The following is a 288,358-nucleotide window of genomic DNA, read 5'->3' on the forward strand; positions in this document are numbered from 1 at the left end:
ATCACAATGTTGCAACTGATTTTGATATGACAAGTGTGTGCTCTCAGGGCGTGCTATGCCGAACTCGGTAATGATTTAGTGTGGTTAACACATCGTGAAGTGTGAGCGATAAAGTAGAATTGTAACAGTGACGACCATTATGTCACTGAAAAGGGGACACATCAATATTTTTATTTAGAGAGTGTATCCGCGCAGTTAGGAATTATAGGAGATTATTTTACTTCTGTTAGTATACACACGTTCATTGATTGAAGCAGAGGACATTTTTTTTTTTCTGACAACCCTTGTTAAGGCTATAAGAATCTCTAGGAACAGGAAGACGCAATAGAATGTGTGATATGTTCTCTGTTAGACTGTTAGTAATAGTATCTTGACAATTTCAAATGTTGGAGAAAATGCCAGCACATAGACACAGGTAATAGGCCTGTTAAAAAAAAAAGCGAGAGCGGCGAGGAACTTGGTCAAATTGCTCCATGACTGATAATTAGGCCTTTATAGGATGACACAAAACACACATTCCCCAATAATAAGTAAGTTCAGTCTTGAAAAAAAGCTATCCAGTTTTCCATTCACTATTTTTCCCAAAAGAGGAAGAAAAAAAAAAATCTGCTAGTAGCCTATACATACTCAGCAAAAGTATACCCGGCGCCCGGCTAATGTCTCCACGCAACGAAAGCATGGTCGTGCGTCGTAAGAAGGTCGTAAGCTCGTATTGAGCTTTAAACAGACAAACAAAGAACAAAACGTTTAAAGGGCGATGGTTCGGTTTTATAGAGACCGTGCCCTTATTCCTATCCAAGGGCTGTGCAATAAGACATTACGTACTGGTATAAGCTAAGTTGCACAATTGGGTCGATTCTTGAATGGCTAGACAAAATACTAGTATAATGTGGGGAAACTTGCTGGCAAGCTTTCTTGTTGGGATGGGAGGATAACGTTTATCAGTTCTTGATTTTGATTTTGGTGCATACAGTTTAACAGTGTAAATTTACATAAGCTTTTTTTTTCTATTTCATGTTGATTTAAAGTCAATTCACTCGGTGACAAGAAAATTGTTTCTCGTGCGACGATTACTAGTATGTTATTTTCATTTTGACCTCAAAAGTGCAATGTAGATGTTCAATCACACCCTACTAGTAATAGGTGGAGGAACTGAATAAATTAGAATATCTCCTCTACATTCAGCAGATATGATCGCGTGGTTCACGATGATATACGAGTGCATGTATGTACCCTATGCAAGAAAGAGGCATACAAAAGCGATCAGCTGTGCCTACTTTGTCAAAACTAGGTCAAGAGGTGGAACCATGCTCCAGTGTACCCGCAGCTTATGAATAATAATTATTTACATGCGCGAGGAGGTTCCGCTACGAGGTTCCTATTGGTTGACTTTGCGCCGTCAGGGAACCTCGGACTCCTTTAGAAATGTCTGATTGGGCAGATCACGTATTTCACGTGTTGGCCTGGAATATGTTGATGAGGTTGCGTTCAATATATCGTAGGGGTGATTGTTGACTGTGATTGTTGTTCAAATTTCTTTTTTTTTTTATTTCTCAGATATCCAGAGGTGATGGATATGAAAGAGTTTCAAATATTGAATGTATTTCCACTCAAGCTTCTCGTATGTAAGAAGGTGAAGTCATCATGTTAAGAAAAAGATATTCATTTTTTTTAGGTCTGTTTTAAAATGGACGAGACTCAACAGCTAGCCGATCAATTCACCCAGCTCAACGCTGGAATCGTCGGTCGTGACCTTGTGACGCGCACGCACGGGCTTTTACATGAACAACACATGCAGAACATGTGTGTATGCATTTTCCTCGTCGTGAGTTGTGGATCTAACGAATGAGCTTGCACCCTTGTCGCTGGCTGGCTAGCTAGCATGCATACTGATTGCCGTACATAGCCGGAGGTACGTACGGCGGCCGTTGTCACGCAGTTCATTGAATGTCTGAAGTGATACCAAAGTTCTACCGGCTGCCGACTGAACTTTATCCCAGGCTCTGTGTGTCACCGAATAATAAATAGATTCAACTTTATTCTGCTTTTGTAGAAGGCAGTCCAACGAATTGTACCCTAACACCGTCGAAAAGAGACGTCTGCAATATCACAAACGCTGTTTGCTTCTCGTCTCACATTGCATTGCTGGATGCATCGTTCGTCTTCTAACAATTAGTGTTGACAAACCCAGAGAAACTGATCCAGGAATGAATGTGACGCGACGTGAGGTGAGCTCTTTTGGCGTTTGCTATCCTGGTTAGTGACCAGTGTTTTGCTTTGTTCTGTTTTTGATTTAAAGCTCTCTGTCTTCATCTTCATTTACATGCTAGGAATAGAACGTTCACCTTAGTCGAGCCAGAAGACCAGTCTCTGCTCTGCGAGTTCATACCGTAGGCCCGGGCCGTGGGCCGGGGTTAGCGCCTTGTGCCGTGGATGTACATAAGGCATCGAGGAATAAAATTCATGTCCGACTACTGTCCAGTACTGGTACTAGCACTACCACTACTACTATTCCGAGTCTCACTCGCCTCAAATTGTCACGCAGCGTGAGCTGAACTAAAGAAAAGATTCCCTTTCACTCAGTCTCAGTCTTTACTAATACTAACTGTGTTCAGTAGTAGTCAAGTCAATCAACTCATCACTGAGATGATATGATGATAGATCACATTGAACTGCAAATCTTTTCTGTTGCACATATGTGACGCAATACATACATGCATGTACACTTGATAGTTGTACAAACTACAATTGTAGTTTTGTACAAAGGACAGTGTTGTTGACTGTGCTGTATCTGTGAAACTCTGAATCAATAGTGATATATAGGCATAAAGATATCTTTTATACATATCTTTCAGTTTATGCTTTCATTTTTTAATGGTACTAACTTAGGGAAATTCTCACTGGTTACCTTGTTTTTGGTCTTTGATTTATCACAGAATGGTGTATGGAGAACTTCACTGAATGTTGTCGTCTAACCATCAAGAAGAGATTAACCACTGTGGGATATGCCAGCCAGAGAGAGTGTTGGCAGTGTGCTGTTTGAGATGCCTGTAAACACACTAATGCTCAGTGCTAGTCCCCCGGGCTTTGGCCACAGTTTTCCTGCAGGTCCATCACCATTCCTGTCGCGCAGGACCCCAGTCCACAGTGGTTTCAACATGGGGTTTGGCAGGAAGGGGGATCTCCTGCAGCACCTACAGAGGAACAAGACCATGTTACCCTTGCGATCGTGCATCAAGTCTGAAACAGTTCTCACCAATGGAATTTCCAACGGGCACTCAGAATCTGCAAAGGGCAGCGCAGAGGAAGATCAGTGCAGAAATGAAAGGAACAGTATGAAGTCTGTACACGGTGTGGACATGAGGAGGGAAACTATTGAGAGAGTTAGCAATGGAACACCTTGCCCAGAGAAAAGGAAAAAGAGGGTGTGTTTTGCAGACAGCAAAGGACTGTCATTACAGACCGTGAAATACATGGATGGACCCAGCAACATGCCACCCAAACTGCACATCCATCTGATTCAGGATGTGACAGAGGGAGCGGAGGCAAATCCTACACATCCTTTCTCATATGTGCCAGAGTTTGATCAGCCAGCATCAAATTACCTCGAGTTTCGGGACAGGTTAGAGCAGGAGTGTGTGTGTCTCGAAAACGTTTTGATCAAGGACAACATCACCGTGGTGGGAACCATCAAGGTGAAAAACATTGCCTTTGAGAAGGCGGTGGTTGTGCGTGTAACTTTCGACGACTGGACGTCTCACACCGATGTGCAAGCTTCATATGTGGTTCCGAGTCAGCCATCCAACTCGCGCGACAAGTACGACACTTTCTCCTTCAGTTTGGACATACCGCCGAACCTTGGTGGGAGAACATTCGAGTTCTGCATCAACTATACCTCACAGTGCAAGAGCTTCTGGGATAATAACCGTGGGAATAATTACAAGATAGTCACGGACAAGAAGAAGGAGTTTGTTCGGAACAAGCAGCAGCTCTCCTTCGAGAGCTTGAGTGGATCCCATCCGTGGGGACAGTTTTCATACTGGCATGTTGCTCAGGAGGAAAGGCCTTACTGGTGACACAGGCGAGCAGCCAAAGAAATGTTGAAATTTAAATTTATATGAAAAGATCACTGCACAGTATACCGATACTCACTAATGATGTGATTATGTTAACTCATTGAACCTTACTTATCAGTTTTTTTGAAAGAGGTGCGCAGTTTGCCAATAGTGACTGGCTCTGTGAGGCAGTGTGTATTAATGTGTGGTTATGAATCAGCAATACTTACCATTAGGCGATCCTGTTATTTTCCTCCATGTACCAGTATTTCAGTTAAAGAAAGAATGAAAGAAAAAAAAAAAAAAAAACCAACACTACACTTCCAGGGCAGCACGACTGCAGACTTCATTTGCACAACTTCTTTAGTTAGCGTGGTGGCACAGTACAAGGATATGGTGTTGCATGTAGCACACTATTCATCTGAATGCGTGATAGGTTTGCTGCTGTGTTGCTGTACAGTAAGTGCCAAACAAGCTTTTGTTCATTTCAGTTTATCTTGCTTGGGTACTAAAACTTAAAAGCAGTATTAATTGTTTTGGGTTTGTTTGGTTTCCCCCAGGATGTGTACTATACTTTCACAATGTACAATTGCTGGTGCACTTCTCTGAAGTTTGTAGAAACTGAATTAATATAGGCCTACCCTGTTCCTCATTTCAGTCATCATTGACACCAGTAGCAGAGTACAGTACATGTACATACTACCATTCTGTCTATAAATCACAAAGTTTTTTAACCAAGCGTTCATCACTGAAAAAAAATAAAAAGTTGTCATTAGTAGTTCTTATTTCTTTGTCATTGAATGACTGCACTCACCTGTCCTTGGTGTTAACTCCCATAGCAAATTCCTTTGCACAGCAACTCAATGACTTTATATGATATATGCTCCAAGATACATACCCCAGGAGCTACCCTTTCTGTTTTCTTTGTTCTTTTGAGATGGGGATTGTAATGATATTTTTTAGGAAGTAGTAGGGCAGAGGTTGTAATGATATTTTGTAGGAAGTTGTAGGGCAGAGATTGTAATGATATTTTGTAGGAAGTTGTAGGGCAAACGCTTGTTGCCTATCCTGTTGGGAGCTCAGATCCAAAATTGCCTGTCCCTAAAACTGGCGAAATTCGAGGCCTGTTCTTTCCTCCCTCGTAGTTCTCTACCCCCACAAACAAAAACAACAACAAAAACAGATGCACTCACAAACAAGACACAAATCTTTTATAATGTGTGCAAATTGTGTGAGTGTTATGGTGTGGAACTTGATGTGGTCATTGTTATTGGTAGCAGTAAAGAGCTAAGTGGCTTGACCACTATTTGTTGCATGAAGCCCTTTTGGCACCTGTACTTAGGCATGCATTGGCATTATTCATTTAACTTTGTTTGCCACACATATGGGAACTTACATAGTTAGTTTGCTCGTTTCATTTGAATTTTAACTTTGTGCAATGTGATTGTATGATCCACTGAAATCTATTCGAAAATGAAACTCTCTAGGGCCTACATACAATGTAGTTAGCACTGTAAATTATTATCTATAAAGTTGGACAGTCCATTTGTGTTGTCACAATGCTACTCAATTTTCAAAGTACATTGTACATGTTCCCAAATTCAGTACAATGTACAAACACTGGTTTCACATATTTCATGTGAAACCTCTTTCAAAATTATAGGGAGTACATTGTAGGTACGGTATAAACACAGAATTTCAACAGAATGGCCCTTGCACCTGGCTACATTGGAGAGAAAGTTGCTGTTGACAGAAAAAGTAAAATGCTAAGTCCCAGGGGCCAGTGCAATGTCTTCTTTGTCTTCTGAACCACAACTGGATGCCGTTGGTGTGAAGAAAGTCAATTGGCAAGAGTAGGATTGAATCACTTTTTTTTTCTCATTGGCTACACAGTCTCCATAAGGAGACAGCACAGGCTGCAAAATGTGTGTTAAATATCTTTGATCACAGGAATTGGCTGCTACTGTATGAAAACAAAAACTTTGACTTCTTCCTAGTGGTGATGAGAATTATTCCTTATAAGGGGAAGGTGTGATAACATCTTGATGTCTTGCCTAATGTAGCGATTTTGTGTACGTATGGACTGTTCCACAGGTGAACTGTAGGTGCCACTTGCATTTCTTGTAATGCTTAGACGGAAGCTCATCTGAAGTCGGACAAGAGACTTGAATTACCGTTAGAAGGTCTAAGGTTCACACACATGCACACCAAACAACTGAACAGGTCATAAAGAAATTATGTGTGCTGTATGGTACTAGTGCTCAGTTCTGGCTGCAGTGAGTTCCTGTAATTCAAACCATCATTTCCTACTACATGGACAAGAGTGAATAATTCAATATGGAGCTGAACTCACACCTCTGTAGCAATTGATGTACACCTTTGAAGATTGCAATGCTATAGAAAGTCTGTCATAAACACATGCCCAGATGTGCACCTTGGTAAAATTAAACTTTGTACCAGCAGTGTATACAGTATTAGAACGCAAGGCCAGAGCAAGAGATGTTGTCTACTTTGGTTACATTGGAGCTCCCTATTCAATGCTCAGTTTTTGTACTACAATTGTACTTTTAGTTATTGGAAGAAAAATATTTTGCTGTGTGGAGAACAGACAAGCATGTACACACTTAATGTATTAAGTGTACAAGACATACACATATCTGGGTTGACTTGCCTTGGTGGAAATGGTGAACTGCAGTTTCACACCAACAGTGTACACAGTACATGTACATGTATGTAAATGGTGAATTCATGTATTCCTATTCTCTTCTCTTTTTTTTGGGGGGGGGGGGGGGGAGAGGGGCATTGGCATAAATTCTGAAGATATGAGCTGATGTGATGTGATATTTACTCTCTCGTGGACACAGTTTTTGTGTATATTTTCAAACTATCTTGTGGCTCAGACCATGGAGCAGCTCCATGCTCAGACAGAGAACCACTAGTCATTGAGAGGTATTAGGATCCATCATCCTGAAGTACAGAACTTGTAATCTCCAATCTTGAATAGTTTAATTGTCAACAATTATCATGGTATAGATATGCTTTACAAAAAACAATCAAGCAAAACTCAAGGAGGCTGTTTCCAAGTATGCATCTTTTATACTTAGCACAACTCAGTACATGTATGAACCAGTTTGTGAATGGCTGTCCATGATGTTCAGTATGAACGATTGTGTGTCCTCAGAGTGATGTGTATCATGCATTTTTTATGTACTGTTCAGCACGGCATTTCACCATACTGGTAAAAAGCTGTCGAGAATCGTGGTGGGGAAAAACTTGAAAGAGAAGCAGAATGCAAGTAACCACAAAGGATAATGAAAGTGTTATCTGATGTTGAGTCTTGTTGGAAGCAGATTAACGTCCGTAACAACCTTTCTCTTAAAAGAAAACTTGTTTGAGGTTATTCTGCATGCCTGTCAGAATGTGCTCTGACTTTATGCACGAGAGCCAGAATAATAAGCAACTTATCCAAGAAGCAGAGTGATGCATACTATACCAGAGTAAAGCAGCAGAAAGATTGTTAACATTCATGTGTGTGAATTAGTGTCCGACCATTTTGCGCGTTTCAATCATGAATATTTCATTTTGATAGAGCTTTAGAAAGCATGTGGACCACAAGTTACTGTATGTCTTATGCAAATGAATGGCAGGATGAAAGTATTGGTATTTGGGTTTAGAGTATGCATTTTCACCTGTGACCCCTCCCTTTTCCCCAGCCACCTCATTTACTTGTTTTCTACACCTGTATGTCTTCACGACTCATCCTTACCCAACAGACTGCACTGCAGTCTAGTGACCCGAAGAAACAGTATGCAAGCATGCTGTTTTCCTAAATTTACTAAATTACTGTTGGTTGTTTTAATTTCATTTTGAATGATTGAAATGTTCTATCCAGGGTGCTTATTAATGTAAGTTCAGTGTGACAACTTTCTGGACAAATAAACTCCCACAACCATGCGATTACACGGTACATGACGATGTACAATGTCGTGGCCTGCTTTTGGGTAAAGGGGGGGGGGGGGACCCTGCATGCATATCAGTGAAAGATTATGAACATGACGAGAACCTATGGTTCATCATCACATATGTCAAATCTTTTTCTTGTTTATTTCAAAGGCACAAAATCATATTGAGAAACTGTATACAGCAGTATTAGAAAGGGGTTTGGGCCCCATCATTTTCCTCGAGCCGAGTAAAAAGAAAATACTTATGGGCATTCATGTGAAGACATTCTCAAACTTGTGCATGTCGTTTCTGTTGTCCATTGAGTTGTGACTACAGCACTAAAGTCATTTAGTTACACAAGGAAGTAAATGACTCCAAAAATAAATCATGTCCTGATTTGTGGAATGCAAGTCTTAGTGGAACTATGAAGTGGTACACACTAGACCGTTCTGCTGTCTTGGCAAAGTGTTGCAAGTCTTTTGTTCACTTCAGCAGCGGTTTCTATATTACATTTATGCGTTTTGTGTTCTGCGTTCCGTATCAAGAGAAGTATGTACCAGTTTTGCTACTACACTTGATACATGTATTCAGACTTATAGATTTTTGTGGCTCACATTTTGTATGTAGCCTATTTCACTTGATCCTTTCAATTATGTATGTGTTGTTTTTTTTTTATGGCTGAAATTGTGTTTACACATAGTAAGTAGGGTTGGTCTTTGATAATTGGGCAAGCTTATATTGTTACAAAATGTATTATCTGTGTTGAATTTCTGAAATGACACACAGAAATTTGCTATTTCATCAGTAAACAGGTTTATTGACAGGTGTGTTGTAATCTCTCTCATGGCTTACAAAGTGTATCACTTTTCATAATCATACTGGCGAGTGTTACCCTAGCCATTTACCAGAGTGCCAGTACACACTTAAACTTTGGTTCTCATACACTTGTAACATGTGTATCCCACAGAGGACTGTCAAACAATGTTTGATTTCATGTGTTCAAATTTGAGCATTTTTGTTTGCCAATGAAGTGCGAGATGTATCAGTGTATCGCTTTGCTGTACATCGTACTGTAGTTCTTGGGTGCCGTGATCTTCAGAATTGAGGTAGACCTACATCAGTAAGATGAACAAATTGCGGAGTACAGTTTAGTTTCTGGTTTGTGGAACTTGCATGTGATTGGAGGTTGGATTGCTTTATTGGAAGAGTGAGGAAAAGGGGAATTCTATTTTTCGAGTATGGATATTGTATTGTGTAACAAGAATTAAATGAGATTGAAATTGTTTTGTATTATGAAGATGAGAAAGGATTGTTTTAGATTGTGGTACGCAAGAATAAATTGTACCAAACTTGAATAAACATGACTGTGTGACAAGATATTTATTTCCAGCTTCATGTCGCTTGGATTGCCAGAAATATTGTGTTGGTCGTGAGAACAAAGATCACTAACATTGAAATGTTTTTACACGTAGCGTTCTTGTTTCACATTACATGATCAAAAAGGAGTGAGAGAGACATACATGAAAGTTGATGTACAGAATGTTTAAAAGTACTGTATACGTAGTAGATCTACTAGGATCTGTGTACAGCTGTATGTGTGAGATGGTGAAGTTGTGGTAAGCATAGAATACAGTTGTAGTGTATCTCCATTACAACTGACTGTCAAAAGAAGGCATGCTTACGCAAACGTGACGTCAACTGTTTCTTGTATCTGTAACAATACATTAGAATAGAGTAGCCGTTCATGCAAGGAAAGAGTTTTGTATTACACTTAGAAAACAGAAAAGGCCCGCAAGGGTGCCACACAGCACTGGAATCGTTCAAGTTTGAATGGACGTTTGTCTTTCTTGGTACGTGTGCGTGTATAAACCTACAACTGCAGATAGATCACATCACATTCCACACAGTTAATGACCTTTACCCTGCTGGCAGTACGTAACATGTAGTACTTTGATCGAGACACATTCAAAAATAGTTGGGAGACGGCGTGAATCCCACCATTTGATCAGAGATACGAAAGTAGACCTTTGACTTTCTGGTTGTTGGTTGATATGATTCATTCTCGTTGGGCTTTGTCCGAGTAAACGTTCAAATCGTAAGGAATGATTGTTGATTGTGTTTGCTGAATACGTACTACAATTGTACATACACTGTACAGTGTGTAGTACATTGTAATCCTATTACATAGTGGGATTCACACTGGATTACGTTTAAAAAGAATACTGGTTATTTCTCCGGCAGAAGACCTTGGATACTATTAGTTTATCGTTCATAGGATCCTTCTTATCTCAGAATCTGGTACTTTCTTATTTGTGATGGCATTAGATCGTTTTGGAGATACTGCCGTGGATAATTCACTCGTTGAAATACATAAGTACTGTGTATAGTGCGTTGGCTGCTGACAGTGCTGTCAAAAAGAAAGATCCTATGACCTACACTACTACGCTGGAATCCTGGATTAGTATTTACACTTCATGGGATTCCATTCGCATTACACAGCTTGTCAAACTGCTGCTAGTCTAGATTCCGAACATTAAATCAACACTTTTTCAAATCGAATATTGTGCAGCAGAAATTCGGTACAATATAAGGAGATCCTTGGGACCAAGACAGTTTGTTCTTTATTTCAGATATTTTGTTATATCAGTAGTCAATAAACAATTAAAAAACAAAGGAAATAAATTTAGCGGGACCGGAAAAATTAGTTTGTTGTATCGGGGGGGGGGGGGGGGGGGGGGGGGGGGGATTTCATGAAGCGCTTTGGTCGGAGACTTTTCTGACAAACTGTTACAAACTACAGAAATCCTTGCATCTGATTGGCTGAGAGCAAATTTGTCCGACAAATTTGTCGGACAAGATGCTTCATGAAATTCCCACAGGTATTTTGTCATCAGATATCTTTATATCAACTTCCACTGTACTAACAGACAGAACCGCACACACAGACACAGACACACACACACACATCTATCGATTCGGGATGGCGGGTTACAGACAAGGCGTATCCTGTGCATAGGTGTGATAGCCACTTTAATTAGCCCATTGATCCACTTGTTTTGATTTCTTTTGTAAGTATGAGGTATGGAGCCCAGACTACTTAGCCGCGACCGTAGAGATGGGTCTGGGCCGTTCACATAGGTACACAAGAACCTACATGCTGTATTTACAAACGTTTCTAGAAACACTTCCACGCTTATCCACGTAAATTTTGCTAAAATTATGTTTTCCATCGAAATTTCTCAATTTGGCTATTCTCGGCCTAGTACATGATATTTCTCCGGCTTGCAAAGAGGTTCTTAAAAAAAAAATACAAATCATCATACGCCACATACATTCTGATTCGAATGAAGCGCTTTTATCTTTTTCCTAGTACAATGTTAAAACGTACAGTGACGAAATTCATTTCTGAAGTGACTCTATGATAATTTTGAATATACAACATATTTGTAAAATGGAATTGCTTTGTTCTTTAGTTTATGAGATGTTATTGCATTTATTGGGCGAATGATGAAACGATATTGGTTAACAGGTATATTTTTCAATCTGACACACGATTGGTGTTAAAGATTCGCGTTTCAGACGAGATTTTTGTTGCAGTTCGGAAGCGAGCACTGAAGATAATAACTTCGCGCGAAATTTTGTCATTGTGACCGACAGGTCAGAATCAGCTGGCCCGCGACGCAGGGAGTCAAACAATCTCGCCGCCGCCTACACTGCACAGCAGGCCTTTTATACTTGGTATTTAGTGACCTCATAACTATACAGGATAGTGACATTGTAGCATGCATGTTGAAGTAATCGTTCTGCAGAGGGTATAAAAAGCTATGTGAGTGGTCTGTCCGTCGCATAACACAGTGAAGGACAGTATAGGGAAGGCCATTTTTTCTCACTGTCAAGATCCTTCATCGAGGGAGCACCTCCCTGATTGAGGTATGCCTATAATAGTTTTTCCTTAGGCATTCTGAATACTCGTATCCATTCTTTTCTTTTCTTTTCTTTTCTTTTCTCGGAGTTAAAGGAGACCTCCGGATGATTTTCAGATTTTTACATTTGAACAACTTTAATTTAGTTATACTGAGGACAGAGTTTCAGAATTTATCATAATTGGTATGAAGAATAAGAATATCTTCGAAATCTATTACAAATTGCAATGAAAAAGGATGATGACATAGCAGGGTCAGCATAAGAATTAATGCATGAGTTGGGGGTCAAGGAAGCAGCACAAAAGAAGAAGGCCATGCATAGATTATACACAGGTGAACTTTCAAGCAAGTGGTATGGAAATACACTGCTACATTACTGAAATATGTGAACCTCCTATCAGTCATCATCCTTGTTCAGTGTAATTCATTTAAGGCTTTTTCAAAGTATTCTTTCACCTCTTTTAAGAACCACAATAAATTCCACAAATCTTTACATGGAGCTGTTGATTTATGTACTACAATAATGATGTGAATATTATTAGGAAAATCGTCTGAGGAATGTCCCTTTACGTATATAGAGAAGTTTATATTCGTGTTGATGGACAAGTAATCTTTTATCATCGAGTTTTCGTCTTTCTAGCCACGATAATATCGGAATTACATCATGTTACTCATCACAGACAAGTCCTTGTATTATCAAGATAATCTTTTATCGAAAGAATTAAAAAAATTGAAGATACAGGTAAGCGTGTAAATCGATGCGTATATAACGCGAACAATCAATCATTCAGCCGCATTGTACTTAATAATTATGACTGTATAATGGTAGTGATCAATAATTGTCATTGATTCGTGAAAAAAAGTGAGTCCGTAGAATATATCTTTTTTTTAGCTATTATCATATGCTTGTGATGAATCGTCAATAATAATTATTTTAATCCGATTTAACTCTATAAGGTGATTTAAGTGACATAGAATGAATTACACTTGAAAAGACTGGGAAGGGGGAGGGGTGAGGAAGGTCATAAAAAGAAACAGCTGTGTGAGGCCCAACAGTGGTTAGCTTAGGACCAGATGTGTCGACAGTCAATATTGACTCTCTTGCCGGGCAAAAAGATGTCATACCTTTTGATCAATATGTGAATAGTGCTCGTGGTGGAAGTCTGCCGTGAAAAGATGACGTTCACAGGAGAGCTATAACCTGATATCACTAATGGATTCTAAAGAAAGAATGCAAACAGCATGTTTACCTTTAATGTACCAAACGAGCGATGTATGCCCCCATCGGGGAAACTCGCGAGTTCTCGTGAAAACTGTCGGGCAAACAGAAAGATGCATGCAGAATAGCCGTGCACACAGACAGACAGACAGACAAACAGACAGACAGACAGACAGACGCGAATTCGTGCCGTCATATTGCCGTCTCAAAATTTTTGACTAAAATACGCATAAAATAGTGCAATGAAGGCACGGGTTTGGAGGACTATAATAACCGAAACAAATACGTATGATCAAACAGGGGAGTGGTGCTGATTTGATTATACACTCTCAAATGCCAGTTTTATCCATCGGTTCTAAAAGCCGGCATGCAGACAATTACACTGTATATACACAAATTTGATTTTAAACAAATTTGGACCTGACATTCTAGTAAACTCAAACGGTCATGAAGGTCACTCGAGTCAGCTCACGCAGCCTACATTATTAGGCCTATGCACAATAAAATATGAACCAATTATTTATAATGTTGCTAGATAGTCCCCCGTCTGGCCCTTATACAGAGAAACATTTTTATAAAGGGCCAAATTCAGAAAAGTGCTTGCAGTTGATATAGGATGCAACGTGGTGACGGTGTATACCAATAATTTTAATTCTTACTGCAGATGGCATCATTCTGTGCTGTTACCATGACAGCTATACATGTTAGAAGGAATGCATCACCCTGTCCATGCTATCCAACTCTCCATGATGAAAACGCCACACGTCATAATGCATGCATGAGACGTCTTTGAAACGTCACACTTTTTTAATCCCTCAATATGTGCAGTGGCGGATCCAGAGGGGGCGCAACCGGCGCACGCCCCCCTTTATTTTTCGTTAAAAACAACAGAAATAAAAAGAAAAAAAATGGAAATGAAACCCGGAAGTGGCACCAGAAATATTAGTCACGCCCCCCCCCCCCCCCTTTACAGAATTCCTGGATCCGCCCCTGATGTGTGTGTGGGTTTTGCGTCTGGTGTGTGTGTTGTGTGTGTGTGTGTGTGTGTGTGTGTGTGTGTGTGTACGTCTAAACAAAGTAAATGAAGAGTGACTTCAAAAAGAAACCGCACCATTATTTTGATATTTAAGACTGCTACAACGTTATTCAAAACGCCCATCCTCATCAGAAGCATTGGGGAATCTGCCATAATATTGTAATTGCCATCCAGACGGTCATGGTATTCATCCTGTTCGCAAATTTCACATCATATTTACCTTGTCAGGTGCCCCATTATAAACTGCCTTTGCTCAAACCAGATCTTTTTTCTAATCCAGTGTATTTTCCTTCAATCAACGTATTCGTCTTGGTACGATGTTATTTTCTGCATGTGCCCTACCTTCACATCTTACTTAGAAGAGAGTATTTGAAAACCGTATAGAATGGGCTGTTAATTGCTGTTCCAGTTTTTGTGTTGTTGTTGGGTTGTTTTTTTTTTTTTGTTTTTTTTTTGCTCAAACAGACATGTGCAGAAGTCCGTCACACACACACACCAACACGTACACGCGCGCGCGCGCACACACACACACACACATACACGTGAGACCAGTGATCGCTAGAGACCTGCATTGCATATTGAGCAAGATATTGAGACACACACTCACGCACGGACGAACAAACATACACATACAAACACACACATTGCACGCACACGCACACAACATACACTCCTGTTTACACGCACACGAGCCATGGGACGCAGGAGCAGACGACGGTCAATCAGATCGATACAATTATTTGGTTTCTCTGAGCTAAATTCGGCATTCTCTCACGTACGTATCAGCTGGATGCAGACACAGAAGAGTTCTGTGGATGAAGACCAACAGACGAAATCTGACCCGCCGTTGGCAAGTTTTACCATGTCAAAAGGTAGAATAAGAAACTAACCTTTGAGGGCCTCATAGGCTAGTGAAAAAAAAACCAACAACCCGCAGATCGAGAGGTGACAATGAATTTTCAAGAATTAAATAGGAATTAATACCATTGGTAATTATACAGTTTCTGGCAAACACGCATTTTTTTCTAACAATATTCGATCGGGGTCCTATCAACAGCATACATAAAATGAATTGCCATCTATTTATGTATACGAACAGTACAGCAACTTTCGAGGAACAGCGTCAGTGTCTTGAGTAGGCCTATGTCTTCGCAGAACGTGTGAGGAAAGAACGTGTGAGAGAGAGTGACGAGCAAGTCGTAAACTCCTTGAGTTACATAAAGTCTTCCGTGTCCATTGTCTCAAAATGTCTTTTTTAATGTCTCACATTGTGGATCGCTCGACCGTTGCTAATCTCGGAAGAACGTTTTCGAACACGTGCAACACCTGTGCACGGCTGAGAAGAAGGGGGACTTTGCATGATTGTCCTTCGATTGGATTGTGTCTGTCGTGCATGAATGCAAGTGGAACAATAGGTGAAAAGACACTCTCAACGTTCAAATGACCTTGGTCAACTTCTAAATGCTTGGTCGATGTAAAAAATAAACAACCTCGGACGTTTCATGTTCATCCATGTTGCACAATAGCTTTATGACAGAAAGTTGTTGACCCCTTGTGTCCTCGATCCCCTTCTCTTAGATTATGGGAACACCTTATAAATGAACTGAAATATAGGACTCGCAACTGAATACTCTCAATTAAAAGTCTCATGAAGCTATTCGTCTTCGTTGAACAGCTGGGAGTCAGCAACATAGATTGAAAAAAAAAGTTTGTTGACTGATGTAGCACAATATCATAGTTAATGGTTTTTCAATCAATGGACTGTGTAACAGGCATTCCAATCACCCGTTCCTCCTGAAATGCGTTTTGATAGTCATTAGGAATAGTTTGCTCTCATATTTTGTTTGCTATGTCGGGAAACGTACTTTATGGTAGTCAAGGGCAACTGTGATGTGAAGCACATACAGCTTTTAAGATTTGAAAGAGAAACTGGGGAGAATCGCGTTTTACACGAAAGCTTGTCGTATGGTGCCTGCATGCAAGATCATCAGAACTGAGTAAGAGCCTTGGTATTATGTATACTGTAATTGTTCCAATTCCATTATGCTGCAGGGATTTTGAGACATAAAGGAACACCTGCAAACAAAATGGCTACTAGTCTGTAGTACTCATCCCTATAGGATGAAACACGCAAACGTGACAACTTCATGCTTTGAATCGCATGGAAATAACACTATGCATGCATCCCTGACATGCGAATAATCCCTGGAAGTCACGCTCCATGCATGCTTTTTTAATTCGACAAAAATTTTCTCTGAAGACAACATCTCAACAGCCCTTGTCGATATGAAGCACAATCAGGCTCTTTTGGTTACGTATAAACTACCGCTGCACCGCTCATGCGCGAATAAGTACTTTCAGCAATATTGGCGCAAACCCGTGCTTCTGAGGTCATGTATAAACTGAAAAGTTTGACAACTGCGTGGACAAAGAAAAAAAATTGACAAAGCAGTTTGTCACTTTGTGATCACCTATATATAGTGATACTTTTTATATCATAGTTGCTGAATCCCCTACTTTGTCGGGCCTAGTATTCACTGAATGATGACATTAACGCCAAACGACCCCCCCCCCCGCAAAAAAAAAAGAGAGGGGGGGGGGGGGTCTTTGATGAACAAGAATCATCATCAAGCTAATATTATTGTCCACTAAACCTATATTGATTTTCTTTTTTCTATAATACTAGCATTTCGTATGGCAACGATATGTTTTGTAAAGGCAAACGAGATCTTCGCTCTAATCTTACATATTCTATGTGGTTGTTTTTAAAGTTGTTGTAACTATATGTATGCAATCATGTGAACTCTTCGCATCTCACCTCTCTGAGTAGAAGACAGATCTTTAAATTTTGTTTTAATTGAGAAATGATGACCATGATTGTATATTATAACATTAAAATCGTTTAGCCACCAATAAAAGCAACGTCACTTTTAATCATCAACGTTATTACTAAACGAAAGAAACATTACATGGATGGCTAAATCTGTATACCAATATCGGTCGGAGTTTGTTTCAAGGCACGTTTATCATTAAGGGATGTTGTACTCCTCAAAATGTGTCCTTTCAGTGGATGACATGGTTTTGTTTGCGCTCATCATTTCACAAAAAGCAGGGGCCTGTATACTATTTTGAAAATATCATAAAACGTGACGTCATTTTGCAAATAGTGCGCTATGGAGTATCAAGCATGCTAACATTCTGATATAGCTGAAACATAATTATAGCTATAATCACGTGAAGCTCCTTCAACCAATCATTACAGGATAAATTTAATCTTTGATCCAAAATATAAAAACAGATGGTCTTATAAATCTATATAGAGTATAGCCTCTTCAGTAATAACACTGTTCTCCTAAAGAGAGCCCTGCCATTATCTATTTATGCTGTACATTGCCTGGTACCCTCTCATACACCTAGGTCAAGAGTACCTGTTATTGATAATGGTATACGCAAAACGTCTCGTCCAATGAAAGATGGAGGCGCCGAAAAGGATTTGAACCCCAAACCTTCTATTTGCAAATCCCCAGCCTTTCTTGTCCGCTATACACCATTATATGCAATGGAATGGCGCTCTGTATACTCCGCCATTATAGAGACGCATGCCGATTTTACGGTTCAGTACGACTTTGTACCATCAGTCCACCGTATGGCAACTACTGTGGGGGGGGGGGGGGGAGGGGTTAATATCCTTCGAACTCTCTTCAAGACTCATTAATTTCTGTTCACTGAAATTAAATTAATGAGCATAGCATTGTGATTTGCGTTCGGGGATTGATCATATAATCATTCTCTGCTGATTCGGCGTTGCATCCACTCGCTTTGATTAATCAAACTTTTCCGCTGCAGGCGACAAATTTTCTCTACAAAGAATAAAGTAAGACATTATACATTTTAATAAACGAAAAACTTTCGAAATAAATCATCGACGTCTATATATTTGAAACGTCACCGCTGGAAATCCACGCTATGAAACAGAGGTATATACATGATGATTGCTGACCTGCATGACGTTGTGTATTCATAATACACGGTGGCTAAATTAAAGGGGGTGGGGGGAGGATGCGGTGGGAAGTCTGGAACAGGATGATTGACTGTTACCTGCCGAAAATTACACATCATGAGATGAATCAGGGAGGTGAACGCATAACCATGATATTCAATCGATGGTGCCCGTTTTTATCAATTAATGCTACATGAAGACGTCTTGAACTAATCGGGATATGCAAATTTCAAAATAATTTCCTCTATAAGGCCCTATCCGTCAAGAATGAGCGAAGTATAATGAGACCCAACACATCATTATGCTCTCCGTCTCAAATAGCTCTTTACTAACGAATAAAAATAAGTGAAGAGGGTTTGCAAAAGAATGGTATATACATATACTGTCTGATCTCTATGGTAAGGACGTTTTGTCTAAATAGCCAGAAACTTTCGACATTTTGAGCATCATGAGAGATAGATAGATATCTATAGATAGATAGAGAGAGAGAGAGAGAGAGAGAGAGAGAGAGAGAGAGGGAGGGAGGGAGAAGGGGGGGGGGGGTGACGTGGATGAGCGGCAGAATGTCCTCAGCAAATCCATGAGCAACCAAATCAAGGGTATCCTTGGATATGGTCCAGCCCTATATTTATAGAATGCATCCAAACATGTCGAAGGCTGTAGGGCGTAGCACCCAAAGCCTGGTAACCATCCGAAGTCTTGGATAACATCAAAAGACTGGTATAGCATGAGAAGCCTGGTATAGTATCCGAAGCCTGAAATAGCATCCAAAGATAACTTTGGGATGACATGGATAAGGTCAATTTCAATCGGCTGACTCGCAACCGTCTGGAACTGGTTCTATAGGCATGATAGGGGTCTGTTGCACCAGGGGCAGGTAAAGGCTTCTATGCCTTCATACGTCAAAGTTATAATGTGAATGTATACCGAATTCAAACATAATTATATTCATCGGGAAATGTTATCTTGAACGAGATTAATTCTCACATCCGTATAAAACATCCGTGTAGAGACGTAATGGTGATAATTGGCACAAAAATAGAACAATAAGTATGTATACTACAAGGCCTGTGATTTGTAAGTTATTGATGTTGCATTCATATATCAAACCATCTCGTTTCACCTTTTTCAGTCCTTTAAATCTTTTCTGGTGCATTTCTACTAAAATTTTCCACACTAGATTTTCGAGGACAGACTTTTGATGCTCTCAATAACCAAAGCAAAACAAAAACAAAACAAAAACAAAAACAGAAAAACAGAAAACCCCTTCAGCTACTTAAAGCTTGTAAATCTACCATACAAAAGAGACTTGTAGTTGACTTAGTGACTCAAGCAAGAGAGATGACTGATGTGATCAATCCCAAGAGGAATATGATCTTCCACACCCCCATAAAAAAAAAAGAATCCTCTATCTTATGAGTCTTTTCGACACCAACATGACATCTTTAGATACAAAAGACTCATTGATGTAAATTTGATAGCGTATAACAGCGTGCATGTCTTGAACTGTTAACCTCTAATTATTGTTGTTTTATCCACATACGAGAAATGCCATGACATTTGAGAAAGTGCGCAAATCGTGATCGCCACAAAAAAATATGCCGAATAGTATATGTTCCTAATAAATTGTATTGTTTAATTGCAAACGTGACTCTCCATCGATTGAAACTATTGATAGTAACTACAAAGACATGACAAAGATAATGATGATACAAACAACAAAGTTCAGCACGAACTGAGACGGTCGTTGAGATATATGACAAGGTTCATGGCATAAATCGACATTAATCTAAATCCAAGACGATCTAGATCTAGAATAATGCAACTGCCGGGATTGAGTGCGGTCACGCTCGTAGAGGACAATTTATGTCCTCATCGATTTGGCCCCATGCAGGGGCATCGCATTGGAGATTTCCATCGCCGCTATCTTACGATCGAGATCAAGATGCCATAAAAAGAAAGAAAGTGAATTCATAATCATTATGAATTTTCATGGCTTGGAAATGTACTATACGATAAAAACGAAAATCTCTGCCGAATTTCTGTTTTGTTTTGTGTGGGTTTTTTTTTTTCCTGAGAAAAGGGTGAGTCGAAAAGAGGGAAATTATCATCGATCATACCAATAAGACGAGAACTCTTGGGATAAGGATGAAGAATTAAGCCGTATTAGGGGACCATTAATTTGAAAAGAATTATGGTTACCCACTCCGTAACGCACTGAGATGATTAATCACAGTCATCACTGTACGATCCTCATGCGGCATAGAGACAGTTGTATATAGCTAAAGAAACTGAAAATACACTGATATTGAGAATATCATCCCTAAATTCCACTCTGCGCTGTACCTAATTCATTAAGAAATCTTTCATATATAGGCGAAAAGAAGAGGACAAGTGGGATCCTAATCCTAATCCTTTTCAACTTTGGGAAAACTTACCTTTATGTTCCATCGTGTTTGTGCAGACAGGACAAAATGTGCTTGTTTGTTGGGTTGTTGGTTTGTTGCTTTATTTATTTATTTATTTATTTATTTTGAAAGTGGATCAACAAACAAGAGAAGTTAGGAATTACAAACTACCACTGCTTGAAAAGAAAGTGTTTCTAGCAATGTATGTGTGTGTGTATGTGTGTGTGTGTGTGTGTGTGTGTGTGTTTGTGTGTGAGTGATGTGTGTCAGATACGGAAATATTGATATAATGTCATTGCCTTATAGTCTCTCATTGGGTTGCACACAAATCTCAAGTTCTTTTTTTTTCAAGTTCATCAATTGAATTATGACTGCATCAACTCATTCAAGAGATAATAATGATTGTTTTAATTACTTTTCAAATTATAGTCTTTTGAGGAGAGATATCAAGTTGCTTTCAGAATTGACTAACAAGAAATTAATCTTAGAATTAATAATTTTTCAAATTATACTCTTTTGATGAGAAATATCAAGTTGTTTTCAGAATTGAGTAAAAAGAAGTTAATCTTAAAATTATTTTTTTTCAAATTATACTCTTTTGAGGAGAGATATCAAGTTGTTATTTAGAATGGACTAAAAAGAAATTAATCTTCAAAAAAAAAAAGCTGCTTCGTGACACTCGTGAGACAGTGACATTATTGCATTCAGTGAGAATTCACTTTTAGATTCCCCATGGAACACCATTCAGAAGATTCTTGTTGATGCAGCTAAATGGGTGATCAATCCTCATTCGTTGTGTTCTCAGACATATTTATTACTGATATTGACATTGTTACCTGTCAGTGCATTTTATCTTTGTATTTTTTTTTTATTTTTACTCGATTTAGGAGAATAAATAGATACGACAAACAAGTAAAGCATGGAATGGAACGAAGTTTGCCTCCAAGCACGGAATGCAAACGTTGCGGGTCTCTACTTGAAGGTGAGGGCGAATTATGGGTAATGGGAACACCGTGATCCCATGAGCGCCACATTATTTCGTCTGGAACCTGGGCTGCTGCACGACTCGCTTTTATGAGAATGGCGAGCGGACTCATACGTAAATATTTACGTCTAAGAAACTCGGCTTGACATAAAGTGCCCTTAGTAAGTGTTACCATCTTCAAAAAGATCAACCGGCAGAGATACAAGGCACTGATGGAGACGAGGATGTGGAAGAGGGATTACCGAGTATTCTTCTAAACAGGGCCGATCTCTTGTGCATGGTATGATAACTATATCATGAACAATTATTACGTCATTAGATGCCATGTGATTCTCAGATAACGTAAGGAGGAAATGGGCGGAAAAGAGTACAATATACACATCTAATAAATGAATAAGTGCTTGGTACTGCAAAATCGGAAAATAGCATTCAACGTCTGTGTTGAATGCTATTTTCCGACACATCTAATACTGTCATATGCTTTTTATTGTCACGGACAACATTCACTGTACCGAGTATGTCAATGGGCAGTAAATTGACTTTAGTCGAGTGAGACCATTTTCTTGTCCGTCACAGTCACAGTGGTATGGCCATAGAGAAAACTAAAAGAAACTCTACAAAATGATATAGGGATTTTTTTTTTTTTTGCGTGATCAAAGAGCACTTTCTGGAATATTCTTTTTTTCTTCACGATATCAAATCATTTATACTGTGTTTTTCTTGCTTTGTAATCCATTTGCATTCACTGAATTCACCCCATTAATCATGGTGGTTTGTTGTTGTTGTTGTTGTTGTTGTTTTGTTGGGGGGGGGGGGGCAAATAATTATTGTCCATACAGGTGAAATTGATCTTAACTTGAGGTGGTGATCGTGTACTTATCTTTTCATAATAAAGCGAAGTGGAGGAAGGTGGTATAGCTAATGAGGTACGATCATATCTCCTCGGTGATGTAAACAGGTGGGAGGGAGAGGCAAATGAGCTCCCTATTATGAGCTCCCTCGTGGAGACATCATATGATATTGATATTCTTGTTTGATACCTTTAAGATTTATTATGTTTGATTCATGTCAGTATTGTCTGGGGCAAATTATTTGTTGTATAGGGCCCCATTTTTTCTCTCTCTTCATTTTTTAAACACAACAACAGAGACAAATGATATTCTTATACGCAAAGTATAAATCTCGATACTCTTCACCATGCTATCAAGAATATGAAAACCTGTGCTTTCCTTTGAGTGTGCTGTCATTGCTTTCAGAAGTCAGGGAGGATGGTGATCGAGATCAGTGTTAACATAAACATGATCACACAATATCATAATAGCAGGGGCGGATCCAGGAATTCTGTAAAGGGGGGGGGGCACAACTAATATTTCTGGTGCCACTTCCGGGTTTCATTTCTTTTTTTCCTTTTTATTTCTTTTGTTTTTAGCGAAAGATAAGGGGGGGGGGGGGGATCCGCCACTGTAATAGAGCGCAATTATCAAACCCACACATACAGAGAATGGAACAACGAAATTCCCGCGGTTTTTTTGTTTGTCTAAAGACCAAAGAGTGTCGAACATGAATAGAGAGGGAAAGTCCCCAAAGCAAATCAAGAAATCTGACGATCACGATCATCAATATCTTAACATGGACAACACAACAACAACAACAAGGGGCAAAATCATATATTTCCTGGAGGTACTGTCCAAACCCTTTTGACAAACAGAAAACAAAGCTTATACTAGTAATATAAATAGCAAAAATCAAACAAGCAAGAAGATAAAAAATGCAGGACCCCCCCCCCAAAAAAAAAAAAAAAAAAAAAAAAAAAACCTTCTATGTGATTAGACCACGTAGACATTGGTCCAAACTATATATTGGTATACCCGAGTAAGCATCTTTTCGGATTCAGAAGCATGGATACATGCCGTTGAAATAACGAGTTTCATGCAGTCGTCAGTGTATTGTTTTATCATATTTCTCAAAATAAACAATGCATTTTTGGAAACACAAAATATTCAACGTATACACAAATGGACTTACTTTAATCTCATAAAAGAAATATGCAGTATGAAATTGTACATTCAGGGGGATGCTGATGAGTATGGTATAATACATTGTAAATAAAAACAGCGAGAGATAAATATGAAAGAAGCACATGAAAAGCTATATAAGGCTTGCGTAATGGATCGAGGAATTGCAGGTTTCCAGGGAAATATAAGTTCATGGCATCAAAATGGGGATCGGAAATTATTCAAAGCTGACCGAAACAATAAGTGACATAAAAAAGACCCCTCAATTCCCCCCCCCCCAAAAAAAAAAAAAAAAAAAAAATCTGTATTGAAGCACAACCACGATGTAGAAATATATAACAGCGTCATATCAAGGTAACTCACTAAAATTCACAATAATTGTGTATAGTGCAAGCCATAGACGCATTAGTGACACTATGGAACCTGACTGATTATTAGTTGTTTTTTATCTATGATAGGGTCCTTCTTATACAACAGAGTTAATTCAATGTGAAAATTATATAATAAGAATGTATAAAATTATATTCTAAAGCATTACGAGATGTATTCTATTTCAAGAGGCAAATCATTTCACTGTTTCGGTCCTTCGAACATAATTACATTTTGAACGTAATCCTATGGTATTACGAGTAGACTCCATTAAATTTAGCCATGTGTTCCTCCGCGTGAGTTCTAGGGCTGTTGCATTTGTTTGTCGCTACTAAGTTTGTGGATCTATATGAGTCAATGTCATTAACGTACATTGACAGCGAACTCAACTGCATGTTCACCAAGTACATAGTCCATATTTACTTGCTGCACAATACTACAAAGACCTCGAAAATTGTTTGGAAAAGAAAGACGAAATGGAAAATATTAAGAGGAAAGGGAAAGAAGACATAAGAATGAGGAAGAGAAGAAGAAGGATCGAGAGGAGGAGTTTAAAAAGAGAGGAAAAATGATTAAGATTTTAACGATGGTAAAGGTGATGACCGTCTGCATGATGATGGAGGAGACATGATAAAGTACACAAGAAAATTAAAACATATCAGGTGAGTTACCATGTCATCAAACCGATAAAAATGAAAAGGAAGTCAGTACAGTCGACAAAAAGGAGAACAATTTGAGAACACAACAGGTTTGTGTCAGTTCAATCCCCCCCCCAAAAAAAAAAAGAAACTCACGCACACACAAATAAATATCATTACGACAACTAACATGCAAATACCTCATTGTAAAACATGTGACTAACGGTGAAAGGTATATATATACAAACATGTTGCTTGAACTTCGAATGTATGCACATCATGATAAGCCCCACACATCATGCATGGAGATTTCCGAAGAGAGATAATGGAGCAGATTGTCACTGGCATCCGATGAACTTCCAGCATTTATTGGGATCTTTCATGTTTGCGTTGTGGTTGTGTTTACCCTTGAAATAAGAACGTGCTCTCAGTATGGAATTAAGTAGGATGTGTAGTCCGCGGGCGCTCGAATTGATAAAAACGTTTAAGGCAGAGTGTTTTGTGGTTGTGGGTCACGTTTGCTTTTAAGTACCACTGTTACTGCATTAAATGTAAAGCTAGCAATAGATTCAACAAAATGTTATTACATCATTTAGTGGTAATGGATGCATTGCCGTTGTGATGATGGCTTTGTCCTCGACAAGCTCTAGATCCACCGTAATAACAGTGAAGTAATTGAAAAATTTGCCAAAAAGCTGCTATCGCATCAAATAACAGGTCGCTATTAATGAGTCAGGGATTGGCTAGTGAAGTTGAAGCCTAGGGTAAAGATTTATCTTTCCTTTCTGCTCAATTGATGTAACGTATCCTCATTATTACCAGTCTATTACGTTATTATCAGTGCTATTGTGGCAATCGTTGTCTTTGTATTGCTCTGAACTATTGCTATCTTGTTTGTAATCATTGCAAAGTACAGTCATATCTCTCTAAAAAAAAATCGAGTGAAAATATTCACTCTTAAAAGAGTGAATACAAAAAAGAGTGAATTTAGAGTGAAATTGGAGTGAATTATGTGTGAAAAATTTTCACTCATTTTGGAGTGACCTCAAGGATCACTCGAAGATTTTGGAGTGATCCCTGAGGTCACTCCAAAACGAGTGAAAACGCACATTTTCACTCAAAATTCACTCCAATTTCACTCTAAAATCACTCTTTTTTGCATTCACTCTTTTAAGAGTGAATATTTTCACTCGATTTTTTTTTTAGAGAGCACAACAATTTCTGGTCCTGTGTTATACCACTATAGAGTGGTTGTATAGTAGTAGTAGTAGTAGTAGTAGTAGTAGCAGTATAGGAGTAGGAGTAGGAGTAGGAGTTGGAGTAGTAGTAGTAGTAGTAGTAGTCATAGTAGTAGTAGCAGTAGCAGCAGCAGTATATATAGTATATAGTACTGTAGTATAGTAGCAGAAATAGTATTAGTGGTATAGTGGAAATATCAGCGATAAAAATTGAGGTGGTGGGTGGTACATAGTTGAAGTATTACTAGTCATTAGTTGCTGCCATTATATATATACTACAACCACAATCACCACTTACTATACACTCGTACAGTACTAAGAACAACATGAAAAACAACCAAAAACACAGCCATTGCTGTACTACTTTTTACTCCCACATACCGTTGCTTCTGATACGCAATATCATGCTGCTGTAACAACTTTTACTCTTCTCTGATTATCCATCATCATCATCTTTTCATGACCAGTGAGACCGTCATCTTATCAACAGTGCCGTCTTCGCTCAACAACATCCTCCATCGCACCTCCTCCTCCTCCTCCTCCTCCTCCTCCTCATCATCATCATCATTGTCGTCCTCATTGTCATTATAATAGCATCAGTGGTATAGAGGACAGCTGCAAGTAAACACTCATTGGATTATAGGATTTGTTCATCTTTGCTTTCTATGATAATTATTATGTCATGCTCACCGTTCAATTCTCAATAAAGCCTGCATGCATGGTGTTTTTTTTTTCCTCTTCACACCAAAGTACTCCAGATTGGGCCAGATTTGTGACGAATTAGTAACGGAGAGGCAGAGTTATGACCTCTGGAACGTTACAAAAGGGATTGTAATACTATACGATGTAAAAAAGGAGTTATGGATTGTTTGAAGGAGATGACACCATTGTTTCTCTAATTGGCTTATTTTCATGAAACTGATTTTACCCTTTCAATATGATGAAATCGTGAAAAATGCTAAATGCCATAACTTACTTCACTGATACAATATCAGATTTTTTTTTAGCGGAAAGTCTATCATGAGACATATATCAGAATGATATCGAATATCACTGAGGGAAGTTACGGTATTCAACATCTCTCACAATTAACTATATACAGTGGAAATGCATGTTGATTTGTGTTGATTCGTGGCAACGTCAACTCCGAACATGACGTATGTGGACGAATTGATTATCTGAATACGTGGCATATGTTTGCTAATGATTTTCCTTCTAATTTTCTTCAGGCTATAACTTGGATAGGCCAGTAATAAAATGAAATAAAACATTATAAAACAGACAAATAAATAAATCCTAACCAAGATTTTATCTTAAACATCATTGATTTTATCAATCACTGGTGAACAAAAATCATTGCATGGAATCACGCAAGATATGCTCAAGGGGAAGTTCTTTCGTTAATTATTATCATACTTTACCAGTGATTGACGGATGATGTTATGGACAGAATCTTGATTTTGAAAGTCTCCCCCTTTTTCTTCTTTTTTTTTTTGAAGGGTAAATCTGATGTAAAACAGAAAAATGCTATGAAATACACGACATGATTATATAAATATTCTTTTGGCCACATGAGTGTTGATCAGGGTATCATAAATCAATACATATCAACATGCATTTGCATTGTATTTGCATAGTCCTTTTAAGGGTTACAATAAAATCTCAGTGTGGAGAATAAAAGGACAAGTCCATCTTCATACATGTGGATTGAGTGAACGCAGCAATATTAGTAGAACACATCCAGTGAAAGTTTGAGAAAAATCTGACAATCCGCTCAAAACTTATTAATTTTTAAATTTCTGCATGCTCAGTCACTTCTTGATGAAAATACTATATAGCTTGTGATGTCACTGTGTAGAACGATACATAGAAAATATAAAGAAAATTCAACATATTTTCACTTTTCTCGCATGATAAAGGAGCACTTGACTTGCCTCTTTCAGACATCAGAAGGCAGAGGGTAATAATATTACCCTTAACATAATGTCACAGACATAATGTGCACTTGTATAAAAAGATAAATTTTGTGAAATTCTCTTTATATTTTCCTTATATCGTTCTACACGTGCATGTGACATCAAACACTGTAGTTGTCTCCTCATCCAGAAGTGACTGCGCAGATACTTGAAAATTCATAACTTTTGAACAGATTGTCCAATTTCCCCCAAACTTTCACTGATGTGTTCTACTGATATTGCTGCATTCACTCAATCCACATGTATATGAGGGTTGACTTTTCCTTTAAATGAATGATATTATGAGTGGTCTCGGTGACGACCCGTCGTAAAGCGTATGCATTCATTATCCTAACACCATCCCACTTTTCTCCGTCTTTAAGTTTCCAATATCTTCTCACTCTATCATCTTGCATAATCCCTATAGAGAGCGTTCTGCTTCTAAATCGATGAGCCAGAGGATATCTTAATTCCAGTGAACGGAGAATTCCTGTTACGAACGTGGCTGAGACGACCACACCCGTCTCTGGTTTCCATGGAGACCGTACTGGAAACCAACCTCGTAATAAATACTGCCAATCTTCTGATTCTCGAATGAGATAAACCTGCATATGATAAGAATAAATTGTTTAAGAAAATCAAAAGCAAGGAAAAAAAAGAAAGAAAAAGAAGAAGAGTGAAGAAAGAAAGACCACAGAATGACGGAACTGATAGGAAAGATTGCAAGTAGGCCTACACGGTTTCGTGGGATAAGATCCATAAAACACGTGCATATGTGTCTTTGCAAGAAGGGAATTTTCCTCTTACATATACATGTTAACACACAAACAGACAAACAAACAACGAAGAATAGTTGTTTTTCTTTTGAAGAACATGTATCTACTTTCACATTCCTTTAGAGCGCGTCTCTTGTCCATGGTCAATCTTCAATATATGCTATACATTACATAATATTATCATGATCTTTCTTCCTTTCTCGATCCTATCTGATTCGTCATTTCTTTTATGCTTCTCTTTTTGCGAAATGTTATCTTTCCCTCATGCACGCAGCTATCTTGCATCTTCGAAAGAAGGCTCGCATTTCCGCGACTCCAGAAATCAGCAGCTTTATTCCCGTTTTAAAGAGAAGAGTCTCTACTGTGCAAAGTTCTTTCAAGTTCAAACTGTTTCACTGCACTTGTCAAAAGTCGTTTTCCTGTATATATTGAGCAAGTTTTGTAACGAAACTTATTACGAGCAGAGCCTGTTGTATGCAATGTTGCCTTATTAACTGACTGAATGAAATAATTGTTGATTTTCACATGAAACTGTCGAAAACTGAGAAAGTTGCTGAGGGAAATTTAACCCCAATTAATGTGGTCGCACTGTATGCAAAAACATTAGTACTGAATATCGATGAAGTTTGATAAAATCTGACAATCCTTTTAAAAGTAAGGTATCGATGTACTGAACATTATTATGAAAAGAGTTTAACATATTTCTTTTTTTTTCTAGATAGCGTAACGAAAAAGCTATTAACTTTCTTCTTTTCAGAAGGCAGGAAGTATATTATCCTGAACATATGTAAATTACAAGTTGAGGGAATCTGTACTTTTCATTAGAAAAAAAAAAGACTTTGTGGAATTATCTTTGCATCATTTTTATATCCTTATATTCTATATAGTCCCTAGCAGTGATGACGGCATACAAATTTAGATAAAACTTTAAACAGATTGTAATTTTCCTCAAAGATCACTAATGTGTACAACTATATTCCCGCCTTAACATCACTGAATCCACACTCATTCTTTAGGTAAAACTTTCATATCATAACGGGATGTCTTCTAAAGGCTCAAATGATACCACCAGAGACTATAATACCATAACGCATTGCGAGATAATATCATATATATTACAGCAACGATGGCCTTTGTCAGTGAAGACTCTTCTCTCTATACATAAAAAGTACAAAGAAAGACTTCTCTCCAGTAAGTTCGTCACGTTGGTGACGAATCGTGGAGAACGCGACGTAACACGAGGACGGCTCTCTCGACGACTTTGAAAAGAGGGAAGAATCAAGATGATTACCGAAGACGGCCTGTCACGAGGCCCCGAAATCTGCTAGAAATTGAACCCTCGCTGGGAAATCTCTCAAACCTTATAGAGCGCCCGTTAGCTCTCGGGGAGAGTGGTAGATGACATAGGAGGAAGTGGAGGAAATTGGGGAAAATTTACAGATAAGCCGTCACATCGTAAACATTTTGACAACAAGATGCTCTCTGTGGGATCTCATTCAAATTGAAGACCGCGTGACATTCCTTCACGTTCACTATAGCATTACGACGCCATATTTTTAGAAACTCTCAAGATTTAAAGGCATTACCATTTGCAGATGAAACAAAAACTTATCTTTCGTGCTTCAAAATACAGACTGTAGTTCTAAAATGTGAGTTAGGGATAGAAACTATCAATGTGATAATTTGAATCAGTATGATTTATGTTAAGTATTGTTAAAGTCATGCAATGTGAACAATGTAGTTATAATGAAAATGTTTCTATAAAGGCTAAACCGCCTACAGTTATGGTTTATTGAGAAAAATAGTGATATATCTCCTTATATTGATTTTAAGACTTTATTGCAACTTCTTTTTTTTACATGGTATTGATGTTTCGTGGTACAACTGACCTACATAATAATATGCATCAACTGTGATATCTCGAACATTTTTAAATCACTGCTCCCAATGGTAAACAGTGGACCAAGTTTTTTTTCTCCCTCTAAATACAATATTTCTTTGATTTCACGTATCTTAAAGGTCCTGTTTACCTTTGGGAGCAGTGATTTTAAAAATGTTCATGATATCACATTTGATGCAAATGTGTAGTTCTGTTGTATCACAAAACATCCTACCATACACATTTTTGCAATAAAGCCTAAAATATAAGGAGATATCAGTATTTTTCTCAATAAACCATAACTGTAGACGGTTTAGTCTGAAAACATGAGTTGTCGTATGATACGAGCATTACGGTCATGAACAAAATGTTTCAAATTCATGTTCAAAGCACATTGTATGATACCATTTCATTTTATTTCTCACAACAGAACATATAGTTGTCAGCGATCAAAGTTCATGTAAACTCATTCAATGTTTAGTGGCAGCAAACAACAAAACAAAGCGAAACAACAAAACAGATAATTTATATATTATACAAATTATGCGCAATGCAGACATTCGGTTGTCAAATGCACAGCCAAATGGATTGAATTTCTTAGAGTAAAGCGAAATGAATGTGAACTGTAAAAAACTGGATAACCCATGAATCTGATGTCCAAACTGGAGGTGTGTGGGACTCCCCCTCCCCCCCCCCCCCCCCGAAATCTTCGCCGATACGTATACTACTACTATCCTGATGGTAAAAGGTGTCTACAAGTGAAAGAATTGTGCTAATTGGCGTTCAGCCGACCTTGCTTTGCTGATAGACAACCTTAAATGAGATAACAATGAGATAATGGAAAAAACGGAACGGAACGAATTGATTTGTTCCGTTGTTAATTACACACGACGCAATGATGCCCTTGCCATAAATGAGGTGGTGGGTATAGGACAAGCATCGGTAATTTGCAACACGTCAAGATAAAACGCAAAGAGGAAATCAGAAAAGAGCACTCCTTTCGATCCATACGTCCCTGTACCCTCTGGTGAGTTTTGGTTTTAGCCCTATACCGCAACTTCTCTGAATTCTTATTGTGCAAACACGGAGCTAATATATAATTGACCCTGCAAAATAACAACTGCAATTGCCTCGCAAAACTACCTCGTATTGTCCACGGTTCAGTGGTAACACGGTTCACCATCCAAAGTTGAGTGAATTAGAACATGAAATGGAAGTATTGTTTGTCACTATTCAAATACAGCTCGTATATGATTCCTGTAATATAATTGTGCGACATTTCTATACCATTAGTCACCCTATTAGACATGAAGGGAACTCTTCTTAGAAATTTAAAGAGTTACAAATTAATGTTTGCTTTCTTTTGGATTTCAGAGTAAAGTGAGAGACTAACAAAGAAATAAGATATGATCTTTGAAAGCAAACTGTCTGTCGAAATTGTGAGTGTGTTTGCGTGTTTGTGTATTGATATGTGGATGGGAGAATCTCTGCTGTAAATCTTTTAGTCGGAACGAATTGTCAACATCAATTTGCTCTCGTTTTACTCGTGTTCATGAATGAATCGGAGCGAGTTTATAATGGTTTTTTTTCTCCGTCTTTTTCAAGCAATTAGAGGAGGACTCCGTCAGCGATTAAAGGAAAAAAAAATTCATTTGATATTCACTGCTGTTTGAGCTACGGCACTTTTGACGCGCTTTATTCCAATATCAGGGGACCATTTTATATACAACAGGTTTTCATACTTACCTATACTCTTCCTATAGGGAGGGACCTGGAAGCGGCCGATGATCTCTGAAGATTCCAATTGCTGGTACAGTGAATTGAAAAAAAGAATGTTAAAAACCTCGTTGTGAAACGAGACCCAGACCTATGAAGGACGTCACTATTGTGCCCATTGGGAAAACCCCTATTTCCTATTGTCCGTTCTGTCAGTAAGACGTCTTCTCTTCAGTTATGGCAAATGCCTTCAACGTCTTATCATTATTGTTTCCTTTTTCAGATGAGAAGGAAGACCTTCGGTCTATTTTCATTTTCTCTCTAATGTAAAGTCGCTATCACTGTGTTTAGAAAGGCCTTTTCCGCGCAAAATATTGACCACTTTATTTTGTTCCAACCGAAACTCTAAGCCCAAATCTACATGATTAATGTGTACGTTTCTTTTCTTTTTCTCTCAGTGTTGGCTATATAGCTTCCATGATGATACACATGAGCGATCATTTCTAACAAATGCAGGAATGACAGGTAACATACAATCTGTTTCTGTAGCACAGATACAAAGCCTATACTGAGTGAGGTAAGGTTCTTGTAATGAGACTCTTTGTAATTGGGAAGGCAGACCCCGATGTCTATATACATTATGGCACCTTTTTGATAGACGATATTGGATATACTGTATTATTGACCGTTACCCTTACCCGTAGTCATACGCAGTCATGAAGACTGGTCCATTGTCTGACCGTCATCGTGTCATCGTCGCCATCGTCATCCTCCCGACTGAGAATCTTCTTGAATCAATACTGAAATCATCCTCATTGTTTAAAGATGATGACACCAACATGAGAGCACTTGACAAAGAGTGATGCCGAAGGTACAGAATTGTCAAGCTTTTTTGGTACAATTTCATTATAGCTTATAATTGTTCAAATTCATGTCCGGTGATCCAGAGGTCGTAGGTTCGAATCCTGCTCAAGTATGTACGCCCACGATTTTTATCATGGCTACTTCTAAAACACTGATCAATAAATTCACTGCTTATTTACGTCGATATAGGGCAATTTGTCAATCAGCTAATAATTGGTCTTGCACAGTTTTGCTTTGTTTCTCCGTTGTCAAAACGTAATTACACAATCACAGTTGAAGATAGAGATTGTACATTATACAAAACCAGATAGGGAGGTGTGTGTGTGTGTGTGTGTGGGGGGGGGGGGGTATTTTTATCACCCTCTTCCCGGGGGCCCCCGGCTCTGTCTGCCTGTCTCTCTATCAGTATCACTCTCACGACAGAGAAGCCCTAAACAATCAATGACAATGAAATGGCGTCATGCAATTGCATCTCCCAATTTGCGAGCACATGTCAATGCGCGTGCGAGTGCATGTGTTAGACATGGGGCAGATTTATCAACAACACCAATTATAGCTTTGGTGTAATCGTGGTGATCCACTGTGGATCGTAATCGACAAAAAGTACCTGAGCATTTCCTTCCCAATCGATAAGAAGCGATTAGATTTTTTTTCACCTTGAAAGAACGCCAGGATAGAACACAGCTTTCACGCATGATGGCACATAAAGAATTCTGAAATCAGCAAGCGTTCAGTTATCATTATAAAGCACTCGTTACACCGAGGAGGTATCTAGAGCCCTCATAGAAGAGGTATTCGTATTACTAGTATCTTGAAAGAAAAGGACAAAACGCAGCTTTCAAGATAACCACAAAAAAAAAACACAAAAAAGTAGGACGCCTTTAAATCAGTGCGAAAGAATCGGCGTATCCAGGAAGTGTATCATAATAAGCCCCCGTTGCATTCTATCCTATAGAGTCTTCACAATAACAAGAGGTATATGCCCTGAACTTCGAGGATACCTGTGAGGGCATACAATGACCGCCCTTTTTGGGGTAGAACACTTCCTGTTTATTTAACGCCATAAATTCGGTTTTAAAAGGACAGCAATTTACTGATTGACAAAAAAAAAAATGAATGCTATATTTGAAGGAGTGCAGCAGAAGACAATTCAACCTTGATCAATTTTCAGTCTCTGTCCTATCATCGCTCCGCGAAAAGGAAAAGGAAAGTATGAAATTAAGCAAGTTACCAGCGAATGATCACAAGATGCCCTCATGCTAGTTCCTATCAACACAGAGTGAAAAGACTGGTGGTTATATCATTAGCTGAAAAGGCATCGAAGCAGGGGATATCATTCCTAAATGAGTCCATGTTATTTATATAGAGAAAGACCGCTACAGACACCCAGACAGATACAGACAGACAGACAGACAGACAGACAGACAGACTGACAGACAGACAAGACAGACAGACAGACAGACAGACAGACAGACAGACAGACTGACAGACAGACAAGACAGACAGACAGACTGACAGACAGACAGACAGACAGACAGACAGACAGACAGACTGACAGACAGACAGACAGACAGACTGACAGACAGACAGACAGACTGACAGACAGACAAGACAGACAGACAGACTGACAGACAGACAGACTGACAGACAGACAGACAGACAGACTGACAGACAGACAGACAGACAAGACAGACAGACAGACAAGCAGACAGACAGACAGACAGACAGACTGGCAGACAGACAGACAGACAGACTGACAGACAGACAGACAGACTGACAGACAGACAGACAGACAGACAGATACAGACACCCAGACAGACAGACAGACAGACAGACAGACAGACAAACAGACAGACAGACAGACAGGAATCAAAGGGAGAGGGAGAGAAATGCAAGGAATAGAGCTAATTATATCAGATTTGTTAAAACATTAATACTGTTGAGTGTTCTCAACGTCTTCCCACTTCGTGAGCTAACCAAAAGTGAAAGGTGCTTACCATATCGGGAATGCTTTCGCATCATAATCGCACTCATTCCTATGAACTTTATAACCGTGAAATCTTAAAAGGGTGGTACAGTTTTGGTTGTGATGGGGCTTCAGGTTTCCAATAAAAATTTTTCGATGATGATTAAGTGAGATGGTTAAAAACCTTTCGTGAAATATGAAAGAGCATAACTTTATTTGATGAAAATTGGTTTTCAAATGGCTGAGATATCCAAAATAACGCGATCCTATAATAGAAGGTGGGACCCACTTAACCCACGCTTAATTTGTTTTACTTTGTTTTGGATATTTCAGCCATTTTAAACCGATTTTTATATGATAAACTTTGAATTCGTCTTAGGATAACGGTGTATGCTCTTTAAGATACCATGTAGTGGTTTCTAAGTATCTTGCAAAAAGTTCAAAGCTGAATCCTCTCCTCAACCAACGTTATAACATATCCTTAAAAAACGTCTTGACCACGTTGACGGCGGCTTGTATAATACGATGTACAACTAACGTGTTCGCTAGTCCGAAAGTTCGTTAATCCAAGACACACAAATTCCGTATAGATGTTCCTGAATTCCACAAGGAAACAGGACTCGCGTCTCCGAACATTTTTTGTGATATTATTCCGAAGGTTTGTTATTTATGGAAGGTTTGTTAATCCGAACATGAAATAAGGTTCGTGAATCCTTCGGAATGATTGATTGATTGATTGATTGATTGATTGATTGATTGATTGATTGATTGATTGATTGATTGATTGATTGATTGATTGATTGATTACTCTATAGTCCACTCTGAAAATTCTTTGTACATTGGAGATCGCAGCAAAATAAACATTAAACGCATCACAGGTACATCGCCGACATATTACAAAATGCGAATAAAACTAACTCATTAACATACTAACATATTAACATAATGAACCTTATTTCGTTTTCGGATAAACGAACCTTATAGGAAAAACGAACCCTTTCTTACTTTCGGATTAACGAACCTTCGGAATAACTTCGGAATTATAATTCATTTTCGGAATACCGAACTTTAAATGATAACCAACTCACGAACATACAAAAATGGCATGTTTTACATAAGGTCTATATTATGATGTAATCTGTGTGGCTGACATATCTTTTTTAAGGTCGTTACTCTTCAATTTATCTCATTACAGGAACTGCGGCCGCCGTACTATATGAAAACTCACTCTCGATTTAGATTGATGTCACTTCTTGATAATAACACTGCATGTTATCTGAACAATACAAAACAAAAGTTAAGTTATCTATACCCTATGTCCCTATGTATTTATGGAAACATTGTGTTATTGTGTGCAAAGCACATTGTGGAAAAACGTGATTCTTCTCTTCGGCCAAATTTCTTGACAAAGTTTACTACAACAAAAGAAATGAGAAAAAAGACATGTTACCACCTCAAATTTCCTTTCATGCCCCCATAAAAAAAAGGGGGAGGGGGAACAGTCATCTTTCACATCCAAAATTAAATGATAGTATAACTATGATGTAAGGCATCATATACGTAAAGAGTATTCTATGCTGTCAGATGTGTTTTTCGTTTGAATCGACCATTCTTCTCACTTCTGCATGACACGATCGTCACAAAATTCCGATATACAGAACTAGAGAGAGAGAGTTTTTATTCGACAGCTATCTCGCACTATTTTTTTTTCTGTCACAGTGATATCATGTTTCGCCACTCCAGTAAACGTGCCCACACGATTTCCGCATGATTTATATTAACCTTGTAGAAAGCTCACGAACGTGTGTGCTTTCTTTGATTCTTGTCGCTCGCATGTACAGGTAAACTAATCGATTGTGAAGTGACCCGCTGACACCATGCAGTTTCGTAACTTCAAAAACTGAAATAGCACTTCTTTCAGCCAATCAAAACTTCACCGTGTGCTTACATACCACATGCTGGCAGAGGGGAATTAATCAGAATACGATTGGATCCAAATCTAAGAGTAATTCAAGGCTATTTTCAAGTTATATTATGAATACTTAGTCGAATGATAGAGCAAATAGAACTGTAGTGGTCCAAAATTGAGCCAAAATTGAAAAAAAAAAGAAAAAAAGACGCGTCGTTTTAGACGATGACGTTTTCCGGAAACATAGACGGTAATAGCAACCATTAAACAAGAAAACGTTATTGTCTCTCAAGTCTTCCATTAACCCACGCATTAGTTTTCCGGTAAATCTTCTTTTTCTGACTTCAAGTCATGAAGAAAACTTATATACACTAAGCATCAATCATTATACATATTCATAGTGTTGAATTAACCTAAACCTATATATTGACTTTCAAAGGAAACGGTTGTAATTGTCAATTCATCATGGAAAAAAAAAAACCCCACAGTATGACTTCCGTTATACATTGCATGCCCAAATCAATGCTTATAAACAGAGTTGTGAGTTGCTATCTTCATACCTCAGCCAATTATTGTTGTATTTAGTTGCGACCAAGTTTGATATTCAGTGAATACAAGTTAAAACCTTTACTTTTGTAATTTGTCACTTTAAAAATGATATTGTCTGATTTTACTCAAATCAACTTGAACATAAATTATCTGTTATTGCCTATCACTCAAAGTCTCCTGATGAAGACATTAGAGACCCAACCAACACCCTCGAAATATCAGGGGCGAGTGCAGTGGGAATACCGCTAATTTACTTGATATAGATATATAGACAGATAAGAATAGGTATATAACTATGCACATATGATTAATCCATGATAAAACAGAGATATAGATGAACAAGCATCGATTGCTCAATTCAGCTATCCATACATTAATCGATTGATAGACTGATTAATGAATGGATAGTCGAAGTGAGCAATTGATCGAATAAATGATTGATGCATGAGTTTATAGGGACGTGATGACCGGCGGGATGACCTTGACCTGCATGTTTCAAGGGAGAAAGTCAATGACTCCGTGCCCGGATGGAAACATTACTCTTGAACAGCAATAAAAGTTATGGGTCTCACGTGGTGTTAATGTTCTCTTGATTTCCGAGTAAGGGTGTAATCAACACGTCTGGAGCCGGATATTGATATCATAGCATCATATCGTAAAGTTATGTTTTTAAATGGGGAATACCTTACCCTGAAGGAAATCCTGCATCCCGGTCACTTTCCAGACTTGTGCGTTTCCATGGATACGTGCATTATTCAGGACGTTCCAGGCAATGTCATTCAACCATGAAAGAAGATCTAATTCCGTCATGTACAAAGAAAACCTTCGACACACCGATCACACTTCGTACACTTTATAATGTTATCATTGCCCAGCCTCTCCTATTTTGTTTGTTTGTTTGTTTGTTTGTTGTTTGTTTGTTTTTTTTTTTGTTTCCCAGAGTGAACTGGTACACATAAAACATACTGCAAAAGGGCTTAAAGGTGTTGTCTGGAATACCCTGGATTTCCCTTTAACATTAAAAAGCATTAGCTAGCACTCGGGAGCAACATTGGCTATATATATACGGAAGATGTTGCCACCGCAATAGATGAACATGTACTGTATGCAATGTACCAGTATTCAAGAGATCTAGAGGGGTACTCACGCACCACACCACCTGCGCAGTGCACCTGGCGCAAGAATATTTACCCACCCAGGGATTCCGTCATCGACAGTGTGCACGCCACATTGCCAGGACCATGGAGGTAGCACATCTACCTCCATGCCAGGACAAAGCAGCACTTTATTGGCACAGTACAGCTCTCCGAAGGACCACATGTTTGTGTGTGTGTGTGTGTGTTTAAGTGTATATATACATATATATATATATATATATATATATATATATATATATATATATATAATATATATTATATATATATATATATATATATATATATATATATATATATATAATTATATATATATCTTTCTCTTTTTTTGGGGGGGGGGGTACCTTCTCAAGGTTCAAGGTTCAACTTCGTCGCTCCACGGTAGCCATGATAAATTTTCAATTTACTTGCGCCTTATTTCCATCAAGCAACAGAAGGTAATACAAATACATTTTGTAAATCATAATTATTGGTAACATTATTTGTTCATTTCATTTGATGCCATTTATTTTCATTTTCAACAAAGAGTGTCCGTTAACAAAACATAGCATGAAGAAAGAAGAACTATATACATTATATTTTTACATAACATAATTAAAAAACGTACAAATCACGAAGAATGATTAAAGCTCACACTTTTCACGACATAGCTTGCCCGTATTCTCTTTGTTTAATCTGCTGGTGGTGTGTTAAAGAGCAGCTAATTTCGAGCTTCGACTGGAATAATTTAGCATCACACTGGCATCAATGGTAAGAAAATGTAGATTAAAGGAGACCTCCGCATGATTTTCAGATTTTTACATCAGAACAACTATAAATAAGTTGTACTGAGGACAGAGTTTCAGAATTTGTGATGATTGGGATGAAGAATAAGAATATTTTCAAAATTTAGAACAAATTGTAATGAACAAGGATGATGACATGGCAGAGTCACCAAAAGAATGCATGACTTGGGGCTCAAGGAAGCAGAACAAAAGAAGAAGGCATGCATAGATTATACACAGGTGAACTCGCAAGCAAGCGGTATTGTAATGGAATTACAGTGCTACATTTCTGAAATATGTGAACCTCCTATGTCATCATCCTTGTTCAGTGTAATTTGTTTAAGGTTTTTCAAAGTATTGTTTCTCTGCTCAAGAACCACAATGATTTCCACAAATCTATACATGGAGTTGTCGATTTATGTACTACATGATGTGAAATTATGAAAATCGTCTGGAATGTCCCTTTAACCCGTCGTGTCACCAGATTATGGAACTACAAGGCCTGTACGTAACAAAAAGTTGTGTTTTTTTGGTATGTACACCTAAGTTCAGGAAAGTCATCAAAGCATGTAAGCACCTAACGACGCTCCATGTGAGATGACTTTGAGATAGCTGTGAAATAAATGATGATTCGTGTAGTTGTATATCAGTCGATCGATGAAGCAAATAACTTATATTTCTGGTTGATGTCCCCAAATTGGCAGCTCAGTTTGGCAGCTCAGTTTGGCAGCGTTCAAGACAGTGACAGCTAGGCGGAATGCATCATGGGATATGGTGATATTCGACACTGCTCAATGTGTTGCTCCATGCTGCGATATAACACGTCCATTAGTGTCGATGGGCTACGGATGACAGTCGACGAATGACGGACGCGGTACGGCGGTCGGCAGACGAAAGACGATCGCCGGTGCCTCCAGGTTCAAAACACTCGAGCCCTTTATAGCTCTGGTGAGGGATGCGATGTTTCTGAGCAGTGTATTTTGAGGTCGGGTTAAAGAAGATGACTTTTAAAGAGAAGAAATTGACTGTTGCTGAGAAGATGGTGACGACTACTGAGTATGTTGAGGTTATGTTACCTAACAAAACAACGATGGTGGCACCACCGGCAGTGCATTTCAACCTTTTGTCACAATGTCCCAATTTAAGTTTAAAGGGGAAGGCTAGTAACTGATCAGTGGGAATCAGTGGAAATGCTGGGAGATGATTGTTCCAATCCTTATGGGATTCATTCAAGAGTTCATTGTATATCTATTGTTGTGTGAAAATGATTTGCTTCAGAACGGTCTCATATTCAAGTAATGTGCAGATTAATGCTCCGTCACTGACCAGGGACGCTAACCTGGAAGCATTAAACTGCACATTACTTGAATATGAGACCATTCTGAAGCAAATCATTTTCACACAACAATAGATATACAATGAACTCTTGAATGAATCCCATTAGGATTGGAACAATCATCTCCCAGTATTTCCACTGATTCCCACTGATCAGTTACTAGCCTTCCCCTTTAAGTGCATGATTTACCTTTTGCAGATGAAACAAAAACCAAGCTTTATAGTGCTTCAAAATAGTTCTAAAATGTGATACAGGGATAGAAACAACCAGTATAAAAAAGTTAATCAGTACAATCAATGCTAAATTTTGTTAAATGTAAAAAAAAGAAAGAACAATAGTTATAACAAAATTGTGTCTGGACTAAACCGTCTACAGTAATGGTTTAGTGAAAAAATAGTAATATCTCCTTATATTTTGGGCTTAATTGCAAATTTTTTATATGATAGGATGTTTTGTGATACAACTGACCAACTCATATGCATGAATGTGATAACTCGAACGTTTTTAAATCACCGTTCCCAATATAGTAAATATACCTTTAAGTTTCGGTAGGATCAATCAAAAAACGTTTATTGCTGTTGATGTCTCGATTCACTTCGGAACGTGGATCTCACTTTGAAACTTTTTTTTTTTCTGGGGGGTGGGTGGGGGGGGTCTAATAAACCAAAATCGTTCTGGATTATTGTGCTTGCATGCCAGTAGAAAATGCGGTGATGTCAAGAAAGCTGTTCAATATTGTAGCAGTATAGTGTATAATATTCAGTCACTTGGCTATACTAGTAGTTTATACACAAACACGTCACAAACGCAGAAGGCAACTCAACATTACATCCATCTTGGATTTGGACAGGACATCACGTAACTGATTATCTGACCACACATTAAAAAGTGATTTTCACCAAAATTTGAGATACATGTTTTGTCATCCCAGTCGCGATGTATTATCAAAATAAGTACGTCAAAAAAAAAATGTCATTGTATAGTAACATTCATTGTGATTCCGTTGTTTGTTTCTTGTTTTCTGAACACAAATTGGAAATAAATTCAAATCAGTCAATCAATCAATCAATCCATCAATCAAAGGTGCATGACCGCTCTTTTTTTCTGCCCTACATTAACAACAACAACAGGAGGGGGGGGGGTCCCCTGCACAAACAAAAGACACTCGACAAGTACAGATGGAGCGTCCCTGCTGATCACGTTGTCACATTATGCCAGACATACCAGTTGGTTCCCTCGACGCTGCCTATTATTAGCCTCTCTTCTGTTTGTCTGGCCCCTCGGAGCAGTTGCAGCGATACAATGCAAGTCTGCAGAGCATGCACGTATGAGATCGTATAGAACATAATTCATGTTCCCCTGGACGGTGATTTGTAACAGTAAATGGAGCGACTCAAAGTCAAGTCCATGATAATACCTCTCGATTTTGTAGGCACGTTTATGGTGTGTGCAGTGGCAAGGAGTAGCTTTTGGTGTAATGTTTTTTGTGGGGGGAGGGGGGGGGGGGAGGATCTTCTGCAGTCGTTCCAAAGTGGCAGACCGACGGTTCGGAAGGCGAAATGGGATGTTCTTGATTGATATAGCATATGGATTACGGATATGTTGCCACATTGTTTTCCATGCTTTCACGGATTTGCCATGAGAGACAATGAACTACATAATCACCCCTCCCCCACCCCCACCCCCAAATAAGAAAAAAAGACGGAAAACAAAACAAACATAACAAAGCGTTATCCAGGGCAGGGCGGATTTGGCTAGGCTTTAGACAAGGAGTCATAGTATAAAGATCTCATGACATTTTGCTACCAAGCTAATCACGGGAAAGGCAACAGGGGATTAGCCCACCGAATTAAAACTCTATTCTTAATGTCCGTGTTATAGCATTTCAGCTTCGGTAACGTAATAACACGTTGACATCGGATTTGCCATCTTGCCCAAGCTTCACTTACAATCATAAAGTTCATCATTAACTATAATATAGTCGTTTCCTCATCATGACATATGCCATCTAGTCTCGAATAAATTCATTGCGCGATATGAACTTCAAAATAAATAGCCATGTGGCCTTGTGAAGAAGGCTACACAGGACTGGGTCTTTCGTCGGAGATCTTGTGATAATACATGTACAGTGTACTTGTACATGGTGATCACGCGGAATCACATGAGGGATGCATGCGCTCACAGACGAAGAATACAAATGGAACAGGGACGGTGTAATGTTGGGTATGTGGGTCGTGTTCCACCATGAGGAGACCACGAACTACAAGCCCTATACTATCTAGCATTCCCCTCCATTTCCAACAATTTTGTTTCGGTATTTGTCACAAAAGTCACGACGTCTAATGTATTTCAGTTCACAGTTTTTCCCCTATCATGATGTTTTCATGATTTTGCATAATCATGTGTATACAATTGCCTTTTTGCAATTGCTTTTTTTTTGCAGGCAATAAAATGAAATGAAATGAAATGAAAATGTCGAGATTGTAGTGTAATCGTATTGTTCCCATAGGTTTGATAAGAGTAGTCGGAAGAAACTAAAAAAGTTTGGACGGTCTAACCATCAGGAGATATGGAAAGTCTAGCAATCACTTTGGGTTTATTTCTGAGAGGTGTATGATTTTGAAAATGAGGAGTAACTGAGAAGTAACAGTCATGTTTACGGGAATAACGCCTTGGTAACATTTTCACGTTACACATTGACGGTTTGTTTCTCTTTTGGGTCATTGTGATATCATTCCAGAAAGATATATGCTGTAAAATTCTATTTCAGACGTTCGGTCTTCATAATATAGGCCTACATGATACTTTTTTCAATTAGGCGGGGGAGGGATGGGAAGCTCAAGAAGTTGTAGCATTTACAATTACGAGATCATCTACACATAATATAAGCCAATTTCTGTCAGTTCACATAGTATACCCCTCTAACAAAGGTTTTCCATAGAAACGTTATTTAGGGTATAACGGAATACCGAAGGCGTATCTAGACAACAGCGAGGACGTTTGTGAATATATTTCTGTAATAAACAAGAATTAAAAGACCTCTGGAGGAATTTTTTTTTCTGACCGAAGTGTCTTATTTGAACTTTAATTCTGAGTGATGACTAAATGTATATTACCAAAGAAGAGTGTTTACTGACATAATCAGTAGCAAAAAGAAAAACAAAAATATTTCCATAATAATTAATCAGAAATGCATGTGGTAGTATCCACCTTTTCGAGCCTTCCTAATGATCATATTAGACTCATTACTGATAATTTCCTCTTACATTATTTTCTTTACTACTTTTTTGTACTTTAGTGTGGTATCACGGATTGCTGAGTTTCCAACTTGCTAAAAGGCACGATAAACATGGGAGTAAACAAGCTTAATAAAATCATAACTTGTGAATGAATTTTCCTTAAAATTTCATTAACACATTAAGCTCTCTGCATTCGCTGTGAGGACTTTCAAACCGCACTGGATATTACGAATTCTACACCATCAGATATGATACTGATTGAAACAGGATTTTTTTTTCTCTCTCTCTCATATGCTATAGTAATTCAGTAATTACATATAATGAATGAAAGAAAGGTTCTGTGAGCAGGAAATTTGTGTTTATTTAGCTAGCCTGTTTTTAAAGGCCCTGTTATCATATAATAATAAAAATGAATGAATTTGTGTGTTGATTGTTTCTGAAAAAGATTACAATTAGGCCTATGTAATCTGAAGTGATATGAAGAATTATGGATTATGCAATATATACATGTGCTGTAACCTAGACATTTTGATTTTTCTTAGATATGTCTTGGCATATCACTTTCCAGTGAACTGTAATGATAAAAATGATGTTATTTATTTTTTTTCTACCATCCTCCGCAATGCTCAATTATTTGGCCATGTTGTAAGTGTACCGTAATTGTACATTATGTTATTTTTCTTGGTAAATGTGTCTACAATGTATTTCGTGATGTACGTTATTATATGTGTAGGGCCTCTGAAAATAACAGTGTTTAGCCACTGACAGAGCTACCCTACTGAAACAAAACAAATAAATAAATAAAATAAAAAACTCCCATTATTATCATTATATCGCGTGGGCAACTGCCCCATTAGAAGAGACCATTACACTATAAGTCTGATATGCCCCAGCAGGTGCCAAATGTATTTGCTATTGAGTGTTATGGTGCAACATGGTTATACCATTACTGACATTAACATGACTGTCACAGTAACACATAGCAATACTGATTGACAGGGAGGAGCAGTGAGGATACATGAAGGGTACGTCTATCCATCGGATTCCTTTTCACCGCCGTAAAATCCCAGTGCCACTAATGTCGACCAACGTAACGTTTATACTCAACTCTCAGGCACAAACACGTCTGTTAGTTCTAAGGACAAGCATACAAAGCTTTTACAATGTATATCCAGAGGGCTGTGCTAACCTATTTGGGGCCTACGTATTACAAACATGGCGTTTCAATATGCAATGGGATTAGCTGCCCAAGAGGAATAACCCCAATGCATTATGTTGTATAGGTTTGCTCAGGTTCCCTTGAGTGAGGTTGTCGGGAAAGAATATCATCTATTTTTGCGCAAGAATTGAGATAAAAGGCTGAAAGAGAAAAGTACAGTAGCTGCAAAGGAACCATGTGAGTGTTCTCCGGAGATGAAATCTTGAACTGCTTTACATTTCTTGTAACCCTATATAGAGCCAGTACTTTAGGATATATCCCTTCATCAACAAATAAACGTGTGTATGTGTGTATATTATAATGGATATTATTGTGCACCAACGAATCACAGTTCTTGGCTTCGTCCCACCTCCCTGGTAGAACCAGATTTGGGGAGAGGGGATAGTACCAGGGAGGTGGAAGAGAGTTCCACCTCCCTGGTAGTACTACGCGAACTCGTCTGTCACGTTTAAAGGACAAGTTCACCTTCATAGACATGTGGGTTGAGTGAATGCAGCAATATTAGTAGAACACATCAGTGAGAGTTTGAGCAAAATCGGACAATCCGTTCAAAAGTTATGAATTTTTGAAGTTTCTGCTCAGTCACGGCTGGATGAAAAGACTACTATAGCTTGTGATGTCACATGAGTACAACGATATAAAGGAAGAATAAAGAAAATTCAACATATTTCCATTTTTCTCGCATAACAAAAGAACACTCGACTTCTCTCTTTCAGAAGGCAGGGGGAATAATATTACCCTTAACATATGTCAGTAGCAAGTCGAAGAAATGTGCACTTTATTCAAAAAGTCAAGTTTTGTGAAATTCTCTTTTTATTTTCCTTATATAGTTGTACGCATGTGACATCATACACTGTAGTAGTCTTCTCTTCCAGCAGTGACTGCGCAGATACTTAAAATATAGTCGTAACTTTTGAACGGATTGTCCAATTTTCCTCAAACTTTCACTGATGTCTTCTACTAGTACTGCTGCATTCTCTCAATCCTTACGTATATGAAGGTGGACTTGTCCTTTAATCGCATGGGGGGGGGGGGGGGGGGCTACCACTATGGTATACAGGATCAAGGAAGTACACAGTATAGGAGTAACTTCGAAATTCAGTGGAATGACCGCCTTAAAGGACAAGTTCACCTTCATGGACATGTGGGTTGAGTGAATGCGGTTGAGTGAAGTTTCTGCTCAGCCACGGCTGGATGACAAGACTACCATAGCTTGTGATGTCACATGTGTACAACGATAAAGAATTAGTATAGAAAATTCAACATATTTTCATTTTTCTCGCATAACAAAAGAACACTCAACTTCTCTCTTTCAGAAGGCAGGGGGAATAATGTTACCCTTAACATACGTCATACAAGTCGAAGAAATGTGCACTTTATCCAAAAAGTAAAGTTTTGTGAAATCCTCTTTTTATTTTCCTTATATCATTGTACGCAAGTGACATCATAATGCTGTAGTAGTCTTCTCATCCAGCAGTGACTGCGCAGATACTTTAAAAATTCATAACTTTTAAACGGATTGTCTGATTTTCCTCAAACTTTCACTGATGTGTTCTACGAATATTACTGTATTCTCTCAATCCTTTAATATGTATATGAAGGTGGACTTGTCCTTTAAGGATGAGAGTTAAAATGTACGCAAAGCTATTAAAATATGACCATATTCCAACGGATGCTGCAGACAGATCATGTAGTTTATTCTCCTTGATATAATTGGCCTAAATTAGTAGTGCAACAAGACTGCACGCTTCTCTGTTAATGTGGGAAGATAACTATTCCCTTTTTAACAGCCACCTAATGTTTTATCTACTTTTGCAAAGGTGCAATTACCTTTTAGTCTAGCAGATTCTTATGATTTCAACATAAAGAAAGCGGTTTCAGATTGGGAATACCTTGGCCGCACAGACTTCCGATCTCCGTGTACACGCTGTGGCCCATTTTCTGCGACCTTTCGATTGGGTTAGATTATTGTTGTCCTTCGTCGAACGGACGAGGGTGTACAAATCTTACGTAATGTTCCTTTTGTCATGAGGAATAATCTCCAAAACATGTTTGAATGGGAAGGTAGGTTTCCCCTCCTCTATCTTCTTTTTGTTTGACGAAGCTGTGTTAAAGGTTTAGTCGAGAATCTCTTACCAAAGGCTTGTGTAGATTCTCCCTTCATACAATGAGAGTAACGAAAGGAGACTTTAAATTTTCGTTATGCTTCGCAGCAAGTCTCAAAAACAGGTATGATGCAAGCTCTTTCCTGCATTGGATAACGGAGGCCTGGACAATATTCCTATATAAGAGATTTCTACAACGTAACACCTCAGCCCTGTGACTTCAAATTTTGTATAAAAACATGCACTGAATTGGATAGTCAAAGTTTACTAACGGTCTTCAGATTCCGAAATAAAGATACGATTTTCTCCATGTAGTATCATGCACCACCCTATAACTTACCTGTATGAGCGGTTTATACCACAAAAATACATGTAATATAACCACGCCCGTAATTCTCGGTGAATTAATGACGAAAGCCGGTGGTTTCTTTTCGTTATACACAACGGATTGTATCTCAATTTCGTTATCATATGGCCGGACAGTAAAGTACATAAAGTTATGCCTGTTAATGGGACCTTCGTTGAAACCGTGTTCGTTTTAACGGGAGTGCACTGTAGGCCTATTTGATGAGTAAATCATCAATAGATTTAGACAACTCTCGACAAGATATTATTATGATGGATGAAGGATTACAACATCGGGCGACACTGACGTAATTTACCTAGCGGGAACGTTGTCAGTCGAAAGTCTGGCATTAGGAGACAAATCTATAGGGTTAATCTTCGATACTTCATTCTTATACTCTAAAGCGACCATCACCTCTTTTCCCCCATTAGTTTGGTCAGGGAGGTGGAACAAAGTTGCACAATTACCACATTTTTGTTAACTTGGCGTATGTTTGGCAAGATGTTATTTGGGGAGTTTCAATATTGACCTAGCAAAGCATAATGGACCTATATTTTCCATGAACTCCGAATTTCAACAAGCTGTCATGCGATATCTATAATAGGATTTGCTTTGAATGTGCATTCAAATAATGTGCTGACTTAGAAATTCTGTCTCCCGTTTACAAGGCACGATTACAAGGTTTAACATTCAGTTATCAATGCAGCGCCCGCAGATAAAACGATATATTCTCTCTTTTTCCTTTTTTTTTGGGGGGGGGGGGGGTGGGGTGGGGGGTGGGGGAGAGGGTTCTATAATTATGTAGTTTGTTGACTTCGGATTGATCACTGTTCACCACTGCACTGGGTTTTGTTGAAACCTTGCTACCTAGGGAACTGAAGTCGACAAATGGAATGATAGACGCTGTCCAATCAGTGTGCACTGTCGGCCAGTATGTGACCCTATGAACGCATGGAACCGGCGCCCATATTGTCTGCTCTTCTTTTGCTGATTAGCGTGATTAATGTTTGCTATCAAGTCTTTGGAGCCATGGCTTGTAAGATGGCCACTGTCCAGTGGTGTGACGGAATGAGGACATGTAGGGTGATCGGGGGAGGGGTGGGGGGGGGGGGGGGGGTTGGGCGTCTGAAGGACACACTTGCATCCTCGCGTGGAAACAGGTAGGGCCTATCCATCAACAACATCAACAAAATTCAATTCTCGATGCTGAAAAACAATTTCGAAGGAAATGAAGTTAAAATTCATTTTTGCTCCGATGGTTTACATTATCGCATTACATCATAACAAACATAAAAGGCTTTTATAATTTTGTGAACCTTTCCTTATCAAATTAATAAATCAACTAGGACCTATATCCATATGCAGATGGGGAGGTCAACTACAGCATACATCGTTTATGTTGTTGGTGGTACAATAATTAGTATCATTTCAGTAGTCTTAGTTTCAGCTTGAACTTTGAAGTAATGTTTCCTTTCACAATTTTGAAAGATGGAAGGGATATTCGCCTCATCTAATATTGTACTTTGACATTAACCGCGACTTTTTAAGGCGACGTGAGCTTACTGTAATATGCTCTTCACATTATTGCCTGAAAGTGAATAATGAGTACGAAGGCGACAATATAAAATGAGTCCATTAAAAGAGGGAAAAAGCACAAAACGGCTTGTCGGTAGTCTATAAAATCTCTTCTGTACACGAATGTACACATTCTCCACGCATGAGGCACATGTGTTGTAATTAGCAAACGACATAAAAAAGGGAGATGCACAAAAGATGCGCGTGGACCATTGATGGACCAATCATTCTTTTCGGCTTAGGCTATTAACTATACACGCGGAAAACGCATGGACAAGATGATAAAGAAACAAATAGAGAAGCCAGTCCAAGGATAGGTTCCTGTGTAGATTACGTGATGTGACCGGGCTTCTTTTACATTAGGACGAGCACGTTTTCGTGTCAAGGGCTCATTTTGAAAGACTCAATTATGCTCTGTAATAGACAGAACAATTTAAAGCTGACGTAATATACAGGTTATTCAATTCAATGAGGCATAACATTGAAATCAATCAATCAATCAATCAATCAATCAATCAATCAATCAATCAATCAATCAATCAATCAATCAAGTCTTATACCAGGAGTCATACTCCTGGTTGAAATCAATTCTGCTTTGGGTTCCATGTTAAAAAGAACATTGACGAATTCTTACAATAAAACGCAGTGATTATGTTTTTATTTCTATTTAGTTATTGATATATTTCTTTAGCAATGATAGAATGATTATTATTTGTATCATTTAGAATAATCTCCCTCACCGGCACTTCAAAGTCTTCAGGGCAAACATTCTGCATGTTTTAATCTCTGTCAACAATTTAGAATTAGTTTTTCGAGATTCTACAGTCTTCACAAGGAATGCTGATAAATGCTAAACCTGCCACACGCACGTGCGCGAACACACAAACGCAGACACGCACACACTCACTTGAGGCACAAACAACCAAACTCGATTCCTTCAGGAGTTCCACTCCATTTATCATAACCCCGCCTGAGTCGTCCAGAGAAGTAATCGTCGCCCTCAGTTAAAAGCAATCACCAGTCCTCTTCCAATTCCGAAGAGGGTTGTTGTTGAATCCCCCCTCCCACCCCGACGCCAGTATGACTCCTGGTATAAGAGTTGATTTTTTCGTCTTTCTGCGAGACAGAGAGCAGAGAAAGCTTATTCTACATTGTTCAAGCTTCGTGTTTGTGGCTGGTCAAGATATCAACTATATCGGGTGTCCCCAAAAAAAGCGAAATGGTGGATTTTCAGTACCTTGCGTTCTAAAAGTGATATATTTTTTGACATTATTAGAAAGAGCATCTTCCGCAGAAGACAATGATACTAAAATCATTAAATTTGGTGAAGAACTTTTTATTCTACGTCCAATTCTGTAAATGCAGTCATTTTCAAATTTCGCTGGATTTTTGCGACGTATGAGCGAAGAATTTGGAAGCGACACGCGTTCCATATACGGTGTATTGTGTAAGCCCGTTGATCCATGTCAACAAAGGATACAGCTTTCACATTGGGTGCGGGCCACGAAAAAACAGTGTGTGTGTGTGTGCGGGTGATGTTCATTATTCCGAAGGTTTATTAATCTGGAAATAAGATAATGTTCATTAATCCGAATATGAAAAGAAGGTGCGCCAATATTAACGAAACTTTTGAATAAAGAACCTCATCTCACTTTCGGATTAACGAACCTTCGGAACAACCAACTTTTTATTTTCTTTTTCGGACTGATGAACCTTAGGAATAACGAACCACAGAAATGACGCCAAAAAATTTTCATATAAACGAACCTTATATTCCATTTATAAACGAACATTTAGGTAGGCCCCATCGGTGTTTCGGAATAACGAAACTCCGGTATAACAAACCTTCGGTACAACGAACCATAGTTCATTTTCGAATCATTTTCGAAATAACGGACCTTCGGAATTACGAACATCACACATCGTTATACCGATCTAAAAGTCCAATATTATCAGTTATTTCCAATATTACCTTCCATCATTTTTTGTTGGTCCATACCATTGTTATCACCGTCATTGTGGTCACTGTTATCTACATTACATAATTTTTACAAATCATATGATTTTATATAATTTTCTCGTCTTTGATTTCTTGTTCTTTTTTCTTTTGTGGATGTGGCTGTTGTTGTTGATTTTACTGATTTGTTTTTTGGGTTTGTTTTTGCGTTGGTTGAGGTTGCTCTTCGGGTTCATGTATTTGGTTTAAGGTAAGTATTTTAAATCTGTTGTTCACAGCTAAAATGTAAGAAGGATGCATTCAAAGTAGCGCCTTATTTTTTCTTAACTTGCGAACCGATGGTAACTCGAGACGCCCTCATGAATAAATGGGGCCCTGAATAAGGAACGAAGTTTTCGTGTGGTCTCAATTGACTCAATTTATATGCGCCCAGAAGCAGGATCGAGAAAGCAATGTCCACATCGCCAGCGAGTTGTTTATCGCCTTGAGTTCAGCTAATGTGTTTCAAGTGGACTGCATAATAAACTCAGGTTTGCTTGTTTGCGTACATCTAAGCTGCTGTCTGATTCTGGACTTAAAGGGGATGGCTACTAACTGATCAGCGGGAATTAGTGAGAATGCTGGTTGATGATTGTTCGAATTCTCGTAGGATTCATTTAAGAGTGCATTATATCTCTTGTTGTGTAAAAATAATTTGCTTCAGAACGGTCTCATATTCAAGTATATGTGCAGTTTAATGCCCCGTCACTGTACAGGCATGCTAACCTAGAAACATTAAACTGCACATTACTTAAATATGAGACCATTCTGAAGCAAATAATTTTCACAGAACAATAGATATATGATGTACTTTTCAATGAATCCCACAAGGATGGGAACAATCGTCCCCCAGCATTCCCACTGATCAGTTACTAGCTATCCCCTTTAACAGCTACTTGTATTGCTCAATTGCATGATTTGTGTGAGCGTGATGTGTGAGTGCGCGATATACGTTTGCGTGTGTGCCTGGTTGTGTGTGCAAGAAGAAAAGCAGCCATGATTTCTTTTTTTCAAAGAATTCAATTCGTCTTATTTTATATGCAATAATTTTCACTTAAATAAAGGGCCTAATTTCAAGAAAATGAGAGTACACTGTAATACATGATTTGATTGTATTTCATTCGCTAATATTTCGATACAATACTATTGTATAATATAGTAGGCCTATTACATTATCGATGACGCTACAAGTGGACTTACGTAGTCAAGCATATTCAATTTGTATTTGTTTGTTTGTAATGTATTAGTGTTTTTAGGGTAAAATGGGTAAATGTTGCATTGTAACAATTTGTTAAACGTCCAAGTAGTGCCACCATGATATTGGCAAGTGAAATTATAACGACCCAACTTGTAGTATTTCAGACTCACACAACTCACATACGTAACACACACACACACACACACACACACACACACACACACACACACACACACACACACACACACAAACGCATATACATATACAATTGTCATGCAACGTTACTTTTAAAAGTCATAATACATGGTGTTTCCACTTAAGTAAAATCACGTCCGCCCGTGAGCTTTGAACACTCCCATGGTTTAGGCATAACAAAAAAGGCGTCGTCAATCCTAGACACCACTGCAATGACTAAATAGATAATAATAAATAAATAAATAAATAACACACACTTGATCTTTCATCGTCCTTGAGAGTGACACTGTTGTATCCTCAGGGATAATTCTGCTTGATATGAAATATACAGAGGGTATTCGAGAACATCTCGCTGTGACTCGTTAGGGTACAAAGTTGCTTCTAGCTGCCACGCATTATGTACGTGGTACACGTACGTCGACCTGTGATAAAGGTGTATAATAATATATTGGAAACAAAACGTTTATAAAATCGAATAGACGAACATCTTGTTTTTGTTTGGTTTGATTTCACGTCCGTCATAAATGTACGTATTGTTTAAAGTTTATCAATAGGTATTATGTTATCAAAGGGGCATGAAGTCACGCCGTATATAATATATAAAATGTTTTGACTGGTAACTGATAGGACAGTAATATTGTTATTGTTGTTGTTGTGGTCATTATAAAGAAAGAGGTACTCTAATGATTATAATCATTGTTTGTGAACAGAATGTAGATCTATGTCAAGACACAAACAACTTATCACGTGTTTCAAGACGATGGAGAGAGAATGAGAGAGATAAAAGATAAAAGATAAAATGACTGTATTATGTCTGCACACATTCCATTCTCATGCTGTATCATCACAAAAGCGGAGATAATAAATACTCAGTATATTATGATCATACGGACTGAGAGTATCTTTGAGAGATAAGAGGCTATTATGATGAGCGGAATTAAGCCAGATGGTTCAGGCATGTTTTTTTATCGTGAACACTGAACGATGAGCATCATTACAGTCGCTTGTTAGGCAACTATACTTAAATGGGAATTCCAGACCAGGTAACAGATAGTCTGAATAGAAAGAGTAGAATTTGATAGGCAAAACAATGAAAATTTCATCAAAATCGGACTAAAATTATAAGCTTATTATGAAATTGAGAAGTTACCCAAATTTTCCAAAACATCTCTCGACCAGTAACCCATGCATATGCACACATGAATGAGCTGATATATTATGATGTTGTCACCTCAAATTTGTTTAACTATTGATCGTGCAAATTATCTTTTTTTTTTAAATTTAAGTGTAAAACTTATCATTTCTGGCTGAATATCTTAAGAATAATGACTAGTCAGATATCTCAGGATTTGAGACTGAAGCATAAATACTTTAAAAAAAAACAAACTGGAAATTTCAAGATTTTGTATACAAATGGGAAGTTATGAGGCGATGACTTCATCAACTCACTCATTTACATATTAGTTTATATTGACTGTTCGAGAAGTGTTGTACGAAAATTACCAAAACTTTACATACAGATATAACCGACATACACCCCACGAGCAAGACACCAAATAAAACAGGCCCATCACCTCACATTATAAAGGCATTCGTTTGCCTATAATTTAGTGTATAGCTCGTAAGCTGTATGACTCGTGAGCTGTCTTACTCGTAGGCTCATGACTCGAGGGCACTATGACTCGTGCATAGGCTGTATGACTCGTGGGTGTCTTTTATAGCTCGTGCGGTACACCCTTGTGGATTTAAGAAATTGCGGATGGCTTTGTTTGACCGGCTATATACGAAAACGTTCATATCAGCTTTAGATTCTAAAAATGTGTGGTCGGAAAGCATTATGTTGTGTACGTGCCTGTGTGCGTGTGTTTGAAATGTACCTGCATAAATTATCATTAGGGCATTTTTTTTTCTCTTCTTACTTTATCGCATTTCAGAATTAGGCTGTGTTGCACTTTCCCATTTTATTTTCCCCGAATTACACGTCTTTATTAGCTTTAATGTAAGCAATTCAATTTTGAACATGGATTATTATGAAGGCTCCTCGATGATTATAAACCGTGATTGTCACAATCATGACCTAATTTGAGCTTAAGTCCAAAAAGAAGTGGTCAACATTGGATCATAGATTATTATAATCTGCCACCAAGACAATAAAAGATGCATGGATTGGGGCCCGCGGGGGTGGGCATACCAGAGATTCCCACAAAGGTCAAATACCAAAGTTGGATCCATTCTGATCAGATGATGGAATCGGTCTTTAATTTATAGGTTTGGATCACATCCACAAGGCATGCTGATCACGGCAAGGCGGAGTGGACCCATAAAACACCTTTTTTGTTTGTTGCGTTCGGGACCCAGATAACAAGGCCAACGTGATTTCAAATCGTGCCTGCCAGGATTTGTTTCGTTTTTTTTTTCAGGAACTACTCATCTTCACCTTTTAGGTTACTCCGCATACACAGACTTCTGCAAATATCACGGTATCATCTATTGGATTTGCGTTGCTACATGGCACATGTTAAAAAGGACATGAGGTAAAAACAAAAGTTTGGAAATGTTTCACACCCCTATTCTCAGTTTTAAGTATACTGTTAAATGCGCAGGGTCCCGCTGCACAGGAATTTCAGCAGGGAAATCATATCCTTCCACATTGTATATTCTTCTAAAATTCTAATTCCCCCAATCACATTATTCTTCTCTGTTTTCTGACATCTCTGAAGCATGATATTATACAGTGTATCTATCATTTTTATCTCATTTGCTTTGAATGTTTCCATGATTTGAATCTCCTTGCGCGATTATCTCTCTGATTCAGATACATTTTGTCCATTGATACCACGCAAGCCTTTATGTAGCGCCCACACATTTTGACGCTGGTTATGTAGTGATTAAAGGAAAATATCGTCGAAAGGTCATGAAGGTATTCTAAATTTCTTTACATTATTTCATTTTATGTCGATGCTCTTCTTCAAACCACTTTTTCTCATCGGTATAGGTCTATTCTCTTCTTTAGCAGAATGTGAAATAATCAAATACGTATAGACTTTTTTTTTTCATTACGTAGAACGGAGGTAAATGTGACACACCTAGATTTTAACCTGACTAACCCTCTCTCCTTTTCGACTTTTCAACCTTTATTCAACTTTCAACCATTCGACCTAATCACATACTCAAACACTCACCTATGCATTCCCGCAGAATTCATGTTCCGATCCATGATTTATAGCAACAATCCTGCATGTAATGCATAATAGCATTTAATAATTATGTAATTTGTTTATTATTATCATCATATGGGGGGGGGGGTTGTGCAACCTATATGCAACCATTGCTCCTTTTACATTCCTTCCCACTACCAGCATTTACATATTAAAATATACTAAGTGTTTATATCCACATCTACCAATGGCATAATCCTCATGAATATTAATTGTTGTACATTCTAATGTTGATCGGATGTACCCCCACACTGTATGTTCTATTGTCTTGAAAACAATAAGGCATGACTGTATTTCATTTGTAATATATATTCTATGCAGAAAATTCCCAATAAATTCATTTGAATTGAAAATTAAAATAATAATAATAACAATAATAATAATAATAATAATAATAATAATGTGACAATTTAGAATTCCATAACTTTCTTCGTCGCGTCCGCTTGTACTGAAACCTCTCTCATTCTAATTTTGTTTTGTGTATATAATTTTGCTTTAATAGCTAGTGCAATTCATCTTGAATGTGGATTGGTATTACATTGTGGAGGTGTAATAAAAAATCATGCAAAAACCCTTTGATGCCGTGTGGCGCAGTCATAGTCAAAATAACACTGTTTGTCTTAAACAGAACAACTTTTATTATCTTCTTCGATAGGAGAAACTGTAAAGATTTATACGAGGACCCAATCATCAGACGCAGAAACACTGACAATTTAAACAAAGAGTTCACTTCCAATGTCATCTCAAATGATTGTGTACAAAGCGATAAAAAAAATCAGATCCCCCAGGCAGCCCTCCCCGTATTGTGCAGAAAATTATCACTCGCTCTTTACGGCACTCCGTTGAGGGCCAGTTTGTTTCAACATGCCTGCTTCATGTTATCTGCAAAATGAGAGTCCCAATGTCCTGCACAGTTATGCTTGTTTGGACTTTAACCTCCTCCTTGTTGCATTTTTTTTTCTTTTCATATTGTTTTCCATCGTATATTACATCATGTTCCCCTGATTTCCGATGTTCCCTTTGCTATAATACTTGATATTAAGGGAATCAACAGTATTTTTTTCAGATGTTTGTCGCAGTGCATATATAGCTGCAAACAAGTTTTGATTATTAGAATTTATTATTATATCTTTATCATGGCTACTACTGAAACGCTGATTAATTCGGTGCTTATTTACGTCGATGTTGGTCAATTTGTCAGTCAGTTGCATAAAGTTTTGATTAGTAACCCTAAATTCCAATGATTACTGCTGTTGACAATTTGAACAATTTAACATGTTTAATGTTTATCGAAGATATATAAATTTCTTAATGTTATAAGAGTGACTTCAGAAAAAAAAATGAAATGATCTGAGGCGGCTTCAAAGTCAAGTGGCTTATAGACAAAATGTTGCTTACAATAAATTTCAATACAGAAAAAAAAATGTAAGTGTTACTTTATGTAACAAGCATTTTGTCTTTAAAACGCCATTATTCACAGATTTTCAAGTACTTTCTTAATATCACATGATAATTTGTATTTGAAGAGCTGTATGCGTGTACAAGAGGGTCCATTGTATACAGGGAGGTGCCCACCTCCCTGATTGTAAGTATTATACATCCTACATACAAATAGGACTTGTAATGTGCTATCATTAGGATAAGTTGCATGTGGTATAAGTGATATCAGTGAAATTAATAGCATCATACCTTGTGGCCAGAGCTTTCCTCAAACGGCTCAAAACACTTGAACAAACAAAATGGATAAGACTTGAACATTCCCACTACGTTAGGTAATAAAAAAATGGTAATAAAACTTGCGTCAAACGAAGAGGCTGCTAAATCCAGCAACCATTATACCTCTCAAACTCCCACTCGACATAATGTTATAGAAGAGGGCAACAAAACTAAAAGCATGACAACATTATTATGACTACTATAGATCTCAGTCTACTGCCGGGCTGCACGTAGCCCGGCCGAAGACGAATCAACGTCTAATCAGAGTTGAGCTGAGCAATCTACGTTCTAAATGCTCATCAAGGAAACAGCAGTGCGACCTCAAGATTAGTAAGGAGAAGCCAGGCCTGTGGATTTTAATCTCGAGTCTAGAGCAGCATTATACCCTGGCAAAGACACCTGCCTCTAGTCTCTCCGAGTATACATTTAAATAGTCTGCTGTTAGAATGTCTGTGTAAACTCTCTGTTCACTGGAGTCGTGTCGATTGCGCTTATTTACATCCACTCTATATGCAATGTTTCCTTCCTCGCAGCCTTCCTTCTTTCCTGAATCTTCATCGTATCTCGTGTTTTTCTCTTTCTTTGCTTTAAACAGTTTGGTGCGTTAAGATATACCTTCTCTGCCATTCAATTTATTCCTCCTATCCAATGACAGTGATATAGTACGTGAACTCTCACACGCACGCACATTCACTTTTTTGTTGTTATGATATTTTTTATCTGAATTTCATTCAGTATCAGGTCCATGTTAACAATGAAATTGATATGAACAAAAACAAGCAGCTGTATTCTTCTCTCTCGTGCTGCTAAATAATTTTTTCCCAACATACAGTACAATATCTTTTTTTTTTTCAAATCATGTGTTTCAAAACACACACACACCCTCACGCACACAAACACACACATACACACACACACACACACGCGCACACACCATTCACCGCGGTGTCTAGACTAATTGTGTATAAATAACAGCGGCGGCAAAAATGCCTGAAGAAGTATACAGTGTATCTTGTCGAGGCCCAGTCAGAGAGTCATGATGGTAAATCGGGATTGTCCTCTTAAAATCCACTGACTAGCTGATGAGACTTTAGAACACGCAATCTGTTGATGATTAGGAAGTCATGGCGTCCCCGTGTGAACCTTGTGTGGACGCCACGTATCCCATCCCGCAGTATAGTATGCTGACATGGTGGGTATAGGGCTGCGGAAGGTCCTGGTTCGATCGATTTCTATATTGGGTCTTATAGTTGCGCACACTGTTGGCAAGATAGTTTATTATGGACCGAAAGATTTACTTTGAGAATCATGACTGTGTACAAGCACTCGGATTCAAACGCCCAAACACGATATCTTTCGTTTTCTTTAGTTTGCATAAAGCATATTTCCTGTACACTCTAACAGAGATGTATGTCATTACAAACAATTAAAAAAAATCTCAAAATCTTTAGAGAACATTTCGAATAATACTAATATAGCTCAAGCTGGTATCGCGATAATTGTTATTTTTAAAAGCCCACTTTAAGTCATTTATTGGAGGCAACCAAATTAGAGGTAAATGCAGTACAGCGGAAGAAAACATTTTCAAATAAATGGAACTTCGTGGAGATCGACCTTCTATTACTATTAGCCCGATAGATCGATTTACTGACATTATTTAACTTCTATTCGTCACCTCCATGTCACAACGGTTGTTGAAGAGAAAGTCTACCCAAAAGTGAACAATTTCAAAAGAAAGAGATAAATATTCCCTAGAGAACGATACAAAAATGACAAAAATCGGATAAGAAATAAGGAAGATGTGACATTTTGAAATTTCGCATTTTCGGCAAACATTTCTTAACCAGTATACTTCTGAATATTTAAATGGCAAGTAGACGATGTTGCATACTCTTACAATGTCTTCTTCATCAGAAATGACAAAAATCTCATATTTCAGCTGTATGAATATAAAACTTGCCTTAAAACCACCCAAAGTAAAAAATAATAAATGTTAACTCTGATATTTCTTGGTATGAGAATATGCTTTTATACTTGTATTAGCTAGAAATAACAAGATGTTTTCTGAATTTCGTAATGTGACATTTTATGAAAAATTGTGAGGGTATGACGTCATCCACTCGCTCATTTGAATATTCATAAGGACTGGCCCACAATGTAATGTTGTTTTTCGAAAAATATGAAATTTCAAAATGTCATATCTTCCTTATTTCTTTTCCGATTTTTGTCACTTCTGTTTTTATCGTTCTGTATAAGGATATTTCTTTTGAAGTTTATTCATTTTTTTGGGTAGATTTCCTCTTTAACGACAACCAAAAATCTTGCTCAGGGCTTTCCCGACACAGCAGAATGTCAACATTTCTAAAGTATTGACGTGAGCTCCTGAGTAACTGAACTAAGCAGTTCAGTTACTCTTTGAGTAGCTCTGTGCTTGGTCTAATGAACAGTGTGAACATAGCTGACAACAGCAAGCCAGGCCAGGTCAATGACAAGCATTCTTTACTTGTATCCTCTTGCGCTGAGCCACGTTGATATTTGTTTTGCATTTTTAGCCGAAGCAGATCGGCATCATCTCCACCTCGCAGGCCTTGATCTATAGAATGAGGTCAGTGGCAACGATTTCCTCTTCCAAGAGAGCAAATACCCATCCCGATCTCGCGGACTAGGTCAAGTCTTTTGTAACCGTTACTTATAAAAGCGACCTTTCTGTTACATCCGGGTCATAAAGACGAAATTTGGACAATCCTCTCAGTTTAAAGGTCGTGAATTTCCATCGACTTCAAGGTGAAGCTACAACCAGATTGTATCGAGTTGTGTTCAGTTATTTCAAATAGTATTCAATTTATGTCTTTTTTTTTCAACTGCACGCAAAACACAATCAGTGAAACACTCATAAGTCACTCATTGGTGAAATGTGTTTTTGATTCATCAGGCCTACCATACAAAATCGGCGTGATTTTTTGTTTTTGTTTTAGTGGAGATTCGATGTTTGTTGAAAAGGGGACGAGTTGAAGGGCAGAGTGAGCCATGGTTTATATTATGTAAAAAATAAAAGCTCAGATTATCACCAAACAGTAAACGAACGTAAGGTGCTTTGTTTTGTTTTGTTTTTTCGGGGGGGGGGGGGTGTCGATTATTCTGTCTTTGTGGAAAGTGTCTCGAAAAAAAGGTACAAATCTAGCAATCAAGTCAAAACATCAAGACGTAATTCTACCTGTTGTCATCCTTACAAAAGATAAATCAAGGTGAAAACAGTTGAAACTGTGTATCGTCCCCGCGAGCCTGTCTCGACAGCGATAATTATCGTACCAATTACAATATCGCACGTGTGATCGCGAGAACCGACGTCTGATGAACCTGACGTCTCCTTTGGGACCTTGTGTGTAAGTTGTCATAAGGCTCGGTTTACAGCTCGAGTGATGATGGATGGATATTGTATGTCTTTACGAGGCACGACGTTTAGTCGGTCAAGGTCAATCAATCTCTGCTTATTCCCTCGCTGTGATAGCGACAGTTGTGAAATCAAGAGGAGGGGGGCAAGTGATACCGAGGCTCTCTTCACAGATTGGAATGCAACGAACTGTCACGCGCCCTCATACCGGGTTACTATAGATGGGCGAAAAATGTTACCCTCGTTTTCTAAGGGAGGAAATTAATTGATTTTTTAAAGCCAGGATCTCACAAGTGTGGGACAAGACACTAGTATTAGTTGTCCTGGGCTCCATGGTTTCTTCATGATATAAAAACAGTGCACGCAAGGCAATGATCTGAATGGGGGTCTAGCGTCTTGCGTGATGTCCATTCAGAGTGAATTGTCTTACTTCTTTCAAGACCGTAATTGAGTTCGGAGCGTGCTTGCCGTTGCATGCACTCTTCAACCTGGGCTGGCTATCTTTTGCGCTCCCCTTTTCACTGTGCACTTGAATTCTGTCTCAATATGGATTTGGTGTATGGAAGTATTTGTTGAGTTCTTTTCCTTTTCTTTCTTGAAGTCCTGCCATGTCTCTTAGTTCAATCTAGAAAGAATTTAACAACAGATGGTAAATTTCGAGCCATGAAGGGAACTTCAATGGCACGTCAGACTTAGGAATCCACCGACGTACTATATAGCCTTAATTTCCTGCTCGAGACCTCCATGGTATTTATGGACATTGATGGTAGTGTTGACCACTTTTTCCATTCGTATAAACATGTACTAATTTAAAGTCCATATCTTTCACACGTTCATTTTTCGCACGCTTTGCTCAAGAAACAGAAACGAACAGGACGGGAGCGAATAGGCTCCCAACATGACTCTTGCCAAGCTTCACTAGTTCAAGCCGTCTGGTATGGCAGTTTCCCGCGATATTATTATGCCTTTTTGTTTCTAAGGTCGTTTTTATGTTACGTCCAACTAAAGGCGTAAAATGCCCTTTTAGTTATAGATTATTTCAGCTACTTCTATCCACGACACACCAAAACCCTGCAATGTCTCTAGCAAAACGGCGGATCTTCCCTTTAAACACCTTACGTGGTCGACCGAGGATTCCCCTTGTGTGACTCAGGGCAGACGTTTCCGGACTTCTGGCTCCCCTGTTGTGCAGGTGATCCCTGGAGGCTGTCAACGTACCGTCCAGTTACCATGGATACAGAGCAAACAGTGAGAACAGTAGGAATTCGGGTTACGTCTACCAAGATGTGGTTTATTATACCAACATGTGGCGCATGTAAAATGTTTGTGGCAGATTGGCAAGGGTCAAACCTGTTTATCGCAGGAAAGTGACAGCATTATCGTCAAAACAGGGAGGTACTCACCTCCCTGGTCAAAACCATGAGATGATGCGATACAATCATGATGTGCAATCGTCATCAACCTGTGTCAACTGTCGCTCTCCGATCGACTGTTGAAAATGCCCTGAAAAAAAAAAATCCATGAAAATGCCCTGTCCTTTCTTCTTCGTCTCAATGTTCTTCATTCTCTTCTCGCTCTTCAACTTTGCTCATCATATTTCCTTCTTCATTCATCGTCTTTTCATCTTCTTGTCCATCACTTGTTTTAGTGAATCAGTTCACTATACATTGCTTACTTAAAATGCCAAAAGGCTCTAACTTACATTCTCTGAGATGCTTCATCTATTTTACATGTGATTCCTGTCATGCGATGAGGGTGTTTGTTTGTTTGCTTGTTTGCTTGCTTTTATTTCTGCATTCAATCAGATGCAATTTGAATGCAAACTTCAAAAAGTACAAAGACAAAGAATAACAAGTGCAGTGAAATAAATCGATAACAGTACATAAATAGATTCACATAGGTGATTGCATTGAGCAATGTAGATACACAGAAACATAAAATAAAATATACAGTATTTTTCAGTAAACAACAGAGATAATTGAATGCAGGAGACCACCATCATAAGCGATTAAGCTTGAAATGGATGGAGGCCAGGGTGCTGTTCGTTATTCCGAAGGTTCGTTATTCCGAAGGTTCGTTAATCCGAAACACACAAATTCCCTATACCTAGAGGTTCGTTAATCCGAAAATGAAAAGGGATTCGTTAATCTGAACATTTGTGGCGTTATTCCGAAGGTTCGTTGATCCGAAATGATATAGGGTCCGTAACGAACCTTCGGAATAACGAGCTTTGTTTTCCTTTTCGGATTAACGAACCTTCGGAATAACGAACCTTCGGAATAACGAACCTTATTTCATTTTCGGATTAATGAACCTTCGGAACAACAAACATCATCACATTTTCGGATTAACGAACCTTCGGAATAACGAACCTTCGGAATAACGAACCTTCGGAATAACGAGCTGTAATCATTAGATGAATTACCCATAAATATAAAAATCACTCTGACAAAGTATGCTTTTCTTTCTTTACGTTCATAAGTTGCAATTACTTTGACGTTTATTTTTACACATTATCCCGCTAGACTCTGATAGGGCCCTGAAAGATATTAGGCGAAGTAAAAAAAGAAACCAGTTTCTCGTCCTCGCGCGCATCGATTTTGGCCGCCGCATCGATTTTTTTACTATTTACTATTTTCAAAATGGCGCTGAAAATACCAAGAAATTCATAATTCTCGTCTAAGCCCGCTCTCCGCCCGCATCGATTTTCAGTTGCCGCATCGACTTTTTTGATATTTACTATTTTTTCGGCCGCCGAAAACACAAAATCGACAATATTCACCTACCAATCGTGATGTGTACGCGTCCTCTATCTTAGCTGAGTACAGCTGTACATAGCTTCCGTAGTGCGTATGTAATAACGCATGCATTTCACACTGCGAGCTCGGCAAGAAGGAATGACCCACAAAGCAGTCGAACTGTAGTTGGATGGGCGCGCGGGCGGGCGCGGGCCTGGGCTGTTACAGCGCACTCGGTACGTCGTGAACGCGATAGCGGCAACATCTTTTGCGAACGATCGCTGATACTAGTATTCCACTTATATTTCGCGCATTGTTCGTATTTTTCCCCGTTTCTCATATTTTAAAGGGATGAATTGTACTGTACAAATGCTTGTGAGGATTGTATCGAGTTTACATTTTCATGTCATTGTGACTATGTGCACGTGTGTGCAGTGTCGGAAGGTCGGTGCCAGTGCAGTGGCCGTGCCGGCCGCGTATATGCGTGTCTGTAGCTAGCTGCCAGGGTCCCCATCCCCCTGGTCTATCAGCTGTCTGCACGCACGCAAGAACACATTCGAATGTGTAGAGGCTCAAACACTGCTCTGTTAACGTTGCATCTGACGGCGATGTATTGTTCTATTTTGAAGAGAAAATGAATGCGCTTTTCCAGCAAATGTAGAATTATTAAATGGGTGTATCTACAAAATAAATAACTTTTCCACGGATTCTGGTTTGTCTCGTATTTCTGCGGGATACTTTTCTTTACGATGTAAATTCACGGACACGGCCGTGAGTCGTATCACCTGTAGTGTGATACAATCAATTCATCATCCAAATGATGAGTGATTATCAAATGTCTTTTTAGAATATGAAGAAACATCTTTAAATGTTTAATGCTATAATGCCATGTATCATTTTGACATCCATCTGCAATTGTACCAGCCAGTTTCCAGTTGAATGTGCTACAATTGTACTGTGAAGAGATGCAGATACAATATACCAGCTGTGTGGACACAAAAAGTCACAAACACAATGATAAAGCAGTGTTTTGAATATCATGGAATTTATTTCAGTCGTACATTTGTTGATAGAATGTTTTATACCTGTTTCAATTAATAGCACAATACATCAGAATTGCAAGTACACTGGTATCAGAAATGCCAGTACAACACTAAATACCAGTATTAAGATGGTCATTTTCCCTTGACATCTATAGTGGAAAGAAAAAGCAAATGCATTTCTGCATTCATGAAGTTTCATTTCAAGTATGGTATACATAGCGACGATACATCTATTTGGTTGAAAATGCACAGAGTGCAGGCAAGACATACACTTGGGACCTGGTCTCTCAAAGCACAGCTACCAGAGTGATATTTCATTTCATAAATTGGATATAGAAAATAGTAAAGCCCTCTCTCGTTACCTTTCTCAGAATTACCGGACGAGAAACACATATTACTTTCATTTTGACAATCCTCGAAAAAATAGTAAGATATCAAATAGTAAGGACCTCCCTCATCGCCTTGCTCAAAAAACCCGGACGAGAAACTACTTTCTTTTTTTACTTGGCCTTAAAGGCATAATAATTTACCTTTTGCAGATAAAACAAAAACCCAGCATTAGTGCCTTAAGATAGTTCTAAAATGTGAGTTAGGGATAGAAACAACCACTGTAAAAATTTGAATCGGTAAAATCGATGTTAAGTATACAAAATGTGAACAATAGTTATAATAAGTGTTTCCAGATTAAACTGTTTATAAACGGTTTATAGAGAAAAATACAGATTAAACTGTCTACAGTTACGGTTTATTGAGAAAATACAGATATATCCTTCTATTTTAGGCTTTATCGCGAAAATGTTGTATGATAGGATGTTTTGTGGTACAACAGACCTACACATATGCACTATGTCTTATCTTGAAAATTTTTAAATCACTGTTCCCAAATTTTCTCCTCATGTTTATACAGTTCCCCCATTTCTCCTTCTATCCAACGACCTCTTGTATACTGACACCACATCTACTCGTCCTCCCCATTCCATAGCCCCCCCCCCCCCCCTCCCCCTTGCACTGTTCCTCAAAATGAAATCTTTACACGAAAACATGAGCACGTCTGTCATTGAAGGTCCGGAGACTTGTTGACCTGTATCACGAGGTCAAGACGTGACAGTTATGGCTCTAATCAACTCGTGGCTATAATCGCGCCTCGTTAAACTTGTCTGCATTTCATTGACTGAAATCTTAGCACGTGTCCAGACGTTGTTTCAGATAATCTATCAGGCGATTCTCAGGGCCAATACGTACAAAGCGACAGCACGAGATGAACCAGAGAACAGAAACAAAACAAACACGATTTAAGCCCGTAACTAAATACGTCTGAAAGCATTCATGGAATTAGTGTGTAAACTGACGAGATAGGGTCATGTCCTCGGAGGTCAGGACTGAATTAGGACAGACATATTGCGGCAGACATGCAGTTGAAAGGGTGATCATTCAATTATTTACGATATCATATACAATGTGATTATCCCGGTAATTATATTGCCTCGGTCGTTAAAGGCACAATTAACCATTTGCAGATGAAACCAATCCAGCACTATAGGGCTTTAAAATAGTTCTAAAATGTGAGTTAGGGATAGAAACAACCACTGTAAAAATTTGAATCCGTATGATCAATATTAAGTATATTGTTAAATACACAAAATGTGAACAGTATTTACAATAGAAATGTTTCCAGACTAAACCGTCTACAGTTATGGTTTATCGAGAAAATTACTGGTACAGTGTATCTCCTTATATATTCAGGCTTTATTGCAAAATTTATATGGTAGGATGTTTTGTGATACAACAGACCTACACATATGCATCAAATGTGATATCTTGAAAATGTTTTTTTTTTTATATCACTGCTCCCAAAGGTAAACAGGACCTTTAATCTCCGCTTGATTCTGCTGTGAGTAGCGCCTTATGAAGGATAGGACCTATAGATTAAACTCAAACATTTTTGTATTTGAATAATTTTGTTATAATAATTTCAACTTGCCAACAAGTATAACTATATAATCATACTCAACTTTAAAGGACAAGTTCACCTTCATAAACATAAGGATTGAGAGAATGTAGCAATATTAGTAGAACACATCATTGAAAAATTTGAGGAAAATCAGACAATCCGTTCAAAATTTATGAATTTTTGAAGTTTTTGTGCAGTCACCGCTGGATGAGAAGACTACTGCAGCGTATGATGTCATATGAGTACAACAATATAAGGAAAATATAAAGAGAATTTCACAAAATTTCATCTTTTGAAGAAATTACACATTCCCTTGACTCGTTACTGACATATGTTATGGGTAATATTATTCCCCCTGCCTTTAGAAAGAGGCAAGTCAAGTGCTCTTTTATTACGCGAAAAAAGTGAAAACATGTTGAATTTTCTTTACATTTTCTTTATACTGTTGTACGCATATGACATCACAAGCTGTAGTAGTCTCCTCATCCAACAGTTCCAACACAAAAATTTTAAAAATTCATAACTTTTGCATCGATTGTCTAATTTTCCTCAAACTTTCACTGATGTGTTCTACTAATATTGCTGCATTCTCTCAATCCTTATGTTCATGAAGGTGAACTTGACCTTTAAGGCTACCCTGCATGAGAGGACCTTCCTGATCGATATTTTGAGATTGAAATTTTGGTGTCAATGGGAACACGGCTCCTTTTCAAAATCTTTATTTTCCAGCAAATTACAAACTCTTAAAATCCATTCATCACTCTCATAGGTCCTCTTCTCATCAATCTTTAGAATCTTTGATTATGATCTTTGATCTTGATTATGATCATTACTATTATCATTGTCATCGCCATCATCATTATTATCATAATTGAAATGCAAGTTATCAGAGTCTCCGATGCTGTTTGATAAAGGAACAAAAAATGACGCAGGCCCATGAAAGACAAACACAGTCACAACGTACACAGTCACATCTAACTCTAAGTATTTCTTCCAATTTTGGGCCTTTCGTATGTAATTATTGATACTGAATGGATTACAACAGAACCTATAAAGATAAACGACCTTACATTTACAACAACGCACTTTTTACATGCACATGTATCAGCGAATAGAAAGGCGGACGTCACATGATTGGCACTATAGGATGGGAATTTATGAATACAGACCGACGGCTGGGACCAAATTTTACCTACGTCATTCACGTGACAATCTCATGAAGGGAATCGAACAAAAATTAGATGTCACTCTACTGTATAAGTCTGTGGTTGTATTGTCGCGTTTGAGCTGTACCGTATTCACATTGGTCCTTTGGATAGATTCGTGGCAGGTGAGCGAAGTTAGCTCAGCAGGGAAACTTTTGATATTTAAAGGGATAGTATATATCATTGGTTGAAGTAAGGATTCAGCTTTTAACTTTCTTTTTTTTCAAAATACTTAGAAACCACTTTATGAAATATGAAAGAGCATATCGTCTGTTGAGAATGAGAAGGGCGTTAAATTGTCTCGAACGCTATGGGTTTTGTGACAACTTAACGCCCTTATCATTCTCAACCGACGATATAATTCTAAGAGGAATTCCAAGTTTATTTGATGAAAATCGGTTTGAAATGGCTGAGAGATCCAAAAACAAAGCAAAACAATGCGACCCTATATATAGTAGAAGGTCGGTCCCACCCTTTATTAGGATCGTTTTGCTTAGGATATCTCAGCCATTTCAAAACCAATTTTCATCAAATAAATTTTGAATTCCTCTTAGAATTATATGCTCCTTTACACTTCAAAGTGGTTTCTCATTATCTCAAAAAATCATTGTTAAAAAACGTTGGAATTCTGAAGCCCCATTTCAACCGAAACCGCAGGTCAATCATCCCTTAAAGTCAAGCCAGCAAAAGGAGTGAAAGTTCAATCAGAATTGAGTAAAGAAACAAGGAGGACTACTTGGAAGTGCACCTTTTAATTTGATTATAAGAATCAGTGATTTCAGTTAAATTAAAATGTGCAATACAAACAATCGAGCTGGTGATAGTTCGCGAGTGTACGCATAGAATATGAAATTAGGCCTTAAAATTTATACTAGTACTCAATTGGCCGATACTTAAATTTCTTTCCTCCCGCTTAAAGAAGGCATCCCTGTCGAATCGTCACAAATTGTGAACAATATTCATTTAATGGCCTGATTTCTTTAAAATTCATGTACAGGTGTAGTTAAATAAAAAAAAAGACTCCTAGGACATCCCTGACCTCGTTTTCAATGATTTTATTGTCAAGTTCGACGACCGCAAACATTTTATAAAATGTAATTACATTCTTTTTTTTTTTGTCAACACATGACGATCGTTCTGCAAATTTGGTCTTTGTTCTGATGTACAAAGTTGTCGAAGTTCGCCAGAAAACGTCACGGTATGTACATGTGGAACCCACGTGTGATAGGCTACACTGAAACGCCCATATTTTACTTTACGCATTCACGAAATCACTGTCAAGGGCTGTAAAGCTCCTCACGACTGCATGTAAATGGGAGAAAGAAATGATATGTTTATCTGTATGATATGTGTTTATCTTCTATTATACTGTATGATGATTCAAAAATTTACGTATTCGCATCACATCTCCTTTCTATATATACCACGCTTACATGATACAACCGGACTTGCCAATATTTAGAAATAACCAAACTATAAATCACAAAGAGAAATTATTAGTGTGCATGGTCTAAGTTTGCTATTTGAATTGGAATAAAATTAAACTTATTTTTCTGTCGTCTACACTCTAAAAAATCCCGAGTCAGAACTGACTCGGAACTGGGTCCGTTGGGGTCATACACCGTTCCGGGTCAGAAACGACTTGGAATTTGGTCATGAAGACCCCGAATGGGGTCACCCTGACCCAATTCATGACTCTGAATGGGTCATATCTGACCCCATTCCTTGTCATTTCTGACCAGGGACGGTGTGTGACCCCAACGGACCCAGTTCCGGGTCAGTTTTGACTCGGATGTTTTTAGAGTGTAGTTTTCAGTACACAGGCTACTTACGTTCACAAATGAAACAAATAAAACTTTATGTTCAAATCTTTTTATGTTGATTATAAGCAAGCTTCAACAAATGTACTTTGTTTTCATTTACGCCTTTTAAAGTTTTTGTCTTTTTACAATGCAAAAGTACGCTGTCTGTGCGAGGACTGAAATGTTTTGTTCCCTCTCTCTCTCGTTGTTAATCAACCTACAATAACTCCACTATTTCTTTATCTGCATTTTATCTCCGTCTTTCGTTGATTCACACAATCTTTTGTCTTTGATACTAACCCTGAAACTTAGCCCGGTAAATTCATTCAGTGCCGTTTATCCAGCTGTAAAGGAAAAGTTGAATCAGTTCTGCCTTTAGCGCTTCAGGGTAACGTACCATATCCCCGAGATATATGAATGATCAAATTGGCGCACATCGTACTATACAGCACGAATAGGGGATGGTCGGACCAAGACACCGAAAATGAAATGGCTCAAACACCATCAACAGGAGGAAGTATAAATAAGCAAAACAAAACAAAGGGAAGACAAAATGAATTCATTTCGTGTTATTTCATTTTCACGTTTCCGCATACGTCTTTAAAAGAGAAACATGAATGGGACGGAACTCGTTAGTTGCTGTCTGTGATCTGACGTCAGAAACAGAAAGTGAAATATAGGGTAGGCTCGCACTACGAGCATGATGACTCAGATAAAAAAAAAGTAGGTCTACGTCAGTCTAGTGTATAGGCTACTGCTGTATCCTGCCACGACCCTCCACATGGATTACCAGATGTTGGCGAACGGGGGCCTTCTTCCTCTTACTTAAAAGTACAAATCCATCCTCACATACATGTGGATTGGGTGAATGCAGCAATCTAGTAGAACACATCAGAGAAAGTTCGGGGGAAATCGGACAATCCGTTCCAAAGTTTTGAATTTTTTAAGTATCTGCGCAGTCACTTTTGGATAAGAAGACTACTACAGTGAATGATGTTACATTCGTAGAATGATATAAGAAAAATACAGTACACTGTATAAAGAGTACAATGTATTTCACAAAATTTTATTTTTGAAAAAAAGGGCGTTTCCTCGACTTGTCAGTGACTATGATAAGAGTAAAATTATTTCCCCTGCCTTCTGAAAGGAGGCAAGTCAAGTGTTCTTTTATTATCCGAGAAAATTGAAAATATGTTGATTTTTCTATATATTTTGTTTATATCGTTGTACACATGTGACATCACAACACCAGCTGTAGGCTTAGCAGTCTTCTCATCCAGCAGTGCCTGAGCAGAAACTTCAAAAATTCATAACTTTTGAACGGATTGTCCAATTTTCCTCCAACTTTCACTGATGTGTGGCTGCCTCCACTCAATGCAGGTCTATGAAGGTGAACTTGTCCTTCCTCAGTCTCAGAATTGCATCACCTTGAAGAGATTGTCCAAAGACCCCTTTGCCTCATCAGTAGGGAGATGGGATCATGATCTTACATCACCATCGGTGCCTGACGTACTTGAACTCGTACTACGAGCATGACTCAGGTATTGGATGTAGGCCTACAGTCCTATTCTCTTCCGTTCCCGTCCACTAGGGATGCAGTCAGGAAGATCTTAAAACACTGAGCTGCTCCCGACTGTCTGTCATCTATACCCAGCCTTGTGCAATTTTGTTGGGGGGGGGGGGGGGGGGGGGGGTGGCGGGCTCGCCTAATGCGCTTCAGGTCGGGAGGGGTGGATTGCTGAGTGAGTGGCTGTTGTAGAGGAAGGAGGGGAAACAGAAATTGATCTTTTTCATTTAGACCCGTGTCCTCTTGACAAGCAATGTCATGACACTGTACTTTGTCGATCGTAATACGCAGAGCTAATTGTGGTACAACACCAGTGTAATTACAGGAACACGTAGAGTTAAAATGATAATTTTAAACATTTTTAATATCTCCGAAGTTCACGGGATCAAATACGTGTATTGAAATATCCATCAGGGAAACCAATAGCTATCCTTGGTGATAGGGACTTTTTTGTATGCTGCACGGAAATTATGGAATAATCTCCCTCTGTTTGTACGCCAAGCAGCTAACGGTTAAAAGCACATCTTTTGAATGATGCTACATGTACTTATGTTTGAATTATGAACGTCATGATTATTACTTTGTAATGCTTAGTTGAGTATGTACGTTTTGTAATACTAATATTCAAAAAGCTGCGCTATATAAATGTCCTTTATTATCATCATTATCATTACTATTATTATCCTTACTATCACTACTACTTCGACTACTACTACTATCTACTACTAGTACTAATCTGCAATCTTGTGCACACACGCACACATACACACACATATATATATATATATATATATATGTATATATATATGTATATATATATATATATATATATATATATATATATATATATATATATATATATATATACTGGTATATATATATACATATATACATGTATACATATATATATGTACATGTATATGTATATATTATATACACAGGGGTGGGGCACTCCGTCATGCCTAAAATCGATAAACGTTATGGCAGGATCTGAATCTGAAACCTGCGTACATTGTGATCAGGCTGTACCAGCTGCTTGGAGAAACAGTATAGATTTTTGCAAGTGATTTTCAGGCTCAACGAAGAGCGAGGAGGGGATTAAAGGTGTCTGACACTTTGCAGAAACCAAAGTCCTATGATCATATAATCAATTGATCCCTATATAATTTGTTAAGACAGTCTGCAGATGACCTTCTAGATAGCGCAGGGTACAGTGTCATTTGGAAAGCGGGTAAAGGTGTCATCCAAAGGGGTACAAATCCACCTCTTTATTGATTTTGGCTGCAATATGACCGTTTCTAACTCAGTGGGGCCTCTCGAGTGTTGGGACTGTTCATCTATCAGGGGCCCTGCTATTAATTGGGGGCCAGAATTGCCAGGTAATCATTTCCTTATCCGGGGAAATAGGGACATTGTGAGTGGAAAGCTTGATGGTCAAGGTATGTGAGCATTCAGCAAGATTTGAACCTAGGACCTCGTGTTCATGAGTCCAGAACCTTACCCACTAGATCGCAGTGCTTCTACTCACAAATGAAAAATAACCCTAAACAAATAAACAAGAACAAAAAACAAAACTTTTGAAATATGGTAAGCACAAAAAATTACGTGAGTGTAAATGTTTGTATCTGACATGTTTATAAAGTCAGACTGCAAGATTAGAATTAGAATTCCAGTGCTATCGTTCTGCCTACTCAACTTGATTCTCTATGTGAGAAGGAAGTGTATGTGTATGTTTATCCTGTGATTTTTATCTTTCATTTTCAGACAATCACACAATTTGTTGCATTGTAATTAAACATCAATGAAGACCTACAGATGATCTGATGGTTGTTTCATGGTAGGTGCCAAAACAAGCAAACAAACAAACTAAAAACAAAAAAATACAAAATAAACAAACAAAAAAAGCTTAAAAAAAAAACCACAATACCAAACAAATAAAAAGCTCGCAAACAAAACCTTAATGTCTTAGTCCCTGCTTCTTAGATCCCCGTTAACAGAGCTTTACCCCATTTCCTCATCAAATGCAGCATGTACGACAACTATTTGTAAAGTAACAAACTTATTTTACGTACAGACATCATATTTTCATGAAAAAATTACTATGGATGTTAAAACAATTTCAAGATATACATTTATCTAATTCAAAGATAGATTTTTGATATTTGATAACAAAAAGAGACATACTAATTACATTGTATTGTGAAACCTTATTAAATGTAATTGGTAGCTCTGGAAACGAGGCAGGTCCTACAGAAAGACTCATCTCGTTGTACCAGGATACAGTGCACTCCCGTTATAATGAACACGGTTGTAACGAAATTCCGGTTACAACAAAGTGAAAATATAGGCCCTGGCATTATCCGCTATATGTCTTTTATTGTTTTATTTGTACGGTTATAACAAAATTTCGATATAACGAAAGAAAACTTTGTTATAGCGGGAGCCCACTGTATAACATATTTTACCTGGTAAACACGGAGTACTACCTGTCCTTGGTTAATATCATAACATCATTTGCAAAAACTTATCTTTCTTTTCAACATACTGCTGCTTTGGAGATGAAATATTGTACAGGAAGTAAAGAAACAAACAAACAAACAAAAAAGGATTAGTACTCCTCAAATTTGAAATTTTGTGGAAATTGACATCATAATGTAAAGAGAGGGTCACTAGCTATATAATTGGGTGCACCAGTCGTAAAGTGAAAGAGTCATCTCTTCTTTGACTGACTGCAAAACAAGGACAGATGGGCAGCCATCTGTGGCATTGCACAATTACAGACAACACACAAAGAAAACGGATAAAGGTCATCATGATCATTGAAGAACAATTGGGAATATTTCACTTTATTGAAAAAAAAAACAACTTACAAAAATGATGTCAAACTACGTTATGCTGTACAATCAAGGTGATAGGTTCTGAGCAGCAAAGAAATTAAAGTGTGATGTACACATATCAATATGTACTGCTGAAAGTGTTAAAAGAACAAAAATATAGATACACTGTACTTCATCAGCAATATATATATATATATATACATATACACTGTATATAAATCTTTTCAACACCACACACCCGCTCGCAAACACAAATTGCAAAGTCACCTATTGTTTATACAGAAATAGAGTGATCGGAGGAGGCTCAACTCTCTCATCAGATCATTACAGTACCTCAATTTCATCCATATTCACGTATGATTTCACATGGTCTTGGGTTTGCATCCGAAATCTTTGCATGCAAGCAGCTGATTCTGGTGTCTGAAACTGCCTCTACACCCACTGTGATTTATCGCTGTAATCTTCAGCACTTCATTAACATCACATGGAAGTCCCATTACTAGCGATTAAGAAAAACTAATTGAATGTAGTATTGGTACTGCATGCGGTAGTGTGTACCAAAGAAATGAAGGAGCATCACATTGTAAGTTGCCACTGCTAAAATCTGATGGTTACCTATGTTTCCTTGTTCCCTTTTGTTAACATCCACATTGTTGGGTGTCACTGTTGATTTCAGACACTGAATACATGTACGTGCAGTTTGCAAAACAACAGCACGATATTGAATGTCTCCACGGGGGAGATCATAATAAATGTCTCCACAACAGGGATAATACCAGACAAAGCTTTGCATTGTGAGTCTCATTGACTCAGCATTACACACAAATGTCTAAAAACAGAGACATTCATGCACATGTCAGTCAATATTTTCTACTGCCTGGTACACCACTGATGACAATGATGATGATGATGATGATTAACCCTGAAAAGACTGGGCTATTTTGACGCCTAGCAGGGGGGGGGAGGGGGGAACTCGGCCTTTGACCACGCGATTGCGACAAAAATTGGTACGTGCATCACTCACAACATAATTTACAAAATATAATTGGTAATCATTCCCCAATTATTCAAATTCATTTTCAACTCATTATGCTAATTATGTGCATGACATTAAAATGTTGGCTGTACACGGCCTGAAAATCTATAAATAAAAGTCCCAAACTGCTAATTTCGGGTCTAGGTACTCTTTTTAGGATTCTTACTGAATGTACAGAAAAAAAAAATTGCTGTATCAATTTTTTAAAATCATATATTTTATTATTTGCAAAATTTCATTGTTTTTTTTACTTTTTGTTTTCTATTGTTTTTCGATGGAATTCATCCGGGACACTATTCTGATCATAAACAAGATGAAACAAGGAAAAGTAGAAATTACGCGGTGCGTAATATATGTCCCCGCCGGAAGTAGCATTTTGTAGCAAAATGTGCAATATAGGTAAAAAATCAAGGTCAAAGGTCAAAGAAGTCAAAGGTCAAAATTCTGTGTAAAAGTTTTGAAGCCCTCACCTAGTGCCATCACATAAAACAAACGGAATCGAAATCGGGTTAGAAATGGCGAAGGAGTAGCATTTTATAGCCAATGTACAATACAGGTCAAAAATCAAGGTCAAAGGTCAAAGAAGGCAAAGGTCAAAATTCTGTGTAAAGTTTTGAAGCCCTCACCTAGTGCCATCACATAAAGCAAACGGAATCGAAATCGGGTTAGAAATGGCGAAGGAGTAGCATTTTGTAGCCAATGTACAATACAGGTCAAAAATCAAGGTCAAAGGTCAAAGAAGGCAAAGGTCAAAATTCTGTGTAGAAGTTTTGAAGCCCTCACCTAGTGCCATCACATAAAGCAAACGGAATCGAAATCGGGTAAGAAATGGCGAAGGAGTAGCATTTTGTAGCAAAATGTACAATATAGGTCAAAAATCAAGGTCAAAGGTCAAAGAAGGCAAAGGTCAAAATTCTGTGTAGAAGTTTTGAAGCCCTCACCTAGTGCCATCACATAAAGCAAACGGAATCGAAATCGGGTTAGAAATGGCGAAGGAGTAGCATTTTGTAGCAAAATGTACAATATAGGTCAAAAATCAAGGTCAAAGGTCAAAGAAGGCAAAGGTCAAAATTCTGTGTAGAAGTTTTGAAGCCCTCATCTAGTGCCATCACATAAAGCAAACGGAATTGAAATCGGGTTAGAAATGGCGAAGGAGTAGCATTTTGTAGCAAAATGTACAATATAGGTCAAAAATCAAGGTCAAAGGTCAAAGAAGTCAAAGGTCAAAATTCTGTGTAGAAGTTTTGAAGCCCTCACCTAGTGCCATCATATAAAGCAAACGGAATTGAAATCGGGTTAGAAATGGCGAAGGAGTAGCATTTTGTAGCAAAATGTACAATATAGGTCAAAGGTCAAGGTCAAAGGTCACGACTGAAATTCTGTGTAGAAGTTTCAAAGCTCCCATGTAGTGCTATCATATAAAGCAAACAGAATCAAAATTGGCTCATAAATGACAGAGAAGTAGCAAATTGAAGATTTTGATCACACACGGACGCACACACGGACACACGGACACACGGACGGACGGACGGACGGACGGACGGACACACGGACACACACACGTACGGAGCCCGTTTCATAGTCCCCTGCTCGAACTCGTTCGGCGGGGACAATTAATTGATTTTAAACAGTTAAAGAAAAATAATGATACATTTATGAATTTTGGCTGGAAACAGAATTTGCATTAGATTTGGGCATGAAATCACGTTTCTGAGCAATTCTGGGTCTGACATGCACTTACAGAATATTGTGTAACTTTCGCATACCCAGGCGTCACAAATTTGGTCTCAAAAGTCTTAAAAGAAAAAAAGTCATGAAATGACGTGACCCAAGATTTTTACGTTACAGATCTATCATGAAAAATGTCAAAAGGGGGGGGGGGGGGGGGACTCAATCAGCTCCCCCCACTTTTCAGAGTTAAGATGATGATTTTGTCCGGCCAAAGAAGCAAACTCTCTCTCTCTCCTTGCATGAAAGACATTGCAGAATACTGACTTCATGGCAACCTCTCTGCTTTGGTGAGAGACTTCAAGCAGATTGAGGTCACTGGACGATCACTGTTAAGGTGAGGAAGCACATCTATGTCAAAAATATGTCTCCCTCTGCGTCTGGCCTTCTTATCTGGACGATAGTCGTCCAATAGCGCAGCTCTCCATCTAGCAGTCGTTCAATGCAGCCATCATCACCTCCACATAATCCTCTTACGAAAATCCAAGGCAATTAATCCCACTACTCTCTCTCTCTCTCTTTTCCTACGGCAGGGAAGAGGGCGACAGACATCAGAAGATGTTGTCCAGACGGAGCAGCAAAGTGTCATCAAAGATCTCTCCATGAGTGTCCATCCCACCTTGGACCAGGCAGCACAGGGTGGCGTCGGTGTCCGTGGCAACCGCAGCAGCTCCTGCACCGCCAACAGCGCCCTCGCCTGACATCTCTGCGAGAATTAACATATACATTATAAGAAACATAGCTTGTGTCAATTCCAAGTCCAAAATAATACTCTTGACTGTATATGTGTGAGTATCATGTGATGTAGCCCATACTGTATATGCTGTTATTTTAACGAGGGTTTCTTTTCGCAAATTTCGCGAATCACAGTTGGACTGCAAATTCAACATCACATGAAAATATCACCATGCGCTTAGGTAATAATGCGCCTATGAAGGCTTCTGTTTCAATTCGCGAAAACAGCATCTCATGAAAATGTCCATGACCTCATTCGTGTAAATATTTGTACACAAAGGCCCGAATTCACGAAGGTGGTTTAAACTTAGACCATGGTCTAAAATAAGCGTTAAATAGGTGTACCAATACATACGTGCATCAATGCACGTTTTTTGACTGGATGCCTGTTAGCGTACGCAATCTGTCAATCATATCTACGCAGAAGAAATATACATAGACCATGGTTTAAATTTAGACCACCTTCATGAATTCGGGCCAAAGATAACAGCGTATACAGCATTCTTTTCATATTGGCTAGTTGGAAGACTAATACATAAAGCTACCCTTTGTTATAAGCACTGCTACATCTGCAATACCGTTACTTTGCCCGTTGTGTGAGAGCAAACTTCTCCCCGACGCATAAGAAAGAGTTAAGTTGTTGGTAAAATACTTACTATGGTCACTCTGATAAAATATTTGGATTTTGGATGAAACTATTGCCTAGTTGATGTGCCCTGCATTAAAGGCTCACAAGAGTTCCCAAGAGTTAATGTGGCATTAACTTTGTGGGATACGCTGTTACTCTTTCATTTTGAATTGTTAATTGTAAATCTGTCTTCATTTCATTCAAAATCACATAGATTGCTAAAAATTAGTGGAGAAGCCTACTGCTAATCATATAAAACATGAATTAATACTAGAAAAAAGGCACAGGCATGGGTGACTGACATTTAGGGGTCCATTTTTTTCTTCTCTCTTCTTGTTTTTGTCAAAAAAAAAACAAAACCATGCTGGTATATCTGGGTGTTTCATAATCACGGTTTGATGACTTTGCATTGTCCTAGCCTGACCTGAACATATGTACTTTTCTTATCTTCTTGAGGATACAAAATGCAGAAATGTATTCATAGTGAGACATTATGAAGTTAGACTTAAAAAAAAAGTGAAATCAGAAGAAATTCAACATTTGATGTTGTATACACAACTTGATTATTGCCTTCTAGTTGTCACTTTACCTGTAAAATGCCTCAACCTCCTCATTCTCGGTTTTCATTTGCTTTTAATGTCACTTAAATGTCTGAGTTTGAACTTGAAATGCCAGCTTTGGTGTCCTTTAAACACTGCATTCATATGCAATTGTCCCATTGCCCAGCCCCTTTACCTTGAGACAGAGACAGACATACTACAATGTAAGTGCTTGCCTTAACAAACTTTCTTTTCTCTCAAATTATGTGACTGTCTTGTTTCTTGGACAAGATATTTTACAGGAAATGTGAAACAGAGCATTGCCTATTAGATAACTCTTTAAAATACATCTGAATTCACTTTTAGTTGTTTTGACTGGCCAATAATCACATTCTTCTTCTTTATCACATGTTGGTCACTCCTGGCACTATGTACAGGGACGCCTGGGAATGAATTGGCTGAAATCTGTACAATGCAAAAGGAGGCCATGAATGACTGGGTAGGTAAAGTTTGACACTTTCAACTAATCTTGCCAAATGAGCCATGATTTTTCTTTTAACAATGTAAGCCTTTTCTCTATCTCTCTAAACCTGTTTGAGGCTTTTGTATTAGGCAACCACAAAACCAATTTTGCCAGTATCTCTGTAAATTGGTATTTTCAAGGCAAAAGGGTCACTTTTAGGGATGTCAAGTTAATTTGTTTCCAATATGGATTACCCCCCCCCCCACCACCTGCATGCAACACAATCTTTGAGAACACTTTAGTGAGAGATAACTTCGCCTCCAAATTGCTTCAAACAAGCAATCTATTCGATTTTATGCCAAAATGAAATTTTTTGGCGAACACATGTAATGCTGGACTGACAAGACTGTCACGCTTTGTCAGTCCAAGTAGCGTACGTTCACCACTAAGTCTAGATATGGTATAAAACACAGTGCTCAATAGAATCTAAAGGCTGTTACTATCCTTTCTACTCAATATCAAGCCTATTCAGTTGAAAAAAAATTCATTATTTGACTTTCATATGTTAGAACAAAGATGTCAAATGATAAAAAAAAATCATAACTTTTTTGTTCCAAACCTGACTTTGATGAAACTTCTACTATTCTCTTTTTGTATTTTACTCTATTTCTGAAAGCCAATGTGAACATGAAGGGGAATTACACTTAAAGGAAGTGACTGTTTTTCGAATAATCTGCTCTGTCAGAAGTGAAATTTCTCTATTTCTCTAATATTGTGTTTAAAGTTTGTAGAGCAAAGTATTTCTGCTTGTCACGTCAAAAACATTTCTAGAGTTGGATTAAACACTCAAGTAGGGATAAAGAGAGAGGTTTATATCGAACAAGGTATTGCATAACCTAATGCTCTCCCTCTATGTCACTTCTCTTCCCTGAAAACGTAGTTCCTGTTACCCTGGTGGTGTTACTGACCACATCTTGGCAAGGATGCTACATTGTTTATATTTTCACCCCCCCCCCCCCCCCCCAGATTGTTGACAGCACCAATATCAGATGGACATATGTTACATCACTCTCAGAGAAATAATAAGGGAGGTATTCTGACACACCGAAAAGAGAAAGAGCACACAGACAAAGGGACTGGCAAAGACAACGGGAGCCACGCCATCAAAATTTACTACTGGGTGGAGGGTTTCATGGATACACCATGTGGTGCGCCATGTGGCACACCATGTGGTACTAGCCCTTGCCAGAACTGTAGCAAATTGAAGGAGGGTTGATCAGCAGAAACGTGAGAAAGTTGTACAAAACTGTGCATTCTTTTGTTCTTATTGACCTTCCACTTATCTCTTATCCTCTTTCCATCCCAGCATTCATTGTATGGACTCTCACCACATGGTGTAACCATAAAAGTCTGTGGTGAAACTTTCCAATGCTATACACACCACAGAAAATTTCATGAATCAAAATCTGTTCTTTCTATGCCCCACATTGTTTCATCATCTGCCTTAGAACTATTCACCACAAGCCATTTCTGATATTTGAAGTTAAAACTTGTATCATGCTGCCATGTAAACTGATAAAGTCACCTATTAAACAATCATATGGCTGTGTACCTCTCTCAGTACTGTGGGCAACTTACTTGTGTTTAATGTCTACAGCATTCTTTGAGTTGGTGGGCCTTGAGAGAGGCAATCAAGATATTCATACAAACTGCTGCCACAGCCTTTTCTTTAAAGGAGAGTGAAACCCAATGTGAATTGAGAGAAAGCAGCAATATTAGTACTGGAACTCATCAGCGAAGTTTGAGGAAGAGCGGACAATAAAAAAATTATGAATTCTTAAGGCTTTGCCACAGCCATTGCTGGATGAGGAGACTCCAACACATTGTGATGTCCCATATAAAGAAAACTGAACATATTATTATTTTTCTAGCATAACAAAAGAGCACTTGACTTACCTCTTTCAGAAAGCAGGGGGAATAATATAACCCTTAACATATATGTCAGTTACAAATTGAGCCAAGGTGTACTTTTCATCAAAATTGAAATTTTGAGGAAGGGATGATGTGTTCTACTTATATTGCTGTATTCACTCAATCCACATGCATATTTGGGTTTTATTCTCCTTTAATCAATAAAATAATGCTAAGGACCATCCTGAGGGAGTCCGCACCAACTTTCATCCCCTACCTGGTGCACTGCCCATCTGCTCGGCAACTGCCTCCACGCAGGATGACAGGAATGTCTCTGCACTGCTTTCGGGGTCACCGGCGGGCACTGCGCCAGACGGGGCCTGTGATTGTGCCGCCCCATTTTGAGAGCTCCTAGACGATGACAGCTGCGGCGTCTCACGTGGGCAGGGCAGCGTGACCAGGCACATGGCGTGGTCCAACCGAGGGGCTGGAGGGGGCCCTGAGGGGCTAAACTTGGTCCACCTCGACTTCCCTGACAATAGCAGAGGGAGAATGATTTGAAAGTAGCTTGATGATATCAGGGCTGCCAACCTCTGCAGATCTAAACACATACTGATGTACAGTAAAAAGCATACTTTTAATGCAGAAGTCATAATTTACATGCCAATCTGAATCTAAGCAGAAACATTTTTCTTTTGAAAAAATATTTTCTTATTTTTGACCAAGGAAAATCATACAGAATATGATAAAAATCATACTAGCAGCTTGCAGCTCTGTAATATGAATATCTTTCTTGTATTCTGGAAATCACAAGGCAAGTGCTGTTGCTTGTGGCAACCATGAAATACAAAGAACCTTGCCCAATACAATAATCCGAGAGGTTTGTCAGTGCTCCTCAAGTGAATACTGCAAACAGTTTCAATGTTTCGAGACAAAGATTGAAATCAATCGAAAGACAGTGTTAATGATAACAATAATGGAATCATTTAAATCACCATGATAACATAGTACTAACAAATTTAAGACTACTACAATTACTGGTGATAACAGGAACATGATGACAATTCAATACTGCTGTGATAAAGAAAATAAATGACAATCAACTATGGGGGAAGGGAGGATGATACGGAATTTAGGTCAGCAATATGACCCATCTACAATGTACTTCAGACTTGCTGCAACCACCAGCACTTTCCACTGTGAAATCTGATAATGTGCTGGGCATACTAACATGCTCCCCTCTCCCCACCCCCTGCAGAAGAATAGAAACACACTCGCGATGCTTGGCTTGGGCATCATATTCATGTCATATGTGAAAATGAGCTGCACCGTGTGCATACGTCCAAGATACCACTATGCTTCTCACAGAGAGCAAGAAGTCCACACACTAGTTCATCCACGGCAACCAGTACTTATGGAAATGAACAGTGCCTCTTTGCGGCAAAATGTGGCATTTCGATTAGACAGCTTAGGCAGGACAAAATAATATGAGATGTTCATATTTCATTGGATTATTATACCGTAAAAGTGGATATTTTTGCGGGACTTACTCTTCGTGCTCAAAAGGGCAAGAAGAGTTTTGTGAGTTTTTAATTCCACGGAATCAAGACATCAACTACTGGAACATACGGCAAGCAAAAGTATTCACGCGCTTTTATTTTCGCGCTAGTTTCCTGTTCTGCGAAAATTTCCACTTTTACGGTAATCCATTTGAAATACATCTAGGACTTCACCATCAAAGTTCAGGATGAAGGATTGTTGGATAACTCACTAGTGTCAAAGACAAAGCACTCATCACTTGCTCCTTCCTGCGTCATACCACCAAAAATGAGAATCTTGTTGCCATGGAACACACATCCATGGGCAGCTCTACTTGAGGGGATGTCTCCTTTGCACTTTATGAGCTTCCATGTACCAGTGTCTGTAAATTGGTAAAGAATGCATTTGTCAACTATATCATTGTCACAAGGGGGGAGGAGGAGCAAAGACTGAAAACAAACAAGAATTTGACAATATTCAGTTAGTCTAACAAAAGGGATACATGCACTTCGCAGAACAAATAAAAAACTCTGAAAGACCCAGCTCAAGGTATATGTCACACAAGGCGCCCAATAAAGAGATACACTGGGGGGGGGGGGGGGGGGGGGGGGGGAGAATATTACCAGAGGGGTCATATCCGTGATCCAGACCAGAAAATTTTTTGAAAAATACTCTTTATGGCATGTAGAGAGCATTAAATAATAGGGTTGCCATTTTGACAGTCCCACACAGGCTACAGGACAGAAGGTATTAAATCACATCATAGAAAATAGAATTAAAAAAGTACGAAAGGAATCAATACAGAGAAAACTTGTTTGGCGCAGCACAATGCAGATCTGCCAAGTCACGCATATTTACAAGATAATAAATTGTCAGTCTTATTTTCAATGGTTTCTTAGCATCATATCCCATTTATATCCATGCAGAAAAAAAAGGGAAAACCTTCTTTGTATCAGGTTTCCTAATGTTATATGAGGGAAGTCTGGTGCAAAGAATGCTTTTCACCTAATTATTTTTTCCCCTTGCATGGGTACAAATAGGATAATCATAATGCTAAGAAACAAGAGACCCGGGGGTCACGCACTCACCTGAGTATCGTAAGTTCACCTTCCATGCATTCTTGCAGACTCTTAACTGAGAACATTGGAAACTTATGGTGGGGGTAGCTTTGAGAATGGGGGCATGGTGTCCATTTACATATTCCATCACACTGGTAAAGAGTACACTGTACTTTATAGAATGTTGGATTATGCAGCTTTGGAAAAAAAACTTAAAGCCCTATCACTCTTGATTAGAACTAGAGACAAATATTATTGAATATTCATTAATTTAGGAGGTTTGGACCCCCTGGGGCAGTCAGTCCGCAGCGCGTGCGATAATGAGGCATGAACGACAATTTTATTCAGAATCACGTTTGCGCAGTTTGTGCCCTTGAGACTGACGAAATTTCGCGATACTTTGCGAGAGTTTTTGCAGAGGTCGCAATAACAGCTTTCATAGCTTTCGCAGTGCATTGTTTGACCCAGGATGGTTGGGTAGGTTATAGAGCTGATTATGCTCATCAATTTGATACCTAATTTCCCTATTTTTGATCTCAATATAGTAGTCCATTTTAGCATCAAAGTAAATGATTATTTTGCCAGTGTCCAAGAAGCTTTTAGATCATAGTTTGATGTTTTACTAGTTCCTGACTGGTATTGAAAATAGATCTCTGTAATTTCCTCGATTTCACAATTGTGAAACTTGAGCGAGTATGATCAATTAAAAAACGAAGAGGGGCACCATTTTTAAGGTTGTGAATTTTGCTGTTGAAAACAAGGCAAATTATATTTTCTTACCGGAAGTGGGGTAGTGAATGAACACGTGTGGAGTGTGATGTTGATACCCAGACAATGGTCGTGGACAATGACCAGGATTGGAATGCTTCATGAGGAATTCCACTATCGCAGCTAGTCTTTGTTCATTCTGAAATGTGGTGTGTGCAAGCACATGGAAACATGTGCTTACTTCTTTCATGTGCATGCATTTCACCCTGTGTCAAGAATTCAGACTAGCAGTGCTCAGGGCAATCCACATGAATAATTGATAAAGCATTCATGTGCCTTGCAGCAGAGCTCGGGACAGGTGGTAGCCAGGTCCATTGTTCAGGGTCATTGTAAGTGCGCACTCACATACACATCATTGGTTTCTGTGTAAAGTTCAAGTTTTGTATAGAGAGTGAAAATTCGATCACAATCTGGAACCTAACATTTAAAAAAATCATGGATTTCATGAAACTAATATAGGCTTTCATTTTCAAATTTCCTCCAACTCAATTGTACACTATTCAGCTATTACTCATATCAATGACACTTCTATCTGATACATAGTTTTTGAACTCACAGCATTGAGTCAGCAGCCAATGGATACTACGCGATGCGACACGCCGCGTCTTGCGACAGATTTCGACCAATCACAGACCCAGAATTCCGGTGCGAACGCGAGGATGATCTTTTTAAACTCGACGCTAGACATGTCTCTGAATTTTGCTAGTTCCTGACCCGTATTGAAATGAAGATGAGAAAACTTGCCCTTATTGTGATACTATATACTTTAGCGGACATAGTCTTCACCATATTTTAGAGGGGCATGAAAGATTTCAGGTTAGTTTTTTGGCGTCAAACGTGAAGGAATATTTTTGAATACAATACCGAATTCGAGAGAGATTTTGATATTCTATATTCTTCCTTTCCGTTTTATTTTGATCATGAGCATATTTGCTAATGTTTTCTCTTTCAGTCAATATTAAAAGTGTCGAAAACTGACAAGAAATACTCGTTCTACACGGATTTATTCATGACCATGTATCTGCTCATTACGTATGCAAGCACCGCTCAGCCGTGCATACAACTTGAATAAATACGTGCGTTTTCGCTCACGCTGCGGACTGACTGGGGGCCCCCAAGGAAAGCATGTTGCCCATTCAAACACTATGAGATCTTATCCCTATGGGAATGCTACTTGAAAAGTTTGGTGAAAATCCATTGTGTTGTTTTCAGCAAGAAGATGAAAATTTAGGCCCGCATTTGGACCCCCCATCCCATCCCGCTTCCTTGGGTCCCAAGGGGGGTGGGGGGAGGGAGGGCACCCCTGATTCTCCCATGAACAAACTTGAAACAACAGTCATCAATATACTGACTCATGGTATTAAAGCCCAAACAAAGTTCTGGTACGCCTGCAAAAGTTGTCAAATTTCGCTCCCAAATATGAACGTATGCTTAGGAAATGTGCAGGATAACGATGTTATGACAAGATATTCGATGGGTAACGACGAAAATGCGAAATATTAACTAAAAAGGTTCAGTCTCAGCGCTTACCCGAACGGGGTGGGGCTAAACTCGGACTCGGGGATAACTCAGCTTCGCTTTGACGGCGGGATGAGCTGTAATGGTTGTCCCTCTGATTGTACAGTGTTGTCTTATGGGAGCGCCCTGTATAAACTAGCGCTTCGTGTTCTGGCTACTCACAGTAATGGTCCGAGTTGTTACAACGCGCGCATCAAAAACCTCTTTTGCGCGCATGCAAAATTAGTATGCGCCGATCAAGCTCCTCTAAAACAATCAAAGGCGCTTGATAAACAACAACAAAAACTCCAAAGACCGCGCGTCTCTTCAGCTCAGCAACTGAGGACCGCGCGCTGTCATTTTTGTTTTGTTTGTACAGGATTACGTTAGCACACACTTTCCCGTCCATTCAGTTAGGCCTCATTTGGTATTATGCAGTGGCCAGTAGAATGTGGCGATCACGAACTGCGTGGGAATTGTCTGAAGTAAGGTCGAATTTTTCCCGAGACCGAGTTAGTCTGGAGCCTTCTGGAATAAAAGTCGGTTTTCCTACTATAATTATTTTTCTCAAAATACTCCAAACCGACTCATCATTCCGGCAAACCGCGCCAGGCAGGTCAGTTTCTTAGTGGACTCTTTCGATTTATTGCAAGAAAAAATGAAATGGTGCTAGACGGGTTCTCAGGCACTTACCGAAACTTAGTTTTCACTTTAACTTAGCTCAATCACCTCTGGTTCTAGAGAAAATCTGTAAAGATTCCTTACAGGAGGGGGGGGGGGGGGGGGGGGGCCTGGGGCCCCGCAGGTGGGGCATGGTGCCCATTTGATGGAATTGAGATTTTATCCCCCTAGGGATGCTACCTGCCAAGTTTGGTGAAAATTAGTGATAGGGTTTTCAAGAAAAAGATGAAAATTTACAATTTTGGTCCAAATTTAAGCCCCCTGGGGCCCCCAGGTGGGGCATGGTGCCCATTTGATGGGAATGAGATTCTTTCCCCCTAGGGATGCTACCTGCCAACTTTGGTGACAATTCATAATGGTATTTTCAAGAAAAAGATGAAAATGTACAATTTGGGCCCCACTAGGACACCTCCCCACCCCCCTCCCCTGGGTCCCAAGGGGGGCACCCCTGATTCCACCATGACCAAACTTGAAACTACAGTCATCAATGTACTAATTCATAGTATTAACTTAGCTCTATCACTTCTGGTTCTAGAGAAGAAGATTTTTTAAGATTCCTTAATTTGGGGGGGGGGGGGGGTTGGGCCCCTCTGGGGGCCCCCCTGGTGGGGTATGGTACCCACTTGAACAAATTGAGATCCTATCCTCCTAGGGATGCTACCTGCCAAGTTTGGTGAAAATCGGTCAAGGGGTTCTCAAGAAGAAGATGAACATGTAAAAGTTTATGCACAACGGACAACGCACGACGAACGCGGGACGAAGAGCAATCGCAATAGCTCACTAGAGCCTTTGGCTCAGGTGAGCTAAAAACTGAAAATAAGACTTTGACATGTGATTATCCTGTAAATATGTGTGAGTATTGATTAATTCCTGTACCTCACAGCCTTGTCATTATTTTTTCGATCTCTAGGTATTTCTTCTTTACCAAAGACCTACTTTGAAATAGCTCATGCTATACAATTTCCAACACATACAGCATACATTTCACTGGGATTTACCTCATGTAAAACAATTATCACATCATACATAGTATGTGATGGGTTTACCCAAAGTAACACGATATCCATCGTTTTTTAGAGTGCATGCTCGTGCAATATAATCCCATAGATTCACTTGTTTGCTAGAACCAATGGCCTGTCATACACCATTTCAGAGATTCACACACTCCCAATGCATAATCAACCCTCATGGGACTCTTAATTTTCAGCAGTCTTTGGCCTCAGTTAAATAAAACTGCGTTTGAACCGATTATGCAAGTGTTGTAATGAACTAAGAGGACTGCCGCCAGGTATTTCCTGTCCTGCATCATTCTCACCTAAGCTGTACTCGTGCATGTCACTGTAAATTGTGCTTCCCGCCATTCCCCCGTGGACGTAGATTTTTCCTTCACACAGCGCCATCACATGGCCGTGTCTCGGTGGCGGCACCTTCCCAGTGGCTGGCAGCTGAGACCACTCTCTGGTTTCTGCAAAGAGAAAATGAAAAATAAAAATAAAAATTGGAAAATCAGCCTCAAAGAAATCAAGCAACCCTTTCAGACACAATGCACAACTATTGATTGCCAAAATACCTTGCTTCAGTCCATGAGGAATCCTGTACAAGGTGGTTACAAAAAGTTACAAATGCTGTCACATCCATCTACTTAACTGCATGTACATATGATTATCCCAAGGAAACAGATTATTCATGGTATATGGCTTCATTTTATACACATTGTTCAAGAAGGTTTCCTTTTAGGGAAAATCTAAGCTGTGAAGTCTTAAAGATTTGAGTGCCTCGAAAACTATAAGATAATGTGGCTGAACATCACCACATGCTTTGAAAAAAAAAAAAAAGAATCTGTGAGTGATGACCAATCTCTTTGTTCCCCCCTCCCCCCATAGACAGCATTCTCTTTTCCATTCTGAAAATATCTGTGACTACCATGTCTTGCTGGGGTATGGATGCCCCAAGCGTGGCTGGCTTTGAACACAAACCTGCATCATAGACATGTATCTGGGTGTCGCCTACTGGTTCCGGCCCCTGAAGACCACCTGCAAACACGTACAGCTTGTTGCCCTCAGCAACGCTCCCTCTACAGGTACGAGGAGACGGAGGTGTACCAGTGGTGGGTACTGTACTCCACGTCTTGGCACCTTTGCCGGGAAGAAAATAAAATTGTTAGTCCAATCTTGTCCCTTCTACAAATGTGCCATCTAGGTGAGTAGTTTGGTCACGATGAATGCAAGACCCACTGCCTTCTAATTCTAAATCTAATTCTAAATCTTGAGATTTTCTCTCTTTGAAAGAAAGTGTGCAATACCCAAAGTTGGCAGAATTACTTCACCTTCCTCATTGCAACCTTGGTTTGTTTCAATGAGACTGGAATGACTAGCATGCAGTCCTTTACATGTATGCTAAAATCATACAATAAACTAGAATGTAATATGTTGTACAATAATTCAAGTATAAGTCCACCTTCATAAACCTGTGGATTAAGTAAATGCGGCAATTTTACTACAACACATTAGTGAAAGTTTTGGGGAAATCGGTTCATAAGTTATGAATCTTTAAAGTATCTGCGCAGTCATAACTCAAAACTTTTCAACGGAGTGTCCGATTTTCCTCTAACTCACCGATGTGCTCTACTAATATTGCTGCATTCACTCAATCCACATGTCTATGAAGGTGGACTTGTCCTTTAAAATGTAATATGTTGCAACCAATTTCATCACTCTAATATGCACTGCATCATGATCACTCTTGGCTACACTCTTGAACTGGTGTCATAAAGATCGACATCTTCATTGTTCTCTCTTGACTCACAAAGCAGTGTGTGGTTATATCAACCTGCTTTAGATATACACCTAGATAAATTTTGATTTGTATGTATAGCATGGACATGCCATATCAGATCTCTACAACTGCGCTTCTCAATCTTTTTCAACCCATGACCCACTTTGGCCCCTACAGACTTTTCTGAGGCCCAGTTAGATCAAATGTGAATCTTTTCTATTTTATTTTAGCCTGACATCGCGACCCACCTGCAAGAGCTTTGGGACCCAGAGGTTAAGAAGCACAGCTCTACAAGTACTAAAGTCAAAGATACATTGATTTTCTTGATGGAGAGGGATCACTTTGTGGCATACCCTACCTAGATCAAGTGTTTGCACGCAGTTGAGATTCTTGTCTCGCTCTGCCCCACCAAAGATGGTGATCTGATCTGGCCGACTGCTGGGGATGAATGACGCGTGCTCGTATCTCCCCAGGAAACCAGTCATCTCTGGCTCATCCCACTCGTACTCATCTAAATGCATCACAATAGTAAACATGTAGGTATGACAGGTCTCTATATCTACGAACTGCTGCATTGAATGATCGCAGAACTGATTTTATGAACAATAAAACAATAATACAAATCTAACTTATATTACCACACAAAACATTAGAGACCCAACTTGGGAGTGCTGTCAAACTCAACAGACAGAAAATTACACTGCTGCAGAGTAAAAAACAACAACAACAAAACAAAACAATGAAACAAACCAACAAACACAAAAAACAACGACTAAAACCTATTTCAAAGGTACGCAACATATAACGGTCTACATTAGGTATATTGCACACATGGAGCATGCTAAATCATGTCTAAGAAAACAAACAAACATATACAGTATTTCATTTCAAAACCACATGCTGTGCATACTTTTGGATGATATATGAACTTTTGACATTAAATGTATTCTACGTAAAAATACAATTCAAGTTCCGTCAACAGGTCCTTGTGAATGTCTGCAGTAAGCGTCCTGTCAAAATACTGAATGTGTTGATCTTATGAGGACAGAGAGCCCATAATTCTGAATGGAGTACATTAATTATTTGCAAGTGCATACCAAATGCTCGTTACCAAACAATTTCAAGAACATTTTCCCCATTCTGCCTGGACAGATCTTTGTGTTGTTAAGCAAAGCAAGGGGCAAATTCTTACCAAAGTCAAGTAGGTGTGTCTCGTCGAATGGCCCACTGGGGTTTGCTCCCCCGATCACAGCCAGCTTACCCAGGCTGTCGGTGTCGGAGCCCTTGAGGTGGCAACAACACTGGCCGACCCGCATGCTGGGGTGCTGCCCTTTAGCCGACACCACATACCACATGTTCTGCTTGGCCAGCCATTCCCCCTTCTCCAAGATTGGGTGGAGCTCCATGATGAAAGACTGGACAAAGAAAACAAAAATCACATAAATTACATTAAATTCTCATTTACTACATTTATACCACCTGGTATTGATTCTCTACATACAGTTTCTAGAGTAATTTTGTTCAAAGGTCAGCTATAATGTGCGTACCTGGTACATGTATTTCTTTGACTCAGTAGGGGATCTATATGACAAATAGTACGTGGTGGAAAATAAAGCTCTTCAAAGTTTAAGATTGACAAGCAGTAAAATTTGACATTTTGGGTGGTGGCAACAAAAGTTTCTCATGTTATTGCCACACAGTATAAATTTAAAAATGGTGGCTTCTGCATCAATTGCTTAACTTAGATATCCATTTAGAGTCGTATACGGAGCTAAGTTACCTGTATGATCATATCAATTTGAACATAAGTTTGTAAATCCTGACATCAGCCAAATGCATCTAACATAACAAAATTGGAAGAAATATCACGGCCTCAGGGCAGAGGGGAGATTGGTGACCATTTCATTCCCAATAAACAACTCCTGCTCCACTCTCATGCAATTGACTTGACTAACTCGTTAGTATAATTATTAAAGTGGTAAGAAAACATCACAAGATGTTTCAGGCATTTAATACATGTGTTTAATGAAATACACACTAAATTACAGTGCCCATAATTATTAAAAGAAACGAAAGATAATCATAAAATAATCATATTCATATCAATAATTATCAATATCATGAACCATGATGATTGATGGTCACTCAGCTCAATTGGAAAATTAACGAAAAACATCCATATATTGTCCACCTTCTACCGACTCACCGTTCTAATTTTACACTCAGGGAGACGCGAATTAACATCAAATTTACGAACTTGAGCCCCTGATACGAAATTTCTCTTAGTCTATTAAAATACAGTCGGCCTAATCAAAAAATACGAGGAAAGCGCCCACGCCACATTCACACACCCGGGCCGTGTAAGATTTACCCACTTAATTTGGGTGGGACTAAGGAGGTCTAACGTTTAGACTAAAAGCTTTTTCATCTACAAAGGCGACGTACGACGTAGGCTTCCTTCGCTCGTTTGAAAGCTATTCATCGAATGAGCCCACCGAAGCAAGAGACAATTCAAGTGTATTGCTCCTACAGATTAACCGTACCTACACAGGGGCAAAACCCAAGATCAGAGATGCCGCGCCTCCAAGAAAACAGATTTCTCCTGAACTCCTTCGTAGTCCTTGATCTTGATGATCGTGTATATACACAATCTATGGAAACAACAATTTGAATGCCATACTGATTAAGGTTGTCTAAAATAAATTTTGGTACATTCCACACAAAAAATCAACCGTAACCTGAATGTACAATAAAAAAATAGTTATACTCTAATTCTCGGAAAATTCATACAGATTAGTAATCTGTAAATGTAGACACAAAAAAAGGAAAATATAACAAATTGGCAATCAGCACGTCGCAAAACGCGAACAACCATGTGTTCGCAGTGAGATGAACTCCAAAGATTGCAGATCTTCGTCGATACTAATTCTGTAGGAGAATCTAATTTACAACGAAAAGTCATGGTAAGTTCGCTTATGTTGTAATGTATATATTTCACCTGGAAGATGTCCATCACTTTGAGAGAATAATGATATATTTCCATGTCACATGTGCCATTGTTGACTGTATGCAACACACATTATAGACTGGATGTAGTCCCATTCGTATTAGCTGGTGCTGGCAGGGTACATGCATGCTGTGCTGTACTGATGTAGTGAACTAAGTGTGAACAGCTGTGAATTTTGCTTGGAGTTTACAATGTTCTTGGACGTAAAGACGTAAAGCAGTGCTTTGTAGAATAGACTCCTTCTAGTTATTCAGTAAATTAGTTGACTTTTACCCAAAATACACTTGCAATTTGAAATTGCATCTAATATGAGACTGAATCTACAAAGTTGGATGGGCAGTTGACCGAAAGATCGGTCTGTATCTGTCCGTCGGGGAATGTTCCGTGGAGACTTCGTCTGGCTTCACGGATCCCCTCCGTATACAGACCGAAGTCAATGATCCCAGCTCCTGTGTGGAGCAACGCTCACAGATCAAACGTTACGATAAACCAAATTTCTGACAGCTTTTTTACATTCAAACAAGTTTGACATGACATGACACATTATGCAGCAATATTTGGGGTTAATTTCTCACATTGTGCAATCGAAATACTCACAGTAACTCGGTTATAATGCAGAAATTTTATCCATATCGCAACATCGCCGTTCGCTAGCTGTAGGTCGCCATTTTGAATCTGTAAACCAATCACATGCGAGGTACGTGTTTTAGTAAGAAAAACACGTAGAAACTACCTCGCATGTGATTGGCTAATAGATTCATACTGTATGTTTCTGCAGTTTGAACGTGACGACGCGACAGGCTGGTTGATGTGTGTTTTGCGTTGAAAATTCTACCGAAATATTGGATTATTCATTAATCTGGTGAGTGTAGTCTATTCTTGAATAGTTGATTTAACTATTCAAGCTTAAATTTGCCGACCTAGGGCCGTGAATTAGACGCAATCGAGAAGGGTGAGGTACCTCACCCAATTTTCCATAGAGACAGTGGTTAAGAACATCCACACAGCAATGGGTACTACAACCTTCCGTCTGTCTACGGAGGACAGCCTTAATGGCAAAATATAAAAGAGTCCTCCGGACAGACAGATCTTTCTGTCTAGATGGGCAGCTGCAGTCGATTAGAAATTTAAACTTTACATCGTCATGTACAGTTTAACACAGTCTTTCAAGTGTCGGAAAATTTTGATGGCTTGAAATGCTGCTCGGTACATAGGCAATCAGTAAATCACAGTACAAATTTGTTCAGTGCATACAGAAAGGGTCGATCGTTTGGTCTGAATGTAGCGATGACAGCGGCTTTTTCTATGGTGTCTTTTAAAAACTAAATTTGCTTTTTGCTTTTCCTCAGCCAAGTCTTGCTGTAGTGGCTGTATACAACATGGTTGAGCACATGTGTGTGCATCCTCTACAATAATATCTTTTCTTCTTTCCTTTTTCTTTCATTGTCAGGTACTCCTAACTTTCCCTTTTCTTAATCTTTTTTTTTTTTTTTTTTTTTTTTTGGGGGGGGGGGGGGGGTTCATCTTGTCTAACTTTTCTCAATTTCCTACACTATTCTAGTACCGGTATTCAATCTGATTTATTTTGCCTATCACTCTGTTCTTTATTTCCTTCTGGTTATCTTTCCCTCCATCTTCATGCACCTTTCCTTTCTTTCCCTTCCAATATCTTTCCTTTGTTTCCATCTAATGTAGATCTATATTTTTTCTTTTCCTTCCTATTCATCTTTCCTTTCATCCACTGTATGATCCAGTTTTGATTTATCTCTCATTTTATTATTCTATCTTTTCTTCTTTTTTTTTGTTTTTGATCTTGAATTCTTTTTTGCTCTCCTCTCTTCTTTTCAAACATATATCCATCTCTCCCTTTCTTTCCATTATTATAATGTAAGTGTGTCTTCTTTCTTTCCTTCTATATATCTTTTTTTTTTCATTTTAAATCTATTTTCTATTTTGTAAATCTTTTGTTTTATTTTTTCCAGGTTTACCTTGTTAGTATTTTTTTAATTAATTTCCTTTTTTCCATTTTCCTATCCTTTCTCTTTATATTCTTTTACCCTTGTCTTATAATCACATTTTGAATGATTTTCACAATCATATTGAATTCAAACACTCACAAACACACATACACACACACTTTTCTGTTGTTTTTCAATAATCTTTATTTGATTTCTATCATTTCACATTATGACAAAACAGTCATCTTGAATGTATGCACACAATATACAATCAACAATGACTGATAAACAACAATAAAAAAATCAATCCCTACTTTTAGGGTTCTGAAACCACCCCTTGTAGGTGGTTTCAGAACTTGACCCAATCTGATCTGATCTGATCTTCTTTTGTCTGTTTATACTGAGCTGAAAGGCTGCTCCAGGCTGCTACAGGAGGCTTCAGAACCCCCTTTTTGCTTAGTATAAATGGGCTAATTGATTAGCGGGCTATTTGATTATTGGCGTGGGCAGGAGTATCTTTTCTGAGAAATCTTAGGCTTAGGGACACATGAGGGTGTTCTCATCCTTTATACAATACCAGTCTTCAAAGGCTAGCTGTCCATATGTTACATGTACTTACTGTAGTGCAGGAAGATGGGCTCGTGGCTGGATGACTTATTGTTTTCAAGGTAAATCACCAGGCTTTCAAGAGCACCTGCAATTTATGTACAGGCTGGACTTGATCTTCAAACTGCTGCCCACTGGAGAACAGTGCAGTGTAACTGGTTCTTTGTTTTGTTTTGTTTTTTTCTTCTGGTAGGACATTTTTAGTACATATCTGTAGTTCTTCACATGGGTTTCCAGCCATTATTTCTTCCTCCACATACTTCTTCTTGCTGCATGCATGATCAAGAGCTAGCACTTGTTTGTTTGTTTGTTGTTAGCTATGCTCTTTTTTAGAATGAACTTTTGTGAGCAGTATTGGACCGCTTGATTAGCCTAAGGTGGATTTATCCCATGCAGGGACACCTAAATTAGCTACTGTGTGCTTTTGCACAAAATGTCTTTGTACAAATAAAAAAAGTAATTCTCGAAATACTCTCTTCTTTCTCTGCTACTGTAGGCGATGCTGTCATTGTTTGAGCATGCCTCAGGCTATGGCCTGTTTGCCATGAAGGAATTTGAGGAGGTCTCCATGCTCCACAGCCAAGTTCAGGAATCTGTCACAGACTTTGCCAAGTTTGCCTCACTCGTCAAGCTCCAGGCCTTTTCGCCCTTCAAGTCTGGCGTCAATGCTCTGGACAACATCAACAGCATCTCTGAAGGTTTGGGCAACATGGAACTCTCCCCATCTTATTTACTACTACTTATAATAAAAATGATAATGATTGCATAATATGGCATTTTATATTGGCGTTTCTAAGGGCACTGGTACAATTTATGAGAGTAAACTGGTAAACATGATAACATAAGGCAGGGCTGCACACAAACCCATTTTTCTATTGGTTGGACCAGTAGGTACCCAGTTTTTCCATTGTTTGCTTGTCCATTCCTGTTTGACAGTGATTTTTACTGGTCCTGGACCATCGGACCAGTGCCAGTGTGCAGCATTGCATAAGGACAGAGCAAAACCAAAGTAAAAGTAACAAAAAGAGATGAAAAATAACAAATACATATATATGTGTTATAATGATCAACACCTTACTGTGTGCACCTCCCCCCCCCCCCCAAAAAAAAAAAAATACAACTGATTTAAAAGATGATTTTGGAGGAGGGTTCTACATAATTCAATAGATGAGACATTCTGAATATGAAGAGGAAGTTTCTTCCAAAGGATGTGGGCAATGGACGAGGGCAATGGACGAGAAGGCTCGGTTACCATAACAGGATTTTGTACGTGGGCAGTGAATTAATTGGAGAGAGGAAGATGAATGGAGGGGTCAGTAGGTAGCATGGTACTATGGAGTTTTCTTTTTCTTTTTATAATGTGTCATTTTTTATTTTTTTTTGTACTGGAACATTCAAATGTCCATGATATTACTTTATTCTCTGAAAGAGAATTTAGTAGAATGTGCCACATTTGTTCTGTACATTATGCTTCAATGATATTTCTCTGAAAGAGTTTGTGCTCTACAGTCATAAGCCAATGTTGCCATGAATTCAGGTAGCATATTGACTGCCTAATGTCACCTGGACTGGACTTTGGTCTGGTCACACAGACATGTATCAGTGAATTCTCGTCAAGTCTGCGAAACCCTGTCTGCACTCCTCAACAGCGACATTGGGGCATTTAATACTGTCAGTGCCTCCCTTACCTCAAACAGGTGTCATGACGGAGGACCTCAAGCTGTTTCTCGACACAAACCTCCCGGAGAGCTCGAAGAAGAGGAAGAAGATCACATTGGGCGTCAACGATGCGAAGATCGGAGCAGCCATACAGGAGGAACTGGGGGTTCCATGCCAGACAGGGGGAACCTTCTCAGAAATAGCCAGAGGTGGGCTATGGAGAGCTTGTCATTACACGTATACCTTTTAAGTTTCCTCAATAAGGCACTCTCCTCATTGTAGAGATTGCCAGTTCACTGGTCTCTCAGTTTCCTTAAGAAGGCACTATATTGATTGTAGAGATTGCCAGTACAGATCTATCACAAAGTCTCTTATATGTGGCACTCTTGTGTGTATCAAGAGAAAATTAAAATCCAGGGTGCATTGTAAGAGTACAAAGGAGACCAACAGAACAGTTTAGGCAAGCTTCTGATTGATAAGGCTGTAACAGTGTGACCATGAACATGGGACAATGCAAAGGCCAAATAGGAGGATCAAACTTGATTAAATTACTGAGTTGGGAAATACCACAGAGGATTTTAGAACTTAATGTTTGTGTGCCCTCGTTCTCCTTCCATTAATAATTTTTTTGGCAGGATTGAGGTATCACTTCCACCGACTCGTCAAGGGACTGACGGCCCAGTCGGAAGCCAAGGCCCAGCTGGGTCTGGGTCACAGCTACTCCAGGGCAAAGGTCAAGTTCAATGTCAACCGGGCAGACAACATGATCATTCAGTCTATCTGCCTTCTGGACCAGCTGGACAAGGACATCAACACATTCTCCATGAGGATAAAGTGAGTATGCCTGGGTTGGCAGTAACAGCGCAAAAGCATTTCATCAGTTTCAAAATGTATGTGTAGGGCCACTTGCCTCCACAGACTGAAGTAGAACTCAAGTGGGCAAACAAATAGTATATCCCTCCTTGAAAATCTTTTGCTGTACACTTTGGGTATGCCTACAACATCTAGTGGTCAATTTCATGTCACAAATATATAACTAAATTTCTTCGCTGTTTCCTGCTTGGTGTGCACCTTTACAGCTTTATGCGACATATGAAGCACTTCATGTAAGAGACATAGCAATATACTGTATAAGCCATTATTTTCGCCTACAGATATTTTCACGAATGAGGAGGTCAAAGACATTTTCATGTGATGTTGTTTTCACAAATTGACACTGAGGCTGTCGTAAGTGCACTATTACCGTAGCGTATGGCAACATTTTCATGTGTTGTTGAATTCGTGGTCTGACAATAGTTCACAAAATTCAAAAAAAATTAAAACTATTATCCTAGTGTATGGCAACATTTTCATGTGTTGTTAAATTCATAGTCTGACAATGATTCACGAAATTCATGAAAATTAAACCCCTACGAAAATAAGAGCTTATCCAGTAGTCCCAAATCATCAAGTGTATGGTGCCCTTCGCAAAGCATGATGAGCAGTCACAGCACAATTTCTCAAATTAATGAATGTTTCCACTGTACTCTATCCTTTCAAATGACTGCACTCATAAAAGGGTTAGAGATACAGAGTTAAACAAAACCAAAACCAGAACAAAACTTTTTAGGGGATCATTTTTTTTTTTTTTTTTTTTTTGGGGGGGGAGGGGGGGAATAACAACCTTGCGCTTTGAAAGAAAGAAAGTTGAGTGCTGTGTACGAGAAATAAGGGAATTTCTTGTTCTCTCTGTTTGTTGCTCACAGTCTCTCTTAGATTTAGCCTTGTCCCCAGCAGTGTTAAGCCACCATTGACTGGAAAACCAAGGCAGCTTATATCTGAACCATGTGTCCTGTTTGATGTGCATGAGTCATCATTCATTCCAATAATCAGTCCTCCTTTCTTGGCATCTGCAAACTCTCCTGCCATGTTTGTGAGATGAATGCAACCCAGGAGGAAGATCAAAGTGATGAAACCTTCGGTGCCAGAATTCTCTCTCTATTCTGGGCCCATCCTCTAGCATCATGACAATCACATCTGAGATAAACAGAAAGGAATATTGATAATGATATGATGTCGATGGTGATAGCAAAAGTAATGTCTTCAGTTTCAGAGTTTTGTTTAGACGTTTGATGCTTTGATGAAACTTATATTTAGTGATGTTTTGAATGTGGGTTTTCCTTTTCAATTGCACTCTTTGATGCACCTAGTTGTATCTTGATTTAGTAGAGTATGTGTAGATCGAGTTGCTTTAACTTTGTGTTTATTATATATGGTGTCACTCTGGTTTCTTTTTTACATAGAAATCAGAAATTAACTGAATAATGGCTTTGGGCTAATATTTGTACAAAAACAATTAAAACTAATGAATGAATGTGAGATGCATGAAAATCATGTTCTTGAAATAACAAAACAAACCAAAAAAAACGACCTGTAATTTTAGTAATTTTCATGTGAGAGAAAAGTGTGTGAAATAGTGCTGATTAGCCAGTGTGAGTGAGAATAGGGAAATAAAATGTGTTGTCTTTTTGTGTCCAATATTGTTTCAAGGGAGTGGTACTCCTACCACTTCCCCGAGCTGGTCAAGATCGTCCCGGACAATGCCCTCTATGCCAAGGTGGCCCACTTCATCCAGAACCGCAAGGAGCTGACCGAAGACTCCCTGGAGGGGCTGGAGGAGCTTGTGATGGACAGCGCAAAGGCTCAGGCCATTCTGGACGCTGCTCGGTCATCCATGGGTTAGTACTCAGTCAGTCAATCCCATAATACACAGAGTCGTAATTGGCACAGGAGACCCTCTGTGGAGCTGTCTCGGTATCGCTGGTAGTGAAAGAGAGATGCAGATGATAATGAGAGGTTGATTTGGAATGAAGCATTCCTAACCTCATAATCCCCACCCCCAACAGTTCAGCGCATATACTATACACACCATGTATTTGGCAGTGTGAATTAGGACTTTTTGACAATGTCGTTAAATTGACGATCTTGTCAGGAGTACAGAAATGACCAGAGAACTGAAAGCGCGCACATTGTATTCATGTAGGGATGAAATTTATTATTGTTCAATTCATGATCAGCACCAGACTCGCAGAATTTGTTTTAATAAAAACCCTGCTAAATATATGTAGTATACAGTATAAGATCCTCCTTTCTTGGCATCTCCTGCCATGTTTGTGAGATTAATGCAACCCAGGAGGAAGATCAAAGTGATGAAACCTTCGGTGCCAGAATTCTCTCTCTATTCTGGGTCCATCCTCTAGCGTCACGACAAAATATATATATATATATTTTTTTTTTTGGCAGGGTTATTTTCAGTAGATATCCCTGAGGTAAAAATACTACATAGTACCCTTCATAACTCCCCTTTCAACACATTACATTTTTTTTCAATGAATCTCAAATGTAGTGTGAAATAAAATCAGCAAATGTAACTTCATGACTCTAGCAGAGTTAACGCATCCCCATTGTGTAGAGACTTCTCCCTGCATTACCTTTCCTGGTGATGTTTTTGCATGCATACACAAAGTTGAAGTGTCCTTTTCCACAAGCCTTGCCCAGATTTTGATAGCAAACTTTTTCCAGAGATGCCAGTTTTCTGGCAAAAGCCTGAATTCAGGCATTTGGTAGTACCAAAGTTTAGGCTCTTTCATGTATCAAGTAGCATAATGTAGGTGTATTTTCAAGCCCTCTCTTTCATTCTAAGTGGCATCATAGTCTTTCATAGTGGCCCTTCCATATGTTAAAATACAATAGCAGATTGAATTTCAGCAACAATGAAATTCTTGCATGTGCAAATGATGAGATCTTTCCTAAGAGGATTGTGCAATAAAGACTACAGTAAATCCTTTGGAGCTAAAGATTAGCTTGATGGAGCAAAATCCCTATCTTGTACCTATAAAGTGAATTTGTAATCATCTTGCTACTATCGTGTTTGTCTGTTTCTCTGTTTGTATGTGCATGTATCCTATCCAGGAATGGACATTTCTCCCATCGACCTCATCAACATTGAGAGGTTTGCCACCCGTGTCATTGCCCTCTCTGACTACCGGAAGAGCCTCCACACGTACCTCACAGACAAGATGCACGCCGTGGCACCAAATCTCTCAGCCCTGATTGGCGAACAGGTAAGCGGGCATTTTCCTGCGCCCAATGTCCCTTTTGGACGGATTTTACCCATAGGTATCCCATGGAAATAATTATCGGTGATCACAACAGGAAGAGTTCTACTTGTTATCTTAGATAGAGTTACTCGTACCTGCTTACCTTTCTGAGCAAACAATAAAGTTTGATAAAAATCACAAGCTCAAAAACAATTCACGGTGTCACTAGTAAGTGTGGCAGAACATGCTTCATGAAGTTGTCATTATTGGAGAGCTTTTCATACTGGAGTCTTTTGACGAACCACTGTCAAACTCTCAATAATATGAGTAGGATGTGAAGAGAGTAACCTGTGCTTCAACGTCCATTAGTGTTACATTGGTACTTCAATTGGAGTTGACCAGATACCTATTTCAAATTTGAAAATTTCAACAAGTACAATCAAAGAGCCTGATTAAAAACTTGCCCACTTTGGAAGAGATGCCAGAATTTTAACAGGAAAGTCTGTGTAAGTTTAGACAACGGCAGTGCAATATCAGGTCCAGTTTACCTTTGGGAGCAGTGATTTAAAAAATGTTCAAAATATCACATTTGATGCATATCTGTAGGTCAGTTGTATCACAAAACATCCCACCATATGAAATTTTTGCAATAAAGCCTAAAATATAAGGAGATATCACTATTTTTCATTAAACCATAACTGTAGACGGTTTAGTCTGGAAACATTTTCATTATAACTATTGTTCACATTTTGTATAGTCAACAATACTTCACATCGATTATAGTGGTTCAAATTTTTACATTGGTTGTTTCTATCCCTAACTCACATTTTAGAACTATTTTGAAGCACTAATGCTGGGTTTTTGTTTCATCTGCAAATGGTAAATTATGCCTTTAACAGGAAAGTGTGTATGACAAGGGAAGTGCTATTCTTGTTATATTGCAACCAGCAGTTGAATAGTGGCAAAAATCAAATTTCCAGTGGGTTTTTACATTTATCACAATTGTTTGATTCAAAGCCATGATCTCAAGATTGTATGTTGTGTAAATGGACTGTTTATGTGCTGGTGTTGCAATGATTTATTTCTGTATAATGCATTGCAGTCAAGAACAAGTGGATATTGAGATATTGCGGGATGAGTTAGAGATATCATTTTACTGATGCTGTCCCTTAACCCTTTACTGGTAATTAATGTACTTTCAGTTCTGATTGGCACAGAAAACTCCAATGTTGTACACACTGTCTAATGTCTCTGGCATGGGAAGGGTTAGAAAATATCCCTGCGATAACCCAGAACTATTCGTTTTCGATGCTTGTGACTTTGCTTCAAAGAGCTGTATGGCGAGATGATTTTGAGCGATGAGTTTGTTACATGTTGGGCATGATGCTATGTGAAGAGTTCTGCTGCAGGATGTTCTCATCCTTCTTTCATTTCTTGCCGTCCCCATCCAGGTCGGTGCCCGCCTCATCTCCCACGCTGGCAGTCTCACCAACCTTGCCAAGTACCCCGCATCCACGGTGCAGATCTTAGGAGCCGAGAAGGCTCTCTTCAGGTGCGAAGGAGTTTAGCAGGATATCATATCGCTGCAAAATCTGTGTCTGTGTGTTCAAGATTTCAAGATTATATCATAAGCATGTTTGTTTGATGTGCATGAACCATTGTTTGTTGTGGAATCAGTCCTCCTTTCTTGGCATCTCCAAACTCTCCTGCCATGTTTGTGAGATGAATGCAACCCAGGAGGAAGATCAAAGTGATGAAACCTTCGGTGCCAGAATTCTCTCTCTATTCTGGGTCCATCCTCTAGCATCATGACAATTATCCCCCTCAAAAAAACAAACAAACAAACGAGCAAATAAACAAGAGTAGTATTTATAATGAGTGTCAATGGTAATAGCAAAACTTATGTCAGCTTTTAAGTACTATTCCTTCTCTTTCTGTTACTCTTACTGCTACTACTAGTACTTTTGCTCTTTCTGTTACTATTACGACTACTTCGGCTACTACTACTGCTACTATGGTACTACTGCTACTACTGCTGCTACTACTACTGCTGCTGCTGCTACTACTACTACTGCTACTACTACTACTACTACTGCTACTACTACTACTACTACTACCACTGCTACTACTACTACTACTACTACTACTACTAATTTGTACTACTACTACTACTACTACTACTACTACTACTACTGCTTCTACTACTACTTCTACTACTACTTCTACTACTACTACTACTACTACTACTACTACTTCTACTTCTACTACTATTACAACTATTTCTCGTACTGCTACTGCTGCTACTACTTCTTGTAATAGTACAACAAAGAAAAATAGAAGCATGAAAGAATTATCATCCTGCTGATCATAAGACTAATGGCATAATGATAGTAGATTACAAGCTTTTCAAGTTGCTGAATCAAAGGATCAGTTAACACTTGACTGCATTGAGAGACATAACTAAATTAAAGACCCTTTTGTACACAGCCCTTAAAGTCTGTGAACAATGTTTATGTTGGCTCATAAAATCAATAAATCTATGTCTGCGCTATCAACACCGGTCAATCTGATAAAGAATATTCCTTTGCGAAATATGTCAGGTAATTGATTGCAATGTGGGATGTAGCCATGACTCAGTCCATGCAACTTTTCTGGTCACCGTTTCTATTTGGTAAATGTCTCGTCTTCCAGGGCCCTGAAGACGAGAGGAAACACCCCAAAATACGGCCTTATTTTCCACTCCACATTCATTGGCCGGGCGGGCCAGAAGAACAAGGGCCGCATCTCTCGTTACCTCGCCAACAAGTGCTCGATGGCGTCACGAATCGACTGTTTCTCAGGTGAGTTCAGTGATTCCCTCCCAGTTGTGGATACAAACCATTGCTGAAATATCACTCAAGAGTGTTATCTGTTTTATAATTTTCAATTTCCTTTCGTTAATTTTCCTTTCAACTTGTCTCCATAGAGAGCATTCCCATATTCAGAGTATATTTTTGTGATTGCTTGTCCCGATCTCAATTACTTGTCTGGTCTTATTACCTCTGCCCAGGAGGTTATGTTTTTACCGGTGATGATTTGTAAGTTTGTGATGTAGGTGATACCGATACAAGACTAATCATTGGTAATGCCGGTGACCTTGTTTCAGAAATCCCCAACTCGGTGTTTGGTGAGAAGCTAAAAGATCAGGTTGAAGAGAGACTCTCATTCTACGAGACGGGAACGGCGCCCCGTAAGAACGTTGATGTCATGCACGAAGCATTGCAGCAGGTGAGAAGATGGCTAAGAGTTGTAAAGAGTAGTGAAGAGTTGAGTAGTAGACAATGTGCGGTACAAGAACATTTTGACTTTTTGAAATGAATGACGAACCTTGTGATAATGCAATTTTGTATGTTTCAACTGAACTGTGGTGTAATACCATTTTATGATATTGACACCTGAGAAATTTCTAAACTGAACCTCTTGAAAAAGAAATATCTCAGAGACAATGTACAAAGCAAAGATGTGTATCTATCCAGCCTCAATGCTAAACACACACACTAAAAAAAAAAAAAAAGAAGATGTGGTGAAGTACAAAATGTTTGTATCTGGACTGAATGGGCTTTCAGTGCAGAATTGCCAGACACATATGACATTGCCACACTTGCTATCTTTCATCAATTTGTTAAGAGACGCAAGTAAGGGCCACAATGACAGAAACATATGTCTTAGGCTCTAACGAAATATATCTGTAACTCTGAATTTGAAATTGCAACTTTAGTGAATGCTGCATTGCCGTTGCTCATTTGCACACCACATCAGTTTTGTTAACCCATTTCTGAACACTCCTTTCCTCTCCACCACCTGATGCAGGCCAAAGAGGTGGAGGCAGAACAACTGCGCAAGAAGAAGAAGAAGGAGAAGAAGAAAAAGAGGAAGGCATCTGAGATGGAGGAACCACCTCAAGAAGAAGCTGCCGACGCCACGGGAGAGCCGACAGGCGATGAAAGTGCCGAGGGAGAACCGAAGAAGAAGAAGAAGAAAAAGAAGAAGTCGCTCTCAGCGGAGCCCACGGATGATGCGGACGTGGAGGAGGAGGAGACTGTTGCCATGGAGACAGAGACACCAAAGAAGAAAAAGAAAAAGAAGATGCAGGCAGCTGTTGAGCAGCAGGCAGAGGACGAGGAGAAAGAGCAGGAAGAAGAGGCCGTGGCGGAGGAGACACCAAAGAAGAAGAAGAAAAAGAAGAAGAGTTTGGGTGGGGAGGGGGTAAATGGTGATGAGGATCAGGGGGCAGTGGAGGTAGTCGTCAAGAAGAAGAAAAAGAAGAAGAGTCTTCCGGAGTAGCCTCCTAAGTCTTAGAATATTTCCCGCCTTGAGTCTCATTTTAGACATCATGAAGGTTTCTGTCCAGTGTAAGTCGTCTCAACTGACTTTTCTGGAGAGAACAATTGTAAATATCTCTACTGTGGTAATGAGAGACTTGTTTTTATTCTACTGCAGAAAAGTTATAGTACTGTACTGTCTGCGTTAGGTAATCTAACACATTCTCATATTTCTCCGCAGCTGTCCAGTTATGCATCTTTCAGTTGTATAATGTTTGAATAACAGACAAGTAGAATGGAGCTGTGTTCACACTCGGACTGATAATCCCCCAATGGACACGTGATCTATTTAACCCTCACTGTACCAGGGTCTTTTGACAGTGTGTACAATGCTGTGTGGTTTTCTGTGCCAATTGGTACACACAGCACACAACGGGTTAACACTGATGGTACAAGGAGAGCTAGACCATGTCATGTAAGCATATATTTCCCAAAACATGATTCACCGACCAGGATTTATAGTGTACATATCTTGTCTTATTCTTTTTCTCTTTTTTTTTTCCTCAGCTTGTACATAAATCAGAGTACTTTTTTGACATTTTGTTATTGCTTGTAAAAAATCATTGCTACTGTGAGAACTGAGGAGAAATTATGATCATAAGCCAGTGTTGATTATTCAGTAAGCTGAACTGCTCTCTCATCCCCCCAAGAAATACATAGACAAAACCATAATGCCACCATAATATTATTGTTAGCCATAATTTATGCCCAATTTGTGTGTTTCACTGGACTTTTCCTGTGTTGTATAATGTGATACAAGTTTGAAATGGAAGACAAGCCAATAGTAAGTCAGAAGAAAATTTGTGTTGCCTGCAGGATACATTCAATAATGATCTTTTGAGATACAGCTGTCATTCATATCTCTCCTGAACTGATCTGAAAGAAGTCAACGTGTAATGCTACATGTGAATGCTGTCATGTACTAAGATGAATATGGGCATCATGTACTTGTGTATCTCAACAAGGGGAAGGGATAATGATACAGTCAACCTTGCTTAAGTCGACCTCGCATAAGTCAAATAATTGTCTAAGTTGAAGATCTTTTCAAGTCTTCTTCTCTTCATATTCTATCGATTTTAATCTCTCATATTAAAGTCAAATTATCTCCAAGTTGAAGCAATTTCGTCAGTCCATACAGATTCAACTTAGGCAAGGTTGACTGTATTTTCAGTTTGTTAAATGAATTCATGGTATTATGGCCACTGTATTCTCTGGCAAATTATGTGAACTGTCATATTAATTGGATTTATTTTTTTTTTCTGATTCAGAAGGATGAAGAAATCTCATTGACAAATGAGTAAAAAAAAAATCAATTTCCTCAACTTTCCTAAGTTTTATTAAGTTTCTTGTGTCTGTAGGTTCTGAGTGGGAGTGTACAATGTTTTATTCCACTCAATAAGCATGGCTTTTATTGAAGTAGGCCAGTATGTTGTATGCTAGTCCTGGGAGTATCAAATTATTGATACATGTACCTTGAATTGTGTGAAGGACTAAATTTGGACGTGCTGTATGGAAATTTTAATTCCCGACAATGGTGAAATGTGTTGTAGATCGTTTTATCATTGTCTTTATTCCATACGTGATGCCACACATGGTCAAGATTACGCACTGAGTGTAGTCTCAGTCTTTTTTTTTCCCCCAACAAAAAGGGTGCACACTTTTGATCCTCACTGTAATATTTATACTCTAATGTATGTATGTATGGAAATTTCAGTAACAATATTTCTGTTCACAATGTTGCAAAGGTTTGAACCTTTTCTTGGTTGTTGGAAGTTTAATTTCTAAATACCAGTAAGCTAAGATGTCAGAGCTGCCAACATTTACGTTTTTATGATACTTAGTATGTTTTTCCTCATCAAAAATAAGAAAGTTTTTTTTTTTTTTTTTTTTTTTTTCTAGAATGAAAAACTTAATCTGACATTTGATAGAGCAAACTTAGTACAATGTAAATGTGTGTGTTTTTTTTTTATATTGTGCATCAGTGTTTTTTTTCCGCACAGGCTGGCAGCCCTGCTGTGGACGTGAAATTCAAAGTGTGGTAGAAAGATGGATAGATTCACTCAACACCAAACATCCAAACCTGTATTTGATAACACAGATTATAAATTAAATCCACTCATTTTAAATACACTTTTGACTTGTATAAATGGACATCAAGACAACATAGTTTGTATCGTGTATTTTTTTTTTTTTGTTTAAATTTTTACTGTTTATTATTTGCATGTATCACTACACCTTCCCAACATCATACACCAAGTGCAGACATAATTACAATCCAGTCACGCAGGACTATATTTCAACACTTGTTAAATAATATAATGAAAAACAGAATGCATTTCTTCCATAGCTATCCTGTGTAAGTCACACAAAATGAAGTTAAAATATATTCAAATAGTCAAATGCATCATATTTTGTAAATGACCTAGGCTGAAATATGGAAATTCATAGACCACATTACCACATGATGAGAATCCACCATTGACAAACTGTTGTACATTGGAAAAGCACATGTACATTTACAAAGTGTGAGAGGAAGTTCAAAGTTCAAATAATGAATTTGAATAAAGCAAACATACATTACAATGTAGTAAGCAGTCAGAGATAAACCATCCGTAACAAATGCCACCCACAAAAAACAAGAACCATTTCATTTTAAGTAAAAATAAAAGAAGGCACCCCTGGATCTCCTATGAACAAACTTGAAACTACAGTCACTAATGTACTCACTCATAATATTATCTCAGCTCTATAACTTCTGATTCTAGAGAAGATTTATAAAGATTCCTTCATTTGGGGGGTTTGGGACCCCTGGGGGCCCCCTGGGTTGGGCATGGTGCCCATTTTAACAAATTGAGATCCTAACCCCCTAGGGATGCTACCTGCCAAGTTTGGTGAAAATGGGTCATGGGGTTTTCAAGAAGAAGATAAAAATGTACAATTTAGGCCCCATTAGGACCCCTCCTCACCCCCTCCCCTGGGTCCCAAGGGGGGCACCCCTGATTCTGCCATGAACAAACTTGAAACTACAGTCATCAATGTACTAACTCATAGTATTAACTTAGCTCTATCACTTCTGGTTCTAGAGAAGAAGATTTTTGCGGATTCCTTAATTTTGGGGGGTTTGGGCCCCCTGGGGGCCCCCTAGGTGGGGCATGGTGCCCATTTTAACAAATTGAGTTCCTAACCCCCTAGGGATGCTACCTGCCAAGTTTGGTGAAAATGTGTCATGGGGTTCTCAAGAAGAAGATGAAAATGTACAATTTAGGCCCCATTAGAACCCTTCCCCACCCCCCTCCCCTGGGTCCCAAGGGGGGCACCCCTGATTCTGCCATGAACAAACTTGAAACTACAGTCATCAATGTACTAACTCATAGTATTAACTTAGCTCTATCACTTCTGGTTCTAGAGAAGAAGATTTTTACAGATTCCTTAATTTTGGGGCATTTGGGCCCCCTGGGGGCCCCCTGGGTGGGGCATGGTGCCCATTTTAACAAATTGAGTTCCTAACCCCCTAGGGATGCTACCTGCCAAGTTTGAAAAAAATCGGTCTTGGGGTTTTCAAGAAGAAGATGAAAATGTAAAAAGTTTACGCACGACGCACGACGGACGACGGACGACGGACGACGGACGACGGACGCCGGACGAAGGGCGATCGCAATAGCTCACTTGAGAAAAATGAGGAAAAGGAAATATGAAATGGTATGAAAGATCTTGCTTACATGTACATGACATTTGCACAAAGAGGAACATTCGGACTCTGACGGTCTGCTCAGATATAAGGGAGATTGTGCATTTCCTCAGTAAACCCAGCATGTCACAATTCATTTTGCTGTTTGTCGGATCTTGCATTACAGACACATTAATTGCTGCTACCTCAGGCAGGATGTGCACTTGACATACTTTACATCATATTAATTGTTGTCGTTTTGGTTTGTTTGTTTTTGTTTTTTTAAATGAGAAGGATCAAGGGAAGAAAGTGAATTTCAGCAAATCTGTCCCACATGTGGGGGGAAGTCAGAAGTCTGAAGTGTGGGCGACTTCAGGCATACACTTTTGAATGTAGTGTACAGTGCACTCCCATTATAGCGAAAACATTTATAATGAAATTCCGGTTACAACGAATTAAAAATTATGGCTGCAACGTTATCCTCTCTATGTATTTGAATTGTTTATTTGTTCAGTCATAACAAAATTTTGATACAACGAAAGAAAACTGCTGGTCCTGAGGACTTCGTTATAACGGGAGTCCACTGTAGTACATTAAGGTGTCCAAACATGCTTTCCAGGAATAAAGCATGAAAACCTGCAGGGTGGGGACATACGGTCAATGAACTGCCAATATCACATGGATCGTGGCTTGTCTGACATCCATTTCTTTTCCTAATCTGGAGGCAAGAATCTTCCTCCAGGGATCAAAAGCCAGAAGAGTTTTGATGGCCTTGCCAAGTGTGACTTGGATGTCTCCATCTCCCCAAGGCATCACTACTAATACCCAACCCACCGAAGTATGACCTTTATTCAGATGGAAGTTAATTAATCTCGACTTTTTACCTTGAGGACTAGACATCCCCCCCTGCATACAGGACACTTTCTTTCAGTTATTTTCATTCTTCTAAGCAAAATGATGTTTCAAATGGACTTTCCTGACTGGAATTGGGGCTAGAAGATGACTTTCTTTGCCACTGACCTGTCACCTTTCAGCTTCATCATTTCATCTTATACCATATTTGTCTCCGTAACCATTCTTCTGCTCCATTAGAAATTAATAGCTGAAGTAGTCACTGAAAATTGACATTTGGAGCTGCATTCCAGTGCCCCTTCACATTAAGGAGTCAGCCCAAAACTCCAGTCGGGACATCTGCACTATGTTTCCTGTGCAGCATATCGTGGCCAAGAAAGCACAGACATCGTATTCGGAGATCCAGACTGATGCAGACCTCCCAACCCTTCTGAACCATTCTGAATTTCTGGGGAAAGAATCTGAATTTTGACCATTCCCAGCTCTTGTTTCAATAGGAGTTTCCGAACTTTCTTAATAAATCCACTCTTATGGAAACTGCTCTATCTTTCCTACTTTTGAGCCAAATAATCCGTAATTTTTAGATCGAAAGGTTGGGAGGTCTGTTGATGAAAAACCCAAGAGGATGGAGGCAGAACAGAACAAAACATCCCATTTGGGAGAGGGCATCTCTTGAGAGCTGAATCCATGGATGATACACAAGGTGTGCACAGCTTTGTTTATGGCCATTTTTAGAAAAGCGATTGTCTGTCCCCAATTTGCCTTTATGCTGAAATGCGACTGGAAGACACTATGAAAAGAGGTGGGCATGTTTGATGGGACATACAGTATCTCCATCTCTCTCTTAAAAAGAAAAAAAAAAATGGGAAGAAAGATGAATACCTTTTAATAATAGGAGGATATCGGTAATTGAAATCATGAGATCAACCTACAGCTGAGATTATTTCTGCAGCTGTAGCAGGCAGGAGAAACATGGTACGAATGAGCGAGCATCGACCGCGGACAAAACCAGAAATACACGCCCATTACTTCAAAGAATCTTTGCAGCATGATTTTGTGGGGGGTAGATATCTAGTGAAACGATGATGGTACAGATTTCTGAAGCAGTGTTGCTACGTGCGGACAAATTTCGAACTGCCAATGGATACAACATGATTACAAACAGACTGCTCCACATTTGCCCATTAGCCATCTTCTCTTTGTCTACTTTATGGTGGGTCACTCGACTGTCTAACCAGAATCCCAAGTCGATTCTTCCCCCAAGAAATGCCTTCACCACTGCCTAATGACTTTTTTGGTAAGATAGATGTGGTGAATGCATTTCCGAGACATCTTCCCCAGCACACATCCTTATATTAAGGAACTATGTGGTCAGAAATAACAGGGCATTTGCTTTACGCCACTATGGTTTTTCCTAACTTTTATAAATACATACAAAATATCCACTCTCACTCTCATTCTCTCTCTGCTTCTCTCATCAATGTTCTCTCGAAGCATGCGTGCATGAGTAATTTGCAAGACCTCCGAATGAAACTGTGTTGGGCCATAACCTGGAAAATTACAGGTTAGCATACATGCCATGATTCGAATGATGATTACTAAAAAATGTACATTGGCTTCACTACGTTATGACGTTCAACCGAGTAGCACCATAGCAAGACATTGCCTATTGCGTCGCACAAAACCAAAAGTTGACCGAGGTGGACGCACGGACGGCAGCGTAACTAGTGGGGTGATGGTGAATGAAAGTAAAGTAAAAGAGAGTCCAGCGAAAATGCAGTGATATGTTTCAGAGGCCCGTGGTCTGCCTTTCAAACATACACCTGTGTGCCATGCACAATTTTCTCAAGCAATACCCCTTTTAATGCATGATGCCCTCAGATGGAAATATTGATAAATTATATTTCTTTTTTGCCTTTCTCTTTATATTTCCGAAGATTGATTATTTTGGAACCACCATCTCTGAAAAAAAAAAAAGACGATGAATGGTGATCACTGAAAGAGAGAAGCCTTTATTTGGATTTAAGCTTGAAATATCCATTGGCACAGAAACTTGTAGAAATCTATTTACATTCACGATGTCATTTTAGCATCGAGAAGTTTACGCTTTGATGCCCACGCAATTGTGAGATAAGGCAAGCTTGCAAAGACAGACTTAATAGGAAACTAACAAGTTTAGATTTGTCAACACCAAAGAGGCAGTTTGATTGGAATGAGACCTATAGGCTGAGCTAAAAGCAAGTTATTTTAAACATAATCTTGAAGACTTCCACAAAGAATTTTAATAGACTATTAGAACAAACCGGGAGGATTCGACATCTGAAAGGCCAGGCCAGCAAGTCATAGCAAACTTATTTTATGAACAGATTGGTTGAATTGATAATATGACCACCCGGTGCAGCTGTTTTGAAAGTTTATCTTTATCCAACCACAGCCACTTCAATACAGAGAACTGAAGCCTGTGATGCTGTGTCACACCCACATTAAAAAAAAACAAATATTTTTTGTTTTCTGATTGCAATAACTCACGAAAAACAGCTCCTATCACCCCCATATTTTGCACATGGTTAGTTCATGTCACATACATTATTTCATAAAATAACAACTTCTTGATCAGATGCCATCTTGGGTATGTAAATTAGGGTCAAAGGTCATAAATGTATCATTCCACCTTATACACGTATGACAGCCACTTTTATTCACCTCTTCCCTATAGCAGCCTCCATTATGGCCACGTTTTGAGTATTGCACAGTCTCTCTCATTCCTCTAGTTTACTGATCCTTTCTCAAGTTGTACACACTGAAAGAGGAACGTCACAGCCCATCGCAGCATCGTTGAAAATGAGACTGGCGTGATGCAGCGGCAGCACAGAGTCGTCCGAGATGAAACGGTGCTGGCTTCAAGTGTAACAAGACGGCAAATGTAGCTGACAAGTTTCTACCAAAAGATTCTCAGAAAGAGCAAAAAAATGCAATAAAGGTTTTGACATCATGCTGTATTCAAAGCATATTGCATTGATACAGCACTGCATGCTGCAGGGAAGTTCTTCTTGTACAAGTGAAATTCTGAGGAGAAATGCTCTGCAACATCTACGAGCATGCTCTGTCCTATTCCCCATGATTCTGACATGAAATCTTTTTCTTTAATTGTAAACACGATTTCTGGAATCCGCCTCTATCTCATCAAAAATGTACTGGTACACAAACTGTCGCACCACTATGAGAACAAAGTTAAAGAAATATGAGTGATCATTTGCTGGTACATGTCTGCTTCAGGAACAGTGCTTGAAACGACTGGTTTTGTCACAAACTCAACCAAAGAACAACGAAGATGCATACACCTTCCACCACAACGTCACTCCGTTCCACAACTTCCTCCGACAATGCTTTGGGCATGCCATATAATCTATCATATCATACAATACTCAATGCCTCGATGATTCCATCTTGCCCTGCCCTGATTACAGATCTCCAGCCAGTTTCCTGCGTCAAGTCCAGATACACATACAAACTCGTGCACAAGTACATCTGTCATACATACACTGTTTTATACACATATATATATGATACAAATGCGATCTGTCGACAACGCTTGATTTCAGTCTCATTTAGATTGCAACACTGATCACGTCACTCATCACACATAATTAAATGTGTGTCACCTTCAAATTTCATTATTTTTTCCAACAATTCTTTCATACACATGGCGTATCTTCTGCATCCATGTCATTTCATGCATGCTGAAAAGTCTATGGACTGCTGCATGCAGTTAGGTACATATGTCTCATCACATGTTGATACAATAATTTGGTCTGGGAGGCATTCGCAAACTTGTATGAAAATGAAGCAACATTAATCATTTTCCCCCCATTGAATAAACGTGTTGGTCAATAACTGAGCATTGCCATCACAAAGGCAAAGAGAAGGTTCTTTTCTTTTTCAGTACAAAGCCCAATACAATAGACCACAAAATTGTATCAAAGCGATGAACTCAATCTCCATTTGTTGTGCAGGCATCTCCTTTTGGTCAACACTGCATGCCCAAGTAGGCACACATTCTTCTTCAGCTCAGAAAACTTGCAATGTCCATACAAGGAACAATACACTAAGTCAATCAAGTTGTCAGTGTAATGTGACATTACGTTAACGTAGGGAATGATATACGTGAACCTGACAATAACTGTACTAACTGAAATTGATATCATGCAAGACAGCTTTATTTTCGCTTCTTTTGCCATAATTCATCCGTAGGGGTTTTTCCATTTCCGCGATCTTGCCGAAAAATGGAAGTGAAACTGCATCTATCATCCTGCCATAGTGAGATGACCCACAAAAACATACAGCCACATGACAGAACAAATGTACCACCATTACATCTTTCCAATCTTTAATTCTCCCTTACTATGCTGAGAGTTGCAAGAACTGATCACCAGAATCCTCAGAGAGATTCCCCTGTGTGCAAAACAACTTCCTTTACACTTGTAGCTCTGTCCTAAATTAGTGTGTAATAAAATACTGTTTTTAAAAATGAGCAGGCTTGAAAATAGCACAGCCTGCGATACATCTTGGGCAAAATGCATTCACAAAGAAATTGTATTTGAGAATACTGTAATTCTTCCACTCTGCTTGTAGAGATATATATTCTATTCTCTACTATAAGCATATTGAATTAACACAGACATTTCATCATTGAATGTTGCAAGCATTTAAGTAAATGATATATTCATAAAGTAAAAAGCCTATATAAATCCATCCTGCTGGACTAATATGGAAAAGATGAGTCAAGAAAAAAAAAAAAACCCTGGAAGTCAAACTGACAGAACAGTTTGTCATCTTTCTCGAGGGGTGGGGGAGGGGTGGGGTGGGAGAAGGGTCTTGGGGCCCACTGAATAAAAGATTTCCTAGAATGACATCGGTACAAATCTAGCAGCTTCCATGGCAGCACAAATTCTGAATGCTGATTGGCTTTTGCTATGGCACTAATCATTTAAGGGAATAACTCTTCACGTAAGTCTTTCATGAAACATGGCCTTTGTCCTACACAATTATTGCCACATGCTTACTGTATCTTTCTAATCAAGGAAGTCAAACAAAGGTTTGTTCACCAAGGTGGTAAAAAAAAAAAATATCAGACAAATTAAATAAACATCTCATTATCAATATCTATATATCATTATACAACATCATAAAACAATGCATACAATTACAGCACTTGAATGAGCTCTCTGCTGTTTGAGCACATTGTTCATGATTTAAAAAAACCAAAACTTTGCCAATCGATATTATGAGCACTGACATCTAAAGACTGTTGAATTCATCACTGTTTTTAAATAAATGCTACAACATAACAACTGGTGTGTCACCACATGTAGCACAAATGAATGTGAATTTTGCCTTCTCTATAGCTATGAGAAAAGGAAAAACCTCACTATCTCCAAAAAGCACACAGATTCGAGTTCTGCACACCTACGCAAGGTGCAGGTACTTGTTACTGCAGGAGCACGATTAACAGCATGGCATCACAAACGATGATGCAAGTCCACATGCATGCACATTGAATATTTATGGCAGTGGTACATGAATGGAAGGGTAAGTGATTAGAGTACCGAAGTTACTAAAAAAGAAAAAGAAAGAAAAAAAAAAGGCAGCAAGAGGCATTGTTAGGTTGTCACACCGCAGGAAAATGGCAATCAATGCCGTTGTGGAAAGGTTTACGCTGACATTTAGAAACTGCCCCTGCCTCTCTCCGCCCAACTGTATTAGGGCACAAAAAGCTGACTTTTTAATTCTCTGCCATACACGCGCAAAGCGAGTGGGAGGGGTATTCAGAAAGGAAGTCAGGCGACATTGATCCAAAGGTAATGTCATCCATCCACATTTGAATCGGCAATATGGACTGGCAGACTGGCAAACTACAATACCTAACAAATTTGTTCACGAGCTAGCTAGCAAAGATCTTGGGGATTATCTTCCAGTATAATAAGAACAACATTTGTATTTTAAAAAAAAGAAATGCAGAGGGCAGCACTCTTGTTTTCTTTTGTTTTGTAGGCATGATATATGGAGATGGCACAATACAATATTTTTAAATAAATTTCTCTTGATTGCTAGAGAATGTTGGCAGACTTTTAATGAAGCATTGTTGAACCTTTCTCCTCAAAAGCTGTATGGTCTATCCTAATCACTCCCTTCATCCTATTGCCTTTCATTCACAAACCACCACCAAATCTTCAAATGGACCTTGTTTTCTTGTCACTTTTTTTCCTTTCTTCTCTGTGCTCATCTTACGACATCAAAATCACACAGGCTCACAAGATTGTCAATTTATCTTTTTTTTCTTTTGCCACTACATTCCTCGAGTTGAATTCTTGCAGATTTGTGATGGATGACGCTTTATTCCATATTCTGAATTCCATCTATGCAGCGGCGAAGTTGATGATCCTTTACTCGCTCTTCCCCTGGCACGCCGACATGAAACGGAGGACACAGAGAAATTCCCCATGTGAATGAACTCCAAAGAGGACACTGAGCTGGAGCCACTCCACTCGTCGGGCTGTACGGGTGACGTATAAGATGCATTCTCCGCGGGAGCGATGGAGCGTGCACATTCACAGATGCAAACAATGCGTAGAAGGGCAATGGAACACAAACACTTCTCTTGCCTCTCACTGGCCATGTCAAAAACTCAAGGAAGCTATAGGATTCAAATTCATTTTGTTTTTTTTTAAAGAAACAAAAAAAAAAATCACATGATCCGAGGTCAAAGATCGACTGAAGATGTCCTCTCACATGTCCGACATCCACGCTAATGATGTATATTTACACAATGGCAGGTTTCCGGCTTTCACATAAATGGTGTTGCGAGACAGCATAATGACGAAGAAAAAAAATATTCACAGTTGTCTTTTGAAATGTCTCTGTGTCAGATTTCTTCAAGTATATCTGATCATTATTAACAACTTCATCATCATCATCATCATCATCATCACTTTTGTCATCATCACTTTTGTCATCATCACTTTCATCTTCATCATCATCATCATCATCATCATCATCATCATCATCATCATCATCATCATCATCGTCGTCATCCATCATCATCATCATCATGTTAGAGAAATTATCAACAGAATCATGATCAAAATATCCCATCATCACAACCAGCATACATATAATCTGACAAAAGAAAAATGACGTTGATAGTGTATCTGTGTTCTGATTCCAGGAAAAACCAAAACAAGAAAAGAAAGAAAAAAACAAAGAAGAGAGAGTCTCGTTTTTGCAGCACGGTTTTTGAGAGTCTTGTCTAGCCCATTGGCGTTGTGTCATAGCTCCAGGCGAGGTCGGTACTGCAGCAAAAGTGGAACGTTCTGCAGGGGGGTAAACGCAGAAGAAAAGAAAAGCACAAAGCATAAATACCATGGAAGACAATTGATCAGAAGATTCTCCATCTCGAGATGTCTAATCAGAGTACATGGATGGGAACTCCATTCGATGGATATGTAAACTACTTGCTGAATTTGTAGCCCTAGAGAATGCAGACATTCTGGATAAAATGTAACCTTTCTTGCTTTGCATTAGATTTAAAAAAAAAAGAAGAGAGAATGGCACTGTACAATTTCCTCTGTGGGTGAAGACATTTACAGGTAATGAAGATTGACATTTACATAAAAGTCATACTGTGGAATAATGTTAAACCTAACAGGCAAACATTTTCATTCTGCAAGCTGCCTTCCATTCTCGGCACCAACATTTCAAGAAATCTGACTGATAATTTTTCATGGCATTGATGGGAAATATCATGACATTTGAATGAGATTATATTTCTGTTCATTTCAACAAAAGCGATTGGTAACATCTAGCAAAAGCTTTGGTATGAAAGAAAAAAGAAAAAATATACATTCACACACACTAACAAGGTCTGTTTCTGATCTGTATGTAACTGCTGCGGAATCTGAAAATTCAAGCAACCAGATAGGGCCACCTCTTCACATTGTACGGTGGGTTATGGTACTTTTGAAAAATAAATTGATCATTTTCATTAATTTATGTGCAGTCTCAGACCTTTACAGGTATCGTTCTCTCAAAAGATAAGTGGGGGTTGAAAACTCTCAGATGGAGAATATTCATAGCATAACACCAACGAATCATCCCTCCCTCCACCCCCCCCCAAAAAAAAAAATACACAACAACAATATTGTGATTGTTGAAATGGCAATAAAAGCGCATTGGCAGTCTGCATTTAGCCAAATCTAGAGGTTAGACTGCCTAAGGGGGTATTATAGGTAAAGGCTACAGTGTACTCTTTTTCCATGCCTGCAACTCTAATACCTCCCTCCCCCAACGTCTCTTTCCCCAATGAGCTGGAGAAAAGGGGGCTCGATATATCCTCCTTTAACGTGGAGTATAATTGCGTATATGAGTACATAAGCATGTGTGCGTATGTCCGTATGTGTGTGTATGTGTGTGTATATGTGCGAGACCGGGGTGTGTGTGTTGTGCGTATGTTTGTGGATCATTAGACAGAAGCCAGAAGAGGAGTCCCCCCCCCCCCCCCGCCCGTATGCCTTTTCAGCGGAGTCCTGTCAGATGAATGGCCTTATACCACCGTCTCCCCACCCACTGATGCATTCAATTTGCATCTCTCATCCCACCGCTCTCATCTCCTTCCTTGACTCTCTTGCTGAACGGCAAGTTCTCTTTTTCTGGTTGTCCTGATTCCTGCCCTCCCCCCTCTCTCTCTCCTTTCTCTCTCTCTTCTTTATCTATCTATCTATCAATATACAATGTTCCTTCCCTTCATTCTATCTTTCCCAGCATCTATCAGCTTGAAGTTTCTTTCTCTCTCTCTTTCACACGCTCTTTTCATATTCTATCTTTTTAATCACAATTTTGCAGAGTTCCACACAATTTCATTTTGCCAGCATACTGAAAGAACTCATGACTTACATCCTTCAGAAGGGCAAGGGAACAACATTACCCTTAACTTTACGTCAGCAAACAAGTTGAAGGAATGTGTGCTTACCGTAAAGACCTGAAAATTTACAGAATTCTCTTCATTCATATTTTCTTTGAATCAAGCCTCTACTGTGACATCAAAGACTACTGTAAAATGAGGAAAGTTCGCATGTAATTTAATTTGCGAATTTCGCGAGCGGCAACATTCGCGAAATTAAAATGCACGGCAAAGTTCTTGCCTACACAATATGCATTGGATGCCAGTGGCAAGTCGTGAAATTTCATGCCGCGAGAAAGGCCGTCGGCTCCAATTCGTAAAATTTTCATGCCGCGAATATATCGTGCTTTAAAGTATTGTACTTGTCTAATCCAGAAATAATGTCACATGGATTTGACAAAAAAATTAGCAAATCTATAACTTTGAATGGAGTGTATGATTTTCCACAAACTTCACTGCCATGTTCTTCTTATATTTCTGCATTCACTGAATTCACATTGATATGTTTTGGGTAAGTTTCCCCCTTTAAGCAGATTTGATAGTGTTCTTACAGCACTATTCATTATCTTCTAACTCTAAAATAGTGCACTATTTGCTGATGAGGACTAGCTAATTAATCCGTTCAAATGAAGGACACTTCCCCAAGCACGATGAGAACCTATTTCTTTTTTTCATTGATCACATTTTTCTTTTTCATATCACCCTCTTCTCTGTGATGTCCCTAAATCCTGGAGACTTACACATTTTATTGAAGGTGGGACTATGCCTTTGTGCATACATTTTTTCCACAATAATGTGATGAGTATATACACTCAGCTTCATTTAAGCAGACTTTAATGTTCAGCTGAGCACTCTCTGCTTGTCTTCTGAAAGTGTTCATCTCCTTTCTCTTACAAATTTTTCAATATCAAACACAATGGACATAAACACAAGAAGGCCAGTGTACATGTAGATTGAGCAATGAGGAGGCTACCTCCCCCGCAGAGCAGTGTTCAAAGGCCCACGTACACCATGATTCAGTGTTTCAAACATTTTTCGCATGCTCCGAACTTCGGGGTAATTTTTCAAACGGGATCCTCCGGGGGCCGAGCTGACGGGGATGTAGATTTCAGGCTAATTTCAGGACTGGGCATCGATTATCCTGGCGGTCCAAGTTTCAGGTTGATGGAAATGCAATGTGTGTTTCCTCTGCCTGTCCTTATGTAAAATATGCATTAGTCTAGACTCAAGACTTTTGCTGTTATTCTGCTTCCAAATGCTGATTGATATGGATGAGCACAGCACTCCCTCCAGCTGTTAGTTAAAGACTAAGCCTTGATTGGAGTCTATCTGTATGACATCATTAAATGCTTGGAGACATCACACTATAAAATTACCATTTTGATTTAAATTAGTGAAATATGATTAAGATAAGTAGGCCTACTACAACTAATTGCAATCATGAATAACTCATTACTACACTCACTGGGCCATATCTACTATTTCTACTCGTATAATGCTCAGAACGAATAAAAATGTTACTATAACCCACGATACACAATTAAAGACAACCGCATTTCTCAAAAGTATATAGACTCCATGCCTATCTGACTACTGTTATTAGTATACATATTTCATCAACAAAAGAGTCTTTCTTAAATCGGAGTTATCAAATCAGTATGCAAATGGTCAAATATGTTGCAAGGATTTTCCCCACAACTCTCATTATCCGAAGCCTGTGTCCTTTTCTTCCCCTCCCTTGATTTCTCATTCAGCCACTAATCATTACTCTTAACGATCTTCATTTCTAGAATGGTTAAAAAGCTGCAAAACAAATCAGGATATATGTCATCTTGAATTTCAGGATGCTGAAAATGATTATTCTCCTCTTGCCAGCATTGGCATTTAGGTAAGAATCGCTTAGTACAGTGAGCCGGTGTGTGAGTTTGAGTTATTGATGCAAAGCAAGCAAGCAAGCAAGGATGCACCACCCTAAGCAGTAATATTCTGGTGTATTAGATGAAATTTGTTTTTTCAGAAGCATTTATGAAACAATGATCCCTAATGTGTAGGCTGATCCACCTTGCTTTTATTTTTTTCTGCATATTGTCTTGGTATTTATTGTTTATATTGTATGTCACTTATCCGTTGAGAACGAGTCCCGAGTATACTCCGACAGGTGTCTAGGGGAAATGCGTGTTGTAGCAAAATCAGTCCGTCCTCAACGGGTTAAAGCAAAAATCTGCTCCAAAACTTTTTAAATCTCATTGGAAAGAGAGAAAAAAAAAACCTGCTGAACAGTGCAAAAAATGATAAAAATTGCATAAGAAATAAGGAATTAATGACATTCTGAAATTTCAATTTTTTTAGAAAAACACTTCTTGACCAGTCATTATGAATATTCAAATCAGCAAGATGATGTCATGCTCTCACCCTTTCTTATTCATTTCATATACAGAAATAACAAAACTCATATTTCAGCTGTATGAATATAAACCTAGCCTTGAAACCATCTCAATTAAAAAAAATGTTATCTCTGACATATTTAGAAATATGCTTTTACCTTATTTGCCAAAATTAACAATTTTCAAATTTCATATAACATGAATGAAAAATGTAGGGATATGACATCATCAACTCACTCATTTGAATATTCATAAGGACTGGTCAAGAAATGTTTTCTGAAAAAAAAATGTGAAAATTCAAAATGTCATATCTTCCTTATTTCTTATCCTATTTTGGCATTTTTGAAACATTCTGCAGGGAATGAATTTTGTTCTCTGTCTTTTGGAGCTATTTTTTTTTTTTTTTTTTGGGGGGGGGGGGGGGGTGGATTTCCTCTTTAAGTGAGCAGAAGGGATCTCAAGCCCTCTGCACAAATGCTGCAACTCTAGAGTCTGTATAATATATAATCACATTCTGTACAAGTTGGATTGAAATTGATGATGCAGATGGATGTATGCAGGAGACCACCGAACAATGTTGTAAGATGAAGACTACTGATATGCCTTGGGGAGCGCGAGTTTGGAAAAGATTCACATGTGAAATGTCAGGATGGCCTTAAACCCTCTCGCCGTACATGCTCAGCTCTCTCATTCAGCTGTTGCACTTTTGCCCTGGAGACTGAGGAATAAGAGTTCTTCATCCTTGCGTATCATAATGACAGTTTTACTTTCCATCGTCTTTTATTCTTTCTTTCTTTTTAAAGATCGTGGCGTTGTTGTATAAAAATTTTAGTTGTTTGAACTCATATTGTACCATGCTATAGCTATCTTTCGACATAGAAACTTCACTTACACACAGTCTTGATTGCATAGTTCCTCTTCATCTTACTCTCTTATAGCAATGGTAGACACAGATCACCTTTTTGTTTAAATTTATACCTGGACTGCTATCATCCAAAGAGAACCCCCTTCCCTCTACACAATTCATCTCCAGCATTAAAAACCCTTTCTTCACCTACCATTTCTTGCTTTAATTTGACTGTATGTTTCTATATTTTCTACTAATTTTTTGACTGAATGCTTCTTACAGCCTCATCACATCATCACCCCCTCTGGTGACTCCAAGGCATTATCAAACTATGCTACTAGTTTCTCTCCGTTACCCTATCTCCCTAGATTTCTACTCTCTCTTCTCTGCTCTCTCTTCTCTCTCGACTCTGTCTACCCCCCCCCCCCCTCTCTCTCTCTCTTTCTTTCTCCTCTCTTCTTCAACTCTCTGTCTCGGCTTCTTTCTTTCTCTCCAGATATGCATTCACCTTTGCTTATTTGAGGCTAACTTCTCTGTTTTTTTTTCTCTTTTCTTTCTCTTTTTCTAAAGAAATCTCTCAGCATGAACCTTACCCCGCTTTTATCTTTGTTAGATATCTTTCAATATGTCTCCATCTCTGTTGTCTCTGCACTTTTCGCTGACTCTTGTCTTCCTACCTGCTCTTATCTCTTACTAATCCCCAAACATATTCTGTATCTCTTTACTTTTTTCCCCCACATCAGCTTACAGTCAAAGCCTATGAATAACCCATACATCGAGATTTTAGGCATCATCTCGGAAGGACGCATTTATACCGCCCTCGCATCTTTCCTCCTACTCATAACCTTTCTCGCTCGGTTTCCCTTTTCGTAAGGCAGTTCTTAAAGGATTGGTGGGCAGTTTCAATGACTGTGATTCGCCGCTCACTCCCACATGTAATTGATCCAAGTTAGAGCACAAGATGGTATCGTCTTTCAAAATGACAACTATCAGCAGATGAAAAATGAGGCTTGATTTTTGTTCTAAAAGATCTTCGACAAAGAGAGCTTGTCAAACACCAAAAATGTTGATTAAAAGCTGTCGCGAAAAGATGTCAAAAGTCATCCTGCATTTCCACAGCAACGTTCACTTGGATGAATATGGTCTCGTTTTTCTTGCACACTGACAGCATTCAAATTCTTCTTGCTTTGCTGTTACACTATTTAACATCTAACATCATGTACTAATGCATGTATCATGTGTTGTATGAATCTATCACATTTCATCCTCACAACAATAACCCACTTTTCCCCTTTACCCTCATTGCACTCATAACAGAAAAAAACACTGATATTGAGTTGTTCACTAAAGTCAAGATTTTTTAACCTTGTCTAGATTTACGACAGGCAAAAAATAAATAAAAATCAAAAGCAATGGAAGACAAAGACAGACATTTCATTTGTCAATCATCTTAATGGCTCTAAATTCCTGTAAATGGAAGAAGCACTATAAAAAATAAAGTGGGGGGACATGCAAAGACCCTATCAAATGTCAAATTTTGCCTGGATTACGGACGAAACAAAAAAAAAAAACCAGCATTCTCATATTTCCCTCTCTGTCACAATTCCATCCTTTCTTGCATTTCTTCTGTCAACTGCAATTTTTTAATATCTATTTTCTGGTTTTAGGAAATGACTGGAAGGACTTGAGCCCCTTACACACTGACACATATGCTCTGATTTAATCATCTTTCAAAGTTCATGAGATATCTGAGCTGTTTGGTCCTTCATGCTTGATAGTGTTTTTGATGTTGTGCAATATGAGACTAGAGTGGTTGAAACTGATCACTGAATGTCCAAAAGATGTGAAAACTTAGGGGTGACTGGTAATTCTCAAATTTCCACATATTCAAGGAGAAGATCTTACTTTGGTAAATCAAATTGTTCTAGATTTGTGTTTTGTTATTCGATATTTGTTAAATTATTGACAGAGAGGGATAATTTTAGAATACTTTCATCTACAAACCACTGAGAGAATGGCAAGGTAATGACATTGTTGTGATAGCGCCCACTAACACTTTCATGACGACACATGAAAGTCTCAAATTCCACAATCTCTTAGTTTTGTCTGATTTCATGGATGCTGTCCATATTCTGCTTGTTTCATCTTATTCTATTTCATCCCAGTCATTTTGAGCAATGGGTAGCTTTTCACTCTCGATTGGACATTCAAGAAGGTACAAGTTTTTTGGAGGTGATCATCTGACTGCAGTCAGAATTTCAGATTCGTCTCTTAGTTTTCCATTCTGAACTATTCCCACTCAAAATTGCTCCCTCTTCTCCAAATAACGTTGATATTCAGATGTAATTTTTGGGTTTACTGAGCTCCTGGCTCTGTTCAGTTCAAAGTGATGAATACAGAAGAGACCCTATCGGCAAGCAAGCTTAAAGGGATGGTATAGTTTTGGTTGAGATGGTCACTCCATGCTCGTTGAGATGGGGATTTTAACTTTTCCCAAGATGATTAGAAACCACTTGTGAAATAGTAAAGAACATACAATTCTAAGAGGAACTCAAAGTTCATTTGATGAAAATCAGTTTAAAAATGGCTGAGATAGTCTAAAACAAAGTAAAACAAAGTGGTCCTTATAAAAGGTGGGTCACACCTTTTATTAGGACCTCTTTGTTTTTTTCTCAGTCATTTCAAAACAATTTTCATCAAATTAAATTTGCATTCCTCTTAGAATTATATGCTCTTGCATACTTCATAAGCGGTTTCTCATTATCTCACAAAAAAGTTGGGAACCTCATTGCACGCCTCATCTCGATCAAAACTATACCATCCCTTTAAAGGTACTATTACCAATATTTCCAGTTTAAAAAATCTCGGCTGTTTCAAATGGTCCTACATGCTATGATGGTCTGATAATGTGCACATATGAAGCTATGAAAAAAAGAAATTAAGTTAAAAAAAAAAAAACTAACCTATTAGTGACTGCATTTACCATAATGATTCCCCATACACAGTTGTGTTAGAACAGACCATTTGGTTATGTGGCTTATGAGCAGGTTCAGAATATTGTTTATAGGTATCTTGGTGATAAAAGCTTCATTTTCAAAACTTTTGTCTGCTTGATGTGTTGTCGTTTTTTTTTTTTAATCTATCTGAACAGCAATATAGAGCTCAGCCGGTAGAGGTTAACTATTAGTTTGAAATGGAGCGACCACAATTTTAAACAGTCTTTCAACAAGACATTACAAATAGGATGGAGTGACCATTTAATGACCTGATGATATCAGTAAAGTCCAGTCATCAGAAACTCCCACAGGGCCATTTCTATTTTGCATGTTTGGATGATGAGGAGAAAGCAACAGAGGAAATGGTAAATATTCCTCAAGGGTTATATATGCATCAAAGGGAGAATAATAAAGCATTTTCTTCAAGGCACATGCTCCCTCCCGTTGCTATGGCAACGTGAAACCTCTCCCGATGTGACTTGGGGGACAGAGAGAAGTAGCTGTATGAATAATGTGCTGTCATTTCCTCCCCTTTTACCACCACAGACTGTGGCCGAGCAGTGCTGTCTCAAGGATGGAGCAAACATTTGCTCATCTCGCTAATAAGAATGCAGAGATTCAGCGGACCCCTCCCCCCTCCTTCCTCAAATCAATTCTACTCTGTGGGTCTTATCCATTCCCCACTGCTATGCAACACATTAGTCCCATTCACACGCATGTACGAAACTGAAGGTGTTTGGAAATCGATTTTTCAATGCGATGCAAAAATTGTTAATTGTGTGCGGAAACAAAAAGTGGTTTACCTAGCTCTCATGAAAAGGCACCATGCTGCCAAAATCACTCCCACTTAACTTTTTATTTTTCAAAAACTCCCACAATAATTTGCATGGTGTGCATGAACTGTATCTGAAGAAGCTATCATTTTCTTGTTATTTGCCATAATACTTCTCGTTGCACTAGGTCCGCACATGCAGAAGATACAAAGCACTTCATTTTGCTGCCGAGCCATTATTTTTTGCCACGTGTGCAGAGACTCCAACCAAAAGCACCTTCTGATCTGGAGATTCTCCCGCCTGAAACCCCTAGCAAACAGGAGACTCCAAGTTGATAATTGTGTACGAAGCGTGAAGTTCCTAGATTTCTAGATGCTCTCTGATGCTATCTAAGGCTTATTTTTTTAACATACGATAGCAATAAGTAAGAAATCCTTTCCAACGGGAGACACAGAGCCCAGGCGGGAGAAATTAAATCTCAAGCAGGAGAACGGGAGATTTTGCAAAAATGGGTTTTTGGCGGGAGATCTCCTGTCGAAAACGGGAGAGTTGAAGTCTCTGCGTGTGCAGCGCAGCACGTGTGAATGATTGCCAATGGAATCAACTGTTGCATCGCGACTGCAAAAACCAATAACTCCTGTGTGTGAATGGGGCTGACAAACCATTAGCAACAGCTCTTTCTTTTCAAGGGTGACCTCATCCCATACAAGAAGAAGACTCATAAGCTTTTAAACAATCCATCAGATGACAACATTCATTTCGTCAATAACGTCTCTCTTTCGACAGTTCATGTCTTTGTTGAGGGATTGAATTTCCCTACTGCTGCCTGGAAGCGGAGACTAATGACACAACTCTGCCCCCTTGTTTCCTAAAGGAGGGGAAAAAATATGCCAGAACAGCCTGATTGCAATGCCCCTGGGTACTGGCGGAACCGAGCACAGGGTCATGTGATAGTATTACACCGGTCGGTCGCCAGTCCGCCCCACCAAGCATTCCCATTGGACGGCCAGGGCATCATCGGATCAGGATCAGCTGTAGCATTGTGGGAATGCTGCAAATACATCAGTGCCACCTGACTGAGAAAATGTTGATCCCAGCCTGATTTCATGACTGGCAATAGCTGTCTGTGAGTGTAGAATGCTCTGATGACGACTCCCACTAAAACACAGGATGTTTGGATGCAAAAAATTTGTATACTAAAACAGCATATAGCTATACCAAAACGGTATAGCTATGCGATGAATTTATGCATCTGAACACTGACTAATGAAACAACATATAACGAAACAATGTATAACAAAAAGACAGTCAGAGCAAGAACTAGAACTCGATAACGAATCAGCATTCCATCATGTCCATACGCATCTGAACGTATGGCGACCATAGAATGGTATAACTGCAATGTGAGCACGCGCGAAATGCGACCCTATTCCTCTCACTAGCAGCGACGTCATGACCATTACAACATGTGCAGTGGGAAACTGCACATCTATACAACATCGAATTTTTTCCAGAACGGTTGAGATCAGCGGCTGAACGGTCTGTCGGCTATACGATGATTCTTTAGACGTCGTTTCTTTATCAAGTTTTGGTATAAACTGGTTTGCATCTGAACAGGGGGCTTGTCTGTTATGGGAAGGTTTCTTTGTCTTGTCACCGCCACATCACCTCCACAAAGCATATTTCACCCACACTGTCACATCTCGATATCATGTCTCTCCTATTCGAAACATGAACAGTGAATGAGATACCTTCGAGCTACCATATGTCATGTCATCCTCCTTCAATACACACTGCCAAAATTTTTATGATAGTCTTCACAGAAACGAACCTTTCTTGGAAAATATTGCAACATTACAAATGTGCAACATTTGACCTTTGCATTCACACTGCAACGAAAAAATTGAAATCTCGCAGCTCTGGAGAAAAAAAAAATGTGAATGCTTGCTACCATGATGCACAAGTGCTCTTGGTGTCAGCAAAGTGCTGCATATAGCTACATATGGCTAAGACAAAACTAACAGTCTGGCCTACCTCATGAAATTTTCACATGTGGCCACATTGCAGGGAGAGATCAGGATATCATGTAAAATATCCTGCCAGTTTTTTGAGGGGAGGGCCAGCCCTGACTGCAAATTGTGATGGCAAACTTTTTGTAAAGTTACAAAAATTACATGCTAGGCTGCAATTTTGGCTGTTGCTTTTTTTTTTCCGCCGCAAATTCTAGTCACTTTTGCCGCCAATTCTAGTCGCTTTTGCCACAGTTGCCTGCAAGTAACTTTCCCCATAATGTTGTGATTTTCTTACGTCACAATTTTTCCATATTCAGTGTGAACGATGCTCATTTACTCTGACAGTACTCTGCAATTATGGGAAACTAAAGTTAGATAAAAACTCACTGTGTCGTAAAAAGACAATGAAAAGGCACTAAAACTTTTATAGCTTTGTCAATTGGATATGGTTGAGCATCTAACAACTACATTAAAGGATGACAGTGAAAGAGTTCTAAGTATCTACAAATTTATCAAAGTAAAAGAAAGAAAGAAGAAGAAGGAGGAGGTGGTGGAGGAGGAAGAGGAGGAGAAGGAGAAGGAGGGAGGTGGGGTAGAAAATTGAGATGTGCTGAATTTTAAATCGGTCAGCTCTTGAGGTAGATTTGCATACTGGATCAGGTTATGCTAAAGTGACAGGAAATCAGCCGGAGTCCATGAGTACCCGAGTGGCACACACTGCACATTACCAACTCAGAGGAAGGGGAGATGGTCAGTGTAGAATTACGCTGCCCCAAGCGCTCGGGCTATTTCCACTCCCTGTTTTACACACCTCGAAAACTCTTTCCATGAAGTGGAACAAAGGCTTTTGTTTGTTCAACATGAAAGATTCGAAGGGATCAAATTTCAGTAGAGATGCGCTGAACCCTGTTGGTACTGGAGAAATAGCTGGAGCCTGGTGAATGGTTGAGAAAAGCATTTATCGATGCCTTTTTTATTTAGTCCATATTTCTGATATATCCTGTTTTAGCACCATTCCATAACAAGAAGCCCTGGGTAAATTCTTTAACATCTTGATTACAGAACTGCCGAATATCATGATCTATCTACCTTCCCGTCTCCAGCAATTTAAAGCTGAAGCTCCAGAATGGACACATACATGCATCAGAAATGTGTGAGGTAATGCTGTGACAGCATGATTTCATTGCAACTGATTGACAAATTGCCCAACATCAACGTAAATAAGCACTGAATTAATCATCGCTACTACTAATCTATCATAGCTACTACTAAAACACTGATCAATTCAGTGCTTATTTACATCGATGTAGGGCAATTTGTCCATCAGTGGCAATGAAAACATCTCGACGGAAGAATTTCATGAATTTGAACAGGATTTCAGTTGGGTAATGATGAAAATATGAGATGCTAGCCAAAAAGGTACACCGACAGTGCTAGTATTGCAATCTGAGAACATATCCGATGATGGTTGCTACGTAATGTTTTACGATTGACTACTGATAATGAATAAATCGGGCCATAGCAGAGTCCATCAATCTTCCATGTGAGAGTGAATCATACGCAGCTTTTTGGGATATACAATTGCTAGGACATGATCGATCATCGCGTAACATTCTACCTACCCATCACAGAATGGAAAAAAGCTCTTCAGGAATAAAAGTCAGGCACTCTCATCTAAACTATTTTACACTTCCGATGTCAAAACGCTCCAAAATAACTCTTTATCCTGGCAAATCGCATCAGCAAGGACAAGTTTCCTCGCAGATCATTTCAATAAATAGAAAGCAAATTCCAAATGATAGAAGATGAATTTTGACCCCTTCCGAGAACTACGCTTTACCTTTAAGCACACAACTTTGTCTGGCATTCAGATAGATTTTCATTGATTATAAGGTGCCTATAGATGTGAATATATAGCTATAAAAGACATATTTGTTGCTGTAGCTGCAAGATCCTCCTTCAAAGTGGGGGTGTTCAGCCAGACTGAACTTTTTGAATCCATCATTGTCTGTTCACTCTGTCTCATTAACTGCTAATATCCAATAAAGATGCAAAGCCTTTTGCCGGAGTCAAGAGCTACATGTGACCTTTCTTGAAATGAAAACATTTTTACTACAGGGACTACCGTCGTCGCAGTAGCCTATGGCGCCGCAGAGAGCAAATCAGCACAGCGCGTGCATGTGTGTCGGGCGTGGATCATCGTCTACGCTGCCGACTAACTGGTGACAAGATTGAGTATGAGAGCGAAGATGTTGTCAGGCTGCTGCTTATCAAGCCATGGCGGTGGCAAATTGCTTTCCCAAGTCCAGGGGAAAGTCCCTTGAATGAAGATTTCTGGAGGGTTCATTTACCTTTGCATGAGGAACGCTAATGATGATACCGTAGTTAATTCTTTTCTGAGCAGGTCATCCCAAACACAAAGCCAACATGTGGATGGGTATATAGATTAATGTTCATCACCACAATGAAAAAGGACCAAACCCAACTCCTTTCCCCATGAGTATCTAAATAGATGAAATAACACCTCCTGTGACCTCCAAAATGAGATAATGCAATGCCACAGTGTGCATCACTCATCTTTTTCTTGCATGCTTACAATACAACCTGAGATGTGGTTTTCACAGCACGAAATCAGCCCCCACCCCCCACCCCCCCAAAAAAGGATTGTTGTATTGGAGTAATGGGGTCACTGAAAATGGGAAAGGTAGGGCATTTCGGGGGTTATCATTTATTTATTTTTTTGGTGGGGGGGGGGGAGGGGACTCACTATCACTGATGGGGACATGAGTTGAGCAGTTTTGTTTGCAACAAAATATTCATATTATTACAGGTCATATCAGTACTCATCTGTGATGTTTTGCATTTTTTTTTAAGTTTCAACTTTCTTAAACTCTTAGAAATTTTACCGGTGATGACAATTATCATAATAACAACAAAGTCAATAATGAAAATAGGAAATAATGCTACTTTTCAGGTGCACATACCAGCACACACTGATATTGGTGTGCTAGTTTGGCTATTCCCTGTGTAGTAAATTGTATAGCATCCCTGGAACGACTCTGGCTAAAATGATCACCTGAAGAGGTGTAAGTATCAGGGGAAATCTGGCAAAATGAACAAGCCGTAAGTTGAGAACTCGCGACATTGAAGTGTGGCAGGGCCGCAAATCCCGAGACATATCTGGCAACTGCAGAGGAAGTTGCGACAGACTAGCAAAGTCCTGTTGTAGCTGCCACTTCTCCTAATTATGCTTCTGTTTTCTCCCATAATGATCTGCACAAACTACAATCTACACAATATCTTATACAAGAAACCAGCACTATATTCTTGTGGCTTACACAGCCATATATGATATAAGCAAGTTTGGGCTATGTTCATACCGAGTTCGAATGTTGCTACTGGGCCCCTTTCACACTCATTTCTAGATGCCCCTCATTGTACGGTGGCTGACACTCTCATTGAGATCTGCAGTCTTTTTTTTTAAATCAAACTGTTCAGTCTTAATGCTTAGGCTTTCCTATTCTGAAGATTTTATTCTAACTGAAGTTTACACATGTATATTCAACAAAACAGATAAACCTTTTCTCAGTCAAAACCATCAATCAAAAGGAATGTTTTTTTTTTTTTTTTTTTTTTTTTTTTTTTTTAATGGAAGTGTTAAATAAACCTGACACCTGAATGCCATGTTTACATAAAAACATGATTGACGGCTGTATGTTGTGTATGTTTGGTTTACTGATAACACACACAAATTGTTACACCTCCCCCATCCCTTTTCTCTTTTATACACACACACACACACACGCACACATTGCTCCCTATCTTTTCTTGTTCCCATAACATTACACAAGATCATTTTACCATTTCTCACTGTCTTTAATATGCACTTCAGTTAAACAGTGTACTGCTATCAAAGTGCATATCGACACATACAATGGCTTCTACCACATCATGTCTCAACCCATCACCATGGTTACACTGGAGACAAATAACCGCCCTCCTACATCATCTCTCCATCAACTCCACCCCCCCCCCCCCCTTACGCGGAGCCCTGTGTCTTTTACCAAGTACCAGATTTCCCCTGATACCAAGATAAATCCTCTTTTCCCCTGCTCCCCAATCCCCTCCACCCTCTCGATCTGCCGGCACAGCACGGTGAATCACATCACAGGAGTCTGCCGCTGGACTGGGGGCCGAGTCTCCGGTTTCCCTCGCCCATCACTTGGCTCGCTTTTGGGGTGGCAGGTGTGTCAGTCATGGAATTCAAGACGGGGCAGGTTGCTGCCCAACAAGCAAAGTAAACTCTAACACAAATGAGGGAGTCGTTGTTCGAATGGTGAAAGGTATGTACGTATGAAGGTAGGTCCTAATATAAGGGTGTCAGGTATAAGGGAGTGAATCACAGCTAGGGACAGGTACGAGGAAGTTGTTTTCTGATAGGGACAGATAAAAAGGAGGGATATTCAGGAGGGAGTTGGTGGTATGAGGGGGTTGTTATAAAAAAATGAGGACAGGCAAAGACATATACAAGGGGCCATGCCCAAACAAGGGAAAGTTACAGGATCCTGGGTTCAAGCAAAGGAAGGTAGGAGGGGGTTCTGTTCAGATGAGGAAAGGTTGGATGGGATCGTGTTCAGAAAAGGACAGTTATAGGACGGAGCCTTGTTTGGATGAGGAGCTGTAGGACGGAGTTGAGTTCAAAAGAGGAAACGCTGGAGAAATTATGGGATTAGACAACGAACAGAAAAGGAGGGAATCATATGAACAGGTACGAGGAAAATTGTTTTCAGATCAAGAGAAAGGAGTCATGCTCAGACAAGTGAAAAGTGAAGGGAGTTGGGTTCAAATGAAGAAAGGTAGGAGAGAGTAATGATGAGTTTTATACCCTGTCTATACTGAGCAAAAATACAGCATGAACACATGGTACCCTCCGGAGTTTAAAGGGATGATATAGTTTTGGCTGAAACCTAATTTCAGGTTTCTAACATTTTTTGGTGAGATGATGAGAAACCTCTTATAAAATATAAAAGAGCATGTAATTCTATGAGGAATTCAACATTTGATGAAAATTGGTTTTGAAATGGCTGAGATATCCAAAAAAAGGCGATTCTAATAAAGTGTGGGACCCACACTTTATTACCATCGCTTTGTTTTACTTTGTTTTTGGATGTTTCAGTCATTAAAAACCCGATTTTCATCATACAAACTTTTAATTCCTCTTAAAATGGTATGCTCTGTACTATATCGTAAGTGTTTTCTTGGTATCTTGCAAAAAGTTAAATGCCCAATTCTCATCTCCACCAATACTGTACCATCCCTTTAAGTTGTGGATGTTAATCAAACAAACACAGTCAGGAGAAGGTCATGTGCAGATGAGGACGTATATAAGGGAATTGTGCTTACAGGAGGATTAGTACGAAAGTAGAGAGAATTTGAAACAATCTCATATCCCTTTTATACAGGGAGTTAGCTCGCTTTGAAAGGATACCATGACAAATACTCTGTTCTCGCACGTAACTTGGGTAGCCATAAACGGCAGCATAAAATGACTTAGCCCGAGCTGAAGTTATCTCGCTTAAGAAGCGAGCTAAAGTCGTGTGCAGTATAAAAGGGGTATCTAATGAGGAGCACATGCCTTGTTTTCCTTTTTTTCACACCTGTCCTTGATCACAAATCCATGAATAGCAACGGTGACATTTCAGGCGTTAAACTGATTTTGAATCTGATTGTGCAAACCACCGCCACCACCAACAACACCACCACCAACACTACCATGGGACTTTCATTCAGTCTGACATTCGTCTGGGTGGAAGCAGGGAGGTGAGTTCCTCTCACCTCCCTGGTGGAAGGGGGGCAATTGGCAATTAAGCATTCATGACTGGTTTCATAAATGGTTTCATGATCACGACAGACGCTGGTCATAATACAGCATGTCACGCACAGTATGATGACAAAGTGAGCATCAAGGACCTGCTTAACATGAATTTTACATCATTTGTCTCACTCGCGTGTCCTTCAATTTCGTCCAGGGACACAAGTGCCAATGATAAACACCAAACATCAAAGATTTACTGCAAACAAAAATATTTTTCTCTGTAAGCTCAAGGAAAAACGTTTACCTTAACCTTCATTGGCACATTTGCCAATTGGCATATCAGGTAAAGTGCTCTCTTCGTTGCTTTGTTAAGCCATCTGAAAATTAGATTGTCAATGACTAGAGATTACTTAATCCCCCTAATCCCTATTTTCCTATCATGGCTTTCCTAGCTTTTGGAATGAGGAATCATTGCATCTGAGTGGGCCATTTAATCAAAACAATAAGTAGACCTGGCTTTAAAAGGAAATGCTTTCCAAACATGAAAAAAAAAAAACTTGGCAGGGTGTGATTAAGTGCCCTAGCATATAAAGGGTTAAAGTGTCTTTGAGTTTGAATTCTTCAAATCCCAATTTTGCAATCCCAATTTGCAAAGTATTTTACTTGTGAAATATTTCGCATATATGCAGTATCTGTTTGATGTTGTGCTTGACTACTATACACATTTGCAAGAATCTAGTGCTGGCTGTACAATTACGTACACTTGCTCCTCGGTGTCATTAATGTATAAACAAAAGCATGTAAACAAACCAGGCGACAACACTGAAAACTTGGAAAATATAATATTTTTTTCCATTATTCACAAGCAGTGCAAGTCCTTCTCCAGCAAATTCCTATTGAAATCGAAAAGTAAGGTCTATTTGGTCAACCATACTACAGTCTACGTATGATGACATAAATGGTATCTTGGGGTACCAAATAAAAATCAGCCATTTTGTTGAATTATTTATTTTTTTAAAAAGGTTGTACCCTGGGTTGCCAAAAAAATTATTTTGGTGCTGGAGCTAGCAGGGCTAGCCACTGCACTGCAGTGCACTGAAGCACACGCTATTGCTAGCACAGCGTGCCATGCATGCGTCGTATAACATGCAGTGGCATGGGAGTGACTATGCATGCGCACACACAGTGCATGCATTTCTCTAATCTGCGGCTGTCCTCGAGTGGACGTGAGGTGGTGCTACACGCCGCGGTAACCCGGGGTACTACGGTACCCCAGGGTAACGCGTGATGCATCATATTATGCCCACTTTTTCCCTCTCTCTTTCTCAATCTCCATCTTTATCCCTCTTTCTCTCTCCATCTCTCTCTGTCAAGAACTTTCTTCTTCTTCTTCTTGTTTTTTGCAGAGGGGGTGGGGGGAGCTTTTTTTTGGGGGGGGGAGGGGGGGGCTAACACTTCAGAGTGAGCAAAATGTCAAACCATCCTCTGAAAAATGTTGTAGTATATACACTTATTTTACAGGTTGGTACAGAAAGATGTAGAAAATAACAACACGAAGAATCATTGGTAGAAACAAATTTGGGCAAGTCTTTATTTGAAGGCCACATGTGCAGCTATCTGTGTCTGTGTGAGTGTGTTTCACTGTGTGCCCAAGCACTTCTTGGAGAGTGTTCATGTGTGTGTGTGTTTGTGAATGTTGTATGTGAGGGAGGGTCAGAAGCTATATACTGTAAACGTCAATATTTTCGCGCGATTAATTTTTCGTAGCGAGCGGCGCGAGTGCGAGTACATGTACAAGCGCTCAACTACGTAGTACATGTGTATTTTACTCGATGTACTGTAGTACTAGTACTGTAGTCGCGGGGATGTAGCAATCGGCCATGGGCTCGGTGCGTGCGATGATACTGCTATATGCGTAAACATGTCTGTGCTACGTAGCTGTATCATCGACGAAGCGCACACAATTCAGGCCGTTCAAAATGTGCATAGAAAATTGCGAAGATATATTCGCGCGTTTTTGAATTCGCGCTAGCCGAACGTAGCGCGAAATCCGCGAAAATTAATGTACCGCGAAAATTTCCACGTTTACAGTAGGTGAAAAAAAATGTCCACAGAGTACAGGGGAACCTCCTTATAAGGAGGACCTGTAAATACCATGACAATTCCTTGTTGTATCAGGACCCAGTTTCATAAAACTTGTTATCAGTTACAAGTTGTCATACTTGTTATAGTTATAAGCTACTGGAATCCTTGCATCTGATTGGCTAAGAGCAAATCTGTCATAGAAATGAGGCAGTTGTCACTGATAACAAGTTTTATAAAACAGGACCCAGGTTTCTCACTGTATCAGGGCACACAGACAAATTTGAGGCCTCCAAAATCCCCTTGGAAAAGGTTTTGTTATGTCCAACCTCTTTATTACAAGGTTCCACTGTATCACTTTAGATTCTGCAAACTTACCCTCGCCCGCCATCTCGTCACGCATACAAATTTTAACGTGTGGTCCTTCCCTAGAATTTCTTCATTGCATAGTATATCCAGCTGCAGGGTGTGATGTAGGGGCAGAGAAAAAAGAAAGAGGAAGTCACCACCGTATGCATGAATCAACTCCTTTTGTCTCGTTAAGAATGTGGGCATCAACCTCTTGAAAGATATCAAACTTAATCAGAGACAAATTACCAATTATGAGGGCATATATAATCAGAGACAAATAAGACTGAAAGTGACCATCTTATTTCGAGATATCACGTACATGTTGTTTAACCACATATTCAGGCAATCTACTTTTATTTTTCAGTTGCTTCCATGCATTTTGGAAACTGTTGGTGGACACTTTGGTACATACAAAGCCAATTTCATTAATCAACAATCACACGTGCGATTTAACGATATTTGCTCCTCATAGAGATTCACCATTCAGATGAGCCTCTTCAAAAGACTTTGGTGTATTGATTGCTAATTTCAGAGGCCGAGCTGCGTTCACACCAAAGACTCTGTTCAGGAGGTATTCCACCCACTCTGGTCCCTAACTGATTACCGTTAATGCCCAAGAGTCTACTAATCCTCCTGCACAAATTCATCTTATGTTTGTTTTGTTTAGTCTGTTTTTGCTCGAAAAGACGATGAATTTCAACAAGATTTGTAGAAGCTCTGGTCTGAAGTTGAACACATGATCCAAAAGACACCTAAAAATCACTTACTCCCAAAGAAGTACTCATATCCAAAGAAAAGCAAAATGCAATTGATTGACAAATTGTCCCTCATTGATGTAAAAGCACCGATTATTCAGGTATTTAGTGTTTTAGTAGTAGCCATGATAAAAAAACAAGTCAGACTCGAACCAACAATTTCCGGCTTACTAGACAGGTGTCTAGTGTCTAGCATTCACCTGACAGCCATAGCAGTGGGTACGGCATATTCTTCAAATTAATGAATTCTTGCGTCAAGTTGTTTTTTACTGAAAGTGATAGCCAAATTCCTTCATTTGAATTTAAAAAAAAATGCAGACACAAGCACAACCCACAACCCACAACCCACCTCGTTAAATTTGTCTATTTGAAGCTTTTTGGCCACAAATTTCTTGATGTGGTTGATGGTCGCCTGGGAGGAGATGCGGATGAACTTCTTGCGCAGCGGCCGCAGCTTGTTCGGGCAGTTCTCCAGGACGATCTTGACCTGCTCGTCGTTCCGGTGGCAGTCATCATCCACGTCCTTGGCGATGTCGTTCTGCATGTCCTCTGAAGTTGAATACACGTACACAAATTGAAATTAATCAGATTTAGATAGACGGAAAAGGGCACAAATTGCACAGGTGACTTTGATGTGTGAGTAAATGTCAATTCGGGCATGCATGCCAGAGTGAAAAGGTCAAATTTATCCAATTTATCAGTTTTCAAGAAATGATCAGCATTTGTCCAATGTACAAGAATCCATGCTGGGGGATGAAAAAGTGCAAATAAGGGCAACCCCAATTCAAAAAGGAGCAGGGGGGGGGGGACATGTAGACTTCATTAAGATGCTCTTCATAGACTCTGGATCATGTCGTATTTGGTGAAAAAGGATGGAACATGTTCTGAGAGATTCTCCCTTTAATACACCCTTTATGGCCATCAGTGAAAATGACTGGGCAGTGATGATGGCAATCAACTCACTATAAATGACACTGCTCATTCCATACAAAGGCTGATTAAAAAAAATATACAGAGAGAGAATGTTGTATTTTATATTCAAACAGATTTATCATCAGTGTTCATAAGACAGTAATATTCTCTTTTGAAAGCTATCATACGTGGCACTGTCCTTTATAAGCAATGAAACAGTTATTACATGTGTGTTTCTAAAAACAAATACCCCCCTCTCTCCCATCCCAGACACATGATATCGTAACATTTACGCATGGCGGACTGCTTCATTTTCCACACATGCCACAGCCCAGACATGCCACTAATTGCCATCAAGCTAGAATGAGTCTGTGGAGACTCTTCCCAAGATTTTTTTTTCTTTTCTTGGGAGGGGGGGGGGGGGGTGGTATCAGGGGTGGGGGTAAGAGATGGCGAATACACTGTGCTCTCTAGCAGACAGCCCCTCGATAAATCGAGTCAGCGCATGATTGATGTCTTAAATTAGGAGTAATAGAGCTCTCTCGTCCCCCAGTGCTACACACTCCTCATTCTCTCCCATCTCTCCCCCCTCTCTCTCTGTACCTGCCTCTCACATCCTCTCTTAACATCTCCTCTCTCATCTTCTCCAGAGCAAGTATCCTTGTCACACTCGCTGGACATAAGGTGTGAGCTTGCATACTAACCGAGACGAGTACACTACTGGGTCGGGGGGGGGGGGGGGGGGGGGGGGGTCTTCCGTACACACGTGTACACCTTTTATGAGGGTCTCCTCTTCTTTCTTTTTTTCTAACCCCACCACCAGCAGAGCGTGTTTAAACTCCTTGAGGTTTGCCTCCTCCGCATCCACCGCCATCTCAAGACGAAGCAAGCATGCCCGGTCCTATTTCGGACACTGCAAGCAATTGTGGGTGCATGCGCAGCCTAATGTGGCCTGGCAAAGACAGCATCATCATCATCATCATCATCTCAAACCGGGTGACAGGCATCATATCGCAAATCGGTATCGCCGTGAAAGATTTGATGGAAAGGGGTGCCCGTGAGCCATATCGTTCTCATTTCATGCTCTCTACAGCTCTACATTATTCACATGATTTTCCCATTGTTACAAGGCACAACGAATCAGCGTAGACTTTTGTCAAATTGTATTCTTAATATGTTTGGCTTTATATCAAAAGGAAGAAGCCTCATCACCCTCAAATCTGGAAATTCTTCTTCCTTACACATCAACCCCTTCAATCTTCTCATTCTTCTGGGCATATCATTTTACTTTCATTACATCCCGCAGTACATCCCTGTCCAAATAGAACTTCATCCTCATTTTACAATGATTTCTTATTCATCAAATGTAATTTACTTTAAAAAAAAGACCCATTAACCCTCTTTAAACTACTATCTGATGCCTTTGAAATTGTTTATATGAAGCAGTTTAATACTATCAGTAACAGAAGAATTGATGAACTTGTTTGTTTGACAATGGAGTAGGGTACAGTGGAGAAGAGGAATGAGTAGCAGCAAGAAGTAGCTGGCATCTCGTTTCATCCTCCACGGTGGTCTCTGTTTAAACCTCATCTCATCTTCCCTGAATCATTCTCCACCTTTACCGTTATCCTCATCAAATACCATTCCTCTATCTCCCATCAGAAAACCTCTCCTTCCCGACCTTCTCGTTTTTCCTATTCTTTGTTTACTTTTTGTTAATAGTTCTGTATCACATCACATAATTTCTTCATTAAAGTTTTGTTCATTTCGTTTTGTTTGTTCTAGGGTCATTTTTATTTTCCATTTGCTTGCATGAAGTGTTCTTTACTAGTACATTAATTGATGGTCATATGTTCAGTTTGGTTTATACTAAAGATGAATATGAAAGTCATCATGATTATCAGAACAGTAAACACTACCGTAAAAATGATAATGATGTTGGTGATACTCTAGCAAATGAAAGAGTAGAATACACACATATCATAACGCTGCCCTTCCACGGACTGTAAGTACGTGAAACACTGTTACAAAAAGCACACGATGATGGTACACGAGACCTGCAAATCAGTCAATTTTTCCTCTGCAACAAATTAGGCTATTTTGATAGCAAGAGGGTGGCCATTCTAGAACACTCCCCAATATCATTTTGACGAGATACACACAGCAAAATGGTCTGGAGAAAAAGTCTACTTCCCTCCACGAGCTGGTCTCAGTCCGTATCAAACTACTCAGCATTCCTGGAGTAACAGCCCCAGAATATTCACGACGATGACAAATGGGCTGCACTTGACTTCGGGGGAGAAGTCAGAAAGCCTGCCAGATACTGTTTCACTGTTTGATAGACACGGGCCAAGTTCGAAGGAATGTCTCAGAACCCTGGGCCGAACTTGAAGTTCGGCGGTAAGTGATCTCGGTGACGGGCCACAAGATCAGTCTATGTCATCCAAAACTCTTTTAATACTTCTCTGTAGATGACTTTGCTACATGTATTATGTGGCATCTCACAGGTATTTGAACATTCTAGATGATCTTGATGTCAACGAAAGAGACAGTTTATGCTGGGGCTCTCTTTTTTCAATCTTTATTAAAGCCCTACATATCTACAGCAAATGATCTATAATCACACATTGCAATTTTTTCTGATATTTGATAGACACATCATATGTACTCTCATGGGAAGTGCACAAATAAAGCGCAAACTACCATTTGCACCAAATGCCTTTCAGTGGCTTAAAATTTCATGTTTAAAAAAAGACTCCTAAAAGACAAAAACAAATCTAATCTCACTCATGATACAATGTCCTTAAAGAGGCATGTCATTTTGTAATACTGTGCCAAGTTTTGCTCTAGTTTTATTTTTCACATGTTTACTGCCAAGTACTTTATCCAGATCAGATTTCAATGTTGATGAAAAGGAGAGTTCATGCTAGATATTTGTCATATATATATACATTTCTGAAAAGCCCATGCATATTCAGTATTAAAAAAAATAGTAAACACACATCACAAAGTTTCCTAGACAATTAAACTCAACATATGTTTTGGATACATAATCTGTACTGAGGCTTATATTTCAAGTGTTACATTCTTATCTTATCTTATCTCTTTCATTTTTTTTTCTTATTTTTTCTTTTGTGGGGGAGGGGAAAGAAGTTTGCTTATTGAAAGACTGTAGTATGATGACATATCTTTTGAGTTTGCAAACTTCATGGATTTTGGATAGATATTCAAGTCCTGTGGATATGTGCAATATAGCTAAGTCAAAACTGTATGTAGCAGAAGCATTTCTTTTTCATCTTTTTTTAATGCTTTTGAACAGTGTCTCTTCAAATGCTTGCCATAACTCATTTCCTTGTATCAACAAAGGGATACATCATACACATGAGATGGCCAAGGAAGTCTGAGATTAGGAGGAGCAGAATCTATCTGGTTGCTAATCAGCTTGAATCACTACTCCGAGTGCACCATCCCCAGCAACTCATATTGGCATTTTGACGCTCGATCATTCTCGTCACTGACACTCAAACAAAGGCAATATCCCCGGCAGCGAGGCAATACCATCAGAGTGCATCGTGCCACACGCCTGCACGTGACTCGCACACAGATGCAGACCCAGCCCTCCGAAACCTCTTCGTCATGGCAGCGAGAAAACAGGGGGAAAACATCTTCATCCACCATCCCCACCTATCACCGGATGGGGAAGAAGTTGTTAGCTCTTCATCACAAAATGCGGCAATGCATAATATTCTTTCGGAGAGCCTCCCCATTATCCAGCAAAAAATTTGATTTCAAATGGCGCATTTTCACGGCTACATTTACTTCAGTGCAGCGCAATATCTGCCATCTCCGTGGTCACCATCCCACGGTACAAAAATCAGCCTCAAATGCTGTACGAGATCATACAGCAACTGACACAACACTCGAGCTCTGAGCCAATTACATATCTGGGTAATGGGAGCAGCGGATGAAAACTTGGGATTGGAGTCTATGAAGGTTGTAATGGGTCTCTCTTGTGGAAGGGCATACAAAATCCATCAAATTCAATCAGTACATGAAAGATGCAGGTTAGTATCTAAATGGCAAGCGCGAGATCAAATTGCCTCCCGGTTCTACACTGACTACAACGCTGGGCCTTGCTTAAAGGGCCGATGTCACCTCATTGTATACTCACACTCGCAAAACGTATGGGGCACAAATATGTATACTGTAAAACCTGAAATATTCGTGGCACGAAATTTTCACGATTTGAAGCTGGCATCCTATTTCATGGCATGAAATTTTAGATAGTTGCCACTAGCATTCAACACATATGGTATAGACAGAAACTTTTGCATTCATTTTAATTTCTCGAATCTTGGCTCTTGCAAAATTTGTGATATGGAAATTCCTGGGATTAAAGCTGTCATTTCAAACAATGATGGCAGGTGATGAGTGGTGTGTTGTTACTACCAACAGGTTGTACACATATCATCCCTGGGCTGACAAAACTTTGCAAAATTACATCAATGCTGACATGGGACAATGTCAAAAACATTATTTCTGATTACATAAATAATTGTAAACATGTATCAAAACTCAAATCATTTTTTTTTTCAATTCAAAATTGAGCTGGGAGGTTTTTTAATATCTGCCAAATGAGATATTTAAAGGTCTTGTCACCCCACGGACAATATGCTGCAGGTTGTTGCTATGGTGATGGCATATACAGACAATACATACAGTATGTACTCTTTGAACACACACATACACACACACAAACAAAAACATGATACATCAAAATGGTCACCAGCCAGGGAGACAACTTGAGCCAGGATTGCTCCAATACCAAAACCACTCTTTTAACCCGTTGAAGACGAATGCCATGAATACTCAGGCACGTGTCTATGGGAAATGCGTGTCATAGCAAGATCAGTCCGTCCTCAAAGGGTTAAGAGAATGGGAACAGAGAGCTCTCCTGAATCCCTTTGCCTTATTTCTCGAGACGCAGACGAGAGCTCGGAGGTGATGGAATGTCTCTTTGTATCATATCGCATGGCAGCACATTTTAACTAACCCTAGGGTGGAGATAATCATCAGTGTTTGGACAGATATCCATTTCCAAGCCCCATCTGTGATCCGATCCAAGTACCATGCGAATGCATTTTGTCCCCAGATATCCCAGGCACAGCAGGAACTCCATCCCCGCTCCATCCCGCTCCATCCCGCCTCCCAAAAGAGATCACGGCCCCATTTCATAAAGATGTTAGGATTGCAACTCTTGCTGGAATGGCAACCTCCCATAGCAACTGCTAATCAGGAGGCTGGATTCTTGTCGTTAATATGACAATTGCCATTTCAGCAAGAGTTGCTGTCATATCAACTTTATATGAAATGGGGCACAGATCATCCCCCTCCTTCCCATTACCCCCCTTCCCTCCTCCCCCCCCCCCCCCCCCCCCATTCTTTTTCTTTCCTCTCATCTGATGTCACTAATACACCTGGTACACCTCAATTGAAGAAATGAAGACATGGGGAAAATCGTTGAGGGAAAATATGCGAGCAAGCTGATAACAGCAATGGAAAAGACAAGAGACACTACAGACTACACATTGGAGAATCAAAATTTGGGGGGTTGTAAATAGCTTGAATGATCATTGCTGGGGCCACTACAATTATTTTGTGCCTGTGTGTGTGTGATGGTAATTTCTGCTTCTGTTCTCACGTTAACATTGGTCCCATGTCAAAGGGAAAGTCCCACGCCACAGGACTTTCCCCTCCAAAGCCAGAGTGTGGACACTCACTGGGACTTGTCCGCCAGTCCCCACACATCAAGTCAGGTCCGGGGACAAAATTTGGTGGTTATAGTGACTTTGGGCTGTAATTGAGAGCACCCAACTGTATTCATCAAATGTGCGCATGCGCAAAGTCTGGTTTCAAGTGGCGGGGCTCGCCTCAAGTCCTGATTGTCCCCGCAGCTCGGGGACAGTCTAGACAGCAGTGTGGACAGTCAGTCGTAAAAACGATTTGCTCTCTGGTGACTCTTCCCATGACACAGGGTAGATCTAATGTGAAAGTGGGGTGCGTTTCACATCGTAGAACATGCTCCTCTTTGATGAACAAACCAAAGTGTGTGAAGCAATGACATATGTACATATTGTGAAAAGAGTCAATAAAACCAGCAATAATGTGAGAAGATACAAGCTAGCAGACTGGGAGGAAAAAACGGATGTTCTGAAACTCGGATTTTTAACATGTATCTTTATGATCATTCGTCACGTTATAGAATACGCAGTAGTGCTAGCAAAAACACAGGTGATTTATCAGCCAATCACACAAATCTGATTTTTTTTTTCTTCTTTTTAGTAATCCCTTGTAGGTGAATCGTGACATGATCCCCAGAATTCAAAGCATATTGAGAAGACAAGGATAGACAGAGGCTTTGTTTTGTCATGATTGGGATCTATTAAAGCCAAAATTATCAATCTCTGTGGAGGATGCCGCAGAATTGAAATGGCAATTTTATGAAATCCTAGCATGACCTGTACTCAATTAAAAATCAAAATACTGATGGTACACAGAAGATCTCTTTAAAAATATTCTCTTGGGACATTGATTGCTTTCTCCTGTCCATTTTCTATTCTGGATCATGTAACACTCATTTCATATACACACGTTTTGATGTTTCGGAAAGGAAGTTTGGGGCTAGAAGAAATAAACTGCACTTGCTCGTGAGCTATTCTAAATGTTTGACCATTGTTGAGAGTATGATTAGCTTTAAAACTTTAAAAATCAATCACACGATTCAATACACCCTATACAGGTTAGTAAATTTCGTGTATGTCACAGGCAAACTGAATCCATTTGCAGATAATGCCACATTATCAAATTTTAAGCATGAGGCAGAAGTTCAAATCCAAGGACTGTGAGCTGACCTGGTTTCTCCTCTGGTTCCGTCTTCCCAAAGGATTCGTAGAATTCTCTTTCCCTCGTTTCTTCACCTGCAGCGGAGAAAGAGAAAAGGAGATTTGCAGTTTCATTCGAGATGAGGCAATTCATGTCCTTTGTTTTAAAACACATGCAACATGTGACTTAAATGGATTACTCTTCACGGGCTGCTCCACGGGGTACGGAGGTGCATATGATTGAATGTCATCGCCGCGCGAGAGAAATTCACAGGGCAAACATTTGCAGATGATTGGAAACTTGCGGAGACAAATGGCATGGTGTAGGCATAAAAGGGCAGACGTCGTGTTTTCATCACATAACATAAGGGGGTGTGTGAGAGCCATAGGCTCGTTACATCCAGAAACAGCTGAGCAGAAAGTTTATGCGTCTTTACATTACTGTCGGACAATTTCCGAAGGATATTTGCAACCTGATGATAGACATGATACATATTTTTTTGTCTCTTTCTTCTTTTCCTTCTTGAAGAGAGATGTCGATCGTAAGTGAGGTGGATTCTTACAGCCATGCCAGGCAAGTCTCAGGCATACATTCTGGTCTTTAGAAACAACTTTTCAACTTAAGAGTTAGCGTAAGATATGAATATGTGCCTACAACTGCATTTCACCTAAACTGGTCTATTTTGGTCTCAAGTCATTCGATACAAATGCAGTTTACCAGTAGCATCCACTCTGAATATAAAATGATGAAGAGGGGCAGTCTCAAATGTCAGCTGCAATCAATAGTTTCTGAAACGATTCAGTTTCTCAGTGATTATTTCACTATAAAGAAACCATTACCCTTTTCCATTTCCTGAATGACTCCGACCGAGTGTGCTCAGTGAAAAAAAAAAAGAGAGGAAAAATCATAGAGTATCTTTCTTCCCTTCATTTTGATGAAAAGTTCTATTGTTGGTCAAAAATACCCTTTGTGGAATCTTGTTGAGGTGACTTGAACCATAGAATGCAATTGGGTCCAGATGAGGTAATTTCATGAGAACTATGCATTATTGTACCCTTTACATTGATGATAGCTGTTTTGAATCTCACCAGTGCATGCAGTATTCTCCGTATTGTTAATGATTTGTGCAATATTCCCCATGAATTATGCCTTTCTGAGCATGGCCAGCCATCACACACTGTACAAAGAGTGATGACTTTACGATTGAGTAAGGTGATCAATAAAACATGCTGAGTACCAACATGTACATATGTACACCAAAGATGTGAATTCACAATAGTGTTTGAAATCAGAAATCATCAGCCATAAATAATGACAAGTCAACATATCAACCATGTCTCAATCAGAAAAAGGAAAAAAAAAAAAGATATTCAAATGCCACAACAATAGGATTTGGTAATATTTAGATTCAGATAACTCGAGTAACAACATATATTTCCCACTTGATAATCTAGACAATTTAGATAATGGATATTCTAAGAGTGCTTAAACTGTAAAGAGGATAACTGTTATCTAAACACAGACATTTAAACAGTTTCCATCTTCAAAAAAAAAGAGAAAGAAAAAAAAAGATTTGCAATGCTATGAAATGCAATAAGAGACCGAAATAGAGTACAAGTGTATGCTAGTTTGGCATTTGTGGGCTTTTGATTTCTGAACAAATCATGTAATAGGGCCTACACTCTCATGCCATGCAGTAATCATCAATACTCAAGAGAGATACAAGTAGTTAATAATGCAATATGAGAACCGAATAGCTCCTTCTTGAAGAATATTGTTTAGCAAGGCAACATCTGATTGCATTACCTTACCAGCAGCAGATTGACTATTACCTCGCTTGAAGAAATAAATTAAAGGCTATTCTACAGAAATTTTCGGAAACCAGTGACCAAAATAATTGTATCACATATAAAGATTTGGTCTATGGGCAATCTATCCAAAACATATTGTGGATCGATTGAATGGAGCAATAGTAGTACAACACATCAGTAAGATCAGACAATCTGTGACAATCTATGATTTTTTTTCAAGTCTAATTTCTGCCATCAATAAGTACAAAGACTACAACACTTTGTGATGTCACAGTAGGACAACGATACAAAGAAAATATGAAGAGAATTCCACAAAATTTCATTTCTTATAATTAAGTACACATTCCTGCCCCTACCATTTGCAAGAGGCAAGTCAAATGATCCTTCATTTGCTGCAAAAATGAAATTATATTGAATTCTTTTCACATTAATCTTTATATCACTGTCCTACTGCGACATCACAATATAATAGTCTTCTTTACCTAGCAATGACTGCACACAGATTTGATCAACCAACACTTATGAGGTCATGAATGTCTTCTAAACGGGTTGTCCGATTTTCCTCAAATTTCACTGATGTGTACTACTAATACCTCTGCATTCACAGAATCCACAATATAGTTGGGACAAATGTCCCTTTATGGGAAACAAAAACATGAATAATACAATAGTAGGTGTCAAAATGCATGAGTGACTATCATAACCAATAGACTCTCTTTCTGATTGTCCAAAGAAATGAGAATCTCTCCTTTGTACCCATGCTCCATGCTGCCGAGAAGTTACGCGCTCTATTGCAGGTGTTATCAGATTGCTTTGACAAAAGATAACACTTCTGTTTTTAAAACGTATGCATTGTTCCACTCCTCTTACACCTCCCTGTTCTGATCATCAACAAATAAATAAATAAAAAATTGTGTAGGGAGTCTGAAAGTGTCTCTTTTGCCTGTACACCTGCACATACGTATCTTGATATGCTTTCTGTCATAAATACAAAATGAAGCAAAGCTTTGGAATATAATTTTTTTTCCCATTTTCTTTTCTTTTTTTTTTCTTTTTTTTTTTGCTCTGGTGGTTTCTGCATACACTGCCTACACACCTCTTTGTGCCCTTTAGACCTTAACATCTCAACGGGCAAACAAAGAAATGTTTCCAATACCTGATCATGCATGGATGAGACCAAAATGTTATTGCAGACGCTTCACACTTTAACGACAATACCTTCTCTTTGTCCACGGCGACGCTTGAACACCTCACTTCAAATGTCACAGACGAATAGGTGTCTTGTCGCACTTGATTTTCAATCTGACAAGGACAATGTGCCTGGGACATCATCCATTTATATAAGATTTACCCTCATTCCTGTCACTTTACACACACAAAAAAAAAATGATATTATGTACATTTCCTGTGTTTTTGCCTTAATTCTTATCTATAGGCCTATATACTTACTTTTCTGTAGATTTGGAACCAATTTGTAGACAATGTCCTGCATTGTCCGGTCAAATCTGAAACAGGAAAGAAAGGAGAAAATTTTTACATCCAGAGGTTAAAATGTAACTTCACTCAGAAATACACTGTATATATAGGCCTTTACTGTATTTGTAAGAATAAAGTCTTGGGGCATAACTTGTACACATAAGTGACAAGTCAGAAGTTTGAGCAAACACAGAGGAATTCCTTCTTCGATATGTTTACCACAAGAGTAACATATCACCATCACAATTATATCTGCCACTCAGAAACTAAATCTAACACGAGATATGAAACTCGTCACGCTGACGAGTTAGGTGATACGCTTGGGGTCATCAGGTGTCGGTCATCTGTGATCGACAAAGAAAAGAATGTGATATAGGCACCTTGAAGTTATATTGAGCGTGCATGCAAAACCGTTTCTCTTACCACTCGGCCACGGGACATCCACGGAAATGGTAAGGCAAAAAAGAAAAAGAAATGTATAGATATTACAGGGGGAAAAAGTCAATGCCCACTCAACAATCGTGGCCGCGTGAACATGTATTGCATTGCTAGACGGAAATGCGGCCTTGTAACGACTGATGTCGCTATGCCATTTCTGGCAACTTGGGAAAAATACGCGCCGTAGACATAAAGCCTATAATCGGCTGGTTTTGATACCTTGCCTTTAATCACAATTTTCAGTGTGATGACGTCATCAAAGTACAAAACAATGACATGGTCTTGAAAGACAATTGTTCAAAGTACAACACCTCTGTCGTCGTCATTACATACTATGATCGGTTTGACAAGGCCAGCCTGCAAAATGTTGCAGCAGTGGGAGCAATGTGGTCTCCAACACAAAAAAGAGGGATATGGTGTGTGTGTGTGTGTGTGTGTGTGTATAGGTGCGTTCATATACGGACGTGATTTCTTCATGGACGAAAATGTAATACAAAATTGAAGAAAAAAAAGTAAAATAGCTATGTATTTTGTTTCGTGATCTTGTGGGGTTCGAACCCGCAACCTCACGTCTCTGAGACGTCGCCTTTAACCACTCGGCCATACGTCTCGGCGAGAAAATGTGAGGAACGTAAACTTATGTATGTGAAAGATGAATCGGGAATCGTTTTATCCACATTCCATTCTCATTTTCAGTTTTAAACTGAAAAATTGTCAACCTGATGAAGAGATTTCAAAAAATAAAATGCATGATTACTGCAGCTTATTGTCTCAGCTACAACATACTAAAGTTTCAGAGGAAATGAAGCAAAATCAGCTGAGATAAAGGTGCTTAAACGTTGTCAAGTCAATGCGTGGTTTTAAAAAATATCACCTTCCATAGACATAACACGTAAACTTGTCCGATTTTGCATCTTTACCTTTAATCACAATTTGAGATATGATGCCGTCATCAAATTTCAAAACCATGACTTGGACTCTAAAGGCAAATGTTCAAAGTACAACATATCTGAATTTTGGATAATATTGAGCTTAAACAACAGAGATACGAGCAAATGAATGTAAGAAACAGTACCTCAAAAAAATTAATTCCGCTTTTTTGATTTCAGATGATGATATGATGATGTCATAATGTATTTAGGGAAATATTGATACTTGAAACGTTATTTTCAATTCATATGCTTTTGTAATATGCAATAAAAACATAGGGTCACGTTTTAAAGAGCTATGGCGGAATAAACAAAGACATGTTTTTCGCTATATTTCCACATAGACGCGCACACGAAATTTCAACTTTGACGCCAGCGCATTCCTTTGTTATAGGTCGGAATTGATCGAAAATCAATGGATATTGTTACTTAATGTATCAGGAATCCAAATCTGTCAAAAAATTTGCATTTTCATGTTGCTTACGCGCACTGCGCGCGAAAATATGCGGACGGACGCGAACGCGCGGAACGCTTAAAATTGTCTGAAACTTCGAGATTTCCCATTGGGAAGTTGTTTTGAGCCTTTAAAAAGTTTGACGCGCTCGTACGCGCGCGTAAAGATGTCCTTGGTAATTAGCATTACAAAGTAAGATAGAGCGTGACCTGAACTTTATGTCCACCGAAAATGATACAGAAATGTCCTTTGGTTATGAAGTTATGATCGATCATGTAACATGGTCCGAAAATCACAAAATGGCGCCTAGATGACGTCATAGATACGTTACTGTCATGAAAACCTTATTGTGGCTAGATATTGTCATGAGACATGTTGACTGAAAATGTCATGTTATTCCGTCATGTCAATGTTGAGATATTCACGACACAAAATGTGCCAGAAAGAAAGAAGAATAAAAAGAAAGAAAGGAAGATTTTGACAAACACAATAGGTGATACGCTAAAAGCGTATCACCTAATGATATGGTTGTTTTGAAATTATTCGTTCTTTTTCAAACCATGATTTTTTTTTTGGAAGATTTTTTTTTTACAATGAATGTTCGCCTATTGTTGGGAATTGTTAACTAATGTGAAATCCCCCTCTTCATCACTCATGCCATGCAGCGTGTAAACACCCCCCCCCACGATAATTGGACAGACGAGAGAGGGAGATGCATACAAAACAAGGGGAGTATATACTGGGTATAATGATAGTGGGACTGTAGCAGCACCTACTATGCTGTTTGTTGAAGAGTTATGTGTGAGCTGGGGGCACTGTTGCAGCCAATGCGGGGCACCCCCCCCCCCACCCCATCTCACCCCAGCCCCCCCCCTCTCTTCCTAGCTATCTTTCCCCTTGTTTTCTCCCCTTTCTAATTCTGCATGCAAGGCATGCATGAGCAGACCAGTCATTATGATTGTTGTAGCATGAGGACCAACATGGGAATCATGTATTCACAATGCATACAGTCGGTTTGAGAAAGAAAGAAAAGGGCTTTTTACACTTGTAAATTTTTGCTTAGTCCCGTACCAACAGTGGGGCTAAGGGGGGGCCTTAGCCCCACCGTTGGTACGGGACTATCCTTAGCCCACTTTCTGTTTACACTCGTTTTTGCCAAAGTGGGCTAGCCCCACCGATAGCCCGGTACTATCTGGCCCTGCAAAATAGCAGGGTTAGCACCGCAATTGCCGTGCCAAGCAAGTGAGTGTAAACAGAACGAAAAATAATCCTGGGCTAAGTGACGGAGACGAAGTCCGACCCTTACTGACCAATCAGAAACGATGTAATCAAGTGCTGCCGGTGCGTGCGTGTACGTGTACAGTACACAGCATAATCATGAATATTTATGTGGTTTGGAAAGTCCGGGGCTAAGAAATACGAGTGTAAAAAGGTCAGTTTTCTCCTTAGCCCTGGACAAGAGATAGCACGGGACTAATTGGCGAGTGTAAAAAGCTGAAAAATTGGTACGGGACTAACGATAGTCCTGGGTCAGAGAAAGTCCGGGGTTAAGAAACACAAGTGTAAAAAGGGCTAAAGAAAGGATTTGAGATAGCTCAGTTCACAATCCCAATTGTTACATAGCTGCTGTGTGTTGTGCATCATTCCTTTTTTTTTCCACTGCATGCACATAAAGACAAACAGTACAGAAAAAACACAAAAACAATCTTGCCACCACCTCGCTCCACACAAACTTTATAGCGTGGTATCACAGTATAGTGTGCTTTATGGCAATCTTGATCAAAAGTCACCGCCCTAATAACATGACTCATTTTCACCCATCACCTTCATCGCAACTCAACACACACACTCCTCACACATACAGGCCGGCCAGACGGCGATCTTAATTACTGCAGTCAAGGCACATGCTTGAGTAACCTTTGGGCGTATTTAAGAAAATTAGGACTGTTACCACATGTGCATGATGATTTTGTGTGGAATATTAAAAAATAAAGGAAATGGGGAATTCAACTTCCCCCCCCCCCTTCAAAAAAAAAAAGTACTGCTTTTAGTGAAGAAAATAACAAAGAACAACCCCCCCCCCCTCCCCCAATTGTGTGTTGTCATTATCAGTGGCAACTTTCTTGTGTATGCACCCAATGGAATTTTGGGATGGTATGGGCCGGGGAAGGACAACAGACAATAAAGTGCATGTATACTATGAGCTTGATGCTCAAATGCGTAGAAAGGTTACATGTAGGTATGTCCAAATTCCAACCAATAATCAATCATGTCAAGATTATGCTACACCAAAATAGTTGTCAAAGTTATCTGATTTTTTATTTGAAGTTTTTAATTTTTTTCCCAAGCTTTCAACTTCTGTCCCATATTGAATGTTTGTTTGTTTGTTTGTTTGTTTGTTTGTTTGTTTGTTTGTTTGTTTGTTTGTTTTGACAAGTAAGCAGCCACTCATGGTACGTGCTCTACTGTAAGTTTTGGTTGTTAAGGGCAAGTGGGCGAATAGGTTTCTGGCTCAGTGATGTCCATCACTATCAACCTATGAACATTAATATTTCCTGACAACAAAACCTACGCAATATATTTTGACTTAATTAATGGGAGTTTGAGAGCTCTACCTATTCTACCACATGTAGGGCCTACTCTTTGAATACACATGCCTAACCTTTAGAAATGAACCTGAAATTCTGATCAGGGTATTAATACACATACCACTGTGAATACTTAATAATCATACAAGCATATCACAAGGGAGATATGTGTCTTTTCCAACTCGATTGCACCTGCTATGTCGAGAATGACAGAAACTGACCCCTTGTTTTCCCCGGGGCTGAGGAACCCAGTGGAAATATTGACAGAAGTGACGCAGATCAGGGGTGCAACGAGAGTTCACAGGGGCGGGCTGCAGCAGCAGTAGCTATGCAGACACTCCGCTGCACTTAGCTGCCAAACCGAATGTTATTTTCCTTTTACCCCCCCCCCCCCCATATACACACACACATGCCTCCGGATAGTCAACATTCCAAGTAAAAATAGGTGCTGTTCACACAGTGAACATGCAGCAATACATACAACATGCACATCCATACACACATACACACAAACGAACGATCTCACACAATAAACACACACACACATACACAAACACATGCACAGAAGTTGTACACAAACTCACACAAAATGCTATAAACAGAAAATAATTCATTTAATGCACTTGTATACATACATGTATCTCTTAACATGCATGTACAGTGTAATCATACATGTACTGTTCATATACACATACTGTAGTATATGTGGCCCGCTACAACAAAATGATCCTAAAGTCGGGCGGGGTCGATTATTTGAAAATTGCATGATATAATCCCCTAATCTTTCTACTTTAAATTGATACATAACACATCTTATAAAAATAATCGGCTGCGGAGATATCGTTGTTTAAAAGAGAGCATATCGAGACGTCTGGAAAATCACCGTTTCGAGAAAAGCGCCCTAAAAGTCTTCCTTTTGACGCAATCGTGATCAAGGGACGCACAAGTCAGTTTTCACCTCTGGACAATAGAAGGTAAGCCCTAGCAACCCCCGAAGAGTTCATTCAAGCACATCAGCGTCGACGGTCTCCTCACCAACCAATCAGTGACCAGGATGTGAGAAGCGGCTGAGCATGGAGCACCCCGCCCGCACGCACCAGTCGACTGAGCAGTGTGCGAGCTTCACGCTTCGGTTAACAGCAAGCAGCAAACTGACCAATGAGATCACTCTGGTCGTTGTTAGGGGCGGAATCTATCTGTGGCGCTCAACCCAAATTTTCGAACCAGTTTCTGCTTCGTTGAAACGCCAAAAAACATGGCTCAGAAAAACGCTATTTTTTTATCTTTCCTCTGATCATTTTGCTTCAAAATTTCGACAGATGAAAGAAGACATGTTAGACTTCAATGATATATAAAAATCAGAAAATCGTAAGTTTTGACCAATTTTAATGCTCTGACTTCAAACTCGATTTTCACGGCTTCGACCGTGCGCGACTTTAGGACCTTTTTGTTGTAGCGGGTCACATATATACAACTGTATACACTTGTACATATGCCACACATGGTATTGATTTTTTAAGATTACAGAAATTGAAAGCAGCACAAAGCTATATATGTTATGTATGAATTTGCGCATTTTGATTTTGATATATTGTGAGGACACTACTATCTTTCCCATAGGAACACCGTTTCCCTTGGCTGGCACTGATAACATCTTCCTCTATAAGGAATTTGCTTTTCATGGCAGCCTCTCTTTCCATCACGGAGTCTGCACAAACAAATTTTTTTTTTTCACACATTTCTTTTTATTTCATCATGGAGTCTGCACAAACAAACATCATTTTTTAATAGATTTTTCCTTTTTACTTCATCATTTTCCTTTGTTTTAAATATTACTATATTTCTTAGGGTGGTCTTCCAAAAGATGTGGCCATCACATTAGAGGGTTGGAGGTAGGGTAAGGTACGGGGATTTTCGTCTCCAGTTTCTGCTAGGGAGAACAGGACAGGTTAATTCCCTGCCTTTCAGAGACCTGCAGATCACATGGATGATCTTCACAAGAAAAGTTTTGATTTGTTTACATTTATTTTGTTTCTGTTACTCCAGAGAAGCACTACAAAAGTATCCCATTAATTGTCACTTTTGCTCAAGGCGAAGACCGACTTCGCACGGAGTCAAAACAAAAATCCAGTGAAGCAATTATCTAAAACATCACTTCCTGCCTATCAACATGTCACATAGAGTGTTAAACAAAATTATACTAAAAATCTCAAAGTTTTAAATGCAATATGAAATAAATATACCCTCAGACGGATATCATAAACTGCACAATCCATCAGATTGTCAGTGGCTGACAGGTCATGGAAAAAAAAAAAAACCCAGGAGATCATACAATACCATGTGGGTGTGGCCTAGGGCAGAGCAAATGATTCTATTGGACAGGCAGTGGCTGTCAATCACAGCCGGTGGATAAATGGCTATTGACACTGCCACTACCTGCTCCGCCCACAAACGTGCAGTCAGAGCTTTTATACTGTTTACTCACACTGTTTCTTAGTGGATTTACTAATACGAGGGTAATTGAATGGCTATTAAAGCAAAGATCGGTCAGTCATTTCCCACTACTTAATGGTTATTGCCAGTCATATCTTGGGGCTCCGAAAGAGGAAAAATGACGGTAACTTGACATTCTGTGTACCTGTTCAGAACTTTGCTATCATCATTAAAGACATTGTTTACTATTTGCAGATGAAACAAAACCCCAGCTTTAGTGCTTAAAAAATAGTTATAAAATGCGAGATACGGATAGAAACAACCACTGTAAAATATTTATCAGTATAATTAATGGAAGTACTATTAAATATTAAAAAATGTGAACAATAGGCCTAGTTGCAATGAAATTGTTTCTAGAATAAGCCATCTACAGTTATGGTTTATTGGGGAAAATAGTAATATCTCCTTATATTTAGGCTTTATTGGAAAATTTTTATATGGTAGGATGTTTTGTGATACATCTGACCTACACATATGCATCAAATGTGATAACTCGAACATTTCTTTGAATCACTGCTCCCAATGGTAAACAGTACCTTTAAGATTCAGAATCTATCAGAATGTTTCACCCTGCAATATTACATAAAATTGACTCCCCTCTCCCCTCCCCCTTCTCCCCCCCCCCCCCCCCCTTGTGCCATCAACTGGTTTGTTATGCCTTCTTGCACTTGGATATTGTCATGTACATTGTACAGGATTAAATCACTTACAGAGACTACAAAGAGAAGCTTTCACTTAAAGGTATTGTTTACCATTGGGAGCAGAGATTTAGAAAATTTTTGAGTTATCACATTTGATGCGTACAGTATGTGTAAGTCAGGCGTATCACAAAACATCCTACCATTTGCTATATAAAGCCTAAACTATACAGATATGAATATCACTATTTTTCTTAATAAACTGTAACTGTAGATGATTTATTATAGAAACATATGTATTGTTCACATTTTTGTATATTTAACAATACTTAACATTGATCATAGTGATGATGAACATATTTACATTGCTTGTTCCTATCTCCAAATCACATTTTAGAACTATTTTGAAGCATTAAAGCTAGGTTTTTGTTTTATCTGCAAATGGTAAATAATAGGTCTGGCAGTGAAGACTAAGAAGCCTTGCCCTGCAATGGGACAACAAGAAGCTCTCTAGCGGCTCTTACAAAGACTATCATGCCTCTGGCACTGAGGACTGCGTCATCGTTTTACCCCGCTCACCTCCCTCCCTCGTCTGCCTGCCGCTCAACTCTGTTCGTTTGCGAGGCAGCAGGCGCAAAAAAAAACGAGAGTTCCCCCCCACCCAGTGGTGTTATGCCCACAGACAGAACATGAGATACATACACTGTACGATGAAAAAAAGAAAAGAGGAGGAAGAAGAAGGAAAGGAAGGGGGTGGGTAACGAGAGGATGTATATCAAGGAAGAGGAAGAAGGAGAGGGAGAGAGACGACTGAAGGTTGTAAAACCAGGTTGGCGGATGAACCTCACTCAAAAAAAAAGAAAAAAAGAAGAGAGATAACTTCATGAAGTATAATGGAAACAAAATAAATGAAATATCACGATAAACCAAATGACTTTTTTTTTTGAATCTATAAAAAAAACTCAACTCTTTTACAGATGGACTGTATCATCAGCCTAGTTTGAATTCAAAACACTTCGTGGCAGAGGCATAAAAAGGAGGCAGATGAAAATAACTTCTCGTGAAGAAAGATGGAACAAGTGATCTGTTTGGACATGAAAGAAGTTGATTGTGTCGGGAGAGTCTTCATGGTCATCGATCACGAATACTCTTCATGGTCATCGATCACGAATACTCTTCATGGTCATCGATCAAGAATACGCGTAGATTGTCTGTATGGATGTCTGGTGGATGAGTGATATACAGTTAGATAGATTCTCAATTAACGTAAATTGATAGATGGATATATATATATTTACAAGGAGACTAATACTTCCAATACTTAGTAAAAACATTGAATGAAATAAAGTTGTGCCAAAACTTTGGTAAAGGTCATTTTTCCTTCACGTTTTCCCCTTTTGTCTGATATGACTTTGGCCATGCTGAGCAAAACACTCACACACACACACACACACACACACACACACACACACACACACAATTGCCTGAAACTAGTTGGGAATCTCTGCAGTGAATTCTAAATCAAGAGACATGAATATATTCATCAGACTAATGCTGTTTTGTCTTCCTCTAGATCTGACAGGGCACTTTTCCAGGCCGAGAATATAAGAGGCACAAAGCATGGAAAGCATTCTACCCAAATTAAATTTGCCTCTTGCCTTTAACTTGCAGGATTAACTCTTTCACTGCCACTGACAATTGTACCACACTGCATGTCAGTGGTAGTTTATTGGCAGCACTTGTTAGCAGTGATTCAAGAAGGGTTAAAGCAGAGAATTAAGGGGTAGGATAGCGGCCCTCCTGCTGCTTTACAAATGATAGCATAGGTCTTGAAACATAATAGGCCCTCTGCAAAATGACACATTGCATTACTGCAGCATATGACTCTCCGACTATTCATGGCCATTTATATATATTTGAATTGACCTTGTCTGTGCTCTATCTTCCTGGGAACTTATGAGGAATTTGTACCTTTTACCTATCATAAAGCTTACTATAAAGCTAATTAAGTTTTCTTTGCAACACAAGTATAGTTTTTCATGACATTAAAGCCACTGCTTGCCATTGGGGGCAGTGATTAAAGAAATGTTTGAGTTATCACACTTGATGCATATGTAGTTCAGATGTACCTCAAAGCATCCTATACCGTATAAAAATTTTGCAATAAAGCTGCAAATATAAGGAGATATCAGCAATTTTCTCAATAAACCACAACTACAGATGGTTTATTCCAGAAACGATTCAAATAAAACTATTGTTCACATTTTGTATATTCAACGATACTTAACATTGATTATACTGATTAACATTTTTACATTGGTTGTTATCATCCCTAATTCACATTTTAGAAATATAAAGCACTAAAGCATTTTATTTTTTCCATCTGCAAGGTGCAAATAGTGGCTTTAAAGGTAGGGGATACCTTTTACAGACCTCCTAAAATGCAGCAAAACATTAAATATGAACCTCAGGGGACTTGCTTAGGCCACTGCTTAGAAATTTGGAAGTCAACAGTTATCTAAAATTTGAATGATGCACAAAACTCAACTACTCAGTAGTTCTGTGTGTCAGCCACACTTAAGCCTTTTTGTTGCAGTCTTCTGCATTTGTTATCTATAAACACAAATCTAAAAGTACAAGAGCTGATGTAATAACATATAGAGTGTGTGGCAAGAATGTATATAGAACTGCTTGTAAGTGTTGATGAACTTTCTTCACAAAATATACATGATGGACACACATGGAGTGCATGGGTCTGCAAAGGTAGCCTAGTAATGTACTGGAATTTTCGGTGAGCCCCGAAAAAAATTCAATTCAAAATCTAACGGTCAAAAAAATGTATTAAATGTTACCTTCCACTTTCAATACTTTATGGGAGTTTCTAAAATGATACTCTCTTCAACATACCACTGTATTTATACAACTCTTCATTTAAGGCATGCAAATGGGATTCCCTACCTTTAAGCACACAAGCATTCTTCATCCACATTATCATCTTCCTGCAATATTTCCATTTAGATAGCCTCTACCCCTTACCCATAAATAAAAACCACGAAATACCCCAAAAGGAAATGGAGGAAGGGAAATTCATGAAATAATGTCACATCTTTGCTTTTAGGTCCTCTTTTAACCACTCTTTAACAACGACAGGTCTGCAAATCTGTGATATGATGCATGGGTGGCTAGAACAGCATGCACGGATAACAGGCTAGGGTGAGTATCTGTACCTTACAGTAACAAGTGTTGGATAAGCACACTTACTGCACAAATGAACCCTTGACATTTGTAAGCTCTTTATGACTTCCCTAAAGGCTGTTCTGTATGGTGGATTTCTATGGGTGAAACAGCAAATTTTTGCATCTGTGTTTTGTGGAAGTATTTTTCTGTTTTTTCAGAGGAAACAATGCCCAATCGATTGTAACTCCACCTCTTTGGACAATGAGTTCTTAATCTATCGGCCAGGTACAAACCATGTACCGGTACATTGAGCGATAGAACTGAGAGATTAATGATAGATCAATTGCAACAGAGCAGTTCTCTACTAGGTAATCAAATGTGTTATATGTCAAGTGTGGAAACCATGTTGCATCGCCAAGTAAGCTTATGCACTTTGTTTTTGTCAGCATGTATTCTTATCAGCTAAAACACATATCAAGAAACAAATATACACTGTCACCTCACAGATTTTTATTAATAAATGCTGATGTCTTGAACCAGCTCGAAAAGCAACAAGAACTGATGGTAGAACAAAACACTATAGTCAGTAATGCAGTGAACAGAGCTAAAACACATTCTTTTAACCCATTGAGGACAGCCTCATTTTGCTACAACATGCATTTCCCATAGACACCTGCCCGAGTATACTTGGGACTCGTCCTCAGTGGGTTAAACTGATCACGCTGAGAGTGAATTTCACATGAAATGACATCAATATCAGCTATGATGCACTTCTCTACAAGTTCATTGAAGTCATAGAAATGAAATTATCCACTGTAATCATCCTGTCATATCTTGAACCAGTCAATGGACAATGACTCATCTCGAAATAAAATTGTACATTATGGAATGTTAATATGTGAACTTTTCATCTCAAACAACAAAACAGCAACAAGGTCATTTTAATATCAACTTTTCCATTTTCACAGTGATTTTGATGCACTATCTACAGGTCAAGGCATTTCTCTTTTGGAGTGGTTTTTCTTGGAATGTGAGTGTGTGTGTGGGGAGGGGAGGAACTTGTCTCAACCAAAACCATGTTCTGTTTTCCAAGATAGTTAGTAAAATGATAACAGGATGCAAGTGTTACCTTTGAAAAACTTTCAGGGAGCTCTTTAATATCCCATTGATCATGAAATAATCTTTACCCACTATGAGGAGAAAATAGCAAACAATACCAGTAATTCCTTTATCTATCTATCTATCTATCTATCTATCTATATAATATATATGATATTAATACATACATATATTGTATTGAACATGGTACTACAATGATTATGATAGAAACCAATTGATACCCCCTCCCCCCCCCAAAAAAAAAATAAATAAATAAATAAAAAATAAAAGCTACGCAACATCATCCGTTACTTACACTTTCCAGGTTTAGTGCTAATTATGCCCATTAGGAATCCTTCCCGCAGGTAATTTTTGGTTTCACATAATTACCGTCTTCTCAATTTCCTCGAATCTCTCATTGAATATGATCCAGAGATGTACTGGCACAACACAAACTAACTGTTCTTGAAATAAAAAATCCTTCATTCAATTAGAAAAAAGACAATTCATCAAGTGTAATCTTAGCATTGAAGGGGAAGTGACCTATAAGCATACACATGGATTCTGCACATGCACATTAAGATTAGGGTAACACTCAGTGAGAGTTTAAAGGCAAGGTAGACAATCTGCCCTAAAGTCAAGGATTTCTAGAGCTTTGGTAATTAGAAATTGTGCAATCCTTTCTAAATGGGGATTCTAAAACAAATTGAGATTCTGATATCATAACATAAGAAAACATAAAAAACATATTTTCACAAGTAAAGGGAATGCACTTTCTATAGGAAATTAAGATTTTCAACTTTGCTTCAGTGAAACACATACTCTCCTATTTTACTGAAACTTTGAATGTTTTATTTGTTTGAGTAAAATTGGAACAGGAATCTTTCTCCCATTAAATTTCAGAAGTAAGTGAAACAAGTTGGTTTGCTTGGCTATGAAACATGAAAGACATTGACTGTTTCACATATTTTACAGAAATTTCCTGGGATGTCCTTTTTAACATAAGTGTTTCTGTAGAGGTTTTATCTAGTTATTCATGACCCCAGGTAAAAGGAAGGAATGCTAAAAATACAGCAACTCTTTGAGAGAATGGAATTATTTCCCACTTCAGATTTCATATCTTCTAGTCATATATGCAGGAGTTGCAGTGGACATACAAATTATGTCAACAGGGAAGCTAACCTTTCTATCATTTACAATGTTCAGTGGTTTTTGGTTTTGACAGGAAGTATGGGCCAACGTCACAAATATTGTTATGATTTGGGGAAGTTCATGTTGTATTGCGCATGAAATTTGCAACAAAAACATATCCTGCACTGAAAATACATCTATCATATCTATATCACAACAAAATAAAATTTGCTGTTGGGGGAAGCGCCGACTGTGGAAGCTGTATCCCCACAGGAACTGACGCTATTTGTTTTTAAAAACAACCATTCCTCATCGTCAAGCCATTTCTGGCTCAAATGACAGCATCAACGGAAAAGCTTGACTTTCCCTTTGCCGTTTTAACGATGGTGTAGAAGGAAACCTGAATGGCACTGGCTCACCCACAAAAATACTAAACAGCCATGTGACACCAAGTCAAACTGTTTATATTGATATTGTATGGTATAGTATGTCAGCAAAGCATGATTCCCTAAAAACAAAACATCAGTCATCAGCACTCTTGTTTGGACAAAAATAGGATGTGACATACGACAGAATATGACGAGAGAGTCGTCATCAATAGGGCATACTTGGTTTGGACGTCACGATACTACTTTAGTCAGCTTTAATAGGGCATATTTGGTTCATATCTGCACGTCAGGAAACTAACTACTGTAAAAGAGGAATGTTCTCGTGCATTTTAATTTTGCGAATTTCGCGAAGGCCAACATTTGCGAAATTAAAATGCACGCGAAAGTTCTTGCTTACACAAGATGCATTGGATGCCAGTGGCAATTCGTGAAAACTTCTTGCCGCGAGAAAGGCCGTCGGCTCCAATTCGCCAAATTTTCATGCCGCGAATATATCGTGTTTTACAGTATGTGGTTCCCATGCTTGTTATTTTGTGTGATGATGATCACAAACACTGATGACACAAAAGGGAATGAATGTACATCTGGATTTTGTACTCATCAACATGCTCCAAACTATTGGTGGGCCCTTTTAGACTGTGGAATGACCCACCTGTAAACATGTTACGAAACAATCAATGCAAATTAAGCTATGTTTGGTGACTGGAGGCAATTAAGGAAAAAAATCACATTTCTCAAATCATTTTTTGTCAATTGCAGTCTGGGAACATTTTGCGATCGAGTTTCGCTGCATTCAAGATGTGTGTCTGTCTCGAAATGGTTCTGGGTGAGGCAGAACTTAGCTTGACCTTGTATTCACTTGAGCAACAGTTTTAGCGCTCTTTTACATAAATGTGAGTGGTACGTGAATGAACGTACAGATGCCTTGGCAAGCACATGAAATGAGAAATGAGCGTTTGATTGACGGCTAAAGAATTTTGTTACACATCTGCTGTGTAGGATGTTGCTTGTGGTTCACAGTAAGCAAGGAACGCAGAGACTCCAACGCTCCTGTTTTCGACGGGACATCTCCCGCCGAAAACCCATTTTTGCAAAATCTCCCGTTCTCCCGCTTGAGATTTGATTTCTCCCGCCCTACCTCTGTGTCTCCCGCCCTACCTCTGTGTCTCCCGTTGGAAAGGATTTCTTACTTATTGCTATCTTGTGTTCAAAAAATAAGCTTTAGATATCACCAGAGAGCATCTAAAACCCTAGGAACTTCGTGCTTCACACACATCAACTTGGAGTCTCCCATTTGCTAGGGGTTTCAGGCGGGAGAATCTCCAGATCAGAAGGTGCTTTGGGTTGGAGTCTCTGGGAACGTCTGCACAGTACGTAAAGTTCTCTAAACATGATTAGACATGCTCTTTACAAACGTAATTGCAAATGAGATATCAGTGCTGTCTGGAAAGAGAGAGCAATGGAAACATTATTCTATCTTTATTTCTTTATCTTTTAGTATGCATTAAGACATGTATATCCTCACTAGCTGTTACATGCATTGCTATATTCAACACATATCAATCACATAGCACCTACAAATAGTTACGTACACACCCACACTACGTTGGCTTTCCCCAGGACTGTGGGGAGGCATGGGTGTCGTAATTGCTACTGAATTATGGCTGAACCCAGCATCGGCTGAACCACTCACGCATGACCCGAACTGATCACATGAATTGCTGATGCCCTCATCTAACATTTTTTTTTTTCAATTTCAAGGCAACCAAGATGACGTCCCAAAAAATCAAATCGATCATTGGAGCAAATTTGGGGCAATTTCAGGACTTTCCACATTTTCGACCATCAAACTAAGTGGTAATAATCATCTTTGATGCAGACTCTAAATAGACTTACAAGAAAATACAATAAAAACATCAAAACATAACTGCCCCCTTTTTTCATTAAAGAGGCAGTCAAGTTGCTTTGAAATCATGATTAAAAGCTGAAAATCAAATTCAAGTTTTACATAATGTATTTGAGATTGACATTTTAAGCTATGTTTCACAACCTTTTACATCTATTTGTACACAGGAAACATGCATGTTGTATGTATCACAGATAGTATGTGGTTAACCCTCGTAAGGGCACTGTGGTATAGTGAATGACAATCAGGATTTTCCATCAGAGGTCCTCAGTTCAGATCTCGTCAAGTGCCCACATCCTTGGACGAAATGTTTTTTTCCTAAGATGTCTCCCTCAACCCAGGTGTAAAAATGGGTACCTGTCAACACCAGGGTAATAATGATGGCAGTTCCCTATGGTAGAGCTGAGGCAACAATAGGCGCATTCACACTGAAATTATCTTGGCATTAAATATCACAGTAATTTGTTGGCATTGTTCACACTGACGAAATACTATGGTAATGAATACCATGGCATTCACTTGGTAAAGGTTCTCATTCTGCTCTTAGCATTGTGCATGCGCGTATCTCCAATGGGAAAAGATACAAAGTGCGTCAGGTCATGCAAGAAATATACCGCTGTGCGATTGTTGGTATTTTGTGACATGAGCCACGCGCAAGTCTCACATGCGTATTTCGTACAGAGTGTGAATTATCCCCACATACATGTAAATACCACCATATTTTCTCAAGTATTTCGCAGTGTATTTGCGTTCACATTATTGAAATACTATGTACGATACCACAGTATTTCATCATCAATGTGAATGTACCCATGGAAGAGGCTACCCTGGGTAAAGAAGACTATTATAATTAACCCTTTCAGGACTGCCAACCCAAAAGGCTATAGACACTGTGCATAAAGAGAGTGCCACCATGGTAGTGACAGGGTTAAATCACAAACAGCTACCAACCTGTCCCTGATGGCCACCTGTCTTGTCTAAAGGCCACCTCTTTTGTCTTTCTCCAGTGATTGCTGCACACAGGGTTTCCCTGTACTTTTACTTCATACCGCTAGAAACCCTTTGGGTTATTTTGATCTCAGAGGTGATATGTGATACAGGCTTTCAAATGTCATTCCAGGATAAAAATTCCTGCAAGAAAGGAGTGTTAAAGGACAAGTTCACCATAATGTACACTACATGTACATGTATGCAAAATGAGTGAATGCAGCAATACCAGTAGAACACATCAGTGAAAGATTACGGAAAATTGGATAATGCATTCAAAAGTTTTAAATTTTTTAAGTTTCTGCACGGTCATTGCTGGATGAGAAGACTATGTACAGTGCAGGATATTACACGTGTAGAGAAAATATACAGAGAATTCCATTAAAAATTTCCTTTTTTGAAAAAAAATAAACATTCTCTTGACGTACAGCTGTATAACTGACGCAAGTAAGGGGTAATATTACTCCTCCTGCCTTCTGAAAGAGGCAAGTCAAGTGCTCGTTTACTATGAGAGGTAAGTGAAAATATGTTGAATTTTCTATATATTTTCTTTATATCTTTCTAAGCACATGACAGCACAAGCTGTTGTAGAGTTTTCGTCCAGTAATGGTAGCAATGAAACTTCAAAACTTCATAACTTTTGAACGTGGCTTGTTACATTTTCCTCAAACTTTCACTGATGTGTTCTACTAACATTGCTGCATTCCCTCAAGCCACAAGAGCATTGAACTTATCCTTTAATACATGCAGTTAGCTAATCCCTATACAGTGTAGATGCTAATCTCTTATTTTGTATGGAAAATCTGTGCCCTGATTAATGCAAAAGTCATTTCAGACTTTCTCTATCATAAAAAAGCCTCTTTTGTGAACTTCCTGTTTCAAAGAGTTCACGGCCTTTGATTAAGCATTCATGTTGCTGTACTTTGCATGTTTTAAGTGTCACAGAATGATGTTGAATGTTAGACATCTAATAAGTCATCAATATTCAATCTAGAGACCCACTGTAATGCGAGTCAAAATACTCTACCTTGCTTAACCACCTTTCATAGTGGTAAACCATGCGGTACCTTGTCAGTGACAGAAACTTTATCCAATGATGGTGTTACCTCAACTGGCAAATCTTAATAAAGACTATGTTTTTCACGCGTGAAATCGTACATGTCTTGTAGCTGTATCATGCACAAATCTAATTACTCATCTTCTTTCAATGAATGATGTGTCATACAACACAATCATTCTCTCTCTCTCTATCCCTGGATCTGTCTGTTCCCCAGTGTGTCCTCTTTTAACACATACCTATCCTACATCTCCCTCCCTTCGCCCCTCGGACACATTCATGATCAGCCCATCTCTTCTATCTCGTATTTCATCCCCCAGCCTGCTCCTTCCATTCATAAATCATCCCAGCCCATCTCATTCCCACCCCCATGCCTCCCCCCATCTCCCTTAACCCCCCTCCTCCCCCCCCCCCCCCCATCATGGCTTGTTCACTGTCTCCTCCACTGTCAACAACAATTCATCCTCGCCATCAGTGGTTTGTGGTAGAAGAGGAGGGGGGGGGGGGGGGGGAGGAGGAGGAAGTGTAACCATTCATGCACACCTAGCAACAAAAAGGATGCTGCCCAAATCATCATATCTTTTTTTTTAATCATTCTTTATTCAAATTTCGTTCAATTTCGTATCACAGAAACAGAAACGTTCACAGAAACAAAAATAAAACATCATACAAAGACAAACTGCATTATACACAAACATTGTACAAAATAATGTCAATCTTACACTATATAAGAACAAAATGCAGTAACACCAACATTGTGCAAACTAATGTCAAACTTACATTGTAACTCTTTTAACCAAGGAAACGAAATCCGCTTTTTGATTGTTACCACTGTCATTCACTGCACTAACACACACACGCTCACAGTATGCACATAATACACACTCACTTACTTTTTTTGCAACTGGTGCTGAATAGAAAACACCAATATTTGTTCAATTCTAATGTCATATGAGCATGTTATATTTATAGTCAGACATAATATAGAAAGATTCAATGCACTACACTTCCAAGATAATATCCATCCACATTAACATACAATTACATTCACACTCACATACACCCACGCATATTCTAAGATGAATGTCAAATTTACAGTCAGTTGCCCAAGTGCACTGCTATTTAATTTCTATAACAATGTGTTGACAATGCTGTGACAGTGCACTGTGTGAGCTCTACTATCGTACACAGAAAACATAGAGCACTATGTCTATCTCCAAAGTACATTTGTACCATAGTTTTGTAGATTTTAGCAGCAATTGTTACGTGTTGGGAAAATAAATATTAATTTATAAGCTCTGGGCCCTGTTTTATGAAGAGTTATAACTGATTATATCTATAGTTGATATCTATCATAAGTCTATGGCAGCCTGTGTATTACGGAAATTTATAATCGATTAAATATCTTTTGATAAAACGGGGCAATGAAAATGCATATTGTGAAATGACAATGTTTTATTCATGATGAAAAGGGAAAAATTAGATACGATTTCCACATCAAGTGTTCTGCCCGTGCCTGCTGCACAATAACTCCACATTACTGGAAGTGCACTGGTGAACACTGAAAGAGTGACCCCGCTTGACCAAAGCATGTTGCACGTGGGTGCGTAAGATCACCTCAGTCATTTATACATGGCGTACAGCCAGAGTTCAGACTGAACCGCTAGCGATGAAATGTTTACATGCAATAGAGAGAATTGGAGTCAAGTCAGATCTACGATTGCCATGGTAACCTCTGTAAGGGTTATTATGCATAGGGGCGAGATTTGAATACACATTTGGTATGGAGTGAATGGCGGAACAGTGCCCTCTTTGACAGCATATCGCTAATATATTCATTTTTCACAGCTGTAGCAACAAACACTGAGCTTCTCAATGCGTTCTCGCTTGGCTGAGCCACGACTTGGCCTATACAGTCTGCTCACAAGAGGCCTTCAAAAAACCACTGTCAAACTGATTAAGAGCATGGATATGTGGCTAAATTTTAAAAGCAGATTTAGTTGTTTCACCTGCAAAGACTAAAAAATCTAAATGATGGAGCTTCTCAGAGCAGTCCCTGCCAAGACATGCAGGGCTGGAGTACAGCTAACCTACAGAGGCCTTTATAGGCCAGTTGCTATTTAACTAATCGAAAAGGTTCATGCCTAATTTGTCAAGCCTGTTCATGAACATTGATATGTTCTCTGATTTGCCTTGGGTCTTGGTTTGACCAACCCATGTTCTTTTGGCTATTGTTTTGCTACCCCCTCTCTCCCCCCCCCCCCCCCCATCACAAACATAGGGATTCATCAGGTAATGTTACATTGTTGCAGATCCATGTATTCATTATGATCCTGGTGATTTCTATCATTGTACTGACATGTTCGATGTTACAGCTTCTCACTTCATCGTAGTCAGGCGATAGGATGACTTTAAAATAAAACTATGATTTTGATACTTTGAAAATAAAGGATCAGACAAGAAGATCAACTTAATGGCTTTTATCTCTGTTTTGTTTCATTATGATTTTGGGGTGGGGAGGGGATTTATAGCAAGCCTTAGCTACAGGTGGTTTGGAAAGAGCTCTGTACATCATAATACACTTCTATACTTCTGTCATCAAACACACAGAAATTTGGGGCCTAAACCCTCAATACTGAGCAGTTCACATTTCCTGTGTACTACTGAATTCCATGTTGGTAACCAAGAGCCATGTATTTGAATGTTTCTACAGAGCCAGCTCTCACTTTGTGCACATCAAGGCTAAGTTGCTAGGTCGAGCAACCCTTACAAAAAACTTGCATATACTGAACATCACAAAAACAGAGGAAAATGTCACGAGCACTGATATTACATGCTATCAGTTGTTAGATGGATATTCTGCAGTATCAAATCGATTTCTTCACACATTTTGTACATGTCCATGAACTAAAAGACTCTTATAACAAGATCAGCTAAAAAAAAAAAAGAACTGCTCTGTTGAGCTGCATTTCATAGCTTGGAAAACACACACACATTTGATTACACCTGTTATAGGAAGAAGATAAAAAAGAAGAAGAATAAAATGGACTGCCATGTGACTGCAAAGTTTGAGAGCACAGTATGCCAAGTACCTTTTCCCCTTGCACACATTTTTGTTGGAGTCAAATAGTACAACCAAGGAGGTTTCATAAATGGAGTTCCAACTGGCTGTAATTATTCAAACAGTTGTCAGATTTCTATTGATGTATAAAAGAATTCCACAGGTGCACTTGTGCCTTTGATGATCGATGTTTGACGCCGCGGTCTTGCTGAGCAATCTGAAGATTCATTTTAAACGTTATAATGTTGGCCATATTTTGCTCATTTATTTATTAAATGAAATGAAATTTCACTTAATGATAAAGCATGTAAAACAAAAGTCAATCCCATCCAGAAATTTGTGCAAAAGTGTAAATCAGAGGTGCATCATGTGAAAATGTTTAAAACTGTACGATCCTGGAAAGCTGGTTTTATCACTTTTCCGCTTAATTTCCACAAATGAAACTAATATGGATTAATCTTCAAGTATAATCCTTTATTGATAGATATATCAGATTAGTGCCCGGGTATGCCCAGTCGAGTAATTTTCATCTTTATTTCAGCATTTTTTGCTCAATTTCTATTCGCACATCCTCATGTCTGTACCACCTACCTTTTATAAGAAGGGATAGCGAAAAGTAATTGCCATCACAAAGACATATTTTCCTTTGAAAGTGGCTGGTGATTATGCAATGAGAAACAAGTCAATTGTCTTCGTATCTGCGTGGCAGATCCTGTTTGGCACATGCTTCAAATATTTTTGAGCGGCGGCTTCGAACATCTAGCAAAGGAAATAAGACGGTTGTGACTCCATTCTCTAGAACCTTCTTGGTACAACCAAGGAGGTACTACCTCCTTGGTACAACACAGTGACCATCACGCTAACAAACATTTCATGAAACAGTGATATCATCTTGCAGAGTAGAGTTCTGTGTTCTGGGGGCCAGCGATATATCGCTCCACGTTACACCGTTTACATGGAGTGATATATTGTTACAGAGCATCCACTAGACAAATATTGTCCCTTTATGGAGTCTGTAGGAATGTTGGGGATGAAAATAGTTGTGATATATGTTTATGAGTGGTGTAGCTGTCATAAAGCCAAAACAAAGTCATTAAACCCAGCAATGCCCTTTCAGACATTACCACTCAATCAATCCTCAGACATAATCAGCTACAAAACAAACACATTATTGCCAGTAGGATGGAAGTCGATCTTATAAATAAGCCTGTACTGAAAATGGCTTTGGCCTGTATAGCCATTCTATTTGCATAATCCAGAGTATCAGTTTTATTAGGAAGCAGATTACATGTGATCAAAACCCCCGTCTTCTCTCCTTGCTTACGCACAAATAACACCAGGCAAATTAGTTCTTAGCTCTGACGCTAACAAACACAGTTCAACTCATTACACCAACCAGATAATTTGACTCTAATCCACTGCCACACCAGATGATTCAGACCAAACAAATCTAACGCGACACTGACAATGTCATGGGCCATCACTCCCCAACCTCCTCACTCTCTAGTGCACCTGGGAGAGAGCAGGGTAAGGGGAGTGGGGTGATGGAGTTTTTGTCTAAAGAGCGATGAGTCAAATGCTGTCTCCTGGGAGCTGAAGGCGTCAGATGGAGGAGGAGGATGAAAGAGAAAAAGTGCAGAATGATGAGAAGACAGGAGCTAGAGGGGATGAAAAAGAGAAAGATGAGGACAGGGGAGAGGATGATGAAAAGTGGAGGAGAAGAAGAGGAGCAGAAGGAGAGGGAGGAGGCAGAGGAACAAGATGAGGATGGGGAGGAGGATGCAGGGGAGGAGGAGGATGCAGGGTAGGAGGAGAGGTGGAAGAGAAGAGGAAGAAGAGGAGAAGGAAATGGAGGAACACGAAGGGAGAGCTGAAGACAGAGAGTAGGATGAAGGAAAGAGGAAGAGAACGAAGAGGAGGTAGATGAAGACATGGATGAGGATGAAGAGAAGGGAAGACAAGGAGGAGGAAGATGAGGAAATGGAGGAAGATGAAGAGAAGCGTAGGAAGAGAAGAAGAGGAGAAGTACAGGAAGAGAAGAGGATAAAACGGAAGAAGAAAAAGATGAAGACAAGGAAAATGATGAAGAGAAGAGAAGCAGGAGGAAGATGATGACAGGGAGAGGATGGTGAGACATGAAGGAGATGAAGTGGAAGAGGAAAAGAGGAGGAGAAGGAAGAAAGGGAAGATGATGAAATGAAAGATGAAGAAAATTGGAAGAATAGAAGAAAAGGAAGAAAAGAAAGAGAAAGAGGAAGAGGAGGCAGATGAAGTTATTGAAAGGGATGAAGAAAAGCTGGAGAAGGCAAGAAAAGGAATAGGAAAAGGAAGAAGATGAGGATATGGAAAAGGATGTAGAAAACAAGAGGAAGAGAAGAAGAGGATGAGAAGAAAAAGGATGAGGAAGAGGTTAAAGATCAAAACAGAGAAAAGGGTGAAGAGAAGAGGAGAAGACGGGGACAGGAAAGAGGATGAAGGAAAGATGATGAGGAGGAAGAAAAGGAAGATGAGGAAATGGAAGATGATGGAGAGAAGCAAAGGAAGAGGAAGTGATAGCAAAGGAGTATGCAGAAGATAAACAAGAAGAGAAGAGAGTGTGACACGCAACAGAAGAAGAGAAGGAAGTAGACGGATAAAAGTGTGGAATAAGAAGAGAGACCAAAAAAAAAAAAAAAAGGAAGCACAGAAAAGATGAGGAAAAGGAATATGAAGGGGTTGTGAGTAGGAGATGGTGAGGGAGTATATAAAAGAAAGAAGGGGTACCACCAAGGAAGCTGGAAGAAAAAGGAGAAGGGGGTTAGAGAAGACCTTAGAGTCTAAAGAGAGGATTGATGCAGGGAGTGATAACCTAGATAATACGCCCCCACTAATCTGGTGAGCCCACCCCATTAAAAACTGCAAAATCTACTGTGTTGATATTCAATGCTTTTCTGATCATGGGTACAATCACAGGTCATTAAGATGCTGCAATGTCGAGAGGACCACAAACAGCATATTAGTGTAGATGTGTCATAAACTACATGGCATTCGCATGAAAAAACAACAACAACACACAACTCTTGACACAGGCACACATGAATAGTTATGTGCATACATGCATGTTCCATATCATAGAATATTAAATGGGTTTGTCAAATACCGGTTAGTGATTGGCTAAACACAGTCACGTGATGGAGGCACATTGGTTATGTTCGCCCATGGGAGAACGTTTTTGTAATGTTCTCCCATGGGAAAATATTTTCACGTAACAAATGACAAACGATACCAAATGATTGAACGATCATATTGTTCATACAATCAATAGGATAAATTTGCCTATTCCACACAATGTGAAAAAGCAGATTTGACTAACCCATATAATATAACAGATGATGACTTTTGTTGTCGGGAAGAAGTACCAAACGTTCCACCCTCAGGGTTTAAAATGCTATTTCGGGAGGCTATAAGTCCCTCGACTTCGTCTCGGGACTTATAACCTCCCTCACTAGCATTTCAAACCCTTTGGGAGTAACATTTGGTATGTTCCCTCCCCCACTAGTCGTCATCAATCTAATGTATCTATACAAAAAATGTTCCGTTTGTTGGACAAAATGAATGACAACCGAACTCTGCTTGTTTCAAGGCACATACGACATGTACCATTCAGACAACAAACAGGCATGCAGAATCATAAAACTGCCATGGAATTAATATCCTGACCACATTTTTTTTTCACCACCTGAATGCACTCTCAAGCCATCTGAAAGCACGCTGCGGTCGAGCAAGGCAGTTTTCGGATCGAAAAGGTAAACTCGTCTCTTCCGACTTACCCAACGTAGTTGAGTGGATGACTCTGGTGAATGAGAATTCTACATGTCGGACAGGTGTTGTTCTCCTCCAGGTACTTCACCAGGCAGCTTTTACAGACTGGCCAAATAAGAGAGAAACAGGGGGCAGAGGTGGAGATTGTATGAGAATAGCATAAATCACCTGGCACTGTTCACATCATATCCATTATTTCAGAACATCAACATTAGATGAAAATAACAAACTGTAGTCTGATTTCAATTCAATATCACAGTGCAAGAAAACAAATATGAATAAATTATTCATGACTTTCAGGTTTGTCACTTTATGCATCAGTAGTACAAAACTAACAAAGGCAGAAGAAATAAAAAAGACTAAAAAGAAATACAAAGTACTGAAAGATTACATAACATATGCATATATTCACTATGTGCAATGACACATATAAGCCTACAGTACATGTATGGTGCTGGTCATTAACTCTGCTCATATGCCCAGGGTTCTTAAGGAAGCGTTCACATCCATTTTCTCCACACATTGCTCAGAGGTATGATTACTCAAAATTGACACCTTCGAAACCAAAGCATCACGAAGATTACAGTGATGGATGCAGCTGCTAAGGTCTATCATAAATGACTCTGTATACCACAGCTCTCCTCGTTGCAGTTGTGTGGTATACAATCTCAAGTAATGAACCCGCTCTCTCTTTCTTTTAAATCTCTTTCTCCCCCCCCCCCCACCCTCTTTATATATCTATATAAATTCAACTGTATGTAGATAGGCCAATGGGATTTGATTCTATCATTACCACAGCAAATATATTGTGTATGATGGCTATAGCAATTTTACACACGGATTCTGCAGGGGTTAAGACAAGTTGGCTCACAGACCAAAATAAATAGGGACCCTGGAATTTACTGTTGGGGATCCAATATGTTTCAAAACATATTACGCACATGTACAGCTCAGGCACATAATATGCATAATTCTATTCAAAGAATGAAATGATTAAGGGGGCTCCAAGTATACTGAACAAGTATTTTTACTTGAGGGCTAAGATATGTACATCACTCGTTATTCTGCTTAATAATCTAACTTTGCTTTTTACTGCTTTGTGAAGCAGGGTTCTTTGTCAGATCGCATTCAATATAGAAATTGTAACAATTATGGGTGCTTCCCATTCCCATTAAAAGCCAATAGATCTTGGCACACAACGAAAGGATTAGCCCATTTGACATTGTGTGCATCCAGTGGCGTGTTCAAACACAAACTGCAAGATTGATGATTTCTATGTCTCCCCAGTAATCCACGGCCGCATTGAGGGGAGTCTATGAATAATTCCAGGGGGCATGATGCATCTTCAGAATTTACAGGATCGTACAGAACAGATGGGGCCACTGGCTTCATCTATTTGTCATCATCTCTGTTGCTATGGTAATGGGTCTGGAGCTCAAGGCAACTCGCCCCTTTTCTCCTGAACTTGGATGTTTCTGGACTTCCTTTAGTGCCCGATAAAGCTTTGGGCGTGATAAGGAATTTCTTGGCACCAACAGCAAAGTACTATTTATACAGAAAATTGTGATACGATCTCAGTTTCAAGGACACATTTCTTGTCTGTAATGAGATACATGTACAAAAAATATGAAGAAGCATCTACTGATGTCCCAAGTTAATTAGCATGTGTCTCCCAGTCAACTTAAATACAAGTGGGTTTGTCATTTTCTGGAGGGTATACAGGCCACAGACAGTTCATATGGCAAAAAAAGGAGAAAATTACTTTATTCCACCCCCCCCCCCCCCACACACACACGAACATTATACAAACCTCATTCAAACCATGCCACCCCATGAATTAATCTTACAAGTGTACAGGTATGTATGCACGTAGTTCTGCTGCTTATTGACCCTTTGAAATGTATACATATATGTTTGCATCTTGTTTTAGTTGAATATTTGTTGGATTTGTTTATTTCTGTCTCTCCCTTGTCTTTCTTCTCTTTAATATGTACAATTATATATAATAAAATTAATTATTATTATTATTATTATAATAATTGTTATTATTATTATTATTATTATTATTATTATTATTATTATTATTATCATCATCATCATCATCATCATCACTATTATCATCACTATTATTATTACAAACTTACCAAATGTAGACCAAACAACATCATCATCATCACTATTATCATTATTATTATTATTATAGACTTACCAAAATGTAGACTAAACAACTTAATAATCTTTTCCAGAAAAAAAAAAAAAATCATCCTTAGGTCTGTTTTAAGCCATTGAGGATGGGCTGATTTTGCTACAACACGCATTTCCCATAGACACCTGCCCGAGTACATGAATACTCAGGACTCATCCATAACAGGTTAACATTACTTATGCCCTTCTGTTTGCTTGATTGAATAATTATCATTACTGCCGACTTGCATGAGGAGTGGTATTTCACTTTAATTGAATTTGAACTGGGCTGACGAAATTTTCAAATTCAGAATATGTCACGGTGACTGATTATTTTAAAGGGATGGTACAGTATTGGTGGAGATGAGAATTGGGCTTTTAACTTTTTGCGAGATATCAAGAAAACACTTATGATATAGTACCAGAGCATACCATTTTAAGAGGAATTCAAAGTTTATATGATGAAAACCGGGTTTGGAATGACTGATACATGTACATCCAAAAACAAAGTAAAACAAAGCGATCGTAATAAAGTGTGGGACCCACACTTTATTAGAATCACACTTAATTAGAATCGCTCTTTATTGGATAATCTCAGCCATTTCAAAACCAATTTTCATCAAATAAACATTGAATTCCTCATAGAATTACATGCTCTTTCATGTTTCATAAGAGGTTTCTCATTATCTCACAAAAAAATGTTAGAAATCTGAAATTAGGTCTCAACCAAAAACCATACGATCCCTTTAATGCATAACATGACTGAGTTTCCCCTTTAAAGGAGCATAAATTTGCTCGCATATATAGCGAATAGATACATGTAACTGTTCATATGGTACAACTACAAGCACAAAAAGCAGCTCAAGTATCACAGCAAAGGATTCCTTCACACAAACCAAATTCCAGATTCATTTTCTCTCCAGCCTGCATTATCTGGAATTCTTGAATTTGACCTTCCCCTTTAATCTCGGCTAAACATAGCACATCCTGTCTCCAGTTAGCCTTCCCTTAGTCTGTGTTTTCATACCCCTTTCAATTCAACAGAGAATTGCAATTAAGGTCATTACTATTATTCAATCAGGCGTATGAAAGGAACTATGGTGTTCAAGCATGTTAGTTGTTGTTGTTTTTTTAAAGCTTAACAAAAGAGAAGAGATCGAGATGGTCCATTTAACCCATTCTGTGCCAAATAGTTGAATGTGCACAAATTTCACACACAAACCTATGGAAAGGTGATTTATGTGGTATGCAGTGGGTCAAAGTTCGTTCACACTCTTGTCCTCTTCCTTCCCCCCCCCCCAACATATTCATCCCTTCTTTACTTGACAGCTGTTGGAGGGATGCATGCACAGCTAGTACTGTATGAGCTGAAATTTTCGCGGTGGTTTTATTTTTAAGAATTTCGCGAATCGCCTTTGAACCGCGAGAATAACAACACGCGAAAATAACAACAAGTTAGACCCTCGCAACCGCAAAATTAACAACAAGCCAAAATGTCCTCCAAGTAGCAATTCGTGAAAATTTCAGCTTGTACAGTAGGCCTATATTGTTACCACTTTTATTCACCAAGCACACACTAAATACAATAGTAACTTTGATCGTGTGTGGCAACTCAAGTATATTACCAAGGAGCTTTAAACTGAAGCTCCTTGATATTACATATAATGTTCATACTGCCCTTGACATCATATTGGTCTACAAAAAACCACTAACATCTATCCCATCAAGTAAAGCCCCTCCTGACTGCTGTTTCTATGCCATAATGACGCCACTAGATCTCGTCAGTCTTATCATTACATGATATCTCGATGTCTAGAATTGCTATCCATTTCGACTTCGACTCCTACACTCAATGGATATTGATTACAGGGGATGAAGACGTTAAATTCTCACATATTTTTACTGTAACTTTCAAGATGACTTCTTGTGGATTTGCTGTGATTATATGGTCATGTTTGTTGTGTATCACCTGTGAACGAGTGTTGGTGAATAGGAATGACCTTCAGTGTATGGAATACAATGTATTATAATGTACCCTCCACATACTGTATACCACCTCCCCCGCCCCCCCCCCCACCCGAATAAAAAAAAACCACCAACAAATTGAGTATCTGAAAATAAGAACGACCCAAGTCCATGGAAGACCATTTCGAGTAAACTTTAAAAAACTTCATATCTTTTTTATTTGTCCAATAATATTTTATTCAACTGTGATGGGAAGGCAACATTGTATTCAAATTAGAACATATATTATTATGACAATTAACATTTACATTAATTGTGGAGAGGCCATTTGTGTGATGGACTTGGGTCGTTTTTTTGAATGATATACTAGTACATGATATTCTGCCATAGATATGAGAGAAGGATGAGAGAGGGCACTAAAATATGAATGTAAGAATGACCCAAGTCCTTCATTTTTACATTCATATAAGAATTAATTCATTCATTTTAGGCACTTCCGGGGGTAATTACGATTTATCGTTTATACACAAAATGAGTCCATGCATAAGCTACAATTTCCCATGTCAAACTGAATTTGGCCAAAAATTGGACTTGGGTCATTCTTATATTCAGGTCTTCAATTGGTTCTGAAACATTTGTTTAGGTGTAGGGCCTATATTTTACAAAGGAGGCTCTAGCAGTAGCAATAAACCAGAGAAATCTGTGATATGAAATAACAAATTCTTCTCGCACGATGCATTCGAAACAGCAGGGAACCGCTCATACATTTTGACATTTCAACATCAGGATAATATTCCATCTGCATTCTGCAACACTGGAGCCGACACTGATTCTTGAGAGATAAATATACATTTATATGTACATAATCTTCTCACACTGTGAAATATAACATCACATGGCAGACCATTCTTTTTCAAACACACACACACACACACGCACACACACACACACAGCAAATGTAACTTTGTTGACTCAATACCCAAAGTCTGATATTTTTTTCAAGCATGCTTTACAATGTATATCTACAAGGATCATTAATGTGCAGAGAAGCTGAGCAAAACAACAGCGCATCTCAAATTCTGCATCAAATATCTGCTTATTCTTATTTATGATGAAAAACGGGAGCATACAAGTTTAAGTAAGGTTGCTCTTTTTTGGGGGGACATGTAGAATTGCATATTGAAAACTTTCGCCCTAATTCACGCAGAAAATCCGAGGTAGCAGACGCTGACGAAAGTGAGTGCGTGTGGGGCGCGTGGCTAGTCGACACGTTAATGGGGTGGCCTGCAGCACCGTGCGTGGAGGGACATCATGTTCACATAATTTCACGCGTAGTGTGTTGTGTGTGTATAATTTAGGCGACAGAAAACGGGTTAAATCTTACAGTTGATATGATATAGTCTATGGCCTTATCATTTCTTTACAACATTATTTCGGTTGATTACCTCCGTACAACACGTGTAAGCGCCCGATTGCAGTGACAGCAGGTGGCGAGTGACCGTTGCAACTACTTACATTATTACCACCTCCAAGGAAATGCACCAGTCCGACTAGAGCCATCATCGAAAAATGAGACGGAATGTGGAATATATTTGGTTGTTTTTTGCTCCCAAACTTAACAGTTATGCTGTTAATAAGGCTGCTATATATGTAGATAATGTCTCACATACAACTGTATCTGGATATTGCGTTGAAAATGATATTTAGCGAGAAACAAAAGCTTGAAATCACAGGAATTTACACTGCTGACGACGGCAGACAGTGAAGGTCAACGGCTCAAATGTTCGTTGGTAGTCTCGTCACGTGATAGTTCTGTATGGATTGTACACGTTCCCTATGACAGCAATTGTGACTGGGTAGTCTAGCTTTACTGCCAATTTGCGTCAGGACTGCTCAACCAATGAACAGGATTCTTATATCACAAAAATGGGCAGAATCTCTACTTTCTGAAACCGTGCGCCCCAAGTTTGTGCGACCTTTCGTTCTCGAGATATCCCGCCTGGAAGAATTGCAAGACGGCAAAATATGCTCAAATTTGGATTGTTCCCCATAGACAATTCTACTCATAAGGTACTTTTCTGATCAAATTTGCGTCACTGCTACAAATGTTACAATAATGATATATACATACAGATAATCCCTAAAGTGTCCACTTTCAGAATCCAGGCGCCCCAAGTTTGCTTCTTACATAATTTAAAAGTTATGGCAGATTTTGTGGGAAAATGAGTCGATTTTTGACCCGTTTTACGTGTTGTAGCGTTCGCGCGGAAGCGCGGCTTCGCAGATGACCGAAAGTTTTCAATATGACATTTAATTTTTTGGTGCATACATGTGATGTACATAAATACAGTGTATACACAATGTACTGTAACCCCTACACTCACTATCACTTGACGGAAGATTTCATACTACATGCACCCAGGTATACAGCTTGAGATAACGTTTTAACACATGAAAACAAATTGGAGTATGGAATTCAATTTAATACTAATCTTTACAGCTAGGAGTGCAGGTTAGTGAGCAGGAATATTGTGGATGAGTCACTGAAACCCAAACATACAAACGGGCTACAACTGTAATTTAGTTAATTTGTGATAGGTATATGTGATCATGTCAGTGATGCTGCTGAAATCGTGCTTCCGTCCATGTGTACATTGTATTGTATGATCAAAAACACATAAAAACGTTGTCATAGTTCATCATTCACACCAAAATTATAGACAGTTCATCTCCAGACATTCTTTAGAAGGGGGGGGGGGGGGGGCATGGGAGGGGCTGGAAGGAAGGTGGTACCAAATCTTTAATAGACTTCAGTGAAATGCCAGTTGATAATCAGCACACTCCACAACATCAAAAGTGCAGCATCACATACAAATCATTCTTTAAATAAAAAGTTTGAAAATTGTAAACTACAGCTGTACCTTTGTGGCTCACACATTAATCTACATCATAAATGATGTTATAATTAGCCTACATCCATGACTGGTTCCACCACATTGAGACGGCTAGGCTTGCATTCCAGACCTAGAATGCACAGGTTATTACTGTAAAGCAAGATATTTTCGCAGCATGAAATTTTTGCAAATTAGAGCAGACGGCCTTTTTCGTAGTACGAAATTTCACGAATTGCCACTGGCATTCAATGCCTATGGTGTAGACAAGGACTTTGTAATTTTGCAAATCTTGGCTCTCGTAAAACTCTCAAAATTAAAAGTAAATGCACATGAACATTTTTGTTTTTATACAGTGATTTATCCCTGTCCTGTATTTTTGGTTTGAACTCCAGTGCAACTGAAGTGCCAATCAATTATTGCCTGGTACAAGATTTGATAAAGCCTTCATCTTGACGTTATTCAACCAAAAGTTGGCTACTGAAAAAGTTTTTAAGACTTTAAGAAATAAAAGCAAGAGAATGCTGCAAAGTCACACCAGCTATTGAAAGTGATGCAGCTGAGAATCCTATGGGATCCAAGGGACTCACACCTCTGTTCTGCACAGACACTGAGTTCCTGTAGCAAAGATGACATCACTGAACATTGTGAAGTTGATATACAAAGGACAAGTCCACCTTCATAGACATAAGGATTGAGAGAATGCAGCAATATCAGTAGAACACATCAGTGAAATTTTGAGGAAAATCAAACAAAAATTCACAACTTTGAACGGATTGTCCAATTTTCCTCAAACTTTCCATGATGTGTTCTTCTGATATTGCTGCATTCACTCAATCCTTATAAATGTATATGAATGTGAACATGTCCTTTAAAGGACAAGTCCACCTTAATATACATTAGGATTGAGAGAATGCAGCAATATTAGAAGAACACATCAGTGAAAGTTTGAGGAAAATCAGACAATCCGTTCAAAAGTTATGAATATTTTAAGTATCTGTGCAGTCACTGCTGGATGAGAAGACTACTACAGTGTATGATGTCACATGCGTACAACTATATAAGGAAAATAAAAAGAGAATTTCACAAAACTTGACTTTTTGAATAAAGTGCACATTTCCTCGACTTGTTACTGGCTTATGTTAGGGGTAATATTATTCCCCCTGACTTCTGAAAGAGAGAAGTCGAGTGTTCTTTCATTATGTGAGAAAAGTGAGAATATCTTGAATTTTCTTTATGCTTTCTTTATATAGTTGTACTCATATGACATCACAAGCTATAGTAGTCTTCTCATCCAGCCGTGACTGAGCAGAAACTTCAAAAATTCATAACTTTTGAATGGATTGTCCGATTTTCCTCAAACTCTCATTGATGTGTTCTACTAATATTGCTGCATTCACTCAACCCACATGTCTATGAAGGTGACCGTATGCACATGGGTGATTGGCTCAGCAGTCAGCAGGGAGTGGATGTTGTAGGACGAAAATCATGATATTTCTGCGGTGAGCATTCTCATTGTCATCTGTCTCTGTGAACTTCACTGCATGCTCTATGTGCATGATATTTCTTGCAACGTTATGGGTGGTTTTTATGCACAGTCACACGGTGAGGAGAATGTTGCCAGTTTTCATATGTCACCATTTTTCAAAAGTCGCATTTTGATCTGTTAGTGTGAATGTGTCTCGGTTTTTGGTTGGTTTTTTTTTTTTGTCGTTGAACATTTTGCTTTTTTCCGGGAAGTAGAATGCAATTTCGGCAAATATATAATTGGCAGACACACAGATGACAGTGATCAGATTTTAGGTTTAATTTAATTTTAACATATATCATTGATAGAAAAAAAAAATAAATGAAAAAGATTACTTCTTAGGTTTAATGCTAAGGTTTAATGCCAACTATTTTGTATGTTTATTTGTTTGCTTATTTATCGGAACTTTTCAATCTTTGATACAAAGTGGTCTCTTGAGGTCTACAAACATGTATCACTGCTGGGAAGAGCTGCTCATGATCTTTCTTGTCTACTGTGAGATGGATTGCATTACTTGGATCCTCATTTGTTTTTCATCAGATATGTCATACTGTATATATATCTGACAAGTCACTTCTGTTTTGCTAACCTATATGTCATAACTAATCTATAGCCAATCTCATAATCCAGAAAATTCAAGGGTTTTTAATTTTTCAGCGTATCTTTCAACGGAAGCATGCATGCTTTCCAATCACACGTAGTATACAGTACAGCAGATCTGTCATCTTTAATTCCCCATGTAGGGTGTACTGTTGTGACCTTTCTGTTTTGTAGTTCTTCAGGTTTGTTTTGAATTCAACATTTTTCCTACTGGCACATACTGGTTTCAACTTGCTCACGTTTATACCAGCATGTTCAATGCTGCTCATAATGCACTATAATTAATTCTCTTTTATTTCATTGTTACTTTGCTCTTCATTACTACATCATTATATACATGTACGCACAAAAAAACACACATGACTACACCATGTATACTTCAAAACAAAAGCTTTTTCCAACAGCAAGACAAAATTTGACCAACATTTCTTATCTCGGGAGCCTGGTAGGAAGCCAGATTTTCAGCCTACACGCCTTATCGTCTGCTGGCTATACGAAAATATCTCCTGAGCTCTGAGCTGGGTATATACGAGTCAATATTGTTCAAAGGGTGTCAAGTTATGGAAACTTGGCCGGCTGTCAATCGCAGCGATGATCAGAAACACCTGTGAACACAACATGGCTAACCTTTTCCAAGATAGTACGAGGAACACAATGGCAGGCATACAGTGATACCAGCAGCCTTGGCTGTGACTGCGTGCTAATACGGCTTGTTTACATGCTCCATTTCTCTCCTCAGAGTCAACCTCCAAAAACATTTTACACCCACAATGGTTCCTGTTGAACCCATTTTGAGCCCCTTAGAAGAAAAAAAAAATGTATTCTCATCTCACTGCTCAACTCCAACAGATTGTCACTCTGGATAGACATTACTCCAGCTTAAACACTTTTATGCAACAACTTTATGCAAAATAATTTCATGCTTAACTTGTTTATTCAGGTTTTTTCGGGGGGGGGGGGGGGGGGAATGGATATACAGTATTAAATGTCTGGCTGGATAACAAACAAAATTACCAGTCTCATATATTATGTTTCAGAAAAATCACCTCCCCCTTTTCTCCCCCATATCCCCCCCCCCCCCCCCCCCCCCCCCCCCCGAGGATGCAACAAACTGATGTAAAATCAGAACACCGGACTGCATTTGTACGATATCACTTGGGAAGTCACGCATCCAGCCATGTGGTAGATTTGAGCTCAAACCCTACATCGATCATTGGTCTCAGACAAAATCAATTCAACTCGCATCTCAAACTGAAGGAGTCCTAGATATCAACTAACACGCTTCTCAGCACAAATTCCCAGCTCATATTTACCATAATACTGAAAAGCAACAAGATAATAAAGCAAAATGAGAAAAAACAAAGTTGAATATTGGTCAGAGTTGTTGGCAGGCCTGCAATGCAGAAGCACTCTTGTGGCATCTTACAGTTCAAGGGCAGAGCAGCGCTCCAAGCAAATTTCAGCCAGACTCTTCTGTGCAGTCCAACCTACTTTGGTTAAAGATAGAGAGGAAAAAAAAAAAAAACCTCCTCCGCGTTAAGAGAACCCTGATGGAATATCAAGATGTCGCAGCCAGACAAGTAATAAGGCTACAGGGGAAGAAGACGGAGGATCTTCGCCTCTGCAGGGCACACAGTAGGCCCAGGGTTCGGCAATTTGCTGGCTGGGCTCGTCATCACGAAATCTATCAGACAGCGGGAGACTTGGGATGCCCCAAATAACACTGATAATAGATCTGTTTGTGGGATTTGTTTACCAGCAATCCCTTAGAATGTCTCCCTATGGACAGACGGCTTTCGTTTTTCCTTACGCTCATGATGACCCAACTCCACAGAGAACCTCTGTAGTTTGTGCATTACATCTCCACACAAGCATCCACATATGTAGCTGAGGTGATTTCACTCATGCATGATAATTGGGCATTTTCAAGAATTATAATGTGTATGTGTACAATAAAACCGAACTCTACCTACCCCTCTATCATTGTCTGCACAATTGTATGTACAATTGTACAAACAGAATGGTGGCCAAACACAAGTATCTCCTCTTGAAAATGAAACTGATATCATTCACAATTTTTTTTTTTTAGAGTTAATGTATAAAATCTACACTGTTTTCTTGTCTTAATATTGGAAAAAAAAAAAGAATCCCAAATCATGTAAACACACACACCCAAACACACAATCTGTATATTTAGGGCTACTGCTGTTTGTTCTAAAATAGTGGAAATAAAAATTACACACCATGAACAATTACACGCATACACAGTCTATAAATTCTGGGCTGCTACTTGTCGTAGGCAGATCTGGCCAGCAGAAATCTTGAGCCGTATTCTCTTGCCTCTCCCCCCCCCCCCCCCCAACCTCACCCACCTCCCTCCCTCCCTTTCCACTCAGGATCATGCATACCCATGAACAGGACAAATCACCAACATTTAGGCTGCGCCACAGAGGGAGAAAGAGAGTGTGAAGTCAAAAGTTGAGGCATAAAAGCTCTTCGCAAACATGCTCCAAGGCACTGCAAACATTATCAAGCCAGCAAGATTTGCAACTGGTCTCTGACTGGCTTTTTTTTTTTCTCTCTCTCCAGAAAGTCACTTCCAAATGCTGTGGATGTTTTTGCAGAGCAATGAATTGTGAAACATGCGAGAAATAGGTGTGCCATTGAAATTCATGTTTCAAAGGCACTTGTTCACACCTCGTAGCTCCATGTTCACAATGAATTGCAGTGTTGTATAATAACACAGAGATTCCAAACAGGGTACCTCAGAGATTTTTTGACTCAGAACAGACTGTTGTACAAAAATTTATAGAAAAGAAATAACAATCCACTCAAATGGTGAAAGTTTCTTATAAATCCTTTTAAAAAGGGTAAGAAAAATCATGGATCTTTGGAGTCTTACATTTTTGTTTCAACACTAAAGTTCACCAAAATTCCCACTGTTAAAAAAAATAGATACTGTAAAACATGATATATTCGCGGCATGGATTTTTCGCGAATTGAAGCCGACGGCCTTTTTTGCGGCATGAAATTTTCGCGAACTGCCACTGCCATTCAATGCATATAGTGTAGAAAAGAACTTTCGCGTGCATTTTAATTTCGCGAATCTTCGTGCTCGCGAAATTCGCGAAATTAAAATGCACGTGAACATTCCTCGTTTTACAGTACACAATCACAGAACATTCAAGAGGTTCCGGCAACTTTCAACCAGCAAGATAACTTGCGGGTAAGGGATTTATACATGCTTAATTACTGACTTCAAAATGATAACTCTAACATTTCTTTGTATAACCCAACGGAAGAGATTACATTTTCCCTCATCTATTTTGCATATAATGTGATTGTGACACTAACAAACCTTCTTGAAATATGTTATACTTCGAATTTTAAGCACTTTCTTATCATTCTTTCAATTGCCCCCCCCCCCTCCCAAAAAAAAAAAAAAAAAAAATGTTCGATGAACGACACGTGATGGATGCTGGATGATGACTGATCACATAGCTCATCTGAGCAAAGACTCCAGCAAGCTTAAAGGGGAAATCCAGTCCAAATATAAGTTAGTCTGATAAGAAAGAATAAAACATTACAAGTTCAACTGTAAAATTTTGATCGAAATCAGGTGAAAAATAAGTAAGTTATGGACATTTTGAAGTTTCACTAATTTTTCAGGAAACAGTTCTTGAATGGTCAATATACGCAAAGGGCAAAGTGAGCATCACTTCACCCCCTCACAACTTGCATATATATGACATTTCCAGTTTTTCATTCAAATGCAAGTAAGCTCAAGGCTCAAATCCCGGTATATCTAACTAATTACTATTCTGAAGCTATTCAACCAGGAATAACATTATGTTGCAGACTTCAATGACAGAAATATTGAATTTCGTCATTTTTTTTTTTACACGATCAATGGAAAATTGTGAGGTTATGACATAGTTAGCTCACTCATTTGCATATTCATATCCACTGTACAAGAACTGTTTTACAGAAATTAGCATAACTTTAAATGTCATAACTTCCTTATTTTTAAATCTGATTTCAGTCAAATTCTTATCGTTGAATTCGTTAGATTCTACCTTTTTTATCAGGCTCACTTATATTTGGACTGGATTTCCCCTTTAACATTGTGGGCTGGGAGAGGAAGCATAGGCTGATAATAGCTGCAGCACCCACAGAAAGAATCTTGCGTTTTCTGTTTTCTTGACTTTATTTTACTCACATGTGTGGAGGCATTCTATGATGGTGGTGGCGTCGATGAGGTATCCATGGCACAGCTTGCAGGTGATGTTCTCGTTGATCTCGTACAGGAACACCTGCCTGTCCATCTGTGATCGGAGGTAGACAAAGGAGAGGGAAATCATTAAGACATGAATATGATCGTCACCCTCACCCACATCATGCAGCATAAGGCATGAGGCGAATCACTGGCACAGCACAAATGAGGTTGACTCAGTCGTTTTTAGCGACATGCATGTCTATGCAACAGTAGGGCTATTAGCACCAGAAAGACACAGAATGGGGTGGGGGGAACAGTTTTTTGGGGCACCATTTACACTGCCAGAAACACTGGACACTTGCAGTGTTTTGGCAGGAAATGTGCATGCATGAGAAAAACCAGATATTTGGGATTCTGGATAAGTTGTGCATACGGTGTGCAGTATGTGCAATCGATATGAGATCTACAATGCATCTTTCCATTCAGCTTGCATGATGTCAGTACTTCTTCCTTTCTTTTTTGTATAATACTGGCTGGGTAGCATATTGAATACGTAGCATATCAATGATTTTATATAATAGTGCTTGTCACTTGTGGTTGTTCTGCAATGACACAACTGTATAAATTAAAACCCAGCTTGGTAATTCAACATTAATCCACTTCAACAAATCCAATCACTTTCTTCTTTTTTTTTTCTTTTTGTTGGGGTGGGAAATAACTACACGTATGTCACTACTACTGACTGATTGTTTACAATTTACATGAATGCTTATCATCAATACAGAAACATAACAAAAACATATGGCCTCAATTTTCTATTTTAAGTACAGGCCAGAGGATGAGAGAAATTATATATTCTTTTATTGTGTGCTGATATTCCATCCTGAATCTCAGTCTTATTTATCTATTTACAAGTTTCTGCATGCTCCTCCCACGGAAATCTCATCCCATCACTTCTTCAGACGTCATCTCGTGCTCCAACGCACAGAGCTTTCCCTTTCCAAATATTATCCCCTATTCTCTTCAGTCTTTCTTCTATAAATCAATCCCTCCTTCGTGCCCCCCCCAATCTATGCAAGCACACACACACACACACACACACACACACGCTTTGAAAGCCAATGTTCGCAGAGCTGAAGGGGGTTCAGGAGGTATTGCACACAATACACTGTGTGTGAGGTTCAGATGCTCCGCCCCCTCCTTGATTGGCGAAGCTGCAAGGACGCCGCATGTTCTGAATGTTGTTTAACATTTCGGCTGATGCGATGGCTGCAACTCGAGGGATTTTGATGCAGCCGTTAAGATACGTGCGTAGCAATAAATGTCACGGAACTTTTACAGCAACTCTTGTCAACCAAACCATAAATGTCAAACGTGTACCACCATGTCTCTGCCCCCTTTGCCAAGCTAACATTTAATGTTGGGTCATTCACATTACTATGAAATAAACACAAGCGTTGAAGCTGAAAGAAGCTTTCCACAGCAATGCTCAAAGAGTCTTTCTTTCGTGGGAACTGACTTACAATCATTCAAAATATTTTGAGTTTGCATTTATTATTAGTTTTATTGGTGTGAATTCAAGAATGAAAAATCTTGCAAGTTTTCTTTCACGTGGGATCCGACACATCTTGTCAACTTGCAAAACCAAGGAAACATTGTAGGCCTACCTCCAGAATCTGAGGCAACACTGCATTTGAATGAGCATGGACAGAGGAGTAAAATCTTCCAAGTTTAAAATTTTGCAGTATTTGTCATTGAGAACGGCCCTCATACCATTGTAAAGGGGTGTTGGAGTGCCACTTTGCACTGGAGGGATACATTGTTCGCCAACAACACTGGACATTATCCCTCTTCAATTGGCCCTCAAATTCCTCTACGACCATGAGACCATTGATTTGCTGGTTCAAACAAGTTGTGTCCCCTTGTTGCTGCTCCACACCTTGGCAGCAGTTGAGGACAAAGAACAAGACGTCGCCGATTTGGATCAATGCTGAACTCAGGGGTGACTCCGTCCGATGGCACGCCTTTCTTTTCGGAAGGAGCAAGCTTTCAATTTCACGCAGGCAGCGACATGTGTCGGCTGCTCTCCGCTCCTCGCCATTCAGCGGTAAGAATAGTTGCAAATCTAGACTCACAGTCCGGAGGCAGCGGGGCGTGAAATAGCTACCCGGAGTGTTTAACTTTGTGCTTTATGGGCCATTACACCTTTCACATCCTTCCAGCGCTTATCTTCGCAAATCTGCTGCAGAGGATGGGTTTGGGATCAGCATTACAGGGAGAAGAATCGTCTTGTATTACAGGAGGGATTTAACTTTAAAGGGGTTGATTACTTAGGAGATGATCTCTGAAGGAAACATGTGACTCTGATCTAAATGTCCAAGACAGTCAGTTCATTCATCCATTGATAAGAATTATACACAGCTTATAAAGAGTGTGGGGTTATTCAATAATACAAATGTGTTGTAAACACAATGGAAAATGCACACTGTATGGTTTAAGCAGGGAGGTGGGAACTCTTCCCACCTCTCTGGTTTAAGACTGGATTGGATAAGACCAAGGAGCTTCAAACACCATGCATATCATACCATCATTTAAGTGTGAATCAAGCAGGTGGTGGGATTTAGAATCGTTAAAATAACTCTCCAATGACTATCAGACAGCTCTGCCAATGCATCAGTTGCTTTCGAATGGGACCTCTGTCTGGTGAAAATACTGAATGACAAACAGACATAAATCATTACCTGATGCACACCTGATGTGTCAAAAACCTCCGACTCAACTACATGTACAGCGAAACTAAATACAGTTGAACCTCTCGTATCCGGACAAGTCGGGACCGGGGCTCATCCGGATAAGGGATTTGGCCGGATACGGGAGACTCAATGCTTTACACATGTACATATACATACACATGTACTGATGTAGCCCATTGTAGTACCACATGACATTGTATAGTAATGTGTATACTGCAACCTTTTCATTGTTACACTCAGTAACAGACCCCAAAATAGAGGTTCGTGTTTGCAAGAATGAAATCATTTTTTGAAATAAATTCTTGGGATGATTTACCTAAATAATTATTAAGAAATTTATGTATCAAGTAGATCTTGAAAATAAACAGTACGAGTCGACGAAACTACGCTTCAAAATTTTGAGTGTTCAATATCATTCGCTGCTCAGCCAATGACTCGAAACAATGCATGTCTATCTAGTCATATCGACGGCGGTGTATGGACCTATATGTGGCACTGCGATATGAGAGGACTCGAGCGCATAATCTGTCCTTGTTCTTGCGATGATTTGAGGATGTTTGGGGATGTTAAAATGTCTGAAGGTAAGCTATTTGGAAGGAAATTTGATGTAATGTATGTTAATCATGTTGGAAGTAATATGTTATTTATGTGTGTTTGTGTAGGAGTTTTCAAGGAGTTTGGAATCCCCCTTTCCTCCCGTAATTATTAAAAAAAAAAAAAAAAAAAAAAATCACAGCGTCCGTATAATAGAGAGATCCGGATAAAGGGAGGCCGGATAAGAGAGGTTCAACTGTACATCCAAACTAAGTTGTGACTGGACATTTTTACACGCTCAACCGTAACTTGATGACAATCTACAAATTTTGTTTTATGCTGTTCAAAAGAGGGATACACAACACATAATAATGTGGTCACACTCTTTTTACAATGAAGGGATCACTTTCGGTTTCCTCAAACTGCAGTTGATAACGGCATCAAAGATCATCATCCACATATAATTTCTGCTACCATAAATCATCGGGTTTGGACTGATACAAACTGATATTTTGTTGCACACATTTAAACATGAATAAACAAATTGTGTTTACAGTCTAGCAATGCTCTTAATTTTTGTTCTTTTTAAATGGATTTCCAATTTCAGTTCAATCCTTGTGTTGTCATACATAAATATAGTATATTCCACTGTCTGGCTGGAGTATATGATATTTTGCAAATCTGGACTTATATGAGACAAGTTGGCAAGTGGCTGAATTTGTGATCAAGAACAACAGTAACCAAGTAAGAAACTAGAGAAACACTCTGAGAGCATAGACCTCAGCCAAGCAGCTCATTTCCACTACTATCTTGTTTTCCATAGAGATCAGTGATTTTCATCCATATGTAAATGCTTGCTGAAAATCACCCAATTTCTCAATATAGAAACCTTTTGTTACGTCATCAATTTCCAGCTGCATGGCACACCTCTACCTAGCAGAAACTAGAGCATGCACTTTGTACACGCAAGCAAACTCTAAATATGTGCAGCTTAAACTCCTAGGTTTATTGACCCTACCCGCCAAAATATCAAAAATCCTTCATCAAATCCATAAAAATTCCTGGATCACTACCAAAATTTAATCATCTCTTACAAGTGTCATTCTCAACCTTTCCTGAAGTTTTATCCTAATCTGTTCACAACTTTTTGAGTTACTTTGCACACGGACAAACAAACGCCAATGAAAACATAACATCCTCCCTTGGTGGAGGTAATAAGTATTCCACTCTTCATGAGAAAAGCTGGTAATTTCGTGCCTTGGAGAGGTTATATATGATGCATTATTTGTATTACAGGAGATCATATCTCTATTCCCCCCCCCCCAGTTGTCAGTTTTGCGAATATCAGTCAACTCACCAAATTTGCAAAAGTAGATGACACTGAAAATTTATTGTGTAGACGAAGAGTGTATGCTTTTACATTCACCAAGAATGAAAAGAACACTCCTCATTAGTGGGATTCACACTGACAGAAATTCGTGGGATATAAATCTACAGCTCGAGCTATAAACGTTTTCCCAAAATGACTTTGTATTCATCATCTTCACAGCAACGCCTTTCTGGCTCAAATGCATTTGTGATCACACTTTTTTCCTTGTTTCAGAAAGACATGTCTAACGTTTAAGTAACCCCATACTCAAAACAGCTTTGCATTTATCATCTGCCCAAATATCCCCTGAAAGTTGTTTGTAAACCTTAAATGCACGCCAGAATTGAGTTGATAAATGTGCCTTCGAATACTATCATTGTACTAATTGTCGAATGAAAAAAAAAAATGAACGAACAAAAAAGACAAGTTTCTGATCTGCATCACAACATGCTTTATGTACAATTGTAACATCAAATTAAGGGCATTGATTTACCTGAACAACCTGCATGCACAACGATATATTCCACACATTGTTAGAGACAAGACTATTGCCGACTGAAGAGTACTGTTAGCGACACAGCTGACCTTTAACAAACAGAGCGCACATGTCTGCAAATTTGTTTGTGGGATTCTGTATCACATTTGAAAAGTCCTAGGGTATGCCTTTGCTTATCCGAAACTTCCCATGGGGAGATCTAATGATATCAACATGCCATATCTGCCGAAGATCAAGTTTGGATTTTTTTTTTCTCTCTCTCTCTCTTTCTGCACTGGAGCAATTTGAGGACACAGATTTAGCTTACCTCCTATTCAGAGACTCGCCAAAAATATTTTTCACTCTCCAGACATTGTATATGCTGTGCTTTATTCACTGACATTTCCCCTGAATAAATAAAGGTACTGTTTACCACTGGGAGCAGTGATTAAAAAAATGTTCCAGATATTACATCTGATGCATAATGTGAAAGGTCAGTTGTATCACAAAACATCCTACCATATAAACATAAATTTGCAATAAACCCTAACATATGAGGAGATATCACTATTTTTCTCAATAAACCATAAGTGTAGACGGTTTAGCCTTGAAACACTTCTATCATAACTATTGTTCATATTTTGTACATTAAACAATACATACCATGGATTACACTGATTCAAATTTTAACACTAAATGTTTTTATCCCTAACTCACATTTTAGAACTATTTTTTAGCACTAAAGCTGGGTTTTTGTTTCATCTGCAAATTGTAAATAATGCCTTTAAATACAGTTTCACACCGGAAAGAAGTTTTGTTTTCTCAGATTTGAACAGGAAATGGTCCAGGAAATTGTAATGAACAACAACAAAAAAAAAAGAAAGAAAGTAAAAAAGATCCCAACACTAATTTTTTAGTTCATTCACTTCACTTGGGTGACAAGACAGTACATTTTCATCACAGTGTGTCTTACAGCTGTATTTAGTGGCCTTAGAAATTAGCTTTAAGCATACAGTAACATCTCATGACAAACATAAAGCTAGCTCAAGATATTACTGTATACGCTATAATTTTCGCGTACATAAATTTTCGCGAATTGCCGCTGTCACACATTTTCGCGAGTGGTTAAATTCGCGATTGGGGGACCAGAGAAAATATGAAGTGGCAAAGAAAGTGTGAATTTTCAACTTACTAGCAAATAAGAATGATACTAGTTATACACTGCATGAAAAAGACTTGCCAAACTCTGCGAACTAGTAAGTTAGAATTCAACATTTTTGAAGTGGTTTAGTCCATCGCGCTAGATTTCTGACGAGTGGTCCCCTTGCGATAATGGATTGGCTCTCTACAGTATTCGTAAGTAGACGAGGACGTGCGTAAACAAGCTTAGCCAGTATGGTCTGTTCGGTAAGCCGTGACATGGTATACTATTACTGAAATGTTCGTATCATCAAGGCAAGGGATTCATTTTGGAAGGTAATATTTTCGCGTGTTGTTAATTTCGCGAACAGCTCCCGACTCGCGAAATTCGCGAAAATAAAACCCCCGTGAAATATATAGCGTATACAGTAATCCACTCCATTTTCTGAGCGCGAATGAATTGCATGCAGTTTGTAGGAAACTATTACTGCTAGGGCACGATCTATCAACATGTACAGTTGTAGCCTAATGCCAATACTGAATGGGGAGGGTACTTCAGGAATAAAAGATGGGTACTCCGATCAACTCATTTTATTCTTTGATCTAAAAATCCTCAAAAACAACTCATTATCCTGGCAAATCAGGTCAGCCAGACAAGTTTCTTGGTAGACCCTTTTGATATACTGCACGCAAATTCCAAATGGAGGAAGATGAATTTTAAGCCCTCCTGAGAACTACCATGTTTTAACATTAATGTGTCATTGATTCCTAGCTGTGTCACCTTGTTAACCCAACAAACAGTCATGATGAACAAACAACGCATAAAATCTTTGGTACATCCAATGTTCACCCTTTCTCCCCTGAAATCACCGAGCTAAAAAATTCTGCCCTTATGGCAGCTATGTAGCAGAGGCTTACTTGCACTCCAAGGCCCCTCATTAAGAATCACACAGGTGCTAATTATACTCCCATCACTATTTTCATTGTGAGCACAAGCTGCTATTTTTTTTGCCTCTGTAGACTAGCATGACTGGAGCTCTCCTCCAAACAGTTCATCACTGAATTGGCCGAAACCGATCTCGGATTCTCAGATTTCGACCTGGCAGTCAGAAAGCTTTCAAAATAACAATTAAAAAGAAGCCCCCCCCCCCCCCAAAAAAAAAGCATGTGTGATGAAGCAAACCACTAGGGCAGTACAATTTTCAGTACATGTACACACTTTGATTAAAGAGAAAGAGAGAGACAGACAGGGAGGTTGACACTGTTGAAACTGAACATGTACTGCTCTCTACTGAGAGATAGAATATAGTTCTCAGAAGGGCTCAAAATTCATCTTCCACCATTTAGCAGTTACTTGCAGTATATCAAAAAGCACTACTAAGAAACTTGTCTGCCCGGTACATTTTGCCGGAATAATGAGTTGTTTTGGAGTATTTTGAGATCAAAAGTGTGAAATGATAAAGCCAGTGCGCATGACTTTTATTCCCAAAGCGCCTTCCTACATGTAGTTCAGCAGTGGTTATGTAGAACACTACCAGTATCTGATGATCAAATCATGCCCCTGCCGTAGCAATGGATCTTGCTATATGGCCCAATATATCGTAACTGATGTAATTAAAAATTGTAATAATATCGTATAAGATTGTAATACTGTAAAACGAGGAATGTTCGCATGCATTTTAATATCGCGAATTTCGTGAGAGCCAAGATTCGTGAAATTAAAATGCACACAAAAGTTCTTGTCTGCATTACATGCATTGAATGCCAGTGGTAATTCGCGAAAATTTCATGCCGCGAAAAAGGTCATCGCCTCCAATTTGCGAAAAAGATCATCGCCTCCAATTTGCGAAAATTTCAAGCCGTGAATTACTCATGTTTTACAGTACTTCCAATGAACCTTTTTCAGCTAATATTTCTCATTTTCATCATTAGGTAAACCAACTGAGATCATGCCATTACAGCGTTATTTCACACATTTCTTATATTTGTGGACAGGTATATGAAAACTATGCCTGCCCACAAAAAAAAAAGTAAAAACTATGTTTTTACTTTAATAAACAAAATCCACATGTGACTAAAATTGCATAAGAATTCAGACTTCCTCACATTGTACCTCATTTTGTCTGTTTGAGAGTCAGGAGGATATATCTAAGGCGTGGGGAGACAATTGGAGTAGGGAAAGCTGGCCTGACCTGGGATATATTTTGGATCCCTGTATTCGTGGGAGGGGGACATCCCCTCCAACACCCTCCCCTCCCCCCTCGCTCGCTCTGCTCGCTCGGGTTCAGTCGCGTTCATGATATTCAGTGAACAGAATTAATACAAGAAGTGTATCGGCTGTAATGAATCGTGTACAGCTCTATCACTGATCTCTATGTACATATGTATATACTGTACACACAGCTGAAGAATCTAAACTGGAGTTGATCATTACCGATGAGCATTCATATGCTTTCATGCACATATTTACTGATGGATGCTAAATGTTTGTTTGTTTTTTATGTCCATTGCTTAGTGAATGAAGATCAATTCAATCGGGTCATCCATGAATCCCCATGCTACTGCATGTTATGGTGTAAAGTCTACTGAGTTGATCTTTCAGTGTTGGTAGAACCTAGAGCATAATATGTATAATGTCACAAATGTACACACTAGTAGTTATGTACAGTATGATGTACTGTATGCATGGCTGTTTTAATGTGTATGTACACAGGTTGACCAGATTAATGGAGAACATTCTATGTGGTATAGATATAGTACATACAGGCTGACCAGATAAGTGGAGAATTTTCTAGGTGGTATACAATGTAGCTATACAGTACATGCATGTAACAGGAAATACATTATAGCTCACTCAATCTAGAATGATTTCACCCATTCCAGAAAGTTCTGGGAAGTGCTAACATATTTGGCTGAGTGAGGCACTGTCCCTGTAGCCCAATGTGATTGGTAGTTATTCTTGGCAGTGATGTTTTGTACATAGTTAGGCAGTGAGTCATCCAGGTTTCCTGGAACTTAGACTGGCTAGTAGGTTGGAGAGAGTTATAGAATGTGCTAGAAGGGGTGAATAGATAGTATATAAGCCAGAGAAATTCTGCAGTAGGCAGAGTACCCAACACCTCTGCTCTGAGAGTTACGTCACTTCTGGCTCTGAAGCGACTTGTTATAGTCAGTCCTGTGTTACCTGCTGACCTATTATGTTTGTGGAGATACTTGGCCTGGGAGACATTTTGCCTGCAGAGAATTAATGTGCCTTCATTGGACTCCATGTTTTTATGTCAATGGACATTGCTACGGCAAAGCTGTGACGGGCTGGATTCCTAGCTGGACAATATTAAGTGAATCATCATTCAACGCATCAATTGGACGTGGTCGTCACAACGTTTGGACTCTGCACGTTTCGCCGTGGACATATATCGTGGATCTTTACCCCGGATTTATACCAAGGATTATCGCAACCTGCGCCTCTGGAGTTACGTCGAAGGAATCATTCATCGGTGTATCGCGGATCATTCATTTGTGCATCGAACATCATATTTGGACATTTCCAGGGATATTGCGTGTAATGCCTACGTAAGTAATTCCATTACTGACGTATATTTGTTTATCGTGATCATTATTGTACTGATGTGACGCCGATTACCAATCTGTACCCACAATATCACTGTTAATAAACCGCCTGAACATCAGTTGATTGTTTCTTTTGTGCGATCATTCTCAGAGTGATTTTGGTCGTAACAAAATTGGGGGCTTGTGTCCGAGAAGTGAATTTAAAGCCAAAAGTTAGAATTTGGAACGTTCCGGAATCCAGAATATTGGTACAGACAAAATACCAGTTGAGTTGATTGTTCAATTGTATACATGTATTGTGTGTAATACATTGTGACAATGTCAATCAGTACAATGGATGTTCAGGCATTTGTTCAGAGGACAGTTTTGTCCCTCAAAGATTTGCAAAGGTTACGCAAATGTGATTTGACCGCTGTTGCACAGCATTTAAATGTTGATGTTCCACAAGGTGCTAGAAAGGCAGAGATTCTTGACTTAGTAGCTGGTCACATGGAGCTCAAAGAAGAAATTGACACTTCCGATCAAGCTCACATTTCAGATCAAACACGGCTTGAGCTAGCTAGATTGGAAATAGAGAAAGAGAAGATGAGATCGGAAAGAGAGCAAAAGGCTAGGGAAATGGAAATGCTGGAAAGGGAAAAACAAAGAGAAATGGAAATGAAGAAATTCGAAATGGAGCAGCAAATGAAATTGCGTGAGATGGAATTGACTCATGCACACGCTGTTGGAAATCGTGAAAGGGCTCCTTCTGATTTTGATTTGGCAAAGAACATTCGATTGGTGCCCAAGTTTGAAGAAAACAGAGTTGATGCATATTTTGTGTCATTTGAGAAGGTGGCTAACAGTTTGAACTGGCCACAGGAATTTTGGCCCTTGCTCCTTCAAAGTGTGTTTGTCGGCAAAGCAGCCGATGTGTACTCATCTCTCTCTGAAGAGCAATCACGTGACTATGCTACAGTCAAGAAAGCAGTGTTGAATGCTTATGAGTTGGTGCCAGAGGCATATAGACACAAGTTCAGAAATTCGTACCGCAGACCAGGCCAGACACATGTTGAGTTTGCTCGTGAAAAAGAAATGATGTTTGATAGGTGGTACAGATCCCTGAAGGTGGATCAGGATTTTGAAAACCTACGTGAGGTTGTTCTCTTGGAAGAATTCAAAAAGAGTGTTGCTTTCAGTGTGAGGTCGCATTTGGATGATCACAAAGTGACAAGTTTGCATAAAGCAGCCTTGATGGCTGATGAGTATGAGCTGACCCACAGAAATGACAACAGACCACCTTTCAGGAATTTCTCTGGAAATAAGAGAGACAAAAATCAGTCGAGCAGTCCAAAGAATGCTGGTTCTGAAAAAGGCACGAGTTCTGAAACTTCATCGACACCAAAGCCTCAATCTGACAAAGGGTCCGGTACAAGTGCAAATGTCATTAAATGTTTTCACTGTAACAAGACAGGGCATGTAAAGTCACAGTGTTGGAAGTTGCAAAACAAAACAAAGAAGGACTTGGGATTTGTTATGTCAAAAAGTGTCCTACCCGAAAACAGTGTCCCGTTCAGTGAAACACAGGCCATTGAAAGTCAGTCTCCCAAATTCAAAGATAGGCTGAAGCAGGTGGATGAGAGCTATCGTAGCTTTTTGTTTGATGGTGAGGTGACCCCATGTACCTCTGGTGAGGCAGGTGAGCCAGTGGTCATCCTGCGGGATACGGGGGCCTCTCAGTCGTTGATGGTGGATGGTGGTATGACTTTTCCACCAGATAGTGCAGTGAATGCAAAAGTCTTGATTCAGACTGTTGATGGCAGTTATATGTCAGTGCCACTGTATAGAGTGGATTTGAAGTGTGACCTAGTTTCTGGTCCTGTTACTGTTGGAGTTGTTCCTGAGTTGCCCATGGCAGGCATTGATTTCTTGTTGGGGAATGACTTGGCTGGGGACAAGGTGGTTGCGTCCCCAGTTGTTTCGGAGAAACCAGTGGTGGTTGCTGAAACTGAGCAGTTGCAGGAGGAATTTCCTGGGATTTTCCCAGATTGTGTTGTGACTAGGTCTCAGGCTCGTAGAGCTGTTCAAGATGATGCGGATTCTGTTGATGTGGAGGAGAATTCCGGTGTTTGGTTGGCAGAAACCTTTTTCAAGGATTTAAATGATGGGGTTGCTGTATTAGGCTCCGAGGCTAACAGTGATGGGCTGTTTAGCAAGTCTTCCTTGGTTGAAGCACAGCAGGCAGACTCTGAGTTGAAAGGCTTGTCTCAGACGGCGTGTTCTGAGGCTGAGGCTGAAAAGGTCCCTGAGTGCTATTATGTCAAAGATGGCATTTTGATGAGGAAGTGGAGACCTCCCCATAGGCCAGCTGATGAGGATTGGACGGTGGTCCGTCAAGTTGTTGTCCCTCCTAGTTACCGCGGTGAGATCTTGAGGATTGCTCACGAGTTACCTGTTGGCGGCCATTTAGGCGTCAGAAAGACAAAGGATCGGATCATGAGGCATTTCTATTGGCCAGGGTTGAATGTGGATGTGGCTGAGTTTTGCAAGACTTGTCACACATGTCAGGTGGCTGGTAAACCACAGCATTCAGTGAAGCCGGCGCCATTGATTCCGATACCTGCGTTTGAAGAACCATTCAGTCGGGTTCTAGTCGACTGTGTTGGACCTTTGCCTAGGACTAGGTCGGGTCATAAGTACCTCTTGACAATCATGGATATGTCTACACGGTTTCCAGAGGCTATCCCATTGAGAAATATCACTGCTAAGACTGTGGTAGATGCTCTAGTGCAGTTTTTCACTAGGTATGGGTTGCCCAAGGAAGTGCAGTCTGACCAAGGGTCAAATTTCATGTCAGGCATATTTCAAGAGGTGATGTATCGTTTGGGTGTGAAGCAGCTGAAGTCGTCAGCTTATCATCCCCAGTCCCAAGGTGCGTTGGAGCGCTACCACCAGACCCTAAAGACAATGATTAGGGCGTTCTGTGAGGAGTATCCCGAGGATTGGGATAAGGGCATCCCTTTCCTACTGTTCGCAACGAGGGACTCCCCAAATGAGTCAACGGGTTTCAGCCCATTTGAGTTGGTGTACGGTCATGAAGTTAGGGGCCCACTGAAGCTCATCAAAGAGAAATTCATGATTGAGGATGATGAGGTCCACCTACTTGACTATGTGTCAAAGTTTCGTGAAAGGCTTTCAAAGGCTTGTGAGGTAGCTAGGGAACACCTGAAAGTGTCACAAGACTCTATGAAGAGAAAGGCAGACAAAAATGCCAAAGCCCGAACTTTCAACCCAGGTGACAAAGTTCTTGTACTGCTGCCCATACAAGGTGAACCACTGAAAGCCAAGTTCAGTGGCCCGTACTATGTCAAAAAGAAACTCAATGATGTGAACTATGTGATCAGTACGCCAGACAGACGCAAAGATCAGAGGATGTGTCATGTCAATGTGCTGAAAGAGTGCTATGACAGAAAGTCAGTTGGTGTGACATAAATAGTGGATAGCACAGTAGAAGTTAAGGGTGAAAAGTTTTCACCGGCATATCACTTACAGTGTATGTGTTTAGCATATTCATTAATGTGTGCAAAACAGTTTGATATGATTGTATAAGCTCCGAGAATCCAAGCAATATCATTGTAAAAGAGAACATGGAATTAATACAGCTATCCAAAAGGCATGTGATAGTATGTGATTATTGTTGCTTGACTTGGACTTTACCTCACATTCGTTGTAAATAACAATGAGAAATTGTGAAGGTAAAAGAAACCCTTGCTACAGCAAGGCTTTCTTTTTCCCATGGGGGATGGTGTCACAAATGTACACACTAGTAGTTATGTACAGTATGATGTACTGTATGCATGGCTGTTTTAATGTGTATGTACACAGGTTGACCAGATTAATGGAGAACATTCTATGTGGTATAGATATAGTACATACAGGCTGACCAGATAAGTGGAGAATTTTCTAGGTGGTATACAATGTAGCTATACAGTACATGCATGTAACAGGAAATACATTATAGCTCACTCAATCTAGAATGATTTCACCCATTCCAGAAAGTTCTGGGAAGTGCTAACATATTTGGCTGAGTGAGGCACTGTCCCTGTAGCCCAATGTGATTGGTAGTTATTCTTGGCAGTGATGTTTTGTACATAGTTAGGCAGTGAGTCATCCAGGTTTCCTGGAACTTAGACTGGCTAGTAGGTTGGAGAGAGTTATAGAATGTGCTAGAAGGGGTGAATAGATAGTATATAAGCCAGAGAAATTCTGCAGTAGGCAGAGTACCCAACACCTCTGCTCTGAGAGTTACGTCACTTCTGGCTCTGAAGCGACTTGTTATAGTCAGTCCTGTGTTACCTGCTGACCTATTATGTTTGTGGAGATACTTGGCCTGGGAGACATTTTGCCTGCAGAGAATTAATGTGCCTTCATTGGACTCCATGTTTTTATGTCAATGGACATTGCTACGGCAAAGCTGTGACGGGCTGGATTCCTAGCTGGACAATATTAAGTGAATCATCATTCAACGCATCAATTGGACGTGGTCGTCACAACGTTTGGACTCTGCACGTTTCGCCGTGGACATATATCGTGGATCTTTACCCCGGATTTATACCAAGGATTATCGCAACCTGCGCCTCTGGAGTTACGTCGAAGGAATCATTCATCGGTGTATCGCGGATCATTCATTTGTGCATCGAACATCATATTTGGACATTTCCAGGGATATTGCGTGTAATGCCTACGTAAGTAATTCCATTACTGACGTATATTTGTTTATCGTGATCATTATTGTACTGATGTGACGCCGATTACCAATCTGTACCCACAATATCACTGTTAATAAACCGCCTGAACATCAGTTGATTGTTTCTTTTGTGCGATCATTCTCAGAGTGATTTTGGTCGTAACAATAATCATATGAAGATGTTTTCATGGGATCCCCCAATTCAATTGCACATAGCAACTGTATCTGATCAATTATACAATGTACATCAGTTCGTTTTCAAACTGCAAAAAAAAATCCAGTATGTAATGACATTTCTGGAAAGGATTTTCAATCACGTGCTGCAGTTTACAGACTGTACACACACCTAAATAGTCTCTTTAATGCCAAGTGTTAACTGCAAGAAAGGCATTCCATTCGACAGCTGTGTTGTAAACGCCCTGGTCTGCATGTCAATCAAACACTCCACTCCAACTCAACACGTGCATGCAAGGTTTGTGTACATACACACATGCACCATACAAAGCGCACACAGTTTACATTGTACAATTATAGGTAGCTAGCTACATTTGTCTAGTAGCAGGGAAGTGATAGTAGTGAGTGAAGGTCCGGCTAAACTCTTGTCTCCTCAAATCATGCTTCAGAAATAAACCATTCATTTTGCAATTGAAATTCACTCTGACTCGAGCCAAACATCAACAGGAAAAATACTTCCAGAACATGACTGGCTCGATATAACCTACATGTAAAGCAGGGCTCCACACTAACTTTTATTTTTGGTGGCCCAAAGGCAAACATCCGACCTTTTTTGATGGCCCAATAAGGCCACCAAATTCTTCATTCTGAAATTTTGGTGGCCCGACGTGCGTTTTTGGTGGCCCCGGGCCACCAGGTCACCGTTAGTGTCGAGCCCTGCCTAAAGAGAGAAAATAAAAGAATGTTTGAGAGAAACATGATTCACATTTGTTTTAGTCTTACAAAATTAGCTTACAGTGTAAAACATACTTTTTGTTCTAAACATGCCTAATACACTATGTTGATATAAACAAGCACTTTTACAAGTGTGAAAGCTTTCCACAAGCATCCCACCATTGAAAGCTTTCCACAAGCATCCCACCATTCATACTGACAACAGAGACAGGTTGGGACAGTGCAACCATGTATGGGTATGGGTATGGGTATACCATATGCTGTATATGCCATATATTTAGCAGCTTAAATTTTTCATTAATTGGGACTTCCCAACAATTTTGTGAGTGGTATAATTTGCAATCTATCATGGAGTACGCCACTATGAAATGGAGTGGCTGACCAGTATAAATGGGTGATGAGATCATAAAAATGTAAATGCACTGCGTTCAATTGAGACAGTTGAAACAAAAGATGAAAGATTTGCTTTGGGTTACCACCCTATGTATTCTACTGGTACTTGTACAAGTGGCTGCATGCTTTTATACAAGGGCATTATGATCACACTCAATCTAGACAGACAGTGGTCAGTAAGACTGTGCATAGGCCCTAAATGCCATTTTATGGTATCACAAGTGATTTAATCCCATAATTGATGACCACTTCATCCTGCACAACACACACTTCCCCTTGCTCTCAACATAATCAAATACTCACATGCTCAGCCCACAGACACGCACACAACAGTCACACGTGTTTACTCATACATACACTGTATATGTACATATTCAAACATTTATATGAACACACAAACAAAGAAAACAGTTGACACAGGTACAGTGTACCACTCCTCAATACTGACTTTTCCCCCCAGGGACCATTTCCCACAAACTACTTCTGTGTGTAATGCTGATAAGACATCACAGTGTATAGTTAAAGGTATAATTTACAAATTGTACCATTTGCAGAGGAAACAAAATGCAGCTTTAGTGCTTCAAAATAGTTCTACAGTGTGAGCTAGGGATACAGCTGTAGAAACCACCAATGTAAAAATGTTAGTCAGTGTAATCAATATTAAGTATTATGAAATATACAAAATGTGAACAATAGTCACAATAAAATTGTTTCTAGACTAAACTGTCTACAGTTATGGTTTATTGCACAAATAGTGATATCTCCTTATATCTTCTGGCTTTACTGCAAAATTTCTATATGGCAGGATGTTTCGTGACACAACTGACCCACACTCATGCATTAAATGTGGTAACTTGAACATTTTTAAATCACTGCTCCCAATGGTAAACAATACCTTTAACATTGGTCCTGCAAACGTATTTGACCTTTTTCAAGGCAATTTGTCTCAAGAGAATCACTCTTTTTCTTATCTTTCTAGTGCTGAGATATCCCCCCACTTCAAAATACACTTTAAACTTATCATCTCTCTCACAAGGAGAACATACTATAGGCCAACAAAAATCCCACATGTGTGTATAACATTGTGTTAGGGAGACATCGACACGTAAGTTGCCAACTCAGCATCATGAAGCTCAGATTCCATTTCTCAAATGAGCCTTGGCAAGAGACTACAGCTATTGTAAATCCCCCATATTCCAGTCATTTCTGTCAAAACTGTGATGTCACAATCACTTGTCTCTGCCATTGTTGAACGCAGGCGACAGGTTGCAGCCATTTAGAAACTCAAGCCATTTATGAGGCAGAGCTATCCACAATCACAACTTGCAGTACTTTGAGATTGCAAACCTCAGCCAAGTCCATACAATATGTAGGTCGTTAATGCCATAGAACTTTGCATGCATCTTAGCAAATCCCTGGATCTAGATTGTGATTTGGATCATCACCAAAAAATAATCAATTGTCTAACTTACAGTAACAAACCTATCTAGCAAACTTAATCAGAATCTTTGTATAACTCTTCTAGCACTTTGTACTTTTGCTATTAAGCAGATGAACAAATAATGAGGAAAAGATATGCACCTTGCAATATGCCTTTTAATCTCTCATAGTGTTAAAGAGATGAGCATTAATCATAACACTACTCTTTGCTCAGATTCAGTGTGGGTTAAAAAAAAATGGCACAGGTCTGAGGAAAAGACAAGCATGCATGACTTCAGAAACTACATCTGTATACCCAATCTCACATGATAACAAGACCAATACAGTTTATAGGGAATGTTACAGTGGTTTTGCTCTCCAGTAGGAGGAAATTCCACCCTGATATTATGTTGCTTTCTATGAATACAGAAAAATCAGAGAAGTAAATCAGTGAATATTTGGGGGGGGGGGGGAAACTGGACAAAAAAAAGCTATGAAATGTAAAATTCTAGAGAATAAAAGACAAATTGGCACCTCTGTGTAGTCTAGGTGTTGAGCAGTTCTTCATTTGTTTTGTATTAAAAATTCACTAATTTTCAGTTGTCTCAAATATCTGGGCACAGATTGAACTGTTGTATGTGACTGATTTCTTTTCCCAAAATTTTAACTGATCTATACTTCTCTCATTTTTACGATTTCACACAAAGCAACATAAAATCAGGATGGAAATACCCAGTACAATTGTCTCCATCTATGGTTTCTCAAGATCAAGCCACTCTGAAGCAGAACGAAATCAAAAGCACAAAGTTTTATCTGATATCTGATCACATCAGACATCCAGAGGGCATCATACAATAGATAAATTTACTTTTCTTTTCTTTTCTTCTTCCTACAGTACCCTATGCTGCAAACAATACCTAACTTCCAAATACACTGTCGTGGGTAAACATAAGGAGCCAAGCTTCTGTATATATTGACTGTCATAAATTCTGGACCCACAGTTAAGTTGCTATTTATTGAGATCATCACTCAGAGAATTTGTTGATTTCACAAACATGTGAAGTTGTGGTTTAATTCACAAAGAAGCTCTGGAAATGAAAAAAAAAAAATCATTGTCTGTGCTAAACGGTACAAAGATTTATTTTCTGATAGTGTTGACTTCCATGTAATTTTTTTATCCCCCTGGTTTCTTTAAAAACCTTTCAACAGCTTTCATATTTGTTAGTACACAAAAATATGAAACACAATTTTGCAATTTTGAACTTATACAAGGCAACAACAATTAATTTTCCTTTCAAAGCAATTCGTCATTACTCAAATCATTAAACTCAAAAGAATACTTCAATGCAAAATAACTCAGTTATTTTCTCATTTTTCATAGGATATAAAAAATAATTGTGAAGAATTATACTAGCTAGTCAACGGAAGTCCCATGGGACTGATTTTACTCTCTTCTCTGTATCAACTTGAACATGTAATGGAAATTCAAATCATTTTCTTGAGTCTTTGTTTATTTTCTCAATCATTGAAATTTTATACATTTCCATTCATACACAACAGCTTTTGTGTATTAAAGACGGGTTCTTACACTGTCCATGTGGGTACAGTTGAACCTCTCGTATCTGGACAAGTCGGGACCGGGGCTCATCCGGATAAGGGATTTGGCCGGATACGGGAGACTCAATGCTTTATACATGTACATATACATACACATGTACTGATGTAGCCCATTGTAGTACCACATGTTTATAGTAATGTGTATACTGCAACCTTTTCGTTGTTACATTTGGGGATGGAATGTCTGAAGGTAAGCAATTTGGAAGGAAATTTGATGTAATGTAACAGTTGGAAGTAATATGTAATTCATGAGTGTTTGTGTAGGAGTTCTCAAGGAGTTGGGAATCCCTCTTTCCTCCCGTAATTATTTAAAAAAATCACGGCGAGATTGCGTCCGTATAATAGAGAGATCCGGATAAAGGGAGGCCGGATAAGAGAGGTTCAACTGTACTTTTGAGTGTGATTTGAATTACAGCACAAGAAGGAATAAAAGTACAGTAATTAGAGACTGTTGGACAGTTGTATTTGTTCAGAATTTGTCCGATACATGTCCAGAAGCCAAGAATTAAGTCTGTATTTTGTGTCTGAGAAGTATGCAGTAGCTAAAACAAGTGTGTTTGGAATGTCATTATGAATTTAAATAGATTAAATCATATCATTTTTGGTGGACACGTGATATGGACGAGAACACATACTTTTGACCACTTTTTTTTTTTTCAGTAAACTTTAGATTGACAGTTAATGTGGATCATTCCAAATAATGGAGTAGAGAAGTAATAGAGCATAAAGAGCAAAGAAATCGTCCCCCGTTGGGAGTCTTTCTACGGTAGCAGCTACATAGATATCAAAGATTGCAATTTATTCAATTATCACGGACCATCATAAGAACAAGATTTGGTTGGTATTCACACATGCAGAGTTATTTGTACATTGAGAATCCAGCAAACTCTGACACAACTTACCAGATAAATATCAGTAGTTTTAATGATACAAGCAGCTACAGTATAAAGATACTCTAATATTCAATTCATGTTCATATCGAAAGATCATAAGAATCCCTTACCATATAAAAAATGGAAAATATCATATACTGCATTAGACCTACACGACAGAGGCAAAAAAAAAGAAGAAGAAACAACAACTTCAAGTACAACGCCCACAATATCACTTTTTTCAGGTGTGAACGGGTATCATGTGTCAATAAAATAGCGAAGCATGTGGGTTGTTTGCCCTGATCTCAAGTAGTGGCATTCTATTGACTTGTTCAGCAGACAGACAAAAGGCTGTGGCTTTGCTCCCTCTCCCCCTTAGCCTCTCACTCACAAACATCCCTGTATTCATTTGGTGGGATTTAATGGCCTTGTTCTCCTGATTGATCGAAAGTCCCCACAAGCCCTTGTCGCCATTTTTTTTCTTCAAACTTTCAATTTAATTCTTTAAAAACTTTTATTTTCTCCCTTGTGGTCAACGTTGCTGGTTCCTCCACTCTTTCCCTGTTCATAATCTGTTACATACTTGAATAGAGGCTAAATATCAAGATTTTGTGAATTGACCTTGGCTGCATTTATCTAAAAAATTTCAGAGGCAGAATCACAATCCTAAACGCGTTTGAGGCATTTTCAGGGGTTAGATAAATGCAACCATGTAATTCAAACACGTTTAGAAATGCCGTTTTGAAATGCCTTTCAAAGGGCGTTTTGAAACATGTTTGAGACCACTATCGCCGTTCTGTGAGTAGATAAATGCAATGACGTTTTGAAACGCATTTATATCTCAAGGTCAAATCCCAGTTGTTTCCGGTTGTGCTCTCTTCCCATTATTTGTGTGTGACTGAGGAGGCATGTTTGGTGGTATGCAACTGACCTTTACTTCCTGGGTCAAACGGCGCAAAGCAGCTGCGCAGTGACACCACTCGAATCGTGATTGTATGATAGTTAGATAAACGCAGCTCCCGAGAATCGTGTTTCAAACCACGTTTGCAAACACAGTTCCAAACGCGTTTTGAAACGTGATTCTCTCTCTCAAGTTAGATAAACGCAGCCCGTTTCTCTCGATGATCCCTCTCATCTTTGCTCAGTGGAGTGCCTCAAAAATTTAACAGCACTCATACTGCACTTCCCAATAAATTTTGTGTATTCTTTATTTACGGTTAGATCCACTATCCCAGGTGCTCACCAGAAAACAATATTCTCCAGCAGCAAAATTCAACCACCACAGTGCTTGCAAAAAGAATGAGAAATCAAATCATAAATCATTTCGTAATGTCGAAGTAAACTGTCAACCTGCATGTACTTGATATCAATGTTATGAAGGCTTTGTGACATCAAGTGTCCACTCCTGTAAATCCAAAAATGCTCAAGTGCATTTTAATGTTGCAAATATTACGAGCCAAGATTTGTGAAATTAAGATACACACTTAAGTTTTTGTCTACAATATCCATTGGATGCCAGCGGCAATTCGTGTAAAATTTCATGCCATGAAAATATCTTGCTTTACAGAACTGTAAACGAGGAATGTTCGCGTGCATTTTAATTTTGCGAGCGCCAAAATTCGCGAAATTAAAATGCATGGGAAAGTTCTTGTCTACACAATATGCGCTGGATGCAAGTGGTAATTCGTGAAAATTTCATGCTGCGAGAAAGGCCGTCAGCTCCAATTTCGCGAAATTTTCATGCCGCGAATATATCGTGTTTGACAGTAACTTCACTGTATTTGATGAGAATTTCAAGAGCTGTCTTTGGTCTTTATATTACTTCGCATTCCAGCATGATGTCCCAACTAACAACTACATTGTATGCATCCATTTTGAACAAGAAACAGGCTGTTTCTGACAATCTCTAAAGAAATGCAAAGAAAAACTTTGCAGAAGAACATTTCTCTGCCCAGAGCACCATGAAAGAGACAGACACTGATTATTTGTTCTAATTTTTGTCAACATTCTCTCACTTAAACAAAACATATGGCCATGCTGCTGATTGCTGGCAACCTGCTTGATCAAATTCTCTTTTCTTCTTCTTGGGGGGGGGGGGGGGGGGGAGAAAGATGCAAACACACACAGAAAAAAAAATCTGGCACTTTAGAAATGACTGACATATTATCAAAACAAATCCAGGCTTCTCCACAAGTCTACTGAATGTGGCTTGTCAATACCTTGGCCTCCACATACCGCACAATCCGGCATGCAGCCATGTTTACATTCCGAGAGCTTCCCTCTCATCCATAGAGCAATAATTCATCAGCTGAGGGCATACACATCTAAAGCTAATATAAATAATATCTATGACAAAGGTATATGGAGGTTAGATTCCCGCTATGTGTTGCTGCCAACAAAACAAAGAGAAGGCATATCATACTGTAGATCGAACATCCGCCGCTTTGTAAATCCAATATAAATCAATGCCATTATAAATCTAATAAAAAATATTTACTTGGCACCACTATGACAAATGCAGTATTCCAATAAATCATTATTCTCAACTCAATAACACTATTAAAAAACATCACTTTAGGCTTTTTGTCTAATTGTCTTTTGTGCAATAGTTCTAATCAAGAGAACTTTTCTTCTCTGTGCACTATTCATACTTTATAACAACAACTGAGATCTTCTTTAGATAACATACTAAACACGAGATTGCAAAATCAATTATTACAACTTGACCGATGCATAAAGCACCACAGGAATATCAGACATGCTCCAAACCAACGTTGTCCCAGTAATCCTTGGTGATGGAGGCATGCATGAAACTGGACATGAGGCATGTCTTCATCAGACCGAAATTCAAACCAGCAGGCTATTTTGAGGTTTTGGAAAATAGCGCACTATTACGAATGTGTGCCTTCATCAGCTCGAAAACAGCTCGCTTGGGAAATTAGCCTGAAGTTGACACATGCGTACTCATCACACAGTCACAGAACTGAATGTAGAGTTCTGTGGGCTCAGCGCATGGTTCAAATGATGGGATAGAGAAAATTTTGGGCTGTTACAGAGGCAACCTTAATCTTACTATAGAGCGCTATTTCACAAACTTGGGAAAATCTTCTGATCAAATAGTGTGCTATTTACATGTACATCTTCATTGCGCAAATAGCGGGCTAATTTGACATTGGACTAACTTTCTAACCACAAATTAGCGCACTATTTTGAAACATCAGTCTGACGAAGACAGGCCAACATGATGGTAGGCATCACTAGCAGAAGATCTATTTCAAGATCAATGATCTAAAGATAACTCTCATAATAAACTGGCAGTGTTGTCCAAAATTATCCTGATTGAAATATTGATGTTCTGTCTCTTATCAATGCACCCTTTTGGGGATATTTTCAAATCATTGCGATCCAACTGGGATAATTCACCAGTCAAGACCAACTTGGATTGATCTGATCGAGATGATATATCCCATCATGCTTTGTGCGCACACCACTGTGCTTCAAGACATAACTATACCAAAATTATACCACTACATGTGCAAAAATTTCATTTAAGTATGCATGCACTGTGAGCAGAGTGTTTTAACTGTTTTGTTTCTACTGATTTCGTTTTATAATCTTGTTCACAAGCATAATGTATTCAACTACAAATTATTATGAGTCACTTGGGAAGAAATTTGAGCCAGTTTTTGGACACAAACGAAGTGCTGAGTAAACTGAAACAGTAGATGGTACACTAGAGGTGCGAGGTGGTGGGATGCGCACAGCCAAGGCAGTGCTTGTGTTTGCCTTGCATGCATGCTGGTATGGGAAAGTGGATTCTGAAGCTGGTTCTCGTGTACACTCATATTAGTAGACATGCAACTTTTGTAAACGTGTTTTAATAGATCAACAAGGGCCAATTTTCAATGAGGTGGCCATGCTCCAAATGTTCGGATATTATCCCGATCGAGCTAGTGAGGACTGGTGAAATAAATTTCGGGATATCTAACGTATTGCTTCATCCTGATTGGATATTTCCTTGAGCTAAACGTATAGTGAAGCCTAACTGATAATGAAAGTCAATATTGAAAGTAAAAGCCTAAATTCACAAAGGTGCCTTAAATCATTAAAGTCCAAGAATTACTGCAGTGTAGTATGCAAATTTTGACAGCACATGTAAATGTGCACAAAATATCTTGTACAACAACAGACATCCAATAATGTTGGTCCATGGACTGGTAACATAAAAACATAGATTTCACTGAAATTACTGGTACTTTTGCGAATTCGGACCATGATATAAGTCCATGCAGTGAGAAAACACAAAACTGCATTTTCAACTAACTCTTTCCCTTTTATAATTTAGGACCTATTTATTTGTATAAATCTTTAATCAGTCTAAATAAAAGTACATACCCGGTACCAAGGTTTTTAATCTTCCTTCCACAACCATTTCATATCGCTCTTTGAATAGTGTCAAAATTCCAACTTATCAGAGATTCTGTGTGTGTGGATGTGTGTGTACTGTTTGCCAAGCTTGATCACACAAACACACACACAACACACACACACACATACACACACACAGTCCACATTCACACAGAAATCCATGTATTGTATAAATATTAAGATGCATGTCCCTCCCACATTTTTTGTCAGAATAAGGTCCACTCATCGGCCACGAACAAACCTCCAAGAGCAGAACTCACTACAAAGCCAGGTTATTGGTGCTCCTTCGCTAATGAGCTCCGCACTCGCTCTCCGTACGTGCCCAATTCGTCATAAAATCTCCCTAAACTCTGTGAAATATTGATTTCAATTCCACACGGGCAAGCCTCATCCAGGCTCGCTGACGGGGAGGGTTGACGAGCAGAGAGCTTAAAGGGGCACATCAGTCACTCTTGCATCTCTTGGAGGTGTCTTTAACTGCCTGTGTCAATCACAGTCAATGTAGGGCCTAGATAGGTTTCATAAAATCCCAGTTTGAAGGTACTATTTAACAAAATTAATGGTTCCCATTTTTGAAAATCCGAGCTCTACTGTCCCCCATACTGTCAGAGTGTCTCATATTGGATAAAACATGAAGCTACGAAAAATTAGGTCTGAAAGTAGTAAATACTTAAAGGGACTGTACAGTACTGGTTGAGGTGGGGATTCATGTTTTGAACATTCCTAAGTGAGATAATGAGAAACCTTTTATGAAATATGAAAGAGCATGTAATTTTACGAAGGATTCAACATTTATTTGATGAAAACTGGTTTTCAAATGGCTGAGATATCTAAAAAAGTGACAATAATAAAAGGCGACAGGCCACGCCTTTTATTAGGATTTCTTTGTTTCACCTTGTTTTTGGATATCTCAGCCATTTCAGAACTGATTTTCATCAAATAAACTTTTGATACCCCTTAGAATTGCATGCTCTTTGACATCTCATAGAGTGGTTTCTGAATATCTCGCAAAACATTAAAAGCTAAATCCTCACCTCAACCAGAACTGTACACACCCTTTAAAAAGAAAATGTGTGAGCAACAGATTTCCTATACTTTGAATATTCTCATTGACAGGAGTGTTAGAATAAATCATTATGTTAACAATTTGATAGCATGGTGATTTTTTTCACAGGATGATAGATCTCTTGATAGTAACAGCATAATTATTCTCAAAATGTTTGTATGCAGTAAAGGAGCATTTTTGTGATTTTTTTTTTTACTTCACAATGTGGTTAAAGCAAAATTCAACAATGGGCCACCATGATGTTAACCTGTACCTACTGCCACATTGCCAGCCTTGCTACATCAACTCAAGGGAGTAGTTAAATCAGTTGTTTACACCTGATTTTGTGCACTGCTGGTGATAAAGGACTCTAGTGTTCATATTCAATCTGACTTGTTTTACTGCTTGTTTTTGTTTCAATGGCTGAACAATTCACAGGCATCTAAATGATGTATCAATTTTTTTTTTGTTGAATTGTCATGGACAGCACTTCACTGCAATATTTCAATAACCACATTGTCTCGGTACATTTCACACTTCTGTGTGGGGGAGGTGTGCTCTCTTTTAATTCCCATATATCCCTGTTAATGAAGAGCCTCTATCTGCAGCAAGTAGGGTCCTATGAAGAGTGCCTTAAAAGTGGCGATTGAAAAACATCACATCTACCAGCAATTCTGCATTACGATAATGGTTCTCCCCCCCCCCCTTCCCAAATAGAGCATTCACGTTACAAAAGCCTTATGACTATACACAGAGCAGAACAAAGGAAAACCACAGAAACTAATTTGGGATCCCATCAGTGGTCAAATGAATGGCCAAGGGAGCCAAATGTCCAGAGTCCAGGATAAATACGCATACCGAGCCAAAACCACAAGAATGTTGTTGTCCTCTTGTTGCTTTCACTATTGAGAAAAAGGAACATCTACCAGAGGTAGTATGCTCTAAGTACGTACCTCTTTCTTGTTTCTATGTGACTCCTATTGCACACTGCACAGGTGAGAGGAAGACCAGGGGGCCGTTCATGAAGCATTTTGTCAGATATCTTTTCTGACAAACTGTTATAAGTTACTGAAATTCTTGGGACCCCCAAAATCCACGGAGGGGGGAGGGGGCATTTCAGTAAGCATTCTGCAAAGAATTTGTCGGACAAATTTGCTCTCAGCCAATCAGATGCAAGGACTTCAGTATCTTATAACATTATACCAGAAAAAATCTGACAAAAATGCTTCATGAAATGCCCCCCCCCCCCCCCCCCCGAACTACACAAAATGCTCATATATCTGTTTCTCAGTACGAAATTAGGTATTTTTATGTGCGTGGACACAAGAATCTCACAAATAATCATAATTATGCAGAATTGATGTTGATGTTTAAATCCAATACAATTGATGATGATGCTGATGATGATGATGACCCTACAGTGTGTATATGGCACTATACTGGACCCAGGCCTATCTGTTTAAAAACATTAGATTTGTCAGGGAATACGCCCAATTATTGTGAATCAGCATTTTACATGCTTTTGTTTGTTTTGCTTTTTTTCAGCAATGACATCAGTAATTAATCCGATGGATCATCAGAGAACACTCCAGCATACAACAAAAGAGCTCGAAAACTTTTCCCAAGGACACTCTTGTGCATGCATGCATGACACGCACATGATCAAATACTGAATATCACCCGCGCGTCACGTATTAAAGGGACATGTCAAATTGCTGGGGCCAAGCCCCTGTAACTGTTTAGTATCAAAAGATTGCACACAAATCAGTGGACAAGCGAGGCTGCTATAGTGTAGTACTGTACCAGAGGAGGTCCTAAAATGGGTTCCAGCTCGATCTCATGTTTACCCCGACACCAAGCTTGGGCCATGGCCTGAGCTTAGGTGTTAATACTCAATAGGGTCTTTCACAGATACTTAGGACAGAAGTATACTAGTAGCTGGAGGTTTGGAGATGAGAAATAAAGTACTTTTTATCCAAGATGAGCTCAAAAAAAGTAAAAAAGAAAAAATCATATCAAATATTCATGGACACTAAACACAGAAACTGAATACGCATTCTGTTTCTCATTGACTGCACAATGTTCTGATGCTACACATTGTATTAAACCAACTATCCATTCTGAAGTGTCATGACTGCAGATGGAATAGACCTTTATGGGCCATTACATTGTCACATATCAATCATAAATCCATCATAAATTACACTAAATCAAATCAAAGGAATATATTGAATGCTAGCTTGACAAGTTAGCTACTTCACTGTAGGTGATATGGGTGAAATTTCTCTACAAGCAACACTTCAGTTTAGACATTTGTATTCCTTCAAATTTCAGAGGACCTACAGCTATTATACAATTACATAAATTTACAAAATGTACTCAGCTATAGAGAAGTTAACCTACAATGTATAGTATACCTCTATTTATAGACCTTTCAGTAGAATCCAAACAGAAAGCCTCCTTTGCAAATTACAGGACTGCTGAGAAACATATCAGTACATGTATATACTATCATTCTTTCTGACAAGTGCATAAGTGGAAAATTATTCATCAGGTGTGGAAACTGTAAGTAGAATATTGATACAAGATTATGAAGCTTTTAGGGCTCTTTTTGTACATAGAGCCACTGTAAACCAACATGGATGTTCAAAGCATTATTGGGAATATGAAAATGCCTTCAAGGAATGTCTTTCATATCTCACTGTTTAAGTATCATAGGAGGCAGAATGAGCTACTATTTGTAGTCTGAGCTCTTTAGAAACAGGCATAAAAACTTGTTTGTGGACCTACATAGAACCATATGTACCATGTTCACAGATTGCAGATCTTAAACCTTTGTCATATCATATTTGGACAATAACATCCAGAAGTATTTTCAGTTCATGTTTCGCTTGATTCTGGGTGCATGTGCATGGTCTGAACAGTTTAACTTTCAAGACCTGTTTGAGGAGGCAAAGCCTTACTTGACCTCCTTTAATTTCTGAAGTGCCTAGTCACTGAATATATGAAACCATTTTGTTTTTTTATATATGAAACTTTTTTTTTTGTTTGCTATTTAAACCCCCGCAAGTGATGTTTTCCTGGCATCTACTAACGTAATGGAGACCATAAAAAGCAGTCCATGATAACGTCTTTTAGATCAAGTAACATTTTTAATACACAGTTACATCCAGAGTTATCATGTGTTTGATTATCAACTTAATAAGTTATCAGATGAGTTGAATAATATTATATCTTCTCACAATATTTGCACTAGAAATTTTCCTCTCCAGTGTGTGTTCTTTCTTTTTGAATTTTAAATTTCAAATTTTTACTTGGCAGCCCAAGGGGGGGGGGGGGGTTTAAACCCCTGAACACCCCCCCCCCTCCCATCCACTGGAAACCTGCCAAGTTTTTTTAATTGGCATTCATTCATTGATCCATCCATCCATCCAAACCTGACTTAAAGTTGTAGATTAGCAAGCCCACATAAGTGTTGCATTAGGGACCTTTCGATTGTGTTGCCGAAAGCAGCAAACGAATCGGGTGAGAGAGGTGCCGACATCCAGCTGACACACGCCACTGACTGTACCGAAAACTTTTTCAATTTCACTCGCACATGATATGTCATGTTGTCTACATAGATGCATTAAAACAATGCTCGGCGAGCCGACGGTGAGCAGCATCTGGGTCACCAAAAGTTTCCATGCAGCCATCACTGGATGAGACGACTACAATAATTCGTGGTGCCAAATGTACAATGATATTGAAGAAAATATACATAAAATTCAACATATTTTTCACTTAAATAGCATATATGAAACAGCATTTGACTTTCCAGTATCACTTTCAGAAAGCAGGGGGAATATGTTACCCACTACATACTATGTGTCAGTATTAAAGTTGAGGAAATGTGTACTTTTCAAAAAAAAAATAACAATTTTGGGAAATCCTCCTATATTTTCTTTAAATCATTGTACATACAGTGTATGTGACATCACAAACTGCAGGAGTCTTCTCATCTACATGTATCATTTAGGCCTAATGGCTGGACTCAAATTACAAAATTCAAAACTTTTCAGAAGATTGTCTGATTGTTCTCAAACTTTGCTGATGTGTTCTACCAATCTTGAGCCCTGCATTCACTCAATCCACATACGTAATTGGGTATTAATTTCCCTTTAAAACGTCATCTATTAGAAGCCTACCAAAACTCTATTTACTGTCCCCTACAACAAACAAACAATAACAAGAGAAACAATGTTTTGGTAATAATTCAACTTCTATGTTTTCCTTTATGTTCTTATCACATAAAACTATACGTATCTACATACAGATCTATAATAAGATCACTCAGTATACTGACATACATGATACAGATGCATCACACACTTTTTACACAGACTATCATATAGAGTGATTTTTCTGTCACACATTTTTCTGTCACACAACTCAGTCAAGAGCATTGTAAGACATTGTGCTTTTGTACACTTGTATACAACATACAAGATGTATCTCTTCCAGATAATATCTGACTGAGGAATCGGAGGACGAGGAGAACTTCGCACATCATTGTCTCCAGTGCGGAAGGCAGCAAGTCGCTGCGACTGTCAGGGAGAGTTAACAGCCCATTATCAGAACTTCCTGCCGCACTCAGCATGGTTCTTCCTGATTTCACAGCCTTCTCAGCAGCTAGTGTGGAATTAAAAAAAAAAAAAAAAAAAAAATCAGTCCATACTAACATGAACCGCAGCTAACACAGTGCAAGGACATTGTCTTCAGTCCAGTCTGCAGCAACTGAACATCAATCCCCTAGTTTCCAATGTCATGCTCTTTTACATATTAGCACATACGGTAGTGCCGGCCGGCTGAGGGAGAGGTAATTTTTCTAAATGGATGTTAAATACTTAAACCAAATGGCCTATTCTGGTCAGAAGTAGCAGCACAATACACCTAACACCTTTCACCCAAAGATGTGCATTACGTACATGTAGCTCAATTTTAATAGCATTCTTAGGATTGAGAAAAATGTCTGACCATTTTTTTTTTTTTGAAATGGCACCAATTTGCATAATTGGGTTTGAGATGGATTAGAGTATTAAAAAATAAATGAATACATAAATAAATCTTAATTTTCTATTCCTATATGATGCTCAATCAATAGCACTTTACGTGGCTTCTTGCAGCACAAAGTTACTTTTGTATGCTATGATATGTACACATTCTCTTCAATATCACAATGTGGCATCAACTTGGGACTTTACGATGTTTAACAGCAAAAAGTAAGTGGACAGCACTCAAAGGAACTAAGGGGGAGTTTGTCATTCATAATGCCAACAGTGTTTGTGATATTAATCTTTAAAACAAATTAGTACTGAAAAGCTCTTCAGGAATTGTTAGTCATTTTATCATGTGTTTGTCATGCTCCACATCGCAAAATGCCAAAGAGATCATGGTTGATGTCATCATTGTTACAAAATTGGGACTGTTCCTTTATGACATGTGACCCGCTACAACAAAAAGATCCTAAAGTCACTGACGGCTGAGCTGAGAAAATTGAGTTCGAAGTTACATCATCAAAATTGGTCAAACAATCGGATTTCTGTTTTTGGCATAATTTTGTAGTCAAATGTTTTGTCTATCATCTGCCGAAATTTTGAAGCTAAATGATCAAAGGAAAGGCAAGAAATCAGCGTTTTTCTTGGTCATGATTTTCCAACTTTCAACGTAACAGAAACGTGTCCGGAGATTTGGATTTAGCGCCGCAGCTAGACTCCGCCCATAGCAACGAGGGAGTGATCTTATTGGTCAGTGCATGGCATCCTGATTACCGATTGGTCGTGAGTAGACCGCTGGCACTAAGCTTGAATGAACATCGCGAAGGTCGCTAGGAGCGTACCTTCTATTGTCAAGCGGTGAAAACTGTCTCTCCTCCCCTTGATCATGATAGCGTAGGAAGGATAACTTTGAAGGCGTTTTTCTTGAACTCTGATTTCCTCAACCACTTGACATGCGCTAATAAAATCATCGATATCTCCTCAACCGAGTACTTTTATGAGTTGTGCCATATATGAAATTAAAGTACAAGGGTAAGGGAATAATGTCATGCCATTTTCAGAAAATTGTCCCCCCCCCCCCCCCCGACTTTCGGATCCTTTTGTTGTAGCAGGTCACATATACACTAGTGGAATTCATACAACTGACACAAATCAGCTGATACAAATCCATGAGATTTGCATGGTGCCCTAAATCTCAAGATTTTTTCCCATGTGGACATATCGCAATAAGTTGAGAAGTAGTACGATAATTTGCACCTATGGCAAGTACATGTAAGATGTACAAATGTGTATGTGAGCACAGGGGCAAAAAATCTTTGCTGGGGCAAAAACTTTCAAGGCTTTTTTCTGTCCTGTCATTCAAAACACATCAATCATGACAGCCCATGCAAATGTAAACACAAGTGCAGGGTCACCAGTCTTGTAGATTTCAGGCACGTACAGTTTGGTCGACAAATTATGGCAATTTTCAATCAGCAAGATGCTTCTGTTCGTCCAAGGGGCGCAAAATGTCTTGGTATTTAGTTCGCAATCATTATCCCGCTATTTTGTCTGTGTTATTGCGATGGGTGTCAATCACACACAGTACAATGTATGTGCTCGAAAGACAATGCGGTATCTGATTGCACTTCTGTCCGTGCCAAGCTTAAAACAAAAATCTCCAATGTGCCAACCTGACACTAAACGATGATTACTGATATCTCAGATCAGTGAACAGACTTGCCAAAACCAGACTGGGTAATCACTCACTCTCCAGCCAGGCATAGGTTTCATATTCACTAGACATCCATCACAGGCAGATTTTGTGTAAAGCTAGGATGAGGCATCCTAAAATGTCTACGCTTCTACAAACCTTGCCCGCCTTCATTTCAGTGTAAACGTGCAAAAGGCCAAATGCGGGGTCAAAATTGGCCGTGCATTTGGCCACGCTCTGGAGGTGGTCTCAGCCATGGCTCGGCCGCGGCCGAGCCCGGCCTTTTCTCAGTGTAAATGCAAACTGGGCCAAATGCGTGGCCAATTTTAGTCTGGCTTCCAAACCCTCTGCCTGTACTATTTCGCTATTCAGGATATTAACCCCCTCAACGTCGAAAAACTAGTATAGTTTAAGGTGGTTTTGTCCTGCAAAGGATTTTTCCTTCGGCAAAGGCCTTTGCCCGAACAGCGACTTTGTTGCCACAGAATCCAGTTGGCAAAGGGTCTGAAAACCAGACTATACGAAATTGCGTTTGTTTACAAGCAGAGCGCCACTGCAACAAAATATTGAAAGGTTTGAATTAAAAGTGAAGCCGAGCCCCGCAGTGTAAACAGACAAAATTGCGGGGCTCGGCCCCGCAATTGAGGCCGGGCTCGGCCGCGGCTCGGCCCAGCCCCGCACTGTAGATGGGGTCTAGCTCACAGACTTCTTAAATACACAAATTATTAATACCCCTTTAAGCAAAAGTTTGTAACACTTTGTGCAGGAGAAATAAAAAGTTGTCTGAACTAAAAGCACAAAGGTCCTGTTTACCTCTGGGAGCAGTGATTCAAAAGATTTTTAAGAAGATATCACATTTGATGTATGTATACTATAGGTCTGTTGTATCACAAAACATCCTACCACATAAAATTTTTGCAATAAAGCCTAAAATATAAGGAAATATCAGTATTTTTCTCATTAAAACTGTAACTGTAGATGGTTTAGTCTGGAAACATTTTCATTATAACTATTGTTCACATTTTGTGTATTTAACAATATAACATCGATTATATGGATTCAAATTTTTAGAGGTTGTTTCTATCCCTAACTCACATTTTTGCACTATTTTAAAGCACTAATGCTGGGTTTAGTTTCTTCTGCAAATGGTAAATTATACCTTTAGCATGTACATTGTATCAACCATGCAATACTGATGTCTTTTGAGTAAATAAACTTTTTTTTGGCTCATTTCCCATGAGCACCAAATGCAATAGTCACTTATACACTCTCCAAGAATGAAAATAATTACCAAAGATTTAGACCCATCAAGTTGTTAGGTCTTATTCCTGAATCAAATAAATTCATTGTAAGACTAAGAGGCATGATTTTGCATGAAAATGATGGCACGCACAGATGTACATGGATTGTATTATTCAGGAAACTACCAAGAAAATGCAGCTAACCACAGTTCAAAAGAGGGTTCATGTCATCGAAAAGTACACTAAATTTGGTGAAAATTGATTGCAGCCATATTCATGTAGCAAATCAAAAGTCCTTTAGCTTATCCTGTGTATGCAAACATGCCAAATCAATTGACAAAACAGTCCTTTTGTCACTTTACTGTCAGTAAATTGTACAGTGCGGCACTATTGACTATTCTTCGAAAAACAGGCGACAGATATCCTTGACAGGGCAACGTCAGACACCACAGACCAAGACCAAACCATGACCCCTGGCATTATCCGCTGGCTGTTTATTCAGCTAGACGCGGTCTTTTACCAGCAATTGCACAAGTTGCGACAAAGGACAAAAATCTGGCTGAAGGAGGGCACATGAATGCAGTGGGTTGTGTCCACTACTTAGTACTGCATACCGCAGAAAGACCACAGAAACTTGCACAATATTAGACTGTGTTACACATGGCCAGAGAGCTCATGAAACCCAAGCTACACGGGACTGATTGTTTCTTGGGTAATCCCTTCTAATATCACTCCTGTGGTCGATAATGGATGTCTTTCATTTCCCAAATTTTTCACGTTTTAGAGCAGACGTGAAATCCTCTACACGGCCACTGATTCAACTCATCCATCAATGACGCAGGCTGCAGCCATAGAACATTCGTGTACATTTACAGCAGAAAGTCACGTTGACACACTGTGTGGGCTCAAGAGATGTGCCGCTACTGCAATATATACCATTACCAAATAACATTCTTGTGATGTATGACAACAGTTGGTATCAGGTACAATGTGTACTTCACGTTCTCCACCCACCTACATTGTATAGTGCTAATCACACACACACATACATGTAATACTTCAAGCTTACATTTTGAACTCAATCTTTAACCAGTCTTGTGTCCAATCAAACAATCACATTTATGAGCACTGATTCATTAAACATAAATAATATACAAAGACTTTACAAAACAGATTCAGCAGATTGTGTGAACAAAAGGAAGCACTAGATTTAGATGTGTAAACTGATGTGAAAATATCATGGATGGCATGAAATAATCAAACAACCGTGAAGATTGTGTGAACTAATGAAGCAAGCATGAAGGTTGTGTATTAAATAATGACACAATAACAAATGCTGTGTGAAATAGTGGAGAAGTCATTAATAATACAACATTGAAATAATGAAACAGTCATGAATGATGTCTGAAGTCATGAAGCATTTATGAAGGCTTGGTGAATTACAAATTTGTAGATGATGCCATAACAAATCCTGTGCAAAATGGTATAGCAATCATGAATGACATGTGAGACAATGAAGCAATCATGAAGGTGTCTGAAATGATGAAGACAGGTGCGAAGTTATGAAGCAATCATGATAATTGTGTGAATTAATGAAGTAATCATAAATGTTAAACGAATGAAGCAATCATGAATGATGTGTGAAACAATGAAGCAATCATGAATGATGTGTGTGAAACAATGAAGCAATGATGAAGATGGTGCAAAAATAATGAAGCAATCATGAATGATGTTTGTAAGAATGAAGCAATCATGAATGATGTTTGTAAGAATGAAGCAATCATGAATGATGTGTGAAACAATGAAGCAATCATGAATGATGTGTGAAACAATGAAGCAATCATGAAGATGGTGCAAAAATAATGAAGCAATCATGAATGATGTTTGTAAGAATGAAGCAATCACGAATGGTGTCTGAAATGATAAAGCAATCATCAAGACTGTGAAATGATGATGCAATAACAAATGCTCCATGAAATGGTAAAGTAATCTTGAATGATATGTGAAATTATCATGCAATCATGAAGATCTAGTGAATATAATGAAGCAATCATGAAGGTTGCATGAACACAATGATGCAACAACCAAAAAAAAAAATGCTCTGTGCAATGGTGAAGTAATCATTCAAGACTGATATGAAATAATGAAGCAATCATGAAGGTTATATGAAAATACTGATGCAATAAAAAATGATCTGTGCAATGGTGCAGTAATCATGACTGATATTATGTGAAATAACGAAGCAACCATGAATGATGTATGAAGTTATGAAGCAATCATGAGGGTTGGGTAAAATCATGATGTATACTACTAAATGCTGTGTGATAATGGGAAAGTAATTATGAATGATCTGTGAAATAATGAAGCAATCGTGACGATCATGTGAAATTGAGAAGCAATCATGATGTTTAATAGAATTGAAGCAATGAATGATGTGTAAAACAAGGAAGCAATCATGAAGATTGTGTGAAATAATGAAGCAATTATGTTTGATGTCTTAAACAATGATGCAATCATGCATGATAAATGCACGAAGTGATTATCAATGTGTGAAATATTGTAGCAATCATCCGCGATACCTGAAATACTGCAGCAACATACAATCACTTGAATTTCATGATGTCATCTACCACGACATCATGACATCACAAAGGAGCCATCCACGTCACATGACTGTGCTATTAATAGCATCAGACATGGTCCCATGGTTTGTGCATTGAAGATGATATGATGATTATTCTTGGAGAAGCATCCAAATATCTGATGAATACACATCACATACATTATCAACCAGATCGCTACAGTAATACCCCTCATGAACGACAACTACAAATAATACGTCTATAGATTTCAAAGTCTTTCCAGTCATAATGAAGCTTTTAATATGATAAAACCATGCATGAGTGAACACACTTGCCACTAATGCCAGTGTGTGGCAGTAATGACTATTTCTTTAATAGTAGGATGCTGTTATTTCAGAGGATAATGTGCCTTCAAGTTGCCCTTATCTCACCCCCCTTTTCCATTATTGCTGGAATTTTCACTCAACTATCTACCCTGCCTGTTCTCTGGGCACCTTTTCCCATGAAATGAAGTCACAGTTAAATTACTCTACAATGTGTACATTAATTCAAGGTGACAATAAATGTACATACAGTACAACTACAACTTGTACAAGACCTGATGCAACAGAGCGACCACATTATATATGATAACACCAACTGAATAAATGTTCAAAAGTACATACTAGGCCTACTACTAGTATCTCATATAGTAATATATGGTATGGCTAATACAGGCATATTTCCTACCCAACTAAAACTCACAAAAAGAAAATAGTACAGTACTGCTGAGATATTTGTATTCTAAAAGAATTAAACACTTGAAAGTATAAAGAGTTTCTTTTCCTCTCCATTCATACAGTGTGATGCAGGGCTCTGTCACGCCTATGATGTAAATGGGTAGTGAGAGAATTCCAATTAGACTGACATGACTTGCATGGCGAGTCAACTCTACCTGACCTCATAATGATAAAACTTTACTTCCCCATACAAAGGAAATTTGATCCATGGGACTAAATGGGATCCAGTAATTACCCATTTCACATGCCCAGGGTCATCCCACCTCCTGTCCAAGGGTGAGCTAAATTTTTCGCCCCATACAGCCCGCTGTACTGTATTGTATTTCTCTCTCATCTGTGTAATGCCGAATGCTGAAGCACCTACTTCATGGATGTGTACCTGTTCATTATTAGGTTCACAAGAAAAAGACCTCGATCTCCAGATTAAAGTCAACTTCCAAAATGCATACCAATGTACAAGAACACATCTCAGCAGAGCAAACAAAAAAACACAAATAATGGGAGTTTCATTACCATTGGCAATGAAATAGTCAAAGTCACAGAATTTCAAAGTTTCACAAATTTTCACAACCAAGCAATGTATGGTCACTGTCACCACACCAGGGCAAATTTTGAAGTGATGACGTTATTGCCTGACTAGGTTACTATTGACGTCCCCTAAAAATATTTTCTTGGATTTGATTTGCAAAGAATTTATGTGAATCCCTCGCATCACATTACCATGCCGATACACTGTACACAGACTTGGTAAGGAGTGTACAATGTAATAGGTGGGGTTCATTTACAGCACTTTGGTAACGTGAACCAACCTCTGCTCTAGGATACTTTATCAATGCATTGCGTCAAGCTTTCCCATCACATTTATGAGTGGGATAAAACATAAACTCTAAATGTATTTGTGAGCTTTTACTGCTACAGTTGTATAGGAAACCTATATGCATAAAGCACTTAAACATGAAACTATCAATTAGCCATGTTTTCATGGTATTTTAAAGGTATTGTTTACCAAGGTTGGGAGCAGTGAATCAAATATGCTCTAATTATCACATTTGATCCATATAGTGTAGGTCAGTTGTATGATAAAAAACATCCTATCATATAAAATATTTGCAATAAAGCCTAAAATATGAGGAGATATCACAATCTTTTTTTTTTCAATAGACAATAACTGTGGCCGGTTTATTCTAGAAACAATTTTATTACAACTATTGTTCGCATTTTGAATACTATAAACAATTCATCAATATTTATCATTGATTATACTGATAAGCATTTTTACACTGGTTGTTTCTATCCCTAACTCACATCTTAGACTAGAGATTTCAAAGCACAAAAGCTGGGTTCTTCTTTCATCTGCAAATTGTAAATAATACCTTTAAGAAATGGAAGATCGCTATACTGGTAGAGTGACCTCATAACTGGATGGGCATCTTTGCCATACTTGGTACAAGTATGTGAACAGTGGCTCTGGGCAAATTTTCATTACAAGTATGGGAAAATTAGCCGACTGCAGGCATTTCATGGCAAGGGGCAATCAATAAGTCCTCGAGCTATATCATCGCAACTTCCTTTCAACATGGGCTGCTCATCCTCGAGAAGTGCACCTTTAAATAAGGCTGGCTGCTGTTTGCAAACAAAGAGCCACCCCAGTATGCAGACAGAACTTCGTTGTATGGAGACATCAAAATATTGGCTCAAAGTTGTCATTGTTGAACATGTAATTTGCATTTATGATAATATGTGTTCTGTTCCAACCTACATTGTACACGTATGCAAGAAATACGATGGATACTAACCGACTGACTCTAGTACGGGTTTTCGTACGAATGAATTTTGACATGTGTTCTAGCACTCTTCACTGTATAGCTCCAACCCCCAGATGCATGAACTACAAATGAGCATGACACAGGTGTACAGCTGTACACGTGTACACATTTGTACAAAAATGCATACATGTAGAATGTACATTGTACATGTATGCATATGTGTACATTTATGCATCAGGTTCCTTATAATGCCCTCAACAGACCATACTCCGACAACATCCAGACAATGTCCGATGAACAAAATTTCTTACCTCTGGCAATATCATTGAATGAGTGAGCGAGGGGTGCCGTTTTAACAGACATACACCAAAAAAATTCTCCAGGTAGGTTTCCACAAAGGGGGTGTGTCCACTGATGAGAATACCCCGCCCAACGGCCAGTGCTGCCTATTGTTAGTAGATTGCGCACATCTAGATAGGTGGGCAATCATGTTTAGTAAACAAAACATGGTTATAATCAGTGATCTCAATTATATGGAGATCAGTCGTCACAATCCATGCATACATGTACATGTTGTAATCCACTCTCAGCGTGTCAATCATTCTCTGTCTGCAATGTTGCGCATGCATGCTGAGTGCATCAAAGGAATGCTACCATGGGAACGTTTCTAATAGACGGGTTGTCAGGGTTGGTTGGCAAAAGTTACCGCAACAACGTCTGAGCAACATTTTACTAGGACCGTTTTAAAAGGCAGGGTAAAAAAAAAAAAAAAAGCTTACAGTACCTGGATGCTACCCAGACGTTTCAGCAGTAACTCTAGTTTGAAAGACTCTATTAAGACGAGGCTAAAGATATGCATGCCCTCTGTGTATTTCAATTGAAATTGATTCCACAGCCTTCCTACATGATACATTTCGCCAATCATTTTCATGAACACTGTCATAAAATGTAACTTTGTATTTTACGTACACATTCATAGGTCACTTCAGGATTCCTTCAAATGGCAAAAACAAAAAGGTAAACGAAAATGAATAAATACATGAATTAAAAATAAATAATGCATGTACTGTATTTAGTATCCTTAGAACTTTAAAGAAAAAATAAGAGTGGGTGGAGTACTTGATCTGTCAAAATGAAATACAATCCAGTAGTCGTAGATAAAGTTGATGAAGTTAGGAGGGTCCCACACTATGGAATTACAAAATCAGACATGTGCTGTATACGCTGAATATTTCGCTAGGTTTTTATTTTCGCGAATTTTGTGAGTCGGGTGCTATTTGCGAAATTAAAGACACGCGAAAATAATGACTCTGATCCCGATATGAATGTGATGCACACGTATCACATTTTCTCCATTCAGTACAACACTCCACAATCGTGAATTCATAGCCACTCGTTAAGTCGTCGGGAAGTCCTGATTCACGAAAATTTAGACTCGCTAAATATGTATGCTGTATACAGTATTGTGGGAATCTCTGAAACTACTGGTATTGACATTTCCAGGGATGGCATAGCTGCACACTTCCAAGGACTTGTTCACATATCACCATGTGCATCAAATGTTATCAAAGCAAATATTAGGCTAACTCACTGCCACCCCCCCCCCCCCCCCAACAATGAGGCTTTAGCAGCCTACAATAAAACCATAAATCTTCACGAACTGGAGCCGACCGCCTTTTTATGCAGCATGAAATTTTCACAAATGCCACTGGCATTCAATGCATACTGTAGACAAGAACTTTTGGCGTGCATTTTGATTTTAAGAAACTTGGCTCATCACAAAATTCACAAAAGTTTCATGCATGCAAAAATTTCTGGTTTTACACCACAGTATGACTGCTTTGTTAATATTATTTATCACTACCTACCCCGTATCCTACATGATGTGTGGAATCCACCCACAAGTTAAGATTTTCAACAATGTGCACTGTATGTTTTGTGAAATCAGCTTTTTCTCACACTAAAAACAAAAACAAAACATAAATAGTACTTCCATGAACGCTGTTTTGAAATCGACCACTTTAAACAATACACCCTCGGTCTCTGGGTGTCCTGACACATTGAGCCTAATAACATCACTGGCACTAGCAGTCTTTTCTCTTCATAGCTGATTAACACTTCTTGAAGCACATTGTAGTCCAGTCCATTTGGTAATATGAGGTTATACCTCTGCAAAATCAAAAAGTTGTGAAGAGAAGTTTACATTCTACATAAAGCAGGGTATTTGCAAAACAAGATCCCACTTGCCTTAAAGAGCATTTGGGCAAGAGCCAAAACTTTGAAGTGGATATACTGTACACGCGAGGTTTAAAGTATCTTTTTCCTTTTACAGCCTAACAGTGAGTATAGCTGCTATGGCAACATAGCAGCAGGCAAGTGGTTTGTAGCACACAAATTAAGTACCGGTACACATTTTGAGTCACATTTTTTTTTCCCCTTCCATTGTCACTCATTACATTCTGTTGATCAGACAGGAAAGTCACTACTTATATTTTATGTTACTGCTGTTTTTTTCATGGAAACATCTTGCATGGGGACATTCACACTTTAAGTGAAATATATACAATGTAACATGTAGAGTGTATGCATGTACATACACATGATATAGGCCCTACATTGTATTTGGGAGCATTACTCCTGACACTGATCATATGATATATCAATAGGACAGCACTTACAGGAGGATACATGTGTGCCACTTGTACATCTTCAGTCAGAAAGGTGAATCCTGACAAACAGAGAGAGTTGTCACATCCCACTCAAGTGTCTCTCAGACAGTACTACTTACGACGTCTGCCCTACGTACCTACCCAAGAAGCACACAATTACACTATAAATTAAGGACTCCCACCACCAAACCCCTCCCCCCTTCCTTTCCTTTATCTTCATCTTCAGGTCCATACAAGATCTGTGGTGAGGTTTGGGTAGAAAAGAAGAGGAGGGGGAGGTGGCTGAGAGGCAGTTCTTACGCATGCTTTCCAGCCAGTGCGGCACACGGCGACAATGGGTGAGAGGCACGCGTGACTGCACAATGCACGCTTTATTGATTCACGGAAGGCTCTCAAGCTGATTTGATTGAAGCCGGAGCGATGCAGGGCATCTGACGATAAGAAAACCCCCTTGCACAAAAGACCAGCGCTCGCAGACAAGACCGGTCTTGCTGCAGCTTGTTTTGCAGTGATGGGTGGGAAAGGTGGAAGCAAGGAAGATAGAGAGGAAGAGGACTTATGTACAAGAAGAGGAGGAAGAAGAAGAGGAGGAGGAGGAGGAGGAGGGGAAAAAGGGGTGGGGGAGATGGAGGGATGTAAATACAGGCGGCGCCACCTCAACACTACTAGGATGTCCTAAGACAATGCTTCATTTCTCTGTGCTCAAAAAGGACGCATTTCGCTGATTGCTCTGTGGTTTCCTCTTTACAAGGAAGACATGATGATGTACAGCTCTGGATGAGACAACCGGCCCTCTCCTTCAATTTCATAACTGTTCCAGCTTGAAAGCATGTACTACGTTGTACTGTACAATGTGCAAAGCAGAAACACAAGATGCAATTTGAAGAAAATTTTTCATGCAACATGTTCTGACATGCAGAAATTATGTTTTCCTTACAGCAAGGACAATACTGGAATTGCAGCATTGTTGATAAGCTGTGGCTGGTCATACCTAATCAGATGACAGTGAATAACAACAACAGCAACAGAATTCATCCCACAATCCTGGAGACTGTTTATGAACTTTTCCTTGTTTGAAACCATTTCAGTGCCCACTATCAAAACGTGTTTGCAAACACCTTTTGGATCGCTTTTCTTGAGCTGTTGTGTTTATTAACTCTGTCATGAGTTGTCACTGCGCAGCTTCATTGTGCAGTTTGACCCAAAGAGCGGAGATGTGTACAATGTACACAATCGTAGTTGGCAGTGGTAGGGGTGGGCAGGTCTGAGCTACAAATGTGTTTTAAAACTAAATAACATTGTACTTTGTGTTTATCAACTAGTTATAAACATGTTTCTGGCTCAAACAAGTTTGCAAGCATATTTTTTTAAGCCGTATCCGGGCAATTACCCCCAGAGGGCAATTATCCCCCAGCTAAATACTGGTTAGTGGTAAGGTTAGAGTTAAGATTAGGGTTAGGGTTAGGTTTAGGGTTAGGAGTTTGGGTTAGGGTTAGGATTAGGTTCAGGATTAGGATTAGGATTAGGGCCAGGGGAAGGGTCCGGGGTAATTGCCCAGGGGGTAATTGCCCTAGACCCTTTTTTAGCATTTCAGAGATATATGCATTTCTTACCCATAATCAAAACAGCTTTGCATTTATCAACTGCCCAAAACTTCCTAGAAGTTGATTGGCAACCTTAAATTCTGTGCCAGTAGTGAGTTGATAAAATGCAACCTTTGAAATAGGCCCTACTTCATACACACCTTCTACATTCTGGTACGGTACTGAATGTGCCAGAAAAGGGGGACCATGTGTGCAATTTCTTAAAATGATGTCATCATTTTGCAGTCCACTACAAATGTATGTGGCCATGAAAATCGAAAAGCCCTTATTGCCATGCTGAGCACAGGACAGTTCTCCTCACCATCTTTCCTTGCCATGAAAATTAAAAAAAAAAAAAAAAAAAAAAAAATGCTCAGTCTCTTAAAGCAATCCAAAGCATAATCAAACCACAGTGACATCATTTGACATCAATACAGTTTTCCATCCCATCTACTCTCAGTCCAAAAGGAGTACCAGTAGTTTAATATCAAGGGTACTAAGACAAAAAGGCATCACTTGCTTAAAAAGAAGGTAGCATATTTACTGGAAACATGCAAGAAAAAGTCAGTATAGAAAGTGACTTGATTGCCGTCCATTCCACATTATGTTGCACATTAGCAACTGAAGTACTGATGTCCTGAAAATAACGTGGTTTGTACATGTACCACTACTAATGTTACGTTGTACACAGTGGGATTGTGGTAAATTTCTGTAGGCCTATGTGCTTTAACACAACTTTGGACATAATGATGAAAAGCCATGAGATGAATAGAGATCTTTTCTAAACAAAAATAGAAACACTAATATGCAATGATCTGTGGTAGCTAAGAACTGAAAATCAAGATGTTTAATAGAATACTGTAAAACGACTTATGTTTGCATGCATTTTAATTTCGCGAATTTCGCGAGCCAAGATTCGCAAAATTAAAATGCACGCGAAGGCTCTTGTCTACATTATGCATTGAATGCCAGAGGCACTTCATGAAAATTTCATGCCGTGAAAACGGCCATCAGCTCCAATTCGCGAAAATTTCATGCCACTAAAATATGTTTTACAGTAGGTTTTACACTTTGCACAGGTACACCTGTATGGTACACAGGCTCAAAAATAGCATACACTTGAACATTTGTGCAGTTCTGTACATGAGCAAACTTATACACCATGCATGTGCTCATTTTTTTAGCACGACATACAATGTACAACTACAACTGTACACCCGTAAATGTATTCTATCTGCTTTGACGTCAATTACTCATTGCCTTGTTTTCGACAGAGAAGGCATCTGGTGTTCACCAGACTTTGACCAACAGGTGCAGCGCGAATGACATCGTCCACAAGCTCAAAGAGAAAGCCACAATCATTCATCCCAACACACACTGGGCTATTCCAGCCAGGTTGATCAATGCCGTTTGAAAATGTGCTGTGCACGTTCATCCTCCATGGACGTTTGCCGACCTTGATCGCTATCTCGGCTGCAAAGAGATGGGATGGCACAATCAATAGTACTCTCTGAGGTATTTTCAAAGCCGTTACAGTGCATGGTGGTTATTCCCACCATAACATCTGACGTGGATGTCATTGATACTAATAATTACAATCTCTTTCAAGCAGAGAACAAGGATAAAGCCACCTAAAGAGTGATCCGCATTTTTTTCATATACAGCGTACCTGTATTATATGTGACTGTGTATCATAAAACCACCATAAAGTCGCACTCCCTGATTTTTTATTAGGACTCAATTTTGTAGGTGAAATGGGTCAACCTATTGTACTGGTACATGTACTCAATCTCAACTTTTTCATGGTTTCTGAAAGAGCAATTTTTCTTCTACATTATTCGAAAGTTTGGGATCATAAAACAAATGGGAAATTGTGTTTTTATCAGTTTTTCTAGAACACTATTTCGTAGAATAGTGTGATTAGGTATGTCTTTAGGCTCCTTTTAATTTCTTTAAACCTTGTACACACTCTCCACTTTCAGCTCTAGAAACTTTTGAAAGGTTAATTACTCCTTTTTTAAATCAGTCATGTATAGAATGGGTAGATAATCAGCATGTAGAGCATACTCACTTCTGATAATCTCTTCATTGTTGTTGCTATGGAGTTTTACATCCTGTTTTTTGTTTCATTCTGTGCACATAGCAGAGCCCTATACTTCAGAGCCTGTTTTATCAGAAGGCCTGCACACTTTTAGAGCATTATATGTGCTTCCTTTTCAAAATCTAAGTGAGTTATACATCATTTTAAAGCTTAAATTCTGCCCTTTCAGAATCTGACCTTAACTAAAAATCCAATTCTGGTGACTTTCTGTTGGTTTTGTGATGCAGGGTCATATAATTATGATTGTGTTTGGTTTCAGACTATGGATTTAAAATCAAGAATAATAGGCTCTACCTCATTCATGTTCAATGTACAGTTGTACATTGCAGAGGCCAGACCTTTGAGACTGCTACTGTGTAACGCACACTCAGATCGCACAAAGCTCAATCAGAAATCATCTTCAGATGGCGATTAGCCAAACGTGATTCAACACCATGTGTTTGGGAGGAACACTATTAAAACAAGTTCACCTGTTCAGTACCGGTATAGGACCTACTACAATCTATAGTACATTTGTGCAACCGTGCAATGATTATTCCAGAAACATAATTTGTACAAATAATTGGAGAGATTGAAATTTGTTAGGACTGTGAATTACTGTGGAACAGGACAAGAATGAATGCAAGATTGATGAGATGGAAAAAGAGGAGTGCCATTCACATAAGAACAGCCGTCACGTCAAATCGCCCTTTGAGAGAAACAAAAGTGTAAAAAGAAATGATGAAAAAATTAAATAAATTCATATGTGGGTGCAGGAATGCAAAAAAAAAAAAAAAAAAAAAGCTTGATTTTTCTTTTCTTAGAGTCTTAACTAAGTCTTAAAACCTATCCACAGAAATAAAACATTCATCCTGTGACGACATCACCGTGAACTTGTGGGGGGGGGGGGGGGGGGGGGGGGGACTGTAATTCCCTATTAAAGCACCCTCCGCACTGTGACACATGTAAAACGTGTATGTAATGTAGCAAGAGTCCAACATTTCACCAGGTGCTCGGTGACAAGGTGACGGCAAGGTCGCTGCGAGCCAGCTCAAGACGATGATTGATGCTCGCATTGATGGGAAGGGGGTGGGGGAGTCAGGTTTAAACCTTTCACAGCCGCAATTTCTACTGGAGACGGAACCGCAGCGCAGCCAGTCAAGTAATTCCATGCTGAGTGGGTTGATCTCAACAAAGACAATCTATTGCACCATGCATGGGTAGATATCCAGCATGGTCTCTCTATAAAACCTGCATCATACGGTGCACAATGTGGTGAATTGCAGGGTGCGTGAAACAGTCAGGTACTTGTACTTGTATCAGACAAAAACTAGATGACACATGAAATACAACTATGTGAAAGGATAGCGATCCTCTAGTTAACATGCATTCTTTATAAAGTTGGTATTGTAAACACACCTGTTGATTGGTTGAGTACAATACCGGTAAGTCTGAAATGCACCCAAAATATCTCACATTTACAGTACATGCTTGTAATTGATGTAGACCTACGTTGCGTACACACATAGAACTGTAGAGCAATGACTAAAAAGTCAACAACTTGCAAACAAAACAAGATACCTCACTAAACAGATATACCTCAATAAAAATTAATGTACAGTAGAATCATATTCTACGATACTGTTGTTACTTACCCTGTAAAAGTAATATTGTTTCATGATTCACACAACCTCTGTGTTACTGGTATTCCAAAGTTTCAATCTGATTACAAGCGTAGAAAAAAGTGCATCACTATGATGCTAACTGCTTTGCCTACAAATTTCAGATCAAAATAAACCAAAATTTCCAGAAACTTTGACAAGAGCAGACATGCATGTAATATAAAATGTCAAATACCATATGCTGTAAAGGACAGAGTTTATATATGAGAAAGTTCTTCACTCAGTCCTTCAGTACAACAATGCCTGCATAATGAGTGAAGTATTTAAAGGATATCACAGAATACATAATGTATGTATCACACTGGTTTGTGGTTTATTTTGTGCGTACCAGTACATATGAAAGGATCAGCATGAACCCTTTGTCACCATGCTCATTCATCCAACCATAAATCATCTACCGTCCGCAAATAACAGCAATATCATTTCATAGTGCTCTTACATGTGTACATTGTATCATGCATACAGTACAGTTGCTCAATCAAATCTCATCTACATATTTTAAATTACAAAGTTGTACGATGATTGATTGGCACTGTCAAAATGCTTGAAAATTATTTGCTCTTAACCTGTCTATTTTATACAACCAGTATAGGTACCTATTGTACTGTATCAAAATCTACAAATTTCAATATGGCTTTAGTAGATTAAATTGAGATAACAGTTCCACATGTTGTCCTGGTAAATACACGTAAATGTTTTAAAAGCCATAACTAATCAAGCTTAATGAAATTTGCACATTACAAGTACATTGTAAGTGATCCTTGTATCAGAACTACACTAACATTACTGTGCTACCCGTACATTTGTAAGGGTCAACATTAGCTCATGTTCACAGAATACATCAAATTGAGCATGATTAATGCATAAGATCTACATTGTATGTACAGTGATTCAAAATAAAACAGGATATAATGAACACATCACTGAATACGAAAATCAAAACATTGATGGGAGAATTTGATTCAGAGGCCATTTTTACTTTTATTGTCATCATAAACAAATTAGCAATTAATTTTCAAGCTCAAAAAATGAAAATATTTAGGAGAAATCTGATCCTTTCACTGACTGCATGTGATCTAGTGTGGTGTTCCTACATAAAATTGTATACAGTGTACAGCATACAACAGTAGTACACAAACAACTCATTATACTGGTACAGTACCGGTAGCAAGTTTGGTCAGTAAGACTGTTCGATCTTCACAGCACAATTATTTTGTGCACAATTTGTGCACACTTTGCCTAAAAACATGGTAGGTTTGTTTGTTTTGTATGTTCAGGGCACTGACCTGCTCGAGTGAGGAGTCATTATGCCAGTATCACTCTTATCAAACGCCCCAAGCTCCTTTTTGAGACGTAAACCGGACACCATGCTACAGTGGCTGGCTCACTAACATTTAAATAGTCATGACATTCTCAGTACATGTCCTGTTCCCACGAATTACTTCTGCTCTGTTGGTTTCATATTTACTGTATCCATCAATAGCTCTATGTGACTTTCTCTTTCAGGCATCTTATCAAAACTCTTTCATCCCTATCATGACTTGGACAACATGACAACATGCACTTTATACTACGTTTAAGTACAGTGTACAGTGTACACGTACAGTACATTCATGTTTTGTTTAGCTTTTGTGCCATAAAGTAATATCATTTGTAATGATGCTAAAGAGTTATGCCAGCTGCTGGCCTCGTTATGGCGGCTCAATGGAAAATTTGTCACAGTCTGTCTCTTTGCACACTGAAAGGGGTCGTCCTGGAATTGATCATCCTTTGTTCAAACGTAACGTTCACTGCCTCCCGAGGATTGCCCAGCACAGTGCACATGAAAAGATACACATGAATGAGGTCATTATGAATAATATTTGGGAGCTCTACAGCTGTACACCTGTAGGTCTCCTTCGTTTCTCTCTTTCTCTCACTCTTTCTCTCTTTCTTGATATCTATCATTTTGTCAGTAACTTTTTTACCTATCATCTGTAGGTAACTGCCTACATTTCTTTTTTTTTTTCAAATGTATTAATACAGTATCTACAAGTATGTCAGTCAAGGTACTACTATTGTACACGTACAGTAGGTAGGCCTACATTACAATATATCTCCACCAACACATCGTACATATATGTAAGTATATTTGATCTCTTTCTACCTGTCACTCTTGTTACATGTATCTTAATACTGTCTTCTCATTATGCACTGTGTATACTCTCTTTCTTTTTTTTTCTCTCTCTATCTTTCTCTGTCTTTTCTGTTAGAACTCATTCTGCCACATACATATTATACAATACCTGTGCCTACATGTACAGGTACTTACAATGTATGCATCGAAAAACAATTCTTGTGCAAAACTTTAAACATGGGAAACCAACTAGAAGTTGAGAAGTAAGGTTTTAGGTTGATACAGAAGGGCCATGTGTACTGTGATTGAACCTTTATTTCTTCACACTATTCATGATGTACAAGGTACAACGTACTCAGTCGATCGATCACTCCTATTTCTGCCTTTCGCTGTTCAGAGACCACTCAAAAATACCTAAAATTCTTCCCCCAATAGGGCCTGTATGATATACCATTAATACAGTACATCCGTGTAAGCACCTGCCTAATACAATGTACACCCTGTCACATCATTTTAATTAGCCTCATCTGTTTGACCATGGCTAAACAGGCAAACTTGATACGATAGAAAACTCATCCCTCACATCACCAATCCAACTTGAATAGCCAGGAAATCTGAAAGACTTTCTTTTGTAGTTTTTATATTGTAGGTGTACAATCATATGTACAGTGTATGTCATTGTACATTATACCTCCCGCTGAAATCCCCAATTGGAAGTACACTTTGTACTTGTAATCAACACTGTCTATAGCGCCACCCAAGGGAGACAAAAAAGCGGGCATTGTAGACAGGTGGCCGCTATTGACAGGGCCATTAACATGGCCTTTCTCTAAGGGTGAAACCCTGTGTATAGTGGTCACACACAGCAGGAGATGGTGGTCGCTATAGACAGGTTTGACTGTACAATGTACATTGAACATATTATGTACAAGACTGTACTTGTACAAGACTTTATACAAAGGGCAGATCCAGGAATTCTGTACAGAGGGGGCGCCTTCATAAAATTCAAGGGGGGCGCATGCATCCCTCCCTCATTTTTTCTCATTTCTTTTGTTTTTAAAAATAAAAAATAAAGGGGGGGGGGGGCACGCACCCGGTGCGGTCCTTCCTGGATCCGCCACTGTGTATGGAGTCAGTAAGCAGGGATGCCAAGTTCAAAACAAATTTATGAGTGAGATTTTCATGACTCGGCATCTCGGCGCGCGAATGTGCGTGCGAGCGAGGGTGGGAGGGGTTTTTTACCCCTCCCATGGTAGGGAGCTTTTTCAATTCTTAGCTCTTATGGTGCGATCAGGCGCATACTTAAGTGACTATTTTTACTTATTTTGAAAGACAAAGAAATATACCTTCAATTGCAACTATCACTTTAATCCTTTGGGCTATGCTCATTATTACATGTATAGGCCCAGTTGTAGACTTTGCCCAATGCGTGAGAAAAATGGATGCCATGCGTGAAATCGTGAGATGACCCCTAAACGCTTGAGTCTCACTGAGAATGCGTGAGACTTGGTAGCTCTGAGTAAGCCCTCACCAATGCACCTAACAATGATATAAAAATAAGATACCAATACCTCACACTACTATGAAAACAGGTGAGCAGTAGAGCACTGCATATGCCATATTATTTGCTGGGTTTATCATGCAAATTTCATGAGTCGTTTGCTTTTCGCAGATATCAAAACATGCAAAAAATATGAACTCTGATACCAGCATGAATGTGACACTCAAGTGTGTTTCTCCGTCCACTACTGTACTCCCTGATCACAACTACAACTACTCACAATATCATCGGGAAGTCACGATTCATGAAATATTTGACTCGTTTATACAATGTACCAGTACATGACGTTTTGGCATACAGTATACCCCCAGCCCAATTTTTAGTGTAATTGAGGAATACCATCACTGGTACCATACAGCATCTGATTCCTGTAGTATACAACGCGTAGCTGGCAAGACAAACAATACTAACCATAATACAATGTACTTAGAATGCTCTTGTATCTCTTTTCATTTGAAAGGAAAATGAAACCTTTTTGTCTTTCATTAAGTTTCTTGCCACCAAGTCCAGCATCTATGGACATGCTCTTGTAAGACTAAGACAAGTTGTGCTTATGCAATGCTACTATAACATTACAACATGCACATCCTCAAACAAGCAAAAAGTTACAATCTAAAATGAACTGTAATCATCTGATGATAAGGAAATGATAATCGTAATTAGGAAGGTATCAATACATAGGTATGCTGACAAGGTCTATTAACAGAGCCTAGACCATAATTAGTATGTATTTCATGATGCCTTTCTAAAGGGACTGATATTCACAAAACAAACATCTCTTTGAAAAAACACCTACAGCTGTATACCACGAAGGCAAAGTTCATATATATCTGATCACCTCCGACAGATCCAATCCTGAGCCTGAGGAGTTCCATGTGATGTATCCACGGGGGTAGTCAATTTATGCAATCTGTATTAAATTTATTATGTTTCCATTTCCAGTGATGATTGAGCTTAGACTTGAAGGGGTTGACTGATGTTGCCTTGACAGCATCAGCACAAAGGCTATTCCACAAATTCATTGCTCTCTGCATGAAAGAGTTTAAAGTGAAAACTAAGTTTCGGTAAGTGCTTGAGAACCCGTCTAGCACTATTTCATTTTTGCTTGCAATATATCGAAAGAGTCCACTAAGAAACTTACCTGGCTGACGCGGTTTGACGGAATGATGAGTCGGTTTGGAGTATTTTGAGAAAAATAATAATAGTAGGAAAACCGACTTTTATTCCAGAAGGCTCCAGACTAACTCGGTCTCGGGAAAAATTCGACCCTACTTCAGACAATTCACACGCAGTAAGTGATCACCACATTCTACTGGCCACTGCATAATACCAAATGAGGCCTAACTGAATGGACAGGAAAGTGCGTGCTAACGTACTAGTAATCCTGTACAAAACAAAACAAAAATGACAGCGCGCGGTCCTCAGTTGCTGAGACGCGCGGTCTTTGGAGTTTTTGTTGTGGTTTATCAAGCGCCTTTGTTTTAGAGGTGCTTGATTGGCGCACACTAATTTTGCATGCGCGCAAAAGAGGTTTTTGATGCGCGCGTTGTAACAACTCGGACCATTACTGCGAGTAGCCAGAACACGAAGCGCTAGTTTATACAGGCCGCTCCCATAGGACAACACTGTACAATCGGAGGGACAACCATTATTACTCATCCCGCCGTCAAAGCGAAGCCGAGTTATCCCCGAGTCCGAGTCTAGCCTGACCCCGTTCGGGTAAGTTCTGAGACTGAACGTTTTTGGTTAATATTTCCCATTTTCGTCGTTACCCATCGAATATCTTGTTATTACAGCGTTATTCCGCACATTTCCTAGGCATACGTTCACATTGTGGAGCAAAATTTGACAACTTTTGCAGGCTTACCAGAACTTTGTTTGGGCTTTAACCTCTTACTAGTGCAACACATATTTTATTTTATTGCACATCTTATGCACTTGTCAATGTAATGACGCACCCCACTACCCCCGGACATGGGTGCGTCATGGTCATTTTTTGACTGACCACACGGGGTTTTTGACGGACACCACAGTCACTTTTTTGACGGACATAACGCTGCAAGTGACGAACACCACAGTCACTTTTTTGACGGACAACACGTTGAAAGTGACGCACACCTCGGTCACTTTTGTGACGGACATCCTCGGTACATTTGACGCACCCCCGTAAATACTGAAACGATTTTTGCATACGTTTTATTCAAGCAATTTCATTTTCTTTTGGTTCGTACACATAATTTGTAAAAGTTTCGGCAAGTTTCCCTTACCATGTAAGCACCGTATTGTCATTCACCGTACATCACGCTGCTGCTACGGATATTCCGAACAGTAGTATGTATTCTGTGCATGCAATCCATACATGACAATCACATGTATGCAGAATGCGCTGTGTGTGCGCGGCCATTGCTAGTGCGGTGGGTGGATGCATACTGCTGCAGCGCAGGTAGGTACACACCACGCCACGGCATTCATATTCCCGCTCGAGTACTGCGTAACTACAGCCTAGTCGCGGTACGTAGAGATTCGCACAGCTAACAGCGTCGCGCGCGCGTCTGGCCAGCTGGTCGGGCTATCCGATCCCGCGAGCAGAAAATAGCATATGCGGCAGGCAGTTCTTCTGCTGCCGTTTCGACAGGAAAGATTGAACTAAGTTGTTACACCGCTGAACAGTCCCTGGTTTGAGATTGAGTATGCATGATTTCATGGGTTTGTTGGAGGGAAAATGTAAGGAGAAAGGGTGGCTTTTAAATTCTTTGCTTGCCAGATTCTGGCAAGCATTTTTTCCTCTTATTCCAAAACGCTTCCCGACTTTGATTTCCACTTGCCGCGGGAAAGCCCTCACTGTAATTTCACTGGCGGTACGTGTATCCGCGACCGGTAGCGTGCAAAAATGCGTGCAGTTTTCCATAGCCAAGTAACGTACCATGACGCATCCCTCGGTTCAAAATAATGCGTGTTATTTTCCATAGCCAAGTGACGTACCATGACGCACCCCTCGGTCAAATTTTGACCGACAATGATGGGATTTTGACGCACCCCTCGGTCAAAAATTTGACGGACAAAGCTGGTAAAATGACGAACACCTGGGTCACAAATTTGACGGACCAAACGAGGAAATGACGCACCCATGTCCGGGGGTAGTGGGGTGAGTCATTACATTGACAAGTGCATTAACCTTACCATGTGTAACTTTATCATTGATAACAAAAAGAACAGCTGGATCAAAATCTTCCTGATCATGCAAAATCTGCATATTCACACCTACAAAATAGGGATGGAATCCCCAAAGACTTGTGTCTCGCTGAGTATGACAATAATTTAACTTCAGATACCAACTTGGTCGCTCTCCTCAGAACCAATTCACATTTTTTTGCATCACTCTTTGTATTGGCAAGTTCATTCCAGACACAAGAACAATGTTCCAAGAGTGGACTGACTAAGGCCGTATACAGAAAAGACAAACACTTCCTCAGTAAGGTGAGTAAAAGTCCTTTTGATCAGACCAAGTACACTGTACTTTATTTGCTTTGGCAGCCACTTTGAGTACAGTGTACATGAAGAGCAAAATTGAGGATAAAAATAAACCCATAAGATCATTTTCCTCTTTAACTGTCTCAATAACCTCAAGATTATCATTCTCATCATCTGAATACATATTGTTGATAGAAAGATCAGTCTGTATCTTGTCATCGGAAATATGTTCCCCGGAGACTACAAAATGTACGTCCGGCTTCACAGCACAGAATCCCCTCCCACACAGAAGAGAGCCGTAAGAGTAAAAAAATAATTTAAAAAAATCTCCTCTGGACAAACAGATTCTTCTGTCAATTGGTTTAATGGTATTGATGCCGAGGTTTTTATGACCATGGTGCATAACATGACATCTTCCATGATTGAATTTGAGTGACAAGTCCTCAAGCTTGTCGATACTGTAAAAGTGGAAATTTTCGCAGTGTAGACATTTTGTGCATTTCGCGAAACCAGAAGCTAGCTCAAAAATAAAAGCATGTGAATATTTTTGCATGCCATATGTTCCAATTGATAGTTAATGTCCTGATTCCGCGGAACTAAAAACACGCACAATTCATCTTACCCGGCTGAGCGCGAAAAATTACTTGTGCGAAAATATCCACTTTTACAGTAGTTTGCTGCAGTAACTGTGTATCACTAGGATTACTATAACGTTAATTGACTGCCAGCAGATTTGGCATCGTCTGCAAGCAAGCAGTCTCACAATCACATTATTGACATCATCTGATAACTATAGGACTATGCACTGCAGTGCTAGGGTCAAGGGATTTATACACAGACAGATTCTACAAGTACGAAGTAGGCCTACCTTGTCCTTGGTAAGCCTACTATAAATACACTGTAACTATAAAGTTTACTGGTGTGCTATGTACCAGTTCTAGATCTAGAGAATCAAAAACAGAGATCGAACTGTTAGATCCGTTAGATCTATTTAATTTGTTGGAAAAAAATAGAAAAAAAAACATGACAAAGTGGTAGGGTTGGGGGTACCACGTATCGACACCCTAAGGATCTGTAGCTTGTTTATTCTAAAAATATAATACAAATCCGCCTAATTCTTACCTCAAATATGCCATAAATACTGCAGTTTTGAATGTCGTGACCGTCTCGTTGATTATGAATCTCCGTTTTAAAATAGCGCAATTTTAGTGCGTGCGTTCCGTTTTCTTCGCGCAGCTAAAAAGGGAACCTTGCGATCGACACCCCCTCTCCTCCATAGGTATACACGTGAATTTCACAGCATAGGTATACACGTGAATTTCACAGGCCATAGGTAATACACGTGAATTTCACAGCCATGCGTCGTTACTGATCGGATGTGTAATTTTTAGCTTGGTTTGTTTGAGTTTGATTTTCGTTTCTTCGTTTTTATTGTTTTTATAGCTAATGACACTTAATCCCGCGCGTACTTTTTTGTTCTATACGCAAACAGCCATGATACGCAGGGTGTCGATGGGAAGGTGCCCTGTCGATAGGTGGTGCCCCAACCATACTGGTACCTCGTTACAACGTGTAGATAGATTCTAACAACATGCAGAGATTACCAGCTAAAGTAAACTAAAAGTTCAAACCTGCAGGCTGCAGTAAGTTTACACAGATATTACCAATGGCAATGCCAGGCAATGGTATGGAACACTATCCTGACCAGGCGTGTACCGTAGCGCAAAGTTTTTAAAGCATGAACAAAGACCAAACATTTCACGGTCATGCCCGATCGCTTGTGATGCGTCCCTTTAAACTTTAAATCATGATGTTAAACATCATTTGCCCGCTATGCGTGGTAAACACATCGCTCCAGCACACAACTCCCAGTTTCTCTATGTGATCGCTGCACGTACCCATCCATCCACGAGCCTGAAAGTAGATCCCACACACACCATACGCTTGTACACTAACCATTGCCCCGCACGCTCCGCCTGCGAAAGTCACCGGCGAGCCGCTCCAAAATCTAAGTCGATCGCCAACTTTCAACTCGCATTTTCTTCGCAATAACAGCACAAATGACACAAACGTTTACAAATATGAAGAATCACATACCTTTTCATCGTCTTCATCTGAATAATACGCCAGCTTGACCTGATTTCCGTGTAAAAATCCAAAGAGAAAGGAGAGGGAATTGTTTTCCCGATGTCGACTTCGCAAACGCACGGCGCAAAGCGAAGCCTGGTGGTGGGTATGTATAGGACACACACACAATGCACGCATAATATGGCCACACAGCCGACACTGCTACTTGTCAATCATTGGACCGTGGAGGAGTGGTTTTTGGAGAGAAAAGTAAAGCCTAAAGCGCGATTTCTGAAATTATTATTCTTTACCTCCTTTATCTTTTTTAGACCACTGCTCAGTTGTAGGCCGCTTCGTCTTACACCTATGGCCATGTTGTGCCTGTATCTAAGCGATTAGATATCGTTGTGTCTTTGCTCAAAGGAGGAATTCGGATTTCGAAATCATTTAGTAACAAAAAGTGTAACTATTTTATCAATCTCCTCGTAAGCTGTGCCGTAACAAAGAACAAGAAGTTGAATAGACTCGTGGCAGGAAGGCCGGGTTGGGATGAAGTGATATGTAACGATTAGAGCACCTGTTGAACATTGGTCTTTTTCTCCCCCCCCCCCCCCCCGTTTCTCTTTCCTTTCTTTCTCTCTATCTCTCTTCCCTCTCTTTTTCTCCCCAGTTCCTTTCATTATCTCCCCCTTTCTTTATATTTTTTTTCTTTCTGTCTGTGTGTTTGTCAGTATGTCTGTCTGTCTGTGATCTACAAATAAGTATGCGCAGATATGTTCATAAACATGTTAGCTTAGGAGGAAACGGTGACTCGTTAATGAGGATGGGCGTGAGATGTGGTTCTGGCTGCTGATTTCGGCAGAGTCGGACCAAAGATTTATACCTCCATTCCACAGAGACTTCTTCTCATTGGTTACTCGTCGGAAGCAAAGTTTATCGCTTCCGGCCACCCACCGAAGTGCATTGGATGGCAGTCCAATGAAACCCACTTGAGTTGGTCGACTATCGGGTCAGTGTCAGCCATGTCGGGCGGTGATCCGATCCCGGATCCGATGAGGCAAGATCGTCGAATGAGGATCGTAACCGCGCGGACATGACTGACACTCACCTGATAGTGGACCAACCAAGTCGGATTCGTCAGACTGCGATCTGTCAGTACACTTCGGTGGGCGGGTGGCCGGAAGCAACAAACTTTGTTTCCGATGAGAGAAAATCTCTGTGGAATGGCGAGTTTGGTCGGGTCAGACCAAATCGGAACAAGCAAAGAAATAGTTTTATAATTACTGCACGAAGGAGAGGATTAGGGCACTGAATTTTAGTTGTCAATCTGTCCCGCGGGACTATCGTGCTTCGTACCATTGTACTATTAGCTAACAGGCTTTAATAGATGACTCTTTTGTCCAACCTGGACCATGTGATTCGCAGGAGTACGATTTTAATGAATATAAATGAGTATTGTGTCAGTCATTTATCCACATTTCTCAACCCTGACCAGGGTCAAGCTCTTTCAAATTGTATTTTGCAAAATTGCTCTTTTTGTCAGTGGGCCTACGTCATTAATTGGGCATGATTGTAAATTCAGTGCTACATTGTTGTGGAAAATTAGGCAAGATACCAGAAATAAAACGCACGGGCAAAATCCAGGCAAGAAATATGACACAACGACCAACGTTGTACTATAAATAATGATAATGATAATGATAAAATCAACACCATGATTGAAAAATTCTAACTCTTTCCTGTAGATGCTCGTATCAGTAGATAACCCCCCCCCCCCACACACACACACACACACACACACACACACACGAAGAACATCATGGACGTACTGTAAACAGCAGACAAGGACATTTCGCTGGTAGTCAATACTTTCATTTCCCTCGCTGCCTCCCTCACTCATAACTTTCTATCACACAGAAACACACGCACACACACACACACCACACACACACACCACACACACACACACACACACACACACACACACACACACACACACACACACACACACACACACACACACACACACACACACACACACACACACACACACATAACATATGCATACATAATTGTCGTTTATGTTTTATTTACATATGCTAATCATGCTTCCTGTAACTGATCATCGAAACCTATCCCGTTTGTTTTCCAACCAGTGAAGTAGATGAGAGAGTAAAACACGTCAGGCAGCTTTATTCATTCATACCTGTCTCCTATGCACCCCCCCCCCCACCCACTCTCTCTCTTTCTGTTTTGATTCAGTAAACGAAACATTAAACCATTCTTCGTATTTTGCACTGAAATTACAACGGTGTAAACATTTTGATGCGTATCATTGTATGCTCCTTTGAAAGGTATATGGATGTTTTTTTCTGGACCTTCTACATCCACTGTAGTAATCAAAATGTCTTGTGGTTTTTGCACTACACACTGAAACTACCGGTCATGGAGCTTCCCATCCAACGCATGAGACAACATTTTAAATGGGGGCGTGAGAAACTGATTGCAGCTCACGTGTATATAGAAGACTACCAGTAATCGGTTAAAAATAGGCAATTTTACAGACTGATGGATGCTTTCGTTGGTCATATCATGTCATCCAATAATCATTAGTCTCGCTTTCCAATCATACAAGACGGTTCAGTTATTCATGATCAATATTACGTCATTTATTATCCGTCAAATGTGGTAAAATGATGTCATCATCTATAAGATAGCTGCAATTATCATTCTAATTGCCATTTCCCTCTGTACGCAGGGTATGGTCCACAACTTGAAATTTTAGCATGTTGCAAGCTCAGAATCTGAAAATATTGCACAAGCACGTAGATATTTTGGAGCTTATTTCTCTTTTTGCTGCTTACATTCAATGTTCTCTCTCATGATTTTTGCACGCAAATTTCTAAGTACGGCAGGTAGTTTGATTTTTCTTATGTTTTGCACAATAATCATGTTTTTTTCACATGTTTGAACACACTTTATTTTGAGCTTCTTGCAAATTCTTGAGGATGTTGCATAGCATGTTCCTGGCTTTTGAGGATGTTGCACAAGAATTTGAGCACGTTGCAGCAACTTGCTGAAACCCCGCTGTGGACCGCCCTGGTACGTATTTATTTTATTTTTTTTTCAGTGCAATGAAAACAATTGCATTTCATGAAGTGGTCAAAGTGAATTTCCTAGTGGTGATGGTATTGATAATGTTGCATACTAAATTGGTGATGATGATGACGAGAACAAAATATTATTGCAAAGATCATCCTCATTATCACCATAATTAGATGACAAGATTATGACAGTGAATTCAATAAACGCCTGCAAGTTAAGAAAATATGAAGGATTGTCATTATTGTCAATAGAATTATCTTATTTTTGTTGCTGTGGTTAGGCGTAATTTCAGGAATGAGAGTCTTCAGCGATAATATCCTTCGTATAAGATAGGGAATTTATTTCAAGAAAGTCGATATGCATTGTAAAATTTTTGATTTCATGTTGAATAATTATATTGTGTGGATGGCAATATGATGGACAGTTAGATTATCATATCACCTCCTCTGATTTGCATAAGAGCAGCGACTATCATCATCTCTATCGTTGTGACCAAACAAAAAAGAAGAAAAGATTATGAAATTTAAAGTCCCTTAATATCTAGATTATTCCATGTCCGATTTTGATGAAACGATAATAGTATAGTTTGCTTGAACACAGAATTGAATTACTTTTTCTGTAAAACAATAGCAACAACTCTGAGTGAGAACAATGTGTTATGGAGCCATTTAACATGAATTATAATACACCTACTTAATGGACGTTTATAGACATGATGAAGGAGAACATGATTAATCTAAGATATACGACACATTAAAGAGATATGTACACTTCGTAATTTCGCATTATACGTCATTCCCTTATATGCAATCTGAGAGGTCGTTAACAATGATTATCATAATGTGAAACGAATGATTGAAAAGCACCCAATGATTTGTTGAAGTTAATTCATCAAAGTTGAATGAACTCAATTGAGATATCATTCTATATAGGAGAAATACGTGTCAGTAAAAACTTTTTTTTCAGAGGAATTCACAATCTAAAACCTGTGTGCTGGTGTAAGTTATGGAAAATCGCCAGAAAGGTAAAAAAAAATCGTTGAGATTTACGCTCATGAAAGAATGAAACAAACAAAACCGTCTGCTTGCATGGGTACTTTAAGCTGTATATAAGAGATAAGGGGAAATAAGACTTACGATACCTAGTGTGACATGCCTGTGTTGACTTTAAAAAAATCAAACTAATCAACTAAAGTGTTCTGACTATCATTATCTCCTGTCCGAAACTCTCCCTTTAGTGTCACATTACGCATGTACATGATGGAGTGTAACGAAGTTCACAAACATCACACACGCACAAACCCGACGAAAATAAATCGCAGCACAATATTGGAAAACATGAAGGTTTTATTGCTGCAGTGCTTCTCCGCTGATTTTGTGTAAAAGATGTGCGGAAAATCTGCTCTTTCTTTATTGCGATAATTGTGCAAAGGTGACATAAAGCAAAAAGAATGGAAGCTCGGAAGGAACTGGACGCGTCCGTCAGTTGTCGCTCGTTTGGCAGATAATCAAAATTAAGAGAAGGTGATCGAGGTCAAGGACTGGGGTTATCTAAATCTGAACCCTTGGCGAATTATGATCGTGATATACATCTCTATATGGATGGCATGCTTTCAAAAGTTACGTTCACACAACTGTCCTCATATATTTTAAGTTTAGCTCAAAGTTTTAAACTTCGATGACTTCCTCGTATACCTTTGTACAGTGTATATACGCACTCAAAAGTTGAATAATCTTTAAGTAAAAATAATCGATTTTTAGAATCACAATATTTTTCAGAAAGAAAGAGTGATTCATGAAATATACATTCAATCATTTTAAATAATTCAATGTTTATTCTCTCCGATCTGCAGCAAGAATAAGAATCAAGAAATATCTAAAGTAGGTCAGCGACTGGAGTAGACGTTGTTTTTCGTTGGAACATAGTTTGAAATATGCTTCAATTATTATATCCTCGAGAACTGACCGATACTGAAGTCAAGAAGAATGATATTAACAATTCAAGTGCATCCGACGATGAAGACGGAAGGGATTGAGGATGTGATAATGCACCAAATCTCACTGACCGACGTTTCACCGACTGTACATGCTCATACCAGATTCTTATAAGCGTGAACACTTTCCCCGCACTTTTCTCATCCGAAAGCTCATTACTACGTCCTGAGAAATAATACTATCCATTGTAAATATTATAATGAAAAACGGTTTATCGGTGTGGCATCAGTGCAACAAAAATAGTACTTCTTGCCTGTTTCGGCGACATCTCTTACCAGTTTGATAGACTCTTGACGGGTAATATAAAAGATTATTTGACATTTCCCACTAGGACGTATTATAAGAAAGAGTATTTCAGTGAACAAAGGGAAAGTAAAGAACTTTTCAACATTTCTTTCAGAATTGATCGAAAAAACAATGGATTCCAAATGGATGAGTTAAAGCTGACACAAAAATGTGTCATCAGTAAGCTCTCATTTCGCGACAGAATTCACATCATTGTGTGTGTTTAGAGTATTTTGTAGTTCTTGTTTGGTCTTTTAAGTGAATTGTGCACCGAGACAAGTTATTTCGCAATGAACCAGCTAAAAATGATCCCGCACACAAGAACGTTAATCATTCTAGATAGCTTCAACATTAAAAGTAATTCCTGTCGGTAGTCAACAAGAAGCCGTCGCAGTGACGACGGGTTGACGAATCGTAAAGTACGCCATCTTGTGACAGAAGTTAAATAATCCCTTCTGTTCGCATCCAGCTATTTCAAAATCAAAAGAGCAGCACTGACAATGATTATAAAACTGCAATTCTTCTTCGCGTTAATGGTGTTCGAGTCACTGTAAAATGTTTTTGTTTAAGTAATCAAGACAAAGTTCAGCAAAAACAAAAACAAAAACAAAAGAAAGAAAGAAAGAAAAGAAACAACATCAGCTTTCGTTATTTTACCACCTTTCGAAAACATCAAATTAGGGATACTCAAATATATATCATCATCACATAATTATGTTTGGAAAATAGACATAAAATTATTTGAAGTATAAACACATCATCTCGGGCGTCTTGAATAAAAAAGAAAAGCATTTCCGTTTTATGATCTTTTCAAAACTCTTTTTTATGCTACATTTCTTTTATCTTTGAAATCGTATTTTTCACGATTGATCGCTCAGAGGAGAAAGAATGAAGAAAGAAATAAATAGCATAGGGAAAATGTGAGAAAGAGACGAAGAAGAAGAGGTTAAAAGAGGGCATGAGAAAGGAGAGCAAGAGTAAATCGAACGGGGGCGGGGGTGGGAGACGAACGAAAAGACCAACAAGAAAAGAAAGGACAGTTCAGAGTACAACGTCCCAGTAATCAATCAGACGCTTGCGTATAATCATTCAGACGATAGAGGGAGGCATAGCAGTTTTGACCCCCTTGCCGTGATTGATTCCTGTATGGTGTTTCAATGGTAGCCTGAATGCGGTGCATTACAATTCCGTAATGAAGTCGGCTTCGGTGCACAAGACTCAAATGAAGCAATCAGAATAGAAGAGGTTTCATCAAAATTTCAAAGCATGGCCGACGGAACCGGGGGGCCGGGCCCACTTTTTTTTTTTGCACCATACAAAGGAATACATAAGGTATCACCACTTTGGCCCCCCCCCCCCACTTTTTTTTTTAACCCCGGAAAAAGTGGCACTAGAAAGAATTTTTTTTTTTCACTTGTAAGCTGAAGAAACCCGGAAGTGGAAGGACAAAGATGAGGTGAAGACCTTTTTTTTTTTTTTGCGTGTTAGCTCACGAAACCCGGAAGTGCCCCCCCCCCCCTTTTGAAAACGCTCCGCCGGCCCTGCAAAGTGTCACAAAAAGATACCATCGGTAAACAGTGATATTAGTAGCAACCACATAAGCAACCTGACGAAATGATGATGACATTCTTGCCTCACAAGTATCCCAATTATCTACAGGCAATTAAGTCTTCATCAAAACTCGTTACTTTCGAGATCAAATTAATAAAGACAGAACTTACCTTGTAGCTCTCACCTTCTTGTTGTACTGCAATTACCGAGCAATGATTACCCTCAGGAGGAGGGGAGGAGGGCAGGGTAAGGTTGTAGATTCAAAATATAAAAACGAAGTAGATCCAAACAAACAAACTTGCCTTCAAATCGTTGCTTCATTTATTTCATTCAAAGGAATGTGTGGCTGAAGATAGAAGTCACTCTATATAGCCATATAAAGATGGCTATTAAGGTAAAGTTTAACCTTTTAAGAAGAGGAAGGGGTGGGGTTAGGGTTAGTAGATGTCAGAACATGGACTGCAATGGTTTCTGTGATATTTTCGTGTTATAGATATCAACAACTAAGTTGATTATTGGGAGCATTGTGGGGCGATGATTTGAAGGGTCACTGCAACATTCAATTTCCTTGTTCATTCATTCATTCATTCATTTTTATTCCATTTCCGGCCAAAACATATAATATGACAATTTCATATAAACAAATGAAGTACAATGTAACTGTTACATTTCCAAATGAAATTTAGATACACGTCATTTGTTTACATGACTCATTATTATGGGGGCGTGGCTGATGTCCCATCATGGCTGATGACCCCAGACATGTCACGATCATAGTCATGTGATGCTTCAGAATCCCTTTACATTGTTTACAAAAAACAAAACCAAAAACCAAAAACGAAACAAAAACAAAACAAAACTTATGAAAATCCCATGTTTCTGTTTTAAAGATGGTACAACATAACACGATTCCTGCCTGAATAACTTCAAAATAATGGTTAGTCAGATGTACCAGGAATTGAGACTGGGGCATATTTGCACAAACAAAACAAAACAACCTCCCCACCCTCCCACCCCCCACCCCCCCCCCCAAAAAAAATAAAATACAGATTTTGAATACAATCTATATGGCAAATCATGAGGAAATGATGTCATGAACTTACAGGGCCTACTCATTTTTTACATACCGGTATTCATTCTGACTGTTCAAGACATTCTTGGTGAAAAGGGGCAAAGCTTGATAATTTCAGAATTTCCTTCATTTTTATCCAATGTTGATCAATTTTTCACTGTTGTATTTATATAATAGATATAACTTGACTTGTTTTTATCAAACCAACTTTTAACTAGTCTGGAATTCCCCTTTAAATGGAACTGAATTTACAAGGTTTCAAGTGATCTGTTGGCCTCAAAATCATCATACCATCACGATCACATCAGCTCGGAATTTCACTCCGGCATCATTCCCGCTTGTATCCACGCCAACACATAGTTGCACCTGCTGGCTATGCACGAATAATTTGTGAAGGCGTGAAATGACATGTCACCGACATCACAATGGAAAAGTGGGTCACAGAGGGCAACATGGGAGGTGTCAAGAGTGGTTTAAGATCTCCACAAACTGATTGGCTAAAGAGATTGTTAATAGTCACAGCTTTCAAGTGACTTATCAAAGCATTAGCCCCACTCATATGTGTTCATATGTATAATATATATGAATGTGTACATGCATAAGTTAGTAAGTAAGTAAGTAAATAAATGAATAAATAGATAAATAGAAAACAAATAGATAAACAAACAAACAAATGAGTAAAACAAATAGATAGACAGATAAATGAATGAATGAATGAATGAATAAATAAATAAATGAATAGACAGATAGGTAAATAAACATATATAAAATTTCCTGAATATGTATATTATACATATTTCCAACTCTTTCTCTCTCCCTCTCTTTACATTATGTGTGCACTTAAAGGATACACTGAAAAGTCACACTTTGAGGTGATCTGTCAGTAAGTGATCGCTGCATCACACCACACCTCCATCATTTTGAAGTCCTGATTGGATGCAGGAAAGGTAACGGACAATGTTAACTATCTGCATGCAACCGCTCCTTCAATTTAATGACTTAAAGGGATGGTGTAGAATTGGTTGATGTGAGAATTCAGCTTTTGACCTTTGGCAAGATACTTAGAAAAAAACTTTATGAAGTGTTGAAAAGCATACAATTCTGAGAGGAATTCAAAGTTAATTTGATGAAAATTGGTCTTGAAATGGCTGAAATATCCAAAAACAAAGTAATAAAAAAAAGTGATCATAAGTGGACCCACCTTTTATAAGGATTTCTTTGTTTTGGATATCTCAGCCAGTTCATAACCAATTTTCATCAAATAAACTTTGAAGTCCTCTTAGAATTATATGTTCTTTCATATTTCGGAAGAGGTTTATCATTATCTTAAAAAAAAGTATTTCAATTCATTTCATTTCATTCATTTATTTATGCACGGCACATACTTCAGCCCGTAGGCTGTTCTTCCGCAGGTCCGTGCGGATAAAAAATACAACATAGATATACATTTTATACAGAAATGATCAAAGAAACCAAACAAACAAAAACAAAACTCATACTTAAAAACCGAAAAAAACATATAGAAAAAAAACACAATAACATGTTGATGAAACTGCGGCACACATTTCGACAGAAACAAACATGATCAATCAAAGATAACCATGTACAATTATACAAATGATCGCCGTAGTTTAATATGAAATGAGTTCAGGAGAGAGAGAGAATGAGGGAGACAGACAGAAAGAGAAACAGAGAGAGAGAGAGAGAGAGAGAGAGAGAGAGAGAAAGAGAGAGGAGAGATAGGGAGAGAGAAGCACATACAAAGGGGGAAACTGAAAAAGTTGTCAATTAACAGTTTCGGTCAAGTGCGTTTTTAAAGCTTACAAACGTTGGTTTTTGTTTCAATTCCAATGGTAACTTATTCCAATGCATTGATCCAGAATATGTCAAACTTTTATGTTTGAAACAAGTCTTAATCAAAGGTAACACAAAATTTAACGATGAATTCCGTACGTTATAGCTGAAAACTTTAAGTTGAAACATATCAAGCAAATATTTCGGACAAAACTTGTGTGCAATTTTATACATAATTTGTAGAGTATGTTTATGTCGCCTCTTATCCAGTTTATCGATGGGGAGTGCTGTGTATGATAAATCAGTGGGGAACCTAGCTTGTACGTTCAGTACTGCACGCAGTGATCTATTTTGAAGAATTTGGAGTCTTTGAATATGAGATTTCTTTATATTCCTCCACACAACATCACAGTAATCTAATTTACTTTGAATAATTGATTTATAAAACAAAAGGGCTATATCATCAGAAATAAAAGACCGAATTCGTTTCAACAAGTACAAATTTTTCACTGTACTTTTACACAAATAATCAATATGTTCATTCCAGTCAAGTGATTGGTCAACATAAACGCCAAGATATTTACAACAAGAAACTTGTTTAATGGTTGTATTGTTAATTACTATATTGATATGTTGCTTTTTAACTCGCTTATGTGAACCAATTATCATAGCTTCACATTTATTGGAATTTAGAACTAAATGATTACACTTCAGCCATTTAGATACATATTCCAAATCGGTATTAAGTTTGGCTTCAATCTGACTGATTCTCTCTCCAGAAAAATAAATACATGTGCCATCCGCGTACAACGCAACAGATGAATGCTGCAAACAATTGGGTAGGTCGTTAATGTAGATCATAAACAAAAGAGGACCGAGATTGGACCCCTGTGGGACGCCACACCTTACATTCAAAGGCTGGGATCTAACTGCATTGACTTCAGTGTACTGAAAGCGACCACTCAAATAATCCCCAAACCATTCACAGGCGAGAGGACCCATACCAATCAAGCGCAGTTTGTCAAGAAGTACAGAGTGATCGACTGTATCAAACGCTTTTCGCAGGTCAATAGTAACCATGCCAACGAGTTTCCCTGTGTCCATAGAACTTAACCAGTCTTCCGTTACTTTTAGGAGGGTGGTCTGAGTGGAGTGTAGAGAACGAAAACCAGACTGGTTTACATTGATAATATCAGCAGCTTTCAAATAAACATGAACTTGATTGTACACAATTTTCTCTAGTATCTTAGCGCAAAGAGGTAATATAGATATCGATCTATAGTTATTCATATCAGTCTTTTTACCACTCTTCAAAACGGGTGTAATTCTGGAACATTTCAGTTTCATTGGCACCTTCCCTGTTCGAATGGACAGATTGAACATTTGGGTCAAAGGATTCGCAATATATTTAGAAATAGGTTTCAACAAAAACAATGGTAAATTATCACTTCCACAAGACTTTTTATCTGGTAATACGTCTATTACGTCGATTACATCTCTTTCCAAGATCGAGTGAAATTCAAACGTATTGTCACGTGCTCTTATGAACTGTCTGTATTGTGTGCTATCATCACACTCCACACTTTTTTGTATGGACTCACCAATTTCAGTAAAGAATGAATTAAAACAGTCTGCTATTTCTCGTTTGTCACTTATAATTCCATTCTCTTTTTCTATAGACATAATATTTTCTTTCCGACTTTTTGATGGCATGAGATGTTTCAACGATTTCCAAATTGCACTGGAATTACTAATATTAGATTTTACGGTATTGCTAACAAATTCAGTTTTGGCCTTTCTCACTTCCTTTGTGACGAGATTCCTTAGTTTCCGATATTCAAACCAATCACATTCTTGCTTAGATTTTATTGCTTTTTTCTTTTGTACATTTCTTGTGCGAATTAATTCCAGTATATTGACAGTCATCCATGGCGAGTTTTTCTTTTTAACTCTTTGTTTCTTTAATGGTGCATGTTTATCAATGACTTTCATTAAACTTTCCTCAAATGAGCGATATGCATCATCAACATTTGTCATAGTTGTGATATCACTCCAAATTATTTTACTCACATCATCGACAAATTCTGTCATATTTACTTTATTAACATTACGCATTTCTCTGTACCTGTGACAATTTCCTTGTAATCCAGGCGATTTATTTCCCCATGTACAGTATATCAAAAAATGATCGCTGAGAGAAATGGGCAAAACACCAGACTGAACGATTTTTTCAGACTTATTGGTGATAACCAAATCTACAATCGAAGAAGTTGTTTGTGTGACTCTGGTCGGACTATCAATAACTTGTGTTAAGTTATAACTTTCAAACAATTGTAAGAGTCGCTTAGTCTGCCATAAATTCACACCAGACGGCTTCGTCATATTACAATTGATGTCACCGAGAATAACAAAATCAGTGTTTAAGTCATCGATATTTTGCAAAAACGATTGAAAATGTTCAAATACTTCATGATTGGCGCTAGGTGGCCTATACCACACAACTACTATCAAGTTCTTTCTATTTGTGAACTTCAATTCAATAGGCAACAACTCCAGACTGTCTTCGACTAAATCTGTACGTATTTCATACGTCATATTTGATTTGACATAGGCGGCGACACCACCTCCATAGCGGTCCCTATCCCTGCGTCAACGGCGTAGCCAGGATTTCATCTTAGGGGGGCGGTTAGTGTGCGAGGGAGCGAAGCGACCGAGCCCGAGCGAGCGGAGCGAGCGAGGGGGGGGGGGGGGGGGGGGGGGGAGGGTGTGGGAGGGGGGGTGTCCCCCCTCCCACGGTGAGAACTTTTTGCATTTTGATGTTGTAAATGGTGCAATTTGATGCATGTTTTTGCGCGTTTTATCGACGTGAAACAGTTCCACTTGTTTAAGGTAGCAGTTTATTTTGATGTAGATTATCATTGAACAATTTGCCTATAAAATGGTATAATTTAAATACACTTCTTGTATAAATTCTTTTCACTGAATATCATGAACGCGACTGAACCCGAGCGAGCGGAGCGAGCTAGGGGGAGGGGAGGGTGTGGGAGGGGGGTGTCCCCCCTCCCACGGTAAGAACTTTTTGCATTTTGATGTTGCAAATGATGCAATTTGATGCATTTTTTGCGCGTTTTATCGACGTGAAAGTCCCACTCGTTTAAGGTAGCAGTTTATTTTGATGTAGATTATCATTGAACAATTTGCCTATAAAATGGTATAATTTAAATAAACTTCTTGTATTAATTCTCTTCACTGAATATCATGAACGCGACTGAACCCGAGCGAGCGGAGCGAGCGAGGGGGGAGGGGAGGGTGTGGGAGGGGGGTGTCCCCCCTCCCACGGTAAGAACTTTTTGCATTTTGATGTTGTAAATGGTGCAACTTGATGCATGTTTTTGCGCGTTTTATCGACGTGAAAGTCCCACTCGTTTAAGGTAGCAGTTTATTTTGATGTAGATTATTAATGAACAATTTGCCTATAAAATGGTATAATTTAAATAAACTTCTCGTATTAATTCTCCTCACTGAATATCATGAACGCGACTGAACCCGAGTGAGCGGAGCGAGAGAGGGGGGAGGGGAGGGTGTGGGAGGGGGGTGTCCCCCCTCCCACGGTTAGAACTTTTTGCATTTTGATGTTGCAAATGGTGCAATTTGATGCATGTTTTTGCGTGTTTTAACGAGTTGAAACAGTCCCACTTGTTTAAGGTTGCAGTATATTTTGATGTAGGTTATCATTGAACAATTTGCCTATAATATGGTATGAAAGGGCTTTTTACACTTGTGTTTCTTAACCCCGGACTTTCTCTGACCCAGGACTATCGTTAGTCCCGTACCAATTTTTCAGCTTTTTACACTCGCCAATTAGTCCCGTACTATCTCTTGTCCGGGGCTAAGGAGAAAACTGACCTTTTTACACTCGTATTTCTTAGCCCCGGACTTTCCAAACCACATGAATATTCATAATTACGCTGTGTACTGTACACGTACACGCACGCACCGGCAGCACTTGATTGCCTCGTTTCTGATTGGTCAGTGAGGGTCGGACTTCGTCTCCGTCGCTTAGCCCAGGATTATTTTTTCGTTCTGTTTACACTCACTTGCTTGGCACCGCAATTGCGGTGCTAACCCCTGCTATTTTGCAGGGCCAGATAGTACCGTACTATCGGTGGGGCTAGCCCACTTTGGCAAAAACGAGTGTAAACAGAAAGCGGGCTAAGGATAGTCCCGTACCAACGGTGGGGCTAAGGCCCCCCCTTAGCCCCACCGTTGGTCCGGGGCTAAGCAAAATTTTACAAGTGTAAAAAGCCCTTTCTTGTATTAATTCTTTTCACTGAATATCATGAACGCGACTGAACCCGAGCGAGCGGAGCGAGCGAGGGGGGGGGGGGGAGGGCGTGACCCCCCTCCCACGGTGAGAACTTTTTGCATTTTGACGTTGCAAATGGTGCAATTTGATGCATGTTTTTGCGCGTTTTATCGACGTGAAACAGTAACACTTGTTTAAGGTAGCAGTATATTTCGATGTAGGTTATCATTGAACAATGGTATCATTTAAATAATCTTCTTGTATTAATTCTTTTCACTGAATATCATGAACGCGACTGAACCCGAGCGAGCGGAGCGAGCGAAGGGGGAGGGGAGGGTGTGGGAGGGGGGTTTCCCCCCTCCCATGGTGAGAACTTTTTGCATTTTGATGTTGCAAATGGTGCAATTTGATGCATGTTTTTGCGCGTTTTATCGACGTGAAACAGTCCCACTTGTTTAATGTTGCAGTATATTTGCCTATATATTTGCCTATAAAATGGTATCATTTAAATAATCTTCTTGTATTAAACAATTCTTACACTGAATATCATGAACGCTGTCTGTTCAGCAATCAAACAGAAAAAGCACAGGGTGTAGATAGGGGCATATCCCCTCCCACACGAAGGTGATTTTGCGTTTTCAGACCTGAAATTCAGCGATCATGTGTAAATTTTTGGTGCAATACTTTTTCATCGAAGTGAAATCACGGAATTTAGCTCTTATTCCGAATGTACACCATCTGTATGTATAAAGTCTAGTGAGGTAGAGCTTAGGGGAAGGGGGATTCCCCCTCCCGCTCGCGGAGTTTTTGCGTTTTTAGAATTGAAATAAAGCGATCTGGGTATAGCCACAGTCTTTTTCTATGCATGGCGGAAGGGGGGGGGGGGGGGGGGAGGGGCGGGCGAGCAGGGAGAAGGCGTGGGCGAGTGTTATCTCCACCCTTCTCTTCCTATGGAGCTTTTGCCTTTTTAAGGTTGAAATTGCGATATCTCGTATACGCATATTTGATGGAACCAACATTTGGGAAATCAAAAAAAAAAAAAAAAAACTGATGGGGCGGGGGGACTGAGGGAGGAAAGGGTCGATTAAAAGGGGAAATTCCCCTTATACATGAGGGAACCTTGAGTTTTTCGGAATATAAGTGATAAGTCTTGTGCACTCAGAATTATTATTTTTTTTTTTTAATCTAAAAAGTGTACTAAGCTAGGGAAAGAGGCACAGAGGGGGAGGGTTTGGGAGGGGGATACCCCCTCCCAAGCACGAGAAATTTTGCATATTTTGAATTGAAATTCAACGATCTGGTGCACACTTTGAGTGAAATATTCAAAAAATATCTTATTTGATGAAAGGTTCAAAAGGAGACCCGCTTCATGTGCATGCATACAATATACACGCATTTTTTTTCCGCCTCCCAAATCCCCGGTCCAAATCTTAGGGGGGGCGACCGCCCCCATCGCCCCCCCCTGGCTACGCCAGTGCCCTGCGTATGATATCATATCCATCAATACTTAATTCAGAATCAGAAATTAAATCATTTATATGTGTTTCAGTCAAAAGAAAAACATCAGCTGAAAGTTTATGTTGAAGTGATCTCAGTTCATCTATGTTCTTCAATAAAGACGTGCAATTTAAATGTGTCAATTTCAATCCTTTACACTTAGAAATTCTCTGAACATTTACTTCAAAATCTTCAACGTTGGGTTCACATCTGTCTGTACTTATACACTCATCGGATGGCCCACTTAACTCGGGGTTGAGTGAATATGGATAGAATGGCAATTCTTTGGATAAACAAACATCACATATCCAATCATTTTCTGATTCGAATGTTTTTCTGTCAACTGACGTGCATTTGAGATGGCACCATAATGAACATTTAACACACATCATAGCATTTTGATTATTTTTGACTGCTTTACAGCATATGATACATGGGTATAGTGTTGGCATATTGCTAAATCATCGTTACATTACTATATCACCATCATACTCATTGCAACTAGCTGAGACGTTCGATGTCGGCCTTTGTCCGGATGACGATTTTCCTCCTGTCAGCACCAGTTCCAGTTGTCAAGGCGCAGATCTTTCCATCTTGCGACCATGTCCAGGCGATGGCATCACTGGTCCTCGCAGCGTACATCAAGCTCTGGCGATGGCTGGTAAGATCCTCGTTGATGAAGACAGATGTCCCTTTCAACTTCGACCTTGCAGCGTAGACCTTTTGATATATATATATATATATATATATATATATATATTCATAATGATATATATATCATTATGAAAAAACATTGGAAACCTCCAGCCCAATCTCAACCAAAACTGAATTATGCCTTTACAAGAGTGATGGAGACAGACGTACAATCCTGATTCAGGCTTGGATCTCGTTTACATTATGCTTCTATGACAGGACATTGTTCAGACTTTGGCCTTGTACACAGACTAGATTTTTGTTCTTCTAGGCCTAGATCTCAAGGAAACTTTTTTTCTTCCACGAACTTGATGGTTTGCTTTTGGACGTTGAGTAAATTTTGACGCTAAAAGCCCCATCAATCATCTTTAATAGCCCTTGACAAAGTCCATGTCCATAATTTTTTTTTTTTTTTTGGGGGGGGGGGGGGAGGAGAGAGTGTCAATGGCACAGTGACTGTGTAGCAGGCGTATGGGGTCACACTGGTGGAAAGCCACGCCTATGGTGATTTGCAATATTCAGCAAAGATTGATAATGATATGTTTCGATTTCTTTCAGAACTGCAGGAAATTTTTTCGTATAATGTGATGTGACTTTTCTTCATTCTCGATCTTCATCATCACTCTCTCTGCAACAAAGGTGAGGGATAAGAGCAACAGGAGCTTCTACCACCACCACCACCACCATAGTTACAACCACAAGATAGTGGTGGTGGTAGTGATGCTTTGATGGTGGTGGTGAAGATGATGATGGTGATGATGATAATGATGATAAATAATAATAATGATATCAATTTATACGGCGCAAAACCTATGTACATAATTGTTTTCTTTCTGTGCTGCAAAAGCTTCTGATATACTTGATAATGGGCACTTAAATGAAAAGATGTGTCTTGAGTCTTGATTTAAAGACTGCTACAGTTGGGGATGATGATGATGATGATGATGCTGATGATGATGATGAAGATGATGATAATGATGATGATGATGATGATTGATGATGATGATGATGATGAAATGATAGCACTAATCATATAAGAACAGCAGAAGTGGTAATAGGAATAAGAAAAAATATGATGAAGAAGAAAAAATTACAAGAATGCTAGGAAAGAAAATAAGAAGAAATAAAACATGATAATGAAGACAAAAGTTGGACACACACACCATGAAACTACAGGCCTACATACTGCATACATACCATACTACACTACAAGCAAAGATACTATACTTGCAACTAACCAAATATTCAAGGAACACATTAGTTTTGTTGAGATTTACCTCATATATTATTATTTACATTATGAGTGAAGGGCTCAATTTGTGTTTATATCAGCCTGGTCACTCAGAAATGACAAGGCAATATTTGAAGAGAGCTATTTAAATGATCACTGGAAATATTGATTCAATTGAGTATCCAAAGTAATAATAACCATAAGTGGCAGCCACAATGCTGGCCTTGTGCCCTGCCTGACATAGTGACAACAGCAAAGAGCAGCCAAACATTGGCAAGCATGTTTGATGACACTTTTAACAAACAAGAAATTGTTTCATCTATTGTAGACTTCAGTGGTTTGATCATGAATATGCCGTCAGATATTCACCTTTATGTCCATTCTCATATAGTTGTCCTTCCAAGAATATTGTAATATGAGATCTTTTGTCCTTGAACATGATCTCTAATCAAGGGTAGAGCTATATTTCTACATCCTAATAGATACCAGCACAATCAATCAAAATGAAAAACTAGAAATGTCACTTTGGAATCTGGTATAGCTCTTCCATATCACAGTTCTCTCCAGTATAGTACCCCTTGACAGTATGAAATGCCAGTTTTGCATGATTGGCAAAAATCTGGCTGCAGAACAACTCCGAATGTGTTGAGCATTTACACATTCCTTCAACCAGATCTCATTTTGATGGCTGATTTGTTTCAGAGAACAAGAATTCAGAAATTTGAGCATTTTCACTTGACCTTTGATCCATGCATTTTGACCCCATGGCCCATATAATCACTAGCTGGTAATATTTCACATTTCACAAACTTTACGCTATTTTCAAAATATGGGCAAAGAATAATGACATTTTAGCGTTATCACTTTACCTTTGACCCCATAGCTCATTCCTTAGTTTCATTTGGATACCTCTGATGTTTTTTTTAGTTGTGCTGTACGGATGGACGGACAGATGGCAGGACAGATGGATGCACAACCAAAAAACATAATGCCTTCAGCAACACTTTGAAGCCGGGGCATAACAAGTATATATCTGTCAAGGAGATTTTGCACAGTAATAGGAAGAATAAAGTCGTGGAGGAGGAGAAAAAGCAGAATAATAATAATAATATGAAGAAGTATGTACCAATAGCAGCAGTAGTAGTAGTTGTTGTTGTAATAGTAGTGGTCGTTGTAGTAGTAGTACTAGTAGTACTAGTAGTATTAGTAGTATTAGTATTAATACCATAGTAGTAGTAGCAGCAGCAGTAGTAGTAGTAGTAGTAGTAGTGGTGGTAGTAGTAATAATAGTAGTAGTACCATAGTAGAAGTAGCAGTGGTAGTAGTAGCAGGGATGCCAAGTTCAAAACATTTTTATGAGTGAGATTTTCATGACTCGGCATCTCGGCGCGTGAATGTGCGCGCGAGCGAGGGTGTGGGAGGGGTTTTCCCCCCTCCCACGGTCCGTTAGGGAGCTTTTTCAATTTTTAGCTCTTAATGGTGTGATCAGGTGCATACTTAAGTGACTATATTTTTCACTTATTTTGAAAGACAAAAGGGAAATATATACCTTCAATTGCAACTATCACTTCAATCCTTTGAGCTATGCTCATTATTATAGGCCCAAGTTGCAGACATCGCCCGATGCGTGAGAATAATGGGCGCCATGCGTGAGATCGTGAAACGGACCCTAAATGCTGTGTGTTGCTAAACATCGAGTTTCGAGTTTCGAGTTTCGAGTTTCGAGTTTCGAGTTTCGAGTTTCGAGTTTCGAGTTTCGAGTTTCGAGTTTCGAGTTTCGAGTTTCGAGTTTCGAGTTTCGAGTTTCGAGTTTCGAGTATCGAGTATCGAGTTTCGAGTTTCGAGTATCGAGTTTCGAGTTTCGAGTATCGAGTATCGAGTTTCGAGTTTCGAGTATCGAGTTTCGAGTTTCGAGTATCGAGTTTCGAGTTTCGAGTTTCGAGTTTCGAGTTTCGAGTTTCGAGTTTCGAATCTCAAATTCAAATTTCAAGTTGCAGATTTTCGTTAATTGGTAATTGAAAAGCCAGCGATAAATCGGGAGCCTGTGTCTCCTTCTTTGTCATTGAATACTTCAAGCCTTACAGCAATAGCTTTGGAATCTGCGCTATTTTGTTATTGAATTACACTTTTACTGCGATTCCATATCAAATTTGTGTGATTGAGTTACGTAACAAGTGTACTGTACAGTCCATAACATTTGCAGCAAAAAAGAAAAAAGAAAAAAGAATAGGGCCCATGTCATTATAACGAGATCATCGGTCCGACTAATTTACTTCATTATGTCGAGACAATTGCTTCGGTTGAGAATGATAAGGGCGTTAAGTTGCCACAAAACCCATAGTGTTCAAGACAACTTAACGCCCTTCTCATTCTCAACAGACGAATTGTATAATGACACATGGAATACAACCACAATTGTGCATTTATTAAAATGCCCTGGTGCAAACTGGTTACATGTATAGACGGATAATATGACGCGATATTGATGAACAGAAAAAAGTACAGTCATGTGACGGGGAAGTGCTGACCGTAGGGAATTTACTCGTGAAAAACAAAGCAAACTCTTATTTTCTAGGCTTGTTATCGAATGTTTTAGATTTGACGATGCCGTATAATGATATCGCAGACGGGACCTGCCTTTCGTTATACGATTACATAGCTGCTATAACTTGACCGCCGCGTATAAAGCACCCGACTTTAAAAAGAAAAGGAAAAGAAGAGGATAAAAGAAGATGAAAAAGAATGGTGAAACTAACAGAGCTGTATCGCGCTAACCCTCCAGAAGCCGGTTGGAAGATTACTCTTTATGTTCGGCAATTTGCTTAAATGTCTTTGGAGTTCAGGTCTTTGTCAGACAGCTTCATTCATTTTGAGTATATTATCATTATATTTATGATCGCCCTGCTCTTCCTGCTGTTATTATTGTCAGCGACAAAGTATTTGCAATCGAGCAAGAAAGAGGTAATTAATTTTTTTCCTCATTGTCGATTCAGGAGATTCAAGCATGGCACAAATTCGAGTTCAAACTTTGTCAGCGAATTGCTGCTTTCCTAAAATAGCAATGTGACATTTTGTGATTGAATTATAAGTATGTAGCCCTTGTCTGGTGCAACATTAAATAACATGTCTTTGTACTGTGTTAAACTTTAAATAGTCTAAACTATAATCACATTGTGTAGGATAATCAGGACATTGTGACAAGAGAAAGTGGGCACTAGACCACACATTCCTGAGCACTGTGGTCACTACTGGTCATTCAAGGACTCCTCCAAGCACACGCCTGTGTTCTGACAGGTTCCGAAGTCCAGACTGTGTGGTTGTCATGGCAATGCACATGATATATGTATATACCAACTTCTGGTAGGAACCTGCGTCATCACCCTTCTCTCTCACTCTCTCTCTCTCTCTCTCTCTCCCTCTCTCTCACCTCCCCCATGCTTTATTCACTCCCGCTCTTGGTTCCAATCTCCCTCTGTCCCTGTCTCCCCTTATTCTTTTAACCTAGACCACTTTCTCTCCCTACCCCTCTCTATCGACGGATCGTCTTTTCTTAGAATATATAGGGTTATTCATTTCATGCGAAATGGTGTCTTCCATCTGATGAAGCAAAGTTATGCAAGTATTAACAGTATGATATTTGAAAGTAATTAGTTTTAGAAAATGTTTCGTGTATTATGTGTATGAAAGTGTATTACATTGTGGTAAAACCAACCAAAAAATACGCTTCAACTGAAGACTCCACAAAACCCTCAAACTGCAGAATACCGTCCATCTAATTGAGCAAGATGGTACGTCTACCTCATGTTGCATCATTTTGGCTCAAACTTTCTCTTCTTTAGCTTCTGCTCTTCAAGGTGCGAGGATGTGTTGAGCATCCCAACTTTTGACAGTCTTCACAACTTTTGGTATTTCAGGTCAACCCAACTACATTGACGTGACACAATGGCACGTCGAGAAAAATGTCTGCAATAAAATCAATTTCTTGTAATGGCTCAACTAATGCAGAGGATGTACAAAATTTCGACTTTATTATAGGAATTCCTTTGGCAAAACTGAACCATATTGTAAATGATGTATGATATTTTTTAATAGTACCATTAAAGCAAGATATACATTTCCTTTAAAGACAGTTGTCTACGTAATTCAGCAGTCATGGTAGGGAAGTTATTCAACCACTCCTTGTCAGCATTCTGTGTGGTGAATGTTGATGTTACACGCATGTATTTTCTCTGTAGACCGAAAGGTTTGGATTGTGCTAAGTCGGTGCAAAAGTTAATTCTGTCTTGCATCGTAAGTTTGTCTTTGTCATTGAATTGCAGCTTTCCTACTTTAGCAATGGAACATTTTTTGATTGAATTGTGAATAGATTCTCCTGGTCTTTATAATCTCAGCGAAAAAAGATTTGAAATTGGGCAAGAAAGACTTGACTCGAATTTTAGCCATTTTCGAGTCTAGACTCGAAAATGGCAAAAGTTCGAGTTTCACCTTTGTCATTGCATTGCAGCTTTCCTACTATAGCAATGTAACATTTTGTGATTGAATTGTGAATAGATTGTCGTGATCTTTATATTGGCAGAAAAAACGGATTTGATATCGGGCAAGAAAGACTTAACTCGAATTTTGGCCATTTTCGAGTCTAGACTCGAAAATGGCAAAAGTTCGAGTTTCAACTTTGTCATTGAATTGCAGCTTTCCTACTATAGAAATGAAACATTTTGTGATTGAATTGTGAATAGATTGTCCTGATCTTTATATTGACAGCGAAGAAGGATTTGATATCGGGCAAGAAAGACCTGACTCGAATTTTGACCATTTTCGAGTCTAGACTCGAAAATGGCAAAAGTTCGAGTTTCAACTTTGTCAGTGAATTGCATTTTTCCTACTATAGCAATGTAACATTTTGTGATTGAATTGTAAATAGATTGTCCTGATCTTTATATTGACAGCAAAAACGGATTTGATATCGGGCAAGAAAGACTTGACTCGAATTTTGGCCATTTTCGAGTCTAAACTCGAAAATGGCAAAAGTTCGAGTTTCAACTTTGTCATTGAATTGCAGCTTTCCTACTATAGAAATGTAACATTTTGTGATTGAATTGTGAATAGATTGTCCTGATCTTTATATTGGCAGCAAAAACGGATTTGATATCGGGCAAGAAAGACTTGACTCGAATTTTGGCCATTTTCGAGTCTAAACTCGAAAATGGCAAAAGTTCGAGTTTCAACTTTGTCGATGAATTGCATCTTTCCTACTATAGCAATGTAACATTTTGTGATTAATAAATATTGTGAACAGATTGTCCTGCTCTTTATATTGACAGCGAAAAAGGATTTGAAATTGGGCAAGAAAGACTTAACTCGAATTTTGGCCATTTTCGAGTCTAGACTCGAAAATGGCAAAAGTTCGAGTTTCAACTTTGTCAATGAATTGCAGCTTTCCTACTATAGCAATGTAACATTTTGTGATTGAATTGTAAATAGATTGTCCTGATCTTTATATTGGCAGAAAAAACGGATTTGATATCGGGCAAGAAAGACTTAACTCGAATTTTGGCCATTTTCGAGTCTAGACTCGAAAATGGCAAAAGTTCGAGTTTCAACTTTGTCATTAAATTGCAGCTTTCCTACTATAGAAATGAAACATTTTGTGATTGAATTGTGAATAGATTATCCTGATCTTTATATTGGCAGCAAAAACGGATCTGATATCGGGCAAAAAAGACTTAACTCGAATTTTGGCCATTTTCGAGTCTAGACTCGAAAATGGCAAAAGTTCGAGTTTCAACTTTGTCAATGAATTGCAGCTTTCCTACTATAGCAATGTAACATTTTGTGATTGAATTGTGAATAGATTGTCCTTATCTTTATATTGACAGCGAAAAAGGATTTGAAATTGGGCAAGAAAGACTTAACTCGAATTTTGGCCATTTTCGAGTCTAGACTTGAAAATGGCCAAAATTCGAGTCAAGTCTTTCTTGCCCAATTTCAAACCTTTTTTCGCTGAGATTATAAAGACCAGGGGAATCTATTCACAATTCAATCAAAAAATGTTCCATTACTATGGTAGGAAAGCTGCAATTCAATGACAAAGACAAACTTATGATGCAAGACAGAATTGACTTTTACACTGACTTAGCACAATCCAAACCTTTCGGTCTACAGAGAAAATACATGCGTGTAACATCAACATTCACCACACAGAATGCTGACAAGGAGTGGTTAAATAACTTCCCTACCATGACTGCTGAATTACGTAGACAACTGTCTTTGAAGGAAATGTATATCTTGCTTTAATGGTACTAATAAAAAAAAATATCATACATTACTTACAATATGGTTCAGTTTTGCCAAAGGAATTCCTATAATAAAGTCGAAATTTTGTACATCCTCTGCATTAGTTGAGCCATTACAAGAAATTGATTTTATTGCAGACATTTTTCTCGACGTGCCATTGTGTCACGTCAATGTAGTTGGGTTGACCTGAAATACCAAAAGTTGTGAAGACTGTCAAAAGTTGGGATGCTCAACACATCCTCGCACCTTGAAGAGCAGAAGCAAAAGAAGAGAAAGTTTGAGCCAAAATGATGCAACATGAAGTAGACGTACCATCTTGCTCAATTAGATGGACGGTATTCTGCAGTTTGAGGGTTTTGTGGAGTCTTCAGTTGAAGCGTATTTTTTGGTTGGTTTTGCCACAATGTAATACACTTTCATACACATAATACACGAAACATTTTCTAAAACTAATTACTTTCAAATATCATACTGTTAATACTTGCATAACTTTGCTTCATCAGATGGAAGACACCATTTCGCATGAAATGAATAACCCTATATATTCTAAGAAAAGACGATCCGTCGATAGAGAGGGGTAGGGAGAGAAAGTGGTCTAGGTTAAAAGAATAAGGGGAGACAGGGACAGAGGGAGATTGGAACCAAGAGCGGGAGTGAATAAAGCATGGGGGAGGTGAGAGAGAGGGAGAGAGAGAGTGAGAGAGAAGGGTGATGACGCAGGTTCCTACCAGAAGTTGGTATATACATATATCATGTGCATTGCCATGACAACCACACAGTCTGGACTTCGGAACCTGTCAGAACACAGGGCGTGTGCTTGAAGGAGTCCTTGAATGACCAGTAGTGACCACAGTGCTCAGGAATGTGTGGTCTAGTGCCCACTTTCTCTTGTCACAATCCTACACAATGTAGTTTAGACTATTTAAACTTTAACACAGTACAATGACATGTTATTTAATGTTGCACCAGACAAGGGCTACATACTTATAATTCAATCACAAAATGTCACATTGCTATTTTAGGAAAGCAGCAATTCGCTGACAAAGTTTGAACTCGAATTTGTGCCATGCTTGAATCTCCTGAATCGACAATGAGGAAAAAATTAATTACCTCTTTCTTGCTCGATTGCAAATACTTTGTCGCTGACAATAATAACAGCAGGAAGAGCAGGGCGATCATAAATATAATGATAATATACTCAGAATAAATGAAGATGTCTGACAAAGACCTGGGGCCTGTTTCATAAAACTTTTTATCAGTGACAACTGCCACATTTCTATGACAAATATGCTCTCAGCCAATCAGATGCAAGGATTTTAGTAGCTTGTCACATCTATGACAACTTGTCACTGATGACAAGTTTTATGAAACAGGCCCCTGAACTCCAAAGACATTTAAGCAAATTGCCGAACATAAAGAGTATTCTTCCAACCGGCTTCGGGAGGGTTAGAGCGATACAACTCTGTTTCACCATTCTTTTTCATCTTCTTTTATCCTCTTCTTTTCCTTCTCTTTTTAAAGTCGGGTGCTTTACGCGGCGGTCAAGGTATAGCAGCTATGTAATCGTATAACGAAAGGCAGGTCCCGTCTGCGATATCATTACGGCATCGTCAAATCTAAAACATTTGATAACAAGCCTAGAAAATAACAGTTTGCTTTGTTTTTCGCGAGTAAATTCCCTACGGTCAGCACTTCCCCGTCACATGTACTTTTTCTGTTCATCAATATCGCGTCATATTATCCGTCTATACATGTAACCAGTTTGCACCAGGGCATTTTAATAAATGCACAATTATGGTTGTATTCCATGTGTCAGGATACAATTGTCTCGACATAATGAAGTAAATTAGTCGGACCGATGATCTCGTTATAATGACATGGGCCCTATTCTTTTTTTTTTTTTTTTTTTTTTTGCTGCAAATGCTAAGGGTTGCACAGTACACTTGTTACGTAACTCTATCACACAAATTTGATATGGAATTGCAGTAAAAGTGTAATTCAATAACAAAATAGCGCAGATTCCAAAGCTATTGCTGTAAGGCTTGAAGTATTCAATGACAAAGAAGGAGACACAGGCTCCCGATTTATCGCTGGCTTTTCAATTACCAATTAACGAAAATCTGCAACTTGAAATTTGAATTTGAGATTCGAAACTCGAAACTCGAAACTCGAAACTCGAAACTCGATACTCGAAACTCGAAACTCGATACTCGAAACTCGAAACTTGATACTCGAAACTCGAAACTCGATACTCGATACTCGATACTCGAAACTCGAAACTCGAAACTCGAAACTCGAAACTCGAAACTCGAAACTCGAAACTCGAAACTCGATGTTTAGCAACACACCTAAATGCTTGAGTCTCACGCAGAATGCGTGAGACTTGGTAGCTCTGTAGTAGTAGTAGTAGTAGTAGTAGTAGTACCATAGTTGTAGTAGCAGTAGTATTAGTACCATAGTAGTAGTAGCAGTGATAGTAGTAGTAGTAGTAGTAGTAGCAGTAGTAGTAGTAGTAGTAGTAGAAGTAGTATATAGTAGAAGTAGTAGCAGTAGTCGTAGTAGCAACAGCAGCAGCAGCAGTAGTAGTACATGTAGTAAGTAGTACACGTAATATAGTTGATGAAGTAGTAGTATAGTATAGTAGGAAGAGAAGAAGAAAAAAAAGATGATACAGAAAAAAGAGAAGAAAAAGAAGAAGAGAAGAAGAGGAGGAGAAGGAAGAAGACAAATATCGTATATTATACTTAAAGAATAGGACAACTGAAACCATTTCACTCATTATCCAACACATACACTGAGTCCATGAGTGAATGCACGTATCCTGCAGGAATGTAAACAGTCAGTTGATGTGCAAATAGACAGGCTCTGCTGTCTATAGAAAAAAAAGATTGATAACCTCCAACATTGTTATTTCCCCCGTTTGCAATTGCTTTTTTTCTAAATATATTCTGTCTTTTCTTCTCTTTCTCCCTTTCTGTGGGATGGTATAGTAGTAGTTGAGATGAGGATTCAGCTTTTAATTTTTGCAAGATACTTAGAAACCACTTTATCAAATGTTAAAGAGCACACAATCCTAGGAGGATTCAAAGTTTATTTGATAAAAATTGGTTTGAAAAGTCTGAGATGTCCAAAAACAAGGTAAAAACAAAGCAATCCCAGTAAAAGGTTGGTCTTACTTTTTATTGGGATCGCTTTGTGTTTGAAGCTCCTTAGTTTTGTACATCTTAGCCATTTCAAGACCAATTTTCCGTTTGAGAGTCGGGAGTCTTATCCTCTATGTTGCAGGGCCCCAACATCTGATACAATAATGACTTTTGTTTTTGTGTTCCTTTTCTGAAAATGTGTGAGACCTAAAATTCTTGGATTTCCTATCAGTATCAGGTATCATGTCCAATTTGTTCTTGAAGTCCACTTGCAATTGTTTGAAGTTTTCCTTGTTCCCAATTCAAGTCACATTTTCAATAAAAATGTCACAAGGTAACTTGGTTTCTCTTACCCTGTGCGACCATCCTTGGCCAGTCTACATACACATACCACATACCATGCTCTCTCCTAAAGTGAACTGAACCATACTGTACCCGTGCCAGAGAAACGCTCGAACGCTCCTAAAGTTTACCGTACTGAACTGGACCGAGCCAAATAAGGACCACTTCCTGATGTGCTCCAAAAGGGTACCAAAAGCAGGGGCAGATCCAGGAATGGTGTGAAGGGGAGGCGCCTTTACAAAACTAAAGGGGGAGGGGTGCACGCACCCCCATTTTTTCTTTTTATTTCTTTTGTTTTAACAAAAAATAAAGAGGGGGTGCGCGCCCGGTGTGCCCCCCTCTGGATCTGCCGCTGCAAAAGCATACCAAAAGTTCGCATGTGAAGAATGCACATAAAATGCACATACATCATAATGCAAAGAGTTCATTCTCTTTGTTGGGGGCATCTGCAAGTATTCTAAGCGTGCCAGCTGCCAGGTGAATGACCTTCTTGCCACAAAATGTGTGACCCAGCCCCTCTACAACAGAGCTATCAAGTCTCACGCATTCTGCGTGAGACTCAAGCATTCAGGGGCCGTCTCATGATCTCACGCATGGCACCCATTTTTCTCACGCATCGGGCGAAATCTACAACTTGGGCCTATGATAATGAGCATACCTCAAAAAATTAAAGTGATAGTTGCAATTGAAGGTATATTTTCCTTTTTGTCTTTCCAAATAAGTAAAAAATAGTCACTTAAAATGCACCTGATCACACCATTATGAGCTGAAAATTGAAAAAGCTCCCTACCGTGGGAGGCCACAGGGGGAAAAACCCCTCCCACACCCTCGCTCGTGCGCACATTCGCTCGCCGAGATGCCGAGTCATGAAAATCTCACTCATAAAAAAAATTTGAACTTGGCATCCCTGCTGCAAATAACTCATGAGGTATGCTTTCTCAGCAGAGTACCTGAATGCTCCACATCCAGGAATGCCAAGTTCAAAAAATCTTTGTGAGTGAGATTTTCATGACTCGGCATCGCTCGGCGTCTCGACGCGCGAATGTGCCAGCGAGCGAGGGTGTGGAAGGGGTTTTTCCCCCTGTGGCCTCCCACGGTAGGGAGCTTTTTCAATTTTTAGCTCTTAATGGTGCGATCAGGTGCATACTTAAGTGACCATTTTTTACTTATTTTGAAAGAGAAAATGGAAATGCACCTTCAATTGCAACTATCACTGTAATGTTTGGAGCTATGCTCATTATTATAGGCCAAAGTTGCAGACTTTGCCCAATGCGTGAGAAAAATGGGTGCCATGCGTGAGATCGTGAGATGACCCCTAAATGCTCGAGTCTCATGCAGAATGCGTGAGACTTGGTAGCTCTGCAAATCTGGCACAGTATAGTTCGGTATGCTTTGGCTCGGTACACTTTGGTTTGCTGTAGAGCGCTCGAATGCACCCATAGTCTTGCATGCAACTGTTTCATTTGTTTTCTGAGTATCCGGTCCTGATTAACCTGGTATTACTTTACATGCCCTCTTCTTTTCTATTTTTGTACTTCAACAGGTTCTTCTTTCTCATTTGATTACCATGTAGGCCTAAGTGTCCCAGAGTTAGCATTTTGTTTGCAGGATTTAGAAATATTCCAGGCTTTTAATGTATTCATGTAGCACATGCAGTCTTTCTTTCGTACACGTATGTTTCAGTGTTTAATATTTCCGTGTATGTTCTCTATTGTATTCAACTTATTTTCAGCCAGTGGAGACTAGTTTTCTGTGTATTTTTATAATCAACAAATAAATGAAATCAAATAAAATTGACCCTTTCATATTTTTATACTACTGTATACGCCAAATATTTCATGAAGTTTTTATTTTTGCGAATTTCGCGAGTCGGCTGCTATTCGCAATATCAAAATCATGCGAAAATATTGACTCTAATATTGGTATGAATGTGACGTACACACATACATTTCTCCGTTCAGTACATGACTCCACGATCGCGAATTTAACCACTCGCAAAATTGTTGGGAAGTTCCATTTCGCGTAAATTTAGACTCGCGAAATATATAGCGTACAGTATACAGTATTTGAAGTGGAACTGGGGTTATCCATAGGATTGCACGTTGTAATTGCAACCATGCACAAATTCCACTTTGGCATTGTCTGTATACAGTACTTTGTACTTTACCATGTATACTTACTCTAGAAAAGCTGATATAATGCTCACCATTTTAAATCTACAAGAACAAAGGTGGTCTTTCTGAGCTGGATTGTGAAAAGAATAAGAAATATTCTGAATGCTTTTGTAGCGGAAAACAGGTACAGGTTGTTGCACAGTATTTCCATCCCTCTTTCCGAGGTGATACTTGTGACACATTAACCCGTTGAGGACGGGCTGATTTTGCTATAACACGCATTTCCCATGGACCCTTGCCCGAGTATACTCGGGACTCATCGTCAACAGGTTAATCAAGTGAAACATATCAGAATGCATCGCTTTCATCACATTGTGTCAAATTCTTGTCATCAGAACTCAACTGATGGGGCAGAGCACACTGACATTGCTGTCTTTAAGCCTTTTAAGACCTTTGTCTCAAAATGTTATTGACTTTGTATGTTAACAGTGTTGTTGTTGTTAGCCTTTTGTCAGGCCCTGTGGCTTAGGTTTATATTTATTTTAACACAGTGACAACTTATTTGAGACTAGTTAACTCTATCAACATGGAGAAGAATGTTGAGTGAACAGGTTATATGCATAACCAAGCAGTGCAAATCACCTCTTGCCTCTTGCCTCTCTGATACACACAAATAATATGCATGGTGCAAAATATAAACCTGTGGGGCCTTTACTTCAAGGCTAGGTCGCTGCTGGTAATGACAATGCAGTACCTACACCAGATCAGAGCTTTCATTCACAGCCATGATACATTTTTGAGAAAATCAAACCAACCATGATTGCAACACTTCTCTTTTTAACTTTCACTTGCTCTGGTCTTAATGGTCATATCCAGTATGGATGTGATAGTATGAAGGATGGAAAGGTCTGACCTAGACATGACAAAGGCTTAATGTCATCTACGTTTTGTTTTTGTTTTGTTTGTTCTCATACACATAACAGGTGTGAGTTCTAAGAACAACACACAAAGATAACTTAACTCTACAAGTTCAAAATTTGGAGCGGCAAAGGTTGACATCCTTTCTTAAGATCCCCTGGAAAGGTAAATGCCCCACTCACCCCTAAGAACCCAAACAAGAGGTTTTGTCATCATGCATATCATCATTCAGTTCACTCTCTCTCTCTCTCTAGTTTTCAAACCATATTCACAGTTATACACACATCAAACATCACAAAAAATGGGGGGAAAACCCCAAGAACAAACAAAACACTTCCAAGTCCTTTAATTGCATGCACACTATGTTCTCTGCGAACACACTCACACACACACACACACACACACTATTGTACACACATGTAAACATCCTATCACACATAGACACATGACACAGACACCTAGAAGCACAATTAATGAATGCTATGAGTGGTGACAGGACTTTGAAGCCAAATTGCCCGATTCAACTGCGACATTTAATTAGCAAAATGAGAAACTGTGAAGAATGTTGTGCTCATAATACAGCACTCTGCATCAGTGAATAATTAAGTCAACAAACCATCCAAATCTTTTTTTTTTTCGTCACTTGCCCTCATTACCAGTGGGCTTGCTTTACAAACATACATTAATCAGCTGATATTGAGGGAAAAAATCATAACAATTACCAAACGCATGAACACTTCACTTTTATATTCATGATATTATGCTCTTCATATATGTTGCTTTTAAGCTTCACATAAACCTTATTATACCACACAGAATTCCACCAAAAGAAAAAAGAAAAAAAAAATTGATGCCATCACAACCATTGTACATGTATACTTGGATGTGTAGTTTTCTTGTCCATCTCAAGTTACAGCATGGTGTATGGAATATCTGTTACTCTACTTAAGTTAATGCTAAGCATCCACCTCAAATCCACTACGAAAGAACACAGTATAAAAGTAGGTGACAAACCTAAAACTAAGTAAATATAGATAGAATTATCAAATTCACTATAAAGATAAAGTCTTGTATCTCTTTTGTGATCTTACTGGCTACATAAAATAATCTATCGATCTATGAATGACATTTAAAAAAAAAAATCAAGCACACTGCACTTGGAATCACATAAAATTTGCTTCTAATTGTGAATGTTTGGAAGTACAATTGTCATATGTTCAAGCACTCATCTTTTTTTTGTTATTGTTGTCTTTTCTGTGAGAAAAATAATCTCAACTGTCCTGTGTTGAACGAGGTTATCTGTGAAATAAAGTCCCACTGACATGCTCAAATTTAGATCCAATCAGGTAGCAGTCAGAGCCAATGTTTCTATTCCCGCTACTCTCCCACAAAAATCAACTCAAACACCTGGAATAAATAATAGATATTTCACATTCATCTTCTATGCAAATCAGTTTCCACTTGAACTGCCCATTACATATTATGATCACACATACAATTCAAACATAAGTTTACCCTCCCCTGATTCAATAGCATCTAATTATTCACAGATTTTTCTCACAAGTATATACAGATCATAGATGACTACCACAATAAAACTGAAATATACAGGTGTACTATACATACTCTTGAGTACTTTGCTTTTCATAGTACATACACAAATAAAATCCATATTTTCATAATCATTAGAACATATATGTATTCTGTTTTTTTTTTTTGTCCTATCTCAACAATTCACGGAAATCAACATAGCATGGTCTTGCATACTACAGAATAAATTTACCATGATTGCCTATCTCTTTTATTTCTCTTTCATTAGCAAAGAATCAAATGACATTGCCACAAAAAAAAAAAAGAAAAAGAAAAGTTGCACATTGTGCCTGGCAAACCTCTTAAAGAAAAGAAAAAACTAAAAATTTAATGAGAGAATACTTATCGACATACAACCATATGGCCACAATTTTCAGCTTCATTTAACACTTGATGCACTTCTGACGTTACGGCCGCTTAAACAAAGTGTGAAATAATAGTGAAATCACATTACTCAGTTCAGGATTATGACATTTGTATGACTGAAGACAACTCTAATAATCACTCTTTTGCACTTTACAGCTGGGTACAGTAGCTCATTCCATGTTCATTCCTCAGGGGCTCAAAGAATATCATTTAAGTCATTTGTTGACATCCCACAGTGCTGTATGCACAGACATGCAAAAATGTATAAAAATGAATCAAAACAGAATAAATCTAAAAAAAGAGAGAAACACTATCAAATGAGAGAAATACTCCACCAGCTTTGCACAGTGACATTGACATCAGTACAGTGAAAATGTTTAATGAAGTATGAACTTTTTCACCATTTTTTAAAACCGTATACTTTAGTGAAACTTACTGTTATCTGTTGAGTTTGGATGTTTCAATGTACAACAGCAGACTGTCACAGTCATGACATAATACACTGTGATACATAACAAGTATATATTACACCATACACCTACAGTGTACATATCTTACACAGAGTGTCTCATGGTTTCATACACTTCGTTGACACCACTATTTACCTCTTTGCATGTGCTGGAGTGCAGTTTCTATGATGTGCGCATTTAAACCTGGTCAGACACGACAGAATACAGGAACAATTTACAGTGATGCGCAAAGCACGCGGGTACTGCAAATTCCACTGATCACGACCTAGTACCAATCATGCCCACAAAGTGCTTTTCTATCTGTAGCCAGACGTTATCGGCCAGCAACCCATCAAAGATGGTGATAAATCTACCCATTTTGTTTACAAAGCTGTCCTTTACGCCTGGAAGCACACGCCCATACTTATAAGAGACCGCAGCCGGTAAATCTAGCCATTGTTGGAATACAGGCCCTTATTACCGACTGTACAAAGGTGGACCGTCTCTCTGTGCCACGTCCTCATTACACAAAATTTATGTAGCTGATCAGTGGTCTTCAAGTCTTCATAGGGGGAAAAACAAAGTGAAAGTGAACCCACTGCTTCCGAGCAGTTGTTGTGCAATGTTACAACCCTTTGGATATTACAGCATCTTGGTAGGTGGGAGGTTAAGTTGTTGTTGTTCATTTTCCATCTGTGAAGATGGCTGGATAGCCCATATTCAGCTACACTAAGCTGGTCTTCCACGGGGTCCAGTTGGTTGTGGGGTGGGACCACTTCACCGGGTTAGACACCCTGCTCTTTGCGATGAATGAATGAAGCGGGATCTTTTACGTGCATGAGCGGTAACTCTCTCATACACGGGACCTCCATTTTATGTCCTATCCGAGGGACAGAGTGTTTTGCCTCTTGCTAGAGGGGACGGTATGTTTACACACAACATTGCTCAGTCCAGACTCGGGTTCGAACCCGGGCCGCGTGATCGTGAGGTAGACGCGCTACCGACTGAGCCAACTCACCGCCCTGTGAGTAACACCTTGTGAAACAAATGTGAAACAAATGGCCTTGAAAGTACAGCCACATGCATTTAAATACATACCCATTGTCCAATTCAATTCAATTCAATTCAATTCATTTATTTTCATTCTTCTTTTTTCAACAAAACATAACACATAATAAGTCTGAAATTACATCATAAACATTTAAACATTCGACTTTGCAAAAGATAAATGATACAGATAAACAAAAGAATGCATACTGGCACAAAAAAAAAAAAAAAATTGAGGGAAACAAAGGAATTACAAGGTGAAGCATCTTCTGCGAACAAGGACAACAGCACACTTGTGTGAAGGAATGATTTTGAGTTGTAAAAACAGTAGTAGAATAAAAAACAGAAGAAGATATAACTTGAAGATACCGCTATGACGTGAACACTTTAATGCTGTAAGTGAAAAATTAACTTAGTGGCCATTGTATGTCCATCACCAGGATATTTATGCCGAGCGTTTCTTAGAATTAGGCCTACAAGCACGGAGCACAGATGTGACAAAGTTTGCGAATTTGCTTTTTGAAATGTTTAACTTGTCTTTTTTGCAAAAGAAAATCATGACACAAACATATGGACACTTTAATTCCAGCTAAATAACCATGGCACTTTCTCTTGATCTTTGTTTTCATTACAAACATCACTTTTAAAATGCAGGACACTAAAAGAATTACTACAGCTGGATACGGGCACTGTCTTGTTGGTATAATCTCACTTGAACAAAGGCAGACTACAACACAAGATTCCGGCCATGCTGGCTCTGCAACCACAGCATAAGAATATTACTCCATACATCTGGTTTTATATCTCTGCACATACTACACTGCATATATCTTGAAACTGAGCACTTGAGAGCAGATTAATGGTGCAAGTTGGCATAGTCACATTATCTACCAAACAATTCACTTTGCAAAACTAATGAGCTTGGTTTTTCTGTTCTCACATCCATCTAGAATTGACAGAGCATTGATCAGTCTCTTTCGATGATCACCCAAAATGGAAAATACCGAGCTATTTAATACAAATTTGCTATTCCCTGGCAAACCACAACCGACCTTGAAGCAGCCATGCATTTCCGTACAACATGTACTTCACTTCCAGCACAACATGTAGGGCCTATCGGTCATGAAAGCATTAGGGCCTAATCGTTAATACTGTAAAAGTGGAAACTTCCCCGGTGTTGAAATTTTTGCGCAAACCAGAAACCAGCATGGAAATAAAAGCTGGTTAAGCATGCAATTATTTTTGCTTGCTATATGTTCCAGTACCGCGGAATTAAAAACATGCCAAACTCATCTTTCCCGGATGAGCATGAAAAATTACTCACGCGAAAATATCCACTTTTATATCAGTACTGGCTGGCCTTGACGGACATATATTTGAATGTTTTCAATGCCTGAGACAGGATCATATTGCACAGGGAGGGGTGAGGGGAAAATAGTGTGAATGGTTGTGGAGATAGTAGTTATTTGTTATGCCCCCACCCCCTCCCACCTGCAAAAACTTAATGTCAGGAAGGAGAGCAGAAGTAGAAAAGTACTAGAGTCATGACTTGTATGAAACTACGTGTATATTCAAGCATGTAATGGCTTGAAAAAATGAAAGCCACAGCTCAATCAACAAGACTAAACAAACAGGAAAAAGATTTTGTGAAACATCACCAGATCAAACACGAATGTATTCCCAGAATCCTCTTGGTAGGGGCTGATGTTTTATTGGAGTGTGTGTTCAGATGGAAACACTAATGATTTTGCGTCTCTGAAAGAGGCACTGAAAACTTGAAAACAGATTGGAAACGGGCTTGGAGGAGTATCACGGAGTTGGATGCTCTCAGAATTAACTGTCTGACAGCTCTATCCGTACAAGCCAGGAGCTCCTTGGTATAAGAGATTGACGGGGAAGAGGTAATTGGTTGCAAAGAAAGAGTCAAACCTCTGACAATGAGCTTATGGCAAAAGGGGGAGGGGAAGATAAGAGGAATGTGCTGCCTAACGTGTTAAGATGTGTCCCATAAATATAAGTTACTGCATATTGGAAAAAAAAATTTCCTCAAGACTCTTGTTACAGCTGCGAGGCAAGAGAGAGTTTTTAGAGGGATTGTGGAGTTTTGGTTGTGACCTAACTTCAGGTTTCTAACAGTTTTGGGTGAGATAATGAGAAACCTCCTATGAAATATGAAAGATCATGTAATTCCAAGAGGCATTCAACGTTTATTTGATGAAAATTGGTTTTTGAAATGGCCGAGATACCCAAAACAGAGTAATGCTAATTAAAGGTGGGACCCAGCTTTTATTACGATCGCTTTATTTCACTTTGTTTTTGGATGTCTCAGCCATTCCAAAACTGATTTTCATCAAATAAACTTTGAACTTGTCTTAGAATGGTGTGCTCTGCACTATTTCATAAGTGGTTTCTTGGTATCTCACAAAAAGTTGAAAGCCCAATCCTCACCTCCACCAATACTGTACCATCCCTTTAAACTTTCAATTCTGAATGAAAATAAACTTGAAATAAATGGACTCTGCTAGTGAAGTCAAAGTAATGGAAAGGAGAGTACTCTACAGACTGTCTAACCTGACCAGGTGTTTATTACTTTCGACAATATCACATGGGCTTAACTAACTGGAATGTGTTGAACATTTTTCTTTTTAATTGTCTCTACTCCTAGACCACAAGAAGCAGGCAGTACATTCTAATCATAAAAAACATGGTTTACATGACACACCATATATCATTCAGTTGTGTATGCCCTGACTGAAGATGCCAAAACAGCATGGTAAACTTTTGTTCTCCTTTCTTTTCAAGAAATTGGTTTAATTTAATTTTGTTTTGTTTTGTGTGTTTGTTTGTTGTTGGTGTTTTTTTTTTTTTTTTTTTTTTTTTGGGGGGGGGGGGGATGGGTGGGGTCATGAAGCCAAATTATTCACATGCTACCTATAATACCATGACAATGAGGAAAATTTCTGCCGCAATTCTCCAGCCAACGACCAGCAGCCTGGATCGAGGCAGCCATCTTTATTTCATGGCACCATGTGGGCATCGATCAAAAGAGAAACCCTCTCTGCGAGTGGAAGTGACAGCTCGCAGAGAACAAATTATACATTTCAAGGTCACAACGCAACCCAATATCCTCATTAAATAAAATGAAAGCGCCGACTGACTTGGATATAAATTGAGAACGTTGTCTAATCTTACACCATCTGGCTCATATAAAGGAGGCATGGAATCAGTCTTTACTTGAGAAAAGTCTGCAATCTGTTAAAAAACAGACAGTCTTGTGGGGGGGGGGGGGGAATGCAATCTAAGACAGTATACCAGATTTGATTTGAGGAACACATGCTCTTATGAATACCATAATGTACACGTGTATGCTTTAATCAGTGTAATGATTTCAACATGCACACACTCACACAGACTGTGTCTGTGTCTGCATGTCTACAATGTACGTATATAACCACGTTGTTAAAGAAAAAAAAAAGATGGCAGCTCTTTTACGCAGCTTTCTCCAAAGGGAATCTAGGATATACACTGTATGCATATCATCTTATCTCTTCCGATCAATACTCAATTTTATGTATTTCATGTCTGTATATGAATTCATGCTCCTTCCTGAATACCACGAAAAACTCAAGTTAAAAAGACTAGATTCACTCTACATGGTGTGTTAGTACACTGCATATACAAATGTAACAGTTGGAGGGCAAATTATACATAGCCAGCATGTCTAGACAGAAAAGATACAGCGAATGATTAAAAAAGAAATTATACCTTCTGAGGAGAGCTATTTTGCAAATAATCAGGGAAAAAAAATGACTTGGAAGCTAAGTTGATGTATGCTGTGTAAGGTAATGTATGGATCTGGGTCTGAAAATTACCGGTCATACATTGTATTGGACAACTGTCAACAAATCATGCGGCTAATCCAGCTGTCCCTATCTACACACATCATTGGGAGTCTATGGTAAAAACCAGGGAGGTGGAAAGAGAATTCCACCTCCCTGGTAAAAATGAGTTTAGCTAGAACCTCAGGTGATCATCTCTGGTATTAGCATCCAATTTGGCACGGTGCCGTTTATGCCATAAACTGAACTTCTCTCATTCGTACCAGCAATGAAGAATCGGAAGTATCGATTCTTTGGCAATTCAGCCATTGAGGGAGAACCAATGTACTGGTATCCACTGTACTTATAATATGACATTCATTCCCCACAACATATTAAAAGAATGGGATCACGATCAAATCTTAAACCAACTGTGGACGTGCACATACAGCATTTCATACATTATGCTAAGCAAGCTTTACAAATTGCGCACCACAATAATCTCCATTTTCATTTCAGGCAAACGCTAGGTGGTATGATGGATCCGGCTTTGTATCCAAATAGGCAGGAAGACAGGATATGGAGTGAGTGGTTCCAATTGCATCCTTTGACCCCGACCTAGTCACCTTTGCTCTTTACAGCTCTTTATAATTAAACTGCTTGAAATGACGACGTTTAAATCTTGCATCTACTGATAAGTTGAGGAAGTAATGTACTACAGTGCCTTGCTGCTACAACTGTGGATCTTGTTGGCAACATATGCATAGACCATACATTTCATGGGGATCGTCTGATGCATTTCTTATGTCCTAGTCTTGTTTACAGAGGTGCCTTTGTGAAGTCTCCCATGATTAATAAAACAATGCTAGAATCATCATACATTGTTGGTTATGGTGGCGAATTCCATCCAGGGGTTCCAAGTGATCTGAAACGACAGCATCGACAGTGATGCCAGTAGATGGCAGCTGACTACGTGCAGACTGCAAACAAATTTCACAGACAGACTGGTACATGTAATACCATCACTGGAGGATGATCAAATCTGAGGTAATATGATCATTCCACAACTACCTGCATAAATGAGCCTGTGCTGCATCAGAAAAGCAGTCGACATCAATAGACAATAGGCCCATTTACACTTGCTTGGAAAAATCACGATTTTTCTAAAATCGCAACATTTGGGTGTAAGTTGCTAAGCAACTACACCCAAACGCCCTCGAAACATCGCCAGAAAAATCGCCAGCCGGAGTGCGATTTTTTTAAACTTCGCAAAGTTTGAGGCGAAGTTAGCGAGTGTAAACCCAAGCCGCAGAAATATCGCGATTTTTCATCACGTGACTTTCGGTATCGGATTGCACCGGGAGTTTACGCGCGCTCCCCTCTTTGGAACGTGTAGAGAGTACGTCGGTCACTGGCCAGAGTACTACACACACGGTATAGACAGCTGTGTACAGGTCTAAACGGCCGATCCTCGATCGGCTCGTGGTCTCTCACCTCCCTCTCCCTGATGAAACTAGTACGTGAAAACTACTACATAGCAAACTTGAAGTTCTCCAACCACGTATCATCACCCCATGACGAGTTAACAAAATTATGTTCTCCCAGAAAATGCGTTGATTCAGATTGTGGGAGTGCCCGTACTGCTCTCGATATACATTGTTTGTGGAATACAGGAGTATGTAACAAGTGTGAGTTCTTGCTGTCGCCTGATAAAATACCAGTCCTAACTTCCAAGTCCTACTTCTCACTTTCGTCATATCGGCAAAATTTCATGATCCTCCTGAATGCTGCTGTAGATGAAGTTTTACACACCTACTACGTATGTGATCTAATATAGCAAGCTCTATAGTTTTACCGTAAGTAAACAGTCGCGAGAAGCACAAATTTATGTGTGCATTGTACTGATAAAAAGCCCTGCTCAACATTCCAACCAGCTGGCTGTGATCAAAATACGTGTATACTGTATACTGCACTGCAGTGAAAACGAACAGAATAGCGCGCGCTTCCACTCAGCTGCCGTGTTGAAAAGAGGTAAATTACGCATGCGCACTACCGACCAAAAAATCGCGATGTTTCGTGTGAAGCTCAAACTTCGCATGCTTTTGCGCAAGTGTAAACGGTGGACCAAAATATCGCGATTTTAAAAATCGCGATGTTAGTAAGTGTAAATGCGGCTATATACGATTCCCGGATGCTACCATCCCTCGGAACCACTTGGCTACATACCCAAGGTATCAAATTTTACAGTATTTATCTCAAATGTCTGGCACCAGCATTCAGCAAATGACACTCGAAGGAAACAATGACACGAGGACCATCCATACTGCCAGTGAAAAACTTATATTTTTTGAAAGCTTGCAACATTCCCTTGAAAGTTGCTATGCAATAGAGGCAACATTCCCTTGAAAGTTGCTATGCAACAAAGGCAACATTCCCTTGAAAGTTGCTATAAATGCAAGAGACCGTTTGTGTATCTTGTATTCCAATTCGAAGCATGCTGTGTTCACAACCACAGGCTTGCTGGAGACTTGCCCTTCTTAGCAACAACTGATGAATGCTAAGTGAATTCCTGCCAAAGAAACTTTACTGGAGGGAGCAGGTGAATAAAATAGTTTGTTATAAGGCTGTGGGGTATATACAGTATATCTATGAATTTGAATACATTTACAGAAAATTATATACTGTACCAAATGCCACCTAATTATGTGATGAGTTTTGTAATTGATTTATTCATTTATTTATTCATTTATTCATTGATTCTATTTTTTTATCTGATTTTATTTTATTTTGTTTTACTATTATTATCATTCTTTTTTTTTTTTTGGGGGGGGGGGGTTTCAAGTCAAATTGAAAATTTGGATCAAAACCTTGAATGCAACAATTTTAAATGTTGTAATAGCTTGCAATGAGTATGGTCCTACACATTTGTACATTGTATGTGAGAAAGCAGGGCAGTAGAGATCAGAGAGGAGAGAAATTACACAAAAGTACCTCGGCATACCCAGAACTGTATATAAATGTGTCGACAGACAAAATAACAAGAGCAAATTTAACAGACAAAAACTTGACGCCAATGCATCAAACATTTTTGCGACCCGACCCCATGACCTACAGATGGCTGCCCTCATCAGCCCCATGTCAGTTACCATAGCAACCAGTACAAAAATGACTTAATACGCCCCCTCTGGACAAAGAGTAGGTATGAAAAAAAAAAAAAAATGTCTCCAATGTCTGACTACCCCGGTATTCATACGAGTAAGTGGGTGTTGGTCCCTTCACTTTCATGCTACACTGTTAATTCCTGTTTCACTCCAAACATATCACTGGGGGAAAGGACAGGACAACTACAAAGAAGTGTGAGAAATTATACTTTCAGGCATGCAAAGTTTCATGGCTGAATACCTTGCAAGACTAGAATCTTTGAGGGATGAAGTGGGCAACAATTCCAAGCTTTCAAAATGAACACAAACATCTCTTTTTCTTTGTGTGTGTGTGTGTGTGTGTGCAACCTTCATAAATGCATCAATGAAACATTTAAGAAGCAAACAGTTTTCATGCTGTAAGACCTTCTCAATGACACAACCCATGTAGATGATGCAGAAAATACATATACATGAACGTAGTATATTGTATTGTACTTATGCAGTCGTTCTAATAAAAGATTGTGGGGATATCAGGCCTAGAGGTGTGAGAATAGTGTACTTGCTCACAGTCAGAAAAAAAGAACTGAAACTCAATGACAAAAAGCTTTCCATGCATTTGAACGACAAAAAAGTTTCCAATTTTTGTTCTGGTCTGAATAAAAAAAGTCTGAAATCAGATGAAACTCCAACATCCCAAATACTGGGAGTGTACTTGTAGTACTGCATAGTATGTACTGTAGCTAATCATATAATATATTTAAGATTTGTATGTTGCACTCTCGTTTCCTTCCTCAGTTTTTGCTGAATTGTCCCACTGTTTCATTCTTCTTCTTTTGTGTGTGTGTGTGTGTGTGTGTGTGTGTATACATATATCCATATCGTTCCAGCAGAGTTGGAATGTTTGCAAAGTGTTCCACATGTTTGACTACCACTTTTCTGCACAGCGGATTACACTTTGCACACTGGCATTTCTGGCCATTATCTCACACCACTGATGCTCACATGCCTTCCAAAGTATACAACTAGAGAGTGACGGGTTCATTATGTGGCATGCAATTCGAGGTCTCGCAATACAGGTCTGTCTGCAAGACTGATCATGTGAATCAAAAAAAGTCAGAGGCATAGGAAGGTTTCGTTTTCTATCCCTGACAGGGCAATCATCCATAGAAACCATGATAATGAGCTTAATAGCATCAACATGGTGTCCATTTCCTGAAATTCTATGCATCCAAGTTCAAGTTCAGAATACTCATTACACTTCCAATATAGCTGTGTGACCCACACGTTTGACATGTTGGAAAATTGATTGGCACCCCCTGGGCAGCCATGCACATTACAATTTCCAATCCTGGTGTCTACATCACGTGGTGCATGCATACTGTATCGTCTATCGCCACTAATTGACCTGCCATGCACGCGGGGAATTTGAGATAACAGGGCGGCATTTCTACTTAAATGCAAGATTCAAAGGGATGGCTTAGAATTGAACTGTGTTGTCCTAGCGATCAAGCAGAACTCTGATGCAATCGCCGAAGAGGAACTTCCATCTACAGCTTGCCAAGACGGACAATCAATGAACATCATGTTTATTGTCACTACACTATCTACTGCAGGAGTCATGTGACATACAGCAACTACTTCCTGTTGACTTATGAAGCTCTTAAACTACAGTTCCACAAGAGATGTAGATGCTGTGACCAAGTGGCTGCATGATTTATGATCCATTTAGTGTATTAAACTATATCTCCTCTTGTCAGAACCAACTCATGCCAAAGACTAAAAAACAAAACAAAAACCATTTACATCAGCAGGAATTAATGGGACGAATTAAGGAAATGGCTCTCTCATTCCATCCACAAATTGGAAGTTCCTCTGGAAAGAGCTCATTCAAATGAGGAATGAGAGATTCTGAATACAATGCAAATAAATAATCCTCCTGCAGAAACCTGTGGCAAATTTATGTGTTCCTGAGTTCCAGCAAAGCAATGGGTGGGGGTGGGGGGGGGGGGGTGCAAAAGGCATGCTACAGACACAGACCATGGAATTACAGGCGCTCCATGCAGGATGCGCCGGCAATTTGTTAGTACCTGGGAACATGTCTACATTAATACATTATAACAACTCAATACTTGATTTATGTGTTGCCAGCACACAGACAGCTGGCAGGTATGACAAGATCTCAACTGCAACACTTGCTCAATTTCAAGGTGATGGAATCTGCCTGCAAAATAGCGGTACACATACCGCATGCCACTTTAAGAGGATTACAGTGTACAGGGATGTAGGTGGCCTGGCTATTCAACACTTGCAAGAAAAATGACAGCGATGAAAATAACATGACTTTGAAACAACTATACAACGACCGTTACTACATACACATTCTCTGCTCTTGAGCTCTTTGGCCTACATGGAAAGTCAGTAGAATTTCTAGTCTATACAATAAAATAGGCATGCACAAAATCATCAAACACTAATAAGTAGTCACAACACCGAAAGAAGCAAGGTCAGGAACACTGTAAATTGGGGTTACACATAATTATACATTTACGCACAATCTCATTAAAACCCGTGTAAACAGCCCCTCAATCAAATCTCTAATTAGCACCCTATTATCCAGGCGGAGGTATTCATAGCTTGTTCAGAGGATGCTTCTACGCTTCTCCGAACTTGAAAGCCTGGCTGCCAATTTGGACAATGACTTCAAATTGAAGGCTAGCCATGCTTTCATCTCTATAAAGGATTTTGACAAAATTGACTAACTCTGTGATTCTGAAGTACTGTGGTGCACATCACTACTGTGTAGGTTAAGCCAGATTTTACTGTCAAATGAATACAGAAAGAGAAAATATCACTCGGTGCAGCTACGTGAACAACACTGAATTCACAGCCATGAATGTTGATACACAGCAGAGTGTGGTCACGCTAAAATGCTTGGCACATGATGCACACTTTCAGAATTTATCACATGAAAAAGAAAGAAAGAAGGAAAGATTGTTGAGCTATTGTACAACCAAATCAAAAATAGCCATGAGGTAATTACAGTGACCGCAAGCAGCAGTTGTACGATGTAAACTGAAGTATCGCAAGTGTGATGTGTCTGAGCCATCTGTTAAAGCAACAAAACTCATACTTCATCCACAACATCAACTGTAGTCTAGTTTATAAATATGGTATAACGGAAACATAACATTAGCCTGTAAGTTTCCCTTTCTATGAAGCTCCACTCTATTCCTCATTTGAAGTCACATGTTGTGTTCTGTAAGGTACTGACTGTTTTACAATCTGCTGGTTTTATTGGACTTTGGCCATCACTGGTAAGGTAGATGTTGATTGTTTCTGCGTTCACGCCCAGAACAGATAATAAATGGGATTACCTGTACATGAATGGTCCAAAAGAAAGGAAAGCTGCAATTCAGTGTTTCAGTCAGAAATGAGATGGTCAGATTTTTATCATATTGTGATATATGACCATTCATGGAGCAACATGCCATTTGACATGTTAGATTAAATATAGTAGTCAATATTACAGCATTCCCTTGAAGAAAACTCCCAGAGAGACCTCTGAGATTAAAATTATCAAAATTGCTCTGTCAACTATCCATGGGAGAGGCATTAATAACAGTGAAAATTGTCCAGAATCTGTTATCTATATACAGTGTGCATTATTTCATTATATAATGACAATCAGTGGTTCTGTCCCAGCCATTTCACACAGGGTGCAGGATGATATTCAGGCACAGCACCACAACTACAATTTGTATGCTCTTTACTGGACAAGAGATGTACAGCTTGCCTATTAAAACATTTTAAAAACGCTTGTCGGATATCGAGGGTAAATGCATGGTATGTAATGGTACAGTGTAGGTGTGACTTATTTCACAGTTCCATAGCATGATTAGGGATTCTATTGGTGACCGTGGCAACAGACAATTGCTCCGATGTGTCGGGGATAAATTGGGATGAAGTTAGCCCAGCTGGGCGGTCCTGAATTCTACTTCGAAGTAATGGCCCCCGCTGATGCAAGGCTTAAATGCCAGAGGTGATAAGCCTCTGTTAATAGCAAACTACAAGCAAAGCATGTTAACAAGCACATCTTCGCTCTGATACTGCATTCCAGTACAACCCAAGATAAACAGACCAAGATCTGTAGATTTTGTATCAGGTATAAAGTGCCAATGGCTAATAATTCTTGAAGCTGCAAAACACATTGTACACATCATCAATCTATTCAAAGCAGATCAGAGAATACATACATTACTGAAGCCAAACAAACTTAACCTCACCACATAGTCATTGCCCTCTTCACATGTTATCGATAGTTCTACTTTGAAAAGGACCGTGGTGAGTTTAATATGCACTTCCTTCATTGAAAAGAGTGACAGAAATAAAGGCAACTCAAAAGAGAAGCTAAATCCATAAAACTGACTGACGCAATGGCATTACTACATAAAAGCAGTTTATAGTGTGCATGGCTACGAAACTGAAAGACAAGCGAAAGAATGAGGATAGAGAGGGAGAAAAAGATAGGGAGAGAAAAACTAGAGAGACAACGCCTTCCCCCCCCCCCCCCCCCCTCCCCCCTCAAAAAAAAAAAAAAAAAAATGACTCTTCATCATAGGAACAAACAAGCACACATTGAAAACCTGTGTCGCATTTTGTTTGCAGGATTCCAAGCAGGGTTTGTGTGATTATCATCAGCTGCTATGCAAATCATGCCGGTGATATGGCACCATCTGTGGAGTTTTGTTTGAGCCGTGCCAGGCATTGTGGGTGTACTATGAAACAGACCAATTATCGACTGGGGATGCTATGTCACTCAAGCACTTACTAGTATAATATAAGAGGGGCCTTTGGACTGCACGTACACTGCCATTCAGCATTTAAACATACATTGTACACATTACAAAAATGCACCACAAATCACTCCATGCATGTAGCTTGTGTCTACAAGTCATACTAACAGTTATCATGCTCTATTGAGGCAATTGTGTTGAGGGATAGAATTAATTTACAGTAATTTACACCAGCTCCAGAGCACAGATGTGTGGCCTAAAGTATTGGGTGTGATTTGACAGTCTGCTTTCCTGTCTGTATTCAGCAGTGCTTCTTGCCTTACAAGAGACAGGTACATGTATCATGGCATTACAAACCAGTGTCCCAGCAAAATAGCCACAAATCAGGAAACCCATCCTACTGCTGAGCAGGGAGGAAAATGAACACAACATGAAGACGATGAGCCACACCCATTCAAAGGTAGCATCTTCTGACAGTTCCTGGGTTGTGCAAGTGCAATACATATTCATGAGAAACAGTTCCTTTAAAGTAAGATAGAATCTTACGTAAATCTTGCCACAAAAATATGTTCAGTGAGTTAATCAACAGCATTTCTTTTTAATGTCTGTGCAGAAGATTATGAATTGCTTGCAGATAAATATGAAATACCCACTGCCATGTCAATAAGCCAAGTTTTAAGCTTTGCTTCCCCGAGGCATGGTGCTATAAATATCCATACTTCTACAACTATGTTGAGAGATCAACACATAATGGAGGGGACATTACTGCCAACCATTACAAGTTTCTGATCAAACCTCAATCAACCCTGACATAAATACTGTATGTGCCCTATATCTTGAATAAAACAACTGATACAGCCTTCTGCACTGCCCCTGCACCATGTTTCAAAAGTTCACATTGCATAACAAGAAAATCAAACAACCCACAAATGCAAAACACGAAAAACTTCCGTAAGAAGTGTACAATGTTGGTAAGTTGTGTACAGGAACATTAAAAAAAAATAAAAATGTATGGTACATGTAGGCTATGTAAATCATGAAAGTCATGTAGCATACGGATATATTTGTAGAAACCAACGACAGCAGCCACTACAACTATCGTACAGCACAAGTCATCATCCTGAAGGCTATTGCTCCTGTTGTTGCGATTAATTGGAAAAATGCAAGAGAAAGCTATGTGACATTGCACTTTCAGCAGTTCTCCCAATCTGGCTATCTCTAGATACAGAATTAGCAATTGCAAGTGAGTACTACATCAATGTGAAAAACATCTTTGACTGATGTTCAAGTTGCTCAATGTCTAAATATGTGAGGATAAATATCCCAATCACACATCATCTTTAATACATTTTACTTCCCTCACAATCATTTTGGTTTTAATTACTTTGTTGTTGACCTCGCCATGTTTTATGATCATCCAAACTCTTGTGCTGTCTTGTGGAAAAGGCAATTTTATAATGCTTCCAAAATAACATGTATATGTGAGTCAGGCTCACTTTTAATCACAAAAATGAGGTTTCTGTCGCTGTGGGCAATGAGTGCCTCACTTAACATTTGTTTGTTTGTTTGTTTTTTATTTTTACTCTGTGATAATCTACTGTTCTTGTTCACAGTTAGTTCTTGGGAGTGCTTGTTCCTGCGCATCAACACAACTCCTGCATTTGCACTGGTATCTATGCTTTGGTTTTTTTCCATCAACTGTCATGGAATAAGAAACTCAGAAAAATACAAACTAAATGTTTAATATTTCATGTTAAAAAAATCTAATCAAAGTATAAGCCCTAAAAATAGAATAGAGATTGCAGCCACATTGAATGTAGGAGGAAAGCAACAGTTGGCTATAAAGTACAGATGTACATGTAGGCCCTACATGCTCTAATACAAGTGTTAGTCTAAGCAGGACACCATGCTTGTGAATGCAGGATGAATGCGCAATCCTTAGCACACTGTACATAGTGAAAGTCAGATAGTCACACACACAGTAAAACCAAAAGCAAGGTTGAAGGGGCATACAGAAAACACACACACACAAGAAATTATTTCCATTTGGGAATTTTGTGTGGTGCCATC

At 39.0% G+C, this 288,358-nt stretch overlaps 5 protein-coding genes, 2 non-coding genes and 1 pseudogene across 7 annotated transcripts in view; 5 read left to right on the forward strand and 3 right to left on the reverse strand.

Annotated features, from left to right (window-relative positions):
• Positions 1–1,872: 1,872 nt before the first annotated feature.
• Positions 1,873–4,673, forward strand: LOC139717829 (protein phosphatase 1 regulatory subunit 3B-like). The gene is made up of 2 exons (XM_071629325.1): positions 1,873–2,228; positions 2,937–4,673. Exon 2 carries the CDS (start codon positions 3,006–3,008, stop codon positions 4,074–4,076), a length of 1,071 nt encoding a protein of 356 aa, XP_071485426.1. The 5' UTR covers positions 1,873–2,228; positions 2,937–3,005; the 3' UTR covers positions 4,077–4,673.
• A 72,465-nt stretch (positions 4,674–77,138) lies between these two features.
• Positions 77,139–90,801, reverse strand: LOC139717831 (rab9 effector protein with kelch motifs-like). The gene is made up of 7 exons (XM_071629326.1): positions 90,588–90,801; positions 89,754–89,906; positions 88,597–88,755; positions 87,936–88,085; positions 82,849–82,998; positions 81,355–81,609; positions 77,139–77,498 (listed from the first exon to the last, which is right to left on the reverse strand). The coding sequence occupies exons 1-7, from the start codon at positions 90,799–90,801 to the stop codon at positions 77,353–77,355; spliced, it is 1,227 nt and encodes a 408-aa protein (XP_071485427.1). The 3' UTR covers positions 77,139–77,352.
• A 4,664-nt stretch (positions 90,802–95,465) lies between these two features.
• LOC139717832 (nucleolar protein 56-like) lies at positions 95,466–105,027 on the forward strand. Its single transcript, XM_071629327.1, has 9 exons — positions 95,466–95,664; positions 96,664–96,834; positions 97,261–97,459; positions 99,155–99,342; positions 100,577–100,728; positions 102,156–102,256; positions 103,396–103,544; positions 103,850–103,971; positions 104,554–105,027. The coding sequence occupies exons 1-9, from the start codon at positions 95,466–95,468 to the stop codon at positions 105,025–105,027; spliced, it is 1,755 nt and encodes a 584-aa protein (XP_071485428.1).
• Positions 98,499–98,637, forward strand: LOC139717848 (small nucleolar RNA SNORA57). Its single transcript, XR_011710008.1, has one exon. It is a non-coding gene; the product is annotated as a small nucleolar RNA SNORA57 (small nucleolar RNA).
• Positions 99,748–99,877, forward strand: LOC139717847 (small nucleolar RNA SNORA57; annotated as a pseudogene).
• Positions 102,383–102,521, forward strand: LOC139717846 (small nucleolar RNA SNORA57). Its single transcript, XR_011710007.1, has one exon. It is a non-coding gene; the product is annotated as a small nucleolar RNA SNORA57 (small nucleolar RNA).
• Positions 105,028–116,682: 11,655 nt separating the features above from the next.
• On the reverse strand, positions 116,683–240,879 carry LOC139717833 (polycomb group RING finger protein 3-like). Its single transcript, XM_071629328.1, has 8 exons — positions 240,774–240,879; positions 185,171–185,276; positions 171,792–171,888; positions 147,610–147,665; positions 144,379–144,444; positions 136,905–137,104; positions 135,828–135,908; positions 116,683–116,954 (listed from the first exon to the last, which is right to left on the reverse strand). Exons 2-8 carry the CDS (start codon positions 185,274–185,276, stop codon positions 116,910–116,912), a joined length of 651 nt encoding a protein of 216 aa, XP_071485429.1. The 5' UTR covers positions 240,774–240,879; the 3' UTR covers positions 116,683–116,909.
• Positions 240,880–286,070: 45,191 nt separating this feature from the next.
• The window catches only part of LOC139717844 (transmembrane protein 45B-like), a 4,086-nt gene continuing 1,798 nt past the window's right edge, over positions 286,071–288,358 (reverse strand). The window contains exon 1 of the mRNA XM_071629338.1: positions 286,071–288,358. This exon is cut by the window's right edge and continues 1,798 nt beyond it. The gene's annotated coding sequence lies outside the window, so the exon portion shown is untranslated.

The sequence above is a fragment of the Diadema antillarum genome, unplaced genomic scaffold (genome assembly GCF_040938485.1).
Source record: "Diadema antillarum isolate AM-2024a unplaced genomic scaffold, OU_Dant_1.0 scf00000083, whole genome shotgun sequence".
NCBI classification, from domain to species: domain Eukaryota; kingdom Metazoa; phylum Echinodermata; class Echinoidea; order Diadematoida; family Diadematidae; genus Diadema; species Diadema antillarum.

Coding starts and splice junctions, on each gene's coding strand:
- LOC139717833 (XM_071629328.1), bottom strand. CDS start 185,276: ATGGACAGGCAGGTGTTCCTGTACGAGATCAACGAGAACATCACCTGC. Junction 137,105..144,378: donor GGAACCAGAGGAGAAACCAG/GTCAGCTCACAG, acceptor ATTCAACTTCAG/AGGACATGCAGAACGACATC. Junction 116,955..135,827: donor TGACGAGATGGCGGGCGAGG/GTAAGTTTGCAG, acceptor ACCCCCCTGCAG/AACGTTCCACTTTTGCTGCA.
- LOC139717832 (XM_071629327.1), top strand. CDS start 95,466: ATGCTGTCATTGTTTGAGCATGCCTCAGGCTATGGCCTGTTTGCCATG. Junction 99,343..100,576: donor CGCTGCTCGGTCATCCATGG/GTTAGTACTCAG, acceptor TATCCTATCCAG/GAATGGACATTTCTCCCATC. Junction 103,545..103,849: donor ACGAATCGACTGTTTCTCAG/GTGAGTTCAGTG, acceptor ACCTTGTTTCAG/AAATCCCCAACTCGGTGTTT.
- LOC139717831 (XM_071629326.1), bottom strand. CDS start 90,801: ATGGAGCTCCACCCAATCTTGGAGAAGGGGGAATGGCTGGCCAAGCAG. Junction 89,907..90,587: donor GACACACCTACTTGACTTTG/GTAAGAATTTGC, acceptor TGATGCATTTAG/ATGAGTACGAGTGGGATGAG. Junction 77,499..81,354: donor GCAGATGGGCAGTGCACCAG/GTAGGGGATGAA, acceptor CAGAGATGTCAG/GCGAGGGCGCTGTTGGCGGT.
- LOC139717829 (XM_071629325.1), top strand. CDS start 3,006: ATGCCAGCCAGAGAGAGTGTTGGCAGTGTGCTGTTTGAGATGCCTGTA.